We start from the raw sequence: 288,358 nt of genomic DNA on the forward strand, positions 1-288,358 counted from the left end.
ATAACAAACAAAAAAATAAAAACATCAAACATTAAAAGACAATTAAAACATTACACATATTGGGCCAGATTCACATAGAATTGGGCTACGCTGCGGCGGCGTAACGTATCCCATTTACGTTACACCGCCGCAAGTTTTCAGCATAAGTGCTTAAATTAACAAAGCACTTGCCTGTAAACTTGCGGCGGCGTAGCGTAAATCCGCCCGGCGCAAGCCCGCCTAATTCAAATGGGGCGGGGACCATTTAAATTAGGCGCGTTTCCGCGCCGAACGTACTGCGCATGCTCCGTCCCTAAAATTACCCGACGTGTATTGCGCTAAATGATGTCGCAAGGACGTCATTGGTTTCGACGTTAGCGTAAATGGCGTCCAGCGCCATTCACAGACGACTTACGCAAACGACGTGAAATTTCAAATTTAGACGCGGGAACAACGGCCATACTTAACATTGGCTAGACCACCTAGAGGGCAGGTTTAGTTTTACGCCGCGTATCTCTACGGAAACAACATAAATTTACAGCGACGGGCAAAGCGTACGTTCGTGAATCGGCGTAACTAGTCATTTGCATATTCTACGCCGACCGCAATGGAATCGCCACCTAGCGGCCGGCCTAGAATTGCAGCCTAAGATCCAACGGTGTAAGTCAATTACACCTGTCGGATCTTTGGGAGATCTATGCGTAACCTGATTCTATGAATCAGGCGCATAGTTACGACGGACGGATCTCATAGATACGACGGCGTATCAGGAGATACGCCGCTGTATCTCTTTTGTGAATCTGGCCCATTGTGACAACTGATCAAATCACAAAGCTGCAGTCCCCTAGTGGGGAATCCAGGTGAGTGTTGGGGTCACGGTACGGGGAGTCTCTCTACTAGTTTCACAATATTAAATCGCTTCATCAGGAGAATTTCTGAAAGTTGATATACAAACACAAAACATGAATAAATTGAAACATATAGAGTCTGTTACTTGTAGGACACCTACCGACAGAAACAGATATTTATAATACATATTGGGGATTAGGAGTCGTGTCGCCTACCTAGGAGCAAGTGTCATGTCAGCTCAAACGCCCAAACAGCCATGGAAAGGTTATCTCCCACGGCGGCCAAGGGGGTAGGTATGGAAAGGAACCTATCAATTATGTATTAACATAGGTAAGTTTAAGGAATATCTTAAGGGGTGCAAGTGACCAAGTGAGGGATAAGAGAATTAGTGACTATAAATAAAATAGTGGCCAACGGAAATGTGAAGTGTGAAAGTGAGGAAAGAAAGGGGGGATAGGAAAGAGAAGTTGGAAGAATGGAGGGGGGGTAGAGAAGGGGGCAAGAGGGAAAGAAGAGGGAAAGGGAGAAAACGAGAAAAAAGGGGAGGGAAATAGGGGAAGAAAAAAAGGAGGGGGAGGAAGGGGGAAACAACGAAGGATGGGGGAGGAAAAGAGGGGGGTGTGGAGGGAAAGGGGAGGGGTGGAATGGCAGGGGGGGGGAAGGAGGGGAGGAAAAGGGCACCCCTTAAGATATTCCTTATACTTACCCTCTCCCTACTATTTATTCATTTATCTGTCAAAGCTAATTATATAACCATACCCGCTCTCCTCCCACCCCTATCCCCTAATGGTTTGTTCCTTCCTTTTTATCTTCTTTCATCTTCTATTGTCCCATATTATTTTTCCCAGGTATTCCTCAGATGATTTAAAATCTTTTCACTGTCTCCATCTTTTATTATATATGTAACGCTCACCCCCGAAGGAGCCGCTGTTTAGTTTGGGATCGGCCTATTTAAGTTACCTTCTTGACTTGGTCTAGGGGTAATAGCTGTGAGTGTGAATAAAGAGCAAGTGTCCAGACATCAATTGAGTTTTCAATGCTTTATTCCAAGGCCTAACATGGCCAACATCAACATGACACACAAAAGAGAAAAGTTGATGAGCGTAGAGAAAACTTTAGTATCAGGCCTTGGATATGAAAGAGAGCAAGCCTGCTCTCAGCAATAATGTAACACAATTCGTTGCCACCATAATCAGGGTGGGTAAAATGCCCCTGGACAGGCGTCTATCACAGGCCTGGCAGCCGGAGCGCCACTTAAGAATCACTGGGAGGAACAGGCCTCTGCCACAGGCTCGACAATTTGAGATTTGTGAAATTAGATTCAGTGAATCCTCCCAGTCAGTTCAGATAGTGTCACCCACTGACAGCTTAAGCATACCTGTCATACAGTGTGGTGACCGGATCCCCGATGGTTCATATGGGCCTCCTGGACAACCTCTGATTCTAGGTTCTCACGAGCCAATCCCCCATCGCACAGCTCCCGGCTTAGGATCCTCTCAGCAGAAGGTTGGGACCCAGCCAGTCGCTGGGGCCCTTCTCTTGGTTGGGATGAGACTCCGCATGGTGCGTGACCCCAGTAAAGCAGGCCACGATGGCGTGGCCCATGGATGCGCGCACCCTGAAGGTGGGTACCGCACCTGGAACTCGGGCCCCGCACAGAACAGAGCAGCCACACGGCGGTTGCCCAGATATATCCCCCTCCCAGCATGCCCAACGGGGGAAGAACTCCTCTGATTGGCTGCTGAGAGAAGGTGGGTCTGTCAGAACCCCTCTAGCGCCCCCGGAGCGCAGACTGACCCACAGGACAAATTCTGAAAATTGGCAACAGCCTAAATTTCCATAAACCGTGAATGGGAGTAAACTAATCCTCCCATTCCAACTTACTCTAGCGTAGCGCCCATACTGAAAAGTAAGGGGGCGCTACATATATATTAAGTTGACCTGTATCACTACTGCATAAATATTCAATTTTGTTGTAGTTTTCCACTCTTTCGAACCATTCTTTTATATCAGTTTTTTTTTGTACTTAGCCAGTTTTTTGGTATCACTTACTTATGTTAATACATAATTGATAGGTTCCTTTCCATACCTACCCCCTTGGCCGCCGTGGGAGATAACCTTTCCGTGGCTGTTTGGGCGTTTGAGCTGACGGGACAATTGCTCCTAGGTAGGCGACATGACTCCTAATCCCCAATATGTATTATAAATATCTGTTTCCGTCGGTAGGTGTCCTACACGTAACGGACTCTATATGTTTCAATTTATTCATGTTTTGTGTTTGTATATCAACTTTCAGAATTTCTCCTGACGAAGCGATTTAATATCGCGAAACTAGAGAGACTCCCCGTACCGTGACCCCAACACTCACCTGGTTTCCCCACTAGGGGATTGCAGCTTCGGTGATTTGATCGGTTGTCACGATATGTGTATTGTTTTAATTGTCTTTTAATGTTTGATGTTTTTATTTTTTTGTTTGTTATTATACCAATAAATCTACCTATTTTTTGATATATCTGCTCTTTTCTGAGTTCATCCACTCATCCTGTACCGTAATAGTCCTCCCCGCCCATTCTTCTTTGTGGTTCTTTTGGGTCCTTGGGGTTCCCTGAGTCCTCTTACTATCTAAAGTGAGGAAGAGGTAGAAACAATGGCCCGGATTCACATACATTGGCGCATATTTATGCGGGCGCAGCGCACAGATGCAAGCACTGGATTCACAAAGCACTCGCCCCCAAATCTACGCTGGGTTTCCTCGGCATAAGCCAGCGTAGGTGGAAGTGGGCATGAGCCATGCTAATGAGGCGTGACCCCATGTAAATGATGGACTGAGCATCATAAAGATACAAATAACGTACGGTGCATGCGCCGTCCCATGGATGCAACCCAGTGCGCATGCGCAGAATCACGTCAGAACTACTCCCTAAGATACGACGGATCACTGCCTACAACGTGAACGTAACCTACGCCCAGCCCTATTCACGTACTACTACGTAAACAACGTAAAATACGATGGCTGTTCCCTGGTCCATACCTTTGCTTGAGTTGCGCCTCATAGATGGGGAAAAACTATACGTCGGACGTAAGCCTTACGCAAACCATGTATATTATGCGCCGGGCACAACTACGTTCGTGAAATGACGTATCTCCCTCATTTGCATATTTGCAATGAGGCAGCCAGCGTAAATATGCGCCCACGATACGCCGGCGTAGGAAAGTTACGTCGGTCGGATGAAGCCTATTTTCAGGCGTATCTAGTTCTGTGGGCACGGCGCACAGATACAACGGCGCATAGTTACACTTACGCGGCGTATATCGAGATACGTCGGCGTAAGTGCTTTGTGAATCCGGGCCCATGTTTTTATTGTCTGTGTGTTCTTGTCCTGGTTGAACCAAAACCCTTAATTTCGTGTATGGGTGTCACAGGGACAGGAAGTGAGTGGAAGTTTTCCCATTAGGGTCACAAACAGGAATAAAGACTGGATAAAACATAACTTTTTTCCTGGCTCTAGCCAAAACTTTAAAAAGTTTAGTCAAAATAAAAAAAAATCAACACAAGAGACATTTTACTCTTCATCCTATAACCCCCACCTGCGGTGGTAATCTTCTAGTGTGGTGAGGGTTAATAGAACTGAGGGAGCTGTGACAGGTCCCCTCCATTCATTAATCATGTTTCAGCAATGGAAAAGGGGCACAATATGAGCCCACTTACTTGGGATTGTGGCCACCCCATTCATTATAGTGTAAATACTGTTAATATTAATGGTATTCCTTGTGTTAAAAGCAGGTATTAACCACTTAAGCCCCGGACCAATATGCTGCTAAATGCCCAAAGGCGTTTTTACAATTCAGCACTGCGTCGCTTTAACAGACAATTGCGCGGTCATGCGACGTCGCTCCCAAACAAAATTGACGTCCTTTTTTTCCCACAAATAGAGCTTTCTTTTGGTGGTATTTGATCACCTCTGCGGTTTTTATTTTTTGCGCTATAAACAAAAATAGAGCGACAATTTTGAAAAAAAATGCAATATTTTTTACTTTTTGCTGTAATAAATATCCCCCAAATATAATTTTTTTTCCTCAGTTTAGGCCGATATGTATTCTTCTACCTATTTTTGGTAAAAAAAATCGCAATAAGCGTTTATCGTTTGGTTTGCGCAAAATTTATAGCGTTTACAAAATAGGGGATAGTTTTATTTATTTATTTATTTTTTTAACTACTAATGGCGGCGATCAGCGATTTTTTTCGTGACTGCGGCATTATGGCGGTCACTTCAGACAATTTTGACACATTTTTGGGACCACTGTCATTTTCACAGCAAAAAATGCATTTAAATTGCATTGTTTATTGTGAAAATGACAGTTGCAGTTTGGGAGTTAACCACAGGGGGCGCTGTAGGAGTTAGAGTTCACCTAGTGTGTGTTTACAACTGTAGGGGGGTGTGGCTGTAGGTCTGACGTCATCGATCGAGTCTCCCTATAAAAGGGATCACTCGATCGATGCAGCCGCCACAGTGAAGCACGGGGAAGCCGTGTTTACACACGGCTCTCCCCGTTCTTCTGCTCCAGGGAGCGATCGCGACGGGGCGGCTATTAACGAATAGCCGCGCCGTCGTCCCGGATCGCTCCCCACGGGAATCCGACCACCGCATGTAGCGGGGGGGGGCCCGATCGGACCCCCGACCCGCGGAAAGGCGGGGACGTACCTGTACGCCCATATGCCTGTACGTGCCATTCTGTGGACGTACATATACATGCGGCGGTCGTCAAGTGGTTAAAAGTGTACTGTGTTAAAAAATCCAGGAACAGCAGCTATCCAATGGGACTCTGCGGAATGTGCTGGAATCTGGGAAGTCTCTATAGGGAACTGCTGGGCTGGGAATTTCCCCCTTTTCCTTCAAGGAGCTCCTGCTGAAGAGCTTCCTCCTTCCCCAGTCACAAGCACTTTTATGTGGTTGGGTCACCCTGGATTTCTAGGGGGGACATTTTATTTCCATGTTAAAATTACGTAATGTATCTTGACTTCTGAAAACTAAGCAGTTACAAGTTTTGGTTTCATTAAATTTATGCTTTTTTGATGATCAATAAAGAAAAATAATATACGGTTATTTTATTTTCATATGTTAAACCAATAAAGTGCCGCGGCCATTATTTGCCAAACATTTGGTTGGGTATGTTTGACAGAACATGTTGACAGAAAGGAGGTGGAGTTGGATTCCTTCTATCCCCACAAAGCACCTTCCAAGTCCTTCCTATCCCTCCCTCTCTATCCCTCTCTTCTTTGAAGGTGATCTCAGCAAAAAATGGGAAAGATGTGAAATCCTACTTTATTGTAAACTCCCTACTCATCCTATCTCCTCTACTTGGTGTGTTGATAGGGTGCTGCCACTTTAGCCTATGAAAATCACAATTGTCCAGGGGCGGACTGACCATTCGGGCACTCGGGCACTGCCACTAGGGGGCCCCATCAGGGTTACCAGATTCAGTAAAACCAGGAACAGTATGTAAAAATCTGTGTTTTAAAAAAATAAATAAAAATAATGTGTGTGTGTATGTATACTGTGTGTGTATATTATGTGTCTGTGTGTGTATACTGTGTATGTATACTGTATGTGTGTGTGTGTGTATACTGTGTATGTATACTGTATGTGTGTGTGTATACTGTGTGGCCCCATAATCTATTGCCTGGGGGCCCAATAATCTCCTATTGCCCGGGGGCCCCATAATCTCCTATTGCCCGGGGGTCCCATAATCTCCTATTGCCCGGGGGCTCCATGAGTTGTCAGTCCACCCCTGCAATTGTCCAAATAAATTTGACAAGATCTGATCTGCTTGGATTGATGCTCAGGGTCACTCATGATCAGTGGTGGTATACATTCTGTATATTTCCCACCCCTCCCTCTTCTCTTCCTTTCCCAGCATTATTTAAATTCTTATCTTTTCCTTCCCCTTACTTTTCTCTCATGATGTCTCACAAACTTCCCTCTTCTTTCCCTTGCCCTTATTTTCCTTTCTATTTCCTCCCTTTCTTCCTTTTCTTCTTTGTTCTCTCTTTCGGTTTAACCCCTTCTCTGTTGGAGGAGGTTCCATCGACATTATATATACTATATTTCGAAAAAGTATTGGGGCGCCTGCCTCTACACACACATGAAGTTTAATGGCATTGATTCCTGACCTCAACCCGATAGAGTGGTTTGGGATTAGGGATGAGCTTCGTATTCGAGTCAAACTCATGTTCGACTCGAACATCGTATGTTCGATCGTTCATCGAAATACAAACAAAACGGGTTGTTCGCGCCAAATTCGAGTTACGTTTCACAGACCATAATTCACTGCGGCATCGCTGGCTGATGATTGGCCAAGCATGCACTATGACCCACATGCTTGACCAATCACAGCTTGCAAAAAACGGAAAGCCAGGGTGGCTTTGGCCAATTATGGCTCAGGGGGTTTAGTACACGCCCCACACTATAAAAGGCCGCCTGCAGGTCGGCCTTGTGTAGTGTGTTAAGGTGGTTAAGAGAGGACAAAAAGAGTGTATTTTTTTGCAGGTAGATAGAGCAGGCAGGCAGGCTAGTCAGTTAATGTTACAGTGTGTAGAGGATATATATACATCCCAGGTGTTGTACATATATTTATACACTGTATAGTTTAGCTAGATCAGTTCTTCCTAATTTACTGGCAGGCAAGTGATTGAGCTAGCTGCAGTATTCTTACATGGTTTATTGCATGTGTCCTCTGTAGTTTACACCTAAAGCTACTTGGTGTGTGCTGGCCTGGTGCTCTGTAGTTTGCACCTAAAGCTACTTGGTGTGTACTGGCCGTGTGCTCTGTAGTTTGCACCTAAAGCTACTTGGTGTGTACTGGCCGTGTGCTCTGTAGTTTGCAACCAAAGATTCAGGAGCAGTGATTTTAATGATGCTTAAATAAGAAAAAACAAATGAAAAATTTCTTTAAATATTGAACCTGCTGGGTGTCTATAGTATGCCTGTGAAAACGTCTTTGAGAATCCGGGTCTTGCCTGAGGGAACATGTATCAATGGAAAAAAAGTTTTAAAAACTGTCGTTTTTTCAGGAGTCCTAAAAAAACGACTGTTTTTAAAACTTTTTTCCCATTGATACATGTTCCCTGGGGCAAGACCCGGGTTCTCAAAGACGTTTTACGACAATAACTTGCATATTAGGCTTTAAAATGAACACTTTTAAATTCGAACGTTCGAGTCCCATAGACGTCAATGGGGTTCTAAATGTTTGCGCGAACGTTCGTTCCATTCGAAGGTTCTGGTGCGAACCGAACAGGGGGGGTGTTTGGCTCATCCCTATTTGGGATGAATAAGAGCGGAGACTGCGAGCCGTCTACAACAGTACACATTCCTAAGCGTGTGAACAGCGCCATTGGGTGGGTCAACTCAATATTAAACCCTACTGACTAACACTGGGATGCCATTACACTTCACGTGCATGTAAAGGCAGGCATCCCAATACTTTTGGTAATACAGTGTAGCACAGTCTTGTATGCACCTGTAAAAATTCTACTAATACATATTCAAAATGTCTTCTTAGTATTATACATGTCTCATTTCTTTTGTTCGATGTTTAGACAGATGGGTCCTTCTACAGGGACAAGGAAAAGTATGTGAACCTTGTGGAATTAACTTATTTTCTCAAGTAATTTCCCATAAAATCTGATCTGATCCTTATCACAATAATACACAAATACAATGTGCTTAAGCTGAAAAACAATTGAAAAACAATTATAATTTCTAGGTGCCTTTATTGAACACACCCACTAAACACAAAAAAGTGAACCTCTTGGGCCGCTTACACACGGTCGGACAAAACCGATGAGAATGGACCGAGGTTCAGTTTCATCGGTCCAAACCGACCGTGTGTATAGCCCATCGGTCTGTTGTCCTTCGGTCCAAAATTTTAAAACATGCTTTAAAATCGAACCGATGGACCGCTGCCTGATCGGTCCAAACCGATGGTTAGTACAGAAAGTATCGGTTCAAAACCCGTGCATGTTAAGAATCAAGTCGACGCATGCTTGGAAGCATTGAACTTTGTTTTATTCAGCACGTCGTGTGTTTGACGTCACCGCGTTCTGACCCGATCGGTTTTTGGAACAATGCTGTGTACGCACATCAGACCATCAGGCCACTTCAGCGGTGAACCAATGGAAATGGCTCGTCGGACCATTCTCATCGGTTTGGAACGACCGTGTGTACGCGGCCTCGGAGTTATTATCTGGTTGAACTACCCTTGGCAGCAATGAATTCAAGTAAAAACTTTCAGTAGCTCTGGATCAGACTTGCACAACATTCAGGAGGATTTTTTTACCATTTCTCTTTACAAAACTGCTTCAGCTCAGACTCATTTGTTGGGTGTTGGTTATAACCGGCTCTATTGAGGTCATTTCCTGTCATTTCTATGAAGTTAAGGTCTAGCCTCTGACTAGGCCACTCCAAAAGGCACTTTTTTTTATGAAACCAGTCTGTGGTGGATTTACTTTGACGCTTAGGGTCATTGTCCTACTGCATCACACAACTTCTAATAAGCTTCTGCTGGCAGACACCCATCATGACATTATCCAAAGATATTTTGGTAAACTTGAATAATTTTTCCCCTCAATGATGGCAAGTGGTCCAGGGCCTGGGGCAGCGAAGTAAGCCCAAATAATGTTCCATTCACTATGCTTCGCTTTTGGGATGAACTTCAGGCACGCAGCAATGTTTTTTTGGAGAGCAGCGACTTCCTCTGTGGTGGTCTGCCTTGGACACCTTGCCTGTTCAAAGACTTACATATGGTAGACTCATGAGCAGGGAGCAGAGATGTTTGCCAGTTTCAGTGATTTCTTTAATCCTTTAGCTGTCGCTTCTCACAGGTTCTTACATTCAGCAAAAGCCCCCTTGATGAAGGGTGACAAACCACGTAAAGTGACTGAGACAAGGGTGGGAGGCAGAGGTAGCTTGCATAGCTGTTGCTGACTCACTGGATACAGACCAAGAAAGGAGCCTCAATCTCTGTGGAAAGTTCTTAAAGGGTCATATGGAACACCATTTTCCCACCGACAATAGTGGGACAGGTAAGGCTGGTGTTTTAAAGGGTCAGTAACCTAATTTACAATAGTGAATTCAAGAGAATATTACACAGGGGAAAAGTAGGGAACCCATGGAGTGGGCCCAAATAAACTGTGCCCTCTTTTGTCATTCCTCTCTCATTCTCTGCCCTTCCTCAGGGCCTTGAGATGAATCTCTGGAGTGGAGACAGTTGTGCCTGTTAGACAGCTGTGCTAATTTAAAACAAGTTAAACGTGAAACTTTACTGTCTCAGTCAACATTAACTATTTTAAATCCTTAAAGTGTTACTAAACCCACAACAGTAAAATCAGTCTGTATATGCAGTAAAGCATGCTTGTTATATTCACTGTGGAACCTAAGGGGTTAATCCTCTGTTTGATTGTGTCTTCTCTGTTCCTCCTCTTCTTTCACAGTCCCCAAACCATCTCCTTATAGAATAGAGGCCAGGGGACAGGCTGCACATGCTCAGTTTGGTGTTTATTGCTAGACAGTTGTTTTATTTTTTTCCTAGGGAGAGTGCATGTGATCAGTACATGGCAAATCAGCACTGTCCAGACAGAGGGTCAGGGGTCCTGTAGCCTGATCGAATAGTCAGGGCAGACTGAAAACTCCTACAAGCTTTAACCAGACACTGTTCGAAGTCGAAGTAACTGCCGATGAAAAAAGGTATTTAGCAGTTTATATTTAGTAAAACTATTGCATTTCCATGTTCTATGTACTGTGGGAGACCAGATCTAATGAATTCAGGTTAAATAACACTTTAAGCTGATAGCCTTAGTAAATGCTTGAGATAGGAATGTATATTATTATATTCACTTGTTTTAATTTATTATCATTTTTTACATTGCTTTACATTGCTTCCTGGTTTCTGTCCTAGGCCAAAACAATATCATACACCCAAAAGTCTCCATGGGCATTTTTTTTATTTTATCTGAAGAAGGGGAGGAGGGGCTTTCTTGGTTAAGCATACCCTCCTGCCTGCGTGCCTGCAAAAGTGTACGAGCAACCCATGAATATTCAAGATTAATCAATGCGCTTGTACAGTGATGGCGAACCTTGGCAACCCAGATGTTTTGGAACTACATTTCCCATGATGCTCATGCACTCTGCAGTATAGTTGAGCATCATGGGAAATGTCGTTCCAAAACATCTGGGGTGCCAAGTTTCGCCATCACTGCGCTAGTATTACAGAGGCAGCTGGCATAAATTGTACGGTGACAATAAAAAAGCATAAAAAATGGGTGTATGCAGCGCTAGTAACATAAAATGAAAGATACGAGTCCATAGTGTTTAAAGTAAAGTCCTTGTTCAGGAAAGGAAGGTGGAATTTCCCACGATGTAAACAAAGACACAATCAGATGAGCATGAAATTATCCTCCACCGAACATCAATACATCAGGCCTTTTACCAAAGAAATCAGACCACTGAATTACAGGTGGTCAAACAAGCATGATATGTCCACAGTGCCACAAAACCACTTAAATTGGATCATAGATGGGTGGGTCTTGTAGTCTCACCAAATGGAAGATTATAGGTGCATACAAAAAACACACTGGTGTAGTATTAAAACCAGGCAATTTTTTTTTCTAAAAAACAGCCAGGGTAGTCACATTTTGTCAGATAAAAACAGGCATAAACACTATGGACTTTTAACTTTAATTGTATGCTACCAGTGCTGCATACACCCATTTTTAACCCATGTATATTGTACTGTGCAAGTGTGCATGTAAACGAATTTCTAGGGCATCATCACAGTAAAGGCAGATGGATTCCAGGAAGGCCGGGTACTCACGAACAAACATGTATGGTGAAAGCGGTCCGTCGGACCGTTTTCACCGTACATGTCTGCCAGAGGGCTTCTGTACGATGGTTGTACACACCATCGTACAGAAGTCCGCGCGTAAACAATACGCGGGGCGTGTCCGTGGTGTCGCCGCGCCGATGACGCGGTGTTGCCGCGACAATGACGCGGCGACGTGGGCGGCCTGCCTTTAAAATGCTTCCACGCATGCGTCGAAGTCATTCGACGCATGCGAGGGACGGCGGGCGCCTGGACATGTACGGTAGGTCTGTACTGACGACCGTACATGTCCGAGCGGGCAGGATTCCAGCGGACTGTTTTAAAACAAGTCCAGGAATATTTGTCCGCTGGGAAAAGGCCCGGCGGGCAAATGTTTGCTGGAATTCGGCCCGCTCGCGCCCACACACGACCAAACATGTCTGCTGAAACTGGCCCGCGGACCAGTTTCAGCATACATGTTTGGTCGTGTGTACGGGGCCGAAGTAAATGCTACATTAATAATCTGCTGCTACTTAAAACAGCCATGGCTATAAATGCTAGAGGGTTTTTTGAAACCACTTGCCTACAGGGTACTTTCAGGCTGCCCAGGCCAATTTTCAGCTTTCAGCGCTATCACACTTTGAATGACAATTGCACGGCCATGAAATGCTGTACCCAAATGTTTTTTTTTTTTTTTTCCCACAAATAGATCTTTCTTTTAGTGCTATTTAATTATCACTGATTTTTGAAAGACCGAAAATTGTGGAATAAAAAACGTTTTTCCAAGTTTCTGTGAAAAAATTTAGTAAATAAGTCATTTTTCTCCTTCACTGATGTGTGCTGATGAGGCGGCACGGATGAGGCAGCACTGATGAGGAGGTACTAATATGCAGCACTGATGGGCACTGATAGGTGGCACTGATGGGCAGCATCTATGGACAGTGAAAGGTGGCACAGATAGGCAGCACTGATGAGAAGGCACTGATGGGCACTGAAAGGTAGCACTGACTTGCATCGCTGATGGGCACTGAATGGCATCACTGATGAGCACAGATTGGTGTCACTGATGGGCACAGACTGGCATCACTGCTGGGCACTGTTGGGGCTACACTGATAACCAGTGCCCTGAGTATCTGTACAGGTCTCCCCTGTGAGGAGATGCCACTGATCGGCTCTCCTCTCCTTACACTTTGTCAGTGTGAGGGTAGGAGAGCCGAATACTGTCACTTGTTTACATGTGATCACCTGTGATTGGACACAGCCAATTACATGGGTAAAGAGTTGTGTACTCGTGTTATCGCCATGTCCATGTCCCAGGGACACAGTGCTCCCATGATCGCCATGCTGCATCCCCCCATCATCTGTCTGTATAGAGGCTGTTAAAGTGGTTTCTCAACAAAATAAAGCATGCTGACATGGATGGATGGGTGAGTTTGCTTTGAAAATAAAAATGAATTAAAATATAGTTATGTCTCGCTAAAACGACACCTCACTGTGACAGTATTGTCACCTGGGACTAAAATTATGTCAATTCAAATACTGAGATACACCTACGTAGGAACTACTTGCTCTATATGTCAGGTTGTATTCATATAGGAGAGTTTGTTTCTTTCTTTTCACACCATGTGACAAAGACAAATACAGATGAAAAAATGGGCTCTATACAGGTATACAATACAAAATTCCTTAACCATTTTAGGGTGTAGCACAGCAGCAGCACATATCATGTTCATACCATTGGCATCTGCTCCATAGGGCAAGGGGGGGCGATTGCCCCCCCCTTGGAATCGAGAAGGTGTTGTTGAAGAGCAGGGGCGTACCATGGGATAGGCGAGACCGGCACCTGCCAGGGGTGCAGGCCGAGGGGGGGGCACAAATTGGCAGTGTTCTACACCCTCCACCGCCCTTACACCCACTTCCAGTCCTGCACAGATCTGCACCACAGCACATGTACTGCCTCCTCCTCCCCCTGGGCCCACCACACCTCCCCATTGCCGCTTTAAGGTGGCCGCGTCTCGTGGTTTGGCAGCGCTGGCTGGGCGGGGCCTTACACTGCAACGCATGGCCCGGCTCCGCCCCTGACCCTTGGACTGTGCAGTGTGCCCAGGGAGAGAAGAAGAAAAAGAACCGGGGGAGATGGCGGAGCGGAGGTTGTCTCTATTTGGTGGTGGTAGTACCTCAGGGGCCTGGCCTCCTGCGGGGCAGCCTGCTGCAAACACCCGCTGGACCTGCTGAAGGTGAGAAGGAAAGATAACCGGGCTGTGTGTGTGGTATGGAGGGAGGAGGAGATGTCCTACAACACGTGTGTGTGTGTGACTGCAGAGACATGATGTCATAGGACACGTCATACATATGGTCAGTGTGTAGTGTAGTGGTCAGTAGTCAGTCAGCAGTGTAGTGGTCAGTAGTCAGTGTGTAGTGTAGTGGTCAGTAGTAATGTGCAGTGTATTGGTCAGTAGTCAGTGTGCAGTGCAGTGGTCAGTAATCAGTGTGTAGTGTAGTGGTCAGAGTGTAGTGTGTAGCGTAGTGGTCAGTGTGGTGTGCAGGGTAGTGTAGTGGCCAATATAGGAATTGGGTAGGTCAGTACTATTGTAGGAAGGGAAGGGACCACTACACTATACACTGCCGTGAAGTTAGGTAGGTCACAACTGAACTGACAATTTTATTTGAATTGACACCTTTGTGACAGTGAGACTCTGGTCTGTGCTGAAGGGGGGGGGGGGTATGTGCTGAAGGGGGGTCTGTGCTGAAGGGGGGTCCATCTATGCTGAATGGGGGGGTCTGTGCTGTGGGGGGCTGTATAATGTAAAGGGGTGCAGGGTGCTGTGTAATGTAAAGGGGTGCAGGGTGATGTGTAATGTAAAGGGGTCCAGTGATGCAGGGTGCTGTGTAATGTAAAGGGGTCCAGTGATGCAGGGTGCTGTGTAATGTAAAGGGATCCAGTGGTGCAGGGTGCTGTGTAATGTAAAGGGGTCCAGTGATGCAGGGTGCTGTGTAATGTAAAGGAGTCCAGTGGTGCAGGGTGCTGTTCAATGCAAAGGAGTCCAGCGGTGCAGTTATGGAGAGGGGGTACACAGTAGTACCAAAGAGATATTTAAAGATGCAGGGGGCACAGTGGGGTGTTTTTACATTCTAACGTGGGGGGTGGTTGCTTTTAACCCCCGTTAGAGGCCAAAGAAAGGGTAAAATGTGACTGTGTATTGCCGCTGCCGTAGCGCCCCCCTGAAAAAATTTCAGTGGACGCCCATGGTTCATACTATTATTGCTTGGCTATGCTACATATGTATTCTGCAAATGCACTACAGTCTGAAACAGCCTAGCTGCACAACACCCTCAGCTGGTCACAGATGTTATAACAAGTTGCCAATGATTGTGTAATGTCAGATTATTTGTCACTGTTGTGAGTCCTACAATCTTTACAGCAAATCAGATTAACTGCCACATGTTACAGATTTATACTATACCAATGCCTGGTTGCACAATAGTATGATGGTGGAAACATCTGTGTAACCTTTCTCAAATGGAGAAGTTCCACACCTAGGATTATCTCAGACATAAGACTGCTTAAAGTGTTGCAAACAATATGCTCCTTTTCGCACCTAAAGTCTGGTTCACAATAAAATACCAGGTATACTGTACACTAGTATTTATACATAGGCACGTTGTAGGTTTCCTCTACTATTTTGTATCATGTTACAAGTTTCCTGGAGTACTTTCAAACATTTCCAAGCTTGTTGTAGCGATTCAAAGATTTGATTCTGTGAACAACTACATTTCTTTATCTTTAGAATTAAATATTTGATTCCTTTCAGAAAGGATGTATGTAATCCCCAATAATCTAAATGAAATGTATCCAAGCTTGGAAAAATGTGTTGCTTACATACAAAGTGAGGCATCATTGCATTAGTATGTTTAATTTTTTTTTTATGCTATCATACTTTAGCCATTATACTTTAACAGAATTCTACACCATAAAACAGGGTTAGAACCAGGGCTTGTGTCCTGCAAGAATGCATGGGAACGGCGTTCCTGTACTTTTTCCACAGCAGGAACGCCATTCCCTTTTGCATCCCTCCCTCCTACATGATGTGCCGATATACCAACAGGGGTGCGGGGTGCCACACATTGCGGGGGTTGTCAGGCAGGTGCCGCAGCGCAGCATTTCACTATGTGAGGAAAGTAGCTGGGCAGCTCCTTCAGCCCATGCCGCTGACCCGGCCGCCTATTAGGTTCAGCAGGCGGGGGCGGGAACTACCCAGCTGCCCCGTGCGTGACACACTGCATCTGATCAAAGCCTGAACAGGGAGGAGAGACGATCAGTGCAGAGAGAGAGACGTTCTAACACTGCTTAGAGCTGTGTTGTCAGCCGCTGTCAATCAAAGTCCTGCCTCCAATTAACCAGCATTGGGCCAGTAGGTCCATCATAGGAGCTGATCCAGGAGGCGGGACTTTTATTGACAGCAGCCGAGAACACAGCTCTAAGCAGTGATAGAACCTCTTTCTGTCTGCACTGATCTACTCTCCTCCCCGTTCAGGCTTTGATCAAATGCAGTTCTCAAGAGTTACAAGAAGTCAGCAGGTGCCTCACCAACGTCTGGAATGCAACTTGTGAGTGGACTATCTTATTCCTATTTTACAGGTTTAGAGCCATATACATATCTACCCCCCCCCCCCCCAGCCTACCCCCCATTCTACAACTCCTGATAATTCACCTGAAATCTGATGCAAAACTCAGCATGCTGACTACCCTCTTATGGGCTTCATTTTCTCTAATGGATGTACTTTGCATGTGGGACCTTCTATATGATCTATGTGATATGAATATGGGGTTAGTAATTGAAAGGAAAACTTATAAGCAAATGCTACAGTAGATGATAGATCCATCCCAATTGTATAATGAGTTAGTGTTTTATATTGTCTGCCTAATTTATGTAATGAAGGGTAAGTTTGTACAGCACATTCAGGAGCCAGTCAGGCTTATCTAGACCCCAGTATCTGCTTTATGCAGGCAGAGAACCTGTGTGAACTAGCTGCAGCAAAATACATTAGATATCAGAGCAACATTTAAGAAACCCTTTCATATCTGAGCTTTCCTGCCATCTTCCCCACAGTTTTATGTAATGAATGATCACTTCTGCTTTTGTGAGTGCCTTAGGCCCCTTTCACATGATCGGACTGTTCAGGTCTGCCTGACAGTTTTGACGGCGGACCTAAACGGCCACTCCATGCAGTCCTATGGAGCGTTGGATGTCAGCGGAAACATGTCCGCTGACATCCGACCCTTCCCCATCCATCCATGGCGGATCAGATGAGATCTGATGAAAATGGACATGCTGTCCGTTTTCATCAGATCTCTCCATAGGAGACAGCGGCGCTACACAAGCCCCTCCCTGCTTACTGAGTAGAGAGGGACTTGTCATCCTCTGGCTCAGCGGAGAGACTTCCCGCTGAGCCAGCGGGAGCTGGCGGACTCCGTAGCAACGGAGTCCACCTGTGTGGAAGAGGCCTTAAAGTTTTTGTTTTTAATATAAATCCAGTTCCCCATACCAGTGCTCTTCAGCTCTACCCCAGTTGACTTTATCTCCCCCTGAGCTCCCTGGCTCCCCCCCGTGCTCTCCAGTTCCCCCCAGTGATCTTTGGCTCCCCCAGTGCTCTCCCCCATGCTCCCTGACCCCATGGCGCTCTCCAGCTCCCCTGCAATACTCTCCAGCCCCCAGTGCCCTTAAGCTCCTCCAGTGCTCTTTGCCCCCTAGTGCTCTTATTTTTTCTATCTCTGACCATCTCTTGAATCATGTCCGCAGTCTCTGACCATCTTTTGTATCATGTCCACAGTCTCTGACCATCTCTTGTATTATGTCTATAGTCTCTAACTATCTCTTGTATCATGTCTGCAGTCTCTGACTATCTCTTGTATCATGTTTGCAGTTTCTGACTGTCTCCTGTACTATGTCTTCAATCTGAACGTCTTCTGTTGTATGTCTGCAGTCTCTGACCATTTCTTGTATTATATCTGCAGTCTCTCACCTTCTCTTGTATCATGTTTGCAGTCTCTGACCATCTCTTGTATCATGTCTGCAGTCTCTGACCATTTCTTGTATCATGTCCACACATAGACCTAGAGCGGCGCGCTGACGTCATCACCCGGCCTCAACTGCTCGTGTTCGGCCAGCTTCTCTGGTAAGACTAAGCAAACATTAATCTTCCTATACAGTGAGGGAGATGTGAACCATATTTCAGTGGGAGAGATGTCTGTGGATATTACAGTGGGGGAAATTTCTGTGGATATTACAGTGGGGAGATGTCTGTGGATTACAGTGGGGGAGATGTCTGTGGATTACAGTGGGGGAGATGTCTGTGGATATTACAGTGGGGGTGATTGTGGATATTACAGTGGGGGTGATTGTGGATATTACAGTGGGGGAGATGTCTGTGGATATTACAGCGGAGAGATGTCTGTGGATATTACAGTGGGGGAGATGTCTGTGAATATTTCAGTGGGGAGATGTTTGTGGATATTACAGTGGGGGAGATGTCTGTGGATATTACAGTGGGGGAGATGTCTGTGGATTACAGTGGGGGAGATGTCTGTGGATATTACAGTGGGGGTGATTGTGGATATTACAGTGGTGGAGATGTCTGGATATTACAGTGGGGGAGATGTATGTGGATATTACAGTGGGGAGATGTCTGTGGATATTACAGTGGGGAGATGTCTGTGGATATTACAGTGGGGAAATGTCTGTGAATATTACAGTGGGGGAGATGTCTGTGGATATTACAGTGGGGGAGATGTCTGTCGATATTACAGCAGGGAGGTGTCTGTGGATATTACAGTGGGGGAGATGTCTGTGGATATTACAGTGGAGGAGATGTCTGTGGATATTACAGTGGGGGGATGTCTGTGTATATTACAGTGGGAGAGATGTCTGTGGATTACAGTGGGGGAGATGTAGTCTGTGGATATTACAGTGGGGGTGATTGTGGATATTATAGTGGGGGTGATTGTGGATATTACAGTGGGGGAGATGCATGTGGATATTACAGTGGGGCGAGATGTCTGTGGATATTACAGTGGGGAGATGTCTGTGGATATTACAGTGGGGAGATGTCTGTGGATATTACAGTGGGGAGATGTATATGAATATTACAGTGGGGGAGATGTCTGTGGATATTACAGTGGGGGAGATGTCTGTGGATATTACAGCGGGGAGATGTCTGTGGATATTACAGTGGGGGAGATGTCTGTGGTTATTACAGTGGGGGAGATGTCTGTGGATATTACAGTGGGGACTATATATGGTGGTGATCCAAAAAATGTATGTGCATTATAATTAATCGAAATTAGTCGATTAATCGATTTAAAAAAATCAATTAATCGAAAACATATATATAAAATATATATATAAATCATTACAGAAGTTTTACCCATTTACTACACTATAGCAAATAAAACATAAATGAAAATGTTGTATGTTTAATTTGCCTCAACAACCTAATGGAGCACGTTTTCTACCCTCAGACCCATGTGGTTGCTATAACCATGGTTATGAAATGCAAAAAAAAAAAAAACATATTTTTGTTTACTATACCATTCCCAGAAATATATTTAGAACTATTAGTAGCGTAGATTTATTGTATTCTTGAATTGATCAGGTACCCAAAAACTGGCAGAACAACATTAAACATTTAGCCATGATGAATACTATAAAATAAGATAAATTAAAAAGTAAATAAGCAAGTAACTAATGGACAAAATCCCACCCATTTGCCTTTTATTTGACTTGGTCTATAGAATGTCCCACTTAACTACATTTATACTTCCTTTATAATTAACAGTATCCTATAAATTGTAAAGGAAAGGGGAAGAAACAACTCAATGTTAAGTGAATAATAAATCAGGGTTCAATTAATGTTTCTACAGATACTTTATGAAATCACTAGAGACTCCGTCCTTTTCTTTACTACTGTCTGGGAAACCCTACAATGTTATTTAAGAGGTGAGATTATAAGCTTTTCCGTATTCAGGAAAAAAGTTTCAGGAAGCATTACTTTTAATTGTGACATACTTATTATGCAAATATGCTAAAATAAAGCCGTAAGATTTTTTTAAAAGCCTAATAATATATTTTTTAGGGTAAACAATAGTCTTTTAAAACATATAAACTTTATTGTGAATAGATTATGCATGGGATACACAAATGCAGAATGTTAAATGTTTAATAAAGGTAGCTAAAAACATTACATTTTTTAGTAAAAGTCAAGCATTGTGACACCCATTCCACCTATTGAGATCTGTTACTGTCTACATATAATATTAAATGGACCAGTATAGGGGCTTATTAACCAGAAGGGGGTTAGATTTGCATTGTCTATATCTCTAGAAGTTTCCCTGCAGGCAGTTACTGCGCTTATGTGCGTATGCATGTTTTCTTTTTTTTTTTTTAAATACTGGTTTGAGTTTCCCATGTGACAGGTTTTGCTTCACTTCATCTTCTAAATGCAGCAACTCAATGCATTTAGGCATATTGATGTGGTGAAGAAGACTTGCTGAAGTTCAAACAAGCATCAGAATGGAGAAGAAAGGGGATTTAAGTGACTTTAAATGTGGTATGGTTGTTGGTGTCAGATGGGCTGATCTGAGTATTTAAAAAACTGGTGACCTACTGAAATTTACATGCAAAACTATCCCAGAGAATGGTCCAGTGAGTGGCAAGTGTGCGAATGCAAATGCCTTGTTGATGTCAGAGGTCAGAAGAGAATGAGCAGAGTGGTTTGAGATAATAGAAAGGTAACAGTAACTCAAATAATCCCTCATTAAACAACCATCGAACCTTGAAGCTACAGCAACAGAAGACCACACTGTGTGACACTCCTGTCAGCTAAGAACAGGAAACTGAGGCTACAATTAGAACAGGCTTACCAAAATTGGACAACGATTGTTGTATCAGCGGTTCAGGCTGATGGTGTAATAGTGTGGGGGTATTTTCTTGGCACACTTTGGGCCCCTTAGGACGAATTGAGCATTGTTTAAATGCCACGGCCTACCTGAGTATTGTTGCTGACCATGTCCATTCCTTTATGACTACAGTATTCCCATCTTCTGATGGCTCCTTCCAGCAGCATAATGCACTGTGTCACAAAGCTCAGATCATCTCAAATGGGTTTCTTGATCATGACAATGACTTCACTGTACTTCAATGGCCTCCACAGTCACTCACTCCAATAGAGCACTTTTGGGATGTGGTAGAATGGTCGATTCGCATTATGGATGTGCAGCAACAAATCTGCAGTAACTGTGTGATGCTATCATGCCAACATGGACCAAAATCTCTGAGGAATGTTTCCAAAACCTTGTTGAACTCTGTACTGTCAAGGTGTACGTAATGAAGTGGCCTTTGAGTGTATAGTTCTTACAGTTATACTGTATATTTATTAAATATTACAGCAATAATTCATTGTCACTTGCAGCCGACAAGCAGTGAATTTCCACAGATCATCTTTATGGAGGTTTAATTTTAGCTGAATTGAGAAGCAGACCAGGAGACCAAATTACCTTGACTGTAAAGGATGACACAAAGAAGGGTTTTAGTCACTCCTCCATCCAAGTAGAAACAGGATCAACTGGCCTAATCAGTTATATTCATGGTTCATCCAATAAGGGCGCAGGCCTGGTGTTTATTATTTGTTTGTTTTTTTCCGAATGTTTTAACAGTTGCTATTAATAAAGGCAATGGAGTGATCGGCATTATCATTATTATTATGCCATCTACAGAAATGGAACAAAGAAAAAAAACATATACAATTTTAAAGTTATATAAAAAAATGTGTTATGCCTAGTACACACAATCGGTTTTCCTGGCGGTCAAAAGTCTGTGTGTACATCCTGCTCGGTTGCGTTTCCCCGTGTACACATGGACAGCTTTGGTCGGGAAAACCGGCCGTGTGTATGCTCCCTCGCAGTGCTTCCCATAGGAAAACAGCTGAGCAAATAAACGCAGAGAATCGTGGCGGGAAAACTGCTATGGAGCATACACATGGCCAGTTTTCCCGACCAAATGCAAACATGGCAGTCTTCCCGTCTGGAAAACCGGTTGTGTGTACAAGGCATGATAGTGTTTAAACAGAATAGGTAATTGGCTGAATGATCAGACAGGGAGTAACTGTAACTTGCAGTTTCCTAAACAGGTGCCAAAAAACAGGTTCGGGGTCGCAAATAGTATGCATACACTGCAGAATAATACAAAACTGGTTATGAATGCTGCATAACGATGGACTTTTCAAAGCAACGTCTCTGTTGCATAGTCAGGGTAACAAGTTTACTTCAAAGAGCTGGTTTACTAAAGTAGAACATTTCTAATTCTCAGGTACACAAAAGTATACACTTTCCCTGAACATGACAACGTATTTTAAATAAATATAGGTTAAAGTCAGAATGACTCATTGAGTAAACCAATACAGAAAAGACTGCACATTCTGTATATTCATTTCATAGTGGTTAGGTGGTTAGGCAACTGCTTACTGGTTACTGACATGTTTTGAGTGATCATACCCTAGAAACAGACAAACCTATAAGCTATTAATAATTGGGTCCTCCAAAAACATGGCTATTGAGATAATGTTGCCAGTGAGTGATTTACTGGAAGAATCAGAATTACTGTATATTCTAAAAACATTCAAGTAACATTGTGACTTACTTCTTTTTCAGCTTTGGATAGAGTAAGGAAGGGTTAAAACTTTTCTAAAAAGTTTTATTGCTGTTTGTTAACCATGATAGAGAGATACAATCACATTTTATGAGCCCAGTCACAGGAAACACAAAGTGATAACCAATCCAAAAAATACATTGATAAAAACTGGTGGTAGAGTAGAGTAGAGTAGAATCCTGGGGTAGAATTCCTATTTTGTGTTTGTAAAATATGATATTTCCTGTCACTGTAGGTGGATTTCTTCTTACACTGAGACTGATTTGCAAAAGTATGAAATCTGCACACCAAAATTATTGTAAATATGCATTACAATGATTAATCCAATTTGTTTACTTTATCTGAACAGATTGGGTATTAAAAGTGAACGGGAATTTGCTTTTTACATAACAAAATAACTAAAGTAAATATTCACACAATTCATTATGTGAACGTTCTCATTCCCTTTATAAAATCAATCCCACGTGTTGTGCTGTCTCTGGATTCTGTAATAGAAAGTAAGAGGGCATTCCTCCAATAGGGAACCAGATAGCAACATAATTAAAACCCTTTACCCTAAACCCTATTAATAAATATGTTTGACAACAGTTTTACTTTAAACTGCATCCTCAATTTTATAACTTCTCAATTCACTTCTCCTATCTTAAATTCAATAGAAATGTCATACATGGTGTCAACCACTAAGTAGTGAAAATAAATAAACATTTCCTGAAGGCTCTTGGAAGAATGCTAGTGTTTATCTTGCATCAGTTCATAAATTCATAGGGCCAAATTCTCAAAAGAGATACGTCTGGCCGTTCGTATTTATGCGCCTGATTCATAGAATCAGTTACGCATTGATTTCTATTAGATCTGAGTCTCTTACGTCGTTGGATCTTAACTGCATATTTACGCTGGCCGCTAGGCGCGTGTACGCTGATTTACGCCTAGAATATGTAAATCAGCTAGATACGCAAATTCACGAACGTACGCCCGGGCCGACGCAGTACAGTTACGCCATTTATGTTAGACTTTTCCCGGCATAAAGTTACCCCTGCTATATGAGGCGTATATGCGCCAATGTTAAGTATGGCCGTCGTTCCTGCGACGAAATTTGAAAAATTTACGTCGTTTGCGTAAGTCGTCCGTGAATGGTGCTGGACGTCATTTACGTTCACGTTGAAACCAATATGTCCTTGCGGCGTACTTTGGAGCAATGCACACTGGGAAATTCCACGGACGGCGCATGCGCCGTTCGTGAAAAACGTCAATCACGTCGGGTTAGGGTTAATTTACATAACACACGCCTACCTCTTCACAATTTGAATTAGGCGGGCTTACGCCGGCCTATTTACGCTACGCCGCCGCAACTTTCTTTTGAGAATACGGCACTTGCCTGTAAAAGTTGCGGAGGCGTAACGTAAATAGGATACATTGCGCCCGCACAAACATACGCCATTCTACGTGAATCTACCCCATTGACTTTAGGCTCCTGCCTTAATTTTTACTACTAGATGCAGAGATCAATGATGCACTTTCATGCACTATATTAGTCTCACTACCTAGATAAAGCATATTTTACATATCAGACTATAACTGGTGTGTTGACACATTAACATTTTCCTTATTTGTGGGCAGTATTTCTATAGAGTTATTTTTTAGGGAATCATTTTTGTTAAAAACAAATCAAAATTACTTCATTAGGTCTATTTTATACATGGTTTATTTTATATTTTCTAAAACATAAATAAGGAGTCCTCCTTGGGATATACAGATCATTGGTTGACAGCAGGAGAGAAGCCAAGACTGTGTGTGCTATATGTTCACATTCTAGCAAATCATGTACAACTATGAACAGAATATGTAGGCATGGACTTTGTGTGGACATGTAGAAAAACTGTGTACCATAATTTTTTTTTATTATGTACCATTAAAAATCTATTGTACAACATTAAAAATTACCCTCCACATAGGGGTTCACAATATGCACAGATTCTGATTACAATTCATATGTGGACTCGATGTGTTTCGGGAAACCTTCTTCAGGAGCACATGTGACAGAATCAGTACACTGGAATCCAATCCTAATCTTTAATAGCATAATATCAGCCAGTAGAATTCATAGCATGTGTGCGTTATCTATAGAGGTTAAAATGAGTAAGCTAAGGTGAAGTTACTACATCTCTGATGGAAAATGAGGGTACATTCAGAAAATAGCCAATGGTCTTGTACACATAATCTTAAAATAAAATGACCAACTTCCCAATGGGGAACCATCCAGATCCAATTTAAGCCAACCATGAAGACAGCATTATAGTCAGAGTACTCAAGACACATATATTACAAAGAGGGGGCTCTTGATAAACAAACTAAGTTCACATTAATCAAGGCTGGAGTCATGTAAATGTGCACTAATTTTCCATCCACGAGGTAGTGGCTTCACCTTGGCTGCTATTTGCACCTCTTTGAACAACATACACATGCTATGAATTCAGCTCTTCTGCACAAACTGTGTTCCCTGGGTGTGTTCTAACTGTGGGGGGGGGGGGCTGGGCTGCCTGGGACAACAAAAAGATTGCTGCTCCTGATTACTAGGAACAGCAGATCTCAGAGTTGTCCCCTGTCAGAATGGGGACCCGCCTTGTTTACATAGGCAGATCTCCGTCCCCCTGCGCACACCCACAGTTTCACACGCACAGACCGCCGTACCCCCACAAAGTTAGAACACACCCAGGGAACACAGTTAACCCATTGATTTCCCCCTGGTATTAACCTCCTCTCTGCCAGTGTCATTTATACATTGATCAGTGCATTTTTATAGCACTAATCAATGTAATAATGTCACTGGTCCCCACATAGTGTCACTTGGGGTTATATTTGTCCCCTACAATGTTGCAGTGCTGCTAAAAATCGCAGATTGCTGCCATTATCAGTAAAATAAAAAAAAGGCCCAAAATCTATCCCCTATTTTGTAGACGCTATAACTTTTGCACAAACCAATCAATATACGCTTATTGCAATGTTGTTTACCAAAACTATGCAGCAATGGCCTAAACTGATGAATACATGTGTTTGTTTTTTTTTAGATGCAAAATATAAACACCACAGAGGTGATCAAATACCATTAAAAGAAAGTTCTAATTCTGGGAAAAAATAATGTTGTGTTTTTGTACAATGTCGCACGACCGTGCAATTGTCAGTTAAAGCGACTCAGTGCCGTATCGCAAAAAATGGCCTGGTCATTAAGGGGGTAAATCCTTCCGGGGCTGAAGTGGTTAAAGATTAGGAGTGAGTTCCAGTTTAATAATTCTGTCACATGTGCTCCTTAAGAAGGATTCCCAAAATGTCTTGAGTCCACATGAGAATTGGAATCTTTGCATGTTGTGAAACCCTATGTGGAGAGTAATTTTTTATGTTGTGTAAAATATTTTTAATGGTACATAATTAAGTTGTTTCAATTATACTCAGTTCCTCTTCTATATGGCCACACAAAGTCCATGACTACATACATATTCTGTTCATAGTCCAAAAAAAAAAAAAAAGAAATGCTTCCGTACTTATCTTCCAGTCCTCTTAAAGACATTTTCTAAAATTAAAAAAAAAAAAAAAAAGTCTGTGGGAGCACCAGTTTTTATTGACATGATAATATCATCTAGCAATGTCAAATGTATTAACAATACAAACTATTCACTAGCAAATTATCACTATTCATCTAGTAAGTTGGTGATCAGTAGTCACATGCGAATTTACTTGGGTTCGATTCAACAGCAGTTTCGGTGAATGTCCAAAAATCCATAATTTGCTAATTTTATTGGTGACCCCATTGAAGTCAATGGGCACAAATCTTAAAAATCAATTTCCCTGTAAAAAAGTGTATGGGGACTTCCCATTACTAAGCAAAATGTTTGGGGAGATGGGCTACTATGAACTTACCTGTATAGTGGTGCACCTATACAATGTATTACAGCACTCCACAGAAACTGCTCTCCTAAAACTAACGATCTACTAACGGCCAAAACCAATGGACACTATTCTGTACTACTACTTCTGGACTTCTCTGCTGCCTTTGATACAGTTGACCACATCTATTTCTCTACACCTCCGCTCACTCCCTCCGTCTCCTCACGTATCACTAATTTACTAACAGATATATCAGTCTGGATGTCACACCACTCCCTCAAACTGAATCTATCCAAAACCAAACTTATAGTTTTTCTTCCCCCATGAGCCCCTTCCCCTGATCTCTCTGTCAAAATTTATGGCACAACTATAAGCCCATCCCTGCATGTCAAGGTCCTAGGTGTAGTCCTGGACTCTGAACTGTCTTTTAAGCCCCACGTCCAATCACTGTCCAAATCTTGCCTTATTATTATTATAGAGAATTTATATAGCACCAACAGTTTACGCAGCGCTTTACAGTATAAAAGAGAGACAATAAAGTTATAATACCATAAAATACAAGAGGATTAATAGGGCCCTGCTCAGAAGAGCTTACAATCTAACAGCCTTAACCTCCGCAACATCTCCAAAATATGCCCCTTTCTAACCAATGACACAACACAGCTCTTAATTCACTCCCTGGTCATCTCTTGCCTCAACTACTGCAACTCCCTTATCATTGGCTTACCTCTACTTAAGCCGCGTACACACAATCAGTCCATCCGATGAGAACGGACCGACGGACCGTTGTCATAGGTTAACCGATGAAGCTGACTGATGGTCTGTCGCTCCTACACACCATCGGTTAAAAAAAAGTTTGTGTCAGAACGCGGTGACGTAAAACACAACGACGTGCTGAAAAAAACGAAGTTCAATGCTTCCAAGCATGCGTCGACTTGATTCTGAGCATGCGTGGATTTTTAACCGATGGTTGTGCGTACTAACGATCGGTTTTGACCTATCGGTTAGCAATCCATCGGTTAAATTTTAAAGCAAGTTGCCATTTTTTTAACCTAAGGTTAAATAACCTATGGGGCCTACACACGATCGGTTTGGACTGATGAAAATGGTCCTTCAGACCGTTCTCCTCTGGCGATCCTATCGTGTACACGGCCTTAGACTATCCCTGAAAACCCTTTTCTTCAGAGAAGCCTATTCTACCCACACCTAACAACTGTATTTTCATTTTCTCCATCAGCTCATCCCCCACAGTTATAACCTTTTATTCCACTTCACCCTCCCTTCTAGATTGTAAGCTCTGACAAGCAGGGCCCTCTGATCCCTCCTGTATTGATTTGTATTGTAACTGTACTGTCTGTCCCCACGTTGTAAAGCGCTGCGCAAACTGTTGGTGCTATATAAATCCTGTATAATAATAATAATAATTAAAAGAGATGATCCCTGCTAAATAGCATTATGAAAAAAAACATTGCCTCGATAAATGTCCCCCAGGGCAGTGCCCAAGTCCACCAGGTTCTTCATTTGATTTGAGGGGTTCCCATGATTTTTTTTTTTACAAAAAAAGTCAGCATTAGAATGTAATCTTACATGTTTTTGTTGTTGTAGTACATCACACAGATGTACCCTTCACAGGCAGGTTTAAAGGCCAGTTAAAAGAGCTGCTCCACACTGAACAATATGTTTACATTTTTTGCATTGGTACATCTTCCCCCTGGCAGTGCCCAGCTCTTTACAGCCTTTGTTTGTCAACCACTGACCTTGAAACAGATTTTTAAGATCCACCTCCTACTGACATCACTGGGATTTGCTTTAAAGTGACATGAATGAAGCAACCTTCTCTTCCTCACTTCAGAGATGGACAAGAGATTATGAGATTTGCAATGTGCATACAGGAGTGCACATGCCCACAACTAATGTGTATTCATCATTCCAAACAAATGGAATAGAGAGAAATAGTTTACAGGGCCATTAAATATTGGATGTGTAGGGGTGATTTATGATTAATAAGAATATTGTTTAGTGTCACTTTAACGCTTGAAAATTGAAGATTTTTGGATCGGTTTGCCAAGCCTTTCCTCGAAAGCATATTTTCCCATTGTTAATCAGTAGGTAAGAGAGAAATCTTTCACACACCCACACACACATATCTGATTAGTTATTTGTACAAAATGAACATGATATTATAATGTATTAATGCACATTTGTTCAAATATCACTCATTTCAAATTTGGATGCCTGAGTATATTATTAATAACATAGAGTACAGTACATACAATATTTATATAAACTAGGGCTGTTACTGATCAAAAATGTTCTGTTCGATTAATCGTTTTTTTTTTAATCGATTAATCAACTAATTTCGATTAATTATAGCGCACACACAGATCCAACTACTTTTAGCTGATCTTTTTGCAGGCTGATTCCCAGTGCAGCTACCAACCACTGGAAAAATGGATAGCAGGATACAAAAAACACGCAAAAGCAGCGCTCGATGGGAATAGCATTAAAACTTGTATAGTCTTCAAGTAGGTAACCAAATAAATATTGCACTGGAGATAAAATCGATGTAACTACATAAACTGTAAAAATGGTGCGAGTAATACCAAACGGTACCAAAAGCAGTCATAAAAACATGTAGCTAAGTATGATACTGGTATAAAAATGTGTACAACGATACCACTGCTGAATCCAGTCAATCCATCAGTCCGGCATGTAGATGTCCCATGAAGGGAACTATCACAACTCTCAGTGGATGGCTGTAGAATCCCAGATTGATAGAGGGAAGTGTAACAGCCCTTGCGTGTGGCAGATAGTAAGGTCCCGCCGGCATGCAGATATGAAGGCACAGCAAAGGAGCCCTTCAGATGGACACGGCAAGCCCCGCCGGTGTCTGTGACGTTACTAGATCTCCGACGGAACTCCCTGAAGGCCAAGAAGCCGGCGGAGAGGTGAGTACCAATCAAAAGAATTTTAATCGATCAAAAAGATTTTGATCGATCAAAAAAATTATTAATCGATTAATTAAAAGTTAATTTGCACAGTCCTAATATAAACTAATTGATATACACTAAAATAACTTATTTATTCCTGTTCTGAAAATGACAGCTGAGGTGTCATCCAAATGATGTCAGTGGCAGTAAAATAGGACAGCTGTGCTAGATATAGTGAAGACACATTAGGTGTTAACATGCTTCCTGAACAATAGTTTCAAATAGTAAAGCTCTTGTGGAGACACTCAGACCACATTTAATATTTACATTACCTCTAAAGAATGCAGCCAATGTGTACATTCTTTTACAACCTCATAAATGACATCACCCGCCAGGGTGGCCGACACTGCTGTATGTCCAGGAACACATTTTGTTGATGTTACTTGGTTAGAGAAAAAAAAACAGTGGTTCTTAATAAAAGTCCACATTTCTTAAGTCATTATTAATGTGCTGCCAAACAATGGTCCACCACATGTCTATCAAAAGGTGTGTTGAGGTGCCCATTCATCCGCTTTGCAGTTAAGTGCACAAGGGCACACGCAGTACCACAATGAGATGTGTCCTTACAGCACTTGAACTATTTTGTTTATAAACAAATAAGCAGTGAACAACACTCTGCTCAAGGCTTTCCCCAAAAAGCCTTTCACTTGAGCACTATGCACAACAAAGAAAACGGTGAAGCAAGGCTGTCAATCACAGCCCACATGACCCCTTTGCTCTTCTTGTGAGTCATGCACTGGTTATAACATATCGATATAAAACATACATCTCACAATAAAAGAGATAAAAGTTGTTTATAAACTGCGTTGAATTATCAAATGAGAGATTTTTGCTTTTAATTTTAAGTTATCATCAAAAGATATTTCATAGACATGACACAGCAATCAATATTTCATCCACCAATCATTCTTTAGAATCACCATAATTTAGACCCATGTGATCATATTATCCAAACATGCCCATAACACTAGTCTTATTTCAGGAAACAAGAGCAATTTGGAAAATCCATCATGCCCAATCTTTTTTTTTTTTTAAATGGTCATTCAAGGTGTTTAATAGAGACACAGATTACTCAGATAAAGAGGTATACCATAATTGCCCTAGGAAACCTTCAATTCTGATTCAAGTATTCACTCTTCTACTAATCTGTAAATGTTAAACAAACCCCTCTTAAAATATCAATATAAAAATAGCTCTGCTGCCTATGGTATAATTGTATCTTACTAGACAAAATGCAGTACACAATAACACATGTACTGTACATCTTCAAACCGCAAAGTAATTGTTTTTATTTTAATATAGCACAAACATACATTCCTGACTTTGATTTTTTTTTAAGGTAGTTACATCAGCGAGTGTAAATATGGAAACTTGCTCACCCCACCCATATAAAATGCTCAGGTTTTGGGAAAGTTGAAAAGTCCTCCACAAAGCCTGTCTACCTTCACCTCCTCTCCTCCATACCTTGTTTTCCCTGGTCAAATAATAGTGGCATCTGACCAATGTGAATGGTTGGGTCTATGGAAAAGGATGTTGCCCACCACACTGAAATCCATAATATAGCACTGTATAGCAGAGTAAGTGCTGTATCTGTCTATACACTTTCCCTACACAGATTGTTCATGTTTCCCTAACCAGCTTCAACACACACATTAAATATGCTTCACTTTGGAAAGAAAGTTGCACTTTGCAAAAAAAAATTCCCCAGAGCTTGGTGAATGAGGCGAAGCTCTGTTGACTTCAATCACCCAAGGTGTGCAAAAAAAGTTTTTTTTTATTTTCCTATCACATGATCGGGTATTCTTTGCAAAGTAAAGTTTTACCACATTCACTAAGCTCTGGGGATCATTTTCTTTGCAAAGTAAATAGCCTGCTTGCCTAGCAAATAAACCCCACTGACTGGGCTGAGGGGAGCCCACACATTTATAATGAGGGTGCTGGCTTGTCCATTACTTCAGATTATTGGCTCCCAGGGACAAAGCTTATGAAGTGTGTTAGGGGTTTCAACACAAACATTTGCCCATTAATTACAAGTTTTGCCAAACTGTAGGAACAGGAGACCTGTTTCAAACCTAAGATACTGTAGCAACACATCTGACCCGCACCCCTGTACATCGAATAACAAAACTTTACTTTCATCTGTGCTCAGATTGCTTTTCAGAGGTCTTTGACTAGTGGTGAAATGGTTGCACGTCAGTTGCGTTGTGGCCCTATTTACTTGAATGGGTCACATTCAATGGGCGGTAGTGGCCACCAAACACTATATGGGGGAATAACTTAATGACTTAATGCTTTGCATGTTTACCATGTTTACACCTTTGGCCACTGTCTAAGCAGCTTAAGGGGAAGCAGTTGGGGAGGGGGGGGGGTAAAAATGCAGCTCGGTCCTCGATTCCCCCTCCCCCAACTGCAAACATAAATGAACACTAAGGCCCTGTACACATGATCGAACATGTCTGCTGAAACTGGTCCGCAGACCAGTTTCAGCGGACAGATCCGACTGTGTGTACAGCCTAGCAGACAGGTTTCCAGCACATTTTTAAAGCATGCTTTAAAACGTATCTGCTGGAAACCCGTCCATCCGACATGTCCGCTGGTTAGTACGCTTAACCAGCGGGCCGAAATCTCCCGCATGCGTCGAATGGATTTGACGCATGCGTGGAAGCATTTTACTTCCTGGTTTGCGGACATGGCGGCTTCAACGTCACCGCCACGTCACCGCGCTGTCTGTCCGCGGGGATTTTGGTTTGATGGTGTGTACAACCATCAGACCAAAATCTCCTAGCAGACATGTCCGATGAAAACGGTCCCTGGACCGTTTTCATCGGACATGTTCGAGCGTGTGTACAGGGCCTCACAGTAAAATAGCAAGGAAATCATCCAACGGAAAAGCCTGTTTCAGGTGACCACTGATTGAATTAGGAATGTACGTCTATTTGGAGAGATTTCCTTTTCTCATTGTTATCCCAGGACAAAAAATGAGGGGAAATCTCCTAAATAGGTTATTAAAAAAACATGGCAGTGGTTCTAAAAATTCCATTCTAGTCACAATAATAAAAAAAAGGCTTTGGCTTTAGATATACTTTAATTATTAATATTATTATTATTATTATTATTATTATTATTATTAATTATTGCAGCAAAATTCCAAAAAGTGGAAATTCTGAGACATCTACAAAAACTATTTGAAGGTTGTACATACAAATGTTTAAAGCAAAGGTGTAAAATGTACATTATGTTTATACAGCCTAGCAACACATTTCAGACTACTCTAGAAGTGCATTCCATCCTGCATGTACATTTCCTGCCATTAAGGGGATTCTATAATACAGAATGGCATGGTGATGTAGAAACAGTAGGTGACTACTCAGTTTTGAATGGTTTGTTATGAATGGTTTTCTTGTTTGCTCATTACAGTTGTTGTTAATGTTGCCAAGACTAAAACTGCCATTAAACATTTGTGGGTGTGATTCATCAAGCTTAGCTTGGCTTATTTCATAGGAAATTATTCTCAGAACAGTCTTGAGAACCCAAGGAAAGTTAATGAATCACCCATGGCACAGGGGGAAAAAAAATAAAACAAAACGCTAGCATCGCTGTCAAACATGGATATAGACTGTTGCAAAAAATGACATCATTTTATTAAAATATTCTTCACACAATATTGGTTGTCTTGTCATTTAAACTATGCATTTACTGTATCTCCAACTGGAGAGATGAGGTTCAAGATATATCAGGCTTTTGTTGCTGTCTTTGAACCTACTAAAGAAAAAAAAATGTATTTCCTGTCCCAGTGACAAAAAGGGTATCACAAGGACAGAACATGAGGGGAAATATCTCCATTATGGACAAAGACAGAATTAAAAATCTGACAGTGGTTCTGAGTCTCACTAAATTGTGATAACAAGACTTACCGTATATGCGAGTAGATAAAAATGACACTGCATCCTAAAAAAATGTACAAAAGAAGGAGATTAAAAAAATGGGAGTTTCACAGTATTATCTCTCAAATAATAAAATTATTATCACATATTGACCAATATAAATGGTAAAATCACATGTAAAAAATAGAATCCTCCTATAGTATTGTTAGCACCCTGTAATGCAGTGGTCATCAACCCTGTCCTCAGGGCCCACTAACAGGCCAGGTTTGCAAAATAACTGAAATAAATCACAGGTGATATCATTTGCTGCTCAGCAATTGCAGTATTCTAGTCTGCATCTCCCCAAGGTAATACATAAAATCTGGTCTATTAGTGGGCCCTGAGGACAGGGTTGATGACCACTGGTCTAATGGACAATCCATAATCTCTATCAGTACAGTACAGTTCAAACCCAAGAAACCAGGGTGCAATATAAGTCTATGATAGTCAGAATACAGTGGTTATGGATGTGGCCAGAACATTAGTGCTTCTTCAGGAAGGGGGGTGCTGTAAATTAAAACCAAGATAAAAAAAAGGAAAGAAATAAAAAGAAAAACATCACTAAACAATAACCAAACATTAGGGGCCAAATTCCCAAAAGAGATACGCAGACTTAACTGCTGTTCAGCCTGCGTATCCCTGTGCCTAACTTTGGAAACGATTCTCAAAAGGCTTTTTCCAAAGTTAGGCAGAAAATCTGACATGTGTAAGACACTTACACGGTCAGATTTTAGGATGCAGTACCGCATCCGCCACTGGGGGCATTTCTCATTGAAATCCAGCTTTGCGTATGCAAATGAGGACTTAAGCAGATTTTCAAAGCATTTCAGCACTTTGATTTCTGCCTAAGTTCCGAATTTGCCGGCGCAAAATTAGGGCTGGTTTTACAATGTGGAAAGTTAGCCAAACCTTGTAAAGGCCCATTCCAGCGACGGCATTTGGTATGCATTCCTGAGGGAGAACTCCACGGCAATTTTTAAATTCAAAACCGGCATGGGTTCCCCCCCAGGAGCATACCAGGCCCTTAGGTCTGGTATGGGTTGTAAGGAGACCCCCCCACGCCGAAAAATTGACGTAGGGGGTCCCCCTACAATCCATACCAGACCCGTATCCAAAGCACGCTACCCGGCCGGTCAGGAATGGGAGTGGGGACGAGCGAGCGCCCCCCCCCCTCCTGAGCCGTGCCAGGCCGCATGCCCTCAACATGGGGGGGTTGGGTGCTCTGGGGCAGGGGGGCGCACTGCGGGCCCCCCCACCCCAGAGCACCCTGTCCCCATGTCGATGAGGACAGGACCTCTTCCCGACAACCCTTGCCATTGGTTGTCGGGGTCTGCGGGCGGAGGCTTATCGGAATCTGGGAGTCCCCTCAAATAAGGGGGCCCCCAGATACCGGCCCCCCACCCTAAGTGAATGGATATGGGGTACATCGTACCCCTATCCATTCACCTGGAGGCAAAAAGTAAAATGTAGTAAACACACAACACAAGGCTTTTTAAAATAATTTATTATTCTGCTCCGGATGCCCCCCCTGTCTTCGTTATTAGCTCAATTACCAGGGGGGGCTTCTTCTTCCGCTCTCCGGGGGTCTTCCGCTCTCTGGGGGTCTTCTCCGCTCTCCGGGGGGGGCTTCTCCGGACTCCGGGGGGCTTCTTCCATCTTCTCCCCTCTTCCGCTCTTGACTCGGCGAACCCCGGTTCTTCTGCAGCTCTCCGGTGCCTTCTTCTTCAGCGCTGGCTGCCTGCTATGTTTGTGTGTTAGCTCGATTTCAAACAGGCAGCCAGCGCGGTCTTCTGTGGCGTCAGGGTCTTCTGTTCTTCTCTCTTCGGATGTTGCCTCGTCGCCTGTTGTCGCTGTAATGATGGAAGCGCGCCTTGCATCACATTTATATAGGCATCACCGTCCCATCATGCTCCGGCAGGTACCCACGTGGTGGGTGCCTACCCACGTGCACCCACCACGTGGGTACCTACCGGAGCATGATGGGACGGTGATGCCTATATAAATGTGATGCAAGGCGCGCTTCCATCATTACAGCGACAACAGGCGACGAGGCAACATCGGAAGAGGGGAGAAGACCAGAAGACCCTGGCGTCACAGAAGACCGCGCCGGCTGCCTGTTTGAAATCGAGCTAACACACAAACATAGCAGGCAGCCAGCGCTGAAGAAGAAGGCACCGGAGAGCTGCAGAAGAACCGGGGTTCGCCGAGTCAACAGCGGAAGAGGGGAGAAGATGGAAGAAGCCCCCCGGAGTCCGGAGAAGCCCCCCCCGGAAAGCGGAGAAGACCCCCGGAGAGCGGAAGACCCCCGGAGAGCGGAAGAAGAAGCCCCCCCTGGTAATTGAGCTAATAACGAAGACAGGGGGGGCATCCGGAGCAGAATAATAAAATATTTTAAAAAGCCTTGTGTTGTGTGTTTACTACATTTTACTTTTTGCCTCCAGGTGAATGGATAGGGGTACGATGTACCCCATATCCATTCACTTAGGGTGGGGGGCCGGTATCTGGGGGCCCCCTTATTAAAGGGGACTCCCAGATTCCGATAAGCCTCCGCCCGCATACCCCGACAACCAATGGCAAGGGTTGTCGGGAAGAGGTCCTGTCCTCATCGACATGGGGACAGGGTGCTCTGGGGTGGGGGGGCCCGCAGTGCGCCCCCCTGCCCCAGAGCACCCAACCCCCCCATGTTGAGGGCATGCGGCCTGGTACGGCTCAGGAGGGGGGGGACGCTCGCTCGTCCCCACTCCCATTCCTGTCCGGCCGGGTAGCGTGCTTTGGATACGGGTCTGGTATGGATTGTAGGGGGACCCCCTACGTCAATTTTTCGGCGTGGGGGGGTCTCCTTACAACCCATACCAGACCTAAGGGCCTGGTATGCTCCTGGGGGGGGAACCCATGCCGTTTTTTTCTTTGAAAATTGGCATGGAGTTCTCCCTCTCAGGAATGCATACTGAGCGACTCTGACATTTTTTTTTATAATTTGTTTTCCCGGCGCGTCTTTTTTTTTCACCCGTCGCAACTTTAGTGTCCCGTCGAAATTCTCAAAGCCGACCGGCGTTAATTACGTTCGCGCGCTGCACGTCGGGAAAATGACGTCACACGCATGCGCAGTACGGCCGGCGCGGGAGCGCGCCTCATTTAAATTTTAAACGCCCCCAGGAGAGGAGGACCGCCTTACGACGGCGGCACTTAAGTTACACAGCGTGTAATTTCTACCTAAGTGCTTTGACGATCAGGCACTTAGGTAGAAATTTTAAGTCAGTGTAACTTAACTGCTGAAATTTAAGTTACGCCGAGTTTTTGAGAATTTGGCCCTATGTGTTCCTAACTAGAATTTGAATATCACAGAAAGAACCAAAGTTTGTTGGAGCCAGAGAACTTGATCCAGGCATATCAGAGTTCTATACATTTGGGGTATTGTTCCTGTAAGGTCACAGTGAGCTTCTCTATTCTCTATATATGGTTAAGTTCGGCCACCCATTTCCCAACACTAGGAACTATAGGTGAGTTCCATTGTCTGGGAATTAGAGCTTGTGCCGCAGGAAACAAAGCCCTTTTTAGCAGATATCACAGAGCCCTAAAGAACAGAAAGTAAACCCACCTCCAGTATTTCTTGATAGGTCATACCTGTAATCTGGGAACACAATTAAAAAATAATGTTCAAGTATGGTCTGATGCATGAGCAGGACCACCAGATGTGAAGCATAGTTCCCGTGCCACCTCCATAATTCCAACAGCAGTCAGAAAACAACAACAGTAGGACAGCTGTACATTTTTTTTGCATTTGGGTAAATAGACTTGATTTACACATTAGAAAAGGGGATTTGTCATCTAAAATATGCAAATAACCCAATTTTTTTCTCCCAGGCCATGATAAAGTATGGGTGCTGAGGGAACACATGCAAAAGAAGGATATTGCATGAGAAGGTCATCTGCAAAAAGACAACATTTTTGAGGGGTGTCTCCTACTTGCACCCCTTGTATAGAGGCATTAGATTGTAGGGCAACAGCCAAGTGTTCCATGGCTAGAATATACAAATAGAGTGAGAGTGGGCACACTTGGCGTATGCTATTAGATAGGATCACAGAGCCAAATAGAAGGCCGTTGGCCCTTATTCTCACTGTGTGAGGCCATGATTTTATATATGAAAACTGCAGGCAGGCCCACTTGTTCCAAATAGCTACTAGGAATTGCCAGTCTGTCAGGAAGGGCATGCCAACGTCCAAGATGGCGGCCATAGAAGACGGCCAGTGACTCCAGGTCCTGTGAGAGCGCCGTTGGCGCGCATGCACGCGCCTGTGGGTGCGCCTGTGCATGCACGTGTGTGCCCTGCGGCGTGCACCCCATGACCGTTTGGCGCCAGACAGGCCATTTAAACTGGGTCAGTTCCCGGACTCAAGTGCTGTCCGTTCTACAGCGTTTGTGTTCCCGATTCCGGTATCTGATTCCTGTTCCTGTTACCCGACCCGGCTTGTCCCTGACGCTCCTGCCTTCTGCCTGTACCTGACCCGGCTTGTTTGACCTTGCTTCTGCCTGCCTCTTCTGCTAACTCACTGCCAGCCCAATACCGACCCGGCCTGCACTTTGACTCCGTTCCTGCCTTTGCTTCTGTTCCTGACGTGCCCGCTAGTGTATGACCTGGCCTGCCTGCATCCGCTATCTCACCAGTCTTTCTGAGTCCTGTTGAGCATCCATCCATCCGCAGCCTCATCTGCTCTCCTGTCTGTGGTGTTCCTGCATGAAGTTGCCCCTGCTATCTGCTGACAGCTGCTCCTGGTCTTCTCCTGCACCGGTGTCCTCCACAGTGTCTTTAGAGGTTCAAGCCCAGTGACTTCATCAGAGATCCTGCCAGCACTCGTGTGACTCTGCACTCTTGCGCTTTCTGTCTGCTCTACCAGGGGCTCGGAGTCAGAGGTGTAAGAGAGGCCATCCTCCGCACATCAGGCTCTACCACCAGGTACGTGATACAGTTAAGGCAGTCAAAGGCCTTTCTTGTGGCAGGGTTTGGTGACTGTGCTGCATTATGACCGCTTGGATTTTTATCAATAATTGAGGCTCCACTTCTGAGCCAACAGCTCTTTTCCCTCCCTCAACCTCGGTATACTTTGTGGCATGCCTCAGAGGAGCAGGGAAACCTGCAGCCACAGGAGATGTCTGGGTTCTTGCTGCCGGTGCCCAGAGGTCCACACCAAAAGGCTGGCAGCGGCTTCTCCACAATGCACACTGGAGCCTCTTCAGATACAGGCTCCAGACAATCACAGTCTACAGGTGCTCCAGTGATCCACTCCTCCCAGGGTATCTTCAGCTCTGGCACCTCTACTCCTTCCACCAGCAATCCTGTGAAATATAAGACTAAAAGGGACTTTGGGGCATGATAAACCCAAGGATGATTCATCTATGGAGGGGAACATCTATTATGTCTCTATGATCTTCACCACAGATCCTGCTGACCCTATTTCAACTGTTTCTACCTCTGACCAACCTGTATATGACACAGCTCTGAAGGACATGTTACTGTCTTCAAAGGCCTCTCTGCACTCTGATATATTGACATGTATACAACAATCCAAAAGCAGAGGTACACGATCTTGGCTACAGAGTGGGACATATCGGGAATAAAATGGGCAAATTTACAATACATTTACTTTAACAGCTTGGTTGACAATGCACAAGATGAAAACCTGTCCTGGCTCAAAGCTAAAGTTGCTGACTTGGAAGATAAGTCTTGTTGCAACAAACATCTCAAAATGTGTGGTATACCGGAACCTATCCAACCCGCACAGCTGCAACAATACATCACAACAGCTAAGCTCATTATCTACAGAGTGCATTGCATCCCAAAACCTTCTTAACTGTCTGCTAATATCCTATGTGATGTTGTTTTGTGAGCTCATTTCTACCACAAGAAAGAAAGAAGCTTTCTGTAAGTCAAATCTGCAAGCATTTCCTGATCTTTCACAACATGATGTTTTTTCTTTGTATACTTGTCTTTCACATACAGTTGAACTCTGCAATGCTCATTTGGTCATGCATAAGGGAGCAATGGTATAATTGATGGACCCTGCCTCCCACAGAAGAACTTATCTCTCCTGAGCAGTTGGAGGAGCACAGTCAATTATTACTCTCTTTTCTCTTTTGGAGTCCATAATGGGTTTCAAAATTGTGTGCCTTCATTCCCGTGGGCAGCCAAATGTCCTTCTTTGAGACAGGGGGGCTGAAAACTTCATGCTCACCTATGCTCAATTGGCCAAACACAAGAGTGTTGGGGATATGGGTTTTGTGGTTATTAGGGACTACTATTTAGCAACACATGAATCAACTCAATCATTGGTTTAGATCTTTGATTAATGTCTTATGAATAGGAATAGAATCCTTGGTGCCTTCCTGCCTACTATTTTATTGGCATATCTATGGACTTTAAAGGCATGTATCATAAAATAATAAAATGTATTAATCAATGAAAGAAATAATACAAAATTATAGAAATAAGCAAAATATTAAAAATTACATAGGATTTCCTGTAATTCCCCTACAGGTCTGGTACCAATGTAACTATAGAGAATGCACATTCATTGTATCTGGATGCATTATCCATGAACGCGGGGATATCACAGGTCCTCATATGACAGACTTGCTCAACTTGTTTCGCAACAAAGCTTTGTTTCTTCAGGAACTTGTAGTGTTTTATAAATCGGGAACCAAAACCGCAGCACCACTTCCCAGACCCCCCAAGGCACCTCAGATCAACAAATTAGGGTTCATGTGTCGGAATGTGGGGACACACACGTAATTGATGTATAAAAGAGGGGAAAAAATTACATCTACGAGCATGGACACATGATTAAAGGTATAAAATGATTGATTCTTAATATTAGTTTGATAGTAGAAGGGGATCCCCCGTCCCTGTATAGATTTTATAGGTCTTATCCTGACAATGTCGTTTGTATATGAGTACTGGTGGGTATATCTCTATTGTGGGATCAAAGGGTTCCATTTGTACTCTATCAATACTGCCACAGACACAGTGTGTCTAGATCGCTGGGATAAAGGGGGACTTAAATCTCCCCTGTAGTATCCTATCCCACAACTTTTGGTTAAAACTCTGACCCACTACAGTATTATAATGGTTGATGATATACTGCCTAGATGCACACCCAAAAGACTAGAAAAATGTATGTAGGAATATGGACTTCTGAATATCCCACATACATGCAGATTACTAATTATTCCCTCTGGCCATCTCCTGGTGTTTAATATACACCCTAAGGATTGGCAATTCTATAGTTCCCATTTGCCAACCAAGATGGGCATTTCCCTTTTCTATCATTTACTCCAAAATATATATTTTTTTACCAAGATAACACCCCTTCTGAAATGGGAATGGATCTAGTCAACACCTCTACTACCTCCCAATGGCTTAGGGCCTTTCAATCCATGTACTATTAAGCACAATGTGTTAACTATTGGGAGCTGGCAATAGCATTATGTTGGTATTATACTCCTTACTGATTGGCATAGTTTTCCAGCTTTAATTCTCCTTTTTGCTGGAGAGGCTGTGAACAAACAGGAAACTGCAAGCATTTCCTGATCTTTCACAACATGAACTGTGACAACACAAACATTTTTGTGGGACACAGGGATATGCTTTCACCTCTACTTTGAGTAGTGCCAAAAGCAATCAAACAGGTTGCATATTTTGTGGTCATGCAAAAATATGACTAGATTTTGGGGGAAGATCTTCCAGTTTACAGAGGGTACTAATATTCCCTGAACTGTCATTAGCTATTCTTAACCCAGGGATTGATGACTTCCCGACTAATTGCCATACAATAGTCACCAACATCTTACTGGCTAGGGGTGGGGCTACGTCGGTGACCTCAGATCGTGCCATCTTCAGTTCCGATGAGTCTATAATGAGAGGTGGAGGTTGCCATTTGTGTTTTTTTTTTAAATGTGAGTGTGACTTTATCTTTTAATCTCAATAAATCTTTTTAAATTCAGAACGCAATTGGTTCCTTTTCAATTTTACATGACAAATAATGTTTACATGCGGTACAAGTGTGGATGTGTGGACATGGCCCAGGAAAGACTCTGAGTATAGCCCAGGAAGGGGCAACAAGCGCAATTGACCTTGACTAGCTATTAAGGTCAAATATTGAAGGTGAGCATTCACTTTTCACATGAGGTGCTACATGTGGTGCACAGGTGATATGTGATGAACAGGATACTGTTTGCCTACATTAAGCACATTGGTGGGTGTATAGGCTTTTAATATTGTGTGCACTTTTTTTATTAATACTGAGGAGGTTGCGCTACATCTTAATTTACATTATACTGTAATACTGTATGGATATAAGAGTAGAGTGAAAACCTCAATGGTGTTTAGCTGAAGAAGTGGCTAATATTTGTATTGGGGATAATAAGGTTCATGGATTTACTTGATTTGACTACACTGATTGCCATTGGTTACATATATTGGAGAGTATTCAGACAATAATTGGCTACCTATGTAAACCTGTGATTGCCACTGGAGTACACATTGGGAAGCCCCAAAGTAGTCAATCCTACTGTATGCAGAATGGGAGGATCAGTAGCAGGTGAAATCGCTGTATGTGGGATGTAGTATGCGCCAAAAGATCGACCAATTGAATGGCTTGTAGTTGACACCTAAGTCTGCTAAGCCTTGACAGAGATACAGTATATGAGAGCTACCTGTCGTATGAATCCCCAGAGGTGTCAAGAGTAAGATTAAGGTCACCCCCAAATATTGTCATCCCTTCCTGGAAATCCCCTAAAGAAGAGAGCATGGAAGCCTGGCCATAGTTAGGCGTGTTATACTGTACGTTAGGGATGAGTCGAACACCCCCCCGTTCGGTTTGTTTGCGCGAACATTTAGAACCCCATTGACGTCTATGGGACTCGAACGTTCAAATTCAAAGGTGCTAATTTTAAAGCCTAATATGCAAGTTATCGTTGTAAAACGCCTTTGAGAACCTGGGTCTTGCCCCAGGGAACATGTATCAATGGAAAAAAAGTTTTAAAAACGGTTGTTTTTTCTGGAGCAGTGATTTTAATGATGCTTAAATAAAAAAAAAACACACTACACAAGGCCGACCTGCAGGCGGCCTTTTATAGTGTGGGGCGTGTACTAAACCCCCTGAGCCATAATTGGCCAAATCCACCCTGGCTTTGGCCAATTATGGCTCTCCGTTTATTGCAAGCTGTGATTGGCCAAGCATGCGGGTCATAGTGCATGCTTGGCCAATCATCAGCCAGCAATGCACTGCGATGCCGCAGTGAATTATGGGCTGTGAAACGTAACTCGAATTTGGTGCGAACGTCCCAAAACGTTAGACGAATGATCGAACATACGGTGTTCGAGTCGAACATGAGTTTGACTCGAATCCCCATCCCCACTGTATGTTAGCCAAAGTGAATTGTTTATTGTATATTTTACCATTGAGGAGTATGAACCTACCTGATTCATCTATTAATTCCTGCATGTCAAAGACTGGGAAGGTGGAGTGGATACTGATTGCTACCCACTTGGGTTTACTAAACAGATTGTGGCTCATATACTAAGTGGAATAATATCTGGTGGGCATGATAGGGACCGAAATGGCCTTAAAATTTGTTTCTGATGGAACAGGATTTGCACCTTTTGTTTGCGCATGTCATATAATACCTGAGACCTCTTTTGTGGTACAATTAGTCCTCTGGCATTCAAGGACCCAAACCTGATTGACGTCATGGTGGTTGAGTCAAGGTATGGTACAGCCAAAACAAGGTTTCCACAGCCAGACCAGGATACCTTTAAAAAAAAAAAAGACAAACACCAGACAAGGGGAAAAGAAACATATAGCATCAAAGGCCAGATGAGGACCATGTCCACTAGGATAGAGAAGATAGATACTAAAATGGAAGTTAAGTACTGGAAGGGGTAGGTAAAATTGAGAAATGGGGGAGGGGTATGGGGAAAGAGAGAGAGAGAGAGAGAGAGAGAGAGCATAAATAGGGGAAGGAAACATAGGGGAATGGAGGATGAACGGGAGTTAACATATTCAAGTCAAAAGCCAACCCTAGGAAGGTCAGGATCGCTCCTATTTGTGGAAGAGGTCTGACAATAAGCCAGTGTCCCTACCACTCATATACAAATAAAAGCATGAAATATAACATAAAATGATAAAGCGCTGAAGAAGCAAACTAAAATACCCATGTGTAGAAAGGTTGCAAAAGGCAAGCTAGTCCCAAAAGGGCAGTTACCCCCAGATAACAGAGGTCGAGTAAGCCTCCAAAAATAGCAGGCAACAGAAATTTGAGTTAAATCAATCACAACAATAATTCAGAGTGAACCCAATTCACTCTCTGGCCCCTAGGGTGAGACAATATCCCATTGCCTAAATGAAATTGCCAGTATGAACCAGTAATCGTCTCCAGAGTATAACACAGAGAGGAAACTGAGGTGCAACACAAGCAAACAATATGCCTTGATCCCCAGCATTAGCCTTTTAACAGTTTATCTGCAGTCACAACTACATGAGAAAGTTGTATGAACCCAACTCCCCTGAGTCTTTGGGACATGAAAGTTTATTTTCAACAGAGCAAAGCTCCACACATGGTCCAAGCATTCCATACTACTATGAGGACAGAGAGGGGAGGTGCACAACACCAAGCCAGGTTAATACAAATTGACATGAGAGAGTAAGTTAAAAGATTGCATAGTGTACTAGGCAGTTTACTAGGCAGTAATATTCACAATAGAAGGAGAACTTGCATTATTAAGTTACAGAAAATTGAGGGGAAAAATTCAGCAGGCAACTCAGGCATACAGAGGAGATCTAAGCAAAAAGATCCTGTAATATGCCTCTACAAACAAACTAGGCGTGACAAAGTCCAACCTGTAGGGTTCAAGATAACCAGTAACCAGTGCAGCTGCCAACCACTGGAAGGATGGATAGGAAAACACAATAACAAAAAAGCAGCGCTCAATGGAAATGGCATAAAACTTTATAGTCTTATACAAATAAAATAACATTTGTATTACCACAACAATTGTGTTTTTTTATAATTATTATAATCATTGTGTGCACTATATGTTTTTTATTCTATGTAATACCAATGTTATTTTATTTCTATAAGACTATAAAGTTTTATGCCATTTCCATTGAGCGCTGCTTTTTTGTTATACAGAGGAGATCCCCTAGGCCAATGTCTGGGCCAGGTTACCAATACAGTACTTAGTACCCATATTGTAATAGCTCGGGACATCACTACATAACAAACATGGGTATAATGTACAGCATACTGCAATATGGCTATTTGAACTGCTAAATGTTCACCTGTGTATACTGAGACAGAGCAGTGCATAGTTATTAGCCTTTCTGAGTTGGTAAGTTCCACAGGTAATAACTACTTGCAGAGTCAGTGATGAAAACTCATGTGCGTGAGTCCCAGTAGAATAGTAAAGCTACATCTCACTTGCTTAGTCTGTGACAGAGTGACACCCTTTGAGAATGTATATATTCTTTTAGCCAGCAACAAGATCGCTAGTATTACATGGCCCTAATTCTTTCCCAGTTTTCATGACATAGTTCTTGGCAATGTCCTACTCTAAGGTTCACCCTTTCACAAACCATAACTACATCCCTCAAACTTACCGTCTCTAGTGTGAACGTAACTATAATGAATCCCCTGCATCTGGTCCTTTATACTATCCCATGGAAATATCCTTAAAAGTGACACTTTAGACCAGATAGAGGCTTTATCTTTCAGCAAATTTAAAAAAGAAAAATGTTTTGTTTTTACTCTAGCACTCATTAAGAAATATTCATGTTGTGATATGGGGGATGTTTGCTCTTGTGGTATATGGATTTGTACAGTGAGAGCCGGTTTACACAGGGGCGACCTGGGATCCGACCAATGTATGCTCACTGGAGAATGCAACGGCTCACAGGAGAACGTGGTGTCTCCATTCACTATTTCAGGTCTGATTTGAGCCCGAATTCTTGGCTGAATTTGGACCTGAAACGGATCAAAAGATACAGGGCTCCTGTGTAATTCGGAGCGGCTGCGGAGATGTGTGAACCGGCTCAATAGAGAGCCGGTCACAATCTCCTGCAATGTGGATTGGATGAGGGGAAACCTGCATCCAATTCGCAATAGTGGGAACCCAGCCAAAATTCTCACCATGGCAAGGCCTCAGACTAACACACTATCTATGGCTTTAGACCAATATGTAGCCCATCCAATTACTTAAAATTTAATAAAGCTATGAAAAGATATTAAGCCCAATGATCCAATGTTACTGGTAGTCTGGTGGTAGCGTATTGTAAAATGTCTTCCAATGTATGCTCACTGTCATTTCAATGGGCTGAATAGGCCTGCATGTCAAAGTGTTTAGTAGTACTGCATATACATATATGCATTTCCGTTTTTATTTTTCTTCCACTCTCATAATGAACACAGATTCTGTAAGTATAGGCATCTATAAAAACAAATCACACAACAGAATATTAACTAAGGAAATGAAAAATTTGTTGCAGAGCAACATGAAAACAATCACTAAATTATTTAGTGCATTTGTTACAGTCTAAAGTTATTTTAAACATTTTTTTTCAGTCTGGAATGTTTGTGAAGTTCCTTGGCTGTAATTTGGAACTGCTGCAGAAAGTGGGCTCCATTATGTCTGCCTTAGCAATGGACCTTACCATTTTACTTAGTAAATTGTCAACACATGGCAGGAACAGAACATTTAATTCAAGCAGTTCAGGTCCTTGCTCCTAACGATATGAATAGGCAGACATTTGTCTTTCCATCCTTCCTCTATCAATTAGTTGGTAAGCTCTTATATAAATTTAAAAACTAGTTATCAGTGTGTATATGAAGTTGCTTGGCAGTTATCCAGTTGTTGCATTCTTAACCATTTAAGAACCTTTGGTTTGGTTTAAATCAACAGCAATTTCTGTTTTCTTACGGTGTCAATTTCCATATTAAAATTTGTACATAAGCCTTTGTATATGTATGTAAATTTTGGTGAATTTTTTCCAAACAGGCATTATATATAACATGTCGTTTTTCTCACCGAGGATTGTAAACCAACACACTTTTACCAAGGTTAAGCAAAAAAAGAAAAGCATAATTACCCCGGCAGAATGGAACACTGAGGCTACAAAAATGGGCAATTTTTTAGCGAGTAAAAGGCCTCCTGGGATAAGTGCCCAAGTACTTGACAGGTTTTATCTGTAAGGCACTCTAAAATGTTATTCATCTCTCCTTATTAGACATAGAGATACATTTGTTCAGGTGTCTACACCTGAATGTGAAAGTATTAACCAGAACCAATGCTGGTGAAGTTGCAAACCTTATGCATTTCCCTGTTGAAGGATCTATAAAAAAGGCCGGTACTATATCAATATGAAACTACAATTTTCACCACTATTTTCATCTATCTATACCCACATAATGTGAATGTAAATACTGACTATTGCATTTTAATTGGGTTTTTAAAGGAAGTTATATACGGTAGTTAATGTTATCTGAAACAGGAACAAAATCTAGTATGTGGGAATTCTAAGGCAGAAAATGGCATTTGGAACCAATATCAATAAAATTACATTAACATTTATTAGGATTTTCTTAAAATATTTGTATATCATAAAAAAATAGAAGGCTGATATTGCAGTACACCATTAATAACCAAAAAATAATAAAAATCACTCCATAACTTCACACACACCATTGTTGGTGTTTGTTGGTTTGATACAGTAAATGCAGGGATGGGATTGAACTTGATCTGTTTCATAAACTTCCAGAGAAATTTGTATATACACAAGATGAACCAACCATATATCAGCCTATAGTGAATGCATATCAATCATTGTCTCAGCATGCAGGAGAGATAATAATGCCGCTGGGAGAAGCGATGGGACCAACAAGGACTTAGACCAAAGATATTGAATGTTCTTTCACACTATCAAATCAGGTACCCAGGAAGGGAGGCAAGGTGCCCCACACATACACTATATTGTTAAAAGTATTGGGACACCTGCCTACACGCACATGAACTCTCAGTCTTAGTCTGCAGGGTTCAATATTGTGTTGGCCCACCCTTTGCAGCTATAACAGCTTCAACTCTTCTGGGAAGGCTGTCTACAAGATTTAGGAGTGTGTCTATGAAAGAAAGGGGGGTAAATGGCAAATGTATGCTTGTGCCACATCCAGTATATATGAGAAAAGAATAAGGGGGTTCCCCTGGGTGGACTTTTAAGGCATTAATAGTATTCCAAAATATACAGGATATTGAGAGTAAAAAAATAGTATATTATTCACAATTGTACATATTTATCAAAAAAATTAAATATTGAATTAAAATATACAGTTCCAATGATTGTCAACATATAAGTAAATACATGAAGAACCTTCTTTACACTCTTTGGGTGTAAAGAACCACGTAGTCTCCACTCCATCCCAAAGTTGTTCTATTGGGCCGAGGCCAGGACAGTCAAGTTCCTCCACCCCAAGCTCATCCATGTCTTTATGAACCACTGGTCCAAATCATTTGGTGGGGAGGGGATTATGATGTGGAGTTGTTTTGCAGGGGTTGGGTTTTGGCCCCTTAGTTCTAGTGAAGGGATCTCTTAAAGTGGATGTAAACCCTCCATACACCCAGTGAAGTGAACAGCCTCAGATGATACACAGAGATTAACCAAATCTCCCTACATAGGTTTTATATGTATATCTACTGTCTTCACATTTATATACTGTTTAGAAAGTTCAAATTGTGTTAGGAGATTTTCTCTTCCTGGTTAACACAGAGTGTGATGTCTGGGCATACAGCCAAGATAGCTAAAATTTCTGATTGGAGGAAAGGCACACACCCCCTCTCATCATAGGCAGAGACTCTCAGAGGTGTTTTGTGAAAGGAGCTGCCCTTTGCTAATCTATTTTAGCAACCTCCTTTGACAAAAAATTCTGTCTGCTTTTGTCTAAAAAGTAAAAAAATATGTCAGGAGTTCTCAGGCTGATAACAGAGGAACCGTTCAGAAGAGAGCTATAAGAATTAGCTCATTGAAAATAGATAACAAAACACTGCAGCTCAAATGTCATGAATCAGGTTTACATTCACTTTAAGGAATCAGCATACCAAGACATTTTGGACACCTTAATGCTCCTAACTTGATCGAACACTTGTGGGATGAATTAGAGTGGAGATGCTAATATGTGCTAGAAAAATATCTTTATTGAACAAAAAAATTCAATAAAAATATCAATAATATAAATTTAACCACAAACAGTAAGATCTCTAAACAAATTACCTTACATACTGTATGTAAAATTGCAAAAAGCAGTACAATTATATTAGTGGTATATTGAATAAAAAAAAGAACACGATGTGTCACATCTGTATACAGTTCAGCTAGACTGCATCAGGTATAAAAATGACATGGTGTCAAAATGATCAGTTCATGAAAATTAAAAGACAAAGATCAAATGGTTAAATCAAGTAATCTCCTACAAGGATTTGTTGTAAATGCTATTCTTGTGATTAAGAAAGATGAGGTCAGCTACAATGAACCAACCACATCCTGCCATTAAAATTATTCTAATTGTAGAATGTCTTGGATTCAGGCAAAGTTCCTGTTTCAAAACAAAAGAACACATACTAAAAGGTACAGTAAAGCCTCTAGTACCTGATACTTTTTATTAGATATATTGGATTCACATATAAACAAAACATACAGTGTTTAGTATGTAGGTTATCATTTCCCTCTTAAGCAGTGCATGCTGCTGCCTTCTAATTCCAGTTGGAAATTTTGTAGACTGGCCCGAGTTACTAAAGCTACATTTCATGCATTCTTCATTATACAATGGTGAGTGAGAGTTACTAAACACACCATTTCCAGCTCTTAATGACATCAGTTAAGACACGTGTAGTGGAAAAAGGGAAGCCACAAATGGTTGACCAGATGTCAGACAAGTAAAGCTTATTTTATATTCAATGCCTTCCAGCATGTACAAGCATATTCCATTGTAAATCACCAAGTGTTTTTTTTTTTTTTTTTTGTCTGAGAAGCATTTCAGCTCTGTTCTGTTTTTGTTTTCCTACTTAACAGGAAACTGCAAATATGTATGTTTGTAACCATTTGTTGGATAGTAAAAATCCTTCATTACCACTCTTTAGGAATCATTTGCAAGTACAAAAAACAATATTGTTATATTAAAGATAAATGGTAAAAGAGAAAACAAATGCATGAACTAAAAAAAAATGCATATTATTACTGCAATGCGTTTTTTACCCTATTAAAACAGAACATTTCATAGCCACCACCAAGTCAAGCACCACCAGACTAGTGCTTGAGGCATGCTTGCTATTAATACTGTACTTCAGGATTGACAAATATTAGTCCACCCATACCTCCCAACTTTTTGAGATGGGAATGAGAGACACCTATTAGCAAAAGTATGTAGGTATAGGATACAACCCCTGTCACGCCCCTTAAAGAAGAATTATACAAAAAAATGATTAATTAAACCCACAAGTCCTTTTTTTTACCACTACTATTCCTTTATACTTGCTTTTAGAATTTGCAAATGCAGCAATTTAGAAATTGGATGAACGGTCTAGCACTAAGAAACACTTTTTGAAAGATAAATAGCACATTTTATATACAACTATATAGATCAGACCAAAATGAGGGACAAATGAGGAGGAATGAGGGACAGGGGGACTTTGTTCCAAATCAGGGACAGTCCCTCGAAATGGGAGCTATGAGTCCACCTGCTATACTATTACCAGGCTGCTGTTTTTGATTTGCAGAGCGCCCCTAGATACATAAGAGTAAAAGGGTTGTGTGAAAGTTGGAATACCCATGAACCAAAGACAGCAGTTGGAATCGGTCTGCCTTTTTTACATTGTTATGAAGGTGTACAGTATGCCTAATGCCCCGTACACACGATCGGAATTTCCGATGGAAAAAGTCAGACGTAATTTTTCCATCGGAAATTCTGACCGTGTGTATGCCCCACCTGACTTTTTTCATCTGAATTTCCGAGGAATTACATTGGAGTTTAGATAGATAACATGTTCTCTTTTACTCCGATGGAATTCTGTCGAAATTCCGATGTGATTTGGCCGGTCAACTGTATGGGGCATTACTTATATTTGAGTAGAGGTAGCACAATCATCCAAACTATGGGACGACACTGGTGACTATTAAAGCTAGAATCTGACTAAGAGGCAGTCACTGAGTTACATACATCCGACTTACATATGACCAGGGCTGCTGTTAGAAATCAAGGTGCCCCATATAATCTACCTGGCATGCCCCCCCCCCCCCATATATCAAAACAATATTTTCACAAAAAATACTCTAAAATCATTATTAGCAGACACAAACATAACAGAGAACATGTGTGAATTAGCCCTTTGTTAATAGTTTTTGACATTTTTAAAAAACAATTGTAGATTTTTTTTAATAGTTTACATTTTTAATAATTTTATTTTACAATGTTTAACAATTATTTATTACAATATTTAAAAAAAATGTTTTTAATTTTTTTTTCATAGGACAGGTAAACCGGCAGTGCCACAGGAGAGGGGCACATTGTAGCATAGTAACAGGGGGGCACACAGGGGGGGGGATCACAAATACGCAGAACAGGGAGGAGGATCAGTGCGGGAGAAGCAATTACAGGATCAATGCCCTGTGTCTCTCCCTGCAGCAGCTGAAAGTCGACAGGAGATGAGAAACCAGCTTTCAGCTGCTGCATAGAGCTACACAGTGCATCTTTCTGTAATTGCCTCTCTGCCCGACCACACTGATTTCTCCTGCTGATCAGCCCCCCCCCCCGTGTGTCTGGTCCCCGTACAGGAAGCCCCCCCCCCACCCATCAGAGACCATGCATACAACTCATACTTGCAAACAGAGGGAGACAACAGAAAGTGAGAGGAAATTTACCACTAGGAAGGGAAATTCACTCCAATTCGTAGAAAAAAAATTCTCCACTGAAGCTTTATCACCAATCCTTGTTTTCACAACAACCCAACATTTTTAAAATCCAATTGTCACAGGGACAAAATGTGAGGTGTAATCTTTTGAACAGGGGAACAGACATCAAAAACAAAACATTACAGAGGTGTTTCCATCCCTATGCTATCTATCCAAAACGTAAAGAAAAAAATAATTGGCTGAAGTTACACTTAAAAAATTAAAATTTTCCAACTTACATACAAATTCAACTTAAGAACAAACCTACAGAATCTTGTTTGCAACCCGGGCACTGCCTGTATGCCTCATGGTTGCATGCCCATGAGCAGATCTTTCTGAATATCCCACCTCTCTTTAACACATCGTGAACTCCAGGTGCAGAGTCAGGGGTCCTCAGAACCAGAGCTTTATTCGGTGATACCTAAATCTGTAAGTTTCAACAGTGTAACCCAGGGTACCTCAAACTACGGCCCTCCAGCTGTTGCGGAACTACACATCCCATTAAACATTGTAAAACTCTGACATTCACAGACATGACTAGGCATGATGGGAATTGTAGTTCCTGAACAACTGGAGGGCCGTAGTTTAAAGACCCCTGGTGTAACCAATTGAAGTGATTTTACTGGCATTATTTTAAAATATACAGTATGTTTCTTTTTGGATTGGGTTACGCATGTACCGGAAAAAAAAACAATAACCAAATTTATTAAAGAGATACATTTCTTAATAATATATTCACACTTGTTATAAATAAAATAAATGCATGAAAATATTTTATAATTATTTTCAAAAACATTTACCAAGTTCAGCCTGAACCTATGAGAAATTGTCACACGATAGCAAGCTGCTGGCCTAGTCAGCTGCAGCCCTGGAATTCCCCCATGTGTCCACATTAGGTTAATGATGTCACTAGCATCCCCATCTCTTTGTTGTTGTTGTTGTGTGGCAGTGGGGTGGGGAATTCCACATCAGACGCTGATTGGGCCAGTGGCCTGCCATCATGTGACTGTTCTGAATACAACATGTACCTTAGGTCATCTTTAGTCATAATCAGCTGTAAGGATCTACTTCAGTAGACCACTAGTAGTATACCTCAGTCCAGAAAAAGATTTAAAGGTTAAGTTCACTATTGGAACATGTTACATGTTCCACACGTATTTAAGGTGCATCAGCATCTTCTCCTTTCAATCCCCTTCTCCCTGTGACAATGGATCAAGGATATTCTCCCTGCACCCACTGTTACAACTTAAAAACAGCGAGGCCCACATGGCCGCATCATTCATTCACAGAGTTCTGTGAATGAACTACAAGTATCGTCGGCCACCTTGGCTGACATCTTGTTTTTCTCAATGAATTGCAAGGGGCACTGGTGAGCGCTCTTGTAGTTTACTGATTCTTCCTGCAATTCAGTAACTGCCTGTCCATATTGAACGTATGGGCAGACTGAGAGTCTGCAGAATCCTGGTGTTGCAACCATGATATTTTTATTTTTTTGTAAAATCTTTATTTGTGAAAGGCAAGGCAGTACATCACAACACACAATGGCTCCTGCTGTTGCCTCCATGGCCAGTGAGGAGAGAGACGCTACTCTGGGGCACAGTACTGGATCAAGATCAGGCTCAGGTAAGTAGGTAAGAATGGCCTGGAGGCAGCAGCACACTGGTAATATGGTAAAAAAAAAAAAAACCTTTACCTTTGAAACCAATTTAATGTAATTTTAAGAGTTATTTTCATTTAAAACTGCAGCTTAAAATAAACCAATACTTAACCATTCTGTAATGAAGGTCTTTTTTGTAATGTTACGGGATGAAATCCCAATCTTACTCCTGTGTTGTCACCCGTCACATGCTTCCTTCAGAGACTACATTTAGCTACAGTATGGCAACACATAATGTTGTTGTATTAGGAAGTCAGCCCAGGGCAATGGTGTGATTAAAAAAGTGCAATGTAGAAAGGATGGGCCAGATTCTTAGAGAACTTACGCCGACTTATCTGTTGATACGCCACGTAAGTTCTAGGATGCGCCGTCGTATATATGCGCCGTATTCTTGAAACCAGATACGCCTGAATTCTGGCTCCATCTGACCGACGTAAGTCTCCTACGCCGTCGTATCTTGGGTGCATATTTACGCTGGCCGCTAGGGGCACTTCCATTGATTTACGCGTCGAATATGTAAATGACCTACATACGCCGATTCACAAACGTACTTGCGCCCGTCGCAGTAAGCTACCCCGTTTACGTAAGGCGTACGTCCGGCGTATAGTTATCCATCATAAAGCAGGGGTAAGTCATGTTAGGGTATGGACGTCGGAACAGCCGTCGGATTTTACGTCGTTTGCGTAAGTCGTATGTGAATGGGGCTGGGCGTAGGTTATGTTCACGTCGTACGCATTGAGCCATCGTTTCTTAGGGAGTATATGCGACGTGATTCTGAGCATGCGCACGCATGCACCGTTTGTTCGGCCATTCATTTACATGGGATCACGGTTAATTTAAATACAACACGCCCACTACCTTCCAAATTTGAATTAGGCGGGCTTACGCCGGCCCATTTACGCTACGCCGCCGTAACTTAGGGAGCAAGTGCTTTGTGAATACTGCTCTTGCCTCTCAGGGTTACGTTGGCGTGGCGCATATGAGATGCGCTACGTCCGCTCAATGATACGCCGAGCTACCTAAATCTGGCCCGATGTGGCAAAAAGAGACTGGATAAGTTCAGCAGCACTGAGATGAATCAACGGAAAAAAACGTAAAAAACAAAACAAAAAACAATTGTTTGTAAAACACAGCGATATATCAAATTAAATATCACCCATTTAGATATACTTTAGTTGTGTAAGAACGTAATATGAATTTGCTACAATTCTGCAGAAGACAGGGGAGAATGCTATACAAATATTGTATACTTTACAAAAATGGTCTGCTATGTAGAGGCAGCTTGTTCTTTGGCTTCAAGATGAAAACAATTGGTGAAAGTGAAGCCACAGTAAAGTCTTAACATCTCTAATTAGACAGTGGCTGCAACAGGCTTTATAATTCCTCCCAATATGACGCAGAGAAAAGACATCTGATTCTTGTTAACTATTCTATAAAATGTGCGTGCATCCACATTCATTTAATATCCCTCTTTCACTTCCTAGTACAATGAGATATCCTTATATTAGGTAATTATTCCACCATATTACAGATGGTTATGCATTGTAACACATGCTTGTCCTTCCTTAACCCTGACAGCACTGCTTTGTTTTGCAAACATTCTCATAAATGACAGCTTTAGGACTTAAAGCAGCAATTCAAAAAGCAAGAATAATAAGAATGTACTTAAAGTGAAGGTAGACACTTTTTTTTTTTTTTTTTACAGTTGTACCTATAGGTAAGCCTATAATAAGGCTTGCCTGTAAGTACTGTGAATATCTCCTAAACTTGAACTGTTTAGGAGATATTCACAGTTGGGGTCATTTACTAAAGGCAAATCCACTTTGCACTACAAGTGCAAACTAAAAGTGAAACTACACTAAAAGTGCACTTGGAAGTGCAGTCGCTGTAGATCCGGGGGGGGGCTTGCAAGAAAAAATAAAACACAGCATTTTAACTTGCACATGATTGGATAATAAAATCAGCAGAGCTTCCCCTCATTTCAGATCTACCCCTCAGATTTACAGCGACTGAACTTCCAAGTACACTTTCAGTGCAATTTCAAGTGCACTTTGCACTTGTAGTGCAAAGTGGATTTGCCTTTCATAAATAACCCCCACTGTCTTGATATACGAGTAGTATCATGTCACAACTATAGAGAATAAAAGAGAAGAGAGGTGCCTCTAATGTAGAGTGCACACTAAAAGACAACAGGGCGAACAATCGTCCAATTTTCCTCATTGTTTCACAGCAAAAATGAACAAAAATTTGTACGATAAACAATTTTTTTGTTGTTGTTGTTGTTGTTGTTGTAGTTTATTGTTTATGATCATGCACAGTCTTTATTTTCAGATTGTTTTCATACGAAAACGGTACAAAATAAACGTGTTCATTCTGTTCCTTTACAAGATTTTTTTTGGAGTGTGTATATATATATATATATATATATATATATATATATATATACACATACACACAGTATCTCATAAAAGTGAGTACACTCCTAACATTTTGTAAATATTTTATTATATCTTTTCATGTGACAACACTGAAGAAATGTTGCTACAATGTAAAAGTAGTGAGTGTACAGCTTGTATAACAGTGTAAATTTGCTGTCCCCTCAAAATAACTCAACACACAGCCATTAATGTCTAAACTGCCGACAACAAAAGTGAGTACACTCCTAAGTGAAAATGCCCATATATACATGTAACGGAACGTCCCGCACTCCGCTTAAGTGCTTCCTTCATATACCGCTTCCTATCAGTCTGGATATAGATATCAGATATTCCAGCTGCCCTCAACACACAACGAGACGAGACTTGTTTGTGTGCTGAACATGGAGTGTCTAATAGAACCAAGAATGCAACCTTATATACAATTTAAAGAGGAGGTAACAGAACATAAATTAACATGAGCTTATTAACTAATCATTTACCCAGACTAGGCGACTCAGATATGACATTTAAGAGTAGACGTCCCATCTCTGCTCCTCTGCTATACAATACACATTATCATAAGTGTAAACACAGGACATCTTCACACAATAGCCAGGTCAATTAGCATCTAACAGTATGTGTCCCAACATAATGAATGAGTCACTCATACCATTAACCCATTGAGTTCAGAATCAACAACCAGTAAATAGTTATTTACAGATATCCTGGAATATATTGTGGATAATAATATAATAATCCCATCTCAGGTAGTCCAAGATATCATTCCTCAGTCATCCTATGCTTTTGATTTTAGACATAAGATGGTTCGGGGATGTCCCGGGTGAGTCTGTCACAATACATATTCCTCTTCCTCCTGTTAAACAAAACCTTTTCATACGTTTCTTACAGAAAGTCTATGCAGACCAGTTCCACAGTCAGAGAAACCTGAGCATCTTAACTGACATAGGACCAAGGGGACACATTTTGGTGTAAGAAGCATGTTTATTCAGCAGCGCAAGGCTACAGGAAGTCCCAAATTTTAGAGAAATAAGGGATCTATCAGCATCAGTTGCATGGCCAAGCTTGACAGAACAAACAAGTCTTAAAAGAGTGCTTCAAACTATTTTCCTACTGAGTCTTAAAAACCAGGACATCCCAAACCAGAATCAAAGATTTGTTGAGACAAGAAAAAGCCAAATCCACCACCAAAACATTCCACTTTTTTTGGTAAGCTTTCTCAGCTGAATACTGCTGAACAAACCTTTAGGAATGAGTATACACTTTTGCCACTTCTAATCCTCATACAGAACATCCTGCATTAGTGATAGGACTAGAAAGGACCTTCTTCTAGGAGATATTCTGAGGATTCCCATTCTACTTCCTCATCTTCCACCATCTCCTCATATTTTGTGTGAAGCAACTCTGTCATGATGAATGAATTGAGCAAAGACTCAGCAGGGGATGCCGACGACGTAATGCTTTTCCTTTTAAGTTACACAAAATGTAGCAGTCCAAAAGGAGGAGGAGGACTGTGGTAGGAGGACTCCAGAGGCATAAAAATTGTACAAAGAATGGGCTACTTCCCACCCCAATGCATCACAAAAGATGCAGCACAATTACCATAGCAAGAGTAATGTGTCTTAGGAGCTGCAACACAATTACTAAAAACAAGTAAACAAGTAACAAGTGTTTCATGATGTAGCATGGCCATAATGCATATTTAAAAAGTATCACAGTAACCCTGCTCCTGGGAACTCATGCTACTCACACCTATATGTACGAAACTGGGGCCTGGTGTTAAAGGTCTAGCCCGAGGAATTTTGGAGGGCTAGGGTGTGAAAGGCACCTTACAGGTAAAGGGGCAAAACTCACCACACCAGTGTACTGGTTTATTCCCAGGGAAAAAGCCACCAGGTGGGGACTCCCTGCTTGCCCACTTTTAGAGGGACATACACCCTCCTCCATGGAGAGGGTCTCCAGAAATTGAGTCAAGCTGGTATGGATCACCACTGCCATGGATCTGTAGTACACTCTGCTGCTATTTGCACCTCACTGTATTGGTGGCTTTGGCCAATTATGGCTCAGGGGATTTAGTACACGCCCCACACTATACAATGCTGCCTGGAAGTCACTTTTGTGTAGTGTGTTGGTGGTTTACAGAGAGAGACAGAGAGAGAGAGAGAGTCATTTTTTGGAGTTAGATAGAGCAGGCAGGCAGGCAGGCTAGTCAGTTAGGCCCCGTACACACGACCAGTTTCCTCGGCAGAATTCAGCTTCCGACCGAGTTTCTGGCTGAATTCTGCCGAGGAAACTGGTCGTGTGTACACTTTCGGCCGAGGAAGCCGACGAGGACCTCGGCGAGGAAATAGAGAACATGTTCTCTATTTCCTCGTTGTTCTATGGGAGCTCTCGGCCCGCCGAGGTCCTCGGCGGCTTCAGGGCTGAACTGGCCGAGGAACTCGACGTGTTTGGCACGTCGAGTTCCTCGGCCGTGTGTATGAGGCCTTAGAGTTACAGTGTTTAGAGGATATATATGCATCCCAGGTGTTGTATATATATTTATACACTGTATTGAGTTTAGCTAGATCCGCTCTTTCTAATTTACTGACAGGCAGGCAGGTGATTGTGCTAGCTGCAGTATTTTCACGTGGTGTACTGTCTGTGTCCTCTGTACAGTGTGCACCTAAAGCTATGTCAATGGATATGCTGGTGTTTCTCATAATAATTCCTAAAGGCAGTAGAGCTGCACGATTCTGGGAAAAATGAGAATCACAATTCTTTTGCTTAGAATGAAGATCACGATTTTCTCACGATTCTCAAAAAAATGCATGGTGCTTTTTTTAGCATGCATTTTTGTGATTTTTTCTATTTTTATTTACACACACATGATATTTATATATATATATATATATACATATATATATATATATATATATATATATATATATATATATATATATATATATATATATATATATATACATATATATATATATATATATATATATATATATAATGTGTGTAAATAAAAAAAAAACACAAAAATGCATGCTAACAAAAGCACCATGCATTTTTACTTACACACACATGATATTTATATATATATATATATATATATATATATACACATATATATATATATATATATATATATATATAATGTGTGTAAATAAAAAAAAAAAAAAAAATGCATGCTAACAAAAGCACCATGCATTTTGGTGCAGCGGCATTAAAAAATAAAAATTAAAAAAAGGCCCATGCACTTTGGTGCTATTGAGGGTGGCAGGCAGTTCATTCTCAAATTAATAGGCTGTTCTGCAGCAAGGCACATACTCTAATGCATCGCATAGATGTGAAGTTGAACCTTTAAAACACAGTCAGGAGGCCGAGGGGCACTAAAAAACCCAAATTTTCAAAAAATAATTTGTCATTGGGACAGAAAGTGAGGTGCAATCTTCTGAACAGATGCGTACAGACAGCAAAACAAATGTTACAGGGGTGATAACCCCTCTCTACGTTTTCCAAAAAGCTTAACAAAATAAATGTTTTGGCTGGAGCTACACTTTAAAAAAGTACCAGTTCAAAATTACAAACAGATTCTACTTAACAACAAACCTACAGTCCCTGTCTTGTTTGCACCGCCTGTATGCTGCTTTTCAAAGTATATAGGGCCAAAGGGTCTGGTAATGATCTGGGGGGAGGGGGGCAGGGAAACCCATGCTATTTTTCTCAATGATTTTCATCCATATTGCAGACATTACATTAAAGCCGCCAAGCAGTTTTAAATTACTTTTTTCTTATAGTAACACCCAGCAGGTACGATATTTAAAGGAATCTTTTGATTTTTTTTTCACTTTAAGCATCATTAAAATCACTGCTCCAGAAAAAAACGACATTTTTTAAAACTTTTTTTTCCCATTGATACATGTTCCCTGGGGCAAGACCCGGGTTCTCAAACCCGTTTTACGACAATAACTTGCATATTAGCCTTTAAAATGAGCACTTTTGAATTCGAACGTTCGAGTCCCATAGACTTCAATGGGGTTCTAAAAGTTCCCTAGCGCTGAACACAGAGTCCAGTGCTGAAGGCAAAGTTACAGACTGGCCACACATCATCCATGCTGTAGGATACTAGTAGAGTTCCCTGAGGCACTGCTGGGGGATGACCAATCCAGGAGCTGAAAGAATTAGCTACAGTAACTTTAGATGCAACCAGGTGAAGAAAGGACTACATTTCAAGAATTTAGAGTAATCTTCTCAATCAGAAATCAGAATTATTAAAAGGCTTAATTAGATCTCAGTAGAGGGAGGATGTCCATCTCCTAAAGACACTAGCAAAAAGAAAGAACGAAAACGGATTGATGGGAGTGTGAGGGGTTATACAATCTGTCATAACAACTTTATTTGCCAGTCTCCTCACTTTAAGGTGACAGCAAATAACACATGGTCTTGATTACAGAAAACTCATGTCTTGTACTATACGATTTGTAAAATATATTTTTAGTGTGGGTGGGTGCTCCAATATATGGGGGGGGGGAGACCTGGAGTTGGGCTTTAACATCCTTGTATTTTTTTTCTCCTCTTTTCCTATCTCTACTTCCCACCCCTCACCAATTACTTCCTATGTTTTCAATACATAGCTTATTTTAGACCCAGTGATATTATCGCTAGGTTTCTCTGATTCCAATAGCAATGCAGACAGATCATGACTGGTGGGAGGGGTCAACAGAGTGCTGTACATAGCTTAATGTGGATATCATAGCCCCCTGTCTCAGCCTGTCTTAATACTCTTCTCACAAACTCCCAGTCCTTACACAAGCAATGGGCTAGCTCTCTATAGGAGGTATGCAAATTTAAAAAGGCTTTGATGGGTAGGAGTCAATCTGAGAAAGTGTTTTTTTTCTAGGCAGGCTGCGTGCAGCCCCGCCTAGGTAGTGCTAACATGTAATGCTGAGCCTCTAAGATTTAAATAGCTGAAGTTCAACAAATAAAAGGCCATCCAGGAAATTAGGTGGGCTCTGTTTGACCGGATGCAGGCTCTAATGAATACTGTAAGTTCACAGAGTGCAATGAAGTCAGAGTAAGCAATTTCCATACAGGAGAGGAGTCTTTACGATTGTGCAAGACTAGAATTTGTTAAAAATGCTAACAAACAATAAAATGTATAGTTTCTTTAACCAGTTGTCGACCAGGCCATAGCCGAATGACGGCTAAAGCACGGCCGAATAACTCTGGCAGGGCATACTATGATGTCCTCCCAGAATCGCACCCACCCGGGAATGTCCAGGACCATCGGGTCTCCTGGACCCGGCGAGTCACGGATCGGGGTAAAGGGCCAATGACAGTGGCGCTTTACCACCTGATCACTCTGTCCAATGGACGGAGTGATCATTTGTAAAAAAAACAGCGCCATGTCTGGTTCGGCTCCACCTTTCTCTTTGCACGCATCGGTAGTAAGGTATTTGAAGTGCCCACAGCTCTGATCTGTGCCTCATCCATCCTTGGCTCATCCATCCCTGGCTCATCCATTCCTGGCTCATCCATCCCTGGCTTATCCCCGCCTCATCCATACCTGGCTTATCCATTCCTGACTCATCCATCCCTGGCTCATCCATCTCTGGCTCATCCATCCCTGGCTCATCCATCCCTGGCTCATGCTCAGCTCATTTATCCCCAGCTCACCCATCCCTGGCTCATTTATTCCTGGCTCATCCATCCCTGGCTCATCCATCCACCATCCCTGGCTCACCCATCCCTGGCTAATACATCGCTGGCTCACCCACCCCTGGCTCACCCATGCTTGGCTTATCCATCCCTAGCTCATCCATCCCTGGCTCACCCGTCTCTGGCTCACCCATCCTTGGCTCACCCATCCCTGCCTCATATCCATCCTTGACACACCCATCCCTGGCTCACCCATCCCTGCCTCATATCCATCCCTGACACACCCATCCCTGGCTCACTCATCCCTGGCTCACCCATCCTCATTGATGCTCTATCCCTCGATCATCCATTCTCATTCATGCTCCATCCCTGGCTCACCCATCCTCATACAGGCTCCATCCATGCTCCATTCCTGGCTCATCTATACACATTCATGCTCCATCCCTGGCTCATTCATCCTCATTCATGCTCCATCCATGCTCCATTCCTGTCTCATCCATCCCTGGCTCACCCACCATGTCTCATCCATCCACATTCATGCTCATCCATGCTTAATCCCTGGCTAATCCATCTACATTCATCCTCATCCATGCTCATCCATCCCCATCCATGGCTCATCTGTGCCACATCAGTACTCATCCATGCCACTATGGTGCCCATCAGTGCCTCACAAAAGTGTAATACAGTAGGTAGTCAAATTAGATTTGAAGTGTATGTCCCTAGAACACCTGATGGTGCTCCCTGCATATTGGGCCTCTGTATGTGGCCAAGCTGTGTAAAATTCTCACACAAGTGGTATCGCCATACTCAGGAGGAGAAGCAAAATATGTTTCGGGGGTAATTTTTGTCATGCACATGCTATGTGTTAGACATATCTTATAAATTGTGGAAAAAATGACATGCTCAAAAGACTCATTATGCCTCCTAGATTATATGTTGGGGTATTTACATTCCAAAATGGCATAATATTTGGGGCGTTTCCATTGTTCTGGTGCTCCAGGACCTTCAAAAGTGCGATAGGTATCCAAGAAATTATGGGCCAGATTCACAGTCATTTTCCCTGGCGCAGCGTATCAGAGATACGCTACGCCGCCGTATCTTACCTGGCAGAATTTCGAATCCAGGAAGATTTTGCGCCGTAAGTTACGGCGGCGTAGTGTATTTCTCGGCACGTATTTCAAATTGGGCGTGTAGGGGGCGTGATTCATTTAAATGAAGCGCGTCCCCGCGCCGATTGAAATGTGCATGCTCCGTTTAGAAAATTCCCGCCGTGCTTTGATCGAAATGACGTCACACCGACGTAATTTTTTGAACGTAGACGTGAGTTACATCCTTTCCTATTCGCGGACGACTTACGCAAAAAAAAATCTAAATTCGACGCGGGAACGACGAAGTCTATCTATACGCCACGAAATAGCAGCTTTAACTATACGCCGGGAAAAGCCGACTAGCGACGACGTAAGAGAATGCGACGGCTGCGCGTACCTTCGTGGATCGCCGGAAAAAGCTAATTAGCATACCCGACGCGGAAAACTACGCAAACTCCACCCAGTGGGTGCCGAAGTATTGCACCTATGATCCGAAGGCGTACAAAGCCGTACGCCTGTCGGATCGAAGCCAAAAGCCAGCGTATCTTGGTTTGAGGATTCAAACTAAAGATACGACGCAGCAAATTTGAAAGTACGCCGGTGTATCAGTAGATACGCCGGCGTACTTGCACTGTGAATCTGGCCCTATATGTGTATTTTATGCTCCTAGAACGTCTGTGCTCCCTGCATGTTGGGCCTCTTTGTGTGGACAGACTGTGTAAAAGTCCCACACATGTGGTATCACCATACTCAGGAGGAGTAGCATAATGTGTTTTGGGGTGTAGTTGCAAGTATGCATATGCCATGTGAGAGATATTACTAGTTAATATGACAATTTTGTGAGAAAAAAAAAAAGAAAAGAAAAATTAATTTTGCAAAGAATTGTGGGGAAAAATGACAACTTCAAAAAACTCACCATGCCTCTTACTAAATACCTTGGGATGTCTACTTTTCAAAAAAATAGTCATTTTGGGGGGTATTTGTATTTCCCTGGCTTGTTAGGGTCTCAAGAAACCTTCAGTACAGGTGTGATCAATTTTCAGTGGTTGGCACAACAGCTTGTAGACTCTAACTTTCACAAAGACCAAAGAATATACACTTATTTGGGTTATTCTTACCAAAAACATGTAGCAGTATACATTTTGGACACAACTTATGAAGAAAAATTACAAATGTTCTAAAGTTTATAACAGAAACAATGAAAAATGCATTTTTTATTAAATCCTTGGTCTTTTTTCATTTATAGCGCAAAAAAAAAGAATGCTCTATTTGTATGGGAAAAAAAACAAAAAATATTACATATGGGTATAGTGTTGCATGACTGAGTACTTGTCATTCAAAATGTGAGAGCACTGAAAGCTGAAAATTGGTCTGTTTAGGAAGGGGGTTTAGGTGCCCAGTGGGTAAGTGGTTTAAAATGGGCTATGTGTTTATAGTTAACTTTGTGTCTTTGACTACAATTTAAAGCTCAAAATATAGCTTAAAAGAAGATTAAAACCTACAACTCTTAGCATCTGGGGTACAGAAGTTTAAATAGAAATTATAGATATGCAAAATATCTCAACCACACAATGACATAATTGCTAAATACAAATTGTTTTTGTTTTAAAATAGCATCTGGAAGAAAAACGCGACAGCATTGCTCAAATTCACCTCTTTAATGTTGGGTTCACTGTGGTTTGGTTCACACCAAAGTTTAAAAACTGTGGTCAAATTCATTAAAATAGGAAATAAATATTTATTTGACCAAGGCCCAATGGCAATGTTTCTGGTACCACAATAATTTTAGCTTTTCTATACCAGAAACGTTCAACTAACATATTTTCACCCTGTAATCAACTGTGAACATGCAAAACAAGAACAAAAAGTAAAAATACAGTTTACTGTATTCTAGTACATCCAAGGTATTGTACTTTCTTTCAAAAAGGTGCTTTATTTTGAATATATTAAAAATGTAAGAAGGTAACAATTCAATCATCAATAAATACATTATCAAAGTACAAGTGTTTTGCTAGAAATTACACATTTTTTCCTATTTCTAGAGATACATTGAATACACTGGTTAAAAAAGGTGTGCATGGAGCTCACTCTAAATAGAAATCAATAAATAAATAAATACAAATAAATAATTAAGTAAAAGCAAAAAACAACCCTGCATAATGATTAAAGCAATGAAACTAGGCAGGGATGTCCTCTCTCCCTTTACTTGATACTTTGACTTTAAAGCCCTTTTTGAATAGACTTCATTGAAATTCTGACATCAAGGGGATTAGGGTCAAGGACCAAATATATAAATTATCTGCATTTGTGAATTATATTTTGCTCTTCTTCACTGAACCCCACGCATTTTCGCCATTTGTCTAACTTGAAGATCAACTATTCTAAATTCTGCAGCTAGAATGTGTTGTTACCTGCGAGTAAGGTCTCTCCATGCAAGTCTAACTGAGACTGAGACTACTGAGGCTATCACTTACCTGGATATCCAAATGCCAGTTAATTTGTCAGAATTGTTTTCCAGAAACTTCCTGGTGGCATTTGAGTGCATATAAAAGGACCTGAAAGGTTGGGCAAACCTTAATGTGTCATGGTTTGGTAGAGCAGCCCTCATTAAAATGACTAGCCTTCCTCAGTTTCTCAACATCATGCACATGGTTCTGATACACTTACAACCTGCCTTTAAACGGATACGTTCTACATTTATTTGGCAAGGTCGGTTTCCAAGAATCAAACATTCCCAAGTCACACCCCTTGATATGCTCCACGATCAAAGCTCATCGCAAAACCCATTTAGTTTTTTTCACCTCCCCTACTATTGGGCCTCTAACTCCTTTACATCTCAATCTATCTTTTACACTGGGCATGTCTGCAAACTTTCGTCACCTGTCTGGCCGCACAAAGAGGTTTTTTTTACCTGCAAAAATAAAGTGAATTTAGCCTTTAAAGACCTACAGGTACGAGCACATACCTGCAGCAGCTTTATAAAACTTGCAGATATGGATGAACAGCAGACTATTCCTAATGATGCCCAAGCGTGCCCACCCCTTCCTGCCTTTTGCTCATTCGTATTGGCCCACAAAGCAGTTCATCGTAGTGATGGGTTGGTCTTAGTGAAAAACTTTCAGTTTGTACAATTTTTTTCTTGCCAGAACAGCCTGAAAACAGTGATAGGGCGTATTTTATGCCACTGGCTCCTGTTATGTGGCTTAATTTATTTCACTGACATCAGTGAGGGAGCTTATTTTAGTTCCCTGACACCAGCAATCAGGGGAGGGCTGGCAGCCTTAGGCCTGGGGGGCAAGTCCAGTCAAGTGGCCCATAGAGCGTGGAAAAGTGATGGATTGAGGAAAACAGTCTAAGATTTTTCATGATCACAAGAGTCTGCACAGAGCCTCCCCTTACATCAGAGTCCGCACATAGCCTCTAGCCTCCCCTTACATCAGAGTCCGCACAGAGGGCCCCCTTACATCAGAGTTCACACAGAGGCCCCCCCTTGCATCAGAGACTGCACAGAGGTCCCCCCTTACATCAGAGTCCGCACAGAGCCCCCCCTTACATCAGAGTCCGCACAGAGGCCCCCCTTACATCAGAATCCACACAAAGGCCCCCCTTACTTTAGAGTAAGCACAGAGCCCCACCTTACATCAGAGTCTGCACAGAGCCCCCCTTACATTAGAGTCCACACAAAGCCCCCCCTTAAATCAGAGTCCACACAGAGCCCCCTCTTACATCAGAGTCCGCACAGAGCCCCCCCTTACATCAGAGTCCACACAGAGCCACCCCTTACATCAGAGTCCACACAGAGCCTCCTCTTACTTCAGAGTCCGCACAGAGCCTCCCCTTACATCAGAGTCCGCACAGACCCCACATACATCAGATCTAAAGTAAGGGGTGTTCTGGGAAACTTGATTTAAGGGTGTATGCTGTGGACTATTGTGTAAAGAGGGTCTCTGCTCACCAAAGCCTTCTCTCCCTCTCCTTTAACAAAGTCCACATAGCACCCCTTTTTATACACTTCGAGACAGGAGAGACTAGAGAGGGTGAGTTTACCAGTATGGAGGCTGAGGCGCAGGCAGGCTGTCTGATGCTTTTTTGGGTTCAAACTTCCTGTCCAGTGCCCACACATGCCCGGCAAGTGTGGGCATGGCAGACTCAGAAGGAGGAGGAGCAGATGAGCTCTATCTCTCCTCATGTCTGTGCAGAGAGAGAAGGGGATGTCAGCGCTGGTGTGCGCTGAGGCTGAGCTATGTGTCAGACGATACAGCTTTGAAGCATCTACCTCGGAGCTGACACAGGCACGGCTGCACAGTGGGAGGTGAGCAGTGGCCGTGACCTGTGTTAACAGAGCTTCAGAAGGCATATTCCTGCTCTGCAAAAACAGCATTTTGTAGTGGCGGCCGGTGGCTGTGCAGCCAGCCCGGGGGAAGATTTCTACCCTGCCAGCCCTCCCCTGCCAGCAATTAAGCCTTTTTTACTTCTCTGATGCCAGTGATGATGCTTAGTTTATTTCACTGACACCAATGAGGTTTTTTTTTTTTTTTACTTACTGATGCCAGTGATTGTGCTTATTGTATTCCTACTTTCTCTCCAGTGTACCCACATGTCTATTTTACCTAAACCATTGCAAAGCTTAGATGCTGCAAGCTATATGTCACACCTACTTTATTGGCCACATCCACTTTTTGACCACCCCACTCGTGAACAGGGCTGGCATACTTTGCACACCTCATTTTAACTCTGTGGTCTTTCAAAGTATCCCTTCCTAGTTGTTAAGGCATGATTCACAGTCTGCACACAGAGACTGGCAGAGGCAGAGAATCCACAGCAAGAAGGTCCCACAATGTCACTCTATACTCTACTGTCCATCTGAAACCTAATTGTCAGGCTTGGAGCTGCGCAGTGATGCTAAGCACTGCGGCAGGTAGGAGTAGGATTCTGAGAAGCGTAATAAACTAGGTGAAGTTTTGGATCCTTGACATGGGCACTGGATGGCTGTTCCCAAGTATTTAATTCAGGCATCAAAATGTGAAAAACATTTTTGGAGTGATACATTCCCTGGATTAGCAGTTCAATTGGAGAATAGAACTCCTGAAATGTTACCTTTGACTGAAATGTTATTGCATAAAAAAGTATTTGATAACGTATAAGAAAGCATTGCATGCAATGTATTGTGCACTTACTATGGGTAGAGCCTCAGCCTAGAAAAACAGTGTATTTAATACAAGAAATTCAACAAATAGAGCTTTGCTTAATGCCCAACCCCGGCTAAGCCCCCTCCCCACAATCAACTTCCCCCTCCCCCCAGAGGAGCTAATTTCTATGGGCCAAATTCTCAAAACCATGTGTAAATTTAGGATTATCTAACTTATGTCATTTAAGTTAGGGCGCCCTAAGTTGGTGTCGTAACTACCGTATTCTCAGTGCATTTGCGCTCAAAACTGCGCCATCCTTAACTTAAGTTTCAATGCCTAAGGCGTGGTTATGGCAAGTGGGATTGAAGTGGGCGTGCTTCATTGTAATGAGCCGTGACCCCATGCAAATGAAGTGCCGGCCGTACTGCGCATGCGCGCACGAATCTGGACCTCAATGCGCATGTGCAGAACTTTGGTCAGCGCAATCAGTGAGATAGGTAAAAGGCCAAGCGTACTTAGTTTGAAGATCGCCCTGTGGCTAAATAGCCCCAGTCAAACACACTTCAATTGCAAAAGTATTTCCCTGTGTTCCCTTCCTAAAGCAAGTTGCTTCTGCTTTGAACGTTTGTCAGTGTTTGTTGGTAAGATTGTTTTGTGAGAAAAGTGTTTGTGGAGTTGGAGGGTATAGTTGGTGTTTGTTTTTGCTAATTTGTTTTTTGTTTTGATTGTTTGCCTGTTTGTTTTTACTAATATTTTTTTTTGGGTTTTGTTTATATTTTTTGTTTTTCTTTTTTGCCTGTTTGTTTTTGAATTAATAGTAGCTGTCTGTCTATTTTTTAATTTGGCTTGTTTGTATTTTCTTTGGTGTGTGTGTGTATTGTTGTTTGTTTGTTGGCTGAGTTCCCTGTTGCTGGGTGTTGTCTGTCATGGCTCCCAAGCGCAGGAAGCTAAATTTTTCACCGGCAGAGAAGCATATACTTGCTCAGGGCGTCCTTAAATTTGGGCGATTTCTCCATGGCCCTGAGAGCCACACCACCACCCCGGCCAGGAGGAAGGAGATCCTTCAAAAGATCACCGATCGGATCAATGCGGCGGGGGGGGGGGAGACCAGGACCATCGCTGGAGTTCAAAAAAAAATAAATGACTTGAGGAGCGTGTCCCGGAACAAGCTGGCAACGCTGCATGCCCATACCAGGGGCACTGGAGGAGGGGGACCCTGCCCAGTCAGGATGAGTGAGGAGGAATGGGCAGTGGCCCAGTGTTTCCACCCACAGCAGGTGGTGGGCCTGCCTGGCTTTGACAATGATCCTCTTATGAGGACAGGTAATTTTTTAGAATTTCTATCTGGTGATTAGCATGTGTGGGTGGGGGAAGGGAAGATGTGCCAAGTTTGTGGATACAACAACCTGTGATTGTTTTGTGTCCTCCCCAGATGGCCAGGAGGTGGCAGCCCCATCAGCCCAGGAGGTGGCAGCCCCATCAGCCCAGGAGGTGGCAGCCCCATCAGCCCAGGAGGTGGCAGCCCCATCAGGTCACGAGGTTGCTGGCCCATCAGCCCAGGAGGTGGCAGCCCCATCAGCCCAGGAGGTGGCAGCCCCATCAGGTCAGGAGTTTGCTGGCCCATCAGGTCAGGAGGTTGCTGGCCCATCAGGGCAGGCTGCTGCACCACCCCCAAGACAGGCTCATGCAGAGTCACAAGAAGGGCAGGATTCGCCATGGGAGGGGAGTGCCCACAACTCCCCTAATTTGGATGTTGAGTGGGAGGAGGATGAGGGGGAGGAAGATGACAATATTCTGATTGGGCAGGAAATAATGATGGGCCAAGATATGACCTTTGAATCATCCCCTGAGGGAACCCCACAGGCGCCCAGAAGTCAGGCCACCATCATGGGTCGCCCCTTCCAACCCTCCTCCAACATGCAGCAGCACCCATGGCTCACTCCAACTCCTCCTCCAAGGCCACAAGCCTCAGGGGCAAGTAGGATGCCGACCCCTGAAAACAGGGGGGGGTTGGTGCGTCTGCCGGTCAGTCTGTTGAGGGACAATGTCCGGCAGACCCGCAGTCTGTCTGCGATCCAAAAAACAATGACCAAGGTGGAGCGCAGCCTGGGTGCAATGAGGGAGTCACTGGGTGACGTGGCCACCAACTCCGTGGGGGTCATCACCTGTTTGTGGGACATGAGGAACGCCACAACAGGTGTGGCCCAGGAGGTGACTGCCCTCACCCAGGCTGTGCAGGCCAATACCCGGGCTGTGCAGGCCAATACGGCTGCCATAACTTCCTGTCTGACAAGGATAGCCGTTGCCTTGGAGGGAAGGCCAGCAGGAGGACAGACACCAGGGGAGGCTGCTTCCTCCCCTGTACAGTCCCCCCCGCCCTCAAAATACTCCCTCCCCTGCACAGTCCCCCCCCCCTGAGAATACTCCCTCCCCTGCACATTCCCCCCCCCCTGAAAATACTCCCTCCCCTGCACAGACCCCCCCCCGTGAAGATCCCCCAGTTGGCCGTGGCCGTCCCCGTGGCCGTCCCCGTGCCCGTCCCCGTGACCGTGCCCGTGCCCGTGGGCAGCCCAGAAGGAGCACTCGGCAACATCCCTAATTTGCAGGGGTACTTACTTTTTTTTTTTTTACACTGTACTTATGATTTGGTCTATGTGTGTGAATGATGTGTGAATGTGGGGGGATGGCATTCCTGAAAACATAAGGGTGTCACCCTCAGTTTTGGTGGAGTAGGGATCCCCAGGACCAGGGAGAAGTCATCCTAGGTTCCTGAATGGTGTATGAATGCACAGTGACATAATTGGAGCCGTGGCGGGGCGTTACTGCTCCCAAGTACCAAAGGGGGGGGGGGGGTACTTGGATCTAATCCAATTCTATGTGCATGTGATGTGTCTGTGCTAGGGACCACAGTGACGTGCATTCATGCATTCTCATTGTGAGATAATTAATGTGCGTTTTGTAAATCAAAATAAACATTCTGTTTGGCATATAAGTAATGTGCATTTATTTAACAAAATAAAGATTTAAAGGTCACATAATCTCTGTGATTTGGTCTTGGCAAATCAAAAGCAAAAATTGTATTAGGATGCATTTACTGGGCAAAGATGCCTTCAGACAGTTGTCTCCTGATTGCCTGGGCCTCAGCAGACCGGGTAGAGGGGTTTGGGGGGGGGGGTTGCCTGGGTGGGGGGTCAGGTCAGGAGATATGTCCACATGCATGCCCTTTCTTAATGCAAAATTGTGCAGTATGCAACATGCACCAATAATTTTGCATACAAAGTCTGGGGAATACAATAGTGTACCCCCAGTCTTGTCCAGGCATCGGAATCGTGACTTTAGCATGCCAAAAGTCCGCTCAACTATAGCCCGGGTCTGGACGTGCACCTCATTGTATTTTCGTTCTCCGGGTGTTTGGGGGTTTCTAAAGGGGGTCATCAGGTGGGGTCCCAATGCATATCCTGAGTCACCTGTAAGGGAAAAGACAGGAGGATATTAGTCATGCATGTGCCCCTTGTGATGTCTCCATCATGGGGGGGGCATACCTGACACCAATGTCACTCACCAATCAGCCAGCTGTCTCCATAAACGTTCATCTCCAAGTCTTGGTAGATCTTGGTCTGCCGTAGAATAAAACTGTCGTGGCACGACCCTGGAAACTTGGCACAAACGTGCCAGATGAGGCCATGGGCATCTACAATCATCTGGACGTTGATGGAATGCCACCCTTTTCTGTTTCTGAACAGGTGTTCAGTTTCATGGGGGGGCTGGAGTGCCACATGGGTGCAGTCAATCGCACCGATGATCTTAGGAAAGCCAGCAATATTGTAGAAGTCTGTCATGGCTTGCACACGCTGGTCCTCCTGGGTGGGCATGACAAACTGATGGCTCATGCGCCGCAGTATGGCAGGGACCACCTGATGTAGGCATTTACTCATGGTGGACTGCACCATCCCAGCCACACCTCCAGATGCTCGCTGGAAGGAGCCACTCGCTAGAAAATGCAGTGTTGCCATAACTTTTTCCAGAGGTGTCAGGGCATGGGAACGTAGGGTTGGGGCGATTAGATCCTCATGAAGGAGTTGGGTAATCTCCAGGATGGCCTCCCTATCAAATCGGTAGTTGCCAATGACCTCATAAACTGGCATTTGCCAAATATCACGGCGTGGCCGATAAACACGCGCCTGTGCCCTCATCCTCCTCCTCTGTGCCCTCCTCCTCCTTTGTGCCTGTAAGGCAGCAAGTGCCGTCAAAATCATTGCTGGTCCTGGCATTTTTCAGCAACAAACTTCACAACTAGAGCTGTAACTCCCTTCTGCAAACCCTTCCACAGCATGTGTAAAATTAGGGCTGGTTTTATAATGTGGAAATTTAGTCAGAAAAACTAACAGGTGCGCACAGGGCGGAAAATACGGCACACACACTTAATTCTGATAATCGCCCTAACTCCCTCATTTGCATCTTTGCCTATCAAAAACAGCGGCGAGCCTAGCGTAATTTGCGCCCGGGAATGCGCAGGCGTAACTAATTTAAGTACGGCTGAAAATACGGAAATCTTTGCTTAAGTCGTTTTGACGATCGCGCGCAAATATACGCGCCGTGTAAAATTAGAAAAATGGAGTTAAGTCTGCGTATCTCTTTTGAGAATTTGGCCCTATGTTTTTATCTGTTTTAATGTTTTTCATATGTCTTTAGGCCCCTCAGGTGACTTTCAGGGTCTTCTTCCTTATCACCTTTGCTCCAGCTAGGGGTAGGCCTTTGCTGATGTAAAGCACATCATTGTAATGATTATGTCATGAATGAATGGACCCCTTAGCAGGAAAAGCCATGTTCCTGATTCATTGTATACTCTCAGTCTTCCAGGAAGAATTATGCTGAAGACATCTTGTGATGAAAGAGAAGTACTGCGGGGGACCCCTTTTGGGGGAAAGTGTAATTGCAGCCCAAGCTGCTTTTCTGTTGTGTACCTTACCTGATGGACCATTTAAATTAAAGTGTTGGTAAAAAATATTAGACTTCTCTTATTTGCTTAATTTTTGTCTGGGAAATATAAAATTTAAAGTAATTTCTTATATCTTTTCTATAAAGGCACACAAATATTTGCAGATCTTGCTTGAAATCCAGTGAGCTCATACATTTTTGTGCATTCTGCATCTTATCTCAACAATTGCTATTAGCCCTGTCCCGTTCACCTCTGTAAAGATGGAGATGTGGAGTAACTCTAACACTCTTCCTGTCCTAGAGTGATAATACTGCATGAATATAGTACACACAATGAACATTTTCACCCCAGGACAGGAAGTGTGTTATTGGCAGGATCATCAGGTAAACAATTAAAAATAAAAGGTTTATAATATCCTATGTTATTTGTTATTAAAGCCAGCCTTACACAAACCAAAATTCAAATGATTCAGCAGGGACCAACCAAATATTGACCCACGTATGGGCTGGGGGGTTTTACAGAAGTTAATCTACCAAATTACTTCTGTACAATTGCCCTATTGGATTTTTGCCACACAATCATAGCAGGAAGTGCTGATCAATGTATTCTGATGGCAGGAAAGTCTCCCCGCCATCAGAATATAATAGTTGAGCAGGAAGAATTGCCTATTCACTTTGAATGTGTGGATGAGTGAATCAAGTCAGTTTTTTTTTTGTTTAAGCTGACTGGGAAAAAAACAGATTAATGTATGGGTTGCTTTAATTGCCAAGAACAACTTTCATGAATGTGTGTACTAGGAAGCTGTAGAATAGGTGGTTTAAATAAAAGTTTTTGGAAACTGGTAAAGGCTGGTGTGACGGAACGGTCCCACACTCTGCTTGAGTGTTTCTGTCAGTATACTGCTTCCTCCAGTCTGAACATAGATATCAGATATTATAGCCACATAGTATACAAGATTAGCCAACAAATAGCTTGTAAAAAACTGGAACGTTTATTAAACAAACTCAAACAGAATATATACCCCACAGGAGGACATTCCCCTCCTCATCATATTACCTCAACAATACAAACTGCACACAGGAATATAATTACCATAGCTAAACAACAACCAACATATACTAGAAAACAATTAGCCACCTAGACACTCAGAGGTCTCATTCCAGGTCAGACTTGCCGGCACTGAGCTCACAAAGTACATTACACTTTTTTACAAGTGTAAACACATCCCCCAATAGTTTGGTAGCAGACAATAAGTGAGTTAATTAGCACAATTAACAATAAAAACCGTGATCACCCCCCCCCCCCCTCAGACGAATAGACAACATGAGGCCAAGGGCTTTCCAGATCTCATTAACCATTTTTCTTTTCACATTCATCTGTCCACTGAGTCTTAAGCTGACAGAAACCATCATGGCCTCCTTAATAATGTCTTATTGCATTACATAACAGGATGTCTTCATAAATGCTTGTAGCTCTCTCAAATAACAGGGCTCATAGTCGGTAGGCAAGAGGCTAGCATTCAGTCCCCTCCAAAAGCCTCTGTTCTGGGTGGGTCTGTCACAGCTGGTAGGGCTTAATCAGCCCTATGGTAATGAAGTACAATATTTAAAACAATTTATGCACATTTCTCATGAACCTTTCAATAATTGGCATTTTTTATTAAAGATTCTTATGTTTGTAAGTTGCAATGGGGCAGCACCTGTGCTGCAGGAGTTAATTGCTCATTATGTCTAGGGGGTGATGAATATGGTAGAAAACTTGTTTCTCCATCCCCTTCACTCCACATGTAAATTTGCAAGAGTGCTGGCAAAAATGGTGAGTCATACAATATTAAAGTGGAAGTAAACCCTCCTATTGTTTTCAGCCAAGGAAGCTGCCATCTTGGCCTCTGTTTAATCTGCAACTGCCACAATGCTGCACATGTGATCTGTTATGAAACCAGCCATTGGATGGTTTGACAGTTTGGTTGAGAGCACAAGCAAATGTGACATCTAGCATTTCCGGCATGCCAGGAATGTTAACTGTTTTTTTAAACTATCAAATAGATAGGTTTACTTCCGCTTTAAGTAAGCCTACAGGAGATGCATTAAAAGAGAAATTAACCCCTGTAGCTCAAGAGGTGGGGGAGAGGAACTGCAGGATAAATACAGGTATGTATTAATAGCGGAAGTTAAATTAAGCTTTGGTTTTACAACATTTTATAAACCAGTGCCATTTTTTACCGTGCTAGATTGCTTTCAAAGTGAAATTTACATCTTGAAAATGCAATAACAACCACAAGGAACCACATTGCTTTTTTACTCTGGGGTTTATAGTAAACATGTTTTCATTAAAATAAGCAATTTGGCAAAACAAAATAAAATGAAACTTGAATACAATGATGTTCTCAGTGACAAACTACAGGGGGTTTTACTACGTTAATAATATGTATTGTTGTTTGTATGTTGTCATGTTTGTCTCTGCATTAGATGAAAGAAGATCTAAATAACACTAAAGGATTTACCATGTATAGCATAACATGATTTTAACATTTGTTGACAGCACATTAATCATCCTTGATAATGTTACAAGACCTATGATTTACTTTGGCTTTTGATCTTTCTCTGTGTGCTACTTAAATAAAAAAAAGTATGCCAAAGGATTTAAAGATATTGCATATCAATCACTGAAGCTATTTAGAGGACAGAGGTGAAGAGAACTATTTATGCTTTAAATAGTATGCCGTTTCCGCTACACCTTTATCTTTGCCGCTCCATAGAAAGTATTGGGCTTCTTCCCTTGAATGATGTCATATTTACAGTCTACTAATCCTTGTATGTTTACTGATGTCAATGGCAGGAGAAAGTACAGGTAAATGTCATAAAGTTGTGAAAAATTAAGTACACCCCATGGGAATTGTAAGCCTTTACAGCATATTTGAAAAAGGCAAACATGAGATCTCTATTTAAACAGTGCCTATAGATAAAAGTTATATACGTGAACAAGAAAAAATTGCCCATTTGATTAGTTTACTTTAAAAAACATTAATATATGTAATGGCGTAATTGGGAAAAAGTAAGTACACCATTGCCATCAAAAGCTGTTATTGCTCCCTTTAGCTGAGGAATTTTGTTTAAGTCAGTCACCAACTTTTCATGCAAAATTATTAGGTTTGTGGAAACTCTTGTTTAAACATCCTGGTTAAAAACCCTACTACAAAATGTCAATAGAAATTAAAGTGGAAGGAAAGGAAGTCCTACCAAAAAGCATTAATCAAACATAATCTATATTGTCATTTGATCTACATTGTTAACATTTTAAAAAAATGTATTCCCTTGTACTTTTATTATGTAAAAATGGCCACCTATCACATGACCTTTCTCAATCTGGCTTTGCCCGCTGTTGGTGGCTCCTGGAAGTGTCTCCTGCTTGGTAGCTACATAATTTCCGAAAAAAATAAACTAGCAACCCGACGGGCCGTCACTACCTGAATTGACGACGCTGGGTAAGTAGTAATTTCAGGAGATGACACCACATGCCTGCTGTTCGTGGCATCATTTTCATAGCAAAAGGATGCAGATTAGGCTGGTAGGGATTGGGGAGGGGCTGGGCAGGACTGGACAGGACAGGGGCAGGTTTAATGAAAGCTAGGCTAGATTTCTCTAATAAAGACTAACAATGGTTTCAGGAAGTGCATGACAGATGGCAAATTCAGCTGAATAAAGAAACCGTTGTCAGTACAGCACAGAAGGCAGCTGATTATCTAGCTCATATTAGACTTTCTAAGCTAAACAATCAGCAAGCCTTAAAATACATAATATCAAAGGTAAACATATTTAACATACTAATTATGGGGATAATTTCAGATTTTTAATAAATGGTCAGTGCAGCCCTAAAACAATGAATACAATTAAAATTTAAATGAAAACTACATATATGGCAAGAGACAACCATACATGTGAATTCTCAATACATCTAATAGTTCATATAGATGATCCATAACCAATCCAAAAAAACAAAAACAAAAAAGGAACACCAGAAAGAAGAAAAAAAATCTCCACAGTTGTGATATGGATGCTCAGAACTTATTCCTCTAAGTGCATCTGTACCAGTGCCTCCACCAAAGACAATATGGGCTGCACATCTCAATGTGTGGACCTCTGTATTAACAGAAAGGTCAAACAAGCTTTCCCGATATGGGTAAAATGGATAGTTGTTACATCTGTGGGGATCAAAATCAATGAAAAGTACATAGTGATCTCTAAATGACTTAAACCATAATTTAATTATATAAAAGTTCACTTACAAGTAAGGCACTAATGACCTAGTGCCTGGTATCCAAGCATCCAGTAAACGTCTCAAAGAGACAATGAATGAAATATGGCTGCAGATGATGTCACACAGTCCTCCCACACGCGTATCATTCCAGTAGGAGGGACTTCCTCAGCTATTACGGTAGGACTCCGTGACATCATCTGCAGCCACCTTTCATTCATTGTCTCGCCTGAGACATTTACTGAACCCTAAATCTAGGATAGATGTTAGAGGAGCAGCTATTGGCTTTCATCTGACTGTCATGCACCTGTATGCTTTTCTTGCCTGGCTCTCTCAGGTGTAAAACCAACAGGGGCCTATTTACACTAATGCCCGGTACACACAATCTGATTATTGGACGAATGATCGTCCGTTTTTTTTGTATGCTAATCTCACGTCGAATCTGATGAGTTTACTAAAGTCACAAAAATTCTCGTACGGCAGAATAAAAAATCGAAAGTGATGTCATGGGTTGTAATGCATTTGTATTGCATTTTCAAACGACAGCTGTACTGATTAAACAAAAATTGTATGATCTGGCATTGTACGAGACCAATTTCCGTGCATGTCCGATAGAATAAAATCGGATGAACTGTCCTGATCAGCTCTCGAAAGCTCTGTACTAACGATCCGATTATCGTACGATCGTTTCGAAAGCAGCATTTTTCGTACGATTTTCTGATCGTGTGTACGGGGCTTAATAGAGAAAATAGTCATTAACTATGCACCAGGTTTATTCCACGCCAGAGACGCCACTCGCATAACTTTGTCTTCATTTCAAGACCAATATTTTTAAAATGGGCCCTGATTCCTCACCCTTCTACCCCCCCCCCCCTATTTCATAGCTTAACTGTGTCCATCTGACTACTTGAGAAACTACCAAAAATGATTTTGTTTTTTTTCCCTGTTGTCTTTTCTTCTTTATTCTCCCCTCTACCACTGGGTAGAGGGCCTCTCAGTTATCCCGTTGCACATTCTCATTAACTTGTCGAAGTCTGACGACTATGGCCTTTAACTGGCTTACTTTAAATGTGCAAGGCCTTAATTCTCTACAAAATAGGGTCAAAGTCTTCAAATATTTGTTTAACTGAATTAATTGAATTCTTATTTAATTTATTTATTTAAAAGTTGACATACTGTAGCATGCCTTCAATAGACCCATGTGACCTCTCCACACATGCTATATTTTTGCTGTCTTCGGGTCTTTCATGCCATGGCCCGGTCAAAAAGAGGGGCATAATAATAGCCTTCCACATATGCAAACCCTTTCAATTTCACAACACCACAGCAGACCCACAAGTTTGTTAACCATTTAAAAATTTCCCCCTGGGTTAGGGGCAAATATGATAAGGGTTTTGCACACCATTGTTATAAATATGTTTTTAGAGATGCAATCAAATCAGATGGCCTTATGGACACGTTTTTAGCTCTTTATGAATAAAGAATATTTATTTTATGTATACTGTATCTGTGTGGTTAATTTGGTGCTTTAGTAAGCCCCTGCCACCCATGTAACCAACTGATACATCATTTTTGTTTGCATAAAGGTGAGGTACTTACCAAACAAAGGGAGTGTTTTCTCTAACTTAGGCTTCCATGTTTGGAAGCACCTTTGAGCAAGAAACACTTTAGTGTGCCAGATAGAAGCGGGACTTGAATAAGACTATCAATTCAATCAATTAACGTCTAAATGCTCCCTTAGTACCCAGGCCTTAGAAAACTCATATAAAGTACTTTCCTGCTGGTATTTCACACTAAATAGCTAGATGCATTCCCACCTGCTCATCATTGTGTTTCCCAGGTTGTGAAGTGGAGGGCGATATGCTCCACATTTTGTTTTTTTATTACCTCTTTTAACTACTTGCCGACCGCCCACCGTCGTTATACGTCCTCACTTTAGAGATGAATATCTCGGTAACGGCAGCAGCTGCTGCCACAATCGAGATATTCATCTCTTCTGTGGGCGGCCGTGTTAACGATAATGGCGGTCTCCGCGGCGAATTCGCTGCGAGATCGCCGTTATCGGTGGCGGGAGAGGGGCCCCCCCCTCCCGCCGCTGTCCCGCGCCCTCCACCGCTTACCGGAGCCGTCGGTAGCGGCGGAGGAGATCGCGACCATCCGGCAGCTGAGCGGGGACGAGACTGAAGGAAAAATCTCCTTCGCCCGTCCCCATAGCTCCGCTGGGCGGAAGTGACGTCAAAACGTCAGTCCCGCCCAGCGTCTTAAAGAAACATTTTTTTTTTTTTGTCATTTGAAAAAATGACATTTCCAAATTTTTTTTTTTTTTTGCATTTAAGCCCAAATATGAGATCTGAGGTCTTTTTGACCCCAGATCTCATATTTAAGAGGACCTGTCATGCTTTTTTCTATTACAAGGGATGTTTACATTCCTTGTAATAGGAATAAAAGTGATATTTTTTTTTTTTCTTTTCAGTGTTAAAAATTCTAAAATAAATAAAAATAAATGCGAAAAGCAAAAAAAATTTTTTTTAAAGCGCCCCGTCCCGACGAGCTCGCGCGTAGAAGCGAACGTATACGCGAGTAGCGCCGACATATGAAAACGGTATTCAAACCACACAAGTGAGGTATCGCCGCGATCGTTAGAGCGAGAGCATTAATTTTAGCCTTAGGCCTACTCTGTAACTCAAAAAATGCAACCTGTAGAATTTTTTAAATGTCGCCTATCAAGATTTTTAAGGGTAAAATTTTGACGCCATGCCACGAGCGGGCGCAATTTTTAAGCGTGACATGTTGGGTATCATTTTACTCGGCGTAACATTATCTTTCACAATATATAAAAAAATTGGGCCAAATTTATTGTTGTCTTATTTTTTCATTTAAAAAAGTGAATTTTTTCCAAAAAAAGTGCGCTTGTAAGACCGCTGCGCAAATACGGTGTGACAAAAAGTATTGCAATGACTTCCATTTTATTCTCTAGGGTGTTAGAAAAAAAATATATATAATGTTTGGGGGTTTTAAATAATTTTCTAGCAAAAAAAAATGGTTTTGTCTCGTAAACACCGACGCTGAAAAACAGGCCCGGGGCTAAAGTGGTTAAATATATGATAAAAAGCCCCTGTGTGGGTCTGAGGTCAATAATATCTTGTTAAGTTTTTGTAATCGTTCTGTATCCATTATCACTGAACTATGTCTGTGACTTACTGTTACTGTTTTTTTTTGGTAATAGAAAAGTGCTATTGACTAGTTTTTCCAAGAATAAGGCCCACTTCACACTGGTGCAGCATAAACTCCGACTTTGGGAGCACATGTCGCATGACGTGTATAAATCAATGGTTGCCTAGAGCCATCTTAACTGGTCCGACACAAGTCGGTCTGACTTTGCAATAAGTTCTTGCACTACTTTGGTCTTTCTTTAGCCCACTGAATGTCATTGAAGTTGGATCAAAGTCAGATCATCGTCTTAATTTATCCGACTTTGGCATGCGACTGAGGATCTTGAAGGGACACCCCACGCCAAAATGTAAGAAAAAACAGCGTGAGGTCCCTCCAAAATCCATACCAGACCCTTATCTGAGCATTCAGCCCAAGAGGTAAGGAAAAGGGGGGATAAGCGAGCCCTCCCTACTGGACCACACCAGGCCACATTCCCTCAATACAGGGGGGGGGGAGTGGGTGCATTGATCAGGGCTGCTCTGTGTCCCCCCACCTTAAAGCACATTGTCCCCATGTTGATGGGGACAAGGGCCTCTTCCCGACAACCCTGGGCTGTGGTTGTCAGGGGCCCCCAGATCCTGCCCCCCATGTGAATGAGTATGCAAATACATGGGTCCAACACACATATGTAAACAGCGACTGGACAACACATGTGCAGTATTGCTGCAAACGTCAGAATGAGAGCAATACTTCTAGCACCAGAATTCATGTTTAATTGTAAACTAAGCAGTAAAAGTTTTTAAAGTATCGCTTATGGATAATTTTAGGTACTGTCGTTTATCACCATTTAAAAGGCATGGGCAAATTTAGGTAAAATTTTATTAAATTTGCATTTGAGAAATGGCTGTGCAAATAATCCGCAACATAAACAATTACAACAGCCACCATTATATTCTGATCAGCCAGGATTGGTGTTTTTTTTAATGCCTAAAGTAAAACAATAAAATGCCCAAGTACTTTAAAAAACATGCCAGGAGCTGGTGGGGGGGGGGATAGGGGTACATCTCTGTGGTGGACAGCAGCAGTACTGACATTAAAAAAGGAAAATAATATATAAAATGTCTGGCAAATTACTTTTTTTAAGAAATTAAATTGCACTTGTTGTCAATTTAAACTGTATTGTTTTTTTTTATTTGTAAATGTCACTTTTGCTGTAGCACATCTTATAAAAAGAATGTCAAAAAAGGTGTAGAGCCCCTCCAACATTACATATTAGACCCTTTTAGTTTGGTATGGATTTTTAGGGTGCCTCATGCAAAAAAAAACAAAAAAAGATTGAGTTTCCCCCTAAAAACTCATACCAGGACCTTATTCTGAGCATGCGAGGGGAATGCAGGAGGGGGGGTGAGCATACACCCCCCCTCAAACCATAAAAGAGCACATGCACTCAATATGACAAAGCACCTTGTCCTCACGTTGATGAGGGCAAGATCCTCTTTCCTAAAACCCTGACTGGTGGTTGTGTGGGACAGCAGGCGAAGGCTTATCAGCATCTGAATGTCTGGAATGCCCTTTTATTAGTAAGTGGGGCCCCAAATAGGTGCCTCTCCCTATGTGATGAGTATGGGGGGGAAAAAAGCTGTCACCAAAAATATAGACACCCAAACATTTTTGCAGGTACTTTATTGAAAAATGTTAAATCTCCAAAATTGTCTCTCATTGTAAATCTATCATCAGTCATGATGCCCATCGCCTGCTGCCTGCTGACCTGGGGCACACAAAAAACTCAAAGACCCAGTGTACATGACCAATCCCAATAGTACTCACCTTAAAAACAGCTCCCTAAGCAGTCATCAGCTATATAAGGGAAGGGGTGGGTATAGCGGTAACATCATCACCCAAATATGGGCCATATTTGTGCAGTGATATTACTGCTATCTTCTCCCCTTTGCTTACATGGTGGGGATTCTCTGTGATGTCAGCTGTTCATATAGACGCAGCAAGTGAAAGTACCTCCTACTTCCTTTTGAACCACTGACAGCTGTCATATATAGAAGTGATAAAAATATTGCTTATATGTATATGAAGCTCAGCTCCCACAGAACAGAGGCCCAAACTGGCTAAAATTAAATTCTTCATCCAAACGCCCAAACAGCCCAAGTTTGGTCTGAATCTAGGTTTGGACCGAATGGTCGGCTCATTAAAAACCTAATGGGCAATTATTTGACAGCATTCTTGAAAACCATTGGCAGGTTAGGGGTGCATATTTCTGTAAGCTAGCAGAGAGTTGGTCTTAATTACCTTCAGTTTAGTTTTTTGCAAATTAGAGGCAATCTAGAGGCATTAAAAACTTGCAAGTTTCAGTGAGGCCTCGTACACACGACCGTTTTCCTCGATAGAATCCATCAAGAAACTTGGTGGGAGAGCTTTTTTGCCGAGGAAAATGGTCGTGTGAAAGTTTTTCATCAAGGAAACTGTCGAGGAACTCGACAAGGAAAAAAGAGAACAAGTTCTCTTTTTCCTCGACAGGAGTCTCAATTTCCTCATTGTGTTCCTCGTCGGGCTGGTTTTCGACGAGAAACACGAACGTGTGTATGCTAAGAAACCCGTCGAGGAAAACGATATTTCTTTTCTGACAAGTTCCTCGGTTGTGTGTACGAGGCCTAAGGGTATCTTTTTTGAACCTGGGGCAGGACTCTTTAACCTCCTTGGTGGTTTTCCTGAGTGTGGCTCGGGGTTAAATTTCTGTACCATTAGCGGTAACCCAGAGCCTCTGGATTACATTGCAGGATCCTGGTGCAGTATACTCACCTTGTCCCCAGGATCCTGCGATGTCCCCCTGCTATGTTTGCAGGCTGTGTCCTCCGTCCAATGCCTCTGTGTAACAGGCTCCGTTCCCTGTGAGCGTCGCGATGCACGGGGGCGGAGCCTGGCAGCAAATTCAAATAGTACACAGAAAACATAACACATACAGTACACTGTAATCTTACAGATTACATTACTGTATGAAATCATTTAACCTCCCTTTTGTCCCTCCCTAGTGCTCCCTGCATGCAGTTTTATATTATATATACACTGTTCTTTCTGCCTGGAAACTTGAGATTGTCCATAGCAACCAAAAAGTGTCCCTTCATGTCAAAAGTGGGTTTAAAACAGCTAGAAAACAGCGATAGTAAATTAGAACACTTGCAGAATTGAGCGATAGTGAATCGTGGGGAAATACATTTTATTATTATTTTTTTTTATAATTATTTTTAGTTATTTATTATATTATAATTGATGACTAAGTGTTTCAAACGTTCTCATACCCGGGATATCTACTAGACTCTTGTTTGGACAGATTTAAGTGTGTTATTACTAAGAATAACAGGCCTACAATATAAAACACCAAATTTCTATGCAAAACAATTGTACCGCTTTGAGTTGTAAAAATCTGACATAATCATACCGCCAGGGTGGCTACAGAGCCAAACCACCAGAAGAGCACTGCAAATACTTTACTGAATTTCTTCCTGTATACCTATATATACATTTATGTCATGAGTTTCTGTGCCCGGAGAGCTTTAAAATCAAATTAATTACACCTCAAAAGCACAACATCGGATTGTTACATTTTTAGATAAATTACAAGTAAACATGTATTAGTCATATAAGCCTTTAACATCATACACTCAGCTCTGCTTTGTTCCTTTTTGAAACAGACATGCTATAGTCAACATAATGATGGCTTACATTTATAGAAGCTTTTTCCTTCACAGTTATTCTGTATCCTTTTTTTGTGCTGAAGATCAGACATTACAGCAACTTATTTCTCTCCAAGAGTGACATGTGTATTCTTTGGGTAAAGCTGACTGTTTTGAAAGATTAAAGAAACATCTGCATTAATCTAAAAGTTCTATTATGAATTGCTCCTTTTGCAGGCCAATAACAATAGCATTTCAGTGTTCAGTGAGGAAATAGCCTCTAATAAATAAACCCAGGTGCTCAAACTTCAACAGGTGCAGAGTGTTATGTCTGAAAAGGAGCTAATTAATCTTCAGATAAAATGCAACATGTTTATTTTTCAGAAATAACACAAAATAGGATTATGACTTTTTGGTAAAGGAACATTACATCCAGACAGTGTAAAGCAATGCTCTCTGTGTGCACAACATCCAAACTATTTTCTGGAAACTTCATTCACATTATTCTCACTATATTTTTTTATTAAAAATGTAAGCCCTCACTTAACATATATGAACCTGGGTGACGATCCTGCAGCTTATTTCCTCCATGTGAACTACCTTCTCAGAGATATACTGTAAGCACTCCTTCTTGATCCACTAACTAAACACAGCTAAGGGCTTAATCCCACCTTTGTGGAGACTGGAGCCCCTTCCTCCCACAATACAACTGTGGTTTGCTAACATTACAGAAATTAACATTAAAGACTAAGGGCTCTTTCACATGATCCGCCCCGTGAACCTCCGCTTGCTCAGCGGGGATCGCTACGCTGATCCCTGCTGAGCTGGCGGGTGACAGGGCGGTCCCCGCACACTGTGCAGGGACCGCCCTGTCAGATCTCCGCTCACCCCTATGGGGGGATCGGATGAACATGGACCGTCTGTCCGTGTTCACCTGATCCGATCCGCAGACAGATGGAAAAATAGGGTTTCCCTCTGTCTGCAGAATCGGAGGATTGCGGACCCGGATGAGATCGGGTGTCAGCAGATATTCGTCCGCTGACACCCACAATCTCATAGGGATCAATGTATGTCTCTTTTTCATATGAAAACGGATGGATGAAAAAGTGCACATACGGTCCGCATGTGTGAAAGAGCCCTAAGTGTAGCTTTAAAAAATTAGAAAATTAGGCCCATATGGTTTTACTGGACAGATTTGGTTTATTATCAGAGATATAAGACACTGACTTTGGATGAGGGGGAAAACTTGTTTGAATTGGGTGGATGGTTAGGTTAGGGTTAGGCCTTTATACCCCTTTCAACACATGATCTCCTTGCCCACCCCTCCCCCCACTTTTTTGTCTCTATTCTCCTTGTTATTATCTCACCTTCACCTTCCCTCATTTCATCTCTTCCTCTTCTAACCATCCTTTACCATGCTCTTATGCCGTGTACACACGATCGGAATTTCCGACAAGAAAAGTTTGATGTGAGCTTTTGGTTGGAAATTCCGACCGTGTGTAGGCTCCATCGGTCTTTTTCTGTCGGAATTGCCGACAAGAAAAATTTAAGAGCTGGTTCTCAATTTTTCCAACTGGAAAAGTCCTTGTCGGAAATCGTCTGTATGCAATTCTGATGCTCAAAATCAATGTTTTCTTATCGGAATTTCCGACCGTGTGTACGCGGCATTACTCATACATCCCGAGACCCAAACTTTTAAATTTTTTATCAGGTTTTTATGCCTGTGGCAGATGCGCAACCTGTAAACATGCCAAACGTAATATCAAGAAACGGAAGTCCTTTGTTTCTAATATTACCGGAATGGAATATCCAATCAAACAATTAATTACCTGCTCGACCACGGGCGTGGTTTATATGCTTGAATGCCAGTGTGGATTGCAATATGTCGGGCGTACCTCACGTGAGTTGCATGTGAGGGTTGGAGAACATATTAGCAACATTCGACGTGGCATTAGGACTCATAGTGTTTCTAAGCATTTTAGGGAATGCCATGGTAGAGATCCCAAAGGCCTGAAATTTTGGGGCATTGAAAAGGTCACCAAACATTGGAGAGGAGGACATTACATACGACAGCTTAGCCGTCGTGAATCTTTTTGGATTTATGAAACCAAGGTTTCGGCTCCATTAGGCCTCAATGTTGAGTTCGATCTTAATTGTTTTATCTCTAACCGTTAATTTTTATTATTCAGTATTTGGGGAATTTTTAGCATTTTTTATTCAATTTTTATTCATTTTTTATTAATCTTAATAATTATGTAAAAACATATATCTCTATCTTTTACATTTCTATATGACTAGATTTTATACACACAATTTTAATTTTATATACCCATTGCAGACTCTTTCTGTATATAAAGGTATTGAAATTGAATATATTTCTAATGTTTTAAAATGTGTGTTTTTAATATGTTGTAAATTACACTGGATTTATCTGCTAATTTTAGTGGTATCCTTTTTTGTAATGGTGAGGCGATCGTGGCTGACGTCACGTTTAAAATGATTTTTTTTAAATTATTTATCCATGTTTTTGAAACCTGCTGGTCCTTCTATAATTAGGTGGACCGTTTACCCTGTGCATTAGGCTACAGTTTACTAGTTGCCTTTTGTTAATTAGACACTAGATGGCGCAGGATAGCAGGTAACTGGTGTGGTGTGTTGCGATGGCAACCACACACTATATATGACGCTGCGGGACGTTCACGTTAGCCTCTCTACCCCACGCTGAGGAAGTTCCGCCCATAGGAACGTAACGTGTACGAGGGGGAGGAGCTTCGTGACATCACCCGCGTTCGCCGACCCAACGCTGACGTGTGAGCTGTGTAAGATTCGGAAGCCCTGGAGCTCCGTGCTGTGCTGCTACGCTCTACACTCGGCTCTGAGTGTTGTATTATGTGAGTTTATTTTGACATTTTTTACTTATTAAATCCAGTTTAAGACAGAGAGCACTAGTCTGTCCCCTTTTTGTCTTATATATTTCTCCGTGGTCTTTGGGATTGCTGAGCCGTCTGCTGCCTGCTGTATACCTTTTAAAAGCTTGGAAGCGTCCTTATACTTACCTTGGAGGTTTTCAAAAGTTTTGTGACCTAGCCATGGTCGAATGGCTGAGGTGAGGGGCCATCTTTAGCTATTGGTGGAGGAACCTTCCTGTTGATCACCGATTTTGATATTTATCACAATTAGTCACTTCATTATTTGGAGCACCTTTTGGACTTTTTTCACTGATGCACTTTATGGATTTCTTCTTGTGTTATTATCAGAGTTATATTTTTGTATATTTTATCTGATCACTATTTTTGTTATTGTTTAATTTATATGTCTTTGCGCTGCACTTTATTGTTATTGATCACTATTGGGATTTCTATTTGAATTTATCCTCCAGTGCTGGCTTGCATTTTTTAGGTTTATTAGTGTAATTTTCCAGCGCGGAATTTCTTCTTTATTTTTGGTACGCGGCATTACTCTGCCTTACATACAGAACATCTCCTACCACAGAAACACTCAAAATGAATAAACAGATATGGATGTATGTCTACTTCTTTCCTCATGCACAAATACAGTGCATCTGGAAAGTATTCACGGCACTTCACTTTTTCCAAATTTTTTATGTTACAACCTTATTTCAAAATGGAATAAATTCATTATTTTTCTCAATACAAACACAACCCTATAATGACAACGTGAAAGAAGTTTGTTTGAAATGTTTGCAATTTTATAAAAAAATCTATAAAAAAAATCACATATATTGTACATAAGTATTCACTGTATTGTATAGTATACTGCTCAATACTTTGTTGAAGCACCTTTGCCATCAATTACAGCCTCAAGTCTTTTTGAGTATAATGCTAGAAGCTTGGCAAGCCTATTTTTGGGCAGTTTCTCCCATTCTTCTTTGCAGAACCTCTCAAGCTCTCAGGGACATTCACAGATTTGTCCTGTAGCCACTCATTTGTTATCTTGGCTGTGTGCTTATGGTCGTTGTCCTGTTGGAAGATGAACCTTCACCCCAGTCTGGGGTCCAGAGCACTCTAGAGCATGTTTTCATTAAGGATGTCTCTGTACATTGCTGCATTCATCTTTCCCTCAATCCTGATTAGTCTTCTAGTTCCTGCTGCTGAAAAACATCCCCACAGCATGATGCTGCCACCACCATACTTCACTATAGGAATGGTATTGCCCAGGTCATGAGCGGTGCCTGGTTTCCTTCAGACATGTTACTTGCCATTCAGGCCAAAGAGTTCAATATTTGTTTCATCAGACCAGAGAATTGTGTTTCTCATCGTCTGAGAGTCCTTCATGTCCCTTTTGGCAGACTCCAGGCAGGCTGTCATGTGCCTTTTAGTGAGGAGTGGTTTCCGTCTGGCCACTCTACCATAGAGGCCCGATTGGTGGTTGTTCTTCTGGAAGGTTCTCCTCTCTCTACAGAGAAACGCTGGAGCTCTTGGTGAGTGTTCATTGGGTTCTTGGTCACCTCCCTGACTAAGGCCCTTCTCCCCTGATTGCTCAGTTTGGCCGGGTGGCCCGATCTATAGGAAGAGTCCTGGTGGTTTCAAACTCCTTCCATTAATGGATGATGAAGGCCACTGTGCTCATTGGAACCTTCACTGCTGCAGACATTTTTCTGTACTCCTCCCCAGATCTGTGTCTCAATACAATCCTGTCTCAGAGGTCTACAGACAATTCCTTGGACTTCATGGCTTGGTTTGTGCTCTGACATGCACTGTTAATTATGGGACCTTATATAGACAGGTATGCGCCTTTCCAAATCATGTCCAATTAACTAAATTTACCACAGGTGGACTCCAATTAAGTTGTACAGTAGAAACATTGCAAGGATGATCAGTGGAAACAGGATGCACCTGAGCTTAATTTTGAGTGTTATGGCAAAGGCTGTAAATACTTCTATACATGTGATTTTTTTTGTTTTCTATTTTTAATAAATTTCCAAAGAGTACAAAACAAACTTTTTTTCACATTGTCATTATGGGGTATTGTTTGTAGAATTTTGAGAAAAATAATGAATTTAATCCATTTTGGAATAAGGCTGTAACATAACAAAATGTGGAAAAAGTCAAGTGCTGTGATTACTTTCCAGATGCACTGTACCATGAAAACAGTTCAAATACAGGGTAATTTACTATATCTTTTGTTTCAAAGGTTTTTTATTTAAGATCGTACAGATAGATACATATCATAGACATCCAATAAGCAGGGGTAAGTGCGGGCGCAGCCTCCAAAAAAAAAGTACATAACAGAAACATGCAACAGAGGCATATGGAAATACAAAACTTGCATACATCTATAACCAGATTAAATTGCTGGCGCAGCCACCACATAAATCATATAGCGATGTGCCATACTCGCCCCCACCAGGGCACATGGCAAAAAGTAATCTTAGGATAAGCGAGAACTCAAAACCTTGTATAGGTGCGCCTATCGGTGTGATGAAGAAACTAAAGAAATAAAGTAACTATATAAACCACAGTTTCTAACACTACCAGGGCTGCATCAACAGGGACTAGCATCAGCTTCAGACAGAGAAGTCTAGTTCAGTCCATAAACTCGTGACATCTACCTTACTAAGAAGGGGAAAGGAAGGGAAGGGGAAATGTCGGGCGAGGGAGGGGAGTCTGCTACAGCTCTATAGGGTCGTGACCAAAATGAATTCGTAGTTTGCACCGTCAGGTCATAATATTCTTGTATTCGTCAGTTGAAGTGAATTGAGTCCAACAGGCCCAAGTTCCAGAGAATTTAGAAGGGGTGTCGTTCGCCTGGTGGATCTGTTCCTCCATCTCCATTATGTTATGAATACGTTTGAACCAATCCGATACAGATGGAGGATTGGGAGAGAGCCATTGGAGTGAAATACACATCCGGGCCGCATTCACCATATGCATTGCCAGAGACCGGCAATATCCTTTCGGGAGTGACTGGGCATGGTGAAGGAGGAACTGAGCGGGCGTGAACTCCAGATCGAACGTAGTTACTCAGGGGATATGTTTGTGGACCTTCTTCCAATAAGGTTGGAGTTTGGGGCAGGACCACCATATGTGGAGGAAGGAGCCCGTCTTCAGATTACATCTACAGCATACGTTTGAAAGTGCGGGATTAATGTGGTGTAGTTTAAGAGGGGTTTTGTACCATCTGGAAAGGAGTTTGTACGCATTTTCCTGTATCTGGACATTGACCGAGCCCTTAGGGGCAAACCTGTAGACGTCCTCCCATTCCTTGTCTGTGAGGTCAAGCATAAGATCTCGTTCCCACTGTTGGTTAGCCCAATGGACTTTAGATGAGTGTGTAGAGAACAAAAGGGTGTACGTAGTCGAGATAAGGTGTCTCTGTGGTTCTCCGCTAGAGCATATGTTCTCAAACGGAGTAGCGGCCTTGGACCAAATCGTCCCTGGAGCCGATCTAGTAAAGAAGTGTCGGATTTGTACATATGTCCAGAATGGGAAGACGTCCTTGTTAATTTTGGAGGCAAGTTCTGATTGTAACATGAGTTGCCCATTAGAAAAAAATGTACCTGCTTGGACGGCGGGGTGGGGCCAGTCCTCTGCTAAAAAGGCGGGGTGCATTCCAGGGGTGAAGTCAGGATTCAATCTAAGGGGAGTCATAGGGCCATAGAGATCTGATTGTTTATGCTTGTTACAGGCCTCTCCGAAGGCTAGTAAGGTGGGATGGATCAAGGGGTGGCGTGTACAGTCCACTGGGACACTGCGCTGTGAGGTCCACGGAAGTTGGGGGAGAGGGAGGGGAGAAAACACTTGTTCAAGCTGTACCCAGTCTTTCTGTCCACTGTGTACGTTCCAGTCCACTATTCTAGTCAGGCCACAAGCCAAGTGGTATTTGTAAATGTCAGGCAGTCCTACTCCTCCTTTAAGTTTGGGTGCTGTGAGCCGAACGTAACTCAGACGAGGACGGGCTTTATGCCAAACAAAGTCAGTGCAAGCTTTCTTGTAGGAGGAGAAGAAAGCCGGGGAAATCTTGATCGGGACTGCCTGTAATGTGTACAGGATACGTGGTAGAACGTTCATCTTAATGGCCGCGACCCTACCGAACAAAGATAATTTACTATATCTTATGAAATTATACCTGTTTTTCATATCAGTTTTTCTATGCAAAAAAATTGATTATATTATTTTGGTTGTTGTTATACTTGTGACATTAGTTTTTTTTTTTTATATTTACAAAAATAAGAATTTAAGATGTTGCATCCATGATAATGGATGAGTCTAAGTACATATTCTCCATGGACACTTTTGCACCCAAGGGTTTAAACATAGAATTTGACCTCAATTGTTTTATTAGTGACTTTTGATTTTATCTTGCATATGCTCCCTCTTACTGTACATGTTTATAATCCAGATGGCATCTGGCTGTACGTTGAATGCTGCGGTACATCATGCCTCCTGTGGTTCGGGCCAGCTTACTCCCACTTTTTGAACTTAGGTTTTGTTTGTTACCCGACCTTGTCCCTCCGTAGTTTCCATTCTAAATTATTCTAAAAGTTTTATTTTTTATTTTAATATATACAGTGTCTTAATTTAGCCACTACTACCATAAGATTAGTGAGTGTTGCCTCATTCCTGATATGTATGGCAATCTGCAACTTACCCACTGGCACATAAGCCCTCTTCCTCACATGCCCTCCATCCCTGTCCCTCCCACCTCCCTCCCCCCCGGTATCACGCCCCTCTCCTTTGTGAGTACCAATCACCCATATTGATACCACGCACCATATGTTAATTCACCACTCTCCCAATTTGAGGAAGAGAGGTGTAGTATACGCTTGACTGGGTCTCATTATATGTGCACTACCCATTCTTGCGTATCAATCTATTTGGATATCTGTGCTGCATGGTCAAACACCTATCATCATATATGAGGCTAGGATCCTAGGGATCAGGCCGTCAGTCCCCACATGTGTGACACTTCCCTGCCCTGGTCTTTCATAGTCATTATTCTTATGGTCACTCCCTACTTTAGTTAGGTATCTGGCACTTATAGACCTCTACTAATTTGGTTCCTTTTCGGGAGAGATTTATATCTCCATGACAGCCCCTCCCCGTCCCTTCCCCTCCTTATCCTTCCCGTCCTACCCCATTACCTCCTTCCCGATCAGTTCCAACATCCCTTTATGCTACCAGGAGTTTTTTGGGCCATATAGATACTCTGATCTTTCATTGTCCAGATATGTATCTATTGGACATCCCTTACTATGGTTCCACACCGCACACTCCTATATTAAGACATGGTCTTATGGCCCCCCCCTCCCCCCCTCCCCCTGCCTTCTCCACGTTCCAATACGCTTCTCCCCTCTTTGCATCAGGTCTCTCAAATTGGACCTCCCACCCTGATATTTCACGGTCGGTCTGCTCAGATAAGACGCCACTTATATGTGTTTTATACTCTGAGCCTCCGTTCTTTGTTTTTATTTTACACGCGCCACTTGCAATGCATAGCACGGCGCAAGTAGATTAGAAGCAGCGTTGTCATTATTCATGAGCTTTGACAAAATGGCCGCCGGGTGCTCATTAATACAGACTATAAATGTCTGTCTATGTGTCCCCTACATCATCCCCTGATGAAGTCACATGACCGTGACGATACGCGTCGGGATTGGCAGGCAGGACACACTCCAGCATCCGACGAACAGACACACGAGTTCGCCACTCGTAGGATTGTTGCTGAGTTCCTGAGCTTTTATGTGAGTTTTTAATTTGTTTTTAATAAAACTGTTTGTACCGCTGACTGGGTTACACTATGGATGTGTCTTTTCACCTCTTCCCCACCATCATGCCATTTGAGCGCTCCATCTGAGGCACTGAAAGAGGAATAGGAGTCACCATTAGCCCATATCAGCTGAGACATCTCCACACACGCTGAACCCTTGGGGAGACCAAACAGCTAGCCCACGATTTCCAAGATCTAGCGGGGAAAAAATAGAGGAAAAATAGAGGGACTTACGAGTTCGGTGCTCGTGGATACGAGCCTGAGATCTCTCACCTACACGTGAGTGCACTCCCACTCGTCAAGACCCCAATTAACAGCCCCCTTTGTGACGTTATTTCACCATCAGCTTTTTGTTGTCTTTTTACTTTGTTTTTTCATATAACACACTGGACGGAGATCTTTATGTGCTATCTATCTGTGGACTATAAGCATCCAGACCAGGTTGATCTAAACATATTGCGGTCAATTTGAGGTGAGCAGCTGGGTCCACCAGAGGTGTATACATGTAATCTTGGTGTTGGCTCAACTACTCTATCCCACTCACACTCCGGATCCAAGGGTCTTATATGTACTTTTTCTAGAACTACCTTCCGTGCTTTTTCCTTAAAAGTGTGTGTGTTTTGTGTATTATTATTTATACAACACCTGCACCGTTGGAGATTGGATTCACTTTTGATGAAACACACCCATACACGGCAGAATTGTGCCAGATCTGGACTTTTTCAGAGTGCCGGATTCTATTAAGGATTGTCCTTTTATGATTTACTGTTATTTTATATGTTAGATAATATTATCCTCACTAGTTACTTTGTAGTATATCACCCTATTTCATTATTTGTCTCTCATATTTACAGCGCAAGTATTTTATTTGACACATGATAATATGATATTTGTAGTGCTTACCTAAATGTTAATAAAGTAAAAAAAAAAAAAAACATCAACACATGGGGGTTGATTTACTAAAACATTGGAGTGCAAAATCTGGTGCAGCCCTCCATGGTAGTCTATCATCTTCTAACTTCAGCTTGTTCAGTTAAGCTTTGACAAAAAAAAAAGAAATGGAAGCTGATTGGTTTCTATGAAAAGCTGCACCAGGTTTTTGCACTCCAGTTTTAGTAAGTCAAACCTATGATATATATTTGAAACATAAAAACACAATGTACTAAATGTATTTTTTAACAGCAACTCGTGTAAATACCTGATTTCAACATGATATTAGCCTCCTGTAACCTCCCTATACAAGCAGCACTCACACTGTGGGAGGGAGGGCCAATCCTAGGATCCAGACAGCTGTGCTGTACTGTACTGAACCTGATATTCTGATAGGAGGAGATTTAACAGGAGGAGGGGCAACTTAACCCTGTGCTACTGCACTGGGGCAGGAAGGTGACCTTATCTAGATAACCCCAGCACCCTGTCACTTTAAAGTAATGGCAGCGTGATGTTCACACTGTCATGGTCACCCTGTAAAGCTGCTAGATTTGCTGATAATAGGGTTGATTTACTAAAGGCAAATAGACTGTTCCCCTTGCAAGGGAAGTTGCACTTTGCAAAATAATTAGTGCCAGAGCTTAGTGAAGCTCTGCTGACTTTCATCATTCAGTCATATGCAAGAGCAAATGCTGTTTTTTTTATTTTCCTTAACCACTTTACAACTGATGAACGTCAAATTATGTCCTTGAATTTGTGCGGTGATATCTGAATGATGCCTGCAGCTACAGGCATCATTCAGATATCACCGTCTTCAGCCGGCAATTCTATGCACAATAAGAATGATCAAAAAGGCAGTTCCGCCGCTTGATCGTTCTTATAGGCAGCGGGAGGGGACGCCATCTGGGGATGCCATCTGGTGCTTCTCCGGGCTCTCCCGTGCCATCGGGGGCCCGGAGAGTGAATCGGCCGGCGTTGGCTGGGGAAGCATAGAGATGACTGGTGACCAGATGGTCACCAGTCATCTCTATGACCGTCGGAGGCCCGGGCGCGGCATTACCCGGAAGTAAACAAAGCCGCAATCGCGGCTGTTGGTGTGAGATCAGTGAATGTTTTTTCACCAATTTCATGCTTGTAAGCCTGGAGGAGAGATGTGGGGTCTTATTGACCCCACATTTCTCTCCCAATAAAGAGGACCTGTCACACTGATTCCTATTACAAGGGATGTTCACATTCCTTGTAATAGGAATAAAAGTGATACAAAAAAAATACTAAAAAATAAAGTGTAAAAATAAAAAAAAATTAAGTAAAATAAAAAAAGGAAAAAATATTTTTTTTTAACGCTCCTATCCCCAGTAGCTCGCGCGCAGAAGCGAACATGCATTCAAAGGCCCGTCCACATATGTAAACGCCGTTCAAACCCCACATGTGCGGTATCATTGCGTGCGTTAGAGCGTGTGCAATAATTCTAGCACTAGACCTTCTCTGTAACGCGAAAATAGTAACCTGTAAACATTTTTAAAGCGTCGCCTATGGAGATTTTTAAGTACCGAAGTTTGGCGCCATTCCATGAGTGTGCGCAATTTTAAAGCGTGACATGTTAGGTATCTATTTACTCATCTCATTTACATCATCATTCACATTATACAAAAAAATTGGGCTAACTTTACTGTTTTGTTATTTTTTAATTCATGAAACTGTTTTTTTCCCCCAAAAAAGTTGTTTGAAAAATTATTGTGCAAATACCGTGCGAGAAAAAAAGTTGCAATGACCGCCATTTTATTCCCTAGATTTTCTGCTAAAAATATATATATATATAATGTTTGGGGGTTCTGATTGAAATTTCACCACATTCACCCCGTTAACATTGGTGTGCTTTAGCAGGGCAACAAAAGCGCATGAAAATTATTTATTTTTAAATCGTAACTGTTCAGTGAGCTGCGCTTTAAAAAGTTCTGTGTGTTGCCCTTCTGGTGCAGTTTTTCAAAAGCTCCTTCCATCGTAAATCATATCAAAGGAATCAAGGAACATATGAAAAACTCTTTAGTGTGAAAGGGCCATAAGCCCTGGAGAAACACCTCTTGGAAAATGTAACTTTACTCACAAAGTGAACAGCCTATTTATTTGAAAATCAAACCCTAGGAATTGGCTTAGTTTGTTATTCAAATACATTCTCGTTTTCACCTATCAAATACAGACATTGTCATGTACAAAAAGAACAAGTCAGGAAATAGAGATAATAGATATAGACTATAGATTATTTCTAGAAATCAAAAAAATGAATACAGACAATTGATGTTATCCACAGTAGAGGTTGTCCGAGTATATGCAAAGAATCAAGATGAATTATATCCAGCACCTTGAAAAATTATTCGTACCCTTTAAAATGTTCCACAATGTGTCATGTTACAACCAAAACGTAAATGTATTGTATTGGAATTTTGATGGACCAACACAAATTGGCACATAATTGTGAAGTGGAGGGAAAATGATAAATGTTTTTTAACATTTTTTTTACAAATAAATATCTGAAGAGTCTGGCATGCATTTGTATTCAGCCCCCTTTATTCTGATATCCCTAACTAAAATCTAGTAGAACCAATTGTCTTCAGTAGTCACTTAATTAGTAAATATTAATTTTAATCTCAGTATAAATTCAACTGTTCCGTGAAGCCTTTAGAGGTTTGTTAGAGAACCTTAGTGAACAAACTGCATCATAAAGGCCAAGGAACACACCAGACAGGTCAGGGATAAAAGTTGTGGAGCAGGGTTAGGTTATAAAAAAATCTCCCAAGCTTTCACGGAGCATTGTTCAATCCATCATTCAAAAATGGAAAAAGTATGGCACAACTGCAAACCTACCAAGACATGGTTGTCTACATAAACTGACAAGCCGGGCAAGGAGTGCATTAATCAGAGAAGCAGCCAAGAGGCCAATGGTATCTCTGGAGTAACTGAAGAGATCCACAGCTCAGGTGGGAGAACTATTAGTCGTGCACTCCACAAATCTGGCCTTTATAGAAGAGTTCCAAGAAGAAAGTCATTGTTGAAAGAAAGCCACACAAAGTCCCATTTGCAGTTTATGAGAAGCCATGTAGGGAACACAGCAAACATCTGGAAGAAGGTGCTCTGGTCAAATAAGACCAAAAATTAATGTTTTGGCCTAAAACTAAAATGCTATGTGTGGCGTAAAATTAACACATCATCCAGAACACACCATCCTCACTATGAAACATGGTGGTGGCAGCATCAGGTTGTAGGGATGCTTTTTTTAGCAGGGACAGGGAAGTGGGTCAGAGTTGATGGGAAGATGGATGGAGCCAAATACAGGGCAATCTTAGAAGGAAACCTGTAAAGCCCCATACACATCAGTTTTCCTGCTGGTTTTCTCTTCAGGTTTACCAGAACCATGTAGTACAAGGACCTGCCTGATTGCATTCAAATTGAAACGCTTAAGGTTTGACCTCATATTAGATGGTTTTGGTAAACCTGAAGAGAAAAGCATCAGGAAAACTGATAGTGTGTATGAGGCTTTAGAGTCTGCAAAAGACGAGACTGGGGAAATCCAATTGAGAATTCGTGGCAAGACTTGAACATTGCCGTTCACAGACACTCTCCATCTAATCTGACAGAGCTTGAGCTATTTTTCAGAATGAGCAAACATGTCACTCTCTAGATGTGGTAGAGACATCCCTAAAAAGACTTGCAGCTGTAATTGCAGCGAAAGGTGGTTCTACAAAGTATTGATTCAGGGGGCCTGAATACAAATGCAGGCCACACTTTTCACATATTTATCTGTCAAGTATTTTGAAAATCATTTATAATTTTTCTTACACTTCACAATTATGTGCCAATTTGTGTTGGCCTATCACATAAAATCCCAATAACATGCATTTACATTTTTGGTTGTAACATCACAAAATGTGGAAAATGTCAAGGGGTATGAATAATTTTTCATGGCACTGTATATATTGCTGCAAAGCCCAGGAATAAATACACTAAGGGCCATGGATCGACAATTTTTTTATAAAAAGAGGAAAACATATTGCAAAATTGGACAACATTTATGACTTGTTCCTTTTGGCTGTTTTTGGTAGTAATCTTATAAGTAAAAAAAAAACAAAAAAAAACACCAGGGACTGATTTCACTTTTTTTCGACGGTAACTTAAGCAACACAGCTTGTTCAATACCTGACTCCAGCCTCTGACTGGATGATGAAGCAGTAGCAACACACTAGGGTTCATTTAGTAAAACTGGAGAGTGCAAACTACTGGTATTATGCAGCTGTGCATGGTAGCCAATCAGCTTCTAACTTCGGCTTTTTCAAATGGGATTTGATAAAAAAACTGGAAGCTGAATGGTTTCTATGCAGAGCTGCACCAGATTTTGAACTCTCCAGTTTTAGTAAATCTGCCTGCCATCTAGGATCCCTCTAGAAGTTGGATACCATCCTTTACAAGCCTGTATGACCCATTAGGTATAAGCCTATTTGGGTCCACTGATTCCGGTAAGCCTCCATTTATTTTCGGTGGTGGATGCACCTCAGATTGTCACTCTATGCCTGTGAAGACAAGTCACTTTATTGCTGATTGACTCACTAAATTTTTTGGAGTGTTTCATTTCCATATTATCATATAAGAGACTTTATCATCAAGCCTTTTTCAACCTGATTTGTGGACTCACGATTATTTATAATTTTTTAATTTTTGGGTACACGCCATTAGTTTTGTTTCAACCATTCCTAATTTCACATATATTTAGCGCTACACTTTTTTGTTTAATTAGTAAATAAAATACACTGATAAAGTAAATCTTTCCTCCTGTCAGCAAGCTCTAAGTACACTGTGCAATGTACTGTAATAAAGCCTTATTGACTTACAGTGCTGCCCCTACTCTCTCAGTATGAATCCTGCTGCATATGGAACAACTTTATAAGAGGATAATAAAAAATAAAACAATGAATTTCCCGCATGTCAGTCCCAATTTCGGACGCGATTTAAAAGACATCTGTGCAGGTTTCTGCACAGATGTCAATGTAAATCGCAATCCAAAATCACAAACTACTACAAAAACTACTTTTTGAAATCTGTGCAGCGCCGGAGATGCAGCGTCGCACCGATTAGGACGGTGCCATTTTTCTGGCAAATGCCGCCAATTTGACATCCGAAGTCAAATCACATGTCAAAAGGCACCAGTGTGAACCAGGGCTCAAGGGAACATTTGTATTCCCAGACGCACAAAAAATATTGTCCCTTTAATGGAAGTATGACATTCTTACCTAAAAACCTTGATGAATTCAGTTATTGTAGAAGCTCACTATGCAGATCATTTAAGTTGTCTTTGGTTGTGCAATAGTATTGTGCCTTTTATAATATGACCGATCTTTGAACTATTAGCTTGATGATAACAGATGTAGAATGACATGTTAAATTGAAAGATGTGGTCAAAAGTTGTGGCATACCAGCTGGATGAGGTGTTAACTCATTCCATCATTTAAGTAATTAGTGGTCAAGCAGCGGTTAGATGATGGTAGAGTAATGCACCCAGCATTCTATAAAATGCGTGCAGCTCCTCAGCATATTTTAGTCTTGATTTTCAGACAACGTTTATATAGCTTCTGTCGCCAGGTAGGAGGTCAAGCTTGCACAGATAGGCTGATTACATTTATGAGGGCATCTTTACTTAGTTATCTAATAAAGTACAGATGCAGAAGTACTGTAAATGCTTGGAATATTTGCTTCAGACCCCAACATGTTGATACATTTGTATGAAAGTAAATAAAGTGGTCCTGTCCATTTAAGTCATTAACAGAAACACCATATTACATTAAAACTAGTCGATGACTAATATTTACAACTCTATAGCAACAGTAAGCATTTATTTGGGATTTTTTAACCACTTCATGCCAAATCAGGTACCTTTAGGTCATTTGGTTGAAATGGGTATACACCATTATACACCATTTTCTAGAGCTGGCGGTCGGCTCTCATAATAACAACTGATGCAATGAGCATAAGGAGCGGCCTACCGCCTTAGGCCGCTCTGCCGAGGTCTCCCGTCCCACCGTGAGACCCAAGCAACCATTCGACACATCTACCGGCTGTGTGGAGACCCAAACAAAGCCGGAAGCGGCTTTGATCGGGTCTCCGATGTAAAAACCCGGAAGCAATGTCACAACGTCACTTTACTCGGCTGCCAATGGTGCCAATTTAAAAAAGATGTCAGTATTCCAAAACGCTGATTTTGACATTTTTAATATTTTGAAGTGAAAAGGAAGAATTTGGAGTCTTTTAGAACCCCGATCCATCCATAAAGAGTACCTGTCACTGCCTATTACTATCACAAGGGATGTTTACATTCCTTTGTGACAACAATAAAAGTGAGCAGATTTGTATTTATTTTTTAAAGGGACAGTGTTAAATAAATAAAATAAATAAGAAAAAAAAATTAAAGTGCCCCCGTCCCCCCGAGCTTGCGAACCAAAGAAAATGCATACATAATTCACGACCACAAATGAAAACTGTGTTCAAATCACATATTGCCATGATTGTTAGAGCGAGAGCAATAATTTTAACAGAAGACTTCCTCTGTAACTCTTAGGCCCCTTTCACACAGGGCGGATCAGTAATGATCCGCCCCGTGAACCTCTGCTTGCTCAGCGGAGATCGCTCCGTTGATCCCCGCTGAGCCGGCGGATGACAGAGCGGTCCCCGCACACTGTGCAGGGACCACCCTGTCTTTTCTCCGCTCTCCCCTATGGGGGGATCGAATTAACACGGACCGTCTGTCGGCGGGCATTTCACCGCTGACATCCGCGGCTCCATAGAGGAGCACGGAGCGCCCGTTCAGGTCCGCCTAAAAAACTGGCAGGCGGACCTGAACGGGCCGCCAGTGTGAAAGAGCCCTAAAACAGGTAACTAGTAAAAATAAATAAACGTTGTCTATGGAGATTTTTAAGTAACAAACATTTTTCGCCATTCCACAAGTACGTGCAATTTTAAAGCATAGCATGTTAGATATCGATTTACTCTGCATAACATCATCTTTCACAATATGCAACAAAGTTGGACTAACTTTACATTTCCAAAAAAAATATGTTTAAAAGACCGCTGTGCAAATACCCTGTTGTATAAAATATTGCTACAACTGCCATGTTATTCTCTAGGGTCTTTGCCAACAAAAAATACAATTTTGGGCGGTTCTAAGTAATTTTCTAGCAAAAAATACTGATTTTAAGCAACAAGTGTCAGAAATAGGCTTAGTCCAAAAGTGGTTAAACCAGTTGTTGGTAGTGGCACTTTTTCTCACACCTAAAATATTAGCACACCTTAAGTACTTATCCTTTATTACTTATCCTTACAGCATTCTTAACTAAAAAAAAATGTTGCAAAAGGTGCCAATTTTGCTGACAGTCCTGGAGATTTTAGAAATGGGATAGCTAAACTAGCTGCAGTATGCTGCAAAGAGCATATTTTTCTTACCTTCAGCCCCCTATAGTGGTGGCTTGGAGCAGATAAAGGAAGAAAATTTGCAAACACACTGCACTTGGCATTGAGTATGTCCACTTTACAAAAGGTAAAATATGTTTAACTAAGGCCCCATACACACCATAGAATCCATCCGCAGATAAATCCCAGCAAATGGGTTTCAGCGGATAGATCCTATGGTGTGTACATGCCAGCGGATCTTTATCCGCGGATATTTCTCCCCTGGGATGGATTCCAGCAGATCGGATATTCGCTGACATGCAGAACAAATCCATCTGCTGGAATCCATCCCAACGGATGGATCCGCTGGTCTGTACAGACTCACCGAATCCATCCGTCCGAAGGGATCCCCGCATGCGTCGCAATGATTCAACGCATGCGTGGAATTCCTTATATGACAGCGTCGCGCACGTCGCCGCGTCATAATCGCGGCGACGGCGAGACACGTCATCGCCAGAGGATTTCGGCGCGGATTTCAATGCGATGGTGAGTACACTCCATCGCATTAAAATCTGCTGAAATCCTCGAGAGGATTTATCCGCGGAAACGGTCCGCTGGACCGTATCCGCGGATAAATACTCCCGTGTGTATGGGGCCTTAGATTTGTGAATGAAATGAGGGTATAGTTATAAACTATACTGAATCATGAGCAGGAGTTTTGTTCACACATGATTAGATTAATAAAGTTAGCACACCTTAATCCCATTAGACAAAATCTATTCATTAAGTACACATTTCAAGACTGCAGAGGATACAATAGAGTAAAATTGGCCAGCAGCAGAGTAGTTTTAATGAGCAAGACTAGGCACACATATGCTAATGCACAAATCAAAGGCATATGATTTACAAGAATAAAGATACTACCAATGATATGGCAGTGTAAAACCTGGCCAGCAGCAGGACAGTTTCAATCACAAACTAAAATTAAAAGAAAAAAATCCCAACAATAAGTAAAAAAAATATGAAAAGGCAGCAAAGTTGGTGCTTTCCCAAATAGGTAGATCTCAGCACTAAAGCACTGTTTCCTAATAGACTTTAAATTCTCCATATGCATTTTTAGCTTTGTAACACATTGACACTTGGTTGCTCTAAACCAGGGGTGCCCAACAAGTGGCCCGCAGAGCCCTCTGATGTGGCACGCGACCTCCTGCTCTGGGATGGAATAGAATAGAATAGAATACTGTTATTAACCGCTTAAGGTCTGCCTCCTGCACATATACGTGGGCAGAATGGCAAGGACAAGGAATATCAATGTCCCTGTATGTCCCCTTTAAATGCCTGTCCGTGTGTTCGTGCGCGCGCCACCGGGATCCCTGCGATTCTTTCACGGAGATATAGAGCGGGGAGATGCTTGTGTAAACAAGCATCTCCCCACTCTGACTAGTGAGAATGACACTGATCTCGGCTCATGTGACACAGAGCCCATCCCCCCTACAGTAAGAAACACTATGCAGGAAAAACTTAACCCCTACAGCGCCACCTAGTGGTTAACCCCTTCACTGTGTCATTTTCACAGTTAACAGTGCATTTTTATAGCACTGATCGCTGTGAAAATGACAATGGTCCCAAAAATGTGTCAAAAGTGTACGATGTGTCCGCCATAATGTCGCAGTCACGAAAAAAATCACTGATCGCCGCCATTACTAGTAAAAAAACGAAAAATGATAAAATGCCATAAAACTATCCCCTATTTTGTAGACGTTATAACGTTTGCGCAAACCAATCAATAAATGCTTATTACGATATTTTTTTACCAAAAATATGTAGAAGAATACGTATCGGCCTGAGAAAAAAAAATGTTTTTATATATTTTTGGGGGATATTAATTATAGCAAAAAGTAAAAAATATTGCATTTTTTTCAAAATTGTCGCTCTATTTTTGTTTATAGCGCAAAAAATTGAAACCACAGAGGTGATCAAATACCACCAAAAAAAAGCTCTATTTGTGGGGAAAAAAAGGACATACATTTTGTTTGGGAGCCACATCGCACGCCCGCGCAATTGTCAGTTAAAGCGACGCAGTGCCGAATCACAAAAAGTGGCCTGGTCCTTTAGCTGAAAAATGGTCCGGGGCTTAAGTGGTTAAAGGTAAGTTTATTACTAAAATCACAGTGTATATATGGGCATATGTGTTCTGCAGTGGTTACTGGGCTGCTTTCAGACTGATGCGCATGTGCAGAGCAATGCACCTGTGGGTTACCTGCACTGAGCCATAGACTTCTATTACCTGCAAGTTTTGTGTGCTTTCTGAATGTGCACCACACCTGTAGGTTATAATAGAAGTCTATGGCAAAGTGCAGCTATCCTGCAGGAAAGCCACAGGTGAATCCGCTGTGTGGGTAAACAGTGCAGCAGTGTAAAAGCAGCCTTGTGCCTAGTACACACGATAGGAGGATAAATCCTCTGAGGATTTTGATCCGATGGAGTGTACACACCATCGGATCGAAATCCGCGCAGAATTCCCATCGCGATGACGTGTCGCGCCGTCGCCGCGATGATGACGCTGCGACGTGCGCGACGCTGTCATATAAGGAATTCCACGCATGCGTCGAATCATTACGACGCATGCGAGGGATGGGTTCGGACGGATCGATCCGGTGAGTCTATACAGACCACCGGATCGATCCGCTGGAGCCGATTCCAGCGGATAGATGTCTTAGCATGCTAAGAAATTTTTATCCGCTGGAAATCGGTCGGCCCGAAATATATCCGCGGATAAATATCCGCTGGATCGTACACACCAGCGGATCTATCCGCTGAAACCTATCCGCGGATCAATTTCAGCGGATCGATCCTCTCGTGTGTACGGGGCCTTGGGCCCCTTTCATATGGTCAGTCTGACCCAATCGGACCCTTCATTCACCTCTAAGGAGTGGCAGATGTAAATGGACGTAAATGGTGTTTACAAACACCGATCTCCAATCCGATCCACTAAAAAAAAGACTTGAATGGGCTATATAGAGTACAGTGGGCTACTGTCCACCCACTCCGCTCATTGTGGCCCGTGACTGGTTACCAAGTCGCTTAAGTGGCCCCCGCTCTTTAAAAGGTTGGGCACCCCTGCTCTAAACCCTACCTTTTATAGTGATGGTGCCGGCTTATTCAAAATACCTCTTTATTGGACCTTCTAAGCCCGATGGCCATGGTTCAAAGGTCATGCAGTGCATTATGGTTGAACATAAAATTCACACTGGCACATTCTGACATAAAATCACCTGGACCTCACTACGCACAACTCCCTGCTGCGGCCGGTACTTGGTCACCCCGGCTTCGGACCGGGCCTGCTCGACCGAAATTTCTCGAACTACGGGAGGCGGGACTCAGCCAATTGTCACACTTTAGCGTGGGGGGAAAATGGAAGACCGCCACGGAACTGGCTGACCCAGCGGGCCCATACAAGTTAGATCACATGAGAGCACTTCAACTAGGGCACTTCCTAAGTAGTATGACACCCCCTGGTGCCACGCAACAGACACTTACGCCTTTGGAGGAACTTTGCGTGGGGACCGGTGTGGTCCCCCATGCCTTGCAATTGCTGTATGGTATACTGATCGCACGACACACTGACAAACCAATTCCATGCCTCGTTAAATGGGAAAGAGACCTGAACCGTACCTTTACCACCAGTACGAGGCAGCGCATCCTTGAGCTCACCCCCAAAACCTCTATATGCTCTAGGACCCAAGAAACAAATTACAAAATCCTTACTCGATGGTACAGGACCCCGGCGGTGCTGCACACTCTCTTTCCGGAAGTCGTCGGACATGTGCTGGCGTTGTCAGGAGGAGAAGGGCACCCTCCTGCACATATTCTGGTCCTGTACTCGGCTACGGGGGTTCTGGGGTGAGGTGCGCCGAGTGACCCAGGAATTCACTGACAGAGTGATTCCAGACGACCCAGCATTCTTTCCACTGCATGCAACAGATACCCCGCTAAAGGTGTACAAAAAATCAGTGGTACGCCACTTACTAGATGCGGCCAAGGCCTGCATCCCACTTACATGGAAGACCCAAAGCCCACCTACCCTGGCCATGTGGCTCAACAAAGTTGATAACGTCAGTCGATTGGAGGATCTTATCCTAACCAGCCAAAACAGACAGGAAGCATACAAAAATACCTGGCAATTGTGGAATGTGTTTAAATACTCCACGGAGGGGCAAAGTCTCAGAAAGGAGCAAACGGAAGACGCCGTTTAGGGCGGACTCCTGTATCACTGTCCGCACCCTCAGGAACCCCCACTCACCAACCTACCCCCCCCTGTTTCTTTTTCCTCCCTCCCTACTTTCCTTTTCTTTTTCGCTCTCCCGGTACTCTCTCTTCTCTACTTTCACTGTTTGAATATTCTGGAAAATGGAGGGGGGACTGACACCATGCGGGTCGGATAGCCCGTAGACCCCCCCCCGGCTCAGGGAGCCGCGGGACCTAGGGGTTGGGGCCCGACGGGTTCCACGTTGGAACACCGCACATATTTATAGGCGCAGTACATCTGAAACCTCCCCACACTGTCACGCTTGTGTAAATGGAATTCGCGCTAGAGGGGACACAAAATAAGTTGCACTTTATAACACCTTGATGATGTTGTTGTTGAGTTTTGCAGTTACGTGTAACCTGATCTGTAATTTTACATGAGTTGATGTATTGTAATGCTGCGGCCCGCATGGGCTGGTCTCTCTGTTATAAATAAAAAAAATAATCACCTGGACCATGTATTTCTAATCTGCAGAATTGGCTGCAAACCAACAGTAGCAGCCAATGCACACCTCATCCCTTATGTTGGCATATAACACAGACATATAAAAAATACATAAGGGAAAATGTCTGCATTAACACCATGAACATGAGAATGTAGGCTATTGTTTAAAAGCACAAACAATTTGTATAACATACTTTTGTTACTTACAAAACAGAGCTCTTTAGGTCTCCTAAAACTAATACTTTAGCTAATTTATAAAAAAATATATGAACAAAGTAATGACAAATGTGTTGCCACAGTGACACTTGTGTTCCTTTGTTTTGGTTTTTGAGAAAGCTCAGTTTTTTATTTATTTTTTTCCTATCCCTTATGCCATACACTACGTGACTAGCTGATCATCAAGCAGAAGAGATCATTTTAAATCCACAAATCTAATAATCAGCCAATGGATTGGTTGAAGCTGACTGCTTTGGTCTACTGATACCCAATAGTACCAAATAAGTGCTATCTCACTATCCAATGCATCACATCAAAACTACCTTCTGTGTTCTCAGATTTTCAAGATGTTTGGTAGACATGTGCACAATAAAAATTTTAATTTTGGAATTTTGTTTTAGTCCAAAAAATTGATTTATTTAGTTACACCCGAAATTCGTTTTTATTTATTTTGTTTAGTTAAAAAAATGCATTCGTCTGAAAATCCGAATGAATTCAGGTCGAATCTGTCATTGAAGGCTTATGGTGTCTGTCAAATGTTCTAAGAAGATTCGATGGAGCAGCTAAACTGTATTCCGAATTGTACATTTCTGGTCGAATGTTCCGCCTACAAGCTATAGGAGAATTCTAATGTTGTATGACAAGTAATAATTATATTAATAAATTATTATTACTAGTCAACCAATATTGAAATTCTTTTATAGCCTATGGGCCGAGCATTTGACCGGAAATGTACGATTGTGGCATCGTACAGTTTAGCTGCTTGTCAAATCTTCTTAGAACTTTCGACAGACACCATAATGCCGTGTACACACGACCATTTTCGGGTTATAAAAAATGTTTTTTTAATGTCATTAAAAAATGACCGTGTGTGGGCTCCAGGGCATTTTTCACGATCTAAAAAATGGCCAAATTTTTTTTCGAACATGCTCTTTTTTTTCACGACGTTTTTAACGTTGTCGTTTTTAAGCTTGTAAAAAATGTTCGTGTGTGGGCTTTAACGACGTGAAAAAAACATGCATGCTCAGAAGCAAGTTATGAGACGAGAGCGCTCGTTCTGGTAAAACTACCGTTCGTAGTGGAGTAAGCACATTCATCACGCTGTAACAGACAGAAAAGCGCAAATCGTCTTTAACTAACACGCAATCAGCTAAAGCAGCCCAAAGGGTAGCGCCATCTGAATAGAACTTCCCCTTTATAGTGCCGTCGTACGTGTTGTACGTCACCGCGCTTTGCCAGAGCATTTTTTTCCACGATCGTGTGTAGGCAAGGTCGTTTTAATGATCGGGTTGAAAAAAACGTTGTTTTTTCTAGACCCTTAAAAACTTTATTTTTTAGAACCCGAAAAACGGTCGTGTGTACGCGGCATAAGCCTTAATGACAGATTTGACATTTGTATGTTTTTCGCTGCTTCATCGAATTTTCATCGTTCATGTCGAAGGGTCTACCCCAACACTGTCTCTATAATGTCGACTCTTTTCTCTCTATGTCGAATCTTTCCTCTCTATGTAGAATAATCTTGGACTAATAGAGTTAGGTTAGGCACAATTGACCGCAGGTTCTATAGACACAGATTGCTATTGTCAGCGTCATGTCGAATCTCCTATCTATATCAAATGGTTGTAGCAACGAAAACGAAAATAAAGCATTTTTTTATGTCAGATCTTTCAGAATTCGGATTCTGCACGTTCGTTTTCGTGTGTTAAAACGATAATGAAAATACAGAAAATTTGGACGAAAATGCATTCGGACGAAAACAAATGCACATGTCTGTTTGGTTTAGGTGAGAAATATTAGGATCCTTCAGATTTAGATATATACTTTACACATAGTGGACAATCTAGACTCAACTAAGTGGACTGGCGGGAGTGATATTACAGAGCAAGATACAATGTGCTAAAACTTCAAGCAATAATTGCTGGAATAAACATAGGGGTCTCCTTAACCAATACAAGAGAAACCGTCTTCTCTAAAGAAAAAAACAAAACAAATCCAAATAGAGTCCAAAATAAGAAGTAAATAGAAAGTAAATTAATCAGATCCATCCAGGATAACATTTCCTAGAACAATCCAGAAGCTGCAGAGGGGGAAGTGAAGCAGCGTGGAGATGATGGATGATAATTACACATCTCCTGGTGTTTTATGAAGAGTAGAAACCGCGCCAGTCTGACCCATGGGACCCTCAAAAAGCAGATATAGTTGGCTAGAGATGACAGACACAACTGTCTAGCAAAGGTGTCTCAAACACAGGAAAACTGGCTAATCTTTTCTTAAAGTCATCTATACGTAAAATATGGATTAGCATGCTTTGAGCTGCTTTAAAGAAAATGTTTATTTTATGGTTGTCTTAATGCTGACATTTAATTTTACATTTTTGAGCAGCGATATAGCATTAAAATACTGAAAGACTTAGGAGGGCTGGTGAAAATGCCAGCCCGCATTCTGTAGGATAAACTTGACATAATGATGCATAATCACACTATTTGATTGCGATTGTCCATGGCCTGTCCAGACACACCCAGTGTAAGCTGTAAAAGACACCAACACCTTTGTTTTAAAATCAATATTGTAATGAGCTTTGGGTACTTTTTAATTCACCAAAATAAAAGGTATATATATATCAGGTGACAAATATTTTTCTGCATGGGAAAAAATGTGCACTAGGCAAGCAGAGCGAAAGTGGAAGCAGATACAAGTAAGAAATAGATACCCACTAGTCCCAGAGAGAGAAAAATGCTCCAATAGTGGTAGAGGAGGGGGGGTGGAGGGTTGGAGAGGAGTCGGATAAGCGGAACTTCTGGAACTTTTCAGGTGAGATGCACCTGTGATCACTTTTAGGCCCCTTTCACACTTGTATGACTTCAAAATCGTGAAATTTCCATTGCGATTTAACAGTACGACTTTAAACAATTTAGACGTGATTTCAACACGATTTCGATGCTATTTGAAATCAGTACGACTTTGTACAACTTTTCTGCAACTTTGGCATAACCAGCTTGTACTTAAAGTCGTACTGAAATAGTACTGAAATTGAGTCTATATTATTCATGTGCGGTTTTTATGCGACTTTGATGGTTTAACATAACTCACATGGAAGTTGGGCCAAAATAGTGCAGGCACTACTTTGAAGCCAGCGCGAAGCTGGTACAACTTGTACAAGTTGTACTAATATGAATGGTTGTCATTGGAAAACATGGGGAACGACTTGTCGTGCGACTTTGTAGTCCCAAATCGTAGGACAAGTCGTAGAAATGTGAAAGGGGCCTTACTGGTGTCATGCCGCGTACACACGGTCGTTTTTCGGCATGAAAAAAACTACGTTTTTAAAAACGTAATTTAAAATGATCGTGTGTGGGCTTCACATCGTTTTTCGGCTTCTGAAAAACGACCAATTTTTTTTCCGAACATGCTGCATTTTTTAACGTCGTTTTTTAAAATGTAGTTTTTTGGGTTGTAAAAAATGAGTGTGTGTGGCTAAAATGACGTTTTAAACCCGCGCATGCCCAGAAGCGAGTTATGAGACGGGAGCGCTCGTTCTGGTAAAACTACCATTCATAATGGAGTAAGCACATTCATCACGCTGTAACATACAAAAAAGCGCAAATCGTCTTTTACTAACAAGGAATCAGCTAAAAGCAGCCCAAAGGCGAATAGAACTTCCCCTTCAGAGTGCCGTCGTACGTGTTGTACGTCACCGCGCTTTGTTCATTATTTTTCAAAAACGATGGTGTGTGGGCAACATCGTTTTTAATGATGAAGTTGGAAAAACTTTGTTTTTTTGGACATGCTGAAAAACATTGTTTTTTTTCATGCCGAAAAACGACCATGTGTACGCGGCATTAGAATCCACTGAATGCTTTTCAACCTATTCTAGTATTAGAATAAACAAGTTGCTCAAGCTACTGTCATGTTTTTTATGTTTTTAGCCCAAATGTCGTGACCACAGAATTCTCTGGCAGTCTGATTTATTGGCCTAAAGCCTATGTAACAAAATTAAGTAAAATAAAGGAGAAAAAATTAAACATTAGGTACACAAAATGTACAGTAGGTACTACTAAATAATGAAAACATGTCTCTTTTTGTTCTTTTTACTAAATGCATATTCGAGAAATATAACAATTTCCAATTTGGATCTTTGTGATGGCAATCTAACCCTAATGCTTAGGAGGTTTTGTATTTCTCATCTATTTTTAGTTGCTTCAGTCACATGCATCTTTCCTCTGCTAGGTATTAATGGTTTTAAGAATCTGTCATCCTATTGTTTTACAGGAAACAATCATTGATGGGCCCTTGGAAAGGGGCTTTTGACTGCTATCTATTTATTTGCAGTAGTTCTAGACTTTAAATATTAATTATTGGGTGGGTGTCCCCATCCAGTTAACCACTTCAGTTCTGGAAGGTTTTACCCCCTTCATGACCAGGTCATTTTTTGCGATACTGCACTGTGTTGCTTTAACCGACAATTGCACGGTCAACCGACAATTGCACGGTCATGCAATGCTGTACCCAAATAAAGTTGATGTCCCTTTTTCCCACAAACAGCTTTCTTTTGGTGGTATTTGATCACCTCTGCGGTTTTAAATTTTTTGCGCTATAAACAAAAAGGGCCAAATCCTCAAAACGGGCTTAACTTAACTTTTCCGAGTTAAGTTACACTGCCGCAAATCTCCCAAGTTAGGTGCGATTCCCATTTAAATTTGGCGCGCTCCCGCGCCGGACGTACTGCGCATGCCCGTGACGTCATTTTTCCCGACGTGCATCGCGTGTTTTTACGATACGCCGAGTTTTGAGGATCGCGCCGGGTAAAAAAGTTGCGTCGGGAAAAAAAAAAGATACGGCGAAAAAAAAAATCAAAATAAAAAAAAAAACGCGTCGCGAGGAAGAAGGGTCTACTTTTACAAGGTGTAAACAGTTTACACTTTGTAAAAGCAGCCCTAATTTTACACATGCAAACTAAAACTTACGGCGAAAAAACTAAGCTGAAAAGCTTTGTGGATCGCCGTAAGTCCTAATTTGCATACGCTAGGCGGCATTTCGACACAAAATGCCCCCAGCGGCGGATGCGGTACTGCATCCTAAGATCCGACAGTGTAAGTCTCTTACAGATGTCGGATCTTCTGCCTATCTTTGGAAAACTGCTTCTGTGGATCAGTTCCAAAGATAGGCACAGGGATACACAGGCGGAACAGCAGATCCGCCTGCGTATCTCTTTTGAGGATTTGGCCCAAAATGTCTGACAATTTTTATTTATTTTTTTAAATCTAATTTATTCATCAATTTAGGCCAATATGTATTCTGCTACATATTTTTGTTTAAAAAAAATCCCAATAAGCGTATATTAATTGGTTTGCACAACATTTTTTGTGTCTTCAAACTGTGGGATATATTTATGGAAACACGAGATCTCCATTTACCCCTCTGGCATAACAGTAGTTTGCCTTGGTTACTCCGGAAGACTGCCATTCTGCCTCTCCTCAGAATGATCAGTGGTTCCCGGCGGACATCGTGTCAGCTGGAACCGCTGATTGGCTCCCTCTGTGTCCAATCACGTATAGGTTCGTGATTTTGCGCAGGAGGGCTTCCCTGCCGCAGTATGTCTGCGTGGGGCTGTCCATAAGCAGTTAAAGTAAAGAAACTAAAGAAAAAAAAATCTAAATTTTGGATAGAGATGAGAGGGATTAGAACATCTGTCAGTTTTTATTGCTGTCTGTGCCCCTGTTAGGGAGATTCACCCTGTTTATCTGTCCTGTTTACTATTATCATTGAAAGTGAAAGTAAAAGAAAATCACTATTGGGTTGTCCCAAGAAAAGTAATAGTGGGGAAATCTTCCAATGGGGACACTAGTTCTGGTGACCTGGGGGTCCCCAAAAACTTCCCTTAATTTGCTGAGATTTCCTCTAACTTTTGGTTATGGGATAGGAAGTGAAGATAAATCTCTGTAATGAGACACAGATGGTGAAAAAAAATTTCAGGGGTTATAACCCTCCCTTGCTCATTCCAAAATTAAAAAGTACAAGTTTGCCCATAGTTCTACTTTAAGGGGATGGGTCAATCTGGGTCTTCATATACAGGTGTGTGGACCTGTACATCATGTTCCAGACCTTTCTCTACAGCCTCTTCTCCTTCTTCTGCCATTATGGTCACTGAGGGTCTTGTTCAGCATTTCTTCCAAATACTTGTGAAGGGTGCATCTTTTGGGTTTCTCCCTCTAGTGACCAGTAATAGCACAGCGTAGCATCTGGTGCTGCTTCATATATGTTCATTGCTCAATCCATTGCTTCAACATCTGCTCAACATATTTGGAGACCCAGACTATCTTCTCACCTGCCAAAAACTGTAATAGTACTGCAGTAATGGTTGGCACAAGCCTTGTGTGCACTGGGCACCACTAAAAAAGGGTGCACTGTTTGGAGGTCACTACTGCTCATGGTTGCATTATGGGGGTAATCACTACTAAAGACTCACGGGGGAGAGTCCCTTCTGAGTATTAGTGGGGGAGTGGCCAACTTCCTATAGTGAAATTTACTGACACAACACAAAAAATGTACTAACAGAGCCAATATTTACTGACATGACTGCTCCAAAAAATTAAGGCTAGGTTAACACTGCTGGGAATCCTATTGTGAATTTGAGCCGTTGTGATTTCTTAAATTCGCAAATCATTTAACATACATAGTTTAACATTAGTGCCGTTCACATCAATGCGTTGCGAATATAAGCTGCAGGAAAAAAGGGTCTTGTGTGAGTTTGATCCGTGTGCGATGCAAATTCAGCTCCATAGACTGACATTCCCTGAAATCGCGGCCACAAATCGCGGCAAATTTGCGGTAAAAACGCAGCCGTGAAATCGCAGCAGTGGGAACCTAGCCTAAGGCCTCTTTCACACTTAGGCTAGGTTCACACTGCTGCGAATTCTATTGCGAATTTGAGCCGTTGCGATTTCTCAAATTCGCAAGTCATTTAAATTACATATTTTAACAGCACAGTCTCAAGAGCATGAAGGAGATTCCAGGAGACAGAGCTGGACAGAGCCGTAGAAGGCCTTTAACCCTTCAGCAGGACCAGTATCTGCTCCTTTGTGCAAGGAGGAACAGGATGAACACTGCTAGCGCCCTACAAAATGGACTAGTGTGAATGTCTCTGACCAAACAATCAGAAGCAGACTTCATGAGGGTGACCTGAGGGCCCAATGTCCTCTAATGGGCCATGTGCCCACTGCCCAGCACTGTGGAGCTTAATTGGCATTTGCCATTAAACACCAGAATTGGCAGGTCCGCCACTGGTGCCCTGTGCTTCTCACAGATGAGAGCAGGTTCACCCTGAGCATATGTGACAGACGTGAAAGGGTCTGGAGAAGCCGTGGAGAACATTATGCTGCCTGTAACATTGTTCAGTATGACCGCTTTGGTGGTGGGTCAGTGATGGTCTGGGGAGTCATATCCATGAAGGGACGCACAGACCTTTACAGGCTGGACAATGATACCCTGACTGCCATTAGGTATCAGGATGAAATCCTTGGACCCATTGTCAGACACTACGCTGGTGGAGTGGGTCCTGGGTTTCTTACAGTGCATGACAATGCCCAGCCTTATGTGACGAGAGTATGCAGCTTGTTCCTGGAGAATGAAGGAATCAATACCATTGAATGGCCCCCACACTCGCCTGACCAAAATCCAATAGAACCCCTCTGGGACATTATGTTCCGGTCCATCCGACACCACCAGGTTGCACCTCAATTGGTTTAGGAGCTCAGTGATGCCCAGGTCCAGATCTGGGAGGAAATACCTCAGGACACCATCTGTCGTCTCATTAGGAGAATTCATACAAGCCGGTAGGGGTCATACAAACTACTGAGTACCATTTTCCGCAAAATAGACTAGCCTGTTGCATAACTTTTTCACTTTGATTTTCAGGTTGACTTTGAATTTAGCCCTCTGTAGGTTGATTATTTTCATTTCAATGAAACAATGTGGCATCCTTTCGTTCCTAACACATCATGTGTGACGTCATCACTGAGTGTCCCCGTGCTGGCGCATGGTTTTTCCAAGTGGTGTTTACCATACAGGGGAGTTCTTTTGGTGCCTTTGCCTGGGTGGCTTTCCAACTGGGTGATAGCACCTCCTCCCCCTCTTTCTTTGAATGTCTAGCGTGACCCTGGGAGGTGCCTGTGATTATGCTGAGGGCAAATATATCACATCTTGCTGGACATCACATCTCGGCCAGCCACCTTTCACAATGTTCTGGGATGCCCTGCACAAACATTTAGATTGGACTCTGGTAATTATCATTTTCTTTAGATTTTGTCACTTTTGTCCATTAATTTTTAATGAGCAATTTCACTTTTGGCATTGCAACAATTTTCATATTCCTCACACCCATGTCACTCACTTGTTTGGTCTTTTTTCAGAGTTTTAATTGGTATATTAGTATTCATTATTCAACCAATTGTTATGTCCTAGTGCAGTGGTTCTTAACCTTGTTGGAGGTACTGAACCCCACTAATTTCATATGCGCATTCACCGAACCCTTCTTAATTGGAAAAATAAAATATGATTTTTTTCAAATTCAAAACATAGGTATATATTTATCTAAATCTAAGCACTGTGCAACAGCTGGGATCCTATCGATGCCACTATTCTGCAACTTCTACCAAAGGCTTGCATTAAAATTAGCAGCAAACATTAGCACAAGAAAAGAATGAGCCTCATAGCACTGTACTCAATATCTTTTTTTTATTATTATTTTTTTGTATGTGGTCCACCTTTAAAATCATTTCTAGATTTCTATGTTTGGTATATAAGTTATATATCATATATATCAAGTTATATATCATTTACTTACTTAATAAGCCACTACCATTCAGAATCAGCCAGAATGTTTATCCGTCTCCAGTCCACATGCCCTACTAGTCGTCCTGGACCCCTGGCGCTCAGGCCGCTCTCCCCCAGTCCCAGACACACTGCCAGTGGCCGGGCAAGCAACATGACTCGTCTGAGTCTCTCAGTTTTACCTGCTCTTCCGAATCCTGTCTGTCCACGATATGCGCTGCGGCGCCACCGCTGCCTGCAGTGACACTTCCACGGTCGGTGAAGTGAGCCGGACCACGGAGGAGATGACGGTGGCATCGGAGTGACAGCGAGGCAGAGGCGGGAGACTCCAAACGCATGCGCCACCCGCCGTGATCACAGACAGGCCAGCTCCTAAATGTTGCACCCGATGCACCCTGCCCCCCCTAACGCTACGCCAGTTTGTATAGGTGTTTGTCTTGACCTCCGCCGAACCCGCAAGACTGACTCACCGATCCCCTGGGGTTCGATCGAACCCAGGTTAAGAACCACTGTCCTAGTGTATTGTGGGTCTCTTTGGTTCTTTTCTGAATCTATAGTCACTCTGTATATGTCACCAGGCAATTGCCACATATATATTTTTTTAACATTTTTCCTTGATTATGTTTAAACATATCACACACATGTTTAAACATAACATTTTTGCAAACCCCTTTTTTTTATGTAAACACTGACCATATAATAGAGATCCTACCCTTTGTGATGTCCTCATCTGTGTGCTTTGGTGTCCACAGACAGTTCCGAGTGCAGGCATCCCCATTTGGCCCTATATCCATGTGTGTTAACTTTGAGCTGATGTGTGAGTATAGTAGGGAAGGCTATTTAGTTGGGTGAACTTTTGTTTCTCTTCTTCCCCTCTTCTTTCTATACATCCTATTTATATATTTTATTTTCAATCATACTATTTCTCTATACAGTGACACAGATTGCACCCGTTCCTGATTAAATGGAAATTACCCCACGAAACTCATCAAGATTTTTAGGATGTCAACAAGATAATCATGCGTTCACATATATGTTCAAGATTATATATATATATATATATATATATATATATATACACATTTGTTTTGCCAATCGTGTGTTTTTTGTGCTGTATTTCAATAATTCATACTATCAGCTCTTGACCTTTATCGATATGTCCTAATGTGTTATGATCTAATTTTAACAATCATGTAATGTTCTATCCTATGTACAATGACTGTAAATCATTAATTTTTTACATTGCCTGGATAAGGATGCTCAATAAAATTATCTCCTAAAATATTTATATGTACTAGCATGATTTTACTTGTCTGTGCAAATATCAATATTTAAGCTACAAAGATGTAGCTAGTGTGAATAACAAAAGGTAAACAACATATTTCTCCTTTCACATGAAAGGTTAATATAACCAAGCACATAGTTCCCCCTTACATCAGAGTCTGCAGAGTTCACATTTACAGTGTAAGGGGGATACTCTGCAGGCTTTGAAGTAAAAGGGAATACGGTGGAGTCTGATGTAAACAAGAGCTCTGAAGGCTCTGAAGTAAGGGAGAATGCTGCGGTCTCTGGTGTAAAGGGGAAACTCTGGTCACCAGAGCACCTCCACCCTTACACAAGAGTCCACAGAGCTCCCCTTTACATTACAGTCTACAGAGTTCTCTTTTACATCAGACTTCAGAGTTCCCTTTTACAGCACAGTCCACAAAGATCTCCCTTACATCAAAGTCAACAGAGTTTACCTTCACATTAGAGTCCACAGGGTTCCCTCTTAGACCCCGTACACACGGTCGGTTTGGTCCGATGAGAATGAACCAAAGTTAATTTTCATTGGACCAAACCGACCGTGTGTATTGGCTATCGGTCTGGTTTCCTTCGGTCCAAAATTTCTAAACATGCTTCAAAACCAAACCGATGGACCGCTGCCCTATCGGACTAAACCGATGGTTAGTACAGAAAAACATCGGTTCAAAACCTGCGCATGCTCAGAATCAAGTCGACGCATGCTTGGAAGCATTGAACTTCGTTTTACTCAGCAGGTCGTGTGTTTGACGTCACCGTGTTCTGACCTGATCGGATTTTGGACTGATGGTGTGTACACATATCAGGCCGTACGGCCACTTCAGAGGTGAACCGATGAAAACGGTCCGACGGGCCAGTCTCATCGGTTTGGTCCGACCATGTGTACGGGGCCTAAGAGTGCAAGGTGGGAACTCTGTGGATCCTAATGTAAAGAGAAACACTGTGGACCCTGATGTAAAAGGGAACATTACAGAATGTGATGTATAGGGGAACTCTGATGTAAGGCGGTCTCTGGTCATCAGAGCCCCCTTACACAAGAGTCCACAAAGTTCCCCCTTACATTGGAGTCTGCAGTATTCCCCTTTACAGTGCAAGGGGAACTGTGTGGACCATGATGTAAAGGGGAACGTTGATGTAATGAGGAATGCTGCAGCCCATGATGTAAGGGGGAATGCTGTGGACTCTGGTGTAAAGGAGAACTCAGAGTCCACAGGGTTCCCCTTTACATCAGATACAGCAGAGTTCCCCCTTACCCTTGCACTGTAAGGGGGAATCCTGCAGACTCTGATGTAAATGGGAACTCTGATGACACAGATTTAAGGGGTTGAACACCGCCAGGAACTTTGATGTGGGGGGACTCTGGTGACCACAGCCCACCTTCCGCAGAGTGAATACACTAAAGTGTTGGGGGTTACTCGTATAAGGGGGAACCTTTATATTGGTGTCCCCCTACCTTAGTGTATTTTCTCCAACTGAGTCCCACCTTACATCAGACATTGTGTGGCCTGGCCGGAGCTGTCACTGACCTGCCTCCTCTGTAAGACTGCTCAGGTGCAGGGCAGTGGGAGCTCTGAGGGCAGGCTCAGTCAGACCACTGTCCTCCTCTGATTCTTGATCCTCCATCTGGACTTCTCCCCGTCACAGCAAGCTCAGTCAGACCACAGTCTGGGTCCTCCTCTGCTTCTTGATCCTCCATTCTGGACTCCAGTCCTCCCCCATCCTGGTGCTCCCGCTCCTTGCTCCCCCTCCTACAATTCATAAAATTTAGTCAAGTGGCACCATAATGTCAATGCACACCCAGCAGCCTGAGCCCTGCCTGAACCTACCGAACCTGCCAGAGCCTGGAGCATGCATACTTCCAAAGCCAGCCCGTGGCCACATTTTTTACAGGCAGCCACCATCAATGACATACATTTATAGACAGTGTAAAAATCAGCCAATTTTTAGAAACTATTTATACATTTCTGGACAATTGGCACCTCTGAGGAGGGCACTACCAAACATGGGAGCACTATGGAGGTAAATGTCGAAGCATGGGGAAAAAATAGGTTTATACTGAACACGAGGACCATATTGGGAGATTTTACTGAGTATAAAGGACACCATGGAATACCTTACTAAGCACAGACATATAGGGCAATGAAGAGGTTAGGAAACACTCACTGGGCACTCACTATTACCAGGTTTCTGTAAGAGATAATCACTTACTGCATGATCTCTACTATGGTCAATTTTGAATGTTATGCCTGCAATCACAAATGATGAAAGGTCAGGTTTGTTATTCAAGAGTTCTGACATGTAGAAGAGAGAGTTTAATGCCGCATACACACCATCACTTTATGTGATGAAAAAAACGACATTTTCTGTGAAGTAAAAAACGACGTTTTTGAAACTTAAATTTTCAAAGACGAAGTTGCCTACACACCATCGTTTTTCTCACAATGTTCTAGCAAAGCGAGGTTACGTTCACCACGTTTTTCCATTGAAGCTCGCTTCATAACTAGCTTCTGGGCATGCGCGGGTGTAAAAACGTTGTTTTAAACGACGTTTTTTGCTACACACGTTCAATTTCTGTGACGACGTTTTGAAAAACGACACATAAAATTGAAGCATGCTTCAATTTTTTTGGTTGTTTTTCAGAAGACATAAAACAAAGTTTTCCCCCACACACGGTCATTTAAAGTGACGTTTTTAAAAACGTCATTTTTTTTCATCACATAAAGTGATGGTGTGTACGCGGCATTACATTCTACCAGGCACTACTACCATGATAACTGCCTTTTACCAGATATTGCTTGCTAGGGTACCACAATGTTACTAGAGAATGTGACAGCACATGTGGATTATTATCTCCCACATCCAGTGGGATAATCTCATCTTAAATCTATTACTAGCCACCATAAATAAGAACATTTTAATAAATTATAAGAAATAAGAACATTTTAATAAATTATAAGAAATAAGAACATTTTAAGTTTATAATACTTGTCTGCATACCAATGTTCGCCATTAATGTCTTTGTACTCAATTGTAATTTGGAAGTACTCAATTTTCTCTGAAGTAATATCTAAAATGTAACTGTTTTCAGATTTTTTAAACAGGGCAGCAGTGCCATAAAATATAAAGCAATATAACCAGTTAAACTGCTCTACAGCAAAAACTGGCTTAAGATCCTGAAAATCAATATCACCCTCTACAGACCGATTTAGAGTATTACATATATCGCTTGTACCAAAGTAGTTAAATGATACGTTTATTAGTAATTAAACATTAACATATTGGCTCCTGACAATTTTATATTTTTAAAGAGGGGGTCTAAAAAATATAGTACTGCATTGCCCTACAATTGCTAATTCTATTCAGAATTTGACTTTTATAGAAGACATGGTTTACCAAATAGAATAAAAATAAAAATGGGCAGCACATATTACAAAACAAAAGCCTGTTTCATAAAGTAATAAATACATTAACTATAAAAAAAAAAATTAACACCTGAAAAAAAGGTTCATCAAACCAAGGAATGTTTCTACACCATATATTAACATATATTTTCAAATAAATTAGGCAAATATCGATATCCCAACCCGTTCATGACCATAGGTCACTGATGTCTAGATGGCCAAGCCAGCATGGAAAGGTTAACCAAACAAAAACAAATTACTAATTTGCACGCAAAATATTTTTTATATATATTTTTAAGCTCACCACATACTAACCGTATATATATTTATATCTAGTAATAAGAATGTAGTGCAAAGGCATGTCTGACTAGACTTATTGGATGAATTACATAGTTTTGGTAAATCTGAAGTTGATACACATGATTGTAATGTGTATGGTGCCCCTTGGGCTGGGTTGACATCTGTGTGGCGTGTCGGTGCACGACATGTGTCGCTGAGCGGTTTTATTCTTATTACTGTGCATTACAGTAAGGCAGCCCATTCATTTGAATGGACTGCCTACCACATCCAAATCAACAAAGTGCATGAACTTTTTTTTTTTTAAATGCACAACAAATGATAAGTTACCATGCATTGCAATGTAATACATTGCAGGCAGATAGCTTTTATGTTGGTCAGTGAAGTCTCCGGCTTGCATGTAATTACTATGTCAGACCTGAAATACTGGTCACACGACTAGAAAACACTCTACTTGGACAGCGACAGCAGTCATTGAGAGTAAGCAAGTATTGACCGCTGTTTTTTTTTTTTTTTTTCAGAAGGGGGATGTGTATGAACATATCCCCAGAACAGGGCATCACCCTGCAGAACAGTAATAAACAGATATTAGGCAGAAAGGGGCTGAAAGACAAAGCTGATTGGCTTACCCATAAAGTTAGGCTTATTTTATAAGTCAGGCATAGGCGTGCGCAAGGGGTGTGCCAGGTGTGCCTGGGCACACCCTAATCCTGGGGTTGGAAACCTGTCAATGGTGGGCAGGTGACAGGTAAACCGCAATCTTTCCTTGCCAGTCCTCAGAACCTGGACAGGAGAGGCAGCGGGGGTGGAATTTAGTGGAACCGATCTGTATTTTCCTCCTGCAGCAGCTGAAAGTGGGCTTTTCCTGCTCTCCCTTTTGTCAACATTCAGCTGCCACAGTAGGAAAATATAGGGGATCGGTACTAATATATGCCATGCCCCGCTACCCCTCCTTTCCCTGTTCCTCTTCCTTCTGTTGCCCGGGTCCCCCATGCTCCTGCTTCCTCCCATTGTTTCAGGATGGAGAGCAGGGAAGAGGCCGGTAAATATGTCAAATGCATATGTTTTGGAGCTTTGGGGTGCACACCCTAATGCAAGACACTGCGCACACCTATGAAGTCAGGTCAAAGAATAATTAATTTAAACCTAATACTATAACAGCCAAATGTTAGTTATTTTCTTTTTGGAGCTTCACAATGACTGATTCTAAACCATATGATTGTGGGAGACACCAACATTCTAATGCCGCGTACACACGACCGTTTTTAATGATGAGAAAAATGCAATTTTTTTAATTGGTCGTGAAAAACGGTCGTGTGTATGCTCCAGAGCATTTTTTTAGACGAGAAAAATAGTTTTTTTTTAGAACCTGCTCTATTTTTTCTCGTTCTTTTTCACGTCATGAAAAACGGTTGTGTGTATGCTTTTACGAGGGGGAAAAAACACACATGCTCAGAAGCAAGTTATGAGATGGGAGCGCTTGTTCTGGCAAAACTAACATTTGTAGTAATGGAGATAGCACATTCGTCACGCTGTTACAGACTGAAAAGCATGAAGACTGAAAGCGTGAATCGTCTCTCACCAAACATTTATTAACACGAAATTAGCAAAAGCAGCCCAAAGGGTGTCGCCATTCGAATGGAACTTCCCCTTTATAGTGCCGTTGTACGTGTTGTCATATGTGTTGTACGTCACCTTGCTTTGCTCCAGCATTTTTTTACACGAACGTCTGTATGCAAGGCAGGCTTAGGAGGAATCACGACAAATCACGTCAAGAAAAACTTTTTTTTTTTTCATGACATGAATAACGGTCATGTGTACACGGCATAAGGCCCACAATAAAAAAAAAAAAAAAAAAAAAAACACTCCTGGCCTTATTCAACAATTCAACACAGCCAATTTAAGCAAATCTTTTCTTTTCTTTTTTTTGAATCAAGCCAAACTCCAACCAAAAGATTTTGTTTTCCTTTGGATAGAGCAAAGGTTCTGGGTTTTATCTTTTGGTGCAATGATGAGATTGTCCTTTCTTATATAGTAATACGCCACATACTTTTCCCCCAAACATCAGCAGATATACAATATTTACCATACTTTTATATATACTCTATGATAATTGAAGCCACAAGTCAAACAAAAAATAAAAGCACCCCAAGTAACAGATGCGGTCTTGGCAGAAAGTTGTTTATTTGGCCTATATCAAACAGGCTTCAGCTAGAATAAGAGCAGTATGAAGAGCAAGCTTTGACAAAGAATTTGCAGAGTTTTTAGCAAGCATTTTTTTAAGCTTTTAAAGTACCATTCAGCTCCAGTTTGTAAATGTTGAACACAGATCCTAATGGGAGCGTTTATTGCCACTTTCAGCAAGCTGCTGGCAAGCTTCAGCTCTTCTTGAAGCTTGTTGAAAGCCTGCTGAAGCCTGCCAGCAGTTTGTTGAAAGTGGCAATCAATACTCCTGTTAGGGTGTGTGTTCAACATATACAAGCTGGAGCTGAAGGAATGCTTTAAATGCTTCAAAAAAGGTTACTGAAAGCTCTCCAAATGCTTTGGCAAAGCTTCCTTCTCTTCCTTTTCACACTGCTCTTATACAAGCTGAAGCCCATGTGAAACAGGCCTTTGGGTGTTAAAAATTGTGTGTTTATAGAATCCAGAGATCCAGCCCTGCTTATAGGCCCTGACAGGTTCATTTCAAAGCTGTACTTTAGGTATGGTCTTGGCACAATGTAAGTATGCATATCTCATAGCTAATGGGTCCCTAGGGAAGCTTAAAGCAGAGTTCCACCCAAAAAGGGAAGCTCTGCTTGTCTAACCCCCCCCCCTCCCTCTGCTGCCACATTTTGCACCTTTTGGGGGGTGGGGAGTGGGTACCTGCTTTCGACAGGTACCGCTCCCACTTCTGGCTCAGTTCGCCACGGCAAAGTGAGGCGGAAGTTCCCTCCACTCCCCCCCCCCCCCACAGCTGCCCATTCGCAAAGCTGCAAATGCAGTAGGAAACTGGCTATGAAGCTACACGGCTTCACTACCCGTTTCCCTTAGCCAAGATGGCAGTACCAGCACCCGAGAGACAATGAAAGACTCACCTTGGGTGAGGATACCGTGGGATCCCTGGACTGTTGGACATCTAAGTGCTCAATAGCAAAAGTCAGCAGCCACAGTATTTGTAGCTGCTGACTTTTTTTTTGGGGGGGGGGGGGGCTTCTCTTTAAAAGGTAAGTTCACCTTAACAGAAAAATCTGTATGGTGAACTCACACATGACCCTCTCCTTGAGCCCCCCCCCCCCCCCAGTCCGGCTCACTTGGACAGTGGAAATCTGTCAGAAATCCAGGGCTTAGAAATCCCCTGAACTGAATGCCCAAAACGTACCTTGTCAAGAGCATTCTAATTGGTCAGCGCTGACCAATCAGCAGCCGCATAGCCCATCCTGTCAGCTGTGAAGAAGATGCGTGTATGCCGAGGGGATTTCTAAGCCCGGTCTCCTGACGCGCAAATACCGGGGCTCAGAACAGGAGATTTCCGCAGTCCAGGTCAGCGGGACCAGGGGATGGGGTCTGACGACGAGGAGGGGGTCCTGTGTAAGTTCACCTTACAGATTTTTCTGTAAAGGTGAACTTACACCCATGCTCCATGTGAATGAGCCCTTAATAAAAACAGAAAATTGGGGGGGGGGGGGGGTTCAGACTGAAATTACATTTTATGAAAATTCCCTTTGTTTTAAAAAGACAATGTACTTTAAAGCAGAACCCTGGTATGTAAAAAAATGGGCTGTGTGCCTTGCCAGTAGCTTTTCATTCGTACTGGTCAGGTGTAACTTCTCTTTTACTACATACTATAGTTTATTTGGAATGAGGATCGTGTAATTTACAGTGCTTTCCTCCTTCCGCTCAGGCAGACAGCTGTCATATTTGTTATTTTTAGACTTCATTTTCAGCTATAATCCACAGCACTGTATTTTTCTGTTGGCTGGAAGCAGTTGTGGTTTGTTAAAAATATTATATTCTGCCTGCAGTAATTATTTCCAGAGTGTTTGATAACATTAATTTCATGCTTATGGATGCTGTACATGATTTTGAAACATAATAAGCCAAAGTAAGAGCTGTTTTTGTTATGAAGTTTTGATTGCTTTCCTTTTTTAAAGTGCACAACATAAAAATAATAGAATACTACAGCTATGAAAACTAATTTTTAAATTAACCTAAGATTACTAAGTGTAATATCTTACAGTGAAGTTCTACATCTTCATTTTACACATACATCCAAGCAGTAATATGTCTGTCCACTGATATACCTCCTGTGAAAGATCTTCTCTAGCAAAATATAATATCACCTTACCAGCATTTATACACTTCACTGTTCTTTAAAAGATCTTAGTGCAGATTGTATTTGCAACAAAAATACATGGATAGTAGGTTATACACTTTCCAATAGCATACTTAAAACCAGTGTGGTCAGTTCCAGTGTGTTCCAGAAAAAAAAAAGTAGAACATGCTGCACTGAACTGTACTGGAATGCGGTAAAACACATCCAAATCCCACAGGAATTCACATGCCGCTATTTAATTGCTTGCCGACCGTATACTGTACATATACGGCGGCAAAGTGGCTCTCCTGCACTGGATCACGTATGTAGTATGTGATCCAGAACTTTTGGGTAGGGTGTGCCGCCAGCGGCCTGATCCCGCCGTGATTATTTACATCGGGAGAGTTATCAGCAGTTAGCACGAACTTGATGTCTACCGACATCCACCAATTGTGTATTACACAGGCAGAATGGCAGTCTGCCTATGTAAACAATGCAGATTGCTGTTCTATCAGTGGGGAAGGCATTTATCCTATGTTCCTGATAAGTAGGGACACAGATATATGCCTTCCCCTAGTACAAGCACCTCCCACAGTTTAGTAAAACACTAGCTAGGAACACATTTAACCTTTTGATCGCCCCTGATGCTAATCTCTTCTGAGCCTGCTAGTGCCATTAGTGCAGTGACAGTGCATATTTTTTTTAGCACTGATCCCTGTATTAGTGTCATTGATACCCCAAAACATTTCAAGAGTGTCAGTTAGGCCCTTTCCACATGGGGCTGTTCATTTTGACGGGCTCTGCTTGCTCAGCAGGGATCCATCCGTTGATCCCTGCTGAGCCGGCGGATGACAGGTCCATCTCTGCTCAATGTGCAGGGACGGGACTGTCAGAGCCCCACTCTCCTCTATGGGGGATCAGGTGAAAACGGACCACCTGCATTTGGCAAATGTCAGCTTACATGTCACAGCTGACATCCCTCGCTCCATACAGGTGCATGGAGCATTCGTTCAGGTCTGTCTGAAAAAACTGACAGGTGGATCTGATCAGACAGCATGTGTGAAAGAGCTCTTATTGTCCTGACTTTACGCTGCAATATCACAGTCCCACTATAAGTCGCTAATCGCCGCCATTAAATAAAATATTTTTTTTTCAAAATTGACAGTCTTTTTTTGTTTATAGCTCAAAAAATAAAAACAGGCAGAGGTGATCAAATACCACCAAAAGAAAGCTCTATTTGTGGGGGGAAAAGGACATAAATTATTTGGGTACAGCTTTGCACGACAGCTCAATTGTCAGTTAAAGTAACGCAGTGTCGTATCACAAATAATGGCCTGGTCATAAAGGGAAGTACATTTGTCAGTGCTTAAGCGGTTAAGGTAAAAAAAAAATATTAGAAAAAATGCACCGGAATGCGTCAAAAATGCACATGCAGAAATGCATCCGTAGCGTATCTGGACTGCGTATTTTATGGTGTGAACTGGCCCTTAAAGCGGAAATTCACTTGAAAAGGGAAGTTCTGTTCATTCTTCTCTTAGGCAAACAGAGCAGAAATTTGCCTCCCTTCCCACCTGCAACCTCCTGCGACATGTCACCTTTGAAAAAGCGCAGCATGCTTCACACATACTCATCTCCTTGACAATGTCTGTTTAGACTAAATACGCATTGGGGCGGGATGGAGCATGTGCTGTCATCACCCACGTTTAGCTGTAGCCGACACCAGCGGCATTTTCTTAAACATTGTATGATCACAAGAAAACATTTTGTAAGTAGTTTTTATCCATTGTTTAATAAAATTGGAGTACTATCTAAGAAAAAAATCAAACACACACAAACAAATGTACACGGCAATGGTAATAAAACTAGCATAGTTGGACACATAAGCTTGAATAAATACTTGAAATGATAATACACTATCAGAGGTTTCTCCTCCTGTTGAGCCACCTTTGAGTGACAGGAGGAGGATTACACAGCCTAATACCGATGTGAAGTGCCATCTAATGTCCTTTGATTGGATGACCCATTGATTTACATTTTTATGCTATGTCAGACCTCCTATACAGTAACTTGGGGTCTTTAGTTCTGGTAAGAGGCTGGATGTACATAGGTGGTGGGCTCACTGATCACAATGTGTTGTTGTCACATTTAGGAATGATGGACACTATTTCATGAGCATACTGGATAGAGGATCGGATGCATTCACATGGTCTCATGAATTTTTGGACTTCAATTACACTGGACTTCATAATTTAATTTATTACTAGTGATTTTTTATTTTTTTGTTGTTAACACAATATTATGTTAACTTATGCTTTTCTTATGTAGCACTACCACCGAAGGAGCTGCTGGATATTTTCGGGCGGCATGTTACCTCTATTTCCTCGCTGTCCAGGGTGATGGATGAGAGTAGAGAAAATTCAATGTCCACACTTTACACTTCCTTTTTAAAGATTTATTTGCTGAACTTGGTAAAAGAATAAAATACGTGGTTGAAGGGGTAGAAGGGTAACAGGTAAATAGGTTCAGGTGCAGTATTTCAATCGGGAAACACTCCTGTTTCCTGTGACACAGCTTTCGTCACCACTCTAGCCAGAGTGGGTATTGCGCACCCAGATAGGTTTCTCTCATGAGCCTAGCAGCTGGAATCACGCATGGAACAGGGTACAGTCTCTGCCACAGACCTTCCCACAAATGGAGACACTTTTGGTCCAAAATCCTTGTCGCCTAGGATTCAGCACCCGTATCTCTCCAGATTAACTTCTTTCAGGGTAACGGAACTGACAGGCGATCACCATCAAGCCTTTCAGTAAACGTTGCATCCTTTGATGAAGTTCACAGCCTCTCTTGAGACACCAGCCTCGTGCTCGGTCCTCTCCAAGATAGGTCCTTCATCAAGCAGCTTCCTCCCTCAGGGCAGACAGCACAGGATCACCCCTGAGATCATAGACCCAATCTGCTTACTGGGCCTACTTCGAAGATCACAACCCTGGACCAGGCAGGAGGGCCACACACAGGGTGGTGGGATGACAGAGCCAGGATCAGCGACGACACCAGCATGCACAGCGGGACGACCAACCTCCACTGATTGGCTGCCGAGGGGAAATACTCAAATCACCTTAACCTAGCTGCTGCCACCCTTGGCCTGGAGTATGAACGACACCCCAGGCGAACAATAGTGGTCACTCACAGCACAGCCATGGCTGGAACAGAAGTAAAATTTGCTCAAAATCATACATGTCTGAGTGAACTAACTCTCAGGCCGAGTACTCACGAGCAAACATGTTCGTTCGTAATGTCCGACGGGCTGTTTCCGGCGTACAAGGCTGTTTTTTCATTTGGCCCGCTGGCTTGTACACACCAGCGGACGATATTTCCCTGCGGACCTGAACGCGTGCACGTAATCCACGTTTGACGTCACTATAAAGGGAAAGGCCAAAGTCAATGGCGACGCCCTCTGTTCCGCTTTTGCTAGTTACGGCTTTGCTCGTGTTAGTGAAGGTTTGGTTAGAGCTGATTCGCGCTTCTCGGTCCCCACGCTTTAGCAGGTGGTATTTTCTCGTTCAGTGCGTGTGCTTGTGGGTACGTAGTTGGCATTCGGGTACAGGCGTGCAGTTCGTTCTGCTTAGCAGATTCGTACTGTGCGTTCGTATCTGTGTGTCGTGCGTTCTTTGCAGGTACCGCTGGATTTGATTGTGCTTTCTGTTGGAGTGTGTTCTTGACTGACCAGCCGGCCGGTTTGAAGCCATGATGGAGCAGCAGCGTCAATTTTCGCGAGTTGGTGCTGTTTATGGGATGGCTGCTGGATATGTTCATTATTCCAGTACTTTGGCCAGAAACAGGGGGCGGAGGCGTTTCTGGACCAAGAATTGGTTGCGCCAGCGTGACCAGTTCTCACATATGCCTCTGCTTAGGGAACTCCAGGAGAATAATCCTAATGACTATAGGAATTTTCTCCGCATGACGGACCCCGTATTCAACAGTCTGCTGGATCTTCTGTCCCCCTATATCACGAGGCAGGACACTGTGATGCGCCAAGCCATCACGGCCGAGCAGAGGCTTATTGCCACGTTGCGGTACCTGGCGACTGGGAGGAGCCTGCAGGACCTCAAGTTCTCGACAGGCATCTCTCCGCAGGCGCTTGGGGTCATCATACCGGACACGTGTGCTGCCATCATTAAAGTTATGCACGAGGAGTATATGAAGGTAAGTTTCCTCATTTTAACCTCACAATGTGTCTTTAATAATGTGGCAAACTAACTTTTTATTTTATTTCCCAGATATGCTGTGTGTTTAACTAACGTTCCCTTTTCTCACTATGCATGTTGATATCAGCTTTTACATGTTCTTTTTATTTTGGCCTACCTGCATATTTGGATCTTACCCAATATTAACCTGTCCAGCATGCTATCTTCGGGCCAACCCCCACCATGCCACTTTTTTTTTTTTTTTTCTAAAAACAGTTTTAACACCCCCCACCCCCCCTTCAAAGTGTTTTTGTCCCCATCAGAGGGCTGGGGAGTCTCTTATTAATTAAGTGGGCCTATATATTTGTGCCCCGAAATTCTCCCTTCCTAATTTGCAAATGCTATTTTAAAAATGTAAAGTTGCACAAGGATGCTTGTATGATTATGTTTGCAATGTTTATGTGCCAAAGTACTAAATCTCTTTTTTTGTTTGTCCCCACAGCTACCCTCCACACCACAGGAATGGCAGTCTGTGGCTTCCCAATTTGCCGAGCGGTGGGATTTTCCTAACTGCGGTGGAGCAATAGATGGGAAACACGTCCGCATTGTGCCCCCACCCCACTCGGGGTCCTACTATTATAATTACAAGGGTTATCATAGTATCGTGTTGATGGCGGTGGTGTCGGCACAGTATGAGTTTCTATATGTGGACGTGGGGAAGAACGGCCGGATGTCAGATGGGGGAGTGTTCGCACGGACTGATTTCTATGATCGTCTCCAAACTGGTGGTCTGGCATTGCCACCAGATGAAGATAATGTGGAAGGACTTCCGTTTGTGTTCCTAGCGGACGAGGCTTTCGGCCTTGGACCTCACCTAATGCGGCCTTTTCCCCAGAGGACCCTCACCTTAGAGAGGAGTGTGTTCAATTTTCGGTTGTCCAGGGCTCGGAGGGTAGTCGAGAATGCCTTTGGGATCCTCAGCAACCGGTTCCGCCTGTTCCTGACATCGATACATTTGGCGGAATATAAATTGAACACCATTATATTTGCCTGCTGCATTTTGCACAATTTTCTACGCAGGCACTCCCAGACGTACCTAGCCTCCATGGGCTCTGAGGCAGGACTACCCTCAGAGAACATTCCTGGCCTGGACACTGGTCGCGCTGGCTTGGCCCCCCAATCTGCTCGTGAGGTACGCGACAAATATGTTGAGTACTTCATGGGTCGGGGGGCCATTGCTATGCCAGATCATATTTCTTTCTAATTCGGCCCCCAAAGAAAGGAATATTCTCACAACTAATAAATAATTAGACCATTGGACTTTATACAGTTGTTTGTCATTACTGCTTTTTCTCTATTTTTCTGTCTTCCAGGTTATCTCCAAAAATAGTGCACTTCTAGTGCCAGATTTACTTACTCAGATGTATTAACTAACCACATTTGCACATTATTCACTCATCTACTAACTGGGTATTCAGTCTAGAAATAAGAAGCCACTCATTTTTCTGCTTTTGATGTCTCATATTTATTTTTTTATTTTATTCATTTTTTAACAAGAAATGTGTATTTTTAGGCAGAAAACATTTCCTGCAAATTATTGAGACAAAATATTGGCTTTTAATTATTAATTTTTTAGTCTTTATTGACAGTGATTATCAATAATAATGATCGAAACACAATGTAAGAATAATTTCACTGAAACTATACGCAAGAATTTTTGGGCTTGTCATTTGTTTGTGTCTAATTTTTTCAACAAGATTTTAACACAACACAAAAATTTTTAATTTTTTTACCCAAATTAGTTAACTTCTTTCTTTAGGTGAGATTTATTGTTCGTTTTGTGATCTGAAACTGGAAACATTTACAAACCAAAAAAGATCAACACCAAACAAAAATTTAAAAAAAGAACAGCAGTCAGTCATATGGATGGTGTGCTTTCACACTGGAACACGCCAAAATTTCTAAATGCACACATTCAGTGAAAACTCGCCAAATGTCATTGGTTAAACAGACAAATGGCCACATGTGCTATCTGACATCATGGGTGATCAATGTCTGTGTTTTGTGGGAGCAAACCCTTCCTCTCAACTACTTGCGGATCGAGGAGGGGTTTGTACCCACAAAGCACAGACAATAGATAGTCTGTGATGGCAGATAGCACATATTGGCACACTGTGTGTGCATTTAGAAATTTTGGCGTATTATAAAGTACAAAAATTAAAAAGGGTTTTGTGGGCGGGGGATGGGCGGGGGATGGGCTTCTGTGGTTCAGTCTTTGACACGGCCCATCATGTCAATGATATTTTTGTAATTTTGTTCGATGACTAGCATCCTTTGTCGCATGTTCTCCATTTCCGTGCTACACTCTGAAATGACATTTCGCACATTCTGCTCCATGACTAGCATCCTTTCCCGCATAATGTCCATTTCCGTGCTGCACTCCATTAGTTGCTGTATAATGATAGAAGCACTTGCACGTGAAAAATGTGCTACACCATCTTCATCCCCTAAAAACAAACAAATTGGCATTCAAAATATGTAAATAATTTCCAGCCTACCTATCTGCATATGTTTGGCCCTATTAATATAGGGGTGACACTGACCTGATGGCCTGATAATTTCCACATCCCCAATTTCTTCATCTTCTATCACTCCTCCTTCTTCCACCACCTCCCCATCATCTTCTATCACTCCTCCTTCTTCCACCACCTCCCCATCATCTTCGACTCCTCCTTCATCCATCAATCCACCTTCTTGCAATTCGCCAAATTGTTCTTCCGCCACTTGCCCTTCATCTGATATAAATTCTAAGTCCAAAATAACTTCTTCCTCCTCTCTTCCTTCCTCCTTTCTTCCTTCCTCTTCTCCTTCCACATCCTCTTCTCCTTCCACATCCTCTTCTCCTTCCACATCCTCTTCTCCTTCCACATCCTCTTCTCCTTCCACATCCTCTTCTCCTTCCACATCCTCCTCTCTTCCTTCCCCAGCCTCCTCCTGCTCAACATGTGGAGGTGTTTGATTTTCCGGGTGTCTGGCCCTCTCTGCCTCCTCCAATTGCTGGCGTCTTCTTTCCCCTATAAGAAATAATAAAAAAAAAAAGGTATACTCATCAGCACACTGATATTGGATATCATAAATCGCACACATTGCATAGACGATACATTTATGATGATTTTTGGTTGTTTATTCTTTCAGCAATCCTCCATTTTTGGCGTAGTTCTAGGCCAAGCTCTGATCCTGCCCCTTTTTTGCAAAGAAGTGACACAAATGGATGTCACCCCAAAACATTAATTCTCGTCGACCCTCCAAATAAATATACTTAGATTTTTGAGACACAGGTGCTTTGCATTTCAAGATGTTAAAACATCAGCTTTATTTGCATTTTGGAGAATGAATCTTGTTTGCCTGTCACATTCACTCAATTTAATTTCTGTGATTTTGCTATTCAACAATGTTGGAAAACCAAGTTTGGGGCCAGTCAGCCATGTCCAGGTGTGTTGTTCCTGGAGTAACGTCACATTTTTGATAAACAATGTCATATTACGCGTGTTTACTATTTCACAAAATTTGTTTAAGGTTGTTATTTGACATAAACACAATACAGTATCTACACGTGTTCAAAAGTACAAGCAGGCCAAGGAGGCAGATGTGAAAAAATACATGTCAACACATTATTGCAGACATTTCCCCCCCCCCTTAAATAATATGGACTTACTTTTACGCAGAATTTTGAGTATCTTCTTCATGTGATGTGGCTCCCTCAATTTTAAATCGGACCAACGCTTCCGTAGTTGCTCCTTTGACCTGGTGACACCAAACATTCTCCTCATTCTCCTTGCCACCTTGTCCATTATGTGTGACTTCCTACGGTTCGGTGTTTTGTAGGGCCCACATTCACCATCATAATCCTTCCTCCTCATGATGTAAACCAACTCCACCATTTCTTTGAACGCCATATTAGTGGCTTTATATCTTTTAGGCCTGGATCGGGACGGTCCAGCCTCTGTCCCTTCACTTGCGCCATGAGAGCTCCGTGCCCGCTCGTGTGACATCGCCATCTTTCCTTCCCACAGAGATTAGGGGCGTGGAAACGAGGAAATGTCCCGTCAGGGGCGGAGATGAGGGCGGGGATTATTGCATATGCGGAGTGTCGCGAATGCCAACAACGTATTGACGTAGGTTACGCGGAGAATATTCGCGCGATTCCAGAACCTACACAGTTAACGCCATATTTACTTTTTCAATTGATTAGGGGCATGGCAAAGGTGACGAGGGCGGCGTTTCATACATACGCGGAGTGTATAAAAGGCGCTTGACGTGATTACGTAGGTTACGTGTTAATTCAGCGAGCGGAAGAAACGAGGATTGTGAGAGAGGCAGGTAAGAAATTTAAACATGGGATCAGCAGCGGGCTCTAAAATGTAGAGCAATGGGATGGGGGTTTGGTCTGTTGGTTGCACAGTTTTATTAAGCTATTATGTCTCTTGGATACCAGAATGTGATTTTCATACCCAAATGCTTTTGTAGACATCACAAAATAGAGAGATCAAAAATGCTGTGACTCATTATCAATTATGTAGGGTGTATTCAGATCAGGCCAAGTATTGTTCTGTGTTGGTTGGACAGAGGTCATTAGGAAGTTTCTTTCATGTAATCAATGCTGAGGGGCAGGATATCTACACATGCAATAGTGCCTTGATGAATGCTGTCATTTGTAATAATTGTGTATGGTTGTAGATTTATATTATTTCCTGCAATGTAACCAAAGGGGCGGCATGTATAAAAAAAATGTTAGCTAAAACCAACCAATGGGGCAGAGCTGGCCAGCATTTTCTAAACAAGAGACACTGTGTTTGTATTTCTATATAGGTACTACTTTTTAAACAACATATTCTATCAATGTAAATGCTGAGGCTTTTTTTAATAGTGTTTTTGGTTTCTTTTTATTTTTTCTATCTAGAAAAAAAAAGAGTAAATCCTAATTTCCCAATGGATCTCCTGCAGAGCCAAGAGATTATCCAGCACTTGCTGGATAAATTTAGGGAAATGCCCATCCTGTGGGATTCAAAGCAGGACCATTACCACAATAAGGACGTACGAGCGGCAGCACTTGAACAGCTAGCAGCATACATGAGGACATGGGTGCCAGAATGCAGTGCCAACATGGTGAAGGATAAACTTGCCAACCTCAGGGGCACATATAGGAGAGCGTACAAAGCTCACCAAAAGCAGCTAAGATCTGGAGCAGCAGCAAGACCACCAAAGGAACCCAAGCTGTGGTATTACAGCCAGATGTCATTTTTGAGGGATCAACTGGAAGGCAGGGCATCAATGTCAAGTCTGAATCCCAACCTTTCCTCCACGCTACCTCCCAGCGGGACTTCCCCAGATCACCACAGCCCTGCAGAGTCGGATGAAGAGGGCCTGGCTGACAGAGAGGCAGATCTGCGCCTCTACGATGATGAGGTATAGTAGTTTCATAACTATTTATGTAATAATCTTAATTATTGTTTGATTCTTGACTTGATATTGGTTAATAAAATACAAGCTGGGAAGTAAAAATCTAAAATCGTGGGCAAACAAATAGGTGTCAGGGATGACAACTGCAGGGGTCAGAGGGTGAGTCTGTTTTCAAGTTTAAATTCAAGGCAAAAAATAAGATTCAAGCATGAAAATGTGAGTGAGTATATTCCTAAATATATTACAACATGTCCCTTTTTTTTACACAGGAAGAAGAGACCAGCCAGGAGGTGGCAGATCCTCTCCTCACTGTCAGCCAGGACGAAGGGGTCAGTGGCAGCCAGGAGGAGGCCGGGCCCAGTGGCGTTCAGCAGCTCCCCAGGACAAGCACCACCAGCCAGGCTCCTCCCCTTTATATTAGGCCACCAGGCCGTAAGAAGAAATTGGGGGCAGTGGAGGAAGCCAGCCTGAAAATGATTCAGGAGGCGAGTGCCATCATGAGGGCCCCCCTCAACCCCACTGAGGCCTACAGTGCCTCCGTGGCACATGACCTCAATAAAGGCACGGAGGAGCAGAGGCAATTGGCCAAGGGCATCATCAACCAGGCCCTTTGGTGGATGCAGAGGGAGCTGCTGACCCCAGACACTGGGCTATGTGACCCGGCCCGGCTTGCTGAACATCATACTCCTGCTGCCACATCATCCCCACCTGCAAGGGCCCAGGGAAGACCCGCTGTAAGGCAGCCTGGAAGGAAGGTTGCAAGGAAGAGGAGACGTTGATGCCCTGCCTTCCATTTGATCCCCCACAAATGGCATCTTGTTTGGACTACCACAGCTTGGGTTCCTTTGGTTATGTGCTGCTGCTTCAGATTTTATTTTGTGTGCTTCCTGAGGTTGGCTAGTTTATCCTTCACCATGTTTCAAATGCAAGTTTGCATGTATGTTGCTAGCTGTTCAAGTGCTGCCATTCTGTTTTTGATCCTTTTTATAATTTGCTCAAATAAAAGCCTTTTTGTTGATTTGAAAAACGTGCCTATTGTTTGTAATACTGTGGGTATTATTTTAGGCATCAAACATTACAAACAAATAAAATGTTTAATCTAAAATATTCACTAACTCATGTGGGGGGGGGGGGGGTCATTTGGTGTGCCAACATGGTAGACAATTTAAACAACCTTCAAAATAATCCAGTTAAATATACAAACAAAAGCAAAATCAAAACTATTTGCTATTAAAATATTCTAAATGGTGACATAACTATAAACACCTAAATAAAGTGGGAAAGATAACCATTAAACATTAAAAGCAAAAAAAATGAAATGTGGAGGACCACTAAAAATATGATACGTCGGGCCAATAAAAGATTGCTAAAATCTTACTACATCACAGCTAACAAATGTCACTTTTCAGTATGGAACAACTCAGTTGAAATAACATGAGCTAAATAACTGATTATTTCTAGCAAGAGAAGAATGAATAAAACGACGGCATCAAGTGTTGTTTATTGTGTCGTTTTCTTCAGTGTTCTATTGCTAGAATTAATCTTTCTAGTGACGAATGTGCCATATCCCAAACAAACGTGAGTTTTACCTGAACGAGCGCTCCCGTGGCCTCATTTAGTCTGAGCATGCGCGGGGTTTTTGTACGTTGGTTTTGTGTACTCACCACCAAACATGTCCGTTCGGACAGGATTTGAGCGGACGGTTTTAAAACAAGTTTGCAAATAAATGTCTGCTGAAAAACGGCCCGGCGGGCAAATGTACGGTGAAATTCTGTACGCTCGTAACTACACACGACCAAACATGTCTGCTGAAACTGGTCCGCGGGCCAGTTTCAGCAAACATGTTTGGTCGTGAGTACGGGGCCTCAGACTTTCCCCTAAATTTGAAATAGTGCCAGACCAACAAAAGCAGGCCGCTACACTTACATAGCACAACAATGTTTGCATATGTTTAACTAATGTCTCACACTTACGCAGTGGGAAACCAGCTGTGAAAAAATAGGAACTAATGCCCTGTACACACGATCACTTTTTGTGATGAAATAAAATGACATTTTTAAAAATGTAATTTAAAATGATCGTGTGTGGGCAAAATGTCATTTTATGCCTTCTGAAAAATGACAAAAAAAAAATTCGAACATGCTTGAATTTTTTATGTCATTTTTTAAAACGTCATTTTTTGTGTCATAAAAAATGATCGTGTGTGGGCAAAAATGACGTTTTAAACCCGCACATGCCCAGAAGCAAGTTTTGAGACGGGAGGTAAAACTACCATTCATAATGGAGTAAGTACATTCATCACGCTGTAACAGACAAAAAAGCACGAATCGTCTTTTACTAACAAGTAACCAGCTAAAAGCAGCCTCAAGGCAAATATAACTTCCCCTTTAGAGTGCCGTCACTTTGTTCATCATTTTTCAAAAATGATGGTGTGTGGGCAACATCATTTTTAATGATGAAGTTGGAAAAATGACATTTTTTTTCATGATAAAAAATGACATTTTTTTTCATCACAAAAAGTGATCGTGTGTACAGGTGGCTTCTCACAAGCAAGATGGCAGCACCAGGGACTCAAAGACTGGTGAAGAGCTGGCCCCAGTGATAACAGGATTGGAACACAGAGCTGGTATATTAAAAGTCAGAAGCTACAGTAGGTGCTGACTGTATATTTGTTATAACTAACCAGAGCTCCTCTTTAAGAAAGGCCAAATGAAAGCGAAACCACAACAGCTTTGAGTTTTACTTTGGTAGCTAGTGTCAAGAATGTAGGTCACAGGGGCTCAGAGTTGTGGCTACTAAAAATGTTAATTATCACTATAACAATACAAATATAGCCACCAAAAAAAATATATATATTTTAATCAGATAAAACCCATTATTTCTTGTGTTAAACCTTGCGTGGCTTAAGTGATTACTACACATTTATTCTACTATAAAACAATTATGAAAGCTTTCAAGCATGCAGAACACTTTTTAACTTGGCAGGAACACTTCTCACAGACACAACCTTCTTCTTACAAATAAAGGGTTACAACTAACTTGACTGACAGACAGCCGCTCACCATTGACTGCGTTCTAGAATACACCTTGCCTGGAGGCTTGTATAATCCCAAACAGAGACCTCCTACAGACACATAGACATTAAACTGATGTTTTACTCATAAACAGAATTGCAGCCGTCAGCAATCTATGTCAAATATTTAAATGACTGGCCCCATAAGCGCTGGTTTATTAAAACAGTACAGTTTAGCAGTCGAATGCTATTGTTGTTGTTATCTTTAGGCAATATTAAGACTAAAAGAAGTAATATCAATGAAATCTTAAGGTCATCTTTAGGTCCCTCATACATGGGGTGGATTCAGTTGTGATCAACAGAGGATCTGTGAGCATATGCCCTGCTGATCGGAGCAGAGCAGATGAGTGACACATTCATGTCTGTACCAGTGGACATGGACAGAGCTCTCAATGTTGTATGGGTGCCTGAGAGTAAACAGACTCCGCTGTCAGTTTACACTGGGCTACCTTCGATCCACTCTGCCTAAACAGAAGAAAATGGAGTCCTCTACTGTTTTTTTTAGTGGGCCTGATTGGACCCAAAGGTAGGTAGGTGCAAACGGACACAAGTCTATATACAGTACATCAGCCTGACTATAGGACCTTCTGATTGGGTCTGCCTGAAAAAATGAAATGCAGACCTGATCAGAACACCCATCTGAAAGGGGCCCTACACAACATGTTTGTAGTTAAGTATATAACATAATAGCTATTGCCCATAGATTAAATACTGGCACTAAATAAGCCCTTAGGCCTGTTCATATCTGTATGTTTGCCATACAAGTATGAAGAGGCCCCACTTTTCATACACAAACCAATATCAGAATGTTTTCCACCTATTGCACAAATATAACTAATCACTTTCAATGGTATATTTACCTGCTTGCCGCACGGCCACAGTACATTTACTGTGGAAGAATGCCACGGGCAGGCTGGTTAATGTACATGTACGTCACCAGCTTAATGGCATGTATCCAGTGGATTGTGGTTGGGATCATATTTAGAACTTCTTAACAATGCTATTTAAATAAAATATTCCATTAGTTAAATAATAAAAACACTTTAGTCAATACATGTGGATAAAATTGTCCTTGGCCCTTTATTTATAGGTATAAATGTTAAATACATTCTTCATATAGATAAGATCTAGGTATAATTTTAACATCAACTATAATATCCCCTTACCAAAGGAAGGCACAAACCTTTATAAATTAAGCCACGACAGGGAGGGAGGGTGGGATGTGCTCCTTTCTTCTCCTCGACATCTTTTGCCCACTGATAAAAGCATCCTCTATTCCTTTTATAGGTTGAGAGTGGACTCGTGCCAGAGGACCGTTTTTGGGGCAACTGTCAACTTATCTACCAATCCCTGGTAAGTATTTTTTTATTATTATTATTATTGACTTAATTGACTTTAATCCATTTAATTATTGGTCTGCCATGATTCCACAGGCGGTGGGGGTGGCAGCATTTCATGCCTCGCCCTTCATATTTATTCTGTTACCTGGCCGCTTTCAGCAGCTGGGGTATCACATGATCACAACGTAAACAAAACTGTTATGAATAGGTTTTATTCAGAAGAGCTGTGCTTAGTATTGTGATGCTGTGATTGGACCACTGCTATCACATGGTACCTGAGCCAATCACAACACCTTGTACCATGTGGTAGCTGTGGGCCAGTCAAAGCACACAGCTATTATGAATGTAACCCTTTCCGGAGAAGTAAACAGACCAAACTGGAGCAAAATTGGAGCAGTTCATCATTGTAGGAATTACATATACCGTATTTATCGGCGTATAACACACACTTTTTTCCCCTTAAAATCAGGGGGAAATCATGGGTGCGTGTTATACGCCGATCCCCGCTGTCTGTGAGGGGAAGTGGAGTGAGCGCCGCTGATATACACATAGCCGAGTGTACTGTGTACTCGGCTAGGCTCGGCTCCGCTCGCAGTCATGCCCAGTCCCGCCATTGAACCTGTGTTATGTCCATCATAGGAGCCTGGGCAAGGGGCGGGACTACAAGAGGAGCCGAGTATAGCCGAGTACACAGGACATCCGGTTCTGTATGACACAAAACATAGAATACACAAAAGAACATTACACAGTATTTTCTGAGGTATTCTTACATTTATTGAAGAATACAGCAAGAATAACAACTCCTAGGGGGACTTACACACAATACTGATGTATGAACATCAGAAACCTGGCAGAAAATTCCTGCACTAAAATTCATGGATAGGTAGTAAATAGAGCTGTTTTTTTACCTTTATTAAAAAAATAGCTCTGAGCTGTCTTCTCCCGGTGCCTTCTTCTCCCACTGTCAGTTACTCGCTAACAAAAAAGCCACTCTTCTTCTGTGGCTGTCTTCCCTTGTTGTGTTGTCGCCCGCTGTGTGACATCTCTTATACCGTATAGCCATAGGGCATGGCCACTCAACGAGGTCACCCGGAGAGCCACACCCAATGGCTATATAAAAAATAGATGCCAGACATTGGGCGACAACTCAACAGAAGAGCGGCAAAGACATTTTTTTTTTACAAAGGACTTGTCTTAAACCGACTCTTGTTTTTTTTACATTTCACTGCTTTTTGGGGTGAATGGGTAGGGGTATGATGCCCATTCACATGGGGGAGTGGGATCTGGGGGCCCCCTCAGAACCCGACAACCACCAGCCAGGTTTGTTAGAAAGAGGCCCTTGTCCCCATCAACATGGGGGCAAGGTGCTTTGGGGATTATGTTGAGGGCATGGTATGGTTCAGGAGGGGGAGGAGCACTCACTCGTTCCCTCCCTTTCCTGACCTGCTGGGCGACATACTTGGATAAGGTCTGGTATGGATTTTGGGGAGAATCCAATTTTTATTTATTTTGGCATAGGGGACCCCCTCCAAATCCATTATAAACCTGAAGGGCCTGGTATGGACCTGGGGGAAGAAGCCAATGCCATTTTTTTAACTTTTTTTTTTGCCGGCATTTTTTGTTGTTGTTTACATTCAGCTATCAGCAGGGAACCCCGCTGACAGCTGATGACTCATCGATTGTTAAGGACATGGCCGCCGGCTTCCCGGCCCCCTACTTAGAAACCAGCTATATACAGTGTTTTAACCACTTCAGCCCCGGAAGGATTTATCCCCCTAATGACCAGGCCATTTTTTTGCAATACAACACTGCGTTACTTTAACTGACAATTGTGCGATCATGCGATGCGGTACCCAAATAGAATTGATGCAATTTTTTTCCCACAAATAGAGCTTTCTTTTGGTGTATTTGATCACCTCTTTTTTTTTGTGCTATAAACAAAAAAAGCAGACAAAAAAAATAAATTTGTTTTACTTTTTTCTATAATACATATCCAATAATATATATAAAAAAATATATATTTATCAGTTTAGGCCAATATGTATTCTTCTACCAATTTTTGGTAAAACATTGTATAAAGGAAATATAGCATATATTGATTGGTTTGTGTAAAAGTTATAGGGTCTACAAAATAGGGCATACAATTTTATTATTCTTAGATTTTTATTAGTAATGTCGATGATCAGCAATTTTTAACAGGACTACGACATTGCGGTGGACAGATCGGAAACTGTTGACACTTTTTTGGGACCAGTGTGTCCCAAAAAGGGTTATGTGTGTCCTAGGGAGTTGTTTCTAACTGTGGGGGGAGTGGACTGACTGGGAGTACAGAGAGATTGCTGTTCCTGATCACTAGGAACAGACAATCTCACTGTACTCTCCTGTCAGAACAGGGATTTGCTTTGTTTTTTTACATTGGCAGATCCCCGTTCTGCCTCTCTGAGAAGCAATTGTGGGTGGCCGGTAGACATTGCGGCAGTGCCTGCAGTGTCTCGTGCACAAAACGATGTAGAGGTACATTGTTTCACACAATAGGGCCGCCCTGCCACAGTATATATGCGGTGGGTGGTCCTTAAGTGGTTAAACAGAAAAATAAAAACCGCAAAACGCATCAAAAACCACAAACTCAACACTTGAGTTTCTGTAACTTTATAACTTTGTTGGCCAACAGTGGTACTAATCACTCATCACTCTATCCAAGTATAAAAAATAAATAAAACATTCTTTGGTTATACTTAAAAGTATAAATACAATCTTTGTACTTACTGTGAAATCCTTTTCTTTGAGCCTACTGAAGGACACACATTTTTGGCAATAAGTTGCCAAGCATTACACTGCCACTAACAGAAGAAATTTACACTAGGCACACAGAAACTGAAGGCACCCGAGAAGATTCAACCCATCTCATCTGCTCAGTTGTGGCAAGCAGTCCAAAGAGGAAAGGTAGCATATGATGGAGACTTAGGCCCCGTACACAAGTCTGAGAAACTCGACGGGCAAAACACATCGTTTTGCTTGTCGAGTTCCTTTGCCCAACGAGGAAATAGAGAACATGTTCTCTTTTTGGCCCGACGAGATCCTCGTCGGTTTCCTCGGCGAAAAGTGTACACACGACCGGTTTTCTCGGCAGAATACGTCTCCCATCGAGTTTCTTGCTGAATTCTGCCGAGAAAACCGGTCGTGTGTACGGGGCCTCACACTGTGCCCCTTAATGGACTCTGAGAAAAAGATTTTTTAAAGTGCGCAGAAACAGCCTATTTTGTTCACTGGCCATTAAGGAACAAAACTTGAGTCCTGTTTTACACTGGTGTGACACGACAGTAGCACAATTTTTAATCCAACTTTGGCCTGTGACTTTGGTCCAACTTCCATGTGACTTTAATAAACGGGATCTGATTTGATTCGACTTTGAGATGAGTGCGACTTGTCCTTTGACCAATCAAAACAATTCCTTTGGTTCTGGTATGGATGAAACCTCACACCATATTTATATAAAAAGAATAAAAAACTGTGTGGGGTCCCTCCAAATTTATGCCAGGCCTTTATGCCAGGCCTTGGGGGGGGGGGGGACCGCATGCCAAAATAAAAAAAAATGATTGTGTGGAGTCCTTCCACCAAGACCATACCAGACACTTCAGTCTAGTATGGATTTTTGAGGAGGACCCCCACCCCAAATCCCCCCAAAAAACGGTGTAGTGCCCCCCACATTTCATACCAGACCCCTATCCCCCCTCCTGAAACATACCAGGTCACATGCCCTCAACATGGGAGGGTAGTTGTTTTGGGGCAGGGGTCTCTGCCCCCTGCCCCAAAGCACCTTGTCCCTATGTTGATGGGGACAAGGGCATCTTCCCCACAACCTTGGCCATTGGTTGTGGAGGTCTGCGGGTAGGGGGCTTTTTAAAATCTGGAAGCCTCCTTTAAGAAAGGGTGCCCCTAGACCCCCCATGTGTACATTGTACCCCTACCCATTCACCCTCAAAAAAGCATTGTAGTGTAAAAAAAACAAACATGAGATGGTTATTGACAAGTCCTTCATTAGAAAAAAATAATGTCCCCCGTGGTAGCTCCAATGTCAATCACGATGTCCGTCACCACAGCCAACCCGTTATAAAAAAAGCTTCTCCATCAATGCTTGCTCCCACCATGGCCATCAGGTGATGTCACCCAAAGACCCGCCCCCTGTGACATCATGGCATCGGTGGAGGAGCGTTTTTTTGTTTAACTACCTCTTGCCTGCCGTATAGTAAACTGCTCTCGTACACCCACGGAAGGCGTGCAGCAGGGCGATCGTGGTTATGCCATGTACCTAGGACATGGCGCTACCCCGATCTGGGTAAAAGCTAATCACAGCCGATCACATGGTAAAATGGAAGTGCCGTTTATTGGCTCTCCTCGCCTCACTATGTGAGGCAATGAGAGTTGATCAGCCGCACCTTCTTGCAGGGGAGATTGTATAGATAATCAGTAGACATTTTTGGTTATTTGGAGATGCAGATACATCCGAATCTCCGAATGAAATAGTAACAAATAGTAACTGATTTCAACAAAATCCATTAAAATGTGTTTAGTTTATTTATCGAATGAATCCCAACTTTTCCGAACTATTAGGCCCCGTACACACCATAGAATCCATCCGCAGATAAATCCCAGCAAATGGGTTTCAGCGGATAGATCCTATGGTGTGTACACGCCAGCGGATCTTTTTCCGCGGATATATCTCCCCTGGGATGGATTCCAGCAGATCGGATATTTGCTGACATGCAGAACATATCCATCTGCTGGAGTCCATCCCAACAGATGGATCCGCTGGTCTGTACAGACTCACCGGATCCATCCGTCCGAAGGGATCCCCCGCATGCGTCGTAATGATTCGACGCATGCGTGGAATTCCTTATATGACAGCGTCGCGCACATCGCCGCGTCATAATCGCGGCGACGGCGCGACACTTCATCGCCAGAGGATTTCAGGGCGGATTTCAATGCAATTGTGAGTACACTCCATCGCATTAAAATCTGCTGAAATCCTCGAGAGGATTTATCCGCGGAAACGGTCCGCTGGACCGTATTCGCGGATAAATTCTATCGTGTGTATGGGGCCTGAGAATTCGGATCAAACTGAAGGGCCTAGCATGGACTGGGTGGGGGGGGGGGCACATTGGGCCTGATTCCCAAAAAAGCTGCCTAACTTAACTTTCAGCAGTTAAGTTACACTGACTTAAAATTTCTACCTAAGTGCCTGATCCACAAAGCACTTACCTAAAAATTTCAGGCCGTGTAACTTAAGTGCCGCCGTCGCAAGGCGGTCCTCCTCTCCGGGGGGCGTTTAAAATTTAAATGAGGCGCGCTCCCGCGCCGGCCGTACTGCGCATGCGTGTGACGTAATTTTCCCGACGTGCAGCGCGCGAATGTAATTGACGCCGGGCTTTGTGGATTGCGACGGGACACTAAAGTTGCGACGGGTGAAAAAAAATATACGCGCCGGGAAAACAAATAATTATAAAAAAAATGACAGCGTCGCTCAGCATGCATTCCTGAGAGGGAGAACTCCATGCCAATTTTCAAAGAAAAAACCGGCATGGGTTCCCCCCCCAGGGGCATACCAGGCCCTTAGGTCTGGTATAGGTTGTAAGGAGACCCCCCCATGGCGAAAAATCGACGTAGGGGGGTCCCCCTACAATCCATACCAGACCTGTATCCAAAGCACGCTACCCGGCCGGTCAGGAATGGGAGTGGGGACGAGCGAGCGCCCCCCCCCTCCTGAGCCGTGCCAGGCCGCATGCCCTCAACATGGGGGGGTTGGGTGCTCTGGGGCAGGGGGGCGCACTGCGGGCCCCCCCACCCCAGAGCACCCTGTCCCCATGTTGATGAGGACAGGACCTCTTCCCGACAACCCTTGCCGTTGGTTGTCGGGGTCTGCGGGCGGGGGCTTATCGGAATCTGGGAGTCCCCTCAAATAAGGGGGCCCCCAGATACCGGCCCCCCACCCTAAGTGAATGGATATGGGGTACATCGTACCCCTACCCATTCACCTGGAGGCAAAAAGTAAAAGTTAGTAAACACACAACACAAGGGTTTTTAAAATAATTTATTATTCTGCTCCGGAGGCCCCCCTGTCTTCTTTATTAGCTCTAATACCAGAGGGGGCTTCTTCTTCCGCTCTCTGGGGGTCTTCTTCCACTCTCCGGGGGGGGTTTCTTCTTCCGCTCTCCGGGGGGGGGGCTTCTCCGCTCTCCGGGGGTCTTCTTCTATATTCGCCGCTCTCCGCTGTTGACTCGGCGAACCCCGGTTCTTCTGCAGCTGTCCGGTGCCTTCTCCTTCAGCGCTGGCTGCCTGCTATCTTTGTGTGTTAGCTCAATTACTAACAGGCAGCCAGCGCGGTCTTCTGTGACGTCAGGTTCTTCTTCTCCCCTCTTCCGATGTTGACTCGTCGCCTCTTGACACTGCAATGATGGAAGCGCGCCTTGCATCCCATTTATATAGGCATCACCGTCCCATCATGCTCCGGTAGGTACCCACGTGGTGGGTGCACGTGGGTAGGCACCCACCACGTGGGTACCTGCCGGAGCATGATGGGACGGTGATGCCTATATAAATGGGATGCAAGGCGCGCTTCCATCATTGCAGTGACAAGAGGCGACGAGTCAACATCGGAAGAGGGGAGAAGAAGAACCTGACGTCACAGAAGACCGCGCTGGCTGCCTGTTAGTAATTGAGCTAACACACAAAGATAGCAGGCAGCCAGCACTGAAGGAGAAGGCACCGGACAGCTGCAGAAGAACCGGGGTTCGCCGAGTCAACAGCGGAGAGCGGCGAAGATAGAAGAAGACCCCCGGAGAGCGGAGAAGCCCCCCCCGGAGAGCGGAAGAAGAAACCCCCCCCGGAGAGTGGAAGAAGACCCCCGGAGAGCGGAAGAAGAAGCCCCCCTGGTATTAGAGCTAATAAAGAAGACAGGGGGGGCCTCCGGAGCAGAATAATAAATTATTTTAAAAACCCTTGTGTTGTGTGTTTACTAACTTTTACTTTTTGCCTCCAGGTGAATGGGTAGGGGTATGATGTACCCCATATCCATTCACTTAGGGTGGGGGGCCGGTATCTGGGGGCCCCCTTATTTGAGGGGACTCCCAGATTCCGATAAGCCCCCGCCCGCAGACCCCGACAACCAACGGCAAGGGTTGTCGGGAAGAGATCCTGTCCTCATCAACATGGGGACAGGGTGCTCTGGGGTGGGGGGGCCCGCAGTGCGCCCCCCTGCCCCAGAGCACCCAACCCCCCCATGTTGAGGGCATGCGGCCTGGCACGGCTCAGGAGGGGGGGGGCGCTCGCTCGTCCCCACTCCCATTCCTGACCGGCCGGGTAGCGTGCTTTGGATACGGGTCTGGTATGGATTGTAGGGGGATCCCCTACGTCGATTTTTCGGCGTAGGGGGGGTCTCCTTACAACCCATACCAGACCTAAGGGCCTGGTATGCTCCTGGGGGGGGAACCCATGCCGGTTTTGAATTTAAAAATTGCCGTGGAGTTCTCCCTCAGGAATGCATACCAAATGCGGTCGCTTGAATGGGCCTTTACAAGGTGTGACTAACTTTCCACATTGTAAAACCAGCCCTAGTTTTGCGCAAGCAAATCGGAACTTACGCAGAAATCACAGTGCTGAAAAGCTGATGAAAAGCGTTGTAGATCTGCTTAAGTCCTCATTTGCATACTCAAAGCTGCATTTCCATGAGAAATGCCCCCAGCGGCGGATGCGGTACTGCATCCTAAGATCTGACCGTGTAAGTGTCTTACACATGTCAGATTTTCTGCCTAACTTTGGAAAAAGCCTTTTGAGGATCGTTTCCAAAGTTAGGCACAGACTGAACAGCAGTTCCGCCTGCGTATCTCTTTTGGGAATCAGGCCCATTGTTTTTTTCAACCTTTTTTCAACCTTTTCTATTCAATGGGGAAGCCAGCTGACAGATGATAAGTCATGGTTGTTAAGGCTTCCCTGCCTGCTACTTGATAACCAGCTATTCTTCACACAGAACTCAAATTGGTCGATCTTTTTTCTACCAATCAAAATTCTAATCATTCTATAAAGTTGGAATTCAGTAGAAAGTTAATAAAGGAAACTAATTTTAACATAAACAAAACAAATTTTACCGAAAACTAAACAAATTCTGAAACAAAACGAAGCAAATTCCATAATTAAACAAAATGATTAAACAAACAAAAAACAATTAAGATATATGGCTTATTACTCCCCTCAGGACCCCTCAGAGAGCTAGCAAGTATGAAAAAATGGAAAAAGGAAATAGGTAGATCTATATGAGAGTTAGAATGGGAGATGATATTTTTAATAATTCATAAAACATCTATAGCGATCAAGTATCAAGAAAGAAATTATAAAATCGCAATGAGCTGGTATTGGAGCCCAGTAGCGTTAAATAAAATAAATAGTGGACAAACAGATATTTGTTGGAGATGTAAGGTCGAAAGGTGGACTATTGATCACATCTGGTATGGTTGTCACTTGGTAAGAAAGTTCTGGGAACAAGTTCATTACTATCTTAGATTCCAGATTCTATAAAGAGTATCAAGATGGATATTTTTCAATATATGACAACGGCAGCTAGAACAATAATAGCTTGCAAATGGAGAGAAAGTAGAAGCCCAAATATAGCAGACTGGATATGTGAGATGATCGAAATACAATATATATAAAAACATATAAAAGAAGAAGGATACATAAATAGTCAAATGCCAGCAATATGGACCAATTGGGACGAATTTCGGCTCTCGGAAGGGATAAAAGATAATATATAAATGAAAATAAGATATGAAAATGAAGCAGAATATGGGAGAGAAATGTGGGGGAGACGGGGTTACATTTTTTTTATGAATGGATGTGAGGATGAATGGACATGGAAAATAGTAGGAATATGAGTAGATAAATGATGAAACATATTTTGTTTTAATGATAAAGTAACTAATAGAAATGTATAAAGATTCTGTTTATTGAATAATTAATGGGAATAATGTATATTGCAAATGAATCTTGGATAAATGCAAATTTTTTTTGTATTTGAGAAAAATATTAATAAAACAAAATTGAAAACAAAACAAAATGAAACATATTTTTCCATTCTGCACATGTCTAGTAATCAGAGCATTGATCATCAGTGCCCTGATTTTCAGTGCAGCCCCAGCAGTGCCCATTAGTGACACCAAACAGTGTCCATCAGTGATGCCAGTCAGTGCTTCCTTTCAGTGCCCATCAATGCCTGCTAATAAGTGCCCATTATTGCTGCCCATCAGTGCCATCTTTTATTGCCCATAAGTGCCGCCTATCAGTGCCCATCAGTGCCACCTATCAGAGCTCATCAGTGCTGCCTATCAGTGCTCATTAGTGCCACATATTTGTGACACCTATCAGTTCCCATCAGTTTGGCATATTAGTGCCTCATCATCAGTGCTTCCTTATCAGCACACATCAGTGAAGGCGAAAAATTACTTATTTACAAAATTTCCAAACACAAAGTAAGAAAAACTATTTTTTTCGAAATTTTCGATAATTTTTCTTTTTTTTTGCAAAAAAAAAAAAACTTGCAGTGATTACATACCAACAAAAGAAAGCTCTATTTGTGGGAAGAAAATTATAAAAAATGTCATTTGGGTACAGTGTTGCATAATTGTCATTCACAGTGTGGCAGCACTGAAAGCTGAAAATTCGCCTGAGCAGGAAAAAGGTAAAAGTGCCTTGTATTGAAGCGCTTTAATAGGGCGGTGGCTGTGGAGGTGTCGAACATCATGATTGATGTTTGAGCTACCACAGGGAACTTTATTCATTTTTAATGAAAGACAAAACCCATCTCATGTTTTTAATACACTACACTGCTTTTTTGGGGGTGAATAAGTAGGTACAATGTACCCCATACTCATTCACATAGGGGGATTGGGATCCGATGGCCCCTTTTCTTAAAGGGGTTTTCCAGATTCTGATTAGCCCCCTGCCTGCAGACCCCCACAACCACCAGCCACGGTTGTGAAGAAGAGGCCATTGTCCCCAGCACCCCCCCAAGTTGAGGGCACGTGGCCTGGTATGATTCAGGAAAGGGGGGCTCTCTCACTCGTCCTCCCCATTCCCAGACCTGCAGGGCTGCATGCTGGATTTTGCAAAGGTGTCCCAGACGAAGCAAGTTTTTGTGAAACGCGTCGGGTGACTGCTGCCACGTACATATTGATCGATATGCCTTTTTTTTCACTTTAATATAAGTGTTTCCAACCTTTATTAAAAGCTCAGTGCCTACGTTATTACGCTATGTGCTTCTTTTGTTTCGTTTTTCCTTTATACATCAGTGTTTTGGTTTGACCGTCCGGGAGTTATCATCTTTAAGTTTTGGACATCTTCCTCTTGTTTGGTGGTGTTGCCATATGAAGATCGGATCCTGCATTGTCACAGCCTTTGTTTATATTCAGCTTTGTTGACCCTCTGGGCGTAGGCTCACTAGGTAAGCCTCTGCTTTATAGGTGGCGGGTATATCACTATTGTGCATCAAGTTCAAGAGTGTATCACCGTTGATCTGGGAACATTCACCCAGCTCATACATCAATCAAGTTTTTTTTTACCATCATTTATTCTGACTTTTTATTATAATTGTCCCTTCCTTTTTGTTTATATATCATTCACTTGATTTTTTTCAATATTATCACTTAGCGCTACTATTTGTATGTTCCGTTTTGCAAAGGTGTCCCCTTAAAATCCATACCAGACTGAAGGGTCTGGTATAGTCTCGGGGGGTTCTATTTTGGTGTGGGGTTCCCCCTCATGATCCATACCAGACCCAAAGGGCCTGGTATGGACTTGGGAGAGGACTGCTAGCAATAATCCCTGTGTTTTCCCAGCAGGGACAGCCATGGCTAACTTAACTAATCTTAAATGGCTCCAAACCCATTTCTAACTTCTATACTAACTGCCCTGTAAAAGGAAAATGCTTATACTTACCATGGGATCGGCACCCAGTGGCAATATCAGGGGAGAGGATGGACAGCTGACAACGGATGCCCCATAGTAAGTCTATGGGTGATGTCAACGCCCAGGCATTCCAGCCATTGTTAGCACTCTCTCCTCTCCCCTCCTCTCCCCTGAAGCTGGCCTCTGGGGAGATTATGTGTCTGGACCGCAGTAAGCATCTTCTTTCTACAGGGTAGTTAGAATAGGAGTTGGAAGGGGCTGGAAGTAGTTTGGCAGACCCAGACCATGATACTCCCACCACCATACTCGACTGTAGATAAGACACACTTGTCTTTGTACTCCTCACCTGGTTGCCACCACACACGCTTTACACCATCTGAACCAAATAAGTTAATATTGGTCTCATCAGACCATAGGACATGGTTCCAGTAATCCATGTCTTTAGTCTGCTTGTCATCAGCAATCTGTTTGCGGGCTTCCTTGTGCATTATCTTTAGAAGAGGCTTCCTTCTGGAATGACAGCCATGCAGACCAATTTGATACAGTGTGCGGCGTACTGTCTGAGCACTGACAGGCTGACCCCCCACCCCTTCAACCTCTGCAGCAATGCTGACAGCACTCATACGTCTGGTTATGACGCTGAGCGCGTGCACTCAACTTCTTTGGTCAACCATGGCAAGGCCTGTTCTGTGTGAAACCTGTCCTTAAACCGCTGTATGGGCTTGGCCACTGTGCTGCAGCTCAGTTTCAGGGTCTTGTCAATCTTCTTATAGCCTAGGTCATCTTTATGTAGACAGAGGGGAAGGAGCTGTGCAAAACAAAAAGGAGTATGTGATATAGTGAATAAAACATAAATAAGAAAACTGACAATCGATATACAGCAACCTTATACCAATCACAGATAAAATAAGAAAATAAAATATGTGCATAGGTACTCCATAAATGAAACCAAAGGGAACATAAACAGTGTCCAGCCAATAATAATTCAATGATGGATTGCGTAGTGCAAGAACCAGTAGGTGAAAATATTGTATGAAGAAAAAGTAGGTGAACCACAGTGTAGTCACCAATAAACACACGTGCACCACCACCTATAAAATTATGTGCTTACCAGAGGTCATAATCCTGGTTGGTAGCGATCTCCAATGACAAGGGAAAACAGACGATCAGGTTGGATGAACTTGAAAAGCCCAATGGGTGCGGAAATCAGCGTTAATGACCCAGAATGGAGAAAAACTCACATAGTGTGTATTGCTTAATAAAATATTTGTATTGTCCAAAGAATGGCAACTTACAATTTAGCAGTGTAAAGGACAATGGAGAGCTGGCCGGCATGCGCCGATCTCCCGTTCAGAGCGATGACATCAGCGCGTCTGCCTCCCGACGTACATTTCGCTATAAGATAGCATCGTCTGGGGAACGGGCAATGCACTGACTCATCGCATGTTTATAATAACAAAAACCACGCCTCGATATGAGTCATAGGCAGCGGGAGGATCTTTATGTAGAGCAACAATTATTTTTGCCATGAGGTGCCATGTTGAATTTCCAGTGACCAGTATGAGAGAGTGCGAGTGATAACACCAAAGTTTACAGACCTGCTCCCCGTTCACACCTGTAACCTTGTAACACTAATGACTCACATGACACTGGGGAGGAACATGGCTAATTGGGGCCTATTTAGACATTTTCACTTAGGGGTGTACTCACTTTTGTTGACACCGGTTTAGCCATTAATGGCTGTGTGTTGAGTTATTTTGAGGGGACAGAAAATTGACACCATGCACTCACTACTTTACATTGTAGCAAAGTGTAATTTCTTTAGTGTTGTCACATGAAAAGGTATAATAAAATATTTACAAAAATGTGAGGAGTGTGAGATACTGTACATATATATATATATATATATATATATATATATATATATATATATATATATATATATATATACACATACACACACTGTATATTGTCAAAAGTATTGGGATGTTTGCCTTTACACGCACATGAACTTTAATGGCACCCCTGTCTTAGTCCGTAGGGTTCAATATTGAGTTGGCTGACTCAATTGCAGTTATAACAGCTTCAGCTCTTCTGGGAAGGCTGTCCACAAGCTTTAGGATGTCCAAAGGCAGGCAGCACAGTGGTGCAGTGAGTAGCACTTTCACCTAGCAGCAAAAAGGTTGCTGGTTCGAATCCCGACCACGACACCATCTGCCTGGAGTTTGCATGTTCTCCCTGTGCCTGCGTGGGTTTCCTCTGGGTACTCTGGTTTCCTCCCACACTCCAAAGACATTCTGGTAGGTAAATTGTATCTTGTCCAAATTGGCCCAGTATATATATGTATATCTGTGTGTCCCAAGCGTGTCACGATCCTACGGGGTAAAATGACCGCACCAGCCAAGCAAACTCTGGCTGGAAAAAGTGCCCAGAGGCGATTTAGTTTGCATGAGTAGCGCTATACAAGTCATTCATTCATTCATGCCTGCCTTTACACACATTGGGGTGCCTGCCTTTACACGCACATAAACTTGAATGGCATCCCAGTCTTAATCCGTAAGGTTTAATATTGAGTTGGCTCACCCTTTATATAACAGTAATGATTTTGCAACCCCCCCCCCCCCAAAATGTTGCACCCAGGGCAAGAGTACCAGATGCAGAGACAAATCCAGAATAGACTGACTCTGGGGACAGTGTCCTCAATCCGGGGACTGCCCCTGGAAATCGGGGATGTTTGGTCGCCCTACATTAGATACCAACTGCCTGCAAAAGCATTCTTCCTTGTGGAATGACGCACAGGTGTACAGCTTTGACCATTTTCATTATTTTTCTGGTTTACTGCAGGAGCATTATGATTGTAACTGGGTCCCCTGGAAATCCACCAGGCCTTAGGCTCTTGCCTAGATTGCCATGTGGATGATCTGGATTGGGGTGGAGGTTTTTTTTTCAAAGACATTTTGTAATACTGAAAGTGGAATTGACATTCTACAAAACAGCTGCTTGAAGTGAACCCCTTATCTTCCTCATTACCCTGATATGCATAGATACAGTTTTGGGATTTTTTTTTTTGCCTCTAGCAGCGTCTTTCACTTTCTAATATTTATTGAGTTGGATAGTCGTTTGCATGTGCTGTCTGGGACCATAAGGTGAATGATAGCATCAATAAAAAGAACTGCAGTGAACAGAAATGTGAATTGAGTTATACGATTTAACAGATAAACCTTGTTTGTAAAAGACAATAGCAAAGCTAGATGATACATTTATTTCTCAACATCTTTCCATTTCCTTATAGAGGTACAGATCTTTCATCACCCACAAATCCCTTTTAAGTGCAAAAACAACATGCGACATTTAAGAGAACATGCAACCTATTGAGGTTTTATCATTATTCAAAGTTGTCAGCTTTTAACAGACATTTATTGAGTCTTAGAGACACAATGCACTTAAAGCTGCTCTTACATGTTCACAAGGTCTTGTATCAGTACACAGTCATACTTTTTTTCCCTCTAACATTTATTAAAACAATGGAGGTGCATGGAATTCAAATTACTTGTGGCTCCTCTTCTGCAGACAATGTTTTTGTACTACTTCCCTAATAATGAAAAAGTCACCCAATGGATGGGAGGAGGCAATTACATTAAAGAAACTTTAATAAATGATAGAAAATGTTCATCTGTCTGTCTAGACATAATCGCTCTGCTTTGATGTGAACATAGATGATATCATCTTGCCTGACAGCCAAAAGTAGATCATTTGCAAACTCGTTTTCTATGCCACTTCAAGGACTCTTAACCTCTCCAGGGGCTAGCTACACAAGCCACTAATTATAACTCAGTGTTGACATTTAATTATAATGAAGGCTTAATATTATATGTGAATTTATACTTAAATTGTCTGAAAGAACACTCAAAGTTGGCTTTATTTTTATCACCCTAGTTTGTTTAAAAGTAAACAACATCTATTTGACAGATGTAACCCTTACTTCACTAAATCAATCATAATCAATGAGAATTCATATGACCCATCACAGCTTCTTATTTTATCTGGATGTATGTGCAGGTGGAAACTACGATATCCATGCATTGATTTCTAACTCAATGAATAATGGCAATGTTTGAGTCTAAACAAGCACCAAATCCAGTTACTAAGGGGTGCACAAGCCACGTAAAGCTAGCATTTTATTTTATTTCCCCCTAATTGAGCCAAATCCATCTTCACTTACTGTATGTCTCACGTGTTCCCCTCCCAGACACAGCAGCTCACTGAGAGAACACAGCAATCCAACAAGCAGTGTGTAGGACTTGGTGTAGCCAGGTGCTGAATGACAAGCTACAGACCTGTGAATCAACACAGATAATTCTGATAACCATGCCTTCTGCATACTTTTTTTTCCATTTTCACTATAGTGCAAGCACAAATAGCTACAGAAAAGTGTGAACTCTAATGTGAATTCAGAAGCAACCCTATAATGTTGCAGCACAATCACAGAAAGCAATAGCTAGACTTCATTGAAAGACTTAACATCTAGTTGTGAGGTTTGCAAAGGGATCCCCTGCACCATATTTTTTAATGTTTATAGGCTATTGGTTCTATTTAATGCATAGTGCACTCCTGGCTTCTCTCCCCTGCTGAGTTCCCCCCTAGCAAGCCTTGTGCTAAGAAGGGCACTCATGCACACTCGCTCCCAAATCCCACTCTATGCTCTGTGTGTGTCCATAAAACAAATAGAGTGGGGCACGGCCCTGCCCCTCGCTCCCTCCTCAGGCTGTGATTGACAAACATAATCGTGTGAATTGAAGCCACGTGCCTTTTTCTGTACTGTAAAAAAAAAGACAAGGTATCAGCCTTGCCAAGAGGTCTGTTAAACTACTTAAAGGGGTTGTAAAAGTAAAACATTTTTTCCTAAATAGCTTCCTTTACCTTGCAGTCCTCCTTCACGCAGGAGCTAAAACGATGGTAAAGCGATGCTTTACCGATAACATGGCCAGCTGGCAGTGGGAAATAGCTCTTAAGATAATTCAGCTTCACTCCATGCCCATATAAATATAGCCTAGAGAATGTACAGACCCTCTTCAGCACAGACCCCCCTATTCTGCACAGACCCCTTCATTCAGCACAGACCCCCCTCTTCAGCATAGATGGACCCCCTTTAAGCACAGACCCCCCCTTCAGCACAGATGGATCCCCCTTCAGTACAGACCCCCCCCTTCAGCAGAGGTGGACCCCCAAACCATTCAGTACCTCAGATCAGCCATCAGCACGGCACAGGCACAGCAGGTTCCCTCCCCCTGTGTGCACATAAAGCCTGGAGGGGGAGGTGACTTCACTCTGCTCGCTGTGCCTGCTCAGACAGTCCACGGCCGCGAGACTCCTCAACACCTTCTCGATTTTCAATTGCTCCCCCTTGCCCTATGAAGCGGACGCCCATGAAGGAACCTATTTAGAAATTAAAAAACCTTTACAACCCCTTTAAGTCTTGCATGGTTGTTCAGGTTCCTCTCCTGTACTAAAAATGTTGATTTTACTGCATACAGAGTTCACCTAATCTCCTGGCTTGCGAACATCCAGCATTATCTAGTTATTTCCTCCCCAGTTTAAGCAGGGTGCTGTGATGTTTTCAGGAAGCTATGCACAGCACCCTGCTTGCCCATTCCATCAGCCATGATCTGCATGCACCGCATAGAGAAGCATGGAGACCCAGGTATATATTTAAATATATACATTTCAATTTTATGTTGATGAGAAGGAAACAAATGAACCAGGGAAGGAGAAATATAAGCAGATAATCAGTTCTCTCAGGAACTTGTTTTAGCCAACTCAGTTGATTGTTTAAAAAAGCTGGATGCATTCCTAAATGAATATAACTAGCTATTAACATTTATAAGTAATAACATCAGAGATTGTTGATCCAGGGAATATCCGATTCCCTCAGGGGATCAGGAAGTGTTTCTTTCTCTGTGTTGGAGCAAATTGGACCGTGCTTTATAAAGGGTTTTTTTTACGCTTTGTTTCTTACCCTGTGTATTTTTTTTCCACTTGATTACCTATTGCCTATTTATGATTAAACGTCAGCTCAATAATTCTTAAAATGTGTAAAGGACCTCTTCTTTCCCTGGCATAACATGGTGTAAGTCACAGCTGTTACTGTAAAGTACAAAAGTGCTCTAATCTTTTATCTGGAATTAAGTAGGTGTGAACATAATGCAGACTCTTAGGGCCAGATTCACAAAGCACTTACGCCGACGTATCTCGAGATGCGCGGCGTAATTGAAAAATGCGCCGCGCGTATTTTTGTGCCTGATCCTCAAAACGAAATACGCTTGAAAACCATTTTTTCCCGTCCTACCTAAAACAATTACACCGGCGCTTCTTCGAGCGCAAAATACGCTAGACACACCATTGTTTTGCTAGGCAAAGATGCAAATGAGGGAGATAAGGCGATCCACAAAATTAAGTGTGTGCGGCGTAGGCTACGTCCTGTGTGCATCTGTTAGTTTCCCGGAGTAAAGTTACACTTTATAAAAGGTGCCTTAACCTTGCTCCAGCCGTGTAAAGGTCAGCTAAAGCAACAACATTAAGGAAGAGCTGAGCACACACACTTGCCGGACTACAATCTGTGTGCCAACATGCCAGGGGCATCCATGCTCATAGCTATACTAGTGACTTTAGTAACCGAGGGTACCCCCTCTTCTGAGGGAACAGCAGTCAGGAGACGCCTCGCAGAATGCATCTTTGCACAGTAAACACACACATTAATCATGGCACAATGAGAATGCATGCATGCACACCCACTGTGGTCCCTAGCACAGACACATCACATGCACATCTAATTGGATTGGACCCTAGAAAACCACATGGTATTAGGGAGCAGTAACGCCACGCCACGGCTCCAATTATGTCACTGTGCATTCATACACCTTTCACACGGACCTGGGATCACTTCTCCCTGGTCCTGGGGATCCCTAATCCACCAAAACTGAGGGTGACACCCTTTTTCTCCAGGAATGTCACCCCCACATTCATACATGATTCACACACATAAAACAAATCAGAATCACACCAAAAAATATGAAAAAAAAAGAAAGAAAAGTACACCCAAAATCTCAATGGCGGCAGCGTGAGCTACGCCTGGGCCGGCCACGTGCATGGCCATGGCCACGGGCCCTCAGGAGAGACTCATGGGGGGGGAGGCAGGGGAACGAGGAGCCTCATGGGGGGGAGGCAGGGGAACGAGGAGCCTCATGGGGGGGGAGGCAGGGGAACGAGGAGCCTCCCCGGGTGGCTGCCCACCTGCTGGCCTGCCCTCCAAGGCCACGGCGATCCTGGTCAGGCCCAGAGTGAGGGCTGCCATATTGGCCTGGACAGCCTGGGTGTTGTCCTGGACAGCCTGGGTCAGGGCAGTCACCTCAAGGGCCACGCCTGTTGTGGCGGCTTGCAGCTCAGAAAAGCAATTTATAAAAGCTAATGAATTAGTGCCCACCTCACTGACTGACTCCTTGATGGAGGCCAGGCTCTCCTCCATCTGGGCCAAAGTCCGGGTGACCTGACCCAGATGTTGTGTCTGACGAGCCTGGTCCCTCTGCAGATTTGCAGGCAGGAACTCGGCCACCCCCTGGTCTTCTGGGTGGCCTTCCTGCCTGCAGCTGAGGCTTGTGGCCTGGGAGGAGGGGAGCCCCCTGGGGGGGCAGCCCTGTTGAGGGAGGAGTGGGAGGGACTACCCCTGATGGTGGCCTGACTGCCTCCAGATGAGGCTTGTGGCCTGGGAGCAGGGGATTCCCCTGGGGGGGCAGCCCTGTTGGGGGAGGAGTGGGAGGGACTACCCCTGATGGTGGCCTGACTGCTGTCAGGCGCAAGGGAATCCTGATCCCAACACAGCATCACTCCTCGGGCAATCTCCATCCGGTCATCCTCATCCTCCCCCCCTCATCCTCCTCCCCCTGAACCTCCTCATAAGGGGAGTTGTGGCCACTCCCATGCCCTGGGGACTCCGGACTTTCTTGGGGCTCCTCAGCAGCCTGTTGTCCTGGGGGTGGTGCAGCCTGGCCTGATGGCCCAGCAACCTCCTGGCCTGATGGCCCAGCAATCTCCTGGCCATCTGTGGAGGACACAAAACATACACAGGTCGGAGGATCCACACACTTGGCACATATTCCCTCCCCCCCCACACATGCTACTCACCAGATGGAAATAAAAAAAAACTTACCTGTCATCATAGGATCATCTGATTCAAAGCCAGGCAGGCCCACCACTTGCTGGCTGTGGAAGCAACGGGCCACCGCAAGTTCCTCCTCAGTCCACCTTACGGTGCAGGGTGGGCCTCCTCCAGTGCCCCTGGCATGGGCTGCTTGCTTGGCCATCTTCTCATGGACCAAACTCCTCAGATCATTGATCTTCTTCTTAATCCCACTGGGGGTCCTTGTCTCCCCCCCCCCTCCGCATTGATCCGATCCGTAATCTCTTGGATTATTGCCCTCTTCCTGGACGGGGGGACGTCCCGGCTGTCAGGGCCATGCAAAAATCTCCCATATTGGGTGATAGCCCTGGCCAGCAAGTGCTTCTCTCGCACCGAGAAGTTTAATTTCCTTCTCTTAGGTGCCATCTCACAACACAGCACTCAGCAACAAACAGACACTAAATTCAAACAGAACAAACAAACACAAAAACACACAGAACAAACAGACAAAAAGACACAGAACAGACAGCCAAAAAGACACAGAACAGACAGCCAAAAAGACACAGAACAGACACACACAAAAATCAGACAGCAAAAAAACAAAAACACAAGCAGAAAGCTAATACAAATTCAAACAAAAAACACAGAAGAAACAGACACAAAAACACTCAGAAAATACACACAGCTTCTACAACCTCCTACTACAATAAATCTTTAAAATACCACTACACTCACCAACAAACAGCCACAGACAACAGAGCAAAAGACACTTGCTTTAGGAAGGGAAACACAGGGATGTACTTTTGCAAGGGAAGTGCGTTTGTCTGGGGCTATTTAAGCACAGGGCGATTCTCAAACTAAGTATGCTTGGCCTTTTTCCTATCTCACTGATTGCGCCGAGCCGAGTTCTGCACATGCCCAGTGAGGTGCAGATTCGTGCGCGCATGCGCAGTACGGCCGGCCCTTCATTTGCATGGGGTCACGGCTCATTTCAATGGAGCACGCCCACTTCCTTCCCACTTACAATAACCTCGCCTTACGCCTCGGTATTTACGTCGCGCTGGCGCAAATTTGGGCGCAAATGCTCTGTGGATACGGCACTTACGTCACAAAATTAAGGCGCCGTAACTTAAATGATATACGTTTGGAGTAACTTAATTTGCGCAGCTCTACGTGAATCTGGCCCTTAAAGACTAATTTCACTCAATTTGGTCCACTAATTCATTTCATTTGAGTATGACATGCCTGCCAGGGCCATAGTAGCCCACCAGAAGGCCAGAGTGTCCTCCATTCATTGCCCTCACTCTCAATTTTTACTTTTCTTTTTTTTTCCTAATTTTTTCTTCTTCTGTACTTTGAGTATGTAGCTCTTTCTATTGTTTTGTATTGAAAACCTTCTACAGAGAAGTAAAAAAAATGCATGTAGTGTTTAGGAAGAAAGCATATAAATCAAACGTGAAAGTATTAATGTAAAAAAATTATAATTTTTAAACAGCCAAATGAAAACCAAATATAAAAGAGAAGCAAAGCAGCAGTACAGGTTTAAGGATATACAGTAGCTATCCAAGTAGGACCTCCAATTCCATTCTTAAAAGGTTAAAAAAATGGTATTGATGATTTTTCTATTTAAGAAACAATAATGAGGTGAAATAATAGATGTCAAAAATATATATATTTTTTGTTTTTTTTGTTACAAGCTGCTATAACCCTAGGCCAAGAAATGAGCCAGGTCCTGCTACCAACAGACCAGACGCCTTTTAAGCTATCCTTTCCTAAGACCAATTAAAAACAAACAATAGTAATAAGGTAAATGTATGTCTGGAATGTCACAATTATAGTTTTCAACAATTTTAGAAAACATTTACGCATTGTTGAAAATCGACATTTACCACTGCAATGACCCCTATTGTAAACTGTGAAAAAAAGTCAAAATAATGATCTAATCTTCATTCTTTACTAAGAATGCATCAAAATATGTGGGCTACAAAAGGTTTTTCATATGAATTGTGGGCTCATGCACATGGATATTTTATCTGAATTTGCATGGAAGCATTTTGGTACCCAAATCAAATCTAGAGAGCACTTTATTAATAAATTACACACACAGCTTGGTGCAGAAAGCACAAAAATGGGGTCCACTAAAATGTGCTGCAGTAAGGCTGATGTCACATGGGAAAATCTGGTACTAGCAAGAACAAATCACGAGTAGCTAAATCATCCGGATGAGGCAACTGCTCGACTCCATGGACTTGTTTTCTAGCTGACCTACAACAATGCTGAATCTACCTCACTAGAAAGTGAGAAGCAATGGAATGACATCTTGCTCTAGCAACTAGACATGTGCACACGGAAATATTTCATTTCGGATTTTCGTTTTCACCCGAAAAATACATTTATTTAGTTAGTCCCGAAATTCTTTTTTATTTATAAAATTTTTCGTTGGAAATTGCATCTGTCCGAAAATCCAAACAAATTAAAGGGTCACTAAAGGAAAACATTTGTTTTGCTGAAATGACTGTTTACAGGGTATAGAGACATAATAGTTAACTGATTCCTTTTAAAAATGATTAAAAATAGATAAAAATCAATCATATAATGTACCTGCAGTTTAGTGCTGTTACCTGGTTCTCTGATGTACAGAGCCAGAGAGCCAATAGAGAGCAGTGAAGGTTTTGCAAAACGAAACTGGATTGGTGCTGAGGGGGTTTTAGACACACCTCCTTGATTAGTCACCACAGTGAGAAATCTCCCAGTACTGTGGTGATCAGGAAACAGACAACCAGGAAGTGTCCAGAACAGAGAGGAATTACAGCAACATCAAAGCAAAAACGAACAATGAGGACATGAAACCAGGACTGCAGTAAGGTAAAGGAAGCTATTTAGCTAAAAAAAATGTTTCCTTTAGTGACCCTTTAAGGTTGAATCTGTCATTGAAGGCTTATGGTGTCTGACTGTCTGTGAATGTTCAAAGAAGATTCGACGGAGCAGCGAAACTGTACAACGCTGCAATCATACTTTTCCGGTCAAATGTTCCGCCTACAAGCTATAGTAGAATTCTAATGTTGTATGACTAGTACTAATTATATTTAATAATCATTATTACTAGTCAACCAACAATATAATTTTTCTATAGCCTATGGGCAGAGCATTTGACCGGAAATGTATGATTGCCGCATCGTACAGTTTAGCTGCTCCATCTAATCTTCTTAGAACTATCAACAGACACAATAAGCCTTCAATGACAGATTCAATGTTTTTCGATGCTTTGTCGAATCTTCGTCGTTCATGTTGAAATGTCAAGTTAGTTCTAGCTATTTTACTGCTCCTCCTCTTTGGTTACAATCAGCCAATAACATTCATCATCATCATCATTATTTTTATTTTACTTCCCCCACCCAATTCCAGCAGCGATCTTTTCTCTCTATGTCGATTCTTTTCTCTCTATAATGTCGAAACCTTTCTCTCTATAATGTTGAATCTTTTCTCTCTATAATGTCGAATCTTTTCTCTCTATAATATCGAATCTTTTCTCTCTATGTAGAATAATCTTGGACTAATAGAGTTAAGGTTAGGCACATTCGACCGACAAAAACAATGTAGTCTCAGAACTCCATTGTGACCTGAAAGCTGGGGAAGCTGTAGGAGAGTAGGCACCTATAGCCACTTAAGCCCCGGACCAATATGCTGGCTAAAGACCCAAGGGGTTTTTACAGTTTGGGACTGCGTCATTTTAACAGACAATTGCGCGGTCGTGCGACGTGGCTCCCAAACAAAATTGGCGTCCTTTTTTCCCCACAAATAGAGCTTTCTTTTGGTGGTATTTGATCACCTCTGCGGTTTTTATTTTTTGCGCTATAAACAAAAATAGAGCGACAATTTTAAAAAAAATGCAATATTTTTTACTTTTTGCTGTAATAAATATCCCCCAAAAACATATATAAAAAAAAATGTTTTCCTCAGTTTAGGCCGATACGTATTCTTCTACCTATTTTTGGTAAAAAAAAAATCACAATAATCGTTTATCGGTTGGTTTGCGCATTATTTATAGCGTTTACAAAATAGGGGATAGTTTTTTTGCATTTTTATTTTTTTTATTTTTTTTACTAGTAATGGCGGCGATCAGCGATTTTTTTCGTGACTGCGACATTATGGCGGACACTTCGGACAATTTTGACACATTTTTGGGACCATTGTCATTTTCACAGCAAAAAATGCATTTAAATTGCATTCTTTATTGTGAAAATGACAGTTGCAGTTTGGGAGTTAAACACAGGGGGCGCTGTAACATTTAGGGATCACCTAGTGTGTGTTTACTAGTGTAGGGGGGTGTGGCTGTAGGACTGACACCATCGATCGAGTCTTCCCTATAAAAGGGATCACTCGATCGATGCGCCGCCACAGTGAAGCACGGGGAAGCCGTGTTTACACACGGCTCTCCCCGTTCTTCAGCTCCGGGGAGCGATCGCGACGGAGCGGCTAAAAACAAATAGCCGCGCCGTCGTCCCGGATCGCTCCCCGAGCGGACCCGACCTCCGCATGTACCGGGGGGGGGGTCCCGATCGGACCCCCCACCTACGTCTAGCAGAGGACGTACAGGTACGTGATTGTGCCTGTCCGTGCCATTCTGCCGACGTAAATGTACATGAGGAGGTCGGGAACTGGATAGAGAAAAGCAGCTGAGATTCCTCCATTCCAAACACAGACAACACACTACACCTTGTTTGATATGTATCACCACATAGAGGACATCGATAAAAGCAGAAAACTATCAAATTATCAAATAATGGGCTGCCCTGAAGTGGGGAAGGCATCTAATTGCTGAGCATACAGTATGTGGAGGATTCCTCCATTTCTTCCCCTGCTGTGTCTGCACCATCCCGGGCCCCCGATTCTTCCCCAATCCTTCTATTTTGCTTGGCAGGGCTAGTAAAAGAGGATGGTCTTGGGAATGTGAGTCACCCGAGGATGGCAGTGGATTGATGGCAGTATGTTGTGTGGAGGCTGAAGAACGGCTCCCGGCGTGGGGGGGGGAATCTTGGATTTCTCGGCTCGCGGCTGAAGGGAAGAAATTTTCTGGGTCCTTCTCTCTCTTTTCTCTTGTACATCGGTGTCAGGATGTGCCCCTCTACCTCCTCTATCCAGCGGTATGCTATTGAGATAGCCTGGTGTGCTGTGAGCCGCCGTAATACACTCGGTGTGTCAGAGCTCTCCTAACATACATCCATCTGCTCTGTCTGCCGGGTCCGCCCCCGAGTTTATCAAGGATTATGATCACCGAGCATGTAAGAGAGCAACCCCAGGGGTATTATCTGTTGTCTGCCTTCTGTCCACTACTTATGGTTCTAAGATTGCACATTCAACTTGGTGACCCTTGCTGATCTCTGCATTCTTACACAAAAACACATTATGCACCCCTCTTGAGAAGAAGCAGCTAATACAAAAAGGTTAACTTATGAGTTTAGATATTAGTCATACACATCCCACGTAGTAAGCTGCCTGAGACAATGTTGTAAAATAATTCAATAGGCTTTCTGAACCAGTGTTACAAGTGTTAATGATTTTGCAACATTGTTTCAGGAGGTGGGATGTTATTCTTGGGATTGGCTAGTGTTGTATACATCAGCGTTTAAGACTACTCTGGTGGATATACCATACACTGCAGTTCCAGAATGCTATCATGCTAGAGCGCCCCCGACCTGCAACTGACCAGTATTCTCCAGAGTGAAATAGTGACAGCTATCCACCAGCGCTTGAAAGTCAAAGGTGAATACTTCTCCTAAGAGGCCCTTCAACTCTCAATACCTGAGGGAAACTTGGCTGATTCTTCTGAAAGTGACTATAAAATCCTCTGAGCTTGGCCCAGTCCACTTCACCCAGCACTCCATGGATTGCCAAACCTGGGATGCACCCTGATCAGACACAGGAATAGGTAAGCGGTCACCACAGCTACCTTCCCAATTCCCACAAGACCTTCACTACAGTTGTTTGACAAATAATCCCAGGTATGCCTATCACTTTGGAGAAAACCCCTGACATTTAATAATCCCATAGTCTTTTCCTATTGTGGGATACAAAACTGTACCCCTGCTATGATGATTGTATGCCTACATTTGGGTGTACAGTGTGTGGACCCTTATCTGGTTTGTGGATCTTCCCATGGTCATTGGTAATAGGATTTGCTTGATTTGCCTTACTCCACTTACTTACTCTCCCTTTTGTTAAAGTGATTGTAAACCTATGTTTTTTCTTTTTTAAATAACAAACATATCATACTTGCCTCCTCTGTGCAGTTCATTTTGCACAGTGTGGCCCGATCATAATCTTCAGGGGTTCCCGTCACTCGCGGCTCCTCGCATCGGTAAACCCCCTGGGAGAAGCACTCTCCCTGGGGGTTACCTTGCAGTCACGCCTCCAAGTCCAGCATTTGCATTCATAGACACAGAGTGCCTGACTCGGGCCCCGCCTCCCTGGCACCCGCATTATTGGATTTGATTGAAAGCATTGGGAGCCAATGGCTGCTCTGCTATCAATCTATCCAATCAAGAGTCGAGAACCCCCACCCCCGGGCAGAGAGGAAGAGCTCGTATCCGCCGAGGGAACAAATGGCTCAGGTGAGTAAAACGGAGGGGCTGAGGGGGGGCGGTCACTGTCAGAAGTTTTTTCTTCTTAATGCATAGGGTGCATTATGGTGAAAAAACATGATGGTTTACAACCCCTTTAAGCCAGCTATAGGCGGCTCAAATCCAAGGGTCTCTGAAACAAAATTGCAAAAGCCTAGATTTGGACCTTTAAAAGGGATTTGGCACCAGATGCTGATTTATATCAAACTGCAGGTTACTGAAAATCTGAGCGTCCAATGAAAGATCCAGGCCATTTGAACATTTACATTTTAAAAGATAACTGTAAACTTCATATTTGGACTCTAGCAATACTGACTTTGAATGCAAAGCACCAACTTTCTGGGCCTGCATCAGACTAAGCAGTGTTTATTTTTCATTGGGCTGTTGCAGCCTGTGTAGAAAGCACACACAGCATATGCAAACACACAGAGCAATGCTCTATATCTTACAGAGCAGGTGCCCAGGACCCCGGTTGTTTTTTATTGCTGACTAATATATGAGGGTCTACCTCACAGCACAGGCCACTGCAACCTAATAGGATATAAATAAATGTTGGAGTTGTTTTGTCAGCATTAGGTCTGCATTTCAATTGGGAACACTGATAAGGGTAGGGTAAGGCAAAATGCCATTTTTATGTATAAAAAAAATATGTAGTGAAATTTGTATGCCAATTCCTCTGTTGATTTTGGGATATTGTATGCCAGCCATTTTCCACAATGTTAATAGGGAACACAGCTAATTGTAATTCTGGGAAAACAATTATCTAATCCTAGACACTATATTTCAGGAAAAAACACTGCAAATTGTGCCATACTAAGCACACAAAACTTTTATCCTCAAATTCAACAGAAGTCTCTTTAAAAATGTACATACAAAACCCAATGTACTCTAGATAACTGTGAATATAACTGATACATTCCCTTTGGTAAACAAAACCATTATTAATCAAAGTAGTTGTAAGCCTCAAACAAGAAATTTGAATAAAGCATATTCTTCTATAGTATGTACTTGTCTCAATCCAGAGCATTGAGCATCTGTCGTTTCTGTCTGCTGCCCTGTTCCTCTACTATCAGCATGAGTCCCTTCTGACAGGTTTTCCTGACACCAAGGGATAAAAAGGTGACAGGGGAGGGATCTTGACCACACAGCCTGTGATTGACAGGCTAAGCCCTGTTCCTGTGTGCTGTATGAAGAGTGGTGTGCCCCTTTCCTCCAACCTGCTTGTAAAGCTCTTCTCACTGAGCTCTGCATTGTGTAATTTCAACACTCCAACCCCTGTTTTCTGACAACTGAGACAAGCTTTATAAATGATGTCCTTGGAACAGATGTACAGAAGAGAAGACTGCAAATAAAAAGGTACAACTTATGCAGGAGGATTTGTTTTGTGTATCGCTTGAGGCCAGTCATTTCACTGCTTTAAGTTGGTAAAGCATGCCACTATAATACCAATTCATTACAGACACCAGCCATTGCTTTAAAGCGGGGGTTCACCCTGTTAAAAAAAAAAAAAAAGTTTTTTTTTATTAGACCATTAAATTCGGCATCGTAGCGCGAGCTACAGTATGCCGGTCTTACATTTTTTATGCCCGTACTCACTGTGCTATCGATGATTGAAGAATCCGGGGAATGGGCGTTCCTATGGTGAGAGAAGGTGATTGACGGCCGGCCCTGGCACGTCACGCTTCTCCGGAAATAGCCGAAATAGGCTTGGCTATTCACGGCGCCTGCGCATAGCCTGTGCGCAGGCGCCGTGAATAGCCGAGACCTACTCCGGCTGTCTTCGGGGAGCGTGACGTGCCAGAGCCGGCCGTCAATCATCCTCCCTCTCCATAGGCACGCCCATTCCCCGTGGGAGTCGGATTCTTCAATCATCGATAGCACAGTGAGTACGGGGATTAAAAATTTAAGACCGGCATACCGTAGCTCGCGCTACGATGCCGAATTTAATGGTCTAATGATGGAAAGGAGGGTGAACTACCGCTTTAACAAATCGTGTGCAAAATATTGCTTACACCCCAGCGGGCCTTGGCATGATTTTCTTTCACGCAGCTGGTCCCCAGTGTCAAAAAGGTTGGGGGCCGATGTTCTAAAGGATCCCAGGTATGGTACGTCCATTCAATGATTGCTTGCTAGGGGTATCACAGAGGAGTTCAAAGAGGCTTATGTAAACAAAATGTTGGCAAAGGTGAAATTGCTTACATTTTGGCAAAAACAGTTGCACAGATCTCACACCACTCATTCCTTTTCGTTCAAAAATGTTCTATGGCAGTACTGCAGATGGCATCAGGGTTATGATCCCTATCATCTACTTAGTCAACCAGAGCCATCATTTTACCAGTTTACTGAAGTGTAAAGGAAATCAATCAGTCCTATGCAGAGAATATTTCCATTGAGGCAGAAATTCTGACATTCACCAAGTAGTCACTGTAGGTGCATGAGTTGGAAATTACAGTGATTGATTCACCTCCAGTAAATGTTTGGTGAAAGTCACATTCACTGGTATACAAATGTGTCCCTAAGTTTAAAATGTCTGCTATATTTTTATATTCAGGTTACAACGTTTAAATATATATATTTTTTTAGGGAATCGCACATTAACAATCAGATAAAGCTCCAGAAGATAATTTTTTTTTATGTTTGTTTGTTGTGCAAGAAAAACAAACAAGCAAGCTTGTAATAAATGCAATCTGCCTTACATTCAGCAAAAAAAGAAATATAAAAGATTCAAAATAGCAGTCCAGCCAAAACACAGTAGGTTGCTTATCTGAGCCCCACAGACTGTTACCACTGAAACCACAGAGCCAGCAGTGGAGCCAGACATACGTCTATACAAATACTCAGCCACCACTACTGGGAGAATTTATTTCAGAGCTCGCCATAATGGTGTTATAATTTGCTAAGTTAGTCTCTGGAGATGTCATAGCCGCTTTTCTCCTATGTCAAATCATACACCACAGTACACTAAACAGAAATCTTTCTGACTATAAGCGAATTACACTAAACCTAAAATAAAAATTGATGTTCTCATAACATTCAGTGAGGACAAAACAGCACATGAAGCAAAAATAAAAAAGATGCTTTTTCTTGTGTCCTTGTATTTTCCATGCTTTTGAATGCTGGAAAGCAAGCATTTTAGAAATGACTTAGAATCAAAGATGGCTGTCTTGCTTAGCATATCTGTTTGTTAAATGTCATCATGGTAAAGTTGGTTGTCGTGGTTTGAGCTCTTTGATTTTTGCAACCCAATGGTCAAGTCATAGCAAGGGCACTGCAATCACTCTTGGCCGCACTTTACTCCTCCCCCACATACTCATATATTCTACTGGTGGATAGCCAAGATAGGAAGCTTATGGGCTGTTACGTATGTGACCGCAGCTGGCTGAATAATATGACGGTGACAAGCTTTACTCACTTGTGAGCATAAGACACTAAAACATGTATCCGCTGCTACTTGGCTGCTGCATACTGAAAGAATAAAAACTAGAGTTAGTGCGGTCAAAATCCTTTCACTTCATGAGAAAGAAAAAAAAATGCAATATAGTAAATAATGAGACGTTATAAAGCAATTTATTTTTATATTAGTAAATCTAAATAACTCTATGAGATGTGTGCAACATGCAGTCAGGGCTGCTGTTAGAAATCACGGGGGCCCCATACAGCCTACCTGGCAGGGCCCCCCTTAAATATATCAAAACAAAATTTTCACTAAAAATATACTTCTTAGCGGTCACACAGATAACAGAGAAGCTGTGTGAATTAGCCCTTTTTTAAACAGTTTTTTACATTTTAAACAAAAACATTTTATAAGTAAAAAAAATGTTTAACTGTTTTAAAATGATTTTATTTTAAATTTTTTGCAAATATTTTTTTCCAAGAATTTTATTGAGTTTTACAAGGGATTAAAACAATACAGGGTTACAATTTGTTATTTTTTTTTTTTTAACAGGACCTGGAAGCAGGTATATGTGTCTGTGTCTCTCCCTGCAGAAGCTGAAAGTTGGCGGAAGTGAGAGAAACCAGTTTTCAACTGCTGCAGAGAGCCACACAGGGCATCCTGTAATTGCCCCTCCATCCGACCACGCTTATTACTTTTGCTGTTTGGGCCCCCTACAAGAGGACTGGTGCCCCCCCCCCCCCAATGAGCAGCCCTGCATAGAGTATCTTAAAGCATTTGCAAAACATAATTAATACTGCACTTGCAGTTCTGTATAGTACATGCCTTACATAATTTCTTCAGAAAAAAGGTATATTTATAAAGTGGTGAATGTGACATTAACCAAACATTAACTGCAGGTATATTTTCCTTGTACATGTACTTCAAATTACAGCGATCGATTCATCCAAAGCCAATGCTTGATGAATTCACTACTATAAATATGCCCCATCGTGTTTAGTTAGTGATTGATAGATTAAAAAAAGGACCTAAAAGGTACTTACTTCTATGTTTTCGTTAAATCAAATACTGTAATCAGCCTAGCACACGTATTAAATCGTCAATATAACTGTTATACCTTTTTTACATAAACCATCATTTTGTCATGGTCTGCCTAATTTAACTCTGTTGCTAAAATCAACCCAAATTAGTGGCCACTTACACCATTATTAAGTAAATATCCATTCTTCTGTGGAGGAACAAGCACACAGGAACTAGTGTCCTGTGCTCTACAAGTCCCGGCATTTTATGCGACTCAGAAAACTCGCTCACTTTGCCTCTGTTTGTCCCATCCACATGTTGGCAGAATGGTGAAAATAATATGGAGATTTAGCAGCATTCACACAATCATCATTCTACCTCAGCAGGACGAACAGAGGAGCAATACATTTGCCTCTGGAATTACATGCACTAGGGACACTGACAATACCCAGTAAGCAAACAAAATGTTGTCAATAAAAAAAAAACCCAGGTCCACATATTTTAATAACATTCGTTTTCACACAACCTTATTGTTCCAGGACAAGATCTCAAGTGAGTATGCCCAGGCCAGGCCTCATACTGATATGTTTAACCCATATCAAACCTAGAGCTCTGGGTCTCCTACTAACAATTGGAAACTACTGATCATCTGATAGCTACTGATTGGCTATCACAGTGTTCAGTCACTGTTTTCTCCTCTTGAATGACGTTAAAAACAGTGTGGCTGTGCAGGGATCTGCTCACAAAGTTGTGTCACACAGATTCCTATGTGTTTTCTTAAAAAAAAAGAGGTTAACAAATGCAGTCTCTGTATTCTTCTCATAATAGATTCACTTTAATATTCAGAAATACTAAAGGGGTAGATTTATAAAGCAGTGGGATATACTGATAGGGCACTGCTTTTATAACATTTGCATGTTCTTCCTGTGCTTCAGGTGCACAAGTTTCCTCTCTCACTCAAAAACATGAGTTAACTGGCTCCTGTCTACACTGTTCCTATTAAGTGTATGTATGCAAGATAACGATCTTAGATTGTAAGCTCCTTGAGGGCAAAAATGGATGAAAATGTACATTATGCAAAGCACTATGTGAATTGTTAAAGGATAAATTCACATTTTAAACAAAAAATAATAAATGCATAATGTTTGCAGGTAAAAAAAAAAATCTGAATTTACTAATTTTTGTAATAGGATCCTAGAAAACATTGCACCAAAAATCAGCAGATCACTGATGTAATGCAGGCCTCCTGCAGACTGTCAGTGTAAAGCCTCATACACACGATCAGACTTCCACCTGACTTTTCCGTGGATTTTGCTCCAAATGGCCGTTGGCCGTGAACTTGTTCTGCATACACATGGCAGAACATTTTCAGCCAACTTTCACCAAATCATGTGTTTTTTCAGCTCTTTACTGCCACCCTTTGGGTAACTTCTGCTATTGTTGTCTGATCTTTAGCATTGGTTCTGAGCATGCGTGTTTGTACCTTGGACTTTAGTCCGATGGACTTGTGTACACACGATCGGATTATCCTCCTTCGGACATTTGTTGCCGAAAAGTTTGAGAGCATTCACAGCGAACATTTGTCTGATGAAAAAGCAAAAACAATTGTCTGATGGAGCATACACACGGTCGGTATGTCCGATCAAACACGTCCGTTGGACCGTTGTTGTCAAAAAGTCAGATTGTGTGTATGGGCCTTAACCCCCCTGGCGGTATTCCCGAGTCTGACTCTGGGTTAGATTTTTGTGCTAGGATCAGTAACCCCGAGTCAGACTCGGGCTCGCCTCGCTGGATCCACAGACTGTGTTTACTTACCTTGTCCCTGGATCCAGCGATGCCACCGCGCTGTGTGAGCGAGCGGGACCTCGCTCGATTCACACAGCGTCCTCCTGTGCCGTCGATCTCCGTTCCCTGCGACGTTACGATGCACGGGAGCGGAGAATGGCGCCAAATTCAAAAACGTAAACAAACACAATACATACAGTATACTGTAATCTTATAGATTACAGTACTGTGTGTAAAAAATACACACCGCCTTTGTCCCTAGTGGTCTGCCCAGTGTCCTACTTGTACTTTTATATAATAAAAACTGTTCTTTCTGTCTGCAAACTGTAGATTGTCCATAGCAACCAAAAATGTCCCTTTATGTCAAAAATGGTTTTAGATCAGCTAGAAAACAGCGATAATAAATTATAATCACTTGCAGAATTGTGCGATAGCGATTTGTGGGGAAATTCGTCATAAAAAAATAAAAGTAATGACAGCGACAATTCTGCAACTGAGCAAATTTCAGTGATTTTGAGTTGATTACATTATTGAATAATTTGTATTATAATTATATTATTATTTGTTCTAATTATTTATAATTATTTATTATATTATAATTTATATATATATATTTTTTTAAATTCATACCCGGGATGCCTACTAGACTCCTGTTTGTTCAGATTTAAGTGAGTTATTCCTAAAAATTACAGGCCTACAGTATAAAACGCCAAATTTCCTTGCAAATAATGGTACCACTTTCAGCACCTTTTTTCTGAAAGAATCATACCGCCAGGGAGGTTAAGATGTCTCCCTCATACCTTGTATGGGCAGGCAGTTCCATACTGACAGGAAGAATGAACTACCCTGGAGCTCAACAGCACTATGTTAGTTAATTGTGAATAGGCGGTACAAATGCGCAAACCAAAAGATAAATAAAACTAACAAGTAGCTGCCAACATCAATAGTGTTCCCACACTAAAATTAAATGAAAATGAAAGGAAAAGTGGCGCTTACTAAATAATCAAATAAATAATTGGTAATCCTCATAAAATACAAATAACCTCATGTGTATATAATTCATATAAAATAGAGTATATATAGAAATCTTTGCAAAGATGTATAAATCAAAAATATATGCTTCCAGTAAAACATGTGCAGTCTTAACAAAAATTGTGCAAATAGCAATATAGTAATTCCAAGAATAATGTGCAAAAAATAGTCCCATTAAAAGTGCAAATTAATCCAATGTATAGATGTATCCAGTGGTGCAAACAAAGTTCATCAAGATAAAGTGCAAGTGCCAAATATCCAATACGTTTCCACCATCCGATGTGTGCAAATGGTTTGTCCCAGCCTCTCACCTCATACAGGTCAGAAAACAAGCCTTTCTGATATAGTACTGGTTCCACAACGAACGATCGGTTCCCAGGACATCCAAGATCGGATAATACTCTCAGGGAAATTAATCTCTCAGCGGCGTAGTATGAAGGATCTGAGCCACCAAAGATAATCTCACCTCCCGGTCTTGATTGAGTATCTCTCCTTTCTGCAGTGTTCTGTTAGATCTGTGACTCCATTTCACATGTGTTGCTAGGCTTCTCTGTTCACCTATATCAAACTTTTTCCTTTAATTTTCATGTTAGTTAATTGAGAACAACAACCGCAAAGACGGTCAGTAGTTGTAGACTATTATTCACAGAACACGGTGAATGAATAATGCGGCTGGGTGGGTGGAGCCTTTCTTTTGATTGTGGCAGTGAGCAGGGGGAGAGGATCCCCTGCTCGCTGACAAAACCAGAGATGGAGGGGGGGTGCGGGGGCCAGTTCATATGTTACATGTAACAGCCTGAATATAGGTTTAACATGTAACATGTTACAAAGCTGAATGTATCTTTTACACTACAGTATGTAAAAACCTGTAATAATAAGTAAATAAAGCAGTAATTGTTTAATTCACTATATATTCACTGCAGGTAATTTTCTTCTGCTTTATAAATTTGCCCCTAAGTAGACATAACCAGATTTTACATTTTGTCCAGATTGAAGTTCTTCTACTGTATATGCTGGCCACAGAAGTAACAATATCATTTTTCTATTTAACATATTTTAGGTGAAAGAAGTGTGTCTTTCAAAAATCAATCTTACTAAATATTTGAGTTTCCATGAAAAACATGTTTAGTTTATTTGAAGTTGATTACCCATGTAACAGGCTGTTGGTAGAAATGGAGGAGTGTTTACCGGCTGTGTGCGATTATTTGGGATAGTAGATTGTTGCTATCCTGTTTTGCTACAGTAGATGATTAGCTTCTTTAACCTTTATCCAAATCCTGACATTTTGCACTGCCAACTTTCTTGCATTTGCATTCTATTTCTCGCATGACTAAAACCGGTGAAAAAGAAACTGAAGAAACAGTATCTGATGTGCCATTTGTAATAAAATATTGCATACGACAGTTAAATGCTATTTATGCAGACATACAAACACTGATTACAAAAATCATCACTCATGTATATAATTGTAGTTCTGCAGAAAAGAATGAAGTTAGTTTTCACTGTCTCAAAGCATCTACTTTCACAAGACTCATACTTATCCATACTATCATAGGTATTTATTTCAGGATGCACATCATTTGCCATCTTTAAATGATGCAAAAAGTTATCTAAAATGACAAGGATGCACTGAGGATGCAAAACAAAATGTATAAACACTTTTCTGAAAAAAAAAAAAAGAGAAATAATCACATTGGTACACCAACTTATGGCCAGTGTTCATTAGACTAAATTAACATTATTTTAGTCTACTAAAATATGACTAAAACAATTCAGATGGCTAAAATACAACTAAAATGGCATTTTAGTCAAAAGACTATGACTAAAACTAAATCGAAAATTTACATCAAAATTGACCATACTCTGCTGGTCATTTCTAAATTCGGCTACACAATTCCATCCAGAGCCTATAATAATAGCACATTGAAGTTGAAACATGTATTGCACTATTCCACTACCGCATAAGGATAAGTAAGGGGCATCTACTAAGCTGCTGAAAGAGAAAAAAATAAGAAAAACAATATAAGGCTTTTTTTAATATTTAAACACTTGCGACCACCTTCCGCATATATACAGTGGCAAGGCAGCTCAACTGCGCAAACCGACATACCTGAACATTGGTCTGTGCAGGTGGTACTGTGGTTGCGCTCGTCCGCAGGTCCGACGGACTCGATGTCCAGCGACCCCCCTCCCCCACAATCACGGTACAGAGAGGCAGAACAAAGATCAGCCTATGTAAACAAGGTGGATCCCCATTCTGACAGGGGACAATTTAGAGATCTGCTGTTCCTAGTGATCAGGAACAGAGATTTCTGTGTTGTCTCAGCAAGCCCATCCCCCACACAGTGAACCCCTTCCCTGTCAGGCCCCGTACACACGACCAAACATGTATGCTGAAACTGGTCCACGGACCAGTTTCAGCATACATGTTCAGTTATGTGTAGGCGCGAGCGGGCAGAATTCCAGCAAACATTTGCCCGCCGGGCCTTTTCCCAGCGTGCAAATATTCCTGGACTTGTTTTAAAACCGTCCGCTGGAATCCTGCCCGCTCGGACATGTATGGTCGTTAGTACAGACCTACCGTACATGTCCGAGCGCCCGCCGTCCCTCGCATGCGTCGAATGACTTTGACGCATGCGTGGAAGCATTTAAAAGGCAGGCCCGCCCACGTCGCCGCGTCATCGTCGCGGCGATGGCGCGGACACGCCCCGCGTATTGTTTACGCGCGGACTTCTGTACGATGGTTAGTACAGCCATCGTACAGAAGTCCCCGGGCAGACATGTACGGTGAAAACGGTCCGACGGACCGGTTTCATCGTACATGTTTGCCCGTGTGTACCCGGCCTAAGTGTCAGTTATTGTGATTTTTTTTTTACCAAAAATATGTAGCAGAATACATATTGGCCTAAACTGATGAACGCATTTTGTTTTTTTTATACATAATGGGCCAGATTCACAGTGGAGATACGACGGAGTATCTCAGATACTCCGTCGTATCTCTCAGAGTATCTATGCGACTGATTCATAGAACCAGTTACGCATAGATATCCCTAAGATCCGACAGGTGTAATTTTTTTACACTGTCGGATCTTAGGATGCAGTACCGCGGCCGCCGCTGGGGGGAGTTTGCGTCGTAAACCAGCGTCGGGTATGCAAATTTGGAGTTACAGCGATCCACAACGGTTTTTCGCGTTCGCTACGTCACCGCTAGTCTAGGTTCCCGTTGCAAAGTTAGTCGTCATTTTGGGTGCCTTAACTTTACACAGCAAATGTATTGCTGTATAAAGTATGGTCGTCGTTCCCGCGTCGAAATTTAAAATTTCATGTCGTTTGCGTAAGACGTCGAGGAATACGGAAGTACGCTACGCACATCGCCGCTCGGAAAAATTACGTCAGTTCGCGCAAAGCACGGCGGGAATTTCGAAACGGAGCATGCGCAGTAGGTCCGGCGCGCCTAATTTAAATGGTATCCGCCCCATTCGATTTGGACCACCTTGCGCCGGACGTGTTTACGATACACCGCCGCAAGTTTCCAGGTAAGTGCTTTGTGGATCGGGCACTAAAACTGAAAACTTGCGGCGGTGTAACGTAAACGGCTTACGTTACATGGGCGCAATTGTACCTGAATCTGGCCCATATATTTTATTTTGGATATGTATTATAGCAGAAAGTAATTTTTTTTTTTTTCAAAATTGATGGTCTATTTTTGTTTATAGCGCAAAAAATAAAAAAAACGCAGAGGTGATCAAATACCACCAAATGAAAGCTCTATTTGAGGGGAAAAAAGAACACAACGTCACACGCAAAAAATGGCCTGGTCATTAACCACTTAACCCCCGGACCATATTGCTGGCGTAGCGCTACCCCCGCAGGAGCCGCTGATTTTTTTTTGGGATCGGCATATTGAGTTACCCTAATGTGGCATATGGGTGCAGTTAGAGAACAAAGCAGTGAGCGAAAATCCAGACAGTGAATAAAGAGTTTTCCAATGCTTTATTCCAGGCCAAACAAGGCCAACATCAACATTAAGTGGGAAGAGCAGGTTGATGAAGAAAAAGAAGAACCTTGCAGTGTCAGGCCCGGATATTAATTGAGCAGTACTCGCTCAATATAGTACCAAACTGTTATTCGTCACCACTCTAGTTGGAGTGGGTAAAGTGCCCCCGGACAGACCCCTCTCACAAGCCTGGCAGCCGAAGCGTCACTTAGAATTTTCTTGGAGGAACAGATCTCTCTCACAGACCTGGCTCTAGGGCCTCTGCCACAGGCCAATTACTTTTAGGTGGGCTAGATGGATAGATTGAGCGAATCCTCCCAGTAGGTTTGTAGCATAGGTCACCGGATGACAGCAGCACGTACCTGTCACCATTCCGGTCACCAGATCCCTGATTGGTTCGCTCAAGCCCTGTTGGACAACCTGCCTCCGGGTTCCCCTCAAGCCGACTCTCCAACTGAACGGCACCCAGCCTGGGATCCTTTCAAAAGAGCCGGGAATCCAGTAAGTCACTGGAGTCCCTTTTTACCTCAGGATGAGGGTTTATGTAGACGGCAATTCTGGCCTGGTGGGCCTCGCTGGCGGGGTCCATGGATGCGCGCACCCTGAAGGTGGATGCCGCACCTGGAACTGGGACCCCGCAAAAACTCAGTTAGCACATAACACCTGTCAAAGATATATCCCCTCCCCAGCATGCCTTGCGAGGGAGAAACTTCTCTGATTGGCTGCTGGGGAAAGTTGCTCTGCCAGAACCCCTCCAGTGCCAACTGCTGGCCAGGGATGGCATTGCATCCCTGGAGCACAGACTGACCCAGTGGACGTTTCTGGAGTAACAGAAGTCCCAATTTTAACAAATTCAGAATGGGAGCAAAGTAACTCTCCCATTCCCCACTAACTTTAGCGTACCGCCCATCCTGAAAGTAAGGGGGCGTTACACTGGTCAAAGACCAAAGCACTTTTTGCGATTCGGCACTGCGTCGCTTTAACTGACAATTGCGCTGTTGTGCGACATGACTCCCAAACAAAATTGGCGTCCTTTTTTTCCCACAAATAGAGCTTTCTTTTGGTGGTATTTGATCACCTCTGCGGTTTTTAGTTTTTGCGCTATAAACAAAAATAGAGCGACAATTTAGAAAAAAAATTATATTTTTTACTTTTTGCTATAATAAATATCCCCCAAAAATATATAAACAAAAAAAAATTTCCTCAGTTTAGGCCGATACGTATTCTTCTACATATTTTCGTAAAAAAAAACGCAATAAACGTTTATTGATTCGTTTGCGCAATATTTATAGTGTTTACAAAATAGGGGGTCGTTTTATGGCATTTTTATTAATATATATTTTTACTAGTAATAGCGGCGATCAGCGATTTTTTTCGGTACTGTGACATTATGGCGGACACTTTGGACACTTTTGACACATTTTTGGGACCATTGGCATTTTTATGCATTATGCATCCAATGCATTGGATTACTATAAAAAGGCCACTGGCAGGGAAGGGGTTAACACTAGGGAGCGGGGAAGGGGTTAAGTATGTCCCTGGGTGTGTTCTAACTGTAGGGGGGGTGGACTCACTAGGGGAAATGACTGATCGCTGTTCATACATTGTATGTATGTGGTCAGGCATTTCTCCCACTGACAGGACCTGGAGCTGTGTGTTTACACACACAGCTCCCGGTCCTCACTGTAATGAGTAATCGCGGGCACATGCGTCGGGTTTAGGGACGAGCGGGGGGCGCACGCTCCCCTAGTGGCTGCTTCGTGAGGTGACGTAGAGCTACGTGCTCTCGCACAGGGGAGCCGACCTGCCGCCGTATAACTGGGTATAAGTGGGTAATGTTGGTAATATATTCAGATAATATGTGCAATGGCATTACAGCCAATAGTTTACAGTTTTTTGGGGGGTTTTGTATTTTAAAGTTACACTTCTGTCAAAAAGCAATATTTTTGTTTTATCTATAAAGACGTTATATATCAGGAGTATATAAAGTTTGGAAATTCTAGAGAAATGCTTAAATAAAGTGATACAATTTAACTACACCCATTTGATTTTAGTTGAATAAAGAATGAGAATTTAGTCAACTAAAATGTACTGTATTTGCCGGCGTATAAGACGACTGGGCGTATAAGACGACCCCCTAATTTTCCAGCCAAAATGTTGGTTTTGGGATATACTCACCGTATAAGACTACCCCTTCCTACTAGTCATGCCTCGCCTCACGGTGCCACCATTACATGCCAGACTGTGCCACTACATGCCAGACTGTGCCCCATTACATGCCATACTGTGCCCCATTACATGCCAGACTGTGCCCCATTACATGCCAGACTGTGTCTCATTACATGCCAGACTGTGCCCCATTACATGCCAGACTGTGCCCCATTACATTACATTACCCCTCCATTGTGCTGTTCTCCCCGTCTGCGCTCCGCTCCGTGTCCCCCCTTGCTGTGCCCTTACCTTATCCACATGCATAATCGTGGCCGTACTGTACGTTTTTTCAAAAGCTGCGCCTCCTATGTCTTCTGTTCCGTGATAGGCGGAACAGTCATCTTCCCAGGAGGCACTGTGTTCAGTGTGTTCAGAGGGCCTCCATGATAGGCGGACACTAAACACAGGACGAGAGGGCCTCCGTGATAGGCGGACACTGAACACAGTGCCTCCTGGGAAGCTGAGTGTTCCACCTATCACGGAACAGAAGACGTAGGAGGCGCGGCTTTTGAAAAAACATACGGCCGCGATTATGCATGTCTTTAGGATAAGGTAAGGTAAGGTTACCGGCGTATAAGACGACCCCCGACTTTCAAGAAGATTTTAAGGGGTTAGAAAGTCGTCTTATACGCCGTAAAATACGGTACTGGAGATTTTAGTTGACTAAAATATGACTAAATTTTATATGCAAATATACCTTCGGTACAGAAGACATGTGTTGGGGACGGGTTACGATCTGTTGTTCTTCATTTGGCCTTTGTACACATGTAAGGTTTATATGATATTCTTTGCCAACTTTATTTGTGTCATATTAACCACTTACTTATGTAATGCATATCTGAATGTATTGACATTAACTTTCAATAAAAACTTTTCTGGAAAAAAAAAAAAAAATATGACTAAATCTAAAAAAAATCAGATGACTAAAATACAACTAAAACCAAAATGGCACTTTAGTCAAAAGACTATGACTAAAAACTAAATTGAAATTTGAAGTCAAAATTAACATTGCTTATGGCTTGCTGAGGATTATGGATGAGCTTAGTGTTCGTTCCAAGCACAAGGTTCATCTGAATGCCAAACATTAATGCCGCATACACACCATCACTTTATGTGATAAAAAAACCCGACAATTTCTGTGAAGTAAAAAACAACGTTTTTGAAACTTCAATTTTCAAAGATGAAGTTGCCTACACACCATCGTTTTTTCACGATGTTCTAGCAAAGCGAGGTTACGTTCACCACTTTTTTCCATTGAAGCTCGCTTCATAACTAGCTTCTGGGCATGCGCGGGTTTAAAAGCGTTGTTTTAAACGTCGCTTTTTGCTACACACGGTCAATTTCTGTGAAGTAAAAAACAACGTTTTGAAAAACGACACATAAAATTTAAGCATGCTTCAATTTTTTTTGTCGTTTTTCACAAGACATAAACTACGTTTTCCCCCACACACGGTCATTTAAATTGACGTTTTTAAAAATGTCATTTTTTTATCACATAAAGTGATGGTGTGTATGCGGCATTCGTGCTAGTTCACACCAGACGCAGTTCCGTTCAGTTCCGTGTGCTTTTTTTCTGCACTAAAAATGCATGCACAGTGTTTTCCATGTATTCCAGTGGCTCTAGTTCACACCAGTGCGGTCAGTTCCAATCAGTTTCCGGCGCAGAAACTGACCGGAACTGACTGTATTGGTGCAGAAAAAACGGAACTGCACGGAACTGCATCTGGTGTGAACTAGCCCTTAGGGCATTCTGCATGCATGAATCTGACAACTTCAGGCTGTCAATGGTTACTAAGGAAACAGTGGGTGCTTGCACCTGCCATGTCTTTACCAGCCACTGATGTCACCCGGCCCCTTCACTTACTTGGCTTTAGAAAATAAACTGACAGTAAGATATTGAACACCTTTTGTTTAAGACCCCTTTCATACTGGGGTGGGGGGGCGTTAGTAAAAAGACCCGCTAGGTTTAGCGGCACTTTACCGCTGTTATAGTGGCGCTATTCGACCGCTAGTGGGGCGCTTTTAACCCCCGCTAGCAGCCAAGGAAACAGTTAAAAGTGTCCATGTTGCAGCGATCCCGAAGCACTTTCCAGATGCTTTGGCAGTGCTGCTCATTAATTTCAATAGGTAGGGGCGTGAAGGCGCGATGTATTCACCGCTCCCACACCGTCCCAATGATGTTGCTTGCAGGACTTTTTTTCCCATCCTGCAAGCGCACCGTCCCAGTGTGAAAGCATTTGAGCTTTGACACTGGGGTGACTTGAGAGGCGCTTTACTGGCGCTAATTTTAGTGCTAAAACGCCTGAAAAGCGCCCCAGTTTCAAAGGGGTCTTAGCGCACCTGGCCTCTATTTAGACAATTTAAACAGAAAGTGCAAGTGTGTATACAGTATATAGCACTTCATATTTGTTTTATTATTATTATTTAATGTACTTATATAGCGCCGTAAATTTACGCAGTGCTTTACATATATATTGTACATTCACATCAGTCCCTACCCTCAAGGAGCTTACAATCTAATGTCCCTAACTCACATTCATATACTAGGGCCAATTTAGACAGAAGCCAATTATTGATAAAAAAAAAGATTTATAGAATCAGATGCATCAGATGTGTAGAAACCTATACAGATAGCTGGGCTCAGTGTTGAAATACAGTAGGTAATCATTCCTGGGATAAAGTAAAAATTGGTGAAAAGAAAAAAAATATATAAGAAATTTTCTCTGCAAATGTTTTAGCATTCGTTTGAAGGCCACAGATAATCGCCATTTTTGAAATGTGTGAAATGTCAGTTTTTTACTTGTTGCACTTCGCAGGGGAAATATAACATTCCCCAACATTCGTTTCCTAAGAGAAAATATTCTTTAGGCTAAGTTTGATGTGTGGTTAGAATCAATAAAAATGTACAATTTGGTCGCAATTTTAGCACCCCCCCAACTGCCCTCCTTAACTACTTGCCACCCGCGCTATAGCCGAAAGACGGGAGAGCGTCCATGGACATCCCCCCCCGTGCATGAGCTGCCTGCGTGTCCCTGCTGGTCGTGTGCGGCATGCTCTGTGATCACCAAGTCTATGAGAATCTGCTGTTCACAGATCCGAGTAAGGGGTCGATCCCGGCCCCTTACCACATGATCAGCTGTCAGCCAATGATGGCTGGTCTTGTGATGTAAACAGAAGCTTAGTAATCTGTATTTTTTTCCCCTCACGTTATCAGCATGAGGGAAAAAAAAAAGCCGATCACCGGCTTCTGTCAGAGGGACATCGGTCCCTCACACAGAAAGCCTCAGCTGTATTTTCTATGCCCACCAGTGTCAGCTGCCAGTGCCCACTGTGCCACCTACCAGTGCCACGATAAGTGCTTATCAGTGCCACCTATCAGTGCCCATTAGTGCCGCCTTATCAGTGCCTATCAGTGCCCATCAGTGCAGCCTGTCAGTGCCCATCGGTGCAGCCTCATCAGCGCACATCAGTGAAGTAGAAAAATTACCTGTTTTCAAAATTGTATAACAAACTATGAAACAGTTTTGTTTGTTTTTTTCAAAATTTTCCGTCCTTTTTTGTTTTATTTATGAAAAAAAAAAAACAGCTGCAATTAAATACCACTAAAGGTAAGCTCTATCTGTATGACAAAAATTATAAAAAAAGAATTTGGGTACACTGTAGCATGATCAATTGTCATTCAAAGAGTGACAGCGATAAGAGGTGAAAATTGGTCTGGGCAGGAAGGGGATTTAAGTGCCCAGTAAGCAAGTGGTTAAAGGGCAACTCCACTTTTGTGGGTAAATAAACAGCAAATACAAAAACAATATATAGCATATACAATTGCAACTCAAGTCATAATGTAAATAAATGTTAATAAAAAATTACTATGTTAATAACTAGAATGTTATTAAAAGAATGTGTACAAAACACTCCCCCGAAACATAATTTCCTGCTTGTGTGATTGGGTCACTGAAGTCTGCACAAGTCAGATTTCAGGCATCCTCTGCAACACAAGTGTCATTTTTGGTGAGATACTCGCAATAGGAAATCATGTCTAAATGGATGCAGACTCTGCAACTTTCCTCATTAGAGCCCTGCAGGTGCAACAGCTGGTTGATAATTATGATATCATTCCCATTCACCTTCACAGGATGAACACAGACAAACACACATGAATTTCCTCAGAATAATCTGTTAGTTAAAATCCTTGTAATGTGCATAGATCACCCAGAGGGGAATGTTTTTTTCTCAACAAAAGTGGAGTTGCTCTTTAAGCTGCAAATATCAGTGGATGGGGATTTTTACATTCTGCACTTTGGGCCCACAGCAAAATCTATCCAAAATGTTGTGATGTCTCCTGAACACAGGACCCATTCAAGCGAACGGTGATGTGCTGCAAACATGCTTGAGCCACGTTTATCAGCAAAAATGGGGTTACATCTCCTCCTCATTGCCTGTCAATCACCTGTCAAAACATATGTGCACTCATGTAAGGCTTCATGTTACATAATATCACATATCTCTGGAACAGTGTTGCCAACTGTCCGTAAATTTACAGACATCCCATAAATGTAACCCCTTTTTCGGGGTGTCCGTTAAAGGTCGTTACGGGCAGCGCCCGTAAAAAAGATGTCCGCGAGCCGGCCACACAACTGCGCATGCGCTGTTCCGAAGCCGGCCGAGCTCAGAGAAACTTGTACGTCCTCGGGCGGGCAGCGCAAGCGCAGTAATGTGATACATAGTGCACCCTTCAATCCTGCACTCTGTACATAGCTCACCCCTCAACCCTGAACTATGTACACAGCTCACCCCTCAATCCTGCATTCTGTACATGGCGCAGCCCTGAACCCTGCATTCTGTACTTAGCTCACCCCTCAACACTTCTCTGCTGCAGGTGGAATAACTAGTCATTTATTTCTGTCAGCCTGTCTTCAGGGATACTGCTCCTATTGGGCTCTGTCACTAGCTGCACTCAATTAACCTTTATAGCTGTGTGTGCTCTGGTCATTGCTAATACCAAGTTCTGTGAGTTTTCTATCTATTGGCGGGTCCCCTCACTTCCAAAGTTCATGGTGTGCAGGCAGTAAGGAGATGATGTGCTGTAACCTTCAGCAACCAATCAGTGAGCTGTATTGATGTGCTGTGTCTTCTAGCAACCAATAAGTAAGTGGTAATGTTGCAAAGTAAGTGAGTGTTTGCTAGAGGTTATATGCTTACCACTCACTCATTGGTTTCCAGAGGTTACATGCTTACCGCTAAATCAGTGAGCGGTAAGCATGTAACTTCTAGCAACCAATGAGTGATTTGTAAGCAAATAACCTCTAGCAACCAATTAGTGAGCGGTAAGGATGTGCAGTAACCTCTAGCAACCAATCAGTTAGCAGAAATTATGTGCTGTAACCTCTAGCAACTAATCGATGAGTTATAATGTGTGCTGTTAACTCTAGCATCCAGTTAATGAGCAGTAATGATATGCTGTAACCTTTGGCAACCAATCGCAATCGCTGCCTGGCCTGATTTTGAGTTTAGCAGCTACTTATTGTATGTCTCAGAGCGGGGGGGGGGGGGGGCTGTGGGGCTCAAATACATTTTTGCCCAGGGTCCAATCAATATTAAAGATGGCCCTGTACCCTGCGGAGTTCTCTCTCATATTATTTCCTCTTCTGATTGAATGCCCTTAAGCTATAGGCTATTTTCTCTTTTGGTCAAATATTCTTTAACTCTTCTGGTCAAATATTATTTAGGCTATTCTCTTAGGATCAAATATTAAATTGATTGTAAAGGTTTTGCACAGAGCGGCCCTGATACTCCTTTTCTAGGGTCCCCTGGTGACGCTTTTAACTCCCCCTCTTCTTGAGTGCCCCCACGGAGAGCCAATGGCTCCTGATGCTATCAATCTAGCAAATGAGGACCCAAGACAGTGGTTTGAGCTGCTGTGCTCATCCCCATCGCTGGAACGATCGGGCTCAGGTAAGAAAAAGGGTGGCTCTGGTGGGCAGCTGCAGCACAGAAGGTTTTTCCCCTTAAAGGAGAAGTCCAGCCTGAGCTTGTTAGCCTGGGCTTCTCCTAAGGGTCACAGGAGTGCAATTTGTTTTGTACTCCTGTGACCCATTTTCAGTGGAGAGCTGTCAGAAGTTCACTCCCCGCTGACATCACTGCCATCAGTCGAGGCAGCGCTTCATCCCGACTTCCAAGTCTGGATCCACCAGCTGCCTTGATTGATGGCTCCCCACCTTTCCACAGCTCATCACTCCAATGAGCGTGGAGAAGCAGACCAGGAGCGATGCTGACTGACAGTCAGCAACACTCTGCTCGGGGAGGAGTGAGAACCGAGCCATTGGTGGTGTTCAGTGGCTTGGTTCTCAGCAGGGGCTTCGGGAGGGCTGGGCTTAGGGGGCTGGAGCCCCGAATGGGACCCCGAAAAGCCCAGAGTCTATGGAATGATGCATTCTATTGCCTGGGACCGATCTGATCTATAAGTGCCCGAGTGCAGCTGCAACTGAGTGTGGCCGAGTGCGGTCGAAAGTGGCCTAGTGCCATAGGTCCCGCCTTCTGGAGCCTGCAGCGCCAATGCCATGACCATGGAACGTGTGACGTGACGTCCATCATAACCTGCAGTCTCCAGAAGATGGGAATTTCAAATGCAGCCGCGGAACAATATCTCTGCTCGGGCGGGCGGCTCTCCTCTCCTCCTCGGCTCGGCTCCTCTCCTCCTCGGCTCGGCTCCTTTCTTCCTTGGCTCGGCAGCTCCTCTCTGACAGTGATGAGTGACTGAATGCAGGCCACTGGTCAGTGTATGTGGGTCAGATAGGTCAGTGTATGTAGGTCAGGTAGGTCATTGTATGTAGGTCAGTGTAGGTAGGTCAGTGTATGTAGGTCAGTGTAGGTAGGTCAGTGTATGTAGGTCAGGTAGGTCAGTGTATGTAGGTCAGTGTAGGTAGGTCAGTGTATGTAGGTCAGGTAGGTCAGTGTATGTAGGTCAGTGTAGGTAGGTCAGTGTATGTAGGTCAGTGTATGTAGGTCAGTGTATGTAGGTCAGTGTATGTAGGTCACCACCATCAGTGTATGTAGGTCAGGTAGGTCAGTGTGTGTAGGTCAGGTAGGTCAGTGTGTGTAGGTCAGCGTATGTAGGTCAGGCAGGTCAGTGTCAGGCAGGTCAGTGGTCAGCATTGATGGGCACTGGTAAGTCACACAACCCCACTGCCCAGCCCCCAAAAAAAAACCTGCGCCACATACACCTTCCCTGTTTCCGGCCTTGGACTTTGGGCTGAAGCCCCTGGTCTTTTTGCCACCTAGCAACGCCCCTGGTTCTCAGTGCAGAGACGCCAGGGGACAGTTGCAGCATTGGTCTGATGCTCCATCCACCGAGCAAAGTAAGATTAGCAAAAAAGCAAATTAAAAACTCATACTTCTCTTTTAATAAATAGAATACATTAAGGTGAAAAACCACAAGGGTTTACAACTGCTTTGCATTTGTGTCCCTGACATTTCACACATACAGTATTACAAACAATATGGGTATTATTTGACTTTTACACTGATGCTAAGACATTTGCACTGTGATTTTATTTATTTATTTTTTATAAAAAGACCTCTTAAAGCGGGGGTTCACCCTAAAAAAAAATGTTTTTTTGTCTACCATGCCATCCAGCATACTAGCGTCAGCTACAGTATGCCTTTATTTTTATTTTTTTTCGCTGTACTCACAGTTTAATCCATTAGTTACGTTTCAGACTCCCGTGGGGAGTAGGCGATCCTATGAAGAGGGGAACATGATTGACGTCAGGCTATGGCGCGTCACACGTCCCGAAAATAGCCGAAATAGGACTTGGCTCTTCACGGCGCCTGCGCAGTCAGCTCCTAGTCTGTGCGCAGGCACCGTATAGCGGCGTGAAGAGCCGAATCCTACTCTGTCTATTTTCGGGAAGCGTGATGCGCCATAGCCGGCCATCAAACATGTTCCCCTCTTCATAGGAACACCTACTCCCCGCTGGTGTCTAAAACGAAACTAATGGATTAAACTGTGAGTACAGCGCACAAAAAAAAAAATAAAGGCATACTGTAGCTGATGCTAGTATGCTGGATGGCATGGTAGAAAGTTGTTTTTTAGGGTGAACCTCCGCTTTAATGTCATGTCATCGCTTTTGCCCTACAAACAAATCACCAATTAAAAATGTGCTTCCTAAAATAGGTCATTCATAATAAAACAAAGCATTTTTCTGAAAATCTGAAAACCAGTCAATATAATCTCTCTTTTAATGAAAAAGTTATTTATACCGGCGGTTTGAAACTGTTAAAATAAATGTCAGCAAAACAGAAAAAAAATAAAAAAATAAGTATCATTCCAAAGATGTGGGACAGGAACCAAGCATTGATATAATTAAATATACTTATTTCAGTAGTTTAGACAAATGTCTTATTGTGCTATTTCTGAAACAACAAATTCCATGAGTCAGGGAACATTATGCCAAATATTCTAATGTTAGGCCTCATTTACATGGCACAATCTACCAGCTGCAGCAAGAATCCAGCAGATTCCTGAGGCTGGATTTACAGGTGGATTTAGATAGTTGGTACCGCTCAGCCTGTACAAAGCAATGATAGCAATTGGCTCTGTGTTAACATTGCGTGACCCTAGTGGCCAACAGGCGAAGCGACGTAAGGTAACATTGTTTCGCCCAGCCATGCCATTCTGCTGCAGTAAAACTGTCCGGCAAGTGGTTAAATCAATGAAAAAAAAAAAAAATTTGTTTTTTCAAAGCATCAAATTTATTCACAAATGCATTACACCCATAAGTTAAAGTACTGGACTGTCACTTGCTGCTGCTATTTTTTTTTTTTTTACTCTGCGTGTGTTTTTCAGCACATTTTTTTGTGCTGAATATGCCCCCTCGGCTTACGTCAGTCTAGTCATGGGCACAGTGAGGCATGGGCACAGTGAAGCATGGACACAGTGAGGCATGGGCACAGTGAGGCATGCACATGGACACAGTGGGCTAGATTCAGAAAGAGATACGACGGCGTATCTCCTGATATGCCGTCGTATCTCTGATTGCGCTCGGTCGTATCTATGCGACTGATTCATAGAATCAGTTACGCATAGATATTCCTAAGATCCGCCAGGTGTAAGTGTCTTACACCATCGGATCTTAGGCTGCAATTTCAGGCTGGCTGCTAGGTGGCGCTTCCGTATGTTTTACGTGAGGAATATGCAAATTAGGATTTACGCCGATTCAGAAACGAACGACCGCCCGGCGCATTTTTTTTACGTCGTTTGCGTTCGGCTTTTTCCGTCGTAAAGTTACCCCTGCTATATGAGGGGTATGTGCGGCGTATCCTATGTTAAGTATGGCCGCCGTTCCCGCGTCGAATTTTGAAAATTTTACGTCGTTTGCGGCTGGACGTAATTTACGTTCACGTCGAAACCAATGACGTCCTTGCGACATCATTTAGAGCAATGCACACTGGGATATTTTACGGACGGCGCATGCGCCGTTCAATGAAAACCTAAAAAACGCGGGGTCAAGACAAATTTAAATACTACACGCCCCCAACATCCCCATTTGAATTACGCGGCCTTACACCACAACACATACGTTACGCCGCCGTAAATATGGGCGCAAGTTCTTTCTGAATACAGAACTAAGCGCCCAAAGTTACAGCGGCGTAACGTATCTCCGATACGTTACGCCGGCCGGATAGATACGCTCACGTATCTGAATCCGGCCCAGTGAGGCAAAGTGAGGCACAGCGAGGCATGCAGATGGACACCTTGGGCTTATACTCGAGTCAATAAGTTTTCCCATTTTTTTGTGGCAAAATTAGGTGCAAAAAATCAAGTATATACGGTATATAATATTGCTTTACATAAAGCCTTAAGCAAATTTAATGTTACTGCCTTTTTATGAAGCACAGGATTATTACCACACTTACCAAGGAAAAGTTAAAAAGCATAAGAACGCTTCAGTTCTAAGTAAACTATGAGGTGAGCTGTTCTAACTATTACAGAACACCTGTAGTAATTATTGTTGTGGGTGAGCAGAGGGTCTAGCTGGGTTGGTTCTGGTAAACTTCTAGAATATGAACATAACAGGCTAGATTTGTTTTGCTTGAATATGGTGGCCTTTTAAATGCTCTAGTAATAATATGCTAAATTACCTCTGGATGAATTGTATTTACCGTAGATACGGTTCTGCTAGCAATGATGCAAATACGTTGAAAACGTTCTCTGACTTCAGGAAAGTCAAATACTGTAATCAGAAAGCTGTAAGCTGAAATGGTCTGCAGAGACCAATTCAGGCTCAATGCAAGGATGCATGGAAAACAATTGTCCCTGTACATGTTGCATGCTGTATTTTTAACTTGCTGTGCTGGCCAACTTTGATATTTCTTGTATACATGTTAAAATCTGCATTTCTTTACCAAAAATTACTGAGATCCCCCAAACATTATATATTTTCTGAAAGCAGAGGCCCTGGAGAATAAAATGTTGTTTGTTGCAAATTTTTGTCGCTCTTTTATTTGTGCAGCAGTTTATCAAATACAAATTTTCAGAAAAAAAATGCACAATAATGCTTTTTAGTGCTCACAATATAACATCCACTTTTTTTGGTAAAATATAAAAGATGATGTTATGCCGAGTGAATAGATACCAAACATGTCTAGATGTAAAATTTTGCACTTAAACAAGAAATAATAGTGCACCATTTCTCATTTAATTGTTTTTTATTTAGTGATTTGAGTGATTCCTAGAATCATTTTCGCATAGATACGCTGTAGATCCGACAGGTGAAAGTCACTTACACTGTCGAATCTTAAATGTAATTCGCCGCTGGCCGCTAGGTGGCGTTTACGTTCAGGTCTCATTTGTTTATGCAAATTAGCCTGATACGCCGATTCCCGAACGAAATTGCGTCGCGTAACCGTCGCTTACGTCATTTGCGTAAGGTTACCCCTGCTATATGAGGGGTAACCTTACGCCAGTCCCACGTATGCCATGTTAAGTATGGCGTCGGGTCCGCGTTGTCTTTTCCCGTCGGGTACGTCGTTTTCGTAAGTCGTTCTTGAATACGACTTTACGTCAATGACGCACACGTCGGCGTCATTGACGTTTTCCGCCGAGAACTGGAGCATGCGCACTGGGCTATTTTTAGCCCGGCGCATGCGCAGTTCGATCGGAACGGGGGCGCGCTTAATTTAAATATAAGCCGCCCCCTTTGAAATACGCGGGGATACGCCGGGCCTTTTACACTATGCCTCCGCAAACTACGGAGCAAGTGCTTGAGGAATATGGCACTTGCTCCAGTAAGTTGGGGCGGCGTAGTGTAAATGTCTTACGCTATGGCCGCGGGAAAAGTACGAGAATCTGGCCCTCGATTTTTATTCTATTCCATAGGGCACATACTAGAACAGAAAGTACAGGAGCTTCTTTGGGACAGGAAAGTGCATTTTGGGTGTGTCTGAAAAACAGGTAAAAAACACAGGTAACATGCATTTGTTGTTGTGTTTTTTTTTTGTTGTCCCGTATTAACCATAACCTCCTTCTGCATTTATTTTGGCCTAAACAAAAAATGCTTACACCCAAAAAAAACTTACAAAACACATGTATAAACATGCCTAAGAAATTTCCAAAAATAAATGAAGTAACTGTTGATAAAGTGTGTACATAGCCATATCCCAGGGACCACTGTCAGAGGAATTTCTACTCCCTATGGAGAGGTGTGTGTTCCAAGACCAGAAGGTAAATCTCCTCAATCAACCACAGTGGAAGATTTACCCTCAGTTGTTGGGTCCACATTTTGAATTCCCCCTTTCAGTGACAGTGTTCACCAGTACAAATAAAGCGGTGGACATACCCAACAAGTATACAGACAGCAATAAAACTTCACAGAGGGCCTACCCTTCCCCACTCATCTAAAACAAAACAAAAACACAAAAACATTTACAGTTTTATATACTTTAAGTAGAGAATGATATTTGTACAAAACTGATTTTTTTCGATTTGCTGTTGTGTAGTGACATCTAGTGGTGAGTTTTAGAACTGGTCTTGAGAATACAACTTATCAAAAAGACCAGTTGTTATAGACGTTTAACGCCAAGTGTTTAGTCTTTTACACATCTTTTGTGTTTTATGCACTAGATGAAATTCGAACCATGAAAAAATAGAAATGGCTGCAAGTGAAGAATGTTTGTAGTGGTGCTACACATTGAAGGTATTTTTTTACTTTGTTATTTAGACAATGGCAAGGATTCCTTTTTTTTGTATGATAACTTATTATGTTGGCATGCAACGTTAATTGCTCAACATTTAATATAGTTGCCTTGAAAAGCTGTCTATTTTACTTTTAAAATATTTTTCACCTGATTTTATTCCTTGATTTATAATTGTACAATTTAAATTCTTGTTTTTGCACACTAGAATTAGTTTTTATTTTATTTTATTATTTTTTTTAACAATTTTTTATTCACATATGTATTCCTAATAAAAAAAAAAACACAATAGAGAATTGATCTCGACCTCTTCCAAATCTCATTTTTTTTTTATCCCATATTTCTGTTAGAGGGTGGCTATGCTCATTCTCTATATTCTCTAGAGTCCCAATGTAGTCACCCTGTCTCGTTTGCTCCTGAGATAGTACTGGCTATAGGATTTGAAGAGTGCATAGAGCAGTGCACATGACAGCAACTAACATGTACTGCTCATTCTACACAAAGGAAGGTGAGAGGGAAAAGGAGAGGCTCTGGAGCTCACAGAGGACATTACAAGGAGGCAGAAAAACACAGTAGGAAACAATGTAATCAAAAATGTATTACAGGACCAATAAGTAGTCAATCTATATGGATTATTTTTTCAAAATAAGAATATTGTTTAATGTCTCTTTAAACCCAAATTTTTTAAAATAAATTTGAACTCTGATATCCCCTCCTCTAATCTTTCTCATAGTGATGGGCAAATCTGGCTTGGGTTCGACTTGCCTTGGGTTTGAGGTTTGACTTATCTTGGTCAATATTCAATGAACCTGAACTCGTGACCACTGTGACAATCAATCAGTGGTCATGTAATTGGGCAGTTTGTCAACCCCCCCGTTAGTAAATACCCACCCAGTTAAATGGGCGCTGGTACTGGGCAAGGGGGAGGCAAGGGGCTAAGAGCCCATTCAGACTATTGTGGTACATTTGCACCACATTTTAACAAACATGCCTGATGGTTTCCAAACCAGCGCACCACGAAGCACATACAGTTTGCTGAAAAGCAGGTATGTTGTGCTGTGTTGCCTAGGTGTGTTTTAGTGCATGAACTGTAATTGCATCGTATTTCATGGGTTTCCATGCATTCCAGTAATTCATGGTAACACACATATTTTACTACATGTTACCTCCACACAAAAGTGTGAATGGGCCCTCAAGTGGAAAATAACTACTCATGGTGGCATTCTCACAGAACTTCCATTCTAATCACAGGGTATGATTTTATTGGCTGGATTGAGGCAGCCTAATTATTACATGAGCAGTACAAGGTACTCACAAGGGAATCGGGTGACCTGACATTAGGATTTTTTTTTAGCAGCATCGTTTTGATTCCATAAAAATGGACTAATGTAAGTGATATAATGTGAGTACTATTCTTGCACTTAGCTTGTTTTTTCTTTTAAACAACATAGCCACGTGCGGTGAACAAAAAGCAACTCCAAGGAAAAGAACAGATAGTAGGCGGTATGGATTGGCAGACATCTAGTCCAGGCATGGCTGCCATAGGTCTGCTATTTTATTAGTTGCCAATAGATGCATATGCCCAATATTGGGCCAAACATACTGTATATCAAATATTTACAGAACCATTGGTACATTTGTGGTAACCTGGGAGCATAAAAAGATGTTTGTGTAATTTCTGCACTTAGTATACCTACCAGAAAAAAATGACAGCAGCAACCACAATATCCACAAACCGATACCAAACAATAAAAGTAAACAAAAAGTTCTGCAGTATTGCTTAAATATATAGCCAATACGTTTTAAATCATGGAGTTAGGCCCTGTACACACGATCGGACAAAACCGATGAAAACGGACTGAAGTTCAGTTTCATCGGTCCAAACCGACCGTGTGTGGGCCCCATCGGTCAGTTATCCTTCGGTCCAAAAATTTAGAACTTGCTTTAAAATTCAACCAATGGACGACTAACCGATAGGTCAAAACCGATGGTTAGTATGCAAAAGAATCGGTTAAAAACCCGCGCATGCTCAGAATCAAGTTGACGCATGCTTGGAAGCATTGAACTTCATTTTTCTCTGCACGTCGTTGTGTTTTACGTCACCGCATTGGACTCGATCGGTTCTTGAACTGATGGTGTGTAGGCACATCAGACCATCAGTCTGCTTCATTGGTTAACCGATGAAAACGTTCCTTCGGACCGTTCTCATCAGATGGACCGACCGTGTGTATGCGGCCTTAGAAGTCCTCAACCCTTTTTACATGGGCGTGATCTGCTCATTCACATTTTTTCAAAAGAACAAAAGTATTCAGTTCACACATCAGATTTTATTTCAGTATACATCAAATTTTCATCAATTTTTACATCCGCCCCCTGACTTTCTTAACAACCACAACTTATCCCTGCTGTCAGATGGTGAGTCCCCACTGACAGAAGACTGTAAGCAAAAGTACCGACTTTTAAAACATAAAAAAAAAGAACAGTGGACAGCCCCCCATCCAAAAATAGGGAACAAAAATTGTGTGGGGTCCTCCCTAAATCCATAACCCTTATCTGAGCGTGCAGCCTGGATGGCAAAGGGGGGACAAACGATCAGTCCCCCCACTGAACCATACCAAGCCACATGTCCTCAAGCATCCTGTCCTCATGTCAATGAGGACAAGGGCTTCTTCCCCACAACCCTTACCCAGTGGTTGTGGGTGTGTACAGGGGGTGACTTATCAGACATGTCCACATATCCACAGGTCAATGTAGTCATAAGTGGGCTGGGTCACCTGGTAATGTCCTTTTTTGACCTTACCTCCTTTTAATCTAGCAATGACATTCGGCCCTGCTGCTGCGGTAAACAAAGGGACATGGTCACTGAATGATGTCACCAGGTGACCCTGCCTACCTTTGACATCTTTGATCACATATAGATGTGTGTCAATATATGGTCAATGACAGCATAAGGGACATGGTCACCCCGTTCCTTTGTTTACTTTAGCGACAGAGGTAGAGCTGTCATTTAGCCCCACCACTGAAGTAAACAAAGGGGTTCACCCACCCCTTTTTCATATTTGGTCAATCACACAATAAGGTGCGGGGTCACCTCTGACTCCTACCATTTGTTTACTTTAGCGGAAGTGGCAAACCACAGGAGCGGTCAGGTTTTTATGGGTGGTGTTTTTTTTTTTCATCATTTGAGTGTAAGGTCCCTCCTAGTCCATACCAGACTTTACAAGTTTTTTGGGCTTTTTTGTTTACATTCTGAAGTCAGTCGGAAATATCACCCTGACATCAGGGATAAGTCATGGTTGTTATGACACCAGCGGGTTCAGGCTCCTTAACAACCAATGCAAAAGTCTGATGCAAAAATGGGCCGTTATCCATTAATAACCATTTAGGTCTGCTGATGTTTTTTAAGTCACTTTTAAAAAACAGACCTGAACAGATGTGGATGTAAATGGATGATCATCCGTTGACATCTGTTTGTCCATAGGAATGCATGACTGCTGGGGCGCATAAGTCTAGGCATAAATACACCATTAACATCAGCACAACCCCTTGCCCACAACCCATATAAGAAACCACACTTACAACTGTTAAGTTGTAAAAGGGGACAAGGCCACAGCTTTATTTAATTTTCCAATACAGGACATGTAAACACTTTGAAACAGTGCCAGTCACAGTTGTGAATGATGTGCATAATAATTATAGATGCACAATAATTAAAAAAGCACAAAAATGAAATGTGAACAAAATGTGAATAAAGTCCATATGGAGACACCATAAACACAAATATGTATAAAGTCTATGTGAAGACCCTGAAAAACAAACAAAATATAAAGTCCATGTAGGATCCTATATCACACTGAATGTGACACTAGGATGGTAAAATAAATCACACAGTGTGGTGCACTTGAAATTCCATAGAGAAGGTGATAAATAAAAGCATGAATGTGATGATTGAATATATAGTCTGAAGGGATCAACAAGGCATCATATGGAAGAGGTAAGTATAGTAGGGTACTCTTACCAGAGGGTATGGACTTAACTGTTTTTTAGGCAGTAAGTCTCATAGGCGTGGTGGTCTCTGCGGACCTAAATCTCTGCGTAGAAGAGCTCCCCAGATGGTGATGGCTGGACACGTCAGATGAGATGAGTATCATCGATCACAGAAACTGGGTGGACGTCACTGTCCAGGGATCCCATGATGTTGGCACCCCAAGTCAATCTGTCCATTGGCTTCGGGAGGAGGCGCCAGCATCTTTACATCGTTATCGCCATCATTTCATTCCTCCATCATCCGCTCTCTTGTTACTTTGTTACTTGTTATTTCGGTTTAGCGCAGTGTTTTCCTTCTTTTTTACACTTCAAGCTCCTAGTTATGCCCCCATCAGTCAAGGCTCTCTTTCCCTAAAGGAGTTCAAGAGGCCTTTATTGCTGTCTGTTTTGTATCCATCTATGGACGGATGAAAAATGGATGGACAGAACACCCGTGTGCAATTGTTAAAAACCTGTGCATTATATCACAATTGTGCAAAACAGTGTAAAAAATGGCAAGTGCAAAATTAATATGATGGTTAGTCATAAAGGTAAAAAACAACAGTGAGAGTTCAGTTTCAGCAAAGATTGTGTACAGGGCAGCAAGTGACAGTGGGCTCCATTCACAGAACACATGTGGTATTTAGGTGTTTGCCCAAATGCCGGGTGCAATCCTGAAAATGTCAATTCACTATTGTTTTATGTGATATTACCACAAAAAAACGTAGAAGTAAATGCACAAAAGGAAAAAATGCATACGATTAATAGGTAGTGGTCCTGGCATGCAATATTTAAGGAACCATGTCCTTAACAACTGATGAGTCATCAGCTGTCTATGAAAAATTAAGAAAATAATGGTGTGGGGTCACCCCAATTCATACCAGGCCCTTTGGGGGCTCCTCAAAATCCATGCCAGACCTTTGCCAGAGCCCCCTCCTGAACTGTACCAGGCCACATGCCCTCAACACTGGGGGTGTTTTAACCACTTAAGGACCCCTTCACGCCGATATACGGCGGCAGAATGGCACGGCTGGGCACAAGAACGTACCTGTACGTCCTCTTTAAGAGCCCAGCCGTGGGGTCGCGAGCCCGGTCCGAAGCTCCATGACCGTGCCTGCGGGACCCGCGAACCCCGATCGCCGCCGGTGTCCCGCGATCAGTTTTAGGAGCTGAAGAACGGGGAGAGGTGTGTGTAAAAACACCTTCCCCGTTCTTCATTGTGGCAATGTCAGTGATCGTCTGTTCCCTGATATAAGGAAAGACGATCACTGACGTCACATGTCCAGCCCCGCCCTCCTACAGTTAGAAACACATATGAGGTCACACTTAACCCCTTTCAGCGCCCCCTAATTCCTAAACTGCAATTGTAATTTTCACAGTATCAGTGCATTTTTATAGCACTTTTCGCCGTGAAAATGACAATGGTTCCAAAAATGTGTCAAAATTGTCCAATGTGTCCTCCATAATGTCGCAGTCACGAAAAAAATCACTGATCACCGCCATTAGTAGTAAAAAAAAAAAATATTAATAAAAATGCCATAAAACTATCCCCTATTTTGTAAACGCTATAAATTTTGCGCAAACCAATCGATAAACGCTTATTGCAATTTTTTTTTACCAAAAATAGGTAGAATAATAGGTATCGGCCTAAACTGAGGATTGTCGCTCTATTTTTGTTTATAGCGCAAAAAATAAAAACCGCAGAGGTGATCAAATTCCACCAAAAGAAAGCTCTATTTGTGGGAAAAAAGGGCGCCAATTTTGTTTGGGAGCCACGACGCACGACCGCGCAATTGTCAGTTAAAGCGACGCAGTGCCGAATCGCAAAAAGGGGCAAGGTCCTTAACCTGCATAATGGTCCGGGTCTTAAGTGGTTAATGAAGGTGAGACTCTGCCCCCCCAAAACACCTTATTCCCATGTTGATGGGGACAAGGACTTCTTCCCCACCACCCTGGCTGGTGTTTGTGGGGGTCTACAAGCAGTGGGCTTATTGGAATCTGGCCCCTAGATCCCACCCCCTCCATGTGAATGAGTACCTCTACTCATTCACCCAAAAAAGTATAGCGTAAAAAAGAAAGTAGGCAGTTTGTGACAAGTCCATTATTTAAAAAATAAAGTCCTCCAGTGTAGATCCATCATTAATCAAGATGCCCACTTCCACCAGCGACCTAAAAAAATAAAATAGGATCCGCTCCCGACGAAGGCTCCCGGCATCTGCCAGCTCTTCAGTTTGACAGTTCTTAAATAAATAAGGGATGACCCAGCATGCCCCCGGTCGGTGATGTCACCAGGGAGAAGTGCCACCCAGTAATGTCACTTGGTGGCACTGTACTTTAAGTATGGATTTTTATATTTTAGAATACTTCATCATACCCTTCAAAGATGTGTGTATACAAATATGTGAGTTACATATTAAGCTATGAAGAAATATCCATACTTAAATCTACGTTTGAATATGACATCTTTCTGTGGGTTTGAGAATACAGCTATTTCCCTGATGAGTCCCATGCCAATGTCTGATGTCTCCAAACAAAGCCCAGAGAATGGTCTAGCACACTGTTTATCTTTTATTTCATTTTAGAGCATAAATAATTGACAGTTTTCCTATTTTAATAAGATATCGTTGGTTTAGCAATTTCTGTAAAAACTGGAAAAGATTGGTCATTTTAAAATTTAAAACATAGATGGCAAAAAGAAACTGGGCAGAGATGGGGAATATTATACTGGTCCTTACATTTATAGGTGGAACACATATACTACGGAAATACCAGAAAGAGCAGCACAACTGGAGGTTTACATGGAAATGTAGGCCTATCCCTCCTTCAATACCCAAGTTTACCTTCTAATGAATAAAGGCACTCAAGGATGTAACCTGGAATATATTTAGCCGTGGCACATTTATTGGTGTAAACTGTAAATAATCCATTCAATCATTTTATTAATACATAAAATTCTCACTTGTAAATAATAAATACAGTGGGCCAGATTCAGGTAGATCCGCGCAATATTTGCGTGGGCAAAGGGCAATGATTTTTGCTCTGCGCCCACGCAAATATTTTGATTTGCCCGCGATTCACGGAGCAGTAGCTCCGTAAATTGTGTGGGCGCTATGCTAATTAGCCCGGCGTAAGGGCACCTAATGTGCGGGAATCATTTAAATTAGGCGCGCTCCCGCGCCGAGCGAACAGCGCATGCTCCGTCGGGAAACTTTTCCGACGTGCATTGCGGCAAATGACGTCGCAAGGACGTCATTTGCTTCTAAGTGAACGTGAATGGCGTCCAGCGCCATTCACGAATCACTTACGTAAACGACGTGAAATTTAAATTTCACGAGCGGGAAGGGCGGCTATACTTTAGCATTGGCTGCCCCTGCTATTAGCAGGAGCAACCTTGCGCTAAAGTCGCCGTACGGAAACTCCGTACCTTGCGTGCGAAGGGCCCGCGCAACTTTTGTGAATCGGTGGTAGTATGCAATTTGCATACTATACGCCGATCACAATGGCCGCGCCCCCTAGCGGACAACGCAAGAATGCAGCCTGAGATATGAAGGCATAAGGAGGCTTATGCCTGTCATATCCTAGGCTGCAGTCCGCGTAGCGATGTTCCTGAATCAGGGGCATTCGCTACGCGGGAGCAAAACAGCTATTGCGCCGCGCAACCTATGGTTGCGCGGGCGCAATAGCTTCTTGAATCTGGGCCAGTATAAACAGCTCAGTCTTCAGGACTCGAGCAATACCGCATATCAATAAAACAAGTCCCCACAAGCCGGGCTTGAATTATCAAATCCGGCCTACCCCACAACCACTTCGATGCTATTCTGCAATCAAACATTGAAAATGTCTAAACCTATATCAGACAGATGGACTCCATCTGCCCTGTATAAACCTTCAAAACCTCCCTCTTATGCCCTATAAACATGATTTTTCCATCAGTTATCCAATGAAGCTGACTGTTGATCAGTCGTGCCTACACACCATCAGTTAAAAAAACAATCGTGTCAGAACGCGGTGACGTAAAACACAACAACGTGCTGAAAAAAATGAAGTTCAATGCTTCCAAGCATGCGTCGACTTGATTCTGAGCATGCGTGGATTTTTAACCGATGGACGTGCCTACAGACGATCGTTTTTTTCTATAGGTTTTTTATCCATCAGATAATTTTTAAACAAGTTCCTAATTTTTTAACCGATGGATAAATAACCGATGGGGCCCACACACGATCGGTTTAGTCTGATAAAAACGGTCCATCAGACCGTTTTCATTAGACAAACCGATCGTGTGTACAAGGCATAGGTCCCTATGTCTAGAAGAAAAAACGCTGATAAGCAGCATTTCCATGGATCTATTTACACAACGTCTGATCTTTTCCATATTTTTAAATTGAGCATCTTGTAGCCATATGATCCTTGGAACTATTTACAAAAATATTATAGTTGTAGTTGAGGAAGACAATTTGAATGTATGTAGATCACGCTTCCCTGTAAACATCAGATCTAGGGTTCTAGCTCTACCTACATCTTTTCCCCCCAAGTGGACGATTAGGGCATCTGGCCACAATTTCAATAACCTAGAGAGATAAAAAGACTAATTTAACCATTTCAGACCACAAATTCCTCTCATAAGACTTGAAATTTCTCAGGATCCATTGACAGATTAGGTGTAAAACAACACATCCTGGAACTGTTAGCCCAAAAATAGTGGCCCAGGATCCAAATCATTCTTCTATTACCTATAAAAGAAATTAAAGACAGAGATCAGGTCTGACATAACTGTTAATAAATCACTGCGAGTTCCTTCTTCCTATTTCTTTTATTATTACGTTTTCAAGGTCCATTTTTGCAGCTTCCATTGCTGAATGAATGGGATGTGAAGTTAAGTGCCTGTAGTCCTAACTTCAACATGCATTTTTTGAGAACCATGTTAAATAAATGTCCTGTAAACGATAACCCATCCAAATACAGTAAAAATATTCCTTCACTGGGTGGTTTAATTGCTAGATACTCATTTATAGTTCTTAATGGACAAATTTCCACTTCTCGGCAACTATCCATACACCTTTACTTGTTCTCTCTGTTTTGGAATTTGAATAAATATATTAAGTCCTGCCCTGTGAACTATTAAGTGATGGGTCAACAGGCCAGACACAGATTTTTTTGTTTTTGGGTAACAGTTCAGATATTCTCATAGCACCAAGAAATCCTAATACAAAAGCAGTTTTAAATAATATTGACTCAAATTCAGAGAAGCATGACATTTTTGTAACTCTACAAATTTCTTTAAGCAATGAGATAGAGCATCTGTGAGAGAATGCTTCTTTTTGTAGCCGGGCTTGTTTTATAGAGAAAAAGAAAGTACACTGAGGGAAACCTTACAATTTAAAGAAAAAGGAAACCCCTGCTAGTATCTTAGCAATCTGGATATAGGATAGTTCTGCCTGCATTAGGGTACATAAAAATATTTGAATGTTTGTCTCTGAAGGAGGATCAAACTGCAGCTCAAAATCCCTAGTGAGTTTATTCCACCTTTGCCATCCGGCCGTGTATTCGGCCCATGTGCTATTAGCCACCAAATTCTTGATTGACTTCATCAGAATTCTTAGATCAGGTTCCAAAGATGTTTGGAACACGCCTGTCCTTCCTTGTCCGCATTTGGCAGTAGCTGACGGAATTCGTGTATCTGCAACCAAGATAATGCATCAGCAATTTGATTATCTTTACCCGGAATGTGTCTTGCTTTTAACCAGATATTAAAGCGTAAACATAAAAATACCAGATACCTAAGTAATTTTACTACCAGAAGGGATTTTGTTGATAGGCAATTTACTGCATAGATAACTCCTTTATTAACGGAATTAATTAATATTATTTTATTGACAAATTTATCACCCCATATTTCCAATGCTACAACTAATAGGAATAATTTCAGTAGAACTCTTGGTGACTTTCATTTGTATCCATCTTTTTGGCCATCCACTACCGCACCGGTGACTGCCCCATATTGCAGCAAAACCGAAATATCCAGCTGCATCTGATGAGAATACAAATTCTGTTTGAAAAACTTAATGCCTGTTATATAAGTCAAAAAATGTCATCCATACCATGAGGTCCTCTTTAAGATCTGATGTTAACCTAATGTGTTAAAACGGGGACTTAAGCCCTGACATAGCTATATATAACCTTTGTGAGAATATCCTGCCCACCGGCATAACTCTGGTTGCAAATGCTAATCGCCCTAATAAAGATTGAAGCTCTTTTAATAAAATAAATATTTGTTTTAACTTTCAAGAAATCATAGCTTTAATCTCGTTAACTTTATTTAATGGTAGCTGGAATTCTAATAATTCTGTGTCTATCTTTATGCCTAGAAAATCAATAGATGTGGAGGGCAACAGTCTTTTCCTCGACAAGGGGGACTCCCAATTTTTTTTGTGATCGTACCAAACAATTGCAGTATGAATGAACAAATTGGAGATTGGGCAGGGCCAATTAACAGGAAATCATCAAGGTAGTGTAACATACCATCATGACCGGATTCAAATGAAACCACCCATTGAAGGAATTATGCAAATTTTTCTAAATAGGCACATGAAATAGAACATCCTATGGGGAGGCACATGTCGTAGTAAAATGTATCTTTGAATACCATGCCAAGAGAATTATAAGAAGCTGGGCTAATCGGAAGCAATCTAAATGCTGCTTTAATATCCGCTTTTGCGAGTAGCACAGCTTTCCCAAATCTCCTGATATGGTAAACGGCTTCTTCAAATGTGTAGTATGAGACAGATGCTAGCTCCTCATTTATCTCATGATTTAATGATGCACCTATAGGGAAGGATAAATGATGTATTAATCTAAATTAGTTGTGATCCTTTTTTTGGGATAATTCCTAAGGGAGATATTCAAAAAAATATATAATGGGAGGGAATGAAATGGTCCTGCTAGCTATTCTACCCTAATTTATTTATTTATCTAACTTTTCCTTAACAATATGGGGAAATTGTAATACCGACTTTAAATTATTAACCAATTTGTATCCTATACCCTTAAAAACTGGCAAAGGAAAACCTCTGGAGAAATGTTCAATTAAAAACTTGGCTGTCTCCTGGTCTGGATACATTTCCAACCATTGCTGCATGTCTGGTAGGTTCACCCGTGTGCGAGCCTTTTGAATATTTATCTCTTTGACCGTGTGTGGGTATTCCTTTATAAAACATTTGAGTAATGAGTGGGTGCCTGAGCAGTGTGAACACTAATGCTTGTACTTGCATGACCCCCCCATTTGCACAGATTCTCGTTGAATGCAAAACAGTAACCCCTTTTATATGGGGACACTGAGACAGAGGGCTGTTGTCTGGGGTAAACCAGTTTTTGAGGAGCTATACGTTTAACCATAAACCTATATCCTTATTACCGCATTTCAAAGATGGATATATGGATAATTTTTGTCTAAATGACTTGTCGTACTGGTACCAGCCTAATTCACCAAAGCTTTTATATGCTTCCAGCACGTGCTCAAGGTGTTGGAAAAGACCTCTACAGTATTCCGGTGTTTTTCTCCTAGCACACTGGCATAAATGCTAAATGCTTGCAACCAATTATAAAAAGACTCTGCCACGGGTCTACTCCTGTCTTTCTCAGGTTTATCCTCAGATTGTTTTGTCAGACCTGTTAATAAACTTATTTGCTAAGGGCAGTAAAGACAAAATGTCGATAAACTGCTCTTTCCATATTTTATCCTTTACCTGAGCAGACAGGTGATACCCAAGTGGTGACATTTGACATGGTAAAATCTCTTTTAGACATGATTCAGGAACTAACAAATTAGTGATATTCATTTCAGCTGAAAAAGTATTACTGATATTAGTATTAATTGCTGAAATTGAAGAAGTACTTGACATTAGATACATTTTCACTCCTATTCCTGGATTCATTAACCCATACGTTAGAGTAATTAAAATTATCATTACTAGGAGTGTTAATACTGTCAGCTAACCTGTTTATAGAATACATTATATTTTTTTAAGACCTGTGCCAACTCACCCTGAACACTAGATGTAGCTGTTGCATTAGCTTGCCTAGGAGAAGTCAACAGCTGCGGTCTAAAGCCTCCAGTGGTCACAATAGGTATTACTCGCTCCTATGCATGAGTGAATCTAGATTGACTGTCACTCTGTGCAGAAACTGCCACCTCCACAGCCATCAAAGTGGATGCTGATACAGGAGCCCGCCTCCCTCTGTTTCTGGGCAGCGATGGAGATAGTGTTCTCCTCCTCCTGTTCTCTCTCTTAGGCTGGCTCTTCTCGTCCCAGCACTAGAAACCGCCGACATCATATTTGGTTCGACTAGTTCTGAGGGGGTAGAGGACGCTGTGGTGGGCAGCGCTGATTTTGCTGTCAGGGTTGTGGGCTGCGAGTGACAGGTCTGCCTCTCCTATTAATGGTGACAGGTACCTCCTCCGCTGTCCCCTGCCCGCGCCAACACCCGGCGCATGAGGGTCTTTATGGTCAGGACAGCAGTAGCTAAAAGTATTATAGCTGAACTTGTTGCTGTACTCTGACCAGCTGTGAGGAGATTCCCGTGGAGGACCCCTTTATATAGACATGCCCCGCTTCCAGAATGTTCCCAACGGCCATGTGACATTCTGGGACATTCCAGTGTGGTCCTGTGACATTCCCTACTATTCTCCAATGTTACATGACTCTATTTTCCTGGCTGACCTAGTGTACGTTTTCTTAAAGTGACCATGACTTTTTTTTTCATTTTTTATTATAAATTAAATTGGATAGCTGTCGGGGGGGGGGGGGTTGGGGGCTGTCGGTCACATGTCCATGCTGTTCGGGACACATTTTTTAGCCCTCTCAGGACATTCTTCCATACTGATATTATTTTTGGATGTCTTTTATAGGGAAACCAAAATAATTGAAGAAACCAAGAAGTGGACTGGCAGAAGTGGACCAAATGGACTAACAAATGTGACCTTCTACAATCAACCAACACATTGATAAATGAGTGATAAATTATCAGTTTCCAGAAATGGAGAACTGGAGGCGGGTCGGTCCTTTTCAGTTATGTTGCACATATTTATTGTTATTAAAAAATGTGTTTTCTTTTTGTTTCTTTTTACAGAAAATGTATATTCAAAGCATACGACCAACCTGATTTTCTTGATCAAGGAGTAGGTTTTGAGCAAGGAGTAGATTTGGACCTGGCCGACACAGAGACTTGCAGATACTGTAGTGATTTGGCCAAGCTCAATATATCAAGTAGAGTGATCCATTGGCGTTGATTTTGAAGTGCTGTATGCTTGGCCTCGGAGCCAGAAGGAATCTTCTAGGACCACCTGGCTTTCTAGTCCCATGGGCCATTCATGCTACTTTCTTGTTTTAGCTTCCCTATCTGCTCTCTTGCATGAGACAGTGTACTTTTTTCTGCTATGTTTATGTGTAAATATACCCATTTTTTTCTAATATATATGTTTTTTATGTGAATTCACCCTGGCATGATGTCAATCAACTTCTGGGCCACATCCTGACCCATTCTTGAGACAAAACTCATTCTTGCATAATCAATGCTTGGAGTTTGTCAGAATTTGTGGATTTTTTTTTTCATCCACCTCTTGATGATTGACCACAAGTTATCAATGGGATTAAGGTCTGGGGAGTTTCCTGCCTATGGACCCACAATTTTGATGTATTGTTCCACAAGCCAATTAGTTAACACTTTTTCCTTATGGCAAGGTGTTCCATCATGCTAGAAATGCTAGGCAATGTTCATCACCAAACTGTTCTTGGATGGTTGCAAGAAGTTGCTCTCGGGGGATGTTTTTGTACCATTTTTTATTCATGGATTCCAAATTTGGGAAAGGGAATTAACTCCTTGGCTGAAAAGCAATCCCACACATGAATGGTCTCAGGATGCTTTACTATTGGTATGACACAGGACTGATGGTAGTGCTCACCTTCTCTCCTCTGGACAGAATTTTTTCCGATTGTCCCAAACAATCGGAAAGGGGATTCATCAGAGAAAATTACTTTACCCCAGTCCTCAGCAGTCCAATCCCTGAACTTTTTGCAGAATATCAGTCTGTCCCTGCTGTTTTTCCTCTTTGCTGCCCTTCTTGAAACCAGACCATCCTCTAAAAAGCATTAGCCTTACTGTGCATGCAGATGCACTCACACCTACCTGCTGTCATTCCTGAGCAAGCTCTGCACTGGTAGTGCCCTGATCCTGCACCACAATCAACTGTAGGAGATGGTCCTAGCGCTTACTGTAATTTCTTTGGCGCCCTGAAGCCTTCTTCACAACAATTGAATCTCTCTCCTTGAAGTTCTTGGTGATCTGATAAATGGTTGATTTAGATGGAATGTTAGTAGCAGCAATATTCATGGATCTGATTTGCTCTGATCACTCTTCATAACATTATGCAGTATATGCAAATTGCCATCATAAAAACTGAGGCAGCAGACTTTGTGAAAATGAATATTGTCTCAGTCTCAAAACTTTTGGCCAGGGCTGTGTACCCACAGTTTATACAAAGGAAGGCACCCCCCCACACTAAAACATGATACAATTTCCTCTAGTGGGGGAAAACATTTGGACTGTACATGATTGGATGATGAGAATCAGCTGAGCTTTCCCACATACACTAAGATCTGGTAAAAATAAGTGCAACTGTACTTGCAAAGCCTTTAGTAAATCCACCCCACTGTGTTAATTACATTCTAATACACTGACTTCAATCTGTATAAACACAATACACAGACGTGATACTCCTAAGAAAAATAAATACAAAAATCAATAATTAATTCTGGAGCTTCTTTGTCTTAGTCAGCTACATTATTTAATGCACTGCTGTCCACTTCTTTTTAAGTTGCTTATAGCTATGCTAGTAGAGAAACAGTGTCTTTGAGGGTGTTTGAGATGTGTTTTACTTGGAAAAGAAACCTCATTCATTCAAGGTAAAATATTAAATGACTCAATACACCAGTACAAAGTAAAGATCACACATTTCAAAAAAAAGTTTATCACATAGAAAATGGGAGACTTCTCTGTTAATGCAAGTCACTTTGCTGCTTGTAGTCATCTCATCACTGTCGTTCCTTTCATCACATCAGGATACAGTATGTTTTTGCCATGCAGTTATTTCTCTAATGAAACATTTTAGAATGTATAATCTGATACAATAATAATAATGCCAGAAATCAGCTTTGATTGCAATTAAACCCTGTAATGCCGCGTACACGCGATCGGTCAAACCGATGAGAACGGTCTGATGGACCGTTTTCATCGGACCAAACTGAACGTGTGTGGGCCCCATTGGTTATTTATCCATAGGTTAAAAAAAACGATCGTAAGTAGGCACGACCATCGGTTAAAAATCCACGCATGCTCAGAATCAAGTCGACGCCTGCTTGGAAGCATTGAACTTCGTTTTTTTTCAGCACGTCGTTGTGTTTTACGTCACCGCGTTCTGACACGATTGTTTTTTTAACCGATGGTGTGTAGGCACGACTGACCATCAGTCAGCTTCATCGGTTAACCGATGAAAACGGTCCATCAGACCATTCTCATCGGATGAACCAATCATAATTAGCTAGTATGCACCGTAAACATGTTCCCTCAACGTTTTTTCCGGCTGCGTGGCTCCGGCGATGTGAGTGGCCAAAGCCGCAATGACACCACTCCCGTGCATGTGCGTGGGAATCCTCTTTCCAGGATGTCAGCGGCTGCATAAACCGTGCAGGTATAGGAGATATTAATTTTACATAAAGGTAAGCCTGAGGTTAAATGTGAAAGCGGGGTATACAATCGCTTAAAATACAGTATATGTGACTGAAGGAACCTTTTCTTGTCACCTAATTGTGTATGCTTAATACAGAAGTAATAGTGTGAACCCTGATGTCATTAAAATCTACTAAGGCTACTAAGGTAGAAATATGAAATACTAACACAATAGCCATCTTTTCTCTAACCCCAGTTATTATCTACAGATTTACTGCATTATTTACTGTATGGTGACAAAACTGTTCAGTATAAAGCATTTTGTACTTTTATGATCTATTTCTTAAAAAAAAGGTTCCTATGTTAACAGTCTGTATTCTTTGTGGTGGTTTGGAGGAAAACATTTCTCAAAAATACATTTACTGCCAAAGATAAAAGTATGTACTTCTGGTCAGTCATAATTGGCAGAACTGCAGGGGGTGCAACTGTGCCTGTCCCTTCTTTCCCTAAGCAAACTTAGTGACCACAGTGAGTCACTGCAGTAACAATGCCATTTCCCAGTAGAAGGTGGCAGAGAATTTAGTGTTAGATTCTCCATTCCCTTATTTCATTAACCGCTTGCCAACCATATACAGTATGTATATGGGGGCAAGGCGGCTCTCCTGCATAGGATCATGTACCCAGTATGCGATCAGCGTGTCAGGCTAGGGAGGGCGCCCCTGACTGTGATGCAAAATTTTTGGTGTTTTTTTTAAACCGCAGAGGTGATTAAATACCACCAAAAATAAGCTCTATGTGTGGGGAAAAAAAAAAACATTTTATTTGTGTGCAGCGTCACACGGCTGTTCAATTGTTAGGTAAAGTTACGCAGTGCCATTTCGCAAAAAATGGCCTGGTCATGAATGGGGTAAAAGTGGTAAGGAGTCTCTCACTTTGCCCATCCTGTCAAAAACACCTTATAACCCACTTATACTTATACTTGTTTGACACTATTTGATATAATGCTTACACAAGATTTTGCCTTTAGAGAAACGGAGTGGTGGAGGAGTGTGGTGTGGTTTTGTGGATGTGGTTACAAATAAGGGCATAACTTTGTGGGTGTGGTTAAAAGTGATCAAGTAATCTCAAGTAAGGTGTGAAAAGTAAAAGAAAGGGCTGGTTTTGTCACATGTGAGTGACAGGAACCAATTCTCTCTTAGGTAGGTTGACAATAAAATGCTGTTTTGATTTGCCTCTGAATGAGTGCTTTAACGCCTGTTTTGGACTTGTAAAGATAGATATTTGTGGGTGAGCACCCAAACATTCACCTCACACATAGAGTGCAATGCCTAGTACACACGTGCAGATTTTCTGTCGGATAAAAATATAACGGTTTTCCCGTCAAAATTCCTCTCAGGCTGCCTTGCATACACACTCTCAGACCAAAAGTCTGCCTGTCCAAAGCGTGGTGACGTACAACACGTACGACGGCACTATAAAGGGGAAGTTCAAATCTTACGGCGCCACCCTTTGGGCTGCTTTTGCTGATCTTGTGTTGCCGCGTGTTTAGTAAAATTTTGGTGAGAGACGATTCGTGCTTTTCAGTCTTTGTGCTTTCAGTTCTTTTTCTGCCATTCAGTTTGTGCTTGTCGGTTCGTATTTGTCTTCCAGGGTGTGTAGTTAGGGCGTATCTGTTTTTTCAGTGCGTTCTTGTCGGCTTGTTTCTGATTTTCAGGTCATTCTTCATAGGTCTTGCTGTTCTTCAGTGCGTTCTGTTAGTTTGTTCTGACCATGTTGCGGGTACGTACTCAATGTAGAGTTTGCGCTGTGCATAGGCTTGGTGTTGGGCTTCTTGCTTTGACCCGAGCTCAATCCATGAACTGGGTGAGGAGGAGTTCATGGACGAAGAATTGGTTGCTCCAGCGGGACCAGTTCTGACATATGCCTCTGCTGTGGGAGATCCAGGAGAATAATCCTGATGACTTCAGGAATTATCTCCAGATGACAGACCCCGTTTTTCACCGTCTGTTGGCTTTGGTGTCCCTCTATATCACGAGGCAGGACACTGTCTTGCGTGAAGCCATCACTGCCAAGCAGTCGCTAGTTGCCACGTTTCGATATTTGGCGACTGGGAGAAGTCTGCAAGACCTCAAGTTCTCATCAGGCATCACCCCCCAGGCTCTGGGGATCATTATACCAGAGACCAGTTCTGCCATCATTCAAGTCCTGCAGAAACACTATATTAAGGTAAGTTTTCTGCTTTAACATTACATTATATGTATTTAATGTATGCTAATGTATTGTATTTCTTTCATTATTCCCTAATTACCATGATTGTAATATGCTGTGAATGTCCCCTTTGTCCTTATGCATGGTGTAAGCTTTTAATGCTCTTTTTTTGGCCTACATGCATATTTGCCTTCACTAACCTTGCCAGCATGCTATCTTGGGCCAATACACACCAGGCCTAGTCACTTAATGACTGTAGTGCTTTACCCCAAACACCCCCTAAAATGTGTACAAATGTTTTTGTTCTCATTAAATTCAGGCAGAGTGGCAGAGGCTTTTTTTGGGGTCACAAAGTCAGTTAGAACCCCCCAAATTTTTACAATGGGCCATCAGAGGGGTTGAGGAATCTGATAATTGTGCCTTCTAATTTTGGCTTTAAATACTCCTTTAACCTCTTGACCACTGGGCACTTAAACCCCCTTCCTCACCGGACCAATTTTCAGCTTTCGGTGCTCTCACAATTTGAATGACAATAACTCAGTCATACAACATTGTGCCCATCTGAAATTTTTGTCCTTTTTTTCCCACAAATAGAGCTTTCTTTTGGTGGTATTTGATCACCTCTGTGGTTTTTATTTTTTGCGCTATAAAAGAAAAAACACTGAAAATTCTGTAAAAATTAAAAATAAAATTCTCGTTTCTGTCATATTAGCAGGTATTGCGGAAGTATGGGGGGTATTGCAGAGTATGGGGGGTATTGCAGAGTATGGGGGGTATTGCAGAGTGTGGGGGTATTGCAGAGTGTGGGGGGTATTGCAGAGTGTGGGGGGTATTGCAGAGTATTGGTGGTATTGCAGAGTATGGGGGGTATTGCAGAGTATTGGTGGTATTGCAGAGTGTGGGGGTTATTGCAGAGTATGGGGTGTATTGCAGAGTGTGGGGGGTATTGCAGAGTGTGGGGGGTATTGCAGAGTATGGGGGGTATTGCAGAGTATGGGGGGTATTGCAGAGTATGGGGGTATTGCAGAGTGTGGGGGGTATTGCAGAGTGTGGGGGGTATTGCAGAGTATGGGGGGTATTGCAGAGTATGGGGGGTATTGCAGAGTATTGGTGGTATTGCAGAGTGTGGGGGGTATTGCAGTGTGGGGGGTATTGCAGAGTGTTGGGGGTATTGCAGAGTGTGGGGGGTATTGCAGAGTGTGGGGGGTATTGCAGAGTATGGGTGTTATTTATTGCAGAGTATTGCACAGGGAGGGAGGGATGGATCTGTGACTGCATTTGTCACAGATCCATCCCACAGCAGCTGCTGCTGCTGCCGCTCTCCCTCTCTCCTCTCACACTGTACCGATCGGTACAGAGAGGAGAGGGAGGAACCGGCGTCATTACATGACGCCGGTTTGTTTACAAGTGATCGCTCCGTCATTTGACGGAGCGATCACGTGGTAATCCGCCGCTATCAGCGGCGATTTACCGCGACCTGTGATGCGCCGGGTCTTCTAGACCCGGCGCTCACAGATGCTTCTGGGAGCGCGCCGCAGGGGGCGCGCGAGTGAAGCATTCTGGGAGGACGTCCCAGGGACGTCGTCCCGGAATAACTCCACCGCTCTGTAGACGTCTTTTGTCTATGGAGCGGTGGGGAAGTGGTTAAATAAATGTTATACTGATGTTGGCCCAAAATGTTTTTTTTATCATATGCTTGCAATGTTATATGCAAAAGTACTTATATATTTTTTTCCTGTTTGACTCCACAGTTCCCTTCCACGCCACAGAAATGGCAGACTGTGGCATCCCAGTTTGCCACATGGTGGGACTTTCCCAACTGTGGAGGGGCAATAGATGGGAAGCACGTCCAAATTGTCCCACCACCCCATTTGGGGTCATACTATTTCAACTACAAGGGATTCCATAGTATTGTGATAATGGCCATTTTCGGCAACATATGACTTTCTGTATGTGGACGTGGGGAAGAATGGCCAGATGTCGGATGGTGGAGTGTTTTCCCAGACAGAGTTCTCCTGATGTCTCCAGAGGGGTGGACTGGCATTGCCACCTGATGAAGACAATGAGGAAGGACTCCCGTTTGTGTTTGTGGCTGATGAAGTGTTTGGGCTTGGGAACCATCTGATGAGGTAATTTCCCCAAAGGACCCTCACCTCTGAGAGGAGGGTGTACAATTACCAGCTGGTCAGAGCCAGAAGAGTGGTCGAGAATGCCTTTGGAATAATGGCCAGCCGGTCCCGCCTGTTTCATACCACAATAAATATGGCTGAATACAAACTAAATTACATTGTGATGGCATGCTGTGTGCTGCACAACTTTCTACGGCAAACATTGCCAAATTATATGCCCTCAGTTGGGCATGAGGCTGCACTACAGGACCTCAATACTATCACGGCCCTGGAACCTGGCCATACTGGCTTACCCTCTCAAAGCGCCTGTGCTGTGTGCCAAAAATATGTGGACTATTTCACAGGTAGGGGGGCCATTTCTATGCCAGAAGATATTTAATTTTTGTTTAATTTCTTTGAAAAAACAATAAAAAATTTGACCTGTAATCATCTTGAATTTGATTTACTGCTTGTGTTTTATATTTAGCTGTCTCCTAGGTTCTGCTAGTGCACTTGTAGTGCCAAGTGTCAATTTGCCTTTAGTAAATAACCACCATTGCCACTGTAAACACACATTTTTTGCCAAAAATGCTATTGAGCATAGAAAGAAGAAGCCACACATTGTAAATGTTCAAAAATGTTACTCTGTGCACATTCAAATGTGTGTTATTATAAAACATTATTTCCAAATATATACATCTTGCTTTAATTAACTTTTTTTTTTTGCTTTAACAGGCATTTTTCAAAACATAAAACATACAAAACTGGGGGAACTTAAAAGTTCAACGTACAAAATGTGAAGGCAATATCAGACATTCTAGTATGTCAACAATGTGTTGCTGTTGCCTTCATTAGATGGCACCCCTGTAAAAGCCAAATTTGGAAGATGCACACAAATACAGATCTGTAATGGGGATTTTTTTATGATCCCATGCCTAATGTCAACATGTGCTATCTCCCATCATGAGTTGCGAGGAAGGGGTTACACCCCCAAAATGCGTACATTGAGATCCCCTGATGGGAGATAGCACATGTTGACATACTGGGCCAGATTCACAAAGAGATACGACGGTGTATCTCCTGATACACCATCGTATCTCTGACTTACACTGGTCGTATCTATGCGCCTGATTCATAGAATCAGTTACGCATAGATATGGCTAAGATCCGACAGGTGTAACTGTGTTACACCGTCGGATCTTATTTTCAATTTGAAAATGGCGCGGGGGGCGTTCCCGCTGATTTACACTGAATAATATGTAAATCAGCGAGATACGCGAATTCACGAACGTACGCGGACCCGACGCAGTTTCTTACGACGTTTCCGTAGTGGTTTTCCCGGCATATACTTACCCCTGCTTCTATGAGGCGCAGCCAATGTTAAGTATAGCCGTCGTTCCCGCGTCGATTTTGAATTTTTGTACGTCGTTTGCGTACGCCGATTTGGAAAAACCTGCGCATCGCAAGTTACGCTCACGTCGAAACCACTGACGTCCTAGTGACATCAGTGGGAGCAATGCACGCCGGGAAATTTCGCGGACGGCGCATGCTCATTTAAATCGGCGCGGGAACGCGCCTGATTTAAATAGTACACTCCACCTAGCCGCGGAATTTGAATTCCGCCGGGGGATTTGCGAGACGCCGCCGCAAGTTTGGAGGTAAGTGGTTTGTGAATTACCCACTTGCCTCTCAAACTTGCGGCAGCGTATCTTAAATCAGATAGATCACGCGGATCTAAAGATCCGCTGATCTACCTGAATCTGGCCCACTGTGTGCATCTTCCAAATTTGGCTTGCTGAATTTTTTTTTTTTTTTCAAGTGCATTAAAAGAACAAAAGGTGGTGCATTTTGTGTTTCTTTAGATTCGCCCCAAAATATCAATCATATTCTTAAATTTTAAATTTTTATTCTTCGTCATGATGTCTAGTTCTCGACTACACCCCATGATTTCCTTTATTAAAATCTGTGCACTAGCACTTGTGAAACAAGGAGTTTCTTCTTCACCATGTTCATCACCTAAACAAAAACAAAAAAGGTATTATAAATATCCAGGCCTACATCTCTTACCTGAATCTGTGGTGACAGACACTGACCTGTTGTGACAAGTTCCACCACTTCATCCACCTCTCCTTCTTCCACATCCTGAGGTTGGGGTTCTCTCTATTCTTTAGGAGGTGTGGGGTTCCTGGTGTCCTCTTTTGAGTGGTGTCCTCCAACATTGCTTGGAAGTGTGGTATAGTTGTCAGTTTTGGCAGAGTTCCAAGATGAAGAGATTACTTTCCCTTACCAAAGATGGAATACTTACCTTTTTTTTCTAAAAAAGGTTGTTCTGGTGTCCCACACTAGTGCTCCTGAGTCCAGATGTGTAAACAGCTGCTGAGTGTCATCTCCTTTACACTGAATAAAGTTTGCATTTCACATTCTAGTTACAAACACATCTAGACAGCAATGTCATAAACTTTATTTAATACAAATATACATGTCCAAATACAGTAAACCCTGTTTCAAACAAATACATTGTATGTAGTGGGGAGCAATGTTTCCCACGACCACTTACTATGGCCACTAACCTGAACGTTTCCATTTTAAAATGTACAACAGTAAAGAAAAGCACATGGAGCAACAGGCAAGTTATAATAATAATGGCAACACAGGAGAAATACTTACTTTTTTGGATCATTCCCTTGATCCTCCTGTACTGGTCGTGCTCCCTCAGTTTAGGGTCTGACCATTGTTTCCTCAGCTGCTCCTTAAATCGTCGTACCCCAAAATTCTTGTGCAGACTCCTCAAAACTTTACTCATGATTTTGCCCTTTCTCACATTTGGGAGAAACACAATCAATACTGAGGGACAAGGGGTAAGGTGGGGCTTTAAAAACAGCTGTGAACTGATTGTGTTTCCTGTAGGGAGGAGCCTCTCACCTCTCATGTGTTGCCGTCCTGGAAGGTGAGGTGAGAAGAGTGTTTCCACTAACCTCCTGCTTTGAGGCATAAATACACTCCGACCACCAATGGCATTACCAATGACATTGTCAAGACCAAGTATTTTCTTGAAATCAATTGTGTCAGATGTTCTTTATACAAATCATTAGTGCCCCAGGCACGTAGCCAAAGTTTCCTACACTTGCAATCTAATTATTGGAGGTGTACTAAGAATCTTAACCAAAATTAATAAAGAAAAAATGTTGTAAAATAAAAAGGCTACCAAAAATATAGTTTGGATGTTTCTTTCAGCAGATCTGAAGAAAAGGCATCCAACCTCAGGCACCGTTTCAGCCCTCTGTGGATGTCAAAATAACACAGCTGTTCACAGCTGTTCAGTGGACATTGTTTTGTCTTTTTTTAAAGTCATTTACATACATTTTCAGTTAGCATGCAGATCTTCAAGTACTTTTCAAATTTTTCTGTCTATTCTTAGCTGCTCTGTTGAAAAAAAAGCCTTTTTACCTACAGTGGCATAAATAGCTTAAGCAGACTTTAGCACACATAACAGAATGACAGAATGAGTTAGGCCTCGTACACACGATAGGTTAAACAGAGGACACCGGTCTGATGGACCGTTTTCATCGGTCAAAACCGATCGTTTGTGGGCCCCATAGGTTATTTAACCATCGGTTAAAAAAAAGCCAACTTGCTTTAAATTTAACCGATGGATTCCTAACTGATGGCAACGAAATTATCGTTAGTAGGCACAACCATCGGTTAAAAATCCATGCATGCTCAGAATCAAGTCGACGCATGCTTGGAAGCATTGAACTTTGTTTTTTCAGCACGTCGTTGTGTTTTACATCACCGCGTTCTGACACGATCGTTTTTTTAACCGATGGTATGTAGGCGCGACGGACCATCAGTCAGCTTTATCGGTTAACCGATGAAAACGGTCCATCGGTCCGTTCTCATCGGATGGACCGATCGTGTGTACGCGGCATAAGAGAACCAACTCATCCCTTTCCTTCCCTGCAAGTTATCAGTCTACTTGAGTTCTGGGTGGGTTCTGGGTTATGGAGGATAAGGGGCACAAAATATTACTCCAATCCCGTGTACCATGGTTGACTTAAACTTCACAATTATAAATTTACAAATTTAAGGATATATACACTTGGTTACAAACACAAGTAAATCCCCTAAATTGACTTGAGCTGCTACTATTTGCAGACAATAAGATTATGTGTGCTCAGATCCTCTGGTTTTGAAGCAAATTTCAACAAACAGAAAATGCAAATGTAGTGTCTTTTGCTAAGATAGCATAACTTGCTGTGCATTGTCACAGATTTACCTAAGCATTTAAGTATAACTTAATTAATCTTTGTATGCACCTCCACCAATTAAACCAGCTATCTTGTTGTCTTTGTTAAATTGCACTTCAGTGAATTTTGACAGAATTTTGATTAACAAGACAGTGATGCTAAACAATTACAGTACTCTGCTGCATATTGCAAGGATTGATTTTGTGACAATGGAATGTACTACACATTTAGAGATCATGCTTATATCAAATTGTTTTCCTGTTTAGATAATTGCTGCTCATTTTTTCAAAATATCAGTTAAAAGAGCAGTACCTTATTTATGGTACACAAATGTACATGAATATGGATCGTCATCTGTCATAACCAGTGGAGAGTAGAACCGCTACGTTTTTCTACTGACACACTGTAAGAGCAACCAGTTATCTGATTTTACTAGCTTATGAGCCTGTTCACATTACAATGCATGCATTAATACATGTGCATTGACACACACTGACATACATACATAGTTGCATATTAACATAGATTACAATGTTTATTTTAAATGTGTTGCAGTGCTTTTTCTTGAATACACTTTATTTAAAGGAGTTGGTATTTAAAGTAACATTTCCTGTTTCTTCTTCTTCTTCTTCTTCTTCTTCTTCTTCTTCTTCTTCTTCTTCTTCTTCTTCTTCTTCTTCTTTTTCTTCTTCTTCTTCTTTTTCTTCTTCTTCTTCTCCTCCTCCCCCTTCTCCTCCTCCTCCTCCTCATCCTCATCTTCTTCTTCTTCTTCTTCTTCTTCTTCTTCTTCTTTTTCTTCTTCTTCTTCTTCTTTTTCTTCTTCTTCTTCTCCTCCTCCCCCTTCTCCTCCTCCTCATCCTCATCTTCTTCTTCTTCTTCTTCTTCTTCTTCTTCTTCTTCTTCTTCTTCTTCTTCTTCTTCTTCTTCTTCCACCTGCTTCTTCCTTAGAAACTATTCACAGCCTGAAGCTGTCTGTAATGCCCCTGTCGTTCTCTGTAACGACTGGTTCCTTCCCCCTTGCAATTCGCCTCCTCACACTTCTATTTCTCACGTTCAGGCTCAGTGTACTGAATCGTGTACTTCCGGTGCGCGGACGATTGCGTTCCACGCTGGAACGCGGAAGTGCGCCCTCACGTTCTCCAGCTGAATCCCATTCACTACCTCTATTTAAACCCTTGGACATGGCGGCTAGGTGTTCCACTATTCTTGTAGGACGCCTGCCGCCATCTGGGAGACTGAAGCAAGCCTTACTGCCTACCACCCTGATACCGCAGCACAACTTACTTCTCATGCACAGCGGAGACCCAGGTCAAACTTCTAGCTTTCTGAATACAGCACAGCCAGCCCTGCATTTCTCTTGAGTACCTGCTGCTGAATATTCACACAAACTTCTCTTCTACTTCACACCCTCTTGGATTGGAAATACTAATACCATTCTCTTGAAGGAATCTACTCTGCAAACCGCAAGTATCTGGTTTATCAATAATTAACCTCAAATAACCTGCATGCAGATTATACAGATTTACAAGGCATCTTATCATAGTAATTGCACAACCTGCTCTTGAAGTATTTCCTATGTTAGTAATATTATTTTTGATATACAGCTACACCATAGTTTAACCTCTGTGCTTTCTAGAGACTTTCCTGTTATCATATTTGCCTATGAGGGAATAGGCTAAGCACAGAGCAATGTCAATACACTTGAGGATGTGATGATTTGATCCCTAAACTTTCTAAGCAATATAGAGAGTGACCAAGGGTATCATACCTGAGAAGCCTCTGCTACAAAGGATCCATACCATATACATATAGATTGCAGGGTCGATACATAATAGTGGAACCCAAAGAAAGTTTTTTTTTGGTTTAATGGATCCTGCAGAGTTAGCAAATCATTTGGTTGGACTTTCCCAACGGGTGGACACATTAACTGCTTCCATGAATGAGCTCCACATTGAAAATTACGCTCTTCGCAATCAGAATTTTGCCTAACCCCGAGACCGCCCTGAACCAAAAATTTGTTCCCCAGAACCTTTTTCTGGTGATAGAAGAGTTTTCAGACAATTTATTTCTTCATGTAGACTTATGTTTGAACTTTGTCCTCGTACATACTATTCAGATAGAGTGAGAATTCTCACCTTAATTTCCTACCTCAAAGGTGAACCCAGAGTATGGGCTGACTCATATGTTGAAGAACATGGAGATCTTCTTGGAGCCTTCAATGCATTCCTAGATGAAATGTCATTACTCTATGAAGATCCAAATAAACAACTAACCGCAGAAAATATGATTCGCAATCTAAAGCAAGGCAAAAGACCTGTTGAGGATTATATTTCCGAATATAAATGTTGGAGTCGTGAGACACAGTGGACTGACATTGCACTAAGGAATCAGTTTAGGTTGGGCCTCTCTGAGGCAATGAAAGATGAGATCGCTCGAGTTGAGCTCCCCACCTCTCTAGAGGACTTGATGCACCTATCTGTAACCATAGACCGACGTCTTCGTGAGAGAAAGGCTGAACGTGCTATTCAATTCCCACCTACTCCACTCAGAAGATCTAAATCACCACCCAAGGAAGTACCTATGGAGCTGGGTACTATTAGAGGCCCTTTGTCCCCTTCGGAGAGACAACGACGCAGATTAAATAATCTGTGCTTATATTGTTCCGCACCAGACCATGTCGTCTCTACCTGTCCATTACTTAAGAAGAATTCCGAAGGTAACATTTCCAACATTTGTATGCCCAATACTCAACGATCTTCCACTAATTCTTATATTTTTGTTACTCTTACTTTACAGTGGGACCTAGAAAAGATCCTTATTGATGCGATGGTGGATACTGGTGCCTGTGGCAATTTCATAGATTCTGGAATTGTAAATTCAAATAAAATCCCTTTTCTCCTTAAGCAAATACCTTTGTCAGTCACCTTTATTGATGGCTCTAGTTCCTCCTGTGGTCCTGTTTCTTCTCAGACCTCACCCCTAACGGTCTCCCGTGGGAATGGTCACTCTGAGATTCTTTCCTTTGACATCATTCCATCCCCCCTTTTCCCAGTTGTACTCGGATTACCCTGGCTGCATGTTCATCAACCCACTATCCAATGGTCTAATAGATCTTTATCCCTACACTCTACTTACTGTAACCAGACCTGTTACGCTAACCAACCACTTCTCATTGCCAACACGGCTAATCCTGACCTCCCTACATACCTACTAGATTTTGCAGATGTATTCAGTAAATCTAATGCTAATGTTTTACCACCCCATCGTGTCTACGATTGTCCTATAGACCTCATTCCTGGTAGTTCTATACCTACAGCAAGAATGTATCCTCTATCACAACCCGAATTAGTCCATCTCAAAGACTATTTAGATGACAACCTTAAAAAAGGGTTTATCAGACCCTCTACATCACCAGCAAGTGCTGCTATGTTTTTTGTTAAAAACAAAGATGGTTCTCTCCGACCTATTATCAACTACAGATCCCTTAACAACATCACAGTAAAGAACAGATACCCCTTACCACTCATTCCGGAACTCATTGAAAGACTTCAGACATCAAAAGTTTTCACTAAGTTGGACCTCAGGGGTGCTTATAATTTAGTTAGGATCCGTTCGGGTGATGAATGGAAAACTGCATTCAAGACCCGGTACGGCCTATTTGAATATTTGGTCATGCCATTTGGTCTTTGTAATGCACCGGCTACCTTTCTTTCAAATAGTTTTTATTGGTATATGTCAAGCATATCAATACAATATTATCAAGTGCCGTGTGGTATACAGTGCATAGTAACTTGCATAGTATCAAATAGAAGGTACAATACCGGGATATCTACTGTGCCGTCCATGTACCCACCAAGTGGGCACCTAGACGGTAGGCAATATATAAACAGAATGTGAACAGAATACCATTGTGTAGCCAAACAGGGGGGGGGGGGGGATGAGGGATAAAGAGGGAGGGAGGGGGGGGGGGGGTAGAGAGCATCATAAGTATCAATACAATCAGGGGATCATTCGATGGTCTATTGGCCTTTGTACCAAGTTTGCCAGGGGTCCCAAAGGGTCAGTACCATGGAGTAGGAGTGTTTCCTACGTGCAAGGGTGGATTCGTATGTGTAGTGGGTTCTCACCAGTCGCACTACGTCTGTCAGTGATGGGACAGTTTTGGACTTCCAGTTCCGAGCGATCAGTAGTCTTGTTGCTAACAGTACATGTACAGTTACCAGTCTCAGGGGTGGTGGGATGTCTTCAATGGATAGATTAAGGATAGCTAGCGGGGGTGTCAATGAAATGGGTGTACCCAGAATGTTCTGTAGTATCAGCTCCACTGATGACCATAGTGGTCTTAAGTATGGGCAGGACCAGAATATGTGGAGAAGAGTACCAGGGTTTTTGCATCCCCTCCAACATTCGTGAGATGTGGCAGGGTGGAATTTGGCTATCCTAGTTGGTGTAAGATACCATCTCATCAGCAGTTTTTGTGAGAGTTCCCAAAGGGAGGTGCAGGAGGTGTATTTGTGGTTGGCTTTGATCGCTGTTTGCCATTGACGGTCAGAGAACGGGGTAAGTAAGTCATGTTCCCATTCTAGGAGTGGTTTGGATTTAGTGAATGAGTTTTTTTCTTGGAGGGTTGAGTAAATTATGGACGTACCTTTGTTTTTCGTTGTATCAGAGAAGAGGAAGCGCCATATGTGCAGAGGTAGGTGTCCTTCCAAGGGACGAGAGTTGTTAAGGCAATGTTGCAGTCTATAGTATGTGAGGTAGTCTGAGGCAGGGGCCTGTAGGGTCTTTTGGGCGTGGAGAAATGATTTGGTGGCCACTAGGGGACGTAGTTCGTGTACGTAGGATATGTGGTCGGACAGCCAGTGGGGAACAGGCAGGTCAGGGGTCAGCAGCTGGAGTGTTTGTATGGGTATTGGGGTAGGTTTGGTAGCAAGGGTCGGCCAGGAGGAGGAATGGAGTACCTTCCATACTTTGACAGTGGCCTGAATAGTAGGGGAGTATATGGAGAGTAGTGGGTATTTGGCGGTCGTGCTGAATAGCCATTGGGAAAGGTTGGGGCCAGGGACCATGTGGGATTCTATAGCGCCCCAAAGTGTGGTGGGGCGTTCCATCATCCACTCGCGCATCTGTGAGATTATAGTGGCCATATAGTAATCTCTGATGTCTGCTAGGCCCATGCCTCCCACAGACCTATGTTTGATGAGTTTAGCCTGGTTGCATCTGGGTTTTTTGCCTTGCCATAGAAAGTGTCCAAGTATGGATTGTAAGGATTTAAGGTATGATTGTGGTAGAGGGATTGGGAGCGTCCTGAAGATGTACAGTAGTCTGGGTAGGATCATCAGTTTAAAGGCCGCGAGTCTCCCCGCCCATGAGAATTCGTGTTTGGAAATTTTTGCAGTTTCTCGGATAAGCATCTGTTTCATCTCGGTATAGTTTTGGGGGAATAGGGTTGATGTGGATTTAGTCAAAGTGATACCTAGGTATGGTATACCTGTGTCCGCCCAAGGGTATGGGTATTTGTGTCTAAGCAGGTTGCTAGTGATGGCGTCCAGTCCTATGTCTAGAATGTACGATTTTTGTTCGTTGACCTTATAGTAAGATACATTAGCAAATCTTTTTAGTAATAACTGTACCGAAGCCAGGGAGGAAAGGGGGTTACTTAGCATTATTATCACGTCATCGGCGAACAAATTGATTTTATGGTCTGAGGTGCCTATTTTTAGACCTGTTATTGAGTCGTGAGTTCTAACATGTTCTGCTAGGGGTTCCATGATGAGGTTAAAGATTAGGGGTGATAGGGGGCAGCCTTGACGTGTGCCGTTGGAAATCATGAAAGGTTTTGAGAGTATTTCGGAGGTATATACCTGGGCTGACGGGGAGGAGTAAAGTGCCATGATGGCGGAGAGTATGGGACCCTGGAACCCAAATTTTGTGAGAGTCGCGTGCATGTAACCCCAGTGGACCCGGTCGAACGCCTTCTCTGCATCCAGTGATAGGAGCAGAGAAGGCGTTCGGGTCGACCCCGCGGCGTGGATGAGGTTAACGAGTCTACGGGTTGCATCAAAGGCTTGCCTACCTTTAGTAAAGCCGGATTGGTCCTTGTGGATGAGCAGGGGCATTAGGTCTATTAGGCGGTTGGCTATTAGCTTGGCGTGGATCTTGGCATCCAAATTGAGGAGGGAAATAGGACGGAAGTTCTGGGCACATGTGGGTTCCTTGCCTGGCTTCGGCAGAGTGACAATCAGGGCGGATAACATTTCCGGGGGGAGAGAGGAGGAAGAAGCAGCATCGTTGCAGACAGTAGTCAGAAAAGGTGCAAGTATCTGGCCGAATTTCTTATAGTACTCGCTAGTCAAGCCGTCAGGGCCTGGGGATTTATTAGAGGGCAGACCTGCTATCGTTTGTAAAATTTCTAGGGGAGTAAAAGGTGCGTTCAGCGATTCCAACTGCTCCACAGACAACTTAGGGAGATTGATGTCTTGGAGAAATGCTTCTATGTCTTGGGGAGACGGTTGGGGCACCGAGCTGTCATCTTTGAGGTTATATAAGGTGTTATAGTAGTGGCTGAAAGCATCAGCAATCTCCGTGGGGTCAATAAGTTTCTTTTTTGAGGAAGGGTGGAACAGGTGGGTAATTTTGGTTTTGGTAATATGCCCCTTGATTCTATTGGCCATGAGCTTGCCAGCTTTGTTGCCTGTGGAGTAATGTGTGGCTTTGAAGTAGGTATGGGCCCTTTCATAAGATTCTAGCAGGTGTGCCCTAAGGTCACTTCTCAGGAGGTCTAGTTTATTTTTAGTATCAAGGGTAGGATTAGATTGGTTCTGAGCCTCCAGTATTCTTATTTCAGAGGTCAGGGTGTCTAGGCGGTGTGTTTTCAACCTCCTCTCTCTCGCCCCAAGTTGAATAAATATTCCTCTTATGAACGCCTTGTGTGCGTTCCACAGCATAGAATTGTCTTTCACAGAACCTGTATTCAGGGAAAAAAATTCAGTTAGACGGTCTGCGATATACGCAGAGTGTTGTGGTGAGTGAATAAGGGATGCATTAGCTCTCCAGATCCTCGATCGTGCGAGGGAGGGAGAGGCATTGAAGGACATGGTGACGGGTGCATGGTCGGACCATGTAATGGTAGAGATATCAGAGTTCGAGATATTGGGAAGGGACCATTTGTCTACCAGGAAATAGTCAATCCTCGTGTAGGAGTTATGGCGGGGGGAGAAATATGAATAGTCTCTTTCAGTGGTATGCAGACATCTCCAGGCGTCGTATAGGTCGTGTGTTCTCATGAAGGAGCCCATAGGCGATGCAGTCCTGCCCGTTCGGGAAGAGGCATCCATCGAGTTGTCAGGGACTATATTAAAATCTCCGCAGATGATAAGTGTTCCCTGTTTAAAGCGAGTGAGTTTTTTCATAAGCTTGGATAGGAAGCTGATCTGCCTCGTATTAGGGAGGTAGACATTGACTATAGTGTATCTTACATTGTCCAGGGAGCAGTCTAGTGCAAGGTACCTTCCGTTGATATCAGACATGCTGTTGTGGAGGGTAAATGTTATGGTGTCCTTGATGGCTATTAAAACTCCATTTTTCTTCTCAGGGCCCGAGGCCTTAAGGATAGTTGGGAATTGTTTGTTGGTGCAGGTCGGCTCTGCCGTGAGTTTAAAGTGCGTTTCTTGCACACAGATGATGTCACATAGGGACGTGCGGGCTGTTTTCCATAGTGACGCCCTTTTAGCAGGGTGGTTTAGGCCTTTAGCGTTTAGGGTCATAAATTTAGGCATTTTCAGGAAGGTGTAGTAAGAGCGGATAATTAGTTACTCACAGTTCGTCTTGTTCTTCCAGGTGTGGGATCAGGTGGGCTGTGGCGTTGATCTACGTCCTAGTTCAGGAATACGTTTTCTCAGATGTGTGGAGCTCTCCAGGGATCCGGTAGAGAGGGGAAGGAAAGGAGAGGGTCAGGGAGCACAAGGAAGGGTTAACAGTAACAACGATAGGTGCAAACAGGTTAACAACAGTGCTGGGTGTGTATAAAACACCGTGGTCAGTAGTATATCAGAAACGACTACTGAATCTTTTTTGGGGGGTAAAAGTCCGTGTATCAACTGCAACGAGCAGGCACCGACCGGAGTGCATATGTGAGCAATAGGTGGTAGCGCACCAACCCTATGGTCAGTTAGTAACACTGGGGTGGGTTTCCATGGCATTGTGGTGTGGATGGTCAGGAGAGGTGTCACGAGGTGTTGCATTGCCATCTGGAATAATGTGCCACTTTTTGAGGAGATGGATGCCTTCTTCCACCGTGTGTATATTATGTTTAACCCCATTTCTTGTAATCATAAGTTTGGTCGGGAATCCCCATTGGTAGGGAATCTTGTGGTTGTTCAGAGGTTTGGTGATGGTCTGGAGTTGTCTCCGCTGCTGACGGGTGTATTGGGAGATGTCAGCGAAAAGCTGCAGCTTTGTGTATGGCGGAGGTAGCTGGCCCAGCCTTCTGGATTTGGACATGAGCATGTCCTTGGCGTGGTAGAAGTGAATTCTCATGAGGGTATCACGGGGTATTTCAGGTGGCAAGTGGGAAGGTTTTGGTAGGCGGTGGATACGGTCCACGATTGTCTCCACAAGGGGGAGATCGGGTAAGAGCGTGGTGATCATTTTTCTGGCGTATGAATTGAGGTCAGCAGGCAAAACCGATTCTGGGATGCCGCGTATTTTCACATTATTGCGCCTTGACCTGTCCTCGAGGTCCGCCATCTTGGCGCGCAGCCACTGTTGGTCGTCTTTTGCGTGGTCATGGGCATCTATTAAGTCATTGACTGTTACTGTCATGGCGCTCATCTGGTGCTCAATACGGTCCACCCTCCCCTTGACATGTGTCATTTCGTTTTTAAATGCTGAGATCATGGTGGAAATATCACTATGCAGCGATGTGTGCAGGGAGATTAGCATGCCCTTTAGCACTGTGTCCATGACAGGCTGGTCGGTAGTGGGAAATGCTGCTATAGGGGATGATGTTGGATCCAGTGAGGGGAGGCTGTCTAGTGTAGGCCTTACCTCAGAGGCCTGGGGGTGAAGGTCCATCCTCATCCGCGCTTTAGCAGGGCTGGCAGTCGTGGAGGACGGTCCGGAGGGTGGCGGTGGGCCGTGAGGGGGTGAGCTGGGATGTGCGATTCCGTCCCCATCGTCTGGCAGGTCAGTGTAGGCTCTCTCTCCTCGCGGTGAGCGGTCGCGGGCGCCATCTTGGATTCGAGCGCCGTGAGGTGAGGAGAAAAAATCAGTCAGTTTCCTCGGCGGGCGGTAGTCCTTTCGTTTCCTGGAGGTGCCAGGCGGGTTCCCCAGCATGTGTTGGCTTTGGTGATGCATTTTTAGGGCGTAGGTTGGCCGCTTAGATGTCGGATTCTCCGGTCAGTGCAGGAGCTGTGGTATCAGGCTTCCATGCAGCTCGGCGGTTGGACACGCCCCCCACCGGCTACCTTTCAATGGTTCATTAATGATATTTTTCGTGACTTGCTTGATGTTTGTGTGGTAATTTATCTGGACGATATCCTGATTTATTCTGACACTATCCAGGATCATCACAAACATGTTAGATGGGTTTTGGCAAGACTCAGAACGCATTCCTTGTATGCTAAATTGGAGAAATGCGTTTTTAGTCAGACTACCATTTCGTTCCTTGGCTATCAAATTACCCCTGATGGGATCCAAATGGATCAATCCAAAGTCGACACTATCCTTTCTTGGCCAATTCCAAGATCAAGAAAAGCTTTACAACGTTTTTTAGGATTTTCGAATTATTACCGCAAATTTATTAAAGATTTTTCATCCACTGTAAAACCATTGACTACTCTAACTAGTACTAAAGTACCCTTCCGTTGGACTGAGGATGCTCAAGGTTCTTTCGATTCACTAAAAACTTCTTTCACCTGTGCACCCATCTTACAACTACCAGATCCAACATGTCATTTCATCTTAGAGGTTGACTCCTCTCATTTTGCTTTAGGAGCAATTCTATCTCAACGACCCTCTCTATCAGAGCCTTTACATCCTGTCGCATTTTACTCCAGGACTAACTCCTTCTGAGAAGAATTATCCCATTGGGGAAAAAGAACTATTAGCTATTAAGGATGCACTAACAAACTGGAGACACCTGCTAGAGGGTTCCACTCACCCTATAACAATTCTAACCGATCATCGGAACCTACAACACCTCAAGACTTGTAAGACTCTATCGGCCAGACAAGTTAGATGGAGTTTGTTTTTTGACAGATTTAATTTTTTCATCTCCTACAGACCAGGATCACAAAACACAAAAGCGGATTCCCTATCCCGCATGTACGAAGACCAGACCACTGATACTCCACCACTCTCCATCATACCTTCCAATCGCATTATTGGTGTTACAACTCCTTTTAGGCAAATGCTATCCCATTCTTTCGCACGTAATGTTCCCTCAATACCTCATGACCTCACTAGAGAGCCTGACGGTGTATACACCTTCAAAGATAAACTCTATGTTCCTCCAGACCTACAGCTTCAACTTCTTAAACAATTCCATGATTCCCCTTTAGCAGGACATCCAGGGATTAACAAGACCATTCTACTTCTTAAAAGAAATTACTGGTGGCCTCAGATGGTCAAAACCATTCAGGAATATGTCGGCTCATGTGAAGTCTGTGCCTCCAACAAACACTCAAAAAGACCCCCCTATGGACTTTTATGTTCTCTTCCTATACCTAACAGGGCGTGGGAAGTAGTCTCGATGGACTTTATAGTTGACCTCCCGAGATCACAAGGCGCTAACACAATCATGGTGACAGTGGATCTTTTAACCAAGATGGCACACTTTGTTCCCTTTGTAAGGCCTTACACATAGACCACCGAATGTCCTCCGCTTACCATCCACAAACAAACGGTCAAACTGAACGTGTAAACCAAATTCTGGAACAATATCTACGATGTTATTGTAGTCACCTCCAAGATGATTGGCATCAATTGCTCCCTTGTGCTGAGTTTGCCTACAACAATACCACCAGTTCCTCTTCTAATTTTTCACCTTTTTACGCTAATTAAGGTTATCATCCTAACAGCTTACCTACCTCTTTTCCACCAAATAATGTCCCAGCATTAAAAGATTATCTGACCAATATAAAAGACACTTTGATTGAACTTCGTTCCAATTTATTAGCTGCTCAGCAAAGACAAAATAAATATTATGACGCTCGTAGGACACCCCCTCCGGTATATAAAATCGGTGATTTAGTATGGCTTTCGACCCGGAATTTACGACTTAATGTACCATCTAAAAAACTTGGACGGCAGTTCACTGGTCTTTTTCCTATTTTACACATAATCAACTCTAACGCAGTTAGACTAAAGTTGCCTACAGATTGGAAAGTACATCCGACCTTCCATGTCTCCCTCATCAAACCCTACACCTCTAATCCATTTCAAGACAGACTTCCACAACCCCCTCCACCAATAGAGGTTTTAGGTGAAACGGAATATGAGGTTGAAAAGATTCTTAATTCCAGGAGACGCGGTTCAAATCTACAATACTTGGTCCGTTGGCTTGGTTACAGTGAACAGGATGATTCCTGGGAGAATTCCTCTGACATTCATGCCCCTAAGTTAATCAAACAATTTCATCGCAGATACCCCAACCGTCCTTCCCTATTGATCAATTCTATTGGGGTCCCCTTGAGGAGGGGAGTATGTAATGCCCCTGTCGTTCTCTGTAACGACTGGTTCCTTCCCCCTTGCAATTCGCCTCCTCACACTTCTATTTATCACGTTCAGGCTCAGTGTACTGAATCGGCCGCGTCACTTCCGGTGCACGGACGATTGCGTTCCACGCTGGAACACGGAAGTGCGCCCTCACGTTCTCCAGCTGAATCCCATTCACTACCTCTATTTAAACCCTTGGACATGGCGGCTAGGTGTTCCACTATTCTTGTAGGACGCCTGCCGCCATCTGGGAGACTGAAGCAAGCCTTACTGCCTACCACCCTGATACCGCAGCACAACTTACTTCTCATGCACAGCGGAGACCCAGGTCAAACTTCTAGCTTTCTGAATACAGCACAGCCAGCCTTGCATTTCTCTTGAGTACCTGCTGCTGAATATTCACACAAACTTCTCTTCTACTTCACACCCTCTTGGATTGGAAATACTAATGAAGGAATCTACTCTGCAAACCGCAAGTATCTGGTTTATCAATAATTAACCTCAAATAACCTGCATGCAGATTATACAGATTTACAAGGCATCTTATCATAGTAATTGCACAACCTGCTCTTGAAGTATTTCCTATGTTAGTAATATTATTTTTGATATACAGCTACACCATAGTTTAACCTCTGTGCTTTCTAGAGACTTTCCTGTTATCATATTTGCCTATGAGGGAATAGGCTAAGCACAGAGCAATGTCAATACACTTGAGGATGTGATGATTTGATCCCTAAACTTTCTACGCAATATAGAGAGTGACCAAGGGTATCATACCTGAGAAGCCTCTGCTACAAAGGATCCATACCATATACATATAGATTGCAGGGTCGTTACACTGTCACATTTGTTCGTGCAGAATGCTCTAAACATTAGGTGTTCGCACACACATCTGAACAGTCAGTGCATAATTACCCTTATAAAACCTGTGCTGTGGCTATATATCTCTGGGTGGCCTTGCTTTCCGGTTATTAGGTCATCAAGGTCCATACATCCCTTGCTTGTCATGTTTGCCACTTCCCTTCAAAGCACTTAAAGTGGTTGTTAACCCATTTCTACTAAATCCTCCCATCCTCTCTGTACCATTAATAAGTGTCCTCGTGCCGGTGTTATGCAAAAAATCTGCTGGATTATATCTATATGAGCGCTCCTGGCGCTCAGCTGATTGTCAGCTCTCTTCGTCTCACAGCTCCAGTGGGCAGAGGCCGAGCACTCCCACTGACGTCAGCCGGGGAGGGAGGAAAAGAGAAGAGCCCACAGTCAGCTGAGCACCAGGGAGCCGCGCTCGTATAGGTACAATTTCAGCAGTTTTTTTACATAAAATAGGCACAGGGACACTTAATATTATGGTACAGAGGGGATTATAGGATTCAATAGCAGATATGAGAGCAGCAGGAGCGGAGAGGGGGGCCGATCCTAGTAGGAGCAGACAGGCAGGGAGGGGAGGGGGAGGAAGACAGAGGAGACACAGACACAGGAGAGTCGGGCTGCATATGACAGAGGCACATACGCTGACCACGGTGTCAGGGCTCAGCAGCCATGATATACCGTGGTCAGTTTACAGAAGGGAGGGTATAGCCAGGCAGGATCAGCCAGGTTTTTTAGGTGATACAAAGGGTCAAATGACACATCAATAGCACCGTGCTGTATAACTTGCTTTAAGGGAATAGGAACAGTTTTTTTCGGGGTGGTTAACAAACACTTTAAGAAAAATAGACCCTCATGTAGGCATGAATCAAAGTTTAACTCTGGGATTGAAGAGCCTAAGCTTGTGAGCAAAGAGACAAAAAATCCTGAACAAGGTTGTATACAATAACAGACACAAGTGCTCTATTCCATGGATAGGTTCTAGTGATTACTTCTGAATGCTGAAGATCCATCAAAATCTCTGCAGAGTCTGCAATGTCCACTGAACATTGGTTTGGTTAGGGAAGACACTTATTTGGACAGGAGATCATCAAGGTATCCCACAAAACATATGTAGCACTACCCCCGAAGGACTTGCTAGTTTAGATTTGGGCCTGCCATTACCTTACTGTTCACCATGCTTGTCCTAGGGGTCCTTCTTGAAGAGTTACAAATTTCCACACCAACACTTGGTTTTTTTTTCTTCAAGCATTTTATTAAACAAGTTCCCTTTAGAGGGACAGAGGGTTAGGGAAGAATCAGGTACCTTGCTTTGTGGATTTTCGGGTATGATCTTGGATCCAGAGGAAAAACTGTTTCCACACTGGATTCAGCGACCACTGGGTAGGCCTCTCTCACTGACCTAGCAGCTGGTGCGAAGCTCATTTAACAGTCTCTGCCACAGACTTGATGAATACCGGTGAGTCGTTACACGGTCCTCTGCCACAGGATCATGCAACCACACATGCACTTTGCAAAGTTCCAAATAAATTACACAGCTCACAGTGCCAGGATCTTCTAGCCAAACTGGCCGCATTGTGAGTTAAATTGGCCGGGATGTGTCCTCTAATTGAATCCTCAATTGTTCGGCTTCTTCCTGCAGAGAAGACAGCACATGACCATCCCTGGACCAGTAGGCCCCAGAAACTTCTGGGCGCTCTCTCAGCAATGGAGCCTTGGGCCAGCAGGCCCAGAGACCAAAAGCTGCTAATACATCTCTGAGGCCAGGAGGGCCATCAGGTCATGATCGGAAGACCCCACCAGAACGGTGTATGCCCCTTAAGTACCCCTCCCCAGAATGCACAGCGGCGGGGACCACACCACTGAGCTGCTTCTGGGCAAGAGGCACCCAATACACCCAGCCCATTGCAGTGCCAACCTTGACCACTATGTAACAGCGACACCCACAGTCAGGTGGAAGATGTGCAACGCAACCGAGCTGGAACAGAGACCCATAATTTGGCATAAAATTCTGAGCTAAACTACAGCTCAGATAACTAAATTTACAAATAGCGCCTACTACTCAAAAGGAGCAGGGTGCTACACATATACCCTGTGAACAGATGAACAGAGCAGAACTAAGAAAGGGGGGGTGGACAGGCCAAAAGGAAGGGTGACAGATTTGTAATACTGACATGCCCTACAAAAAAGCAGAGGCTGTTGGTGAGAAGAAAACAATTGGGAATATGCAAATAAGCATCCCAGATGTTCAGGACACAAATTCCACTGGAAAGGGGAAGTCAATGACTGATCTGGTTGATTCTATGCAAAACATTTGAACCCACAGAACAAGTTAAGATTTTTAGGATCTAGAATGAGCCAAACACTGAATTGAAGAAGCAACCCTGAAAGAATTCCTCCTTTAGGCCTGGAGCAATGACCTTCTAGAAGTGGAGTTGCTGGAGCAAGAAGATCCATCCATCTTTGCGGGGAAGGAGGCAAATTTGAGTGCATTAAATCAGTAGGAGGCAGAGTTCAAAGCTCCAATTTGTAGCCCCTAGAAATGATGCCCTGGATCCAAATATCAACGATTTTGTGGGACAAAAATGATGAATGTCTACACTGATGAGTAGGGATGTCCCATATTTGGGAAAATGGTTTGCAGCCAGGCTTGGTTGGCTTAGAGGTTTACATCTTCCAATGAAAGTGTGCCCCAGACTTTTCCTGGGAGGAACAATGGGAACTGTTCACTAGTCTCAAAATTAGAAGGTGTACCTGCAGGAGCAGCAAGCTTTTCTGCTGTAAGATAGCACTCTTACCCCTGTGATCTCTTTGATGTACTTATCCAAGCAGAAACCAAACAGGCGCTCTACCTTAAAGGGCTTTCACTCAAAGCGCTTCCTGCATGGAAGTTTGGCTGACCAGCAATTGAGCCAAAAGTTCCTCTACGGACAGAGGCTGCGCAGGCCATCCAGCCACAGTAGCAACTGTGTGACAGACTGGCAACAAAAATCCAGGGTAATATGGTGCCAAATTCGAATGGTTGGAGCCCCAGCTCCATAACTGCAAAACTACATTGAAAGTGTGGCAGCCTGCAGCAAAAGACAACAGAGCACCAGCACCCTTTAAGGTGCAAAATTTTAACTTACTGCAACACTTACTGCAACACATGTCAGGTGCAAACTACAGAGGACACGTGCAGTACACACCAAGTAGCTTTAGGTGCAAACTACAGAGGACACGGGCAGTACACACCAAGTAGCTTTAGGTGCAAACTACAGAGGACACAGGCAGTACACACCAAGTAGCTTTAGGTGCAAACTACAGAGGACACATGCAGTACACAGCAAGTAGCTTTAGGCGCAAACTACAGAGGACACATGCAGTACACACCAAGTAGCTTTAGGTGCAAACTACAGAGGACACGTGCAGTACACACCAAGTAGCTTTAGGTGCAAACTACAGAGGACACGTGCAGTACACACCAAGTAGATTTAGGTGCAAACTACAGAGGACATGGCCAGTACACACCAAGTAGCTTTAGGTGCAAACTACAGAGGACATGTGCAGTACACACCAAGTAGCTTTAGGTGCAAACTACAGAGGACGCGTGCAGTACACACCAAGTAGCTTTAGGTCACGGTGCAAACTACAGAGGACATGTGCAGTACACACCATGTAGCTTTTGGTGCAAACTACAGAGGACATGTGCAGTACACACCAAGTAGCTTTAGGTGTAAACTACAGAGGACACATGCAGTACACAGCAAGTAGCTTTAGGTGCAAACTACAGAGGACACATGCAGTACACACCAAGTAGCTTTAGGTGCAAACTACAGAGGACACGTGCAGTATACACCAAGTAGCTTTAGGTGCAAACTCTGAAATAAGAGAGAACAAATCGTACAAAGTGAGATGCCTCAATGTGAAAAAAAATTAGAAATAAATAAGTCCACATAAAGTCCATTGAAAGACCATGGAATGTGATAATCAAATAAGACATGTAACAATAAGGGTCATCTCATATGCCTTCTTGCAAAGGAGTAAGGGAGAATACTCTTACCGCAACCGGTGGATCTACTTGCAAGGAAGATATTTAGAGCGCATGAAATCCCAATGGCAATTCGCATCAACTGGTATGAAGACTCTGGCTAAACCATGCAAATCGCAGATCATTGATGCCCCAGTTGAAGTACTTGTGTACGAAACGTGTCAGCCTTGGTACACCACTCCACTTATTGCATATTAAGGGAAAACATCTTATTTTTGCGATTGTTTCTCTCTTATTTCAGCACTGCATATATTCACCAGAGTGAGGGTGATTTGAGCAATGGAACAGATGAGTATGAGGTATCGGCCCAATGGGTCAGCATAAGTGAGGTGGTGTTGAAATTGCAGGGTATCTCGGATTGCAGTCAGTACCCCATTCTTTTTCTTTTGTCCCAAGGCGAGAAATAGTGTTGTAGCTCTTGAGCTTGAATGCCGGGGTTTTCGCCATAGCGAAGTGCATCTCCTGTGTTGGAGCTTTGTTTAGAAAGTTCCTTTTGGAGGTTGGGTCTTTTCTGGGGGCGGTTCAAGCCCTTCACATTCAGGGACATTAGTTTTGATGGCATAGTGGAGTGGTGGAGTTATTTAGGAATTGTGATGGTGTTATAAGTTTCAGGAAGAATGTTCTTTGAGAGCGGCTGCTCACTATGGAGTACGGTCTAGGGAAGTTTCAGCTGCTTTCACATTTTGCCCGGCAGGTGTCTGGTCCTTGAGATGGTTTTTCAGGTGTGTTAGAACTCGTTCGCTGGTCTGTGAAGTCGCCTGTAGCCGGGTGAAGAGCGATGCTAAGGGGGGCGTGTCTGAACGTGCACCAGGACGGACGTGCTTTGCAGAGCTCCTCTCACCCACCGCTTATCCATCCCCATCCGCCGCTCCCTGCTGCCCTAACAAGGCTCCAACCCCTCGTTAGACACCCCTGGACAGTATCAGCCACCAACCTGGGGTCTCGCTGCTGGTTTTGTTCCTGGACCTTGCTCCTGGACGAGGCTGGGCCTTGCTCTGCCGGAGCCCTCCGCCATCTTGGGGCCTTCCGATCCTCCGCTCCTGCCGACACCCGGGTGTAGCTCAGACGGCCGTCCATCCTCTGTGGGGGTGACCCACGGATCCATCCGTGCTGCGACGCCTGGAGAGCCTGCCACCGACATCCGTCCCTCCGCGGCCTTCCGCCTTACGTCAGCCTCCGGCCTCAGGTACGGCTCCTTCTCCGCCCGCAGTCCGCGACACCAGTGCCTATCTGCCACCAGCCTTGCCCAGCGGCAGCTTGGTCCCCCCTTCTTCTTTTAATAATACCGCCGACTGACGGTTCGCGGTGATCCCCCCCTGGATACTCGAGTCCCGCGGCTCCGGCCTAATCTCGGAGGTCCGGCGGCCATCTTGGTTCACCCGAATCATAGGCCCTCTCCTCCTCGCACACTTAGCTGCTCCTCATCACCCGCCTGGTTCCCCACAAGGCATAAGCAGCTTTCTACACTTATTTGGGAGCATATTTCAATAATATACAGCTGTATTTAAGCAGGCCTAGTAGTGGCACGGCGGCCATCTTGGTACACCCCATCCTGTTTTTTCATTGAGACTTTCACATCTCTACCACTGATAATCCCTGCAAGTAACTAAACTTCCATCACTCTGAACATTTCCTGAAACGTACCCACGAATTGTATACTTATACTTTGCTGGAATTTTTCCCCCTTTTTTTTTTTTTTTTTGTACTATCCAGCCGTTTCTTTACCTTACTGAACCGCTTCCTTTATTCAAGTTACTTTGCGTACACTAAAACCTGGTGCACAGTTACTCTCCACATGTCGCTATGAAATAGCGCTTAAACGGCACTCCGTCTAGCTACCGACCTGAATATAACTAGCAATGCCTTCTAAAGGCTCTGCCTCCCGCTCAACAATAAACAAACGCTCCGCCAAGGCTTCAACATTACATCAGGCCGCTGTAGGGTCCATTAAACGGTTTCTGGCGGCGGAAAGGGAAAGCCCCAGCTCTATGATCAATAAAACCAGAGCTTCAAGATCTCTTATTTCTCCAGCCTCCCACGCTGCTTCTATCCGTGAAAGTTCGCCAGCTTCATCCTGTGGCTCAGACGTAATGGATGACCCCGGTTCCCCTACCGGTTCCGATATGTCCTCTTTACTGAATGAACTTAAAAAGGAAATGGCGGGCATGTTCCATAATATGGAGAAATCGATCAAAAAGGACATCTCTGCGGTTCGCTCAGACATGGCCCACCTTCTCGGAAGAGTTGAGGAAACAGAGCAACGCCAGGACTCACATGAAGTTGCCATTAAAGAATTGCAGGACACTGTCACTCAATTGGCATACGCTCACAGGGCCTCGCTATACAAACTTGAGGACCTTGAAAACCGTAACCGCAGAAACAATTTGCGCATTCGCGGCCTACCGGAGGCGACTGGCGATAGTGATTTGGAACCCTCACTCCGTGGCATCTTCAACACCATTTTAGGCAGGCCAGTCATGGACCCTCTACGGTTTGATAGAGTCCACCGCGCTCTTCGACCTCGTAATCTCTCTTCTGACTTACCTAGAGATGTGATATGCCGCCTTCATTATTTTGAAGATAAAAATGCTATCATGGTCAAAACACGGAACACCCCTAACATTGACTTTGATGGAGCCTCTCTTAACATATTTCCAGATGTATCAAAGGAAACCCTCGACCGCCGCAGGGCTCTAAAACCACTTTTGGAGCAACTTAGAAGTGATGGGACTACCTACAGGTGGGGGTTTCCAGCATGCTTAATAGCGACCAAGAATGGCCGCTCTTCTACGCTGCGGTTTCCTGAGGACCTTCCTACCTTTCTGCAGGATCTTCACCTACCGCGCATGGAGCTCCCGGGCTGGCAGAACCCTATTCCCACTTTCACCACTCTTCGCTCCTCCCAATGGAAGAAGACCCCCGCCAAACAAGGGCGGATCTCTGCTCCAAGCTCGTCCCAGAAAAATGGGTGAGGCACTCCAGTGAACCCAATCACTTACCCTTCTAGCATTTCTCCTCACAGGAAAAAAGTATTTGGTTCAGTTTAATACCTCCTTTTTTACTATTAGTTGTTTTGTTTGCCACATTGAACATTTCTTGGCACGTTTCTGATGTTATTATATTGCGCTTAAACTGAACCGTTTCCTGTTTTTTTTTTTTTTTTTGCTCTTTGGCGCCTCCCCCCCCCCCCCTATTTTTTTATTTTATTTTATTTTTTTATTTTTATTTATTTTTTTTTTTTTTCTTTTATTTTTTGCGCCATGTTGAATGCATGTCACTTTAACAGGTTGACCCAATATTTGGAGAATGCTACTTTCATGTTTTATACATTGCTGGTTTCTTTATATGATAATTCTTTTTTACAGGTCGTTAGCTGACGGAGCTTTTAGCTTCACTTTGATATCCTTGATGGGCACATTGTTCCTTGCCCCTCTCCTTTTGGGGTTGCTGGGAATTGGCGGTCTAGTTTTTCTCCTTGTTATTTTTTTCGTAAATTTTTCTTTGACTGCCGGTTCCCCTCATTCCCACTGGGACTTCCGCAGATTTCTGCGTGTTTATCACCTCGATCCCAATTGTTCCACGAACTGTTGTGATACTGATCATATGTTTTTGTGTTTTCCTTTTCTTCTCTTCATCTCCCCTTCTTGTCTTCTCTTTCTCCACCCTCTCCCCTTCCTTCCTATTTCCCTCCCTACCCTAACCTGCTGGCACGCATGGCTATTTGATTCGGTGAGGTGTTTCCTCCTGAGGACATGGCCACCCTAAAAATCTCTTCATACAATGTAAGGGGACTTAGTGTAGCTGCTAAGAGACATCAATTGTTGCGGGAACTAAAGGATTCTGCCTGCTCTATTGCTTTCCTTCAGGAAACTTACTTGACCCACACTACATCTGTTAAACTATACTCACCACAATTCCCGCAATGGTACTATAGTTTGTCAGATACTAACAAGGCCAAGGGAGTGGCCATTGGATTCAACAGAAGTACATCATTTCGATTTATTGATATGTTAGCAGATGATCATGGTCGTTTTCTTTTTGTCAAAGGCTTTATAGGCAACACTAGTTGTACTCTGGCCAATATTTACTGTCCCAATCATAATCAACCTGCTTTTTTTATCCAAACTCTTACAAAGCTTTCTCGTTTTGCTGAGGGAATGGTTGTTCTTGCGGGGGATATAAATATGCCTTTAGATCCTACGATAGACACCTCACTAGGCCGTTCAAATATCCCATTCAAAAGACTAACACAGGTAAAGAAAAAACTTTTAGATCTCCAACTCATGGACGCTTGGCGTCTACTGCACCCTAAAGGCAGAGACTATTCCCATTTCTCTAAATCCCACAATTCTTACTCAAGAATAGATAATATTTTTCTGGATCACTTCCACCTCCCCCTTTTACGTTCAGCCTGCATAGGGACTGCCACTCTCTCTGATCACGCTCCTGTTTCTATCTGTTTGACAATACCCGATTTGCCTAATCGCCCCAATATTTGGAAACTCAATGATTCACTCATTACAAATCCGACAGAGGTCTCCATTCTAACTAAATCTCTTTCCCAATACTTTGAAGAAAACTCTGGTTCGGACACCTCCCCTTCTCTATTGTGGGAAGCGCATAAGGCGCTAATACGAGGTAATCTTATAGAATTGGGGGCGAGGAAAAAAAGGGAGCATGGTCAACAGCTTAAACAGGTCCTGCATCAGATTGCTGAGTTAGATAAACAACATAAACTTTCTTTACACACTTCTCACCTGGAAGCTCTCACCCTTAAGAGAGAAGAACTTAAAAACCTCCTTGCCCTTGAAACTAAGCGAAAATTTCACTACATATCCCAGAAGGTATATGAATGGGGTAACAAACCGGGGAAAATGTTAGCTAGATCCCTCACGGCCAGAAAAACCCTTTCTTTCATACCCAAAATAAAACTACCATCCGGAGATTTAGTACACACCACTCCCCAAATTTCGAAGGCTTTCAAGGAATTTTACGCTGCCTTATATAATGTTGAAGGTGGCTTGGCCTCTCTACCACTCTCAGAAAAACGTAAACGGATCCTTACTTATCTTAGGGAGGCCAACCTTCCTAAACTGTCTAGGTCAGCCCTTAATGACCTTGAAGCCAACTTCTCCATAGAAGAATTTCAGTGTGCACTGAAATCCTCTTCTTCAGGTAAAGCCCCTGGACCTGATGGTTTCACACTCCTATATTATAAAACGTTTGGTGATATTTTACTTCCTCATCTTGTAGCCTACGCAAATTCCGTCTCCCATAAGTCTGCCCTTCGCCCTGAATCCTTATCCGCCCACATCACAGTCATCCCCAAACCAGACAAAGACCCTACCCTATGCAGTAGTTACAGGCCCATTTCCCTTTTAAATATCGATACCAAACTCTTTGCCAAGGTTATAGCGAATAGGTTACTTCCCCTTTTACCCAAATGGGTTTCGGCTGATCAGACTGGTTTTATCCCTAACAGAGAGGCCAGAGATAATTCTCTTCGCACTCTGTCCTTGATCCATTATGTTCGGAAGTGCTCCCAGCCCACCCTCCTTCTCTCCACTGATGCTGAAAAAGCATTTGACAGGGTGGATTGGGACTACCTTAAAACTACTCTCCGTCATTTTGGTCTTGGCCCTAAAATGTTTTATCGAATTTTTTCTCTTTATTCTAACCCCACTGCACAAGTACGTATCAATGGCTCCTTAAGTGACTCCTTTTCATTACATAACGGGACTAGACAAGGCTGCCCTTTATCCCCTCATTTATTTGCTATCTCGCTCGAACCCTTCTTAGCCACAATTAGAAATAATAGGAGCATTAATGGCATTAGAGTTGGCACTAGAGTTCATAAATATGCAGCTTACGCTGATGACATCCTATTCTTTATTCAACAGCCACGTATCTCTTTGCCAAATTTGATGTCAGGATTCTCCTCCTTCCAGACACTTTCTAATTTTAAGATTAACCTTTCCAAATCTGAGATTTTAAATATAACAGTTCCCCAACCGATAGCTGATCAGCTGAAACCCCTATTTCCTTTTCGTTGGGATCCAGCACGCATGAAATACCTTGGCATCTACCTGACCCCTCACCTTCACTCCCTCTTTAGACATAATTATATCCCTCTTCTTAACACCATTAAAGATGATCTCCGAAAATGGTCTTCTTTTTCACATTCATGGTTAGGTAAAGTTAATATAATCAAGATGAACATACTTCCCCGCGTTCTCTTTATATTGCAAATGATCCCCATAAAAGTTCCTATGGATTTCTTTACTCTTTTACAGACCATGATCACCCGCTTCATATGGAAAGATGGGCGTCCTAGGGTTTCCAGAGAGACTCTTTTCAGGACCAAATGCTCCGGGGGACTATCTCTACCCAATTTTAAAATGTACTATCAAGCAGTCATACTTTCACGTATAACGGACTGGAAGTATGCTTCTACCTCCAAATTATGGGTTCAACTGGAGCACTCCCTGAGCAATTCTGATCTCTCTGCGACCCCTTGGATTCCACGCTCTTTTAGAACTCTTTCCCCTAATACTTCGCCTCTTACTCTAATCTCCTTACAAGTATGGGACGGTCTTCATAAGAAATTCACATGGTCATACGATTCTCCATTAACCCCATTAGTATTTCATGACTATTTTGCACCAGGTTCCATTGACCCAGGTTTTCAAGCTTGGTCTCCAGGTGGACCTCTCCTCCTACATCATGTTGTCTCTGCCAATTGCCTTAGACCTCTGCCCGAGATTTTGGGTCATGGTTCACCCTCAATCTTGGACAGATGGAGATACAATCAATTGAGTTGTTTTATTCGATCTCTTCCACATCCATTACGGGGTATTCAGGATCTCAATGGCATAGAACAGGTCTTTCTTCATAAGGACCCCCCTATACATTGTATTTCCCAATTTTACAGGGCCCTTAATGATTTGCAATACCCTTTATACCCGGGATACTTATCCAAATGGGAGGGAGACTTGGGAGCTAATATCTCAGATAAAGTAAAAGACAAAGTGCTTAAACTTACACATGTCTCCTCCTTGGCTTCTTCCATGGCTGAAATTAACTTCAAGCTTCTAACTAGATGGCACTACACGCCTGTCAAACTCCATCACATGTTCCCTAATAACTCTCCACTCTGTTGGAGGAACTGCGGTCAGAACACTACCCATGCCCACATCTGGTGGCTCTGCCCTTCCATTCGGCCTTACTGGGTGGAAATATTAGACATGATACACCAGATCACCGAAGTGAAATTGCCACTTGAGCCGTGGATAGTTCTTTTTCATGCCACTTCAAGACCCATAGGTAAATATAAACGTTCACTTATCCCACATCTCCTTAATGCAGCTAAAGCTGTTATCCCCCGTCTCTGGGGTCAACCCACAATCCCCACCATTAAATCATGGTTACAAAGAATCTCCGAGATTAGTCTCATGGAGGAACTCACCCATATTGCCAGAGACACTAGTGAGCAATACTCCAAAACCTGGGCCCCCTGGTCCTTATTTATTTCTACTCAACACTATAAAGATATAATTTCCCTACCCCCTCATGATTCTCAAACTTCATAAAACCTCATATCACTGATTTGGGGTCCCTGCTTGTACTAAATGTAGTGACCCTGGCCTCTCATTGAGGTTTTACTGAATATAATGATTTTGCCAGTTGTCCGTTACTATTGCCATGTGTGCCGGCTTCATCCTCCCCCCCTCCCACTCCCCCTAATATCTCTCTCTACATCTCTCTCCTTTCCCTCCCTCCTTTTTTCTCTCTCTTACTCTGCATTTAATTTTATTTATTTCTTATTTTATATATTTTCTTTTTATTATATAATTATTATTATTTTTTTTTTCTGATAAAAATGTTATATAGACTTGAACTACTTTGGTTCTTTGTAATAACATGTTGATTACATTTATCTGTATACTATTTGTATGCTATATTTCTCTTGTATCTTACCTTGTTGTGGTATTTGAATGTACCTTTTTTTTTTCTTTCAATAAAAACATATTAAAAAAAAAAAAAAAGAGCGATGCTAAGGGATTATGCGGCCATCTGCAGTGTTGGCAAGCCACGCCCCCCATATTTATTTTTTTATTTAGATTAATTAAGTCCCTGTCGATGCCCATTAGGGAGAAACGCAGCGTCGGGTGGAGCGATAGCTACTGACGTCACCACGCCTCCAGCTGGTCGGCTCAAGCCACGGCTGGTTTTATTTTTATGTTTTGTACTGGATACTTTGTAAACCTTTTAAAGCTTCATGATGTCGGCTTTATCCATTGAATGGAATTAAAGAAAAGTTTTTTAAAAGATCCTGCACCATTAAGAACTTCTTCTCTTCCCCTACCAACATGCTGCAATAACACAGCCTGAGGTCGATTATATCCCTGGGAGGAATCTGCAGGTTCCTAGTTGGATATCTCCAGACTGTCAGCAGAGGAGGAGATCAGGAAGCCATGTAATCAGCTGAGGAGTGTTTGTTTGCAGAGCCTACTTGGTCCCCGTGATAGGGATCCTACGGATCTGGGAAGGAGCCATCTCTTACATTGATTTGTGGGAATTGCTTTGAGGAAAACCCCTACACCTTTATTTTCATCTGCCATGGGAATCCATCCACAGTGGAGTCTCTGTATTTTTTTGTGTTCATTGAGAAGGACATTTATTTAAAAATCATATATTAATAACATTTTTTTTATAAATATTTTTATATTATTTTATTTTGCGTGGAATCCGTCATTGGATTAAGGACACTTTGTTATACAATTTTATTTGTTTGTATTTGGTTGCGCAATTTTATCCAATATTTTTCTCACTTGTTTTTAAGCCGAGTATTTAGGCTTTCGTATTTAATTGCAGCACTTTCATTCATTAATCGATTAAAATTGCATTTGCACTTTGTAACAGAGGGGGTAGCGCGAATCGTCCAGGCTACATATCATCTCCAACCAGTCTGCCCATTTTTCTCTGACATCAACAAGGCATTTTTGTCCACACAATTGCCGTTTACTGGATATATTTTTCGGACCTGTCTCAGTAAACCCTAGAGATGGTTGTGTGTGAAAATCCCAGTAGATCAACAATTTTCTAAATACTCAGACCAGCCCGTCTGGCACCAACAACCATGCCATGTTCAAAGTCACTTAAATCCCCTTCCTTCTGATGCTAAGTTTGAACTTCAACAAGTTGTCTTCATCACGTCTACATGCCTAAATTAACTGAGTTGCTGCAATGTGATTGGCTAGTTAGCAATTTGTGTTATCAAGCAATTGGACAGGTGTACCTAATAAAGTGGCCGGTGAATGTGTTTTGAGGTAGAGGTCTCCTCTTTAAACATCTTTTAAAAGAAACAAATGCTTCTATAGCTATGCCAATAAAGTTATTAAACAGACTAATTTTGGGTTTCCACTTTAATCAGTGAGCAAATATTTTTCCATTTGTCTTTAAACAATGTAAACATTATTTAGGTGAGCCAATTAATCCTTGAGGTATAGTCAAGTTTAAAGATGCAATAAGCTGCTAAATTTGCTTTGGGTTTTTAGACTTCAGCGACCTCTGGTCATGAAATGGTTTAACAGCTGACATTAACAATCTTTCACACACAATTTTAAGATACAATAACAGTTCAGAGTGAAAATCCTAAGGTGCAAATGTAAGCTTATCAGTGGCAGTGGCAACCCACAAAAAGGAGCCAACAATATTATTTGAGTGCACATTACAGTTGACTACCTTTGTGATATTTCTTTCTCATAAGCCCTTTAATTCACCTCTTTTTCTCACTTTACCTGATGTGTTTTGTTACTACACAATACAAACATCTCATCATAAGAGGCAACTTATTGATTACAAGATCATGTGTGCAGGCACAGCAAGGCACCGCCAAATTAGCACCTGTCAAAAAATCGATTACAAAAACACCTGTATGGCACTATTATTTTGTGACAGGTACTAAGAATAGACAGAAAGAAAGAAGTAAAAAAGTTTTTAATAAAAGCAGAAGGAAATAAGAACATAAAAAGATCTTCTGTATTGTTTTTTTTTCTGAAACTAAAGTAAGTTATTGATTGACCTGAATATACAGTAATCCATTTTCTTTAACACTACATTGTTGTAGAAGCACAATACAACAGAAGATTTTTGTACTTCACATAAAATCTTTTTCCTAAAGTCCATTGAGGAACACAGGAATGTAGTATATACTTAGATATGTGCATTATACTGTCACCTTTAGGAGGTTGGGACACTGGCAGACCAAATGTTTTAAGATAGCCCCTGTATATTTTAGTGCACACAAACAAAACAAAAAAACGTAAAAAAAAGATGGGGTTGTGTCAACTAAATATATGCCAAAGGTGTCAAGCCTTAAAATTTCATGTTATCAACTTTTCCTCGTACACACGATCGGATATCTGATTTAATAGAATCCGATGGATTTTTTCATCAGATATCCGATGAAGCTGACTTTCATCAGTCTTGCCTACACACTATCAGTCAAAAATCGACCGTGCCAAAATGCAGTGACGTAAAAACACTACGACGTGCTGAGAAAAATGAAGTTCAATGCTTCCGAGCATGCGTCGACTTGATTCTGAGCATGAGTGGATGTTTGACCGATGGACTTCCACACAGACGATCGTTTTTTTATCCATAGGAAAAATTTAAAACGTTCTATTTTTTTCACAGATGGAAAACAAACTGATGGGGCCCACACGCGATCGGTTTGTCCGAAGAACAGTCCATCTGTCTGTTTTCATCTGACAAACCGATTGTGTGTACAGGGCTTTAGAGTTAACCATGAATCATGACCCTAAAATTATTGCGGCCGCTATTGCGTTCACTGCAAAACCTTACATGTGTGGTGCAAATGTTATTTATATCCACATGTGCTCCCTAGGAGCACTCTTATGCCCCGTACACAGGATCGGTCAAACCGATGAGATGGACTGTTTTCATCGGACCAAAACGATCATGTGTGGGCCCCATCGGTTATTTATCCATAGGTTAAAAAAAAGCAATCGATCGTTTGTAGGCACATCCATTGGTTAAAAATCTACACATGCTCAGAATCAAGTCGACGCATGCTTGGAAGCATTGAACTTCGTTTTTTTCAGCACGTCGTTGTGTTTTATGTCACCGATGACACGATCGTTTTTTTAACCGATGGTGTGTAGGCACGACTTACCATCAGTCAGCTTCATCGGTTAACCGATGAAAACGGTCCATCAGACCGTTTTCATCGGATGGACCAATCGTGTGTACAGGGCTTCAATCCTAAAGCCATTTACCATGGTCCTGGGTAGTGATGAGCTTCGTATTCGAGTCGAACTCATGTTCGACTCGAACATCGTATGTTCGAGTCGAAATACGAACAAAACGGGTCGTTCGCGCCAAATTCGAGTTACTTTTCACAGACCATAATTCACTGCAGGATCGCTGGCTGATGATTGGCCAAGCATGCACTATGACCCGCATGCTTGGCCAATCACAGCTTGCAAAAAACGGAGAGCCATAATTGGCCAAAGCCAGGGTGACTTTGGCCAATTATGGCTCAGGGGGTTTAGTACACGCCCCACACTATAAAAGGCCGCCTGCAGGTCGGCCTTGTGTAGTGAGTTGCGGTGGTTAAGAGAAGACAGAGAGAGTGTCATTTTTTGCAGGTAGATAGAGCAGGCAGGCAGGCTAGTCAGTTAATGTTACAGTGTGTAGAGGATATATATACATCCCAGGTGTTGTACATATATTTATACACTGTATAGTTTAGCTAGATCAGTTCTTTCTAATTTACTGGCAGGCAGGTGATTTTGCTAGCTGCAGTATTCTTACGTGGTTTATTGCCTGTGTCCTCTGTAGTTTGCACCTAAAGCTACTTGGTGTGTACTGGCCATGTGCTCTGTAGTTTGCACCTAAAGCTACTTGGTGTGTACTGGCCGTGTGCTCTGTAATTTGCACCTAAAGATTCAGGAGCAGTGATTTTAATGATGCTTAAATAAAAAAAAAAAATGTTTTTAAATTCCTTTAAATATTGTACCTGCTGGGTGTCTATAGTATGCCTGTGAAAACGTCTTTGAGAACCCGGGTCTTGCCCAAGGGAACATGTATCAATGGAAAAAAAGTTTTTAAAAAACTGTCGTTTTTTCAGGAGTCCTGAAAAAAAACGACAGTTTTTAAAACTTTTTTTCCATTGATACATGTTCCCTGGGGCAAGACCCGGGTTCTCAAAGACGTTTTCACAGGCATACTATAGAGACCCAGCAGGTACAATATTTAAAGGAATTTTCCATTTTTTTTTTTCAATTTAAGCATCATTAAAATCACTGCTCCTGAAAAAACAACCATTTTTAAAACTTTTTTTCCATTGATACATGTTCCCTGGGGCAAGACCCGGGTTCTCAAAGACGTTTTACAAGAATAGATTGATTGGCACCACAATATGTAGTATCCTCTGAGTGATATACCTTACTACACCTGCCAGCCAGGAGGAGGAGGAAGTGGAAGGAAGCCACCCAAAGAATACATACAGGACCACTTGCGAACTCGGCGTTCGTTGGAGATAGGCCCACTATTCATGGCCTCCATAAGAGTGCATGTCTATGTGATCTATTTACCACTTCCAAGTGCCCTCACAGTATAAGGCCCCGTACACACGACCGGATCGATCCGCTGGGATTGATCCGTTGATCAGTTCCAGCAGATCGATCCGGTCGTGTGTACGGCCTAGCGGACATTTCCCGGCGGATAAAAATCCAGCCGACGGATTCCCAGCGGGAATGCTAAGAAATCTATCCGCTGGAATCCAGTCCAGCGGACTGATCCGGTCGTCTGTATCAGTCCGTCCGCTCCCATCCCTCGCATGCGTCGTAATGATTCGACGCATGCGTGGAAGTATTTACCTTCCAACGTCGCACACGTCGCCGTGTCATCGTCGCGGCGACGGCGGGGATTTCGATCTGATGGTGTGTACAGCCATCAGATCCAAATCCGCCAGAGGATTTATCCGCTGGAAACGGTCCGGCGGACCGTTTCCAGCGGATATCCTCTCGTGTGTACAAGGCCTCACACCATTATCCCTCTGCTGTTTCCTTTATATGTCCATCCGATGTGGAGCCCCTCAGTTACATACAAGTTTTGCTGGATCAGCGCGCATACATACCTGTGTTTTTTTTTGGCTATCCGTGCTATAGCTGTGAGGTGAGCAGATAGGAACCACAAGAGGTGTTTGCACTGAAGTCTGTCCACCAACACTGAACTTTGTTTTTTTCCTGGAATCACTACCTTATAAGACTTTATTGTTAATTCTACCTTCTTGGCTGATCTGTTGGCTGTTGCCATTTTCTCACTCTTGGTGTTTGGCATTTCACGTTTATGTGTAACTATTTGCATCACCTTTATTTTTATTGTTATTTTATATATTTTGTTTATATTGTGCTTATGTTCATGTTTAAGGATTTATTGATTTTACACAAGTAGTTCATGCTGTTCTGTCTATTATATTTGTTCAGTATACACTGTACCATATAGGAGTTTATTGCCCCTAGTGGCTCATTCACTCACTACGTGAGTCCTATCACCCCTTTGTCTATTTGTGTACGCAGCATAAGTCCTGTTGACAAAAGGAGGACGTGTCAGTCTCATACTGCAGATCTATTTAGGACTCCAATGATGATGACTCTATAGTACTAGTCATTTTACCGGTATTGGTACCTTCAACATATACTGAGAAATAGCTTCTAATAAAAAATGAGCAGCATGGGCTTAGGTCACCCAGCACAGCAGGACTGTATTCTGTTACATTGCCTAATAGGTAAACAAAAAAGCACGAAGACAGGCAGGGCCTCACTTACCCACAAACCCAATTAATTAATGCTGAGAAGAATCATAGACAACCAGAAGTGGCCAAATCACTGATAGTGAGCAGTAGACATGTGCACAGAAAACATTTTCGTTTTTTTTTGTTCCGTTTCAAATTGTTCCGTAGGTTCGTTTCCGTTCGTTTTTCATAAGACGCCCGTTTTCCTGTTCGTTCCCGTTCATTTTTCGTACGACGCGATTTTTTCGTATTCCAATCCAATCCGTATTTTGGTTACCGTTTTATTTTCGTACATGCGGGATGGTTCGTTATTCTGTTTAATTCATGTTCGTTACTTGTTAGACAATAATTTTCGAGAATTTTCGTCATTTTGTACTTTCGTAAATATATTGCGGGATTCGCGGCACTTTCAACACGCGGCTCATCAATATTAATTATTGTTAAGCCCCATACACTTGGTCAGACTTTTTTAACAACAAACATAAAAACGATCGTTTTACCGAAGGTTTGTTCGTTTTTAAACTACATCAGAAAACCATTTTTGGGTTCAAAAGTCTGGCCAACTGATCTCCCTTCAGACGAAAATCCACAGAAAAGTTTATTTGGCTTTACTGTACTACTGTACTCAGCACAAAAGAGAATCTGCTTCACTAACTAACTACACTCACTGCCCATTCAAAAAAACGAAAATTACATCTATAACAAAAGATTTGCATTCTGTATTTTGAAACCAAATTACGAACAGAAAAAAGGAATTCAGAATACAGAATACAAATCTTTTGTTATAAGATGTCATATGAACATACAAACAGAAAAAGGATTCAAACAAAATACAGAATGAAAATCTTTTGTTAGATGTCATATGAACATATGACTGAAAATCAAAATACGAACAGAACAAGGATTCAAACAAAATACAGAATGCAAGTCTTTTGTTATAGATGTCATTTTCTTTCTTTTGCCGTTTTCGTTTTGTCGTATTTTCGTCGGATCGTTCGTTCGTATTTGCGGTTGTTCGTTATGCGGCTCATTCGTAATCCCGTCGTTTTCGTACTTTGGTGCTTTAATTTTTTCGTATGTACACATTATTTTGCTGGTACGAAAATGAACATTCGTACGAACGGGAATGCACATATCTAGTGAGCAGTGGATCGAGTAAGACCAGAGAATGGTGGATTGACAAAGTACTTCAAAGTAGGAGCAGTTGCAGGAAGTCATTTCCTTTAGACTGGAGGGTGGAAGAAAGAGCGGAGAATGCACTCATACTCCATCTATTAGACAATGTCAGGGCTTAATTCCCTCAGCCTTAGCTGTTACTGTAAAATAATGATGCCAAAAAATCTAAAGCGGTGCCCGGCAGTGATAACTGTGGGATGGCTTCCAGTGCTCCACTATAGCCCAGGTCGCAGAGAGGAGATTGTCCAAATGAGACACAGTAGAGGGAGGAGAAACATACACAAATGTGAAAAGCATATTCCAAACTTTCAAGTTCTATCACATATCTGCCAGAAGGGTCAATTATAATTGTCTGCAGAGATGGGCTGAACAACCCTGTTTGGTTTGAGGCAGAACTTTTGAACATCGCAAAAGTTCAGAATCTAATAACGAACCCCATTGAAGTCTATGGGTGCCGAACTGGAAAAATCAAAAGTGCCCATTTTGAAGGCTTATATGCAAGTAATTGGGCATACAAAATGAGAAATAACAATACAATGATTTTTTTTTTAAATATAGTACCTGGGGGGTCCCCTTAGTCTGATTTTTAAAGTGGCATATCTGTACTGTGTACAGAACGAGCTGCAGCAATAATGACTTTTATAATGCCAAAAAATTAAATAAAAATTCAATTCAAGCTGTCTTTATTTTATAAACAACAGCTTGGTGAGCCAGTCTGTATGATGAGCCATGATTTAGTGCACTCGGAACAAGATTAGAGATTTTTTGGATAAATTCTGGTGTCTCTTTCACAGACTTTGGATAGAAGTAACAGTTGAGGAAAAATTGGGCTTTGGGTGTTGGTGGTGTCTTCACACCGTAACCCTATAAAAGTACTATTGATGAAAGCAAGGATTTTCCTTGCTGTCAAAAATTGCAATGGTATGCACCTGCCCAACAGCTGCGGAAAAATTTGGGTGTCGGTGGTGCCTTCACACCATAAACCTAGACAGGTACTCTTTACATTCAACAGTTTTTTATTAAGGTTTTTCACATATAACAGAAATACGTAAACAAAATCTGTGGGAAAATGGAAAGTTGTAAGAACAGCACCACATATGTGAGTACATATGCAGTAACATAATGATATTAAAGATGAATATTATTGGGTCGCAGCAGCCTGAGTAAACGGTAATGCCGTCTTAGAGCTCCGCTCCAGGGGAGCTCACACCGGAGGAATACAGGTCGCAACGTTGCCACAAATGGCGCATTTTAACACCTGTCACATCCCGGAGCCACTCGTTACAATAATTATGGTTCTGAGGGGCCCGAAAATTCAATATAATGCAGGTATAATAAAAGAAGCACTGTCCAGGCCATCTTCCAAGATGGTGACGTCATCCTCCTCACAGCTCAGCACACCGCACGCTACGAAATCTCTGTCTCACAGCCAAAAAACTCAGAGTCTGTCTCTGACATTGGTTACTCACAGTCAGTGATTAAACCTGTCATATTTAAAAAATTTAAACGAATGCTGCAGAAAGCTCTCAAACAGACATCAGACCACATTACTGATAAACTAACAAAGGAGATAAGAGAGTTGGGGCAGAGAACAGCAGAGCTGTAACTGAGAGTGGATGAAATAGATAATCATACACAGCATTATATTTCTGAATTTTTTGTATCTTACCACTTGCCGCCCGCCCTATAACAAAAAGACTTTGGCAAAGTGGCTTCAATATCCTGACTGGACGTCATATGACGTCCTCAGGATATTGAGCCGATGCGCACCCCTGGGGGTGCGCATCGCGGTGAACGTTGTTGCAGGGTGTCAGTCTGAAACCCCGCAGCACCAATCTAGGTAAAGAGTCTCTGAAGGGACTCTTTACCACGTGATCAGCCGTGTCCAATCAGGGCTGATCACGATGTAAACAAGAAGAGCCGGTTATCGACTTTTCGGCTGCTCCTCTGACGGGGGGGGTTTGTGCTGATCGATTATCAGCACAGCCCCCCTAAGGATGCCCACACTAGACCACCAGGGATGCCACTAGACCACCAGGGATGCCACCAGACCACCAGGGATGCCCTCTACCAGGTATGCCACCCTAGACCACAGAGATGCCAATCAGTGCCCACAATGGATGCCAATCTGTGCCCACAATGGATGCCAATCAGTGCCCACAATGGGCATCACTGATTGGCATCCATAAGTACAATATAATACAGTACATCCATGCCCACCCGTGCCACCTATCAGTGCCCATCCATGCCCATCTGTGTCACCTATCAGTGCCCATCCATGCCACCTATCAGTGCCCATCCATGCCACCTATCTGTGCCCATCCATGTCGCCTATCCGTGCCGCCTATCTGTGCCCATCCGTGCTGCCTATCTGTGCCCATCTGTGCTGCCTATCAGTGCCCATCCGTGCCGCCTATCAGTGCCCATCCGTGCCGCCTATCAGTGCTGCATATTAGTGCCCATCAGTGCCCATCAATTCCACCTCATCAGTGCCACCTCTTCGGTGCCCCTACGTGAATCTGGCCCAATATAGCTAAATTTCACTATTATCGAACCAAAGAGCAACTGCTTGCTGCTGCCAGAGGGAGAGATTCCCTCCACCTTCAGGCCCATGTATATCAGCTCTTTGCGGACCTTTCTCCACTTACAGTGGCTAAGAGGCATGCGCTCAAACCCCAATTACAGGTGCTTCAATGTAACCAAATCACTTACCACTGGGGGTTCCCTTCTTCTCTCCAATTCACCCATCTTGAAACCAAATATATCTGTCGCTCTTCAGAGGACTTATAGTCGGCCTTAATTGAAATGGGAATTGTGGACCAAGACCTACCTAAAGATCAGTCTCGCAGACGTTCAGCCTTGCGGTCGTTCAGCCTTGCGGTCTCCAGTTCTTTTTCCTCCTCACATCAGAATCTCCATAAGTGTGGACACTTTGAAAATTCATCACCCACCAACAAGGATTCTGTGGACTGACCTATATACTCTGATTAGATCCCTTCTCTCATTATAGGTTCCCAACATTCCATGCTGGTTGATGTTACCTTCTGATAAAATTACTATAGTCTCAGATTCATAGGGCTTTTTTTTTTTTTTCTTATATAGATTTTTTTTGTTTTTTAGGTCATAGTTGAATTTGCTTTTTTCCTTTTTACAACACATAATATCCTGAAACCAGGTTATCTCTTTAAATATTTTTTTCTCATTAACTACATATTTTCTTTACAGATACTCAAGTAGCCATATTCTTGGCAAAAAAAACCTTTGATAAAATGGGTCTGTTAAGGTTATTTTTTCTTTGCTATATTTTAATGACAGTTATTAAATAGTTCCTGTAGTTCTCCGGTGTCGTTCCTCCCTTAGACCCTTCTTGTTGCCCTTCACACCACCTGTAGACTCCTGCTACTGTTAGGCGGGACTCTGTTGGAGGGTCTGGATCCTCTTGAAGAGTTCTGATTACTCCTCTGAGACGCTCCCACACCCTATTGTTCTGTTTCACCATATTGATATTTTGTTTTCATAATAGGGTCTTTTCCTTCTCTGTTTTGTTTCTCTAGGTGGTGGTAATGGCTCTTGTTGTGAACCGTGTTTTTTATGATATAATAATCATCCTAGTTGTAAATATCCTATCCTTGAAAGTACAAGGATTTAATATCCCACATAAACACACTAAGGCAATGCACTCTTTCACAACCAAGAAGGCTCATATTTTCTGCTTACAGGAAACCCACTTCAATGATAAAGTTAGCCCTAAATGTCTTCCGACTTCTTACCCACAATTTTACACTGCCTCTGCCACAGTTAAACAGCGTGGAACCCTTATTGGTTATCACCATTCCACGCCATTTAACCTTGTATCACAATTGAAGGATACTGAGGGAAGATACATACTACTTACAGCAGGGGTGGCAAACTCAAATTCATCGGGGGCCGCATCAGCAGTATGGTTACCCTCAAAGGGCCGGGTGCGCTACATATACAGTGCATGGGTCAGGATTGCGCTACGTATATCGCGCAGGGGTCAGGATTGCGATACGTATACAGTGCATGGGTCAGGATTGCGCTACGTATACAGTGCATGGGTCAGGATTGCGCTACGTATACAGTGCAGGGGTCAGGATTGCGCTACGTATACAGTGCATGGGTCAGGATTGAGCTAAGTACACAGTGCATGGGTCAGGATTGAGCTAAGTACACAGTGCATGGGTCAGGATTGCGCTACGTATGCAGTGCATGGGTCAGGATTGCGCTACGTATGCAGTGCATGGGTCAGGATTGCGCTAAATACACAGTGCATGGGTCAGGATTGCGCCTAAAAATTCCTCACATCTGTACTCTCTCCTAACTTCCTACCTGGACCAGCTCTGGTACCTCCCTGTATAGGCGGCTCCCTCCCTTTGTATTGGGCTATAGTACCTTTTTTATTTTATGGGGCTATAGTGGTACCATCCCTATGTGGGCGGATCTCCTGTGTTAAGTATCAGTACTTTGCTTTTTTTTTTTCACTAAAACTGTAAAATAGCAGCAAACACTTTATTAAGAAGAGCCACAAGACACAGCCCGCTGGATGGGAGAAAAAACATGCCCAAAAAGCTGCCAGCAATCTCTGCCACTATGCACAGTCAGTGGCATGCAAAAAAGCCGGCATCGCTGGCTGGAGGGACTGGGGAGGCGGGGTGGAGATGGGGCGGTGGTGGAGGCATTGTAAGCCGACATGGCTGGAGAAAGGGTGGAGGCGGAGACAGGGCGGAGAAGGAGGCGGACACCAGAGCGGCATTGTATGCCGACATTGCTGGAGACAGAGCGGAGGCGGAGACCAGAGTGGCAGCCTGAGAAGCGGCGGTGGAGGCGGAGACAGAGCGGTACAGTAAGGGGAAGACGTTAATGCCTATGCTCAGACTGGCTGCGCATGTGCTAATTTTCCGCGCCGCTTGCGGCACTGGGGCTGGGAACCCAACCTGGCAAAATAAGGAGGCTGCTGTGCGGGCCACATTACAAGGTCCGGCGGGCCGGATTCGGCCCGCGGGCCTTGTGTTTGCCACTTCTGACTTACAGGCTTTATTTCTGATAGTCCAATTACAATTGTATCTTACTATGCCCCCAATAAACACCCAGCAGCTTTTCTATCTTATCTTTTCCAAGTTGAAGATGCCCACAAGTTTGGTACTGTTGCCCTATGTGGGGATTCCAATGCAACTGTTTTCCCTTTCTTTGATAAATCTCCATCGGGTCCTAATAATGGTACCATTAAGTTAACTCTCCAACATTTGCTTACTACACATGGTTTGATGGATTCTTGCGAGAAATTAACCCTACCCGTAGGCGTTTCACTCACTATTCCTATCCACATAATTCTTTCTCGCATATAGATCATATCCTTGTCCCATCTAGCATGCTACCAGAAATAATTTCTTCTAAAATTATCATCTTTCCATGGACTGATCATTGTGCAGTATTCACTACTATAGCCTCCACAGTTCCCAGATCACATGATACCAATTGGTGTATGAAATACTCTATATTAGCCCATCCATCCCTCTGCATGGAGATCGAGAAAGCGCTCACTGATTACCTTATCTTATATCCAATGATACAGAGCATATATCTGCCCTCACACTGTGGGAGGCCCACACAACTGCCATTCTGGGCAGATTGATACAACAAGTAGGGATGAGCTTGGTGTTCGAGTCAAACCATGTTCGACTCGAACATCGTATGTTCGATCGTTTGCCGAAATACAAACGTTACAGGCCGTTTGCGCCAAATTTGAGTGGCGCGTCACGGCCCATGATTCACTGCGGCATTGCTGGCTGATGATTGGCCAAGCATGCACTATGACCCGCATGCTTGGCCAATCACAGTGCGCAAAAAACAGAGAGCCATAATTGGCCAAAGCCAGGGTGGCTTTGGCCAATTATGGCTCAGGGGGCTTAGTACATGCTCCACACTATACAAGGCCGCCTGTAGGGCGGCCTTGTGTAGTGTGTTGAGGCGGTGGTTAGAGAAGAGATCTGTCTAAGAGAGAGAGAGAGTGTCTTTTTTTCTAGGTAGATAGAGCAGGCAGGTGTTGTACACATATTTATACACTATATAGTTTAGCTAGGTCAGTTCTTCCTAATTTAATGGCAGTCAGTTGATTGTTTGTGCTAGCTGCAGTATTCTCACGTGGTCTATTGCCTGTGTGCTCTGTAGTTTGCACCTAAAGCTACTTGGTGTGTACTGCACGGTTGCTCTGTAGTTTGCACCTAAAGCTACTTGGTGTGTACTGCATGGTTGCTCTGTAGTTTGCACCTAAAGCTACTGCCCGTGTCCTCTGTAGTTTGCACTTAAAGCTACTTGGTGTGTACTGCACGTGTGGTCTGTAGTTTGCACCTAAACCTACTTGGTGTGTACTGCACATGTGCTCTGTAGTTTGCACCTAAAGCTACTTGGTGTGTACTGCCCGTTTGCTCTGTAGTTTGCACCTAAAGCTACTTGGTGTGTACTGCACGTGTGCTCTGTAGTTTGCACCTAAAGCTACTTGGTGTGTACTGCCCATGTGCTCTGTAGTTTGCACCTAAAGCTACTTGGTGTGTACTGCACGGTTGCTATGTAGTTTGCACCTAAAGCTACTTGGTGTGTACTGCCTGTGTGCTCTGTAGTTTGCACCTAAACCAAAAATGCACAACATTTAAAGTTTGTTAGCAAGATTTCTGTTAGTTTTAAGACGGTACGCTGTTGCTAAATCAAATTGCATATCATTTAAAGTGTGCCAATCATAAGACAGTACCCTGTTGCTAATCAGAAATGCACAGCATTAAAGTTGCTAGTGACATTTCTGCTATATGACTGTACGCTGTTGCTAATCAGGCGAACATGCGAACAGGCAAAAAATTTGTAAATAAAGTTTTAGAAAACTCTCGGGAACAGTGATTTTAATAATGCTTAAAGTGAAACAATAAGTGAAATATTCCTTTAAATTTTGTATCCGGGGGGTGTCTATAGTATGCCTGTAAAGTAGCGCATGTTTCCTGTGATTAGAAAAGTCCCTGCACAAAGTGACCAAAATATTGATTTTTTTTAAAAACATTTGCTCTATTTTTGTTTATAGCTCAAAAATAAAAACTGCAGAGGTGATCAAATACAACCAAAAGAAAGCTCTATTTGGGGAAAAAAAGGACGTCAATTTTGTTTTGGTACAGCATCACACAACCGCTCAATTGTCAGTTAAAGCGACGTAGTGCCAAATCGCAAAAAGTGCCTGGTCTTTTGCCAGCAAAATGGTCCGGGGCTGAAGCGGTTAAGAGCACTTCACATAGATCCTGCATCCAAAGCACAGAAGGCAGGGACATGGGTGGAGCAAACCTGCTAATCAACCTCCTGATCCAGCTAAGATATCTTCATCAGTCATAATGAAGGCTAGGTAAAATGTGCTGCAGAACCTGGCATTTAGCAAAAGAATCTTGCAGCCACAGGTCCCACCCTAAGATAGGCCTATGGATTACTTTATTATCCTCTCATGTGTTGCTGTCCTGGAAGGAAAGGTGAGAAAACCAACGAGTACTTACCCATAAGTGTTTCTATGAAACCTTCCAGGACGGCAGGCCTATTTCCCGCCCTTTTAAGGGTGGAGGAGAATGTATACAATTGGTGGTAAGTGCCTAAGTGTCTAAAGACCCCTTGTGAAGTATATTGGTGCTAGGCGGTCCTTAATCGGTTACTTTTTTTTTTTATATGTATGTATTTTTAAAATAAAGTGGTATAATTTAGTACTTTTTGTTGACGGTATTTTTGCTATTTGGAAGGGTTCACAGGAATCAGTATATATTCATATAGTATTATGGGAAATGTTTTATGGGGAGAAAGAGATTTCTTAAAATTTCTTAACAATATCCTGAAAGGAATAGGTATAAACTGACAGATAGTTGTCACCACTCAAAATGGATTGGGAACATTTCAAATAGGTGAAACTCATGAGAGTTAGAAGAGTTTGCGGATAGGGGTAGGAATTTTGAGAGCAGGTGAATGGGAGGAATTGAATTGTAATGTGGAAGGGATAGTTAGGAGAGAGCTTTTGAAAGATGAAAGTAGAGCAGAAAAAAAATTATTAATATGAATATGCTTTTATTATGTTTTATAATGTGCAAAATAAAGATGTTAACATAACATTGGCCCATTTTTCTTGGTACCACTTCTACCTAAAATGCCAAAAGTGATATAAAAAAGGAGGACATTTTTTTCCCAATGTAGGAGAATTTGTCCCTTTAAAACTTTAAGGGCCTGACTAAAAACAGGTTGGGAATACAAGATAAAATATATATATATATATATATATATATATATATATATATATATATATATATATATATATATATATATATATATATATATATATATATATATATATATATATATATATATATATATATATATCTTGTGTTATCAGATACTTGGGAGTGTCCATGTGTCCTCCAAAACATATTATTACTATTATTAGGTGGGTTTTTAAGAAATGTGTTTCTAGATGTTTTTGATTTTTCTAACTGGGCATAATTTCCCTATCCCCAATCAAGTTTATTCTCCTCAATAAAAACATAAAAACAAGTGCAAGGACTGTTTCATGCCTTTGGATGCTTGAAAAGTGTGTGTCTGGCTGGGCAGGGTGACAGACTACACCACTCAACAGCCCTTACAAGGGTACCGCTACACATACAGGCAAATAGGTTATTCTATTCTCCATGGAATTTACACTTGGCAAGGGAATGTTGTCTTAGCTTAGTGAATGAGGTTAAGTTAAGCTGACTTTCTATCTTTCGTGCAAGCGTTTTTTTTTTTTCCTTTGAATGTGATTGAATATTCTTTGCAAAGTGAACTTACACCACATTCATTAAGCCAAGGTAAAATTATTTTGCAAAGTGAAACTTCCTCTTGAACAGCCTATATTTGCCTTTAATAAATAAACCTCTTTGTGTTAGGTAAAATACAGAGTTTTTCTCTGAAAGAGTATCATATTTGGTGAATTTCTCAATGTCAAATGGTTATGCTTGCGTTGAGGTGGTAAATGTTTAATCAAAAACATTGAACAGTCAGAACAAATATAACCTGAATTCCACATGATCATTATGACTGTCTTTGCAGATTATGCTATTTAATTATGGTAATTGTTTCTGAGCTGACCTTTTAATTTCGCATGAGCAATCAACACACGTTTAAATCTGTTTTGTTCTGTGTTGTATCCTGATGCAGCAAACTTCTTTTGTCACTAAATAAAATCTTGCATGGATGTCTCTTTGTCTGTGATTAATAAAAAAGGGTAGCTCTCATTAGCATACACTCTGTTATAACCCCAGGTGGGCATTTTATAATATGTCAAATTTAAAATATGGATGGAAAAAATAATGTGTGTGCAGAATTTTCACATTAAACAAGTAATACAATTATTATACCTAACGCAATAGAACTATGCAAGATCTTTAGCCCTTCTGTCCTTGACCGATTTTTGTGCATATGCACTTCATAAAAATTTCATGATTCATTTGCATCGCTTTGATTCATTTCCTTCAACACATTTTTATGTTTCATCCATTTGAGTTTTTATGCTTATTAAACCCTTGAAGAGAGATCACCACAGCAAGCATTAAATATAATCATGGGAGTTGTTGAAAATTTGTTGACTGTATCTTAATACAGGATGATGCCCCTGAATTTGAAGCTCACAAAAACGTAATCTTTTGATAAAAATAATTGCCAGAAATACCTATAATAATGTTAATAAATAATGTGGATCTCTGTTTCTCAGTTTTTTTTGTGTAGAAAAAACACCCTCCCTTCTTGCAATAACAGCAAGACCCACATACCACAGGTGTTTGGTGAACTGAAAGAATATCCACACAGGTCCATTTTTACCAAAAATTGCAGGACAGAATGTCCACACACAGGTTTTTTGTCCTTTAATTATACAATCAATAAACAATTTATGATGAACTGTCATAAAATCATATGACTGATTTGCTCACATATGTATAAATTCACAATTCACAGTTTCAACGGCATAGAGGCTTTTTTTTTTTAAATCTAGAATGCATGTCCTGTCTTCACTTTTAAAAAGAGAAAATGTAATACAGCACCTTTTAACTAAAATATCTCATGTCTCAACTGCAGACCAAGAAAGACTAGATTTTAGAGATATTTTCTCTAATGCCTCGTACACACGGCCGGACTTTCCGAGAAAAAAAGTCAAACGGGCTTCTGTTCTCGGAAAGTCCGGCCGTGTGCAGCCTTCATCAGACTTTTTTGTCGGAAGTCCGAAGGACCTTAGATAGAGAACTTGTTCTCTCTCTTTCCGGCGGACTTCCGGGAGACTTTTGCACGGTCAAAAGTCTGAATGTGTGTACAAGGCATAACAGATATTACTCTGTACAAAGGATTTAAAGTAGAACTGAAGGAAAAAACAACTCCTGTCGTTTTTTTTTGCCATCTGTTCCCCAATGAGGAGATTTCCCTTCAGATTCTGTCCCATAGCCACAACAGAACATGAGAAACAATCCCTCAAAAGAGAGGAAACTCCCTGCTAGTGACTAGATTCACCCCTTGTAATATTTTCTCTCTACGCCCATGCTGATGACCATTGCATTTCTGTTTTGTATTGATCTTCTTATACACATGCAGTAGGTGAACCCGATTTTGTGTCAATCTCGCTCTCTTTCTCGGCGAGATTGAGCACCTACGAGCCCCATCGCGGGAGCCAGCGCCGAAATGGCTTGCCGCGATGGAGACAGAGCCGTCATAGAAGCGACGGGAGATCCGACTTGGATTCCCGCCAATTCTACACGTGTGCAGCGTTTGTTATGAATCCTGAGGGGGAAGTCCCCGCCGGATTTTAAATAAAAATCCGGCATGGGTTCCCCCCTCAGGAGCATACCGGGCCCTTAGGTCTGTTATGGGTTGTAAGGAGAGCCCCCCTACGCCGAAAAAAACGGCGTAGGGGGTCCCCCTACAATCCATACCAGACCCGTATCCAAAGCACGCTACCCGGCCAGCCAGGAAGGGAGTGGGGACGAGCGAGCGCCCACCCCCCTCCTGAGCCGTACCAGGCTGCATGCCCTCAACATGGGGGGGTTGGGTGCTCTGGGGCAGGGGGGCGCACTGCGGCCCCCCCACCTCAGAGCACCCTGTCCCCATGTTGATGAGGACAGGGCCCCTTCCCGACAACCCTGGCCGTTGGTTGTCGGGGTATGCAGGCGGGAGGCTTATCAGAATCTGGGAGCCCCCTTTAATAAGGTGGCCCCCAGATACCGGCCCCCCACCCTAAGTGAATGAGTATGGGGTACATCGTACCCCTACCCATTCACCTGCAAGAAAAGTGGTAAAAACACAAATAAACCACACAGGGTATTAAAATATTTTATTAGTCTGCTCCGGAGGCCTCCCCTGTCTTCTTTATTAGCTCTTTTACCAGGGGGAGCTTCTTCTTTGACGTCTTCGGGTGGGTGGGGGCCGCCGTCTGGTTCTCTTCCACCGCCGGGGGGGGGTCGCTTTTAAAAAAGCCCCCCCCCCCCGGCGGGTTTCCTCCGGCGTCTTCGGCGGGGGGGCTTCTTCTTCCGCTATCCCGACGGGTCTTCTCCGCTATCCGGGGGGTCTTCTCAACTCTCCGGGGGTCTCCTTCTATGTTCGCCGCTCTCCGCTGTTGACTCGGCGCACCCCGGTTCTTCGTCTCGCTGTCCGGTGCCTTCTTCCGTGCTGTACGTCTTCTTCTCCTTCCGTGCTGTGAGTTCTTCTTCCGTGCTGTGACGTCATGTTCTTCACTTCTCTTCTTCTCCCGATGTTGACACGCCGGCTCTTCTCGCTGAAATGACGGATGCGCGCCTTGCATCGAACCTATATAGGCCTCACAGTCCCATCATGCTCTGTACCTACCCATGTGATACCTACCCACGTGGGTAGGTATCACATGGGTAGGTACAGAGCATGATGGGACTGTGAGGCCTATATAGGTCCGAAGGAAAAAGGCGCGCATCCGTCATTTCAGCGAGAAGAGCCGGCGTGTCAACATCGGGAGAAGAAGAGAAGTGAAGAACATGACGTCACAGCACGGAAGAAGAACTCACAGCACGGAAGGAGAAGAAGACGTACAGCACGGAAGAAGGCACCGGACAGCGAGACGAAGAACCGGGGTGCGCCGAGTCAACAGTGGAGAGCGGCGAACATAGAAGGAGACCCCCGGAGAGTTGAGAAGACCCCCCGGATAGCGGAGAAGACCCGTCGGGATAGTGAAAGAAGAAGCCCCCCCCGCCGAAGACGCCGGAGGAAACCCGCCGGGGGGTGGGGGCTTTTTTAAAAGCGACCCCCCCCCGGCGGTGGAAGAGAACCAGACGGCGGCCCCCACCCACCCGAAGACGTCAAAGAAGAAGCTCCCCCTGGTAAAAGAGCTAATAAAGAAGACAGGGGAGGCCTCCGGAGCAGACTAATAAAATATTTTAATACCCTGTGTGGTTTATTTGTGTTTTTACCACTTTTCTTGCAGGTGAATGGGTAGGGGTACGATGTACCCCATACTCATTCACTTAGGGTGGGGGGCCGGTATCTGGGGGCCACCTTATTAAAGGGGGCTCCCAGATTCTGATAAGCCTCCCGCCCGCATACCCCGACAACCAACGGCCAGGGTTGTCGGGAAGGGGCCCTGTCCTCATCAACATGGGGACAGGGTGCTCTGAGGTGGGGGGGCCGCAGTGCGCCCCCCTGCCCCAGAGCACCCAACCCCCCCATGTTGAGGGCATGCAGCCTGGTACGGCTCAGGAGGGGGGTGGGCGCTCGCTCGTCCCCACTCCCTTCCTGGCTGGCCGGGTAGCGTGCTTTGGATACGGGTCTGGTATGGATTGTAGGGGGACCCCCTACGCCGTTTTTTTCGGCGTAGGGGGGCTCTCCTTACAACCCATAACAGACCTAAGGGCCCGGTATGCTCCTGAGGGGGGAACCCATGCCAGATTTTTATTTAAAATCCGGCGGGGACTTCCCCCTCAGGATTCATAACAAACGCCGCACACGTGTAGAATTGGCGGGAATCCAAGTCGGATCTCCCGTCGCTTCTATGACGCGCTTGCTGGGATGTGCTGTCACTATTCCAGTGAGTGCGAGATGTCGGCGAGATCTCGGCACCATGTCGCCGAGAATCAGCGCGATGCTGTCGTGCTAAAAACACAATATCACAAACACCTACTGTAAAATGCTACAAGGATTTGGGCAGAAGTACTGTATAAGCATTGTTTCAGCTACAAGGGAACGTTAAGTTTGACGTATTACCATCTGACATCCTCTGGTAAGAACATCTTAATTTTTATACTTTAAATCTAAACCTCAACTAATGAAAAGTAAAGATTACCTAGTGCATAACAATGGAGAAGCCTGCGTAATAGTTCAATTTTGTATATGTGGGTAATATTGTCCTTTTTATGGTAAGGGTTTGTCCATATGTACTTAAAGTTTGTTCAGGTGCCAGCCATCCCCAGAGTGAATCCTGAATACTCTGTGAGAAATGAAAAAGAGGAAAGGAGGGAGACACACCTAATTGTTATATTACAAGATTATTTAATAGCGCAAAGTAATGCACTTACACAAATGAAGGTATCAAAGGCATATCTGTGGATAAGATAGGGCCCCCTCGAGGGGTGCCAGCTATCCAGTTTCCCAGTGTTCAGGGGTCGTGAAACCTGTGTAGGATGCTGATATTAAGACGGGAAGTGAAAGAGATCCAAGCTGCCTCGTGTGGACCGCACAGAGGAAAATTACATCACCCGGTAGGCGGACCTCGGTGTTAGGAGGACAGGAAGCTAGGCTACGCGCTTGGAGCATACAGCTCCTTTACAAGCAACTTAAATAGTATCTGGTCGCGGCAGTGAAACTAGAAGGGCCAGCGGACCATGGGCATGTGGAAAGCATATTAAAAACAGATGCAAAACCATATACACAGCATATCAAATTAACATAACATTACAATTAACTGATACAAGAACACGATTGTTAGGAATATTAAGAATATCTGATAAATGAATATTACAAATTATATACATCATGACATATATAAGTAAAAATGAATGATATTTATGTGCATATATTAGATCATGGAGAAAAACGGGGATTCGGGAGGGAATAAAGGGGGGGGGGTGGGGTTGTGTTAGGGGGAAGTTGGAGGGGAGTGGTACTTATTCGTATGAAGCGTTTTATTTAAAAAAAACGATATCTAAAAACATATTGGTCCATAAGCCTTAAGAAGAAAGGACAAGAGAAAGAAACACATAGATCTTCTACAGATGTACTCTATGGGATAGTAACTTACTACTGATCTCAGATCCACCACCCACCAGGATAGAGCTATGGTTGCTTGAACCGATCAGACCTTGACGCTGAGGACTGAAAAATTGTTTAAAGGCATCAGTCAGACGGCCACCTTCTCCATCGCTTTTCCTCTGAATGAATGAAGCCTCAGAAACACGTTGTCCAGCACCAGGAAATGGTAACCTCCCAGGGTCTGGAAATGCGTTGAACAAACCTTTCTTCAAGGCCTCCTGAAGATGTTTCATCTTCTGCTCCCTCTGAAAAGGCAGGATGAGTTCTGAAACCTTACCCTTGTAACGTGGATCAAGAAGGGTTGCCAGCCAGTAATGATCCCTCTCCTTGATACCACAAATCCTAGGGTCCTTTCGCAGGCTTTGCAGAATCAGGGAGGCCATGCAGCGTGAGTTTGCAGAGGCATTTAATTCTGAGTCTTCTGGGTCAATAAGGATCACATGATCCGTAACTACCTCCTCCCAGCCACATAAAACTCCTTGGGTTTCTGTGGATTGAAAACCATCCCTTAAAGACCGCTGCTGAGTGTTATCCTCTACATCCATGCTGACACAATCCTCCTCCTCCTCTTCTTCCTGTATGTTTGGCTGGCCCACAGGAATGCTATTTGGATAAAGGGGGCCTTGAGAAGAAAGGAAGTCCACCTCTTTCTTATGCTGTTCTGCCTCAAGTGCCCTGTCCATGATTCCATGAAGCGTGTGCTCCAGAAGGAAGACAAGAGAGACAGTGTCACTGATGCATGCATTGTCGCTGCTCACCATCCTTGTGGCCTCCTCAAATGGTGACAGGGTAGTGCATGCATCCTTGATCAGTAGCCACTGACGTGGTGAAAAGAAGCCTAACTCCCCTGACCCTGTTCTGGTGCCATACTCGCACAGGTACTTATTGATGGGCCTCTGCTGTATGTCCAGCCGCTGAATCATTGCCAACATTGAGTTCCACCTAGTGGGCATGTCACAAATGAGGCGGTTGGTGGGCAGGTTATATTCCCTTTGAATGTCAGCCAGCCGAAACACTGGCATTGTATGACCAGAGGAAATGACCACAGACTACTGTAAGCCTGGGTACCTGCTCAAGAACCGCTGCACCACCAAATTCAGGAAGTGTGCCAAACATGGAACATGGGTCAAGTGTGCCTGTCGGAGGGTGGAGAGAAGGTTGGTGCCATTGTAGCATACAACCATTCCTGGCTGAAGCTGCCATGGTGTCAACCACCTCTAAGCCTGCCCCTGCAGAGCTGACAGAATCTCTGCCCCAGTGTGGCTCCTGTCCCCTAGGCAGACCAACTCAAGCACTGCATGGTATCTTTTAGCCTGACTGCTTGTGTAGCCCCTTGAACGCTTACGGAGCACAGATGGTTCAGTGGACAAATCTGCAGAAGAGGCCATGGAGGAAGAAGAGGAGGGGGTTGAGGACAGAGCTTTGGCAGAATCATCACTAGCATTTTGGAGGCGTGGTAGCGGAACAAGCTTTACCAACACTGAACCCTGTCCTGCATCCTTCCCAGATGCCAGTTACCCAGTGCGCTGTGAAAGAAAGGTAATGTCCCTGCCCATGCCTGTTGGACCACGAGTCAGAGGTAATATGTACCTTACTGCTGACCGCCCTGTCCACCGAGGCCAAAACATTGCCTTCCACATGCAGGTAGAGGGCCAAAATGGCCTTCCGTGAAAAGAAATGCCACTGAGGTACAGCACAATCCACAAATTCACCAAAGGGAGCAGAGTCTACCAGCTGAAAAGGCCAATCTAGCATTTAGACGAGTGTGTGGATGGCTGGGACCGAATTTATTTTTACAGTTCAGCAAATGGGGTAGGGAAATTTGCCTGATAAAATCAATTGTTGGTGCACTGCTAGGAGATTGACTGCAAGTACTTGGGACACCTATTGCTATACCTTAAAGTGGCTGTAAAGGTTTGCATTTTTTTTAAAATAACAAACATGTCATACTTACCTCCACTGTGCATCTTGTTTTTCACAGAGTGGCCCCGAACGGCATTTTCTGGGGTGCCTCACCAGATCTCTCAGCTCCTCCATGCATCAGATAACCCCCTCTGGGAAGCGCTCTCACAAGGAGATCCCAGATGAGGAGCAAGGAGAACGGACCGCCTTGGCAGGTCCTCATATGTCTGGTCAAGAATGTGGTGCCCAAGCGGCTGCTATTCTGGCCATGCTTGATTAAACAAAAATCATTGCAAAAGCCATTGCTTGTATTTTTAGGACTGCCAGGCTGGTGGTACAGCTACTGCTAATTGGCACTTATCCATAGTGCTCTGATGTTATACATAGTTGCTTGGGTTTTTTCTGTTGCTTTGTTATTTATTTCTATGTGTGTTTGTCATTGTTTCCAGATAATGTTGTCTATATGATGTTAGGTGTAGGATTTTTGTTTAACCACTTAAGCCCTGGACCATTTTGTTGCTAAATGCCCAGGCGCTGCGTCGCTTTAAAAGACAATTGCGCGGTCGTGCAACCTGGCTCCCAAAAAAAATTGGCGTCCTTTTTTTCCCCACAAATAGAGATTTCTTTTGGTGATATTTTATCACCTCTGCGGTTTTTATTTTTTGCGCTATAAACAAAAATAGAGCGACAATTTTGAAAAAAATTCAATATTTTTTACTTTTTGCTATAATAAAAATCCCCCAAAAACATATATAATTTTTTTTTTCCTCAGTTTAGGCCGATACGTATTCTTCTACCTATTTTTGGTAAAAAAAAATCACAATAAGCGTTTATCGATTGGTTTGCGCAAAATTTATAGCAAAAATTATAGCGTTTACAAAATAGGGGATAGTTTTATTGAATTTTTATGAATTATTATTTTTTTACTACTAATGGCAGCGATCAGCGACTTTTTTCGTGACTGCGACATTATGGTGGACACTTCGGACAATTTTGACAAATTTTTGGGACCATTGTCATTTTCACAGCAAAAAATGCATTTAAATTGCATTGTTTATTGTGAAAATGACAGTTGCAGTTTGGGAGTTAACCACAGGGGGCGCTGTAGGAGTTATGGTTCACCTAGTGTGTGTTTACAACTGATGGGGGGTGTGGCTGTAGGACTGATGTCATCGATCGAGTCTCCCTATAAAAGGGATCACTCGATCGATGGAGCTCCACAGTGAAGCACGGGGAAGCCGTGTTTACATACGGCTCTTCTTGTTCTTCAGCTCCAGGGAGCGATCGCGATGGGGCGGCTATAAACGAATAGCCGTGCCGTCGTCCCGGATCGCTCCCCGCGGGTTACCAACCGCCGCATGTACCGGGGGGGTCCTGATCGGACCCCTGACCCGCGGAAAGGCGGGGACGTACATGTACGCCCATATGCCTGTACGTGCCATTCTGTGGACGTACATGTACATGCAGCGGGCGTTAACCGGTTAATTGACATTTTCTATGTTATTTGGTATATTTTTTTCATACTATCAATAAATTATCTAAATATAACTTTATCCTTGGCATTATCTACCTGGGATCCTTCCACGTGGCACTCATCAATTAGCCTCTCTTTGATATAATGCATCATTTTTACATACAGTATGTTTCTCTTTGGCCACTGAGTCACACTTGATTTGAGTGTGTGGATAATTACCTGGTTGTACCCCTATGTGTACCTTTATTCAGTTGGGTTTCCTACCCTCCACCCTTTTTTTTGACTCATTAAAGTTGTGCCTCCTCCTCATCCTCACTTTCCTCCTCTCTTCTCTCAGGCACCCAAGTACAGTCAGTAACCTCATCATCCCCTCCCTCCCCTTCAAATCAATGTGCATCCATATAACCGACACTGTGGTTGAATAATTCTGTGGACAAGGAGCTGGTGGAATAGGCCCGCTTTGGCAGCTGTGTTGGAAGGCAAACTACTCTGAGCCTACAGTAGGTGACAGAGGATGTTGTGGCTCAATAACACGGCAAGCAGCAGCCCTCTTTTAGTAGCCTGTGAGCGTCTGCCTCTCCTTGGTGGCCATCCGGACATGATATATTTTCTGTTTTGCAACCCCACACTACACTGTATTAGATACTGTGTACACCACCTGAAGTGTATTAGAAAGTGTTCAATGGTTGCAATGTATAGTATACTGTGTACACCACCTGAAGTGTAGCAGAAACTGTACACACTGTATTAGATACTGTGTACACCACCTGCACTGTATTAGCAACTGTACAATGGCTACACTGTATTGTATACTGTGTACATCACCAGAAGTGGCTGAAGTGTATTAGAAACAGTACACCAAGGAATAAACTGTAGATACAGGCTACACTGCATGCAGAGTATTATATATATATATATATATATATATATATATATATATATATATATATATATATATATATATATATATATATATATATATATATATATATATATATATATATATATATAACATATATATATATATATATATATATATATATATACACATATATATAATATATTAATACACCGCCTGAACTGTATTAGAAACAGTACACCACTGATTGCACTGTAGATATAAGCTGTACACGGCCTGCACTGTACTAGCAACTGTACAATGGCTGCACTGTATTGTATACTGTGTACACCGCCTGAAGTGTATTAGAAACAGTACACCATGGAATAAACTGTAGATATAGGCTACACTGGATGCAGAGAATAATATATATGTATATGTATATATATATATATATATATATATATATATATATATGTGTGCAGATACATATATATAATATATTAATACACCGCCTGAACTGTATTAGAAATAGTACACCACTATAACCTTCCTACTTAATCAAAATCAAGCTATCTCTCTGTCCATGCCAACAACACTACACACGGCCGCTCTGTAAGCAGCCTTATGTAGTGTGGGGCATGGACTTAGTCCCCCTGAGCCACGATTGGCCAAAGGCACCCTGCCTTTGACCAATTTTGTCTCTCTCTGTAGAGCCAGGTCAGGTACATGTTTTGGACAATACAGCAACTTATGCCGCGTACACATGATCGGTCCATCCGATGAGAACTGTCTGATGGACCGTTTTCATCGGTTAACCGATGAAGCTGACTGATGGTCAGTCGTGCCTACACACCATCGGTTAAAAAACCGATCGTGTCAGAATGCAGTGACGTAAAACACAACGACGTGCTGAAAAAAATAAGTTCAATGCTTCCAAGCATGCGTCGACTTGATTCTGAGCATGCGTGGATTTTTAACCGAGGGTTGTGCCTACTAACGATTGTTTTTTCCCATCGGTTAGGAATCCATCGGTTAAATTTAAAGCAAGTTGGCTTTTTTTTAACCAATGGTTAAATAACCTATGTGGCCCACACACGATCAGTTTTGACCGATGAAAACGGTTCATCAGCCCGTGTCCTTTGTTTAACCTATCGTGTGTACGAGGCCTTACTGTGATCTCGCAGCGCATTATGGGACGTTCCACGGCACTGAGTCTGAAAAACAGTCGTTAATCGCAAAGTTCTTTCCTATTCTAAACTACCAGAACAAAAGTTTTGGCTTTGCTTCTCTATTAATGTACAGCCTTCCTTTTCTGAATTATTGTAAGATTAATGAACGTACCTAATATTACTGGAAAATGTATCACCTTTGATACACTTAGCAAAGGAATTCTCCCTTAACTTAGTGATTGAGATTCTGCTGATTTTCATCATTCAATCATGTGCAAGTGAAGATAATTTAAACAGCAAATGCACAAGGGTCCACTGTTACACACGTGTTGTGGTAGAAGATTGTTATCACTGGAAAATGACCCAAGCAAAGGGCCATGCTTCTTTTTCTTGGACATTTCCATTAACTTCTTAGTTTTCAGCTAAATAGAAGTGTGCAGATCAATGCACACCATAAAAAAGAACATTATCCCTTTCCTACCCACACAGACGTGCCTTCTAAAGGTTTGGAATACCCAGAGGGTAGGAAGGGTTGGCAATCACGTGACCACTGTAAATGGATGTCACAGTGGTCAAATAATCAGGAGCTGGTCCCCCCCAACCACTGATCATTAGTGTGGACCAAGAGCTGTGTTTGACAGCTAGGTGCTGGGAGCTTGCAGTGTGTATGCTTTCAGCATAAAAGCATTGGCTGCCCAGTGATGCATATGTGCTGCATGTGGGTGTTACATACTGCTGTGCATACAGTATGTGTTTCAAGGGTGGCAAAAGGTTAAATAGTATAAGAAAAAAAATGTATTGCAAAGAAACAGCTGCTAAAGATGTAGTAATTTGAATAATCATTTATTTTAGAAATATCTAAATAAGTACAAGTATTAATGGACAACAAAAAAATAATTTCTTGATGGTATTTTTGTTAGAATGCAGACCTATGTGTGGTTATTTCTGGCTGTTCTGATTGATTTTCTGGACCACAATTATTGTTTAAAATAAATTAATGTCATTTAAATATTATGTTCTAATAACACAGTAAAGGTGTATTTATATTCCCATACAGAACACTTTTTGAATGTTGATGTTAAACTAATTATTATACAACTGTGTCTTGTATTGCTGTTATTGCATTACATGCGCAGCTTATAGAATGTGATAAGAACTATTAAAACTGATTCAGCATTCTTTCAGGTTGATTTGCTAAAAGAAAATAGGCTGATTACAGGGGAAGTTTTATTTTGCTTAAAGCGGAGGCTCCGCCATTTTTTTTAAAAGCCAGCAGCTACAAATATGGACACTTACCTGTCCAGCGCGCCCGCAATGTTGGCAGCTGAGGACGAGCAATCACTCATCCCTCAGCTGCACCCGCCGCCATCCTCGGTGAAGTAGCGTGGCGTGCCGTCACTGGTCCCCCCTCTCTTCCGGGAACAGTGTGTTTCCCAGAAGACAGTGGGGGCTGCGGGTAGGGGCGTGGCTGCCGCACTAGTGTATTCCCAGAAGTGGGTGCAAATACCTGTATTAGACAGGTATTTGCACCCCCCTCCCCTTGAAAGGTGCCAAATGGGACACCGGAGGGGGGAGGGTTCCGAAAAGCAGAAGTTCAGTTTTTCGCAGGAACTCCGCTTTAATGAATGTGGTGATAATTTACTTTGCAAAGACTACACAATAACATGCAAGGGCAGTTAATTAAACTGAACTGAAACTGTATTTTTGCTTGTGCATGATTGGATGATAGTCAGTCAAGATTGAGCACCAAGAGAAGATTTCTGTTTTAAAGTAAACATCCTATTTGCCTTTAGTAAATCAACCCCAATAACTATAACATTGCTTTGTTACACCTATGTAATGATCCTACAATTTGAGGTGGGCAACTAGAGCTTTTGTATGTGTTTTCAGTGCTTAAAATGTTTTGAAATGTGTCAGCTTGGCCAAATCATTCTTCAGATAAAACTGCAAATCCTCTTAGTTTTTTGTCTAGTTAGGTTTGAGTTTGGCACTGCTTAGTGCAACATGAGCTATGCAAAAATAATCTTTATTCTACAAAATGTTTTTCAGTCTTAGAAATTTATATAAATTTAACAAATATCTTTCTTAATGACAGTTGTACTTTAAGGACCAAAAAAACGAAATTACAATGTGATTTGTATGAAACAATAATTTATATTCCCTACATAAATTTTAATAGCTGAAGATGCATATTAACTCTGAAGATATTGCAACACATTTGTGATCCTGAGAAGGGAGCATTGGATATTTATTTTCTCCAGCTGGCTAATAGTAATGCCACTGGATACTTTGATGCAAAGAAAATGTCAATAATATATCAGAATCTGCACTGGTTTGTAAACATTTGTGGTAACTATTCTATATTTAGTAAACTTTATTATAGGTTTACTCAAAACTTGTCAAAATAGACGCTACCCATCACAGAGGAAGCTCCCTTTAAAGCACTAGTGGCTGACTTTTCAAAGCAGTGTGAGTTTCAGCTTAAAGCGGAGCTCCACCCTAAAATAAAACTTTATTTCACTAGCTTCCTTTTAATGTGATTAAAAAGTTATGTGCAAAAAAATATTTTACTTGCCTTGAACACCCTGTTACTAGGCAGAATTTCTAATCTGCATTCTTCCTGGACCACGGTGGTTCTTCTTTCCTACCTAAGCCACATAGACTCCTGGGAAATTAGTGTCATCATTTATCAGGAGACTGTGTGCTTTTCTCTCCAAAAAAAAACTTCTACTGCGCATGTGCGAGATCTGTTGTCTGCGTTGTCATAACAATGGGGCGGGACGTTCCTACATCGCCACCTGTTGTCATGACAACGAAACAAACTAACAGCGCTACGAGCGCCGTTCTAATTCGCATGCGTGAGATCACGAGGTGCATGCTGGTTACCCAGCATGTACCTCAGCCTGAAAACCAGGAAGGGAAACAAACTGGGCTTCAAATGCCCACACACATCATGGTTACGGCCAGATCAGGAGAAGTAGAAGATAAGGCAAGTGTGCACAAATATTACTTTAAGGGCTGGGGAGCTGTTTTAGGGACTAGGTTATGTGACAATTAAGCCCAGTACACCGGATCCGATATCTGATGGAATCTAATCAGAAGGGATTTTTTCGTTGGATATCCAATGAAGCTGACTTTCATCAGTCTTGCCTACACATCGGTCAAAAATCTGACTGTGTCCAAACACAGTGACGTAAAACACTACGACGTGCTGAGAAAAATGAAGTTCAATGCTTCTGAGCATGCGTCAACTTGATTCTGAGCATGCGTGGATTTTTGACTGATGGACTTCCACACAGACGATCATTTTTTTCTATCGTTTTTTTATCCATAGGAAAAATTTAAAACATGTTCTATTTTTTTAATCAATGGAAAACAAACCGATGGGTCCCCCACACGATCGGTTTGACCAATGAAAACAGTCCATCGGTCTGTTTTCATCGGACAAACCGATTGTTTGTACAGGGCTTAACTGTCTTGCAAAACAAAACAATATATTTTTTGACCGGAGCTTCGCTTTAAGCATAGTATTGTGCATGATGCTGCAGATGTGTAGCCTGTTCTGAAACTAGAGCATCTTTTAAGAGTTAGGCATTAGCAACCTAGAGTGCTGAATTGGAAGCTTGGCTGTGACCGAAAGCAGATATCCCGACGACGAGGTGTTATTAATCCCACAACTAAAAATGTAATATATTGCAGCTTACCAATCCTTAGATGTGGTGTCTGCATTTGTTTTATTTTTTAAGCTTTTCCCCCCTCTGTTCAACCCAGTGATCTGTCTAGTAACACATCGGGTATTAGAGTGCTCCCACTTTTCCCACTCTGAATGAAGGAGAACAGGGGTACCTTTGGACAGCAGTCTGAGGGGAGGGGAGTGTTAGATGTACTAGAAAATTTAGATATGCTAGCAAATTGAAGCCAAATTCCAAGAATTCAGCCACTTTGATAAATGTGTAGGCATACTATGAGTTAAGTCCAACAAGTTGCATGCCACCTCCTAGACTTATCACTATTATTTGGCCCAATTTACATCTGCGTGATTTGTCAAATCCCATGTCAAATCAGAGCCTATTGCTGGCAATGGAAGCATCCCAATCGGTACGATGCTGACTTTGCGCTGCCGCACCGATTTTAAAAAGTAGTTCCTGCATTACTTTTGGTGACTTTGGGGGTCATTTAAATAGACATCTGTGCAGGAACGCACACAGATGTCTTTTGTTAAGTCGCCCGCGAATGTCAGACTGAAATGCAGCTTTGATGAACTCTCACAATTTCAAAGCCATGTTTAGTGTGAATGAGTGCTTACATCTGAAAGGTTTATGACACTCAGTCTCTGAGAGGAGAGAAGCACATACAGCAACTATACCCACCTATTCACAGAATTTGGGGTATTCTGTGAATGAGTTCAGATAATACAAAGGCATCTGTCATTCTGCAGAAAGAGAGGGGTAATTAGCAGCTGTATTGACCCTGCAGTTGAAGGAGCGCGGACCTGAGCATCTAGCACTGGAACTCCAGCTATAAAAGCTATTTTCCTGGAGCACAGGAAACCTCCCACATGTAAAATAAAGAGATCCAGAAGGTGGCATGCATCTCATTGGACTTAACTCATAATATGCCTGAACTTTTTGCAAAGTTGCTGAGATCCTGGAGTTCAGCTTTAAGCAGTTACAGAAACATTTTTTGATAAAGGTTTTACATAAACAAATAAAAGGTGATCATTATAAACACCCCTGTCGATGGCAAATGAATTGTCTCAACACTCGGAAAAAAGAGGAGGAAACACACACATTGGCTCATCTGTAAATAATATGAAAATACAGGAAAAAGGGTCCCAAGGGGCGACCCCAGGTCGGACTTTAAAGGCACAGTAAACAATAAGGATATAGAAAAATACTAACATTTAATGAAACATACATACATAATATGCAAAGGAGCATGAAAAACATATGAAAAAAACATATATATTGAAGTCAGCCCTAGTGTGTCAACGTGTTTTGCTGTTAAGCTTCATCAGGACACATTCGGGATTCGTGAATTGCAAAGAAAAGAGACAGGTCTCACTGTCTAAAATGAAACAAATATTTGTAATTAGAACAACAATAACATATCTTTAAAAACTGTTTTGTCCAGAAAAACAAAAAACAAACTTAAATTACTTAAACCATCTATTTGTCAAAAAAGTGCATCAGCGGAATCAACAAAAGGTATACTTATAGGCTCATCAAATTTCAAAATATCCTTATACGATGATCTCAAACAGAGGAAGATATCAATGTCAGTTAGGCAGAGGGCAGCAGGAAACCATGTATTCTCAAGGTATGGATAGATAAAGTCCATAATCCAAAATATCAATGGTTAATAGAATCCTCCACTATGATGCACTTTTTTGACAAATACATGGTTTAAGTAATTTTAGTTGATTGTTGGCTTCTATTAATTACAGCTGGCCTTTTTTTTATTCTGGTTACGAGAATTCTCTCCCCCGAGCCAGTTTCTACTGGATACTATCCTTTTTGACTACCTGCTATATAAAGCTGACTCCGTTGCAAGGTATTTTATTTTTTTTATTTTTTTTGCCACCACATGTTGTAATTTTTTTCTGGACAATACAATTTTTAAAGATGTTATTGTTGTTCTAATTAAAAATATTTTTTTAATTTTAGACAGTGAGACCTGTCTCTCTCTTTGCAATTCACGAATCCCAAATGTGTCCTGATGAAGCTTAACAGTGCAATGCGTTGTTGCACTAGGGCTCACTCACTATATATTTTGCTCTTTAATATATATGTTTTTTCATCTGTTTTTCATGCTCCTTTGAATATTATGTATGTATGTATGTTTTCTATATCCTTATTGTTTACTGTGCCTTTAAAGTCCAAATTTTGGGTCGCCCATTGGGACCCTTTTTCCTGTATTGTCTCAACACTCTTAACAGCTACATATGTAGGAGAGCATACTTTGTTGAGAAACAACAGACTTACTGGCTGTATCACCAGATGAAAATAAAGGAAACATAACTAAAAAAGAAAACTAACACAACCATCACATCTAAAGCCCCATACACACTATCAGTTTTCCTGCAGGTTTTTCTCTTCAGGTTTACCAAAACCATGTAGTGCAAGGGCCTGCCTGATTGCATACAAATTGAAACTCTTAAGGTTTGACCTCATATTAGATGGTTTTGGTAAACTTGAAGAGAAAAACCTGCAGGAAAACTGATAGTGTGTAAGGGGCTTAAGAATTGGTAAGCTTGAAAACTTTGCTTTTGGGGTTAATATTGCTTTATCTCTGTCTTAAAATATCTATAATAATACTTATGAAAATATATATTTAGATTTTATGCCAACTATGTTTTGGGAAGAGGTTTCATGATATACAGTTGAACCTCGGATTACAAGCATGTAATCCAAAGAATTTGCATATCAAAGTGAGTTTCCCCATTGAAGTCAACGAAAACAAAAATAATTTGTTCCGCATTGACTACAATGGGATGCAATATCGCATGCGGCCAGAGGTGGGGGGCGCCGTATAGCCTCGGAAATGGCCGGAAAGGCCTGAGGACACATCGTCTGACCTCGGCAAACGTCGGAAAGGCTTGGAAACTGAGTATTTCTGTGTCTTTCCGAGCATTGCCGAACAACGCAGATCGGCTGCGATCATCGCTGTTTGGCTCTGCTTTGCTATGGCGCCCACGCACCTCAGGCCAAATGCAGTCCTGCAGGCCCTATTAGGTTGAATTCTGCTCATCTTGCGAGTCAACACTCGCAAACTGAGTCAGAATTTAAAAAGAAAAGTTGCTCGCAAATCAAAATGCTTGTTAACCGCGTTACTCTTAAACCGAGGTTCCACTGTACATTAGATATACATTAGAGTTAAGGAAAATACTGAAAAAAGGCCTGTTGACATGGAAAGTGTTGCCTTTCTTCCATTTTCCTGTGCCAAAACTGAGCCAATAAAATATTTTTAGAATTTCTGATATTCTTGTGGCAGATTAATTATTATTCTTTTTTTTGCTAATTGCTATAAAATTCTCTGTCACAAAATAATAGTACATTTTACATATTTTCTTAGATTGTACTGGAAATTCTAATTGTATTTTGGGAACATGTTTTACTTTTACAGTGCTGTGCATGCATTTACAATTTAGTTCTATTGATAAAAAATGTATTTCACTCAGTTGACACATAGTGTAACTTCATGGATCCTGAAAAAATAACAGCATAAGGTTATTAAATGACTGGGTTAAGACCTGAGTGGCCCCCATTAGCCTTCTTCATTGTATGACTTGACATTTCATTCATATTAAATATACAATATTGGGACACATGCCTGATGTGCATCAGAAACTGAAAGATTTTTTTTTTAAATAAAGAAAAGTGGATGCAGCATAATTATTTTAAGTCCCTGAGACTAAAACCTAGTGTCAGATTTATGGTTTAGCCATGAACCATAGCACAAAAATATTGGATTTACTCAAAAACTTTATCCCATTGAATTCTTTGCTGTTTTAACAAATATAATATAGTAAAGTGTCATGCTTTATGCCAAATTTCATCTACCAGCACAACAGTCAACTGTAAAATGTTCACACATTTCAGCAACAATGCAAATAGCTGTGGATTTGTAATAATTTTCTGCTGTTATTACCAGCACTTCAAGATAATGTAATCATATATTTGATTGAGGCAATAGCTTGATTAGTTATGAAATAAATAGCATAAATAAATTGATCAAAACCTTCCTAATCATTTATTTAAAAAGTAAATAATATAAAAGAAATAAAAAATATTTAAAAAAGAAAAACATATTCCTAAACTGTTGGGCAGATTTTAGTGTATTTTCTGGTAACCTATACATGCAAAAATAATTAGAAGCATTTTTTTCATATGTAAAGGTAAGAAGTATTTTTTTTTTAAGGGTGCATCAAAAATACTTGCAATGTGTTAGATAAGAGATATAAAAACTAATCCATAAAAGTGCAAATTCTTTATATTATTTAATCTGGAAAAGTAATATTCTTTATGTGCACAATACAAGATTTTGTTCTTATTGTGATCATACAAAGTACAGTCTATCGTAAATCAGTGTTAAAAAAAATATCATAGTTTTGTCATTGGTATGTGAAGATTGTTCCAAGGCCCCATCCACAATTCTTCCTCATCTGACTGAGTCTGGTCACTGTGGAATTCCAATGGCTCTTTAATGTCTTCATTATCAACAACTGACTCCTGTTCATCTGTGCTTTTTAATTTATTGTCTCCAATCTTAGGTGTATTTTTGGTCATGCCAGTGCTAGATGGCAACGATATACTAGAAGGTCTGGTATTAAGTTTGATAGAAGCCTCCTTTGACAATGTGTTCAACTGGATGTTTTCCTCATGTGTCACTCCAAGTCTGTCCAATTTCTTGAAGTGCTTCCCGAGCCTTGTAGGGGAAGTCATTTTAAGATTGTTTGTAAGGCATGAACGTCTGGTTCTAACCACAGACCCATTTTGGGCAATATATAGGTTTCCGTTAATATTGTTTTGTATGTTTGGGTGACTGAGACGATTTTTTTGACTTTCAGGAGCACTCTCTTCTCCCGTTGAACTAGTTTCATATTCTCGATCCACAACTAATTTGATCTTCTTTTTTATTCCAGCAACCTATTCAAGAAAAATAAAATAAGACAAACAGTCAGATAAACAGAACAAATTACCATTTACTAAAGCAAACCAGCCCTAATATATTCATCAGGGCATTACTATTATTATTTACTGATACCAGAACAATAATATTGGCTTTTTTCTGACACCACTTGTAAAACCTATGTCATGCCATAACAAAATAATTAGGTTCTTAATGAAAAACATACATGTCAATGATTAGGTATGGGAACTCTTAATGATTAGGTGTGGGTACTTTTTCATAAATGAAGAGGTGCCAGACAAATAGAGTATTTCTATTTAAACTAGACATTTCTTTAATCAGGTATGTTTAGGTATTTCTCTAAACTAAATTCTAAGCACATTCATACTCTGTTCGAATGATTAAATACAAAGCTAGCAGTGTACATATTTTGAGCAATCTGGTAAAAAGTCAGAACAGCAGTCAGGTGTCAAAATTCATTGTCAGAGAAAAAGATGAACCACTAAGGAAATCCATGAATACAGTTAACACAGAACTGACAGTTGATCCGTGGCCTTGTCTCTACTTACGATATGTGTGCCATCAGAAGAGTTACAAATATCCAATGCCTAAATTTGCCTGTACTCATATGTGTACAAACACCAAACAACAGTTAAAATTGCAGCACATAGCTAGACTCGTAAACCAAAACTCGTACCAAACTCAACAGTCATTGTCCACTGATTGTCCACTGATTGTTTTAATCAACAGTTACAGAAACCCTGTGGAAAAAGCCATGTTGATTTCTGTTTTTCATGTTTCTATAGCTTATAGGCAATTGTTTGACCATGCATACCTGAAAGGTGCCTTTGTAGCATTCTTAAAAATCCACAATAAAATGTTAATTTGCCCATGTGGACTTTCTCAATACCAGCAGTGCTATTTTTTAGGGGAAACTTGGGGGAACTCAGTTCCACCACCTCTGGCTCAGACCCTTTGGTGCCTGCTCACCACAATCACTTGTAAACACGGAAGTCTGGTTTCTGTGTTTACAAGTGAAAACTCTGCACTCTGTGTGTAACCCCTTGAACTCTGCACTCTGTATGCAATGCAATCCTGGTATTTAATGCCCCTTTAAGACCCTTCTACTGTTTATGCAATCTGAACGGGGTCGTGGTTGAGTTCCTGCACCTATTTTCTGAGAAAAAAAGCTCTGTATACCAGTATGTATTTTTGTCCTATGTTTAGGGATATTGCACACCCTAGTGTACCAATGTACTGAAACTATTTCTGGGGTATATAAATCCCAACAATGGACTTCTACTATTTTCTCCCTTTTGGCCTGTTATATATACCATTGAAAGTATTTAGTTAAATCTGTGCAATAAATGCAATACCTGTTGATTTTGTCAGAAATCATGTGAGCTGATAACTTCCTTTGCATGCTACTTTTACTTCCTGTGTTCTCTGCCTGTGCAGAAAAATCATGGAGATGAGGAGGAGTAAAATTGTGTGGCCCTGTTGAAAAGGAAGTTAGGAGCATAAAATATTTCTGCCATATCAGCAGTTGTTTTTCTGTAGTGTTTAAAGACATAAAAAATTGGGAAATATTCATGTACACTAGAGATGAACTGGATGTCTTTTATTATGCCTTGACATATGCTATTATGGTAGAAGCAAAAATTATAAAAGTCAAACCATTTAATTAATGACTTTTTCTGTTCCTAGAGCACAAGACGTGATTGCTGATGAGTTGTTTATAATGTATCATTATTAAATCAGATGCAATCAGTTTAAAATCTGCAATATATGCAATTATAATTATTAATTTGCTTTCATTTGCATAATTATGCATACACAAACTAAGGGGCTTATCTAAATCTCAAAGGCTCATCAATAACACTGTTTTAACCAGCTAATATTGAATTAGGTAATAAAGTGAACACAAAGCCTTTTTTCACGCATGCTTTTCACAAATAACTTTTCATCAGAATTATTAAAGCAATAAGTTTGCATGGTTTAATTTAATCTTAATTTTGCTGAAATGTTTAGTTAATAATATAATTTATTAATATTCTCCACATCCCATACAATCTGATAATCTAATGCCCTGTACACACGATCGGTTCATCCGATGAAAAGGGACCGATGGATTTTTTCATCAGATATCCGATGAAGCTGACTTTCATCAGTCTTGCCTACACACCATCAGTTAAAAATCTGATCGTGTCCAACATGGTGACGTAAAACACAACGATGTGCAGAAAAAAATAAAGTTTAATGCTTCCGAGCATGCGTCGACTTGATTCTGAGCATGCGCGGATTGTTGACTGATGGATTTCCCCACAGACGATCGTTTTTTTCTATCGTTTTTTTAACCATCAGAAAATTTTAAAACAGGTTCTATTTTTTTAACCGATGGGGAAAAAAAACGATGGGGCCCACACACGATCGGTTCGTCCAATGAAAACGGGCCATCGGACCGTTTTCATCAGACGAACCGATCGTGTGTACAGGGCATAAGTCTTAGAAAAAAAAAGAGCGAAAAGCTGTGTAGGACTTTTTTTAGTGTCATGTGTTTTGTTAAAAACTCCTAACAACTACTGCTGATGCCTGGTTCATAGAACAGCCTAAACTGGGCTAGCATCTAATACACGTGTAGCTGCATGAAAAATATATATGTGACCCCCTCACATAAAAAAAAAAAAAAACACCGGCCCAGCGTACAAGGTTTATTGGCTGTGGTACCCCTGGCTGTAGGGTCCATACATGTGCTAATGCTTTAGGAAGAGGCAAAATAAAACTTTCAAAACACCAGTCTTGACAGGGTTATTCTATCTAAAATGAATTGGAGAACCGAGAAGCATCAAAGTAAGAAGATTCTATTCGTTGGCATTTTTTCAAACTCGATTCAATGTTTGTTTGTTTTTTCCACCTTGGTAGTATAACATTTATGTGTCTTAGTTAGTGGAAGGTTCACTTTTGCTGGTTTACTTCAGTTATCCTCCTTCGACTTTCTCCAGAGATTTGTTTGCTTAGTATACTAGTATACTAGAATCTTTCTGAAAGAAACGTTATTTCTGGTACTCAAAATGATATCACTTATATGGATGCATACCACTGTCCCTACTATTGCTCAATGGATAAATACAGTTGATTAAACTATTCCCTATAAAAAGATTGTTTATGAGAATATAAACTATACTCACAAATATAAAGTATGGGATGTTTGGGGCAATTCTGCCCTTACATTAAACAACAGTTGGAGCTAACCTGAATGTGATTTTCTTGTAATTATTTGTATACAGCATGTGGATTGCTCATGATCAATCTAATGGTTAATGTGTATTCAATAGTTTATTGTTAAATAAGAGACATCAGTTCACTGTTTACATCTTAATTTATCGGTTATCTGTTACTGCATTGTGAAAACAGAATTGTCATGTACCACATGCTGTATTTGAACTGTGTTTTCTGTCATTGTACAAACTATGCAATAAACAGAGTTTAAAAAAAGTGGCAGTAAAAATATAAACTTTATGTTGATTCAGGCCACCTGTGTATGGGGATCTCTGTGAAGACCAACAGCATGGAGTCCATATGGATAAATATGCATGGTAAACACGAATATTGGTGTTTGTTGTAAATCACTTTACCTGATGCTGCAGAAATACAAATGCTACTACAAACTGTAAAAGCAGATCCTGCTTCTGTACCCCTAAAGCAGATGGGAACCTTAACCGGTTCCTGATCGGCTCACGCAGATATACTGCGGCAGAATGTCTCTCCTGGGCGAAATCCTGTAGGAGAACCACCAGGGGGCGCGCAAGCCGTCGGCCAAGTGCGATTGTGTGCACGAGGACCAGCACAGGGTTTTGTGTGTGTAAAGATTTTGTTGGCAAAATGATTGCAGTATGTTATTAAAAAATACTGGAGGAACATTTTCATTTATCAGCCAGGAAGCTGTGCATGGGACGTACATGGACATTCCAATATGACAATGATCCAAAACACAAGGTCAAATCGACCTGTCATTGACTACAGCAGAATAAAGTGAAGGTTCTGGAGTGGCCATCTCAGTCTCCTGACCTCAATATCATTGAGCCACTCTGAGGAGATCTCAAATGTGCAGTTTATGCAAGACAGTCCAAGAATTTACAGGAACTGGAGGCTTTTTGCCAAGAGGAATGGGCAGGTTTACCGTTTGAGAAGATAAAGAGCCTCATCTACAAATACCACAAAAGACTTCAAGCTGTCATTGATGTTAAAGGGGGCAATACACGTTATTAAGAACTGGGGTATGTAAACGTTTAATCAGGGACATTTGGGTAGTTTCTGTTGTCATTATGACTTAAAAAGAGTAAACACAGCTGATTGATAATAAATGGCTTCAGCCAAACACTAACCATGAGTGAAAGAAAGGATTTTGTGTTATCATTCATATTCTCTGAAAAATGGCCATGAAATCATGAATTCTGCCAGGGTATGTAAACTTATGAGCACAACTGTATATATATATATATATTTTTTTATTACATAAACTGTAATAAGGTGTTTTTGGACATATTACTTTATAAAAGTCCCTATACATAGAGGGGTTGTGTTTTGTTTCTTTCATATTAAACTCTGGTGTGAGACTGGTTTATATTGACAGTGAAACATAGTTTTACTTTCTGTATAGAAGAGTTATGGACTGTTTTTTGGTATTCTGAAGGAAAGGCATTTTTATTTTTGTTGTTTTGAAAAATAAACAACTGACTGTTTTACAAAGTTAGCAGGCCAGTCACACAACAATGCAGTGTGCTGAAACAAAGTGAACTGTGCATCACAACACACAAAGAATAGGTATAGTGCATTGTAATGTGTAGTACTGCACTGCAGTGCATGTACATTGGAAAGGTGCTGTGGATACGTGTGGATTGCGACACCAATGCACATAATGATGCTGGCAACAGAAAAATTTGTTGAACGAGAAGTATACCACCTCCAACTCCCATCATGCTTCAGTTTTATGCTGCTGTCTTAGGAGAATACATTTATTTTTTCCTCAGAGAAAATGGTTGTAAGATATTCTCCAGACTGCCATGAAGTAAGTGTGGTTGTTGGCCGTCCATTTTTTCTGGAAGCCAGGTGTATGTACTCTGCCTCCTGAGTTCCATTTGTGAGTTACTACTAACATACGTGTGCATCGACATTCCAGTGTTACAGGCCTTTGATGAGGCTGGTACTGCAACCATTTTTACTATGTTGTAAAGTGCCTGTGATTGTACTACTCAATATTCAGTGTATCCCCTACAGGTTAGCAGCTGAGAGCAGAGTGCTGTAACAAAATGTATGTGTTGCAAGCACTTACTGTAGATAAATATTGGGCATGACACTTTTAAAATGGGACACATGCCACTTTAGTGCATCTGTGCTCATGCCATATTGCCTGTCTGCATGCATATTTTTTTCCTCTTAATTTCCACTATTTGATTAGCTCCCTGTGAGGGTCTAATGCCTCATACACACGATCAGTTTTCCCGACAGGAAAACTGCATTTTTTTTCAGTAGGAAAATGGCTGAAATTTGTCTTGCATACACACGGTCACTCAAACCTTGGCTGAAATTCCGAACAACAAGAACGCAGTGACGTACAACACGTACGACAAGCCGAGATCGATGAAGTTCAATAGGCAATTTGGCTCTTCTGCTTGATTCTGAGCATGTGCTTTTTTTGAGCGTCGTAATTGCATACAGACAAACGCGATTCACCTAGGAATGTTTCTTGTCACGAAAATTGAGATCCAATCTTTTCAGGAAAACTGACAGAAAAAGTGTGATGGAGCATACACCCAGTCATACAAACCGTCGGTTTTCCTGATAAAAACCTCACATCGCACTTTTCCTGTCAGGAAAACTGATCGTGTGTACGAGGCATTAGGGTTACTCATTCTCGCTGCTGCTTATGGGGACTTACTCACAAAAGGTTTTTAACATCTTGCAGCTAGGTTTTGTGTCTAGCCTTTATTTGTTTAGCTACCTTCCATATTAGAACCGTTTTATATTAGCAGAATGGAGGACCATAAGCGCAAGGGCACAGGTCCTGCATTCCTGCCAAGCTCTATATTTACTTGCTAAAAGCTCTGGGGCAGCTTGCAGTGTTTTTCATATTGGACCTAGCACTGACAGCCTGAATGACTTTTCCCTGCTTGAGTCCACATGTTTCTGTCAGTCTTCATTGGCTTTGGCCTATGTGACTCCCACCTCTGCATTATCCAGGAAATTTTTTTTTCACAAATATGCTGGACTTTATGCAAATGATCATTACCACAATTGCAGATTTGGAACACTAGGACTACAAGTGTAATTCTACAACTCCCCCCTCCAGAGAATGTCGCAGATTAGACTCCTTGTAATCCTGAGCTGTATGTGAAAAGGCATCTACAGGCAAGTCAATCTCTTTTGGGTGACTTATTGCCTGAGGGGGCTCAGTGTGCTTCATTAGTTCTGGAATTAAGGATAGCATCTAGGTCCGTGTTGATGCGGTGTGTAAGGGTTTAGAATGGGTCCAACCCAGGTGTGAATCCTCTAAGGTTACCAATATGGGTCCCCTTAAAAGTCGGTAACCTGTCCAAACAGGTTAGCTGTACCACAACTTTTTTTTGTACAGTGACTGGTGCTCTCCTGACTAGGTATCCCCTTCCCAAATGTATTGTCCAAAATTTCCTATTGAGGATTGGAAGTATTTGTCAAGAAATGGTCCCTCCTCGTGGTGGATTTGGCCATTTATTGCCTTACCACAACCTTGACTGTCACTGTTGAGAACATTCCAATACTTAAAGTGATTGTAAAGGCATAATTTTATTTTCTTAATTAATAAACATATTATACTTACCTGCTATTTGCAATGGTATGGCTCAGAGCGGCCCCTTACCTCCCCTTCTGGGGTCCCCTTAGCAGGATGGTTACTATGGGGGCACTCGTAAGGGCACACTCTTGTAGCTTGGCCCCACTCCCTCCTCACATGATTTGATTGACAGCAGAGAGGGAGAGAGAGAGAGTAGTGCTACCACAGACAAGCATAGTCTAAATCCTTATGCCTTTAGAACCACTTTAAAGATTTGGTTAAAAAAATGGAGATTCTCTCCAGATCCCTCTTCTTGCTGCTACTGCTGTCATGGCTATTTGTCAGACCTTAGGTGTCTGATCCAGGGATTTATCCAAGTCACCTGACACAATCTTATTGTATCCTTCAATTTTTCAACAGTCAGAATTAATGCCTGTTGCCCTACACTGCTATGTTAATGGGTTTATGTATATGGCACTTCTCATATCAAGAAGGTTTTTCCTTTTTCCTCCATCCATATGTAGCGAACGCTGACTTAAATGTTGGGCTGCTAAACAGCAGGAAAAAAACTGCTTACTGCATATGCATATGAGGAAGACCACTCTTTTGGTACTTCCCTGGATAGCTTTGTTAAAGAAGTCACGGGGGGACTAGCGTGCCCATTTGCACTAGACAAAGAAATATAAGACTCAAGAAAACCTCCTTCCTCTGAAACCAATCTTTATTTTGTCTCTCCTAAGCCTCTAAGCCCAAGTCTGGAAAACCTTGGATGCCAAAACTTTCCAAACCTGTGAGTAAGTTGTCCACAAAGTGAGGGAACATCCCCATTTTTAAAAGTCAGATGTCTGTTGGCTTTTGCAACCACATGGACTGAAGGAATATCCAATGCATGGGTGAGTGATGCAATGTCCAGGGGCTGCAAACTAGAATTTCCAACTCTAACTCCATCCCGCTTTGTATTGTCTCATCTGCCAACATCCCAGCAATAATTAGCAGATGTCCATGCTGCCCTGGCACAACTCCTCTCCCAAGGTTTCAGGGTTTCTACTTCAACTTGTTCAACATCCCCAAAGTAAAAGGGAACATTCACCCCATTTTGTACCAGAAAGCTCTCAACACTTTCCTTTATGGTAAAACATTTTTTATGGAATTTACGTAGTTAGTTATTTACTCCTTTCTTGCAGGAGATTTTTTGGCCTCTGTGAACATTAAGCACACCAACCTGTATCTCTCCACCATTGGACATAATCATTTTATTGGCATTTTGGTGAGGGCATGCAATACTACCAATTTGTTGCCCGTATCTTTGTGCTGTCCAGTGTACCTCAAGTTTTTACCAAGGTGCTGACTCTTTATAAACGGTATTTCCTTTGATACCTGAATGACCTCTTACTGAGGGACCAGTCAACACAGATTTTATCAGTCATTATTCACTCTACTGTTCAAACTCCTTAAAGGTTCAGTTTGTTCCTGCTGCTAGAACTGACCCATCACTTGGATTACCTAGGTCTCCTTCTAGATACTGCTCAGTCAAGGGTTCTTCTTCTATTGTCAGATTTATATCGTGCAGTCCAAGAGCCATACTACTCTCTGCTTTTGCATGGTTCAGGGACTGATGGTGGCCTCCTCCGAGTCAGTGCCCTTTGTCCAGTTCCACTAACAAATCCAGCCCCGGAGCTGGACAAATCCTTTCTCTAATTGGTCTAAAATATTCTCATAATGGATATTAGGCTGGGCAGGAGGTCTTGGACACCTACATGGTGCATGAGACTTGGTCACTGGAGGAACCTTTTCTCAGCTCAACATCCTGGAACTATGAGGGAATCAGTTGTCCCTCCAACGCTGGACCTTTTAACTATATTATTCTCTGGTATGAATTAATTTGGACAATGCCAGTAGTGGCATACATTATCTATCAGGGACAAACCAGTAGTATTGCAGATAAAAGGGAACCCATCCACAGTCTTACTTATGCAGAAGCTGACATGCACATTTCATGCATGGAAAATTAGCAGGCAGACTTCCTAAGTCCTGCACTTGGACTCAAGAGAATGATCTCTTCACCCAAGGATGTTGCAGGACCCCTGTTACAGATGGGAAATGCCAAATGTGGACCGCCTGTCTTCCAGGTTCAACAATAAGCTAAACAAACTAAACAAGTTTATCTCCAAATAAAGAGATTCTTTAGCCATAGCAGTGGATGATCAGGTGACTTAATGGGAGTCACATTATTTCCGCTACACCGGTTTAAGATGGATGGCATTCCCATACTCATCAAATTGAATGGGCCCTGGCCCTGGCGGATGTCATACTCTAACCTCATCAGAAACCTCACAATCGGCTTTCCAAGACTGTCTGGATTTCTTGCCCCAATTACTGGTTTACAACCCTGCTTCTCGGTTGCAAGCTTTAATGGCATGACTATTAAAGTGGTTGTAAACCAACAAAAAACAAACAAAAACACCTGCAAGACATAGGCAGAATGAGCTAGTATGCATAGCATACTAGCTTATTATGAAATACTCACCATAGATCGAAGCCCCCGCAGCAGTCAGCTGGAGCCGCGATGATGGCAGGAGCTGCCAATAACGGCACACTAGCTGAAGCAACGTCACGAACATGCCATTGCTTCAGGTCGCATGTGCCAATGACATCAGCACATGCTGATACAGGGGATAACTCCTAAACCGTACATGTTTAGGAGATATGCAGGGTAGCAACAGGTAAGCCTTATTATAGGCTTACTTGTAGTAAAAAAGTGGATTGTAAGACCCCTTTCACACTAGAGGCGTTTTTAGGCGCTTTAGCACTAAAAATAGCACCTGTAAAGTGCCTGAAAAAAGCCTTATCTACAACTCCAGTGGGAAAGCCTGAGTGCTTTCACTGGGGCGCTGTGCCGGCAGGCTGTCAAAAACAGTCCTGCAAGAAGCTTCTTTGCAGCGCTTTAGGAGCAGTGACTACACCGCTCCTAAAGTGCCTCTGCCCATTGAAATCAATGGGCAGTGCTGCCAAATCGCCTACGAAGCGCCTTAGCAGCAGCACTTTGCGGGCAATTTAAACCCTTAATTCAGCAGATAACGGGGGTTAAAAGTGCCCCACTAGCACCCGAAAAGCGCTGCAAAAACTACGGTAAAGTGACGCTAAAAAAAACTGCGGAAAACTCCACCTTTTCCTGTTTCCCATATTTGCAAGGCTGACAACTGGTCTTATATTCAAAACATTTCTGAATTCTAAATAACAAACAGGTTAATACCTGCTCTGTGCAATGGACTTTCACAGAGTGGCCCCAAACCTCCTCTTCTCGCATTCCCCACTGGTGCTCCTGGCTCCTCCCTTTCACCAATTTCCTCCATAATAAGCAGCTTTCTATGGGGGCATTCTTGCTGCCTCAGCAAAGCCAGTGGGACCAGGAAGTGAGGGAAGAGCTGCAGACGTGCACAGTGCTGAATCAAATGAGTGCTCAGGTAAGTAAAATGGGGAATGGGGGGGGGGGCTAATGCCTAAATATTTATGACCTTAATACAAGTAATGTTTAGGCTTTATAAGCACTTTAAGGTCATCAACCCTCCTCTTATGTTAGGGTCAGAACCGACCCATTTTCAGGTTTTGAATGTCTATAAGTATCACATAAATTTGTTTATTGCATCAAGATTTTTTTACTTTGTCAGGAACCTCTATTTAAACAATGTAATAGAAAAAGAATCCTTTTCACTAAATTATAAAATACTGTGGTGAAAATTAAGACGTTTATGGTGTTAGGGTCAATTCTGACCCAGTTATAATATAGGATTATAGGACACTAATAAGTGCCAAAACTGAAATCATAAACACTCTCTCTGCTTAGTAACACTGACAGCCAATCACCTCTCAACCCTGTGAGCTGTAGTTAGGGAGGGGCCTATCTCTTTGCCTGCTTGTCTGCTTCTCTAAATAAAGTAAAGAAACATAGGACCAATACATTTCTATTATATTGAGGTTTATTTTACAATTTGTTTTAATTTGAAAATGAGAGGTATGCTATCAAAATAAAGGTCTAAGGGGTCACACCAAAAATATTAAAACCAATTTTTTTTAAGGATAAAGAAGCCTAACAAGGTAACCAAGAGGTAAGAAACAAATTGGATGATAAATAATTGTTCAGAGGGTATTTTATGGCTGATTTAAGACACGGGTCAAAACCGACCCATTAACATCATGGATAGTAACAGAAAGCTAACATAAGAGGAGGGTTAAGACAGCTCTTTGTGCTGCAAGTAGTCCCCAATCTAACATGAGAAGATATTAAGCCTCAAAAGAATTGAAGATAAACCACCTGGCCAGTATTGCATCTACTCCTATCAGCTAAAAGACTTAAGCCCTGTACACACGATTGGATATCTGATGGAATCTAATTCGTTGGCTTTTTTTGTCGGATATCCGATGAAGCTGACTTTCATCAGTCTTGCCTACACACCATCGGTCAAAAATCCGACCGTGTCCAAACGCAGTGATGTAAAACACTACGACGTGCTGCGAAAAACTAAGTTCAATGCTTTCGAGCATGCGTCGACTTGATTGTGAACATGCATGGATTTTTGAGCTTCCACACAGACGATCATTTTTTTCTATTGTTTTTTTATCCATAGGAAAATTTTAAAACATGTTCTATTTTTCATCCGTTTTCATCAGACAAACCGATCGTGTGTACAGGGCTTTAGGCTAAATAACTAATATAAAGCAGTGTCTTTATTTGTTAGGTTCTTTCAGCTGGTACAGTCATCCAAGACAATTTAAAGAGCCACCCTCCTTCCTACCTTAAAAAAAAAAAACTGAGGTAGATTGGTTAAAATGTGTTATGTGCAGAATGTGGAGGTTCCATGGTAAAGCCTTACCTTTACTATCTGAGCAAAAATTATTTTTCTAATGCTGCTCATTTTCCTTTTTTTCAGCGGACAGAAACAGCAATGATGATGTGTGAAGCGCAGTATCTCAAAGCAACCAACTACAACTACATTTCAATTTTATTGGCTCCTGTATGTTTCCTGTACATTATACATGCTACCATACCCTCTGCACCTTTTAACTTTGTTACTGAATAATCCCAGAAGTGTTTTTTTTCTGAATCATAGTTTAAAAATGTGCTGCAAAAAATACAAAGATGTATTTGCCTTTTTAACATTCCAGTGCTTTCATAAACATTTTATAACTCCATTAGATTTCGAAAATGGCTTCAGTAAAACCACACATGCATCTAAACTCTCAAAGAAAGGCTTTGAGAATCTATGGTTGAATATAGCTTATTTTCTCACTGTAAAACAACATGCAGGAAAGACAAAACAAGGACGCCAGCTCAGAAATTATGATAGAATCAAATAGAAACACTGCAAACATATAAAGATATATTGCCTTTTTAAGATTTTCACTGTGTTGATAACCATCTGATAATTCCAAAAGAGTTGTAAAATTACTTCAGCAAACCCATACATGCATTCAAAGCTTCTAAAAAAAATAAAGACCTTGAGGATTTAAAGTATTGGTTGCGGCATATTTTCTCACACGTAAACAACATGCAGAAAAGCCAAAATGAGAACACTAGCTCAGAAAAATATGATAGGATCACACAGAAACACTGCAAACAATCACATTATGTGGTTACATACTGCCTAAAATGACGTGGAGTCACCAGCAGATACTTCTGAGTCGGATCCATGACCGGTGTCTTGTGCATCTGACTGGTCAGAGGATGCTTTTTTGCTCTCTGTACTTTGATTTGAATCTTGCACTTCAGAATCATCGGATGCCTGAGAAACATTATCACCCTCATGACTGACTACTGTGCCCTGACTTTGTGCATCGATAGATGAGTTTTCTCCACTGACATCTTCATTGTTGCTTTCTGCATCACTTTGTACATCTCCTGATTCACTGCCCCTACTATGACTATCTTCTTCAGTTTTTACTGAAGTTCTTGATACAGATGCTTCACTTATATCATCCCCTTCTTCTTCACTCTGTTCATCACTTGCTTTACTACCATAGTCTTTTTCATCATCCTCATCTTCCTCTGAATGCTCTTCTTCAGACTCTTCTTCAATTATACTTTGTGCTTCACTTTCAATATCTGATTTTCTTGATTTATAACTGGATTTTGCACTGCTTTTTTCACTTCCTTCTTCAGATTGTCCAGTCACATCATCACTCTTTTCACTTTTAATGCTGGAAGACGAAGTGGCTTGTCCTGATTTCCTGTCTGAGCTTTTCAAAGATGTCTTGGACTCTGCTTCAGATGACCCCTCACTATAGATACTAGATTTTCCTGTTGTAGAACAAACAGATTCCTTGTCTGCTTCATCACTCTCCTCTTCTTCGTCCTCTTCTTTCTCAGACACTGATTCCTCTTGCTTGCTGTCCATAGATTTAGACACAGATTGTGCGTCATCTTCTGATTCTTCTTGTATTTCACTCCTTTCTTCATCAGAATCTACAGTGCTTTCATTGGTTTCATCGTGATCTAATGTCAGCTTCAAGTAATCTTTATCTGCTTGAGATGGAGCAGTACTGCTCCTTGGAGATGATTCATCCGATGGTTTTAATGAACTTTTATCTTCATATTCTGTTTCTTCACTTTCTTCGGAATCACTTTCTGCTGTTACACTGATTGAAACTCCAGATTTGCTTGCATCTCTTTCGGATTCACTCTCTTCCAAGTCTTCATCTTCCTCATCTTTTTCACTATCAGCAGTTGATGTTTTAGTAGAAGAAGTCACTGACTTTCGGCGGGGATGTAGCTTTCTGGCAACATTGATTCTTTGAAGGGCACGATCCAACTTTCTTGTGACTGAGTGCTTATCTGTTGTTTTTTGGAAGTAGCTTCCTTTAATAACCATACTGTCATCACCTTCAACTTGACGTGCAGAAACTAGTTTAGCATATGTAGAATCCTTCCCACCCTTCACCTTTTGAAGAATCATTGGAAATATTTTAGCTTTTTTCCAAGGAGAATGATGGGGTATTTCTGCAGCCTCAGAAGATTTATGAGCGCTCACTGCTACACGGCTTATCTGCATAACTGCCTTTAGTTTTTTCTTTCCTTGACTGGTTCTAACTACTGGCATGCTACCTCTGGCTGGACCAGGCCTGCCTGCTATACTTCCTCTGCCTGGCCCCTGCCCTCTGCCTCTCCTTGAAGGAGGTCTCCCACGCATTCTTCCCTGAAATTTTGTAAAGGAATTCACAGTTAATAACTTTAAATTTATATTGTTCATTTTACATGTCTACATATGTGAGACTATTTTAGGGAAACTGGTGAAATCAGGCATTTAAAAATAAATATAAAAATAAAAATAAAAAAACAAATGTATACTTACATCTACTTCTGTGCTAGGTCCATGAGGACTATAATAATATCCACCATCGTTCTCAGCAACCACTTCTCCATAATCCTCATACATGCCAGATGGTGACAGTAATCTTCTGCGGCTTCCATACTGAGGCAGTTCATACCTACAGTAAACACCATCATATTAAGGTTATTTATTTGCATCTTTCAAGGGTAGGGATGTGCACATTTTTAGACAGAGAACAACCAGTTCACAAAAGGTATAGAAGAGGCCTGCTACATCAAAATAAAATAGTCTGCTATATCAAACTAGAACTAAAATAGCTACTGTATATTACTCTGCTTTTGTAATCCCTTTTCTGGGGCCCTCTGCTATCTGGTTTATTACAGTTTTTTTGTGCATAACCTACATCTTAATGAAAACACAGAAATACATTTAGTTATGATAATTAATGAATATTTAAAAATAAAAACATTAGACATACCCATGCTCATAGCTGTAATAGTCTTGTCCATAATACTCCTGACCAGGATCAATGCCAGACTCCATTGACAATTCCTTAAGAAAATAAAAATATGCATGTTTTAGGAAATATTTGAGTTTATTTGCCATTGCTTTCCTTGGACATTGAGTATGCATTGTACAGCAATTCAGTGCAACCAAAAGGAATCCGTTTCAATGACCTGCTAGCAGTAAAAAAAAAATCTAAACCTTCTGGGTTACTGCATTTTGGACATTTGTTTTTGCAAATTAATAAAACCTGTGAGTAAGGAACACTTGTCTATAGTGATTAATGTGTTTGTGATGTAAATGTAGACACTGGCTATATGTAGAGTGCAGAAAACCATGGCAATAAATTTGTTTTACTTTTACTATTCACATATAAATCTCATTGATATGAGTTACAGTGTCAGATACTTTTCTCTACTCTACCAGCTGTCATACCTGAAATAATATGCTACATTACACTTTTTTTTTACCTATAACAATGTCACTTAACAAACCAGCAGTTTTAGGTACCACTGAAGTCTAGTGGGGCACAAGCAAAAAAAAAAAAAGCATAACATTGAATCTGTTAGACCTTTTATGTTTGGTAGGGCAGTAAAAATATAAATTTGGTGCATAACCTATATTGCAATTAGGCCATATACTATTTCTATATTAACATAAAATCTGTTAAGATGGTTGCATTAACAAATGACAGGCAAC

The 288,358-nt window shown here is 42.4% G+C and overlaps 1 protein-coding gene across 3 annotated transcripts in view; it reads right to left on the minus strand.

Annotated features, from left to right (window-relative positions):
- Positions 1–272,367: 272,367 nt before the first annotated feature.
- The window catches only part of PCDH15 (protocadherin related 15), a 1,266,541-nt gene continuing 1,250,550 nt past the window's right edge, over positions 272,368–288,358 (minus strand). For all 3 annotated transcript variants that reach the window (XM_040362073.1, XM_040362072.1, XM_040362074.1), the window contains 3 exons: positions 287,634–287,707; positions 287,177–287,312; positions 272,368–273,039 (listed from right to left, as the gene is read on the minus strand). In XM_040362073.1, coding sequence (XP_040218007.1) covers positions 272,494–273,039; positions 287,177–287,312; positions 287,634–287,707 — 756 coding nt within the window. In that variant the 3' untranslated portion in view covers positions 272,368–272,493. The remainder of the gene's footprint in view (positions 273,040–287,176; positions 287,313–287,633; positions 287,708–288,358) is intronic.

Source organism: Rana temporaria, chromosome 8, assembly GCF_905171775.1.
Source record: "Rana temporaria chromosome 8, aRanTem1.1, whole genome shotgun sequence".
In the NCBI taxonomy this organism is placed as follows: Eukaryota; Metazoa; Chordata; class Amphibia; order Anura; family Ranidae; genus Rana; species Rana temporaria.